This window comes from Ceratocystis lukuohia (assembly GCF_044167205.1).
Source record: "Ceratocystis lukuohia strain C4212 chromosome Unknown Supercontig6_pilon, whole genome shotgun sequence".
NCBI classification, from domain to species: domain Eukaryota; kingdom Fungi; phylum Ascomycota; class Sordariomycetes; order Microascales; family Ceratocystidaceae; genus Ceratocystis; species Ceratocystis lukuohia.
In genome coordinates, this window is record NW_027263525.1 from 1,209,942 (window position 1) to 1,473,987 (window position 264,046).

Genomic DNA, 264,046 nt, shown 5'->3' on the forward strand with positions numbered 1-264,046 from the left:
TTTTTTTCACAGCGGGCGCTGTAACTGCAATACCCATAATACAATTAGCTGCGATAAGAGGTCTTCTTAGGGTTGATTGAGCCACAAATTAGGGGTTAGCATGTACCCTTTTTGTTTTGTTTTATTTTGTGGATGATTGATCCGAGACCCCAATTTATTTTATGCGCCCCTCCCTAGCTAGTCTTGTTTTTTTGGCAATTACTACGTGGGCATCACGTTTTGCTACACGGGCATCAAGCTTATGTGGGTATCACATTTTACGCACTCTGATTGGCTTTAGCTTACAGATACAAGCCCCACAAAGGCGGTAAAGGTAAAGCATGTGCACTAACAGCCAGCCAAATCTCAAGGATTCTTTACAAGTAGCAACACTACAACTGCTGTGAATTTCTTTCTCTGGAAGGGCCATTTCACAGCTCTTGTCTCTATAATGTTTATTTTAACTGTCTTTGCATTCAAATCTAATCACTTGATTCTCATTCTCTAACTAAAATGCAATCTCTCTCTCTACTTATTAGATGCAGGACTTGATGTTCTTCAGTATCCTTATCTATCCTCCTCTAGATCTTCCCATTCTGAGAGGATTATCCCCCAGCTCCCAGGCGACCTCAGCCTCTATACAGTCATTACTCCAGTCCAAATATAACATTATCTCCTCCTTGGTTCACTCTCTCAAACTAGCTGAACTAGTGCAATACTTTTTTCACGTAGTTACACATGAAGTTGCTGGTATAGGCAACTGGCTGTCATGAGGTTGGTTTCCTTGGCAGGGGCTGGCTGGCATCATAGTAACATAGGCTTAAGAAATCATATTTCATGTCGGAACAATCTACTGAATTCAGTTATATTACTTTTGAAGTCACTCGTGATCCTGTACAACCGCACGTGGAACCGTGCTGGTATACAGATTGATCGAATTGGTGAAGCTTGTCTCTCTATTCTTTTTCTAAAGTGTTAAGTTCTTCCATCATGCACTACTAAGCTGGAGTATTCATGCTCGGGTTTACCTAGGGTTAATCCGACTGAAGGCAGATTCCCCACAATACCCATCCTCCATGTAGTTTATCCAACATTTCATCCAACATTTTAGCATAATGAATGAAGTCTTCCGCACAATGAACATCCCGTGCACCCATGGGGCCCCCCCTTACTAGCAACGTAGATGTAGCAAATACACTAGCTAGATAGAGGTAAATAATGTAGTGGGAATTATGCATTGAATAGCTCTGAATATCTAAGGGGACATGCCTTTGAAGTCATTGTATGGCTAACCTGATGACACTTGCTATTTTGAAGCTTTCCTTGTCGTAGGCTCAACATTCTCAAATCCAAATGGCCCACACTTCGTACATGTAACTGGCTGAGTATCTGTTTTGAAAGTCAGGCATTCCCATGGCTCTAATATAGGTGGTTGCTGAAGTTGATTTTGTTTTAGATGCCAATGGGGATGAAAGTATTGAAGGAAAGATTCTGGTTCATCTCTTGAAGTAGGCACATGATAGATCAAGAGAAGAAGTGAAAGAACAGGTGCAAGTTTTCGGAGGCTTTCCAAGAAGCTGCCACTGCTTTTGAACTTTGTGTAAAGCCTGATGTGAAACCCAGCTACAGACAGCTTCAAATAGTGCCACAGGATATCTAGAGGCATACGTACTTTCTGTGAGGCTCGAATTTGGTGAAGCTCTTTCATCTGAGCTAAGAAAAGAGCTGTTAGACGGTTTTCTGAATTAACCCGAGCCTAGCACCTAAAGCCTTCTTTGTTAAGTTCGATAAGGCCTTGTATGCTGCTCTGCCCTTGGTGTATCTCGTCTCATAGCTATAATTTGGTTTGTAATATCTTTTGCTGTTGCACGCGTATCTGACGTATTATAGAGACATGTCCTGATGCTTAGATACGCTAAAAAATTGATTAGGTAATCCAAAAACAAGGGGGAGGGGCGCATGTAGGCGTCACCCCCATTCATAAAGCTCCTGGACCACAAGCTGGAGAAATTAGCCTCAGCTCTCAGCTCTCAGCGTGTCCAAGGGAGTTAAGGGGAGACACCATAGATGTTAGGATTTTGGTTGAAGAACACTAAGCAAGGGAGGTAAAATAAGATTCAACGGTTGGTTGATAGAAGCTCACAGAATGGGACAAGACTCTAGACAGGTTTGTTGAGTTGGGTTTAGTTGTTAGTTGTGATATGTGTGCTGCGCAGTTGATGAGATCACTGGCTATGTTAGCAAATGAACGGACGCTGTGGTATTAAGATCAATGGTGCTTCAATAATCAAATAGAAAGTCATGACCCGTTATTTATTTGCTTGGCCTTCGCATAAAACGATGTAGATACGTACCGTACCGTATTACACTGCCACAGACACGACAATGTCCGACCTTGGAGCGTACAGAAAGCGAAAGTAAACACACACTGACCAGCTAGCTATCCAATATGTACCAGTTCTATACATACCATCCATATTTGACGCTAGTTTTGTCTTTGCAGGCCTCAGTGTATTTTGCATAGCCTCTGGGCCATTGTTAGAGTGACCAATGGGACTTGCCTAGGGTGCACAGCAGGACAAGGGCAGCTGATGGCCTGTTCAGTAGAGCATTTAGCCCCAAGCTTTAGTATAACAGCATCTGTAAGTATGGTTGTCTTTCCTCTTATCTTACTTTTTGCTGTTTATGGAGGAGAGCCTCTTTGAAAATTCGAAAAAAGGATGGCACAGCAAGATTAGGTTTGCCATGTTCTCTATGATTTCATAACTGGTTGTTGGGAAGGCTTTCTGGAAAACATATTTTTTTAATTTTTAAAAATAGCACCAAGTTGCTTATTGTTATAGTAAATGATGTGTATGTATATATGCGCACATACCACATGAGCATCGTTAATACTTGTTGTGAATACACAGTTACAAGCTGCAATGCTTTTCTCAATATGGAAAGAACCTGCGTTTTCTGAGGGCAAACAGATGTGAAGTTTGGGTAGTTGCCCCACGTCATTAGGGCTTAGGATGCTCTATGACTAGTGCACAATAATGGTGTCCTATCCTCATTTTGATTTTTTTTCTATATAATCATGTGTAAACTCATTGTCACGTGTTCACAGCGAGTAATTTTCCTGAAGATAAGGCTTCCTGCTTCGTGTCTACAGCTGAGCTTTTACCTACTGCGATTACTATTCTTGTCATTCAAATTTTGAGAATGAGACGACAGTTATTAACTTTGCCTGAAATGGCCCATTCACTTTCACCATGGCCTGGCCGACAACTCCAAGACCCTGTAGCCTGGGTGTCTTTGCACTGACAGGAATCTATCCCTTGTCCACTATCCAAGATTGGTGTCAAATGCACCATCTCGATCCATGCACCATCTCGATCCATGCTCATGGGACATCGCTTTAACTTGGCTTTTTGAGTGAGGACTAATCCTAACATATGCACTGGTGTGGAATAGCGCACTGTTGGCGTTAACTTGAAATGATGGGAACCTGATATATAACTTCGCTCACATCATGCTTTTCCCGTTTGTTGTGCATCTAACTCTACATCTCTGTGCAAATAACTCCTGTCATTTCATATTCTTTTCCAGCCGTCTCCAACCGTCATCCACCTTATTTGCTCAGACCTGCTGGGAAGCCATTGAGCATGGTATTCTCTTCCTGCCTTATAGTGTCAATCTTGACGCTAGCCTCCTCTGCAACAACAGTGTTAGCAGAGGAGAAAGCAGCGCCAATATATCTGCCTGACCGCTACATTGTCAAGATTCAAGAGAAAACGGTAAGTTAATTCAGCCTTGTTTTCCATTACCATTCGGACCTTGGAGGCCAATAGCAGTAAAACACCAATGAGCTAACGATGAAATGTAGGATCTTAATGTGCTTTACAAGAAGATAACCAATAAAGACATCGAAGTCAGAATAAATTACGACTACCCACTGTTTAGGGGTGCTTCTATCGAGTTTACAAACCCTGCTACGTCTGACCAACTGCTCCAAGAAATACGAAGCCTAAAAGATGTTCAAGTACGCCCGGTAATAGAAATTCATCGATCTGATCTCGGACTTGAGAAAGTTCAAGACCTCCCAGCCCTTCTGAAGCGAGATGGCAAAGTCGATACCATAGATCCTTTGACAGGTCTTAACTATGATTCAACCCACGATATGACCCAGGTGAACAAACTTCATGCCAAGGGCTACCGTGGAAAAGGCATCAAGATTGCTGTTATTGACAGTGGTGTAAGTTATGAATAGCTTGATTCTGCTTTCCTATCATCCTAACTAACCCTTCTTTTAGATTGACTACTTGCACCCTGACCTAGGGGGCTGCTTTGGAAAAGGCTGTCTCGTCACCCATGGGTATGACTTTGTAGGCGACGATTATAGTGGCAATGTGGGCCAAAAGCCTGTTCCTGGTCCTGACCCTATGGACTGTTCTGGACATGGCACTCACGTTGCTGGTATCATTGCTGCCCAAGGTAACCAATGGAAATTCACTGGAGCTGCCCCTGAAGTTACTCTTGGTGCATACAAAGTCACTGGCTGCTATGGAAGTACTACAACTGACATCCTGATTGACGCCTTTAACAGAGCCTATTTGGATGGATTCGATATAATTACAAGCTCCATAAGCCACAGTTCCGGTTGGTCTGAGGAAGGGTTTGCTGATACCTTGGAAAGGATCACTCGTATGGGCGTTCCTTGTATTATGTCTGCTGGTAACAAAGGCAATGAGGGCATGTTTTATGCTAACGATGCTCCTACTGATGTCGGTGTTTTATCTGTCGGATCTCTCGACAATATTAACACGCCTAAGATAGAGATTCCTTCAAATTACTCTATCGATGGAGGCCCGCCTATCGAGTTTGAATGGACGAGAGGCGATCCAGACAAATATTGGGAGGATGTCCAGGACTGGGAAATCTTCCCAGTTGGTCTCGACACTTCCGCTACCTCCAACGGTTGCTTGTGGGAAGATTATCCGAAAGGCATCGACCTTTCCAAAAAGGTTGTCCTAGTCCGTCGTGGTGGCTGCGAGTTCCTTAAAAAGGCTTTCATTGCTACCTTTACGCGTGCTAGGTACATCATCATCTACAACAATGCCCCTGGAACTGCGGATATTGACGTAAGCCCTGTTCCTGGAATTTTTGGGTTCGCCATGGTCACAGCTGAAATGGGTGAAACTTGGATAAAAGAGATTTCTGCTGGCAAAAAGATCACATTGACGATGGCCCACCCATGGAAAGTCACCCCCCATCTTTCCATTTCTGCCAACACCGAGACTGGGGGCTATCTTTCAAATTATACCTCATGGGGACCTAGCTGGGAATTGGGTGTTCGTCCTGTGATTAGCGCCCCTGGCGCTAGTATTCTATCTACATACCCACGTGCCAAGGGAAGTTACGGTGTTTTTTCAGGAACCTCGATGTCAGCACCTTTAGTAGCCTCTATTGTTGCATTGGTTGGCTCTGTTCGCAAGAAGCTCGACCCGCCGACTATTGGGAACCTGCTAGCCAACTATGCTTCTCCAAAGAATTTCAACCAAGGGGATGGTTCGGGCGCAGTTGACAACCTTGCACCTGTACCTCAGCAGGGCGCTGGTCTTGTTCAGGCGTACGACGCTGCATTTGCGAATTCTATTCTCTCTCGTTCCTATGTTACTTTCAAAGATGGTGGCAGTACCCCGCGGACTGTCAAGTTTGAAGTTAAGAATATCGGCGACACTAAACTCTCGTACAAAGTTCACCATGAGCCAGCTCTCACAGCCCTGACAAAGGAATCTGAAAAGTATAAGGCGTTCATGGAGTTTCCTAACACTCTGACGAAGGACTTTGCCACCGTTACTGTATCCCGTAACGAATTCACTCTAAAGCCCCGTTCCAGTATTACTCTAGAGCTTACTGCTATTGCTCCTGAAAATTTGGGAATGTCTCTACTGCCTGTATGGTCAGGATATATGGTTTTTACCGTCTCAGACAACACCAAAATGGTTCTTCCATACCAGGGACTGACAGGCCATCTGAACAGTGTCTCACAACTGGAAGCTGAAAGGACCTTCTTGACTTTTATTCCAAAGGGTGAAGTTGCGCCTTACAGAACGCTACACCATATCCCCATCGACTCAAAAGAGACCTGGATTTTACCCACCCCTGGCACTAACAAGGCCACGCACCAAGTAATCGACGATACTGAAATGCCTGGCGCTCGGGTCAACCCAAGTTTAAGGGGTGCCCGGGTTGAACTGCCTGGGTTTCAAGTCAAGTTGGTGGCCGGATCTAAGTACCTGAGGGCCGATTTAGTGCCTATTTCTAAGCATCTTAAGTCTAGGACACGCAAATCACTTGGGGTTGAGATAGTAGGCCAACATCACCGCTATCCCAAAGACTACGCCACTCGCGGCAAGTATGTAGAAGCCTTCGACGGTCGATTGAATGACGGCACCTACGCTCCACCCGGCGAGTATAAATGGCTGTTCCGTGCCTTGAAACTTGGTGGTAACTACAAAAAGGCTGAGGACTACGATACATGCGAATCCGTCAGCTTCGAAATCACCTACGAAGACCGCCTTATTCCCCAGGAGGTTGCTGCCGCAAGAATGATTGAGAAGAAGAAGGAGACGACGAGACCTCACTTGAAGGAAGTTATGAACCCTGTCAACTTGGGATCCTGATGGAACACGGAGACCGAGGCTATAAAAGGCTGTTGGTGTCGATCTCGTCATATTAACGAGCGATGCTGTTGGATTTGGTATAGATTGTCAAGGTCTTGATTTGGAGCCGGCGTTTTCTGGGTTTATCTGCTGGGGATTCTTTTTGATGCATTTTCTTTTTCGTCTTCTAGCATTTCATTACATCATACATATTGACGTGAATATTTATATAATTGAAGATTCTAATAATACATATTTACAAGGCATTGTTTACTGAACTTGGATAGAAAGCGAACGGAAGAGACCTCACAAAGGAAGGAACGTAAAGGAAAACGGCAATTACTCATTTGCTCAATGACGTATTAGATTAGATGTCTTGCTGCTCTCGAGTCTTAGCTCGAAGTACTTTCCTTTTTGAGCAATGGACTTGTAGCTCTAGTCTTGAGGCTTTAGCCTTCTAGTCTTTGCATCTCCATATTCAACGATCCGTCAGCATGACAAGCCTTCGGATTCTTCAAACTGGCCTTCCGGATCTAGATTCGAAGCTGCTATTTATCTCATTTATCTAATTGGATGGGAAATTATCTCAATCACTAGCTACAGGGCTACCTTGTCCTCTCATGTTACACGTGAGAAGGAGGATAAAGCTAGCAAGCTGAAAAGGCCCGTGGTGATGTCGTAGAGGTAGGTAGTCGAATCAGAGACGTGTAGGCACGGTGAGCTTGCGCAACTGAAAAAAAAAAAAAAAAAGACAAAAAACCCCCCCCCCCCGCTGTTCGCTGTTTTTGGCTAACGTTTTGTTCTAGACTTGGTGGGTTAGTGCTCGGATTTTGTTGGCCTTTGTTGGCTCGCTGTGTTTCGTTGGTCTATTTATTTTGTACTAAATCATTAGTCTTTGCTAGTACCACCCCTACATATAGAACCTGTCCTTTGTCAGCTGTCTTCCATTCTGCTTTAGCAGGCTGGGCAGGGGTGAATAGGAGAAGAATATGAAGGGGGTTCTTCGGTCTTCATAGTGACTGGTCAGATTCAGCAGAACTATGTAGTTATTCACTGCTGAAAAGCCATACATAAACCATACACTGCGTCTATAGTATTGGTTCTGGCGAGGGGGGAGGGGGGCTAGAATCATAAGGGGACGATCTACTAAACGGGTTAGATGGCTTTAGCCAGAAAGGAATACTTTCAAGATCTCATTTTAGATGATTCCAATGATTCCTAATGTGTCTTGTATGAAAACAACCAAGCGGGCTGTTGGTGATGATGATAATGCAGTTGATTGGAATCAGGTTTCCTAGCTTGCTTCCCTTGGTCATCTCACCCTTCTCTTGTTGGTCCTCGCTCGCTATTGTCCCCTCTTCCTCTCTCTCCCTCGTTCTCTCTCTCTCTCTTCTTCGACTGGGAGAGGAGAAGAGCGAGATTATAAAGAGGTTGATGCTGACCTCAAGAAAGCCTCCCTTGGTGTTGTTTCTTTCACTCATGCTCCCTACGATCCAGTGGACCCTCTAACTACATCTTACCTGCCTTTCCTTCTTCCATCAGTCCCGGTCTTCTCCTTACATAAACGATGGGCGACTTTGATTTCATCACGCCTCCTAATACCACAGCCGACCGAGGCGCACCGCTCAGTTTTGCAATTGCCGATACCAGCGGCCTGCACTCTGGGATGCAATACATGTGTAGTCTGACAACGACAGCCATCCGCGGCACAAGTCGGGCAGGAGAAATCACAGCATTTGTGAACCCTAGCGACGCATACGGAGCTGAGCAGGGCCCTGTCGTCTTCCACTTCAACTGGCTCACTTTCCAGTATAGCGGGGACTACAGACTACACTTCCATGTCCAGCGCATGGCTCCGGATTTGCAGACCTTTGAAGTTGTGGATATCCTCACGCACACCATGACTATCTACTAGTAATAGGCCTATGCTTACTTACATGAATGATGTACGTGGCATTGAGGCGGTCGGATAAACGGACAGATCTGGGGGTGCGTGTGTGCTGTTCCTGTATGTTTTCTATGTGTTGCATGCTGCATATTGCAGGCTGCTGCATGGGCAGCATGGGCAGCATTGTTGTGCGTGTATATACGTACGTGTGTTAACCTTCTGCTGTTGCTACTACAGATGCCATGCTATTATGGGTTGCTGACATCTTCTTCGTTTCCAGGTCACATATGAGTAATTCTAGCTCGCCCGTCCTTTATTGGGGACTCTTTCTCCTTTGGACCGATTATTCTGGTCTCTAGGCTCTACTATACCCGCCGGCTGTTGTTTTTCTTAACCAAAAAGCCCGGCTTCCTTTCGCAACTTGTCTTGTTGAAGACAGAATATATTCCTGTACATAGACACGACCATATAGATCCTAGTTTATATAATCTCTCCGTTTTATTATCGCTTTCTGGGTGCTCTTGCTACAACTCTGCGTTCCATCGCACTTGAAAAGTAATTAACTGGCTCAGGCTGTCTCACAAGTTGCAAACCTGCCCCGGCACTTACCCTACACAGCATACAGAGTATACTAGCTTTACTGCTAGGTTTCTACCGGCCCTTCCTACCTCTAGACCTACCTATAGACCTATGACCAGCCCCTCCCCGGGAGGTCTTGGTCGTGGCTAACTAGGTGTATCCCTGTTCTTCAGCCTGAGGGGGGTAGGCTTGCTTGTCGGTCAGATTTTTCACAAAAGCAGGATTTAATCAGAAGAAGAGGGGAAACGGGAACCTAGCTCTAGCTTAGGAAGAGGGGGGTTTCGTTTGTTTGCTTGTTCGAGGAGAGATAGAGCAAAAGCGAGAGAGAGAGAGAGACAGATAGATAGAGACAGATAGAGAGAGAGACAAAGAGAGAGGGCGAGAGACAAAGTGAGAGAAACAGGGAATGAAAGACGCTAATCCTGCAATGGTTTGGAATACTCAGTTCTTGGCACTTCAAGGCCTACGTCGTCTTCTCGGTCTCGCTCTTTGTCGCTGGCTGCCGCTTGTCGTCATGGGTCAGGCCTCAACATTAACAAACCTTCGTTCAACCAAGGCCCCAGCTCAGCTAAAGGGCTAAATGAACGTGGTGCTTCTCTTCATGCCCCCTCCCCTCGTGTCTCTATTTCAGCCCAATGATCCTAGGTCTCGGTGCTTGCCCTGTTCTCCTTCTCTTTCTCCTTTCTTCTCCTCCTCCTTCTCCCCCTCCTCCTCCTCTTCTTCCCCGAAGATCAACAGCAACAGCAGATTGTCTCATGTTGATGTGCATTATTGCCTGTGGCGCACGTGTGGCGTCTCTCCTTTTTCCATCTTTTTTCTTTTCTTTTATTTTCTGCTCTCAACCTGCCTTTTTTCTCTTGTCTCCTCTTGGTCTGTGCTGGCTTCACGACGCTCACGTGATCTCAAGTGTCTGCAACCACCACGACGCAATTGATTCTGGAACAAAGCCAATGTTTAAAAACGGCACACAGCCGTCCTTGTCCTGGAGGGGGATGAAGGGATCTAGGATCTAAAGTTGAATTGTGATTCCTTTGCCTTCGCTAACCCACTGTACGTCATGGTCAGATATAGGGTTGGGAATCACGTGATTTTGATTCAGATCAGACAACTTCGGTACTGCTTAGCGCTCTTTCTTTCTTCTGACAGGTCACCCTCCCTCCTTCTCACATCCCTTTCTTTGTTTCTTTTCCTTCCCCTGTAAGATCATGAGACACACCATTACTAGACTAGCTGGAAGTCTGTAACAAAGGTACTGGTGGTAGTAGTGGTTGACCTCACGTATTACGCAAATGCATAACAATAGAAAAAGAAATGGTACAACGGCCTCACAAGTCGGGCCGTTTGTATAGGAAAGAGAGCGGCATGAATTATTGTATGAACAATGTCAGCTGGAGAGTAGTAGATGACGAATTACGCAAACAAGTCAGCCGTTACTGCGCTTGCTTTTGTTTCTTTATTAGATAGATTTCTTTAGATTCTGCCGTATGAGTATATATCAGAAAACCAATCAAAATCAATTCCAAAATCCAGGCTTATGGCCTCGCCCAAGGGCTGTGATACCGGGCCGCTGGTTGTTGTCGCTGTCGCCTGTGTATTTGCCGTGAACGAGCTCGTGACCACACCAGGAGCACCAACCACCTGGCCATTATTGTCAAGTGTTGAATCGGTGGGTGTTATGGCCCCAATGCCAGCGCCAAAAGTGCTAGGAAAAGCAGTGCCTGTGATCTTAATCAGATGGCTTTCCCATGCGGAACGCATGTGAAACAGTGGACGGCGACTGCGCGAGAATACATCATCGCCTGGGCTAGTATCGATCACGATGCCGGCTTCACTAGCCGCAGAGCCAAAATTATTTGACATACGCTCGATGACAGCAATCACATCAAGAGTCTGGCGCACATATGCACGATCCCAGCCTTTCTGGTCAATGGTGGTAAGCTTGCACAGAATGCAGCAGTTGCGAAAGGCCTGGAACCAGACGTTAAACGGCAGCGACATGTACATCTTGACAGGGACCCTGAAAAAGCTGTCAAACCAATTCCGCAAGAGGTGAAAGCATTGACTGAGAATGTTAACTCGTTCCGTGTTGACCCAAGGCTCAGATGGAGGAATATCCCAGCAACTAACATCATGGATGGCAATCTCAGCAGTGGTAACGACAGATTGGATAATGTCTGTATGAGTAGACTGAATTAGCAAGTGTAAAGTTTAGTTTGTATATAATGGTATAGCATGTCTTACAATTGTCCCGGATCTCTGGGGCAATCATTTCCTTGATCTCGCTGATGCGACTCAGCAGCATCTTGCACTGCATGGTTTGCGTGGTAATTGTTGGCCCGGTCTTTGAGTCGTTACGATCGTTGATCTCCCGGAACAGCTTAGTTGCTTCCATGGTAACAAGCTGGCATCGCGTCATGATAACAAGAATGTTGTCGTAGGGCGAATCCTGCTTCAAGGCTATTTCAAGAAGATACTCCTCCATATAAGGCATCCAGGGAATAGAGGGGATTGACGAGCCAAGATGTAAAAAGTAGGAAAGACTATACGAAGGAAAAAAAGGGGGTATTAACGGTTAGCGACACATCCAGAATTTGGCACAAAAGCTATGAGAAGTTTAAAGGTGGCAATAGTACCTAGACGAGATAAAGTAGCATCCTAACGCTGCACGCTTTTCGTCCATTTCACGATCAGAAAACGACGGGGGCGGGTTAGGGTCCTGGGACGTTGAGTATTCGTTATGCGTCTTGTTGATGTTCATAACAGATAGAATACCCATCGTGATATTAATGTACATGCACATAAACGGCTTCAATTGATTGGACATCTGGTGGTTGCCCCAGCCTAGAAAAACTACCAGACCCTGTAGCACGTCCAAGGTGGCGGACTGGTCAGTCGTGATTAATTGGCTAATGACCTCACGTAGGAGTTTGCTCATGTGACTCTGCACTGATGTAATCTTGCTCGTGACGCTGACAATGGCTAGCCACAGAAACGGTCTCTCATTCTTGACACATGAAGCACTGGTGTTGCTTGGTATGTAGACGTAGGGAAAATATTTCATATTCTCCGTGCGAAAACGATTAAACATAGCCTCCTCTTCTTGTGGCGTAAAGTCCCGTGGGACCCATGAAGGGGTTTCAGTAGCAGAGCTTTTATGATTAAGAACGTCGTCTTGAATGTAATTATTTATAAATTCGCGTGCAGGGTTGAAGATGTTAGGCATGACCGCACGCTTCGTGATCGACGGGGGTTTGCTAGCAGGAGATGACATCTGCGAGCCAAGCGAGGATACAGAGAGTATAGAATAAGGATACATCGATGACTGTTGTGGCCTGGCTGAGTCATGCTGGAGTGGCGGTTGTGTCGAGGTTTGCTGCGCGGGGGGTTGAAGAGGCACCAGGTGAGTATTTCTAGTATGGTATAGCGGCTGTGGAGCGTTCGAGGATGGCTTTGAGTGTTGCTGTTGTTGGGATTGTTGTGGCTGCTGTTGCTGTTGCTGTTGCAGCTGATACGGCTGTGGTAGTGGTGGTAGTGGTGACTTTTGATTTCGTTGTTGCTGTTGCCGCGCCTGTTGTGCAGGCTTGAGGCTACTCTGCGTAAGGTCCGGTTGTCGGGCTAGTGGTACAGTTGATGATGCCGATACGCTGGCTTCTGCAAGGTCCTGCAATGTCGCTCGATTAGGCGACGGCGCTGTCAAGCAAGCCGCGTCGTTGGAAGCCGATCCTGTGTCATCGGGTCCCCCGACACCTATCCGGCCGGGGCTCAGGGCCGAAACCGACGATCCCGGGGTGCTTGATACATCGGGAATAGCCACAGCTGCCGAAACAACTGCACTAATGGTCGCAGGCTGCGGGGCAGCGCTTTGTCCACCTGATTTTTGCTGCAGAAGATTAACCAGATTGTCTAGCTTTTCTTCTAGAGCTGCACGTGATGACGCCCGTGATCCCGTTGCGCGTTTCCGGACGCCAGTTGTTGGCGGCCGATGGCAGACTTTATGCAGCCGATGGCACCTGGTAGCCAAAAAAAAAAAAGATGTGCTGTCAGCAGGCTGGAAGTTGTGTGCTTGTTTTGGCGGTGATAGTGTCCTGGCAAAAAGAAAAAGAAAAAAAAAGGAAAAAAAAGAATAGGATGGATTGTAAGGGACGGAGTTGACAAGAAGCAATCAACAAGGCTGGATACTAAAGTAGAGACACTTACCTTTGGCACTCTCCGCTAGATGTTGGAAGCATGCATTTGCGCTTGGTCTTGACACATTCGGCACAAGCCTTTCCATAAGGCGCTGGCAAGTAAGCCTCAGGACCGGCTGGTACCAAACCTGGTGCTGAAACTAGGTTCGGGGACATGTTGGTAGAAGATTTTGTAGGCTCAGGTTGTATTGAGTGCTGCACAGGGCGCGGGGCAGCCATTGTGGGTATGTGGGGAGGAGGGGGGAGTGCAAGTAGAGAAAGAAACAGTAGGGGGAGATCAGCAGGAGGGAGGGGAGCGGGAGTAGAATTAACAGAGGAATAAGGGGACTAAGGTACAGAATGTGAGGATTATGTGGTGATGGTTCTGCTGTTTCTTGACACTGGCTAACAGGCGGTTGTGGCGGCTGTGGCGGCTGTGGCGGTTGTTGGCGAAGTCAAGCTCCGGAAATTGAGGTAAAACAAGTCGTGCTCTATCTTAGCTGCGAGATATAGTGATATTGATGGAAGATGGCGGTCTGTGCTATTAGAAGCAATAGCCTGTGGCCAGTGGCGTATGTCCAGGCGAGATTTCAAACCAACCGTAATAAAGTCAGCCTCAATAAGCTTTCCTCCCCTTTCATAGCCGTGGCTCTAGTTAGACTCTATCTAGGCGCGTCGGCACAGGGCAAAAAAGAGCCACAGTTGGTGCTGGCCAAGGCTTGGCACATAGGACAGGCGAATGTGCAGTGCAGGGCAGATGCACACGAGGCGGAAGCCGAAATAGAAGTGGGTGTAGTTGCAAGCTTGAAGCTAAGGTTTGTGACTCGGTATTGAGACACAATACACAGTACGCAATGTAGAGCTTATCTTTGCTCGGAGTGTAAAGGACGAAGGGAAGAGAAGTAGTAAATAGAAGGGTGAGGTTTAAGGGGAATAAAGGAGGCTAATACGAAATTCGAAAAGCCACACTGCAGATAGCATATGTTGGTGTAGGTGCGGGAGCCGGAGCAATCCTAGAGCCTCTCCTGCTACTTTCTCTAAAAACCACACATTTGCCGAGGCTTGAGTACCGGAGGTATCGATTTTTAGTCATGAAAGAAGGAAATAAAGTGAAAATGACGAGGTGAGACGGATTAATTTCAGCGCCTCGTTTTTCCGGGCCTGAAATCCGCCCCCAAGCAAAAAAATAGAAAGAAACTCTACATGCCGTTTCTGCGGAACTTGCCGCATTTCGCAGTGCGGGATTAGGCATGTTTTAAATTCCGTTTCCGACTAATCTGTTACTCTATTACTAACCATTCTCCTTTACCTTGGGTCAGTGCAGCGCTTCATATTTAAATTAAGAGTTGGCTGCATATGAAACTTGCTGAATAGTAGGTAGACAGATGGCAGCATTTGCCTTAGATTTCATCAATAGGTAACGAACGAAATGTTTAATGGCATCTAAACCCTGCTTGCCACACAATTACTTAGTATGTAGACAACTAATTGCCAGAACGTTAAAGTACAAACCCTAAGATATAGAAGGAATATGGACAGCCGCTATGATGAATGAGTGCTAATGCATCGTTACTACACTACATAACATGTCGTAAATTACATACAATACATCTATTGTCAGCAAATAGGGCTGCATTTTCTCGAGCTAGACACGAAATCCTTTCTCGTCCTGGCGCTGGTAAATCCTAAACATAAAATACAAGCAACTCGCTTCCACCTCCCACCCGTTATATCCCATCAATATCATGCGCCGTTTCTCATATATTTTCTGATCCCAGATCAACGTCGTCCCGTCTATGGCCGTTACAGTAAGATGAATAAAGGCCATATGTAGGGGAAAAGAAGGCACCTAAAACTCCAAGCCTCGCTCACTGTTTCTGCGCGTTTCTTGCTCTTTTTACCTCTCTACACCCACCCCAGCATTTCTAGCGTCCCCCGCATTTCGGATGCACCAAGCCCTACAATGCCCAGAGCTCTAACCTGCGACCCTTTGCGTAACTTCTGCAGCCCAACTGCAAGCTTCCAGCTCTCCTCCTCGTCTACAACCACGAGGTAGCGCTTACCTTCCTGGTCGCGGATGGTTGCCCGAAGGACATGTAGGCCCTTATTTCTCCAGTCACCTGGTTGGCCTGAGGGTGAGGGGATCGTCATATCCGCAAACTGCGACTCGCACATCCCCATCGAGCAACAGCCCTTGCAGGCGGTGAGTAGCTCTGAAATGTATGTGTCAGCATCGGCGCCCTGAAGTATGCGTGTGCCACCTCGTTCAGGACGGATGCGCGCTCCCGTTAATTTATTTAGCATGCTAGGCCCACTAGACGTTGCAATGCCTGAGGGTGTGGCAGCAGAGGGGTTGATACAGTGCTTAGGACACCAAACCTCCATATGTTTTAGTGTCCATGCCTTGACATCCCACTCCCGCTGCGGAACGCCGCGAATGTCGTCGTCGATGAAGAGACCCTCTGTGGTCATTCGAAGTACTAACCCATCGGTGACTGGTCCCTGGCCGGAGATAAGTTGTGTAGCTGGTGTCTTCGAAAACTGATTCAAGAACATATATACTGCTCGAATGCTAATCTTATCAGGATTGGGCGTTGTATAGTGTCCCCGGAAGGATGGCGGTGGAGTAGTACGCGATGTTGACTGAGAAGGTGCCCATGATCCATCTGACACGTCCGAAACCGACTTTTTGCGTGGAGTTGGCTTCTTGGGCTGGTCATATGGGCGATATGAATATGTTTCCTCGGGCCTCATTGATGCTTTCCCTGCGGCTGATGGCGGTTGCCGGGGAGACTCCGTGTAATGATATTCGGTTCGAGCATTATGAGATGGATGGTGGGTTGTGGGCGGGGGAGCTGCAGGGTATGGCGATGCCGTAGGCGGCTCCGATACTGTGGACTTAGCAACAGATGGCTTGCCGTTGGGCCAGATCCGCGTCTTTTCGCCAACACTGGAATATGCATAGCCGCCAGTACGGCTGTTCTTATCTTCTTCCTTGCGAAGCTTCTCGGCTGATTCTCTCTCTAAGCGTTCTTTGAATTCGCGTTCGCGGCGCTCACGATCAGCAATTTCCTGCAGCTTAGCAAGCCGGCTTCTTTCTTCCATCTCCTTCTTTTCTTGCTCCTTTCGCTCCTTTTCTTTTCTCTCTTTCTCTAGCCTCTCTTTCTCTTTCTCCTCCTTTTCTCTTCTCTCTTTCTCTAACCTCTCTCTTTCTCTCTTCTCTTTCTCTAACCTCTCTCTCTCTTCATCTTCCCTCCTCCGTTGAGCAAGCCTCTCCTCAAACTCGCGTTTCTCACGCTCGTGCTGTTCTTGCTCTCGTCGCTCACGGAGGAGGCGTTGTCGCTCTTCTCGGTCACGGGCCGCTTTTTCTTCGGCTGCCCGTTTCCTGGCCTCCTGTTCGCGCTCTTCTCGTATCTTGCTTTCACGTTCGCGTGCTTCGCGGACCATGCGCTCTCTCTCGCGCTCTCTCTCGCGCTCTCGCGCCTCGTGCTCCTTCTTCAGTCGTTCTAGGGTCTCTCTTTCACGGGCTTCGCGCAGGAGGCGATCAAGCCGCTCCTTTTCTCGCTTTTCTTTGGCTTCTTTTTCGCGTTTTTCCTGTTCAAGTTTAAGCTTGGCTGCACGTTCGCGTTCTTGACGCTCACGCTCAAGCTTTTCCTTACGCTCGCGTAGCTCACGCTCTCTGGCTTCTCGTTCCCGTGCCTCTTTGTCGCGAAGCTCTTGTAGTCTCTTGGCAGCTTCATCACGTCTGCGTTGTTCTTCTTGCTTAGCTTTTCGTACTTCTTCCTTCCTCCTAGTTTCTTCGCGGGCCCGTTCCCAGGCATTCAAAGGGTTGGGGCGTGAAGTCGAAGTAGGAATGGGGCCTGAAGCAGGAGCTGGAGCAGGGGCTGGAGCAGGGGCTGGAGCAGGAGATGGAGATGGAGCAGAAGCAGGAGCAGGAGCAGGAGAAGGAGCTGGAGCAGAAGCTGGAGCTAGAGCTGGAGCTGGAGCTGGAGCTGGAGCTGGAGCTGGAGCTGGAGCTGGAGCTGGAGCTGGAGTTGGAGTAAGAACTGGAGCGGGAATCGGGGCAGGAGCTGGAATTGGAACTGCCACTGGTGCTGTTGCAGGTGCTGACAGAGGGGGAGATGTAGGAACAGGTTCGACTACTTGTGGCAAAGGAACAGGGGTAGCAATAGGCTGAGGGCTCTGTATGGAGACGTTTGCCTCTACTCTGACTTCCGGTAGTGGTACTGGTTGAGGTGACGTTAATCTTGTCGCAGCACGAGCGGCATGCGTGACTTCAGGGATATGCGTAATACCCTTTTTAGACTTAATCTTTTGCACTGGGGTAGGAGAAGATGGAGCTTCATAGGCAGTCTCAGCGGTCATAACTGACTTAGCCGCAACCTTTGTCTTAGTTTCAGACTTTGTGGAAACCTTGGATTCCTTTTTAACGGCTTTTTTCACCTTTGGGGTGACCACAGGCTCAGGAGCAGCTTCAGGTTCAGGCTCAGATTCAGGCTCAGGCTCTACAAATTTGGTAGTAGGTTCTGCCTTGGCCTTGCTCTTAACCTTGACGACTTTCTTGACCTTTTTAACCTTGGGCGGCTTGGGGACTAGCTCTTGTTCAGATTCAGATCCAGAAGCCATGGGTGGCTCAGGCTCAGAATTCTCCTTATAGCCCATCATATCATCGTCGTAATCGCTTTCAGGCTCTGGCTTCGGCTCTGGCGCCTTTGCGACCTTGACCTTTTTCACCTTGATGATTTTTGTCTTTTTAGCCTTTGGTTTTGGAGGTTCAGGCTCAGGTTCGGGTTCTAACTCGGACTCTATGTCTAGCTCTGGCTCTAGCTCTGGCTCTGACCCATAGTCAAACTCAATTGGAGGCGGAGGTGAAGGAGGCTTAGCAACCTTCTTCGACTTTTTGGCCTTGGTCAAGGGCGATTCTATCTTCTCAACCTTGGCTGGCTTTTTGACAGGCTTGGGCTCAGGCTTAGCTTCAACAACATAGTCTGATGCCTTATCTATTTTAGACCCAGACTTTGGAGTAGACTTGGTATAAGCCTTGCCCTCGGAGCGGGATATCGCTTTTTTTACTGGGGACTTAGAAGCTGAGCGAGTCGGTTGTCTTGGCTTAGTGTCAAATTCCCCATCATGGTCAATATCGAAAGCATAACCATGTTGATGCTGGCGAGTCTTTCGGTGAGATGCAGGTGTTGTCTTTATAGGCGACTCAGGTTCCGACTCGACATGGGGGTTCATCGGGCGCGATTGAGATTCGAATGCAAGCGGCGTCGGTGATTTTACAACTCGGGGAGCACGAGTTGGGGTTGAGGGGAAAGCACGGTCAACGGAGGATGGAACATCTTTCCGTCGGCGAGGGGTCGAGAAGATGGGCCGGGGGGGAGGAGACGCTTGTCTAGTAGTAGGACTAGGCACCCTAGGCGGCGGGGGTGGCGTTGGTTCTCTTAGAAGTGTGGGTTCCCTTGGAGGAGGACTGGGCTCCCTACGAGGTGGTGTAGGTTCTCTTGGAGGGGGACTGGGCTCCGGTGTAGGTTCTCTTGGAGGGGGACTGGGCTCCCTAGGAGGTGGTGTAGGTTCTCTTGGAGGGGGACTAGGCTCCCTACGAGGTGGTGTAGGTTCTCTTGGAGGCGGAGGAAAAGGCTCTCTTGAAGGTGGGCTTGGGGGAGGTGGGGTAGGTTCTCTTGGTTGTGGGGGCGGGGTTGGTTCACGAGGAGGCGGCGATGGAAAAGTGGCTGCTTGAGGTGCTGCATCACGCGGGGATTCTCGCTCATACTGGTAATGTCCCTGCTGTGAATATGATTCTTGTTGGGGATACTGGCTGTTTTGAGGAGGTGGCTGAGTAGGGCTGGGTCCTCCAGAAGCAGAAGATTGATAGCTAGCCCCCATTGTAGGCTTTGCGCCAGTGAATGCCCTGCTCTGAACTTGGCCAATATACCATGAGCCGGCGCCCACCAAAAACAAGGCCAAGATCATCGTGAAGTTTACCATGGCATAAGAGCCATTGAGCCAGTTTTGTAACATGGGCCCAATGCTCTGAAAGCCTGCAACCATGATTAGGGCACATGAGAAGCCCGCTGCGAAGCTGTTCATATTAGTGTTTAGTGAGGGTAGGTAGAGAAAGCCAGAGCCTGCCGAGTGGGGAGGGATAACGAAAATGTCGTAGTTTCCGGGGGGAAGTCTAGAGCTAGAAGAGTCGCCTGTCTGAGTCGTTCGTGGATTCGGGCCGTTGGGAGGAGGGGGCGGCGGTGGCCCGCTCATCGTTCTTCAACAAGACAAATGAAAAGAAAGAACGCAAAAGTCGCTATGCAAACGGGCGGAAGAAAAAAACAAACAGGGTATCACAGTCGAACAATAGCAAAGCGCATAGGCAAACGAATTGACTAACTCCAACTGCGAAGGGCCATTGGAGCGTGGGTATGTGATGAGTTGTAGTGAACTGGTTGCTGCCTACGCGCTGTTAGCAGCCGCTGCACCATAGCGGGATGGGAGGACAATGCTCTTACAGACGAATTCGTGAATGCCGCCGAGTCTCTAAGCTAAGCCACACAAAGACCCCGTGAAGGCAGAAAGGGGTGGCGATCGACCTTGGTGGGGAGGAGAGGTTTTCCGTAAAGAACAAGAATGCGCCTGTTGGATTAAGGTTGGAATGTAAGACTGAGCGCCTAGCTGATTTGCCGTGGATCTAGATGGTTGAGACGTCAAAGTTTTAGTTCGATGTATGCTTCAAAGAGGTTTAAAGGTTCTTCTTCAAGGGCGCCGGCGTCTTGTCACGTTGATTTCTGAGGCTGGGTAACACACTTGGCGGAAGAGAGTGGGCTGGTTTTGAGAATGTCAAGGAAAGCAAGTACAGTGCCATACACAGATAATAACTTTTTTTTATCCCTGTATGAACCACAGCGCGTGATTAAACAACAAGGGGGGGGGGGCGCACATGTAAAAGGAAAGATCAAATTCAGGCTATGCTTTAAGACCTTAAAGAATGGCTTGCAGACTGAGAAAAAGTGAAGCAGAAAACCTGGTCCCTGTGAGCACAAGGCTGGATATTCAAATAGGAAACTTGAAAATTTAGAGGACAGCAATTACGAATTACATGAAGGGCAGGGGATACGACAGAGAAAGGTAATTACCCAAGCACATTAGACGAACTTTCCTGTCTATAGATGCATTTCATACTCCAACATATTTTTCCCATATAAACTCCTTGCTAAATAACTTGAGTTGTTTTGTTTACCTGGCTTCTGTGCTGGGTCTGATTGAAGGAACAAACGCGGTACATAATAGCAACGAGCCATGTGCGAATCCACCAACCGAAATTTGAACCCCTTGTACCTGGAGATCTTCAGACGCTCCCTTCATCTCAGTACTGCTTCAGCGGCATAGAAAGCCTAGTTTTTTTCTCGAACATTTGAGTAGAACCTTTTCTCTTCCTTGGCTCCAGTGGACTTAGAAAGGATGTTGCAGTAGAAGCTAATACTAAATCAGACGGGAGTCTTCTTATACCAAAAACCACACATAAAGAGCTATTGCATGGTGATTTTTTCTAGAAGCTCTAATGTTGGTTGGTGTCAATAGTAAGTAGTAAGGCATTCGACTTTGTTATCTGTTTCTTACCCGCAGCTTCCACCATTGGCACAGCAATAATGTCCCTTTAAGTCCACCCACACCTCCTTCTCTAGCAATCTGGACAACACATCCCTAATAAGACGAGTGCTCCTATCCGCCTTTCCATAGAGGTCACAACTTATGACTATTCACTCTTGATGCAACCATCATCACCACTGCTACCATTCACCACAAGAACAAACAGACCTTCAAAAGTTGAGCAATGGACACTGTCAAGTCGGTCGACCTGATTGGCCGGCTCCCCCATCGATTAAGTTGCCTGGCAACAAGACCATGAGACGGTGCTAATCTACTCAATTTTTCTCCACTTAATGCTCCTTCGGCCTGCCCTTTGTTTCTAAAAACCCTAAAGAGTATATAGAGGGTTATTTGTGGTATTGCACAAAATGATATTGTCATCACGATAAAACTAGCCAGAAATTCAACAAGGCTGACAAAGAGTTTCGAGAATATCTACAATGTGTGCGGAAGGCAAAAAAGTCTACTGGCTTTGCATAAATCATCCACACTTTCATGCATTACAGTGCATGAATTAGATTTGTCTGTGCTGTGCTGCTTAGTGCCATCGTCAACTAGGGCTCGAAGAAAACTCTGACCGTTTCGCCATCTATTCTGAGTTTCTAGATATACCTTCCACAGGACTGCAGGTCCCCTATTCTGTTGTACACTCAGGATTATGTGTCCGCAACCCGTTCCAAGTACGACATGGTGGAGAGAAAAGTTCCACACGGGCTGCTCTGAAACATCTGCAGACATAGACATAGGCGGCTAGCTATGAGACGGAGGAAGGGACAGATAGAAGGACGGGGAACTTGACTTGCTGTATTAATAAGAGGGTTATGAGCACATATTTCTGAAGGACGACATTGTAACCAAAAAAAAAGTCAAATCATGATAAGGAGAAGCCCAACGCCGTTGTGGAAGAAATGAACGTAAAACCAAGCAGGGCATTCAAGGCATCAACCAGGAGGTATAAAAGGTAACAAGAGAAGCACAGAACAAAACTCCCAAGATCAGGCTAAAAGCGAAAAGAACACCACTGACACTATTGGAGGCAAAAAATGATAGTAGACCCTTCCTAAGAAGGTCAAGAGCAAAGCAGGACGAAGCAAAAACAAGGCTCTGGGGAAAATGCACGGTAGAACGGGCAACTCTCTCGGGCGCAGCTGTGAATAGGCCAGGGGGAGTAAAAACGACAAACAAGAGAAATCAACCAAGAGAGAGAGAGAGAGAGAGAGCAGAACAGCGACGCCAAAAAGACCGAAAGCATCGCCAAGACCTAAGGCTCTCATTTGCTCAAGAGCGTAGCATCAAAAACAACTCCTGAACACACCATGAGAGCCCCCTAACTAGACGCATGACAGCCCCATAGAAGCTAAACAAAGCTCCCATGGTGAGGACTAGGAACCTCAGTGCCAACCCGGCAGTTCCTCTGACCGACATCCCCGCAAGCGCTAGAAGCCCTTCGCCGCTAGTGCCAGAGTAACCAACCGCTGCTCCACCCGGGACAGCACTGCCGCCACTGCCAGCAAGTCACGATGCTAGCTTCTTGATACGGTTGCGCGCGACACGCACTTTGCCTGAGACGCGGTCGACATCCTCATTAACACGATCGAGCATCTCGACATGGCGCTCAACTTCGTCCTTGATTGCCAGTCCCATATCCTTTTGCCGTCGCACAATAGCGGCTAGTTGGTCCAAGCTCTGGTCCTGGCTTTGCATCATCTGTTGCTGCAGCTGGAGGACACCGGTGTTATCGAGCTCACGCGTCTGGTCTGTTTCGGCAACGGGTGCCCCAATGACTCGACCACTACGGGGGGTAATAGCAAGGGAAGATGTAGGCCCGAAAAGTGCCATTTTGTCAGAAGATGAGGCAGCACCTGTTCGTGCTAGGGAAGTTGTAGAAGAGATTGTATTGCTTAGCTTTTCAAGGCCCTCACGCTCGACCTTGGCTGACATCAAGAGATCACGGCGTCTACGCAGTTCACCACCACCTAGCCTACCACGCTCCTGGATGACGGATAGGCCCTCCGATAGAGTATGTAGTAGACCGTTAGCCTTGGACAAGGCCCGTTTAGCACCAGTGCCAGCCTCCACTGTTGCAGCAGTATTATTGGCATCTACTGCTGCATCTCTGCGAGAAAGACAATTTCGGGCTTCCTGAAGCAACATCTTCATCTCTCTATGCATATCCAGCCAAGTTGATGGATCTTGGGCTCCCACGCCTGCCACATTTTTGATCAAGCCACCGGCTGAGACAGACGAGCTAGGTGCGCTAGTAGATGGAAGGTTCAGGAAAGATCTCCAAGCCGAAGTTTCACGCCATCTGCGGTCGGGTGACTCGGCAATGGCACGCAAATATGTCTCGAGAGCGGCACGGCGAGTTTCAGTAAGCTCGGGGGACGAGACCGTTGATTTGATCCATGACTTTCCAGGTAGTGGGCTAGGCGGCGGAGTGCCAACAGCAGTTGCCAAGGCAGTTTGTAGGGCGGCAAAGTCAGAATAGCGCTTCTGGACTACGAATGAACGGAGAGGAAGGCGGAGAGTGATGTTGTACAGCGTGTAGGGCTTCGCATCAGGCGAGGCAACAATTGTCGATGGGATGGAGATTTCGGCAGGCGGTGCCATGGCGGCGAGGCTGTGAGTTCCTGGCACGGCTTTACTTCTCTAGAGTTTTTGGAGTTTGTTGGGTAGTTGATCAAGGAGGTCTAAGAGAAGAACAGCTTTGGGCGATTCACATATAGCACGCTAGTGGGAGGCGGTCGTCTAGTCAAACAGATAAAGCGAAAGCCTGTATCTTTTAGGTTGTGAAATGGAGGCTTGAAACAGAGAGAAACTTAAGATGAACGAAATGAAGAGGAGGGGAAAAAAACGAAACCAAAAACTGTGTATGGATCTAGTTAGTAGCTAAGCTCTAGTTCAGAGGCAGTTTGGGTTGGGTCAAAGTAAATAACTGGTGGCTGGAGAACGACGGCAAGCAGCCAGCTAGGCTGACAATAAAGTTTGCAGTGGGAGTCAAGCGAACAATATTAAGATCAAGAATCAGCTGTTCAGGCATGGGCTTGCACAAAGAATAAATATGCATAACAGCTGGGTACTATTATGTTCCCTGTGCACGTCGTCAAGAAACCAATAGGTAGCAATAAGTGAAGCAATTCGCATCCCACAACGACCGAGGTTCTGTAGCCGCGCCTCATAAATTAGATGTTTCCGGCAGCATGGGGAAATTCCGCCGGGTAATATGCGGGTAATCACTTGGCCCTCTGAAACTCCACAATGTACACTTGACGATGCCCTCACAAATGGGGCGACAAATGTATTGCCGACGCTTGTGAGTGTGGCTACGTATGTAGATACATGTGTGGTTTCATCTGCATGCCAAAGTAAGTTAAGGATTACGCAAAGCCAAACTATGGCCTGAACTCGACGTCCAACAAAACATCATCTTGGCTAGCATCAGGCACAGCCAACAGGAGGTGAGGTAGTGTCAAGCTATTGCGTGAATAAAAAAGGGAAGAGTCCGGCGGTTAAATGCCTACATTGTGGCTTGGCGCTCTTATTACGCCAATGACTCTAAAAACAAATACAGCACTAAGTCTTCCTGTGTTCAATCCTATCAGGCTTTGGGGGAATCATCGTCACATGCACGCTCACATTCATTTGCCTGTCTACCTTCATGGATACAGGAACTGATGTCATATGTTCAGATAGAAAAAAAAAATACACCCATCATCCAACTATGATATGAGCCGGGTACAAGGCTATTTGCTGTTCCATAGAACTGAAACAACACAACGCTCTTGAGAACATCATCATGACTCTTTGTGGAAAGAAAAAAAAAATATACCCAGCCGACATTGGCACCCAGACTAATGTCGGCATCAATCTACCAAAGCAACGTGCTTTGACGCATCGCTCTAGATGTTACCGTCTATCCACCCGCAAAAACGCACTAACTCTTCGACTGCCAGGTTTGATATCCGAAAGCCAAGTATGTGCACTCCCGCCCTTTGCCACCCTGACTTGTGACTCTCATGCATGACAAATATGTCGCCAAAAGCTTGTGCCTGTGCCGATGCAGGGATTGTCATGAGAGAAACACATCCACGGATGGCTTACTTAGAAAGTCTCCTGGTCGTCAACAGCAACCTCTTCAGCAGGGATTTCGAATCCTTCCTCCGTCGAGTAGAGGATGGTCTGGATCTGCTTGACAAGGCCGTCCTCTTCCTTCTCCAGTTCAGGGTCAAGCTCAACAGCCTGCTGCACGAGAAGTTCAATGTCGCGGAGCTTGCTAAAGTAAAAGTCGCGCTCACGCTCCAGACCGGCAACATTCTCCTTGAGGGCGTTGTTCTCCTGTTGCAGAACAAGGGAGGCAGTCCCCCCGGTCTTTGAGGTGGCACGGGGGGCCATGGTCGGAGTGGTGCCACCGCCAGCTCTTCTAGCGCCGGTGCTGGCGGCAGGAGCACGCGACCCCCCGCTAGGGGGCAAGGCACCACCTTTCCGACGAGCCAAAGCGTCGTATTCATGATCGGGGAAGTTCAGGTCCCAGAACTTCTTAGTCCATTGCAGGAACTCGAGGTTGTCCTGCATCTTGCACTTGACAAGGGACGTGACGGGGATCGGCTTATCGATGCCATTCTTGGCGAAGCAGTCTGCATAGAAAGGGAGACAGGCTGTTAATACAGGTATACATGGGAAATAGGAGACTGGGAAAAGGAGTAGTGGCAAAGGGAGAAGCATTGAAAGAAGGATCGGAAGATGCCCAAGATAAAAAGTCTTGCCGCATATCATCATGGCTACTCACTCTGCAATATCTTGAAATTTTGAACGTATGCATATTCGCTGTTGGCATTGAACTTGACACGAGACATAGGAAGGTTCATGTAGATGCTGTCGAAGACTTGGCAAAGAGCGGCACTACAATGGGCAATTATGTTAGCAAAGAAGGCTGAATCGAACGAGATTGGCGCATCCAAAAGGAGATAGAGGAGGGGGAGTAGGTGGATGTGGTTCAATGGCTTCTAAGCAAGAGCGTTTATATTGGGTAGCTCAGATAATACACATGACAACAGAGACACAGAGACTACCCAATGGCATCATTTTGGCGCGAGCGGGGCAGCCGCAGAGAGCCTAAAGCCAATGATCCAACCGCCAATTTCTTTTGTTGAAGGCCAATGGCACTCACCCAGTACCGCATTGCTCAACCTTGGTGATGTTGAGCTGCAGCAGGTTGTTCAGCCATCCCACGAGTTCTTGTCTAGATTCGCCCATCTTGGATTATTGGGGGTAGATTTTGAGAGAAATAGACGTGGTTGATCGATCGGGCAGTAGATGACGATGATGATTAGCGTGTTAGGAGGGGCTTTGTTAGATGTGTTGATAAAAAACACCTGAAAAAAGCGACGAGGACGCTGGTGTTAAGAGGTCGAGCTGTGAGTTGCGCAAAGGCTCCCAATTACAGGTAAAAAAAAAGCAAGAAAAAGGCTTTCCTAGCAATCTCCAAATACAGGCAGGAGAAGAGAAGGGGGAAAAAGAAATATTAAAGACAATTAAAAACAGAATTTCAGAGATGGGGAGAAATCACAGCTTCAAAAGAAGGAGAAAAAAATCATGGCCAAGCGAAGGGAGCAAAGAAGGGGAGAACAAGGACAAGAAGCCAGCGAAGGAAACGCAGATGATTGGCTTTTGATCCAAGCACAAGCACAGGCGTGAGGCGTTCATTTTAAGTGCAACAAGAGCAGCCATGGGGAGCTGAAAGGCTCACACAGACAGGTTCTTTCAAAAATCATAGAGGGGCAGTCAGGAGCAGGGGAGCTCGAGACCCGCTTTCCTAACAGAAATAGGGTTAGGGTATATATGTACAAAATGTGGGGCCGATAACGATAGTCTGTTATCGCTCTTCAGTGTAACTTTTTTTTTTTTCTCGAGCGCTTCAGAGTTTGGCACTGGTTTGGTTTGGCCGTGGTCTTGCTGTGCGCACCTTTTTTTTGTAATTTCTATACATTCTTTCATTTATTCTGTCCTCGCATTCGCACAATGGCACAACCAGTAAAGAAGCGTTCGATTGATGACGATTTCGTCTTCACCATTTCCGACAACGAAGACGTCGACGTTGAGGAGCCTGAGGCTGCTCCCGCACCGCCCAAGAAGAAGGCTAAGACGACTAAGAAGAGCAAAAAGTCTAAGCGCAACAGCGGAAAAGACGACGAGGACAGCGACGATGAGATTCCAGAGGGAATTTGGGGCCAAAACGACGATGATGATGGCGCTATGGCTTCCGACTTTGAGTTCCTGCAGGGCGACGTTGAAGACCTACGCGAGGATGAGTTTTCCGGCTGGGGATTCGATGGTGCGAAAAAGTCAATGAAGGCTGAGAGTAAGGGAGTTGATCTTGAGGAGATTATCCGCCGGCGCGTAGCTAAGAAGGCTGGTGAAAACGGAACTGTCGCTGCTACCGAGAACAGTTCTGAGGCTAAAAGCGACGATGAAGCTGACAACGAACTTGACCTTGACCTCGACCTCGACGACGATGAAGACGGAGTTTTAGCTGACGATGCGTTTGGCATGGGAGTCCAACAGGACGGTGCAGACGAAGACGACGATGACGACGACAAGGAGGCTAGCGAAAACGAGGAGGCGGCGGATGAGGACGATGACGATGCGGCAGCTTCAGACAATGACTCGGTCGCTACACCAATTGAACACCCCGACGATCGCGACGCTTCTGACTCGGAAGGGGAAGAGGAAGAGGATGCCGAGGAGGCGGCCAAGGCCCTCGCTTTCTACGAACAGGAAGCCCCCGCTGCACCTGGTCAAAAAGACACCAGCCGCTCTTTCCAGGCCATGTCTCTGTCGCGCCCTATCATGCGTGGTCTAGCAGCTGTAGGCTTTACCAAGCCTACACCTATTCAGGGCAAGACTATTCCTGTTGCTTTGCTCGGCAAAGATGTTGTTGGTGGTGCTGTGACTGGCTCTGGAAAGACTGGTGCCTTTATTGTTCCTATTCTTGAGCGTTTGCTATACAGACCGAAGAAGGTGCCTACAAGCCGCGTTGTAGTCCTGACCCCCACCCGTGAGTTGGCGATCCAATGCCACTCTGTCGCTACCAAGCTGGCGGCATACACTGACATCAAGTTTACCCTGGCTGTTGGTGGTTTGAGTCTGAAGGCACAAGAAGCTGAGCTGCGTTTGCGCCCCGACGTAATCATTGCCACTCCAGGCCGTTTTATTGACCACATGCGTAACTCCGCCAGCTTCGCTGTTGATACAGTCGAGATTTTGGTTTTAGATGAGGCTGACCGCATGTTGGAGGATGGTTTTGCCGACGAGCTGAACGAGATTCTCACTACATTGCCCAAGAACCGCCAGACCATGCTGTTCTCTGCTACCATGACTGCATCGGTTGACAAGCTGGTCAGCATTGGCATGAGCAAGCCCGTGCGTCTGCAGGTTGACGCCCAGAACAAGACCGCCACTGGCCTGGTACAAGAATTTGTGAGATTGAGACCAGGCCGCGAGGAAAAGCGTATGGGCTACCTTGTATGGCTGTGCAAGAACGTCTTCCACGAGCGAGTCATTGTGTTTTTCCGCCAAAAGAAAGACACACATATTGCGCGCATTGTCTTTGGGCTTTTAGGGCTGTCATGTGCTGAGCTGCATGGTTCCATGAATCAAACACAGGTATGCTAATCTCACCAAGATGCGGTCGTATATGAAACAGACGCTAACTAGTAATACACAGCGCATTGCCAGTGTTGAAAATTTCAGAGATGGCAAGGTTTCCTACTTACTCGCTACTGATCTGGCCTCTCGTGGTTTGGATATCAAGGGTGTTGACATTGTCATCAACTACGAAGCTCCCCAGAAGCCCGAGATTTACGTGCACAGAGTCGGTCGTACTGCCCGTGCTGGCCGTCGCGGTATTGCTTGCACACTTGCTGCCGAGCCTGATCGCAAGGTTGTCAAGGCTGCCGTTAAAACGGCCAAGACACAGGGCGCCAAGATTGTCAGTCGTGTGATTGACGCAGCCGAGGCAGATAAGTGGCAGGCCAAGGTAGACGAGTGGGCCGGCGAGATTGAGGACATTATGAAGGAGGAGCAGATGGAGAAGGAGATTGCCAATGTCGAGATGCAAGTGAGAAAGGGCGAAAACATTCTCAAACACGAGGACGAGATCAAGGCGCGCCCCAAGCGTACATGGTTTGAGTCGGAGCGCGACAAGAAGAATGCGAAGGAAGTTAGCCGGCTGGAGCTCAACGGTGTCCGCGAGGCGCTCAAAAAGAAGCATGGCGCTAACAGACTCAGTAACAAGGACAAGAAGAAGCTAGACTCGAAAGCAGACCGGTCCGAGGGCCGGTCTTGGAAGAAGGGCAAGGCAGAGCGTGACGGAAAAGGAGCGGTGTTGAATCTGAAGAAGGTCAAGAAGTCGGCCATGAAGACGAAAGACGGCAGAAAACCGGCAGGCAGATCAGGAGGAAAGCCTAGTGGGAAGCCGAAGGGGAAAGGTGGGCGTAGATAGAGTGGTGCATCTTATAGATGGACGGTGCGGGCGGTGTGAGCAGCGGGTAAAAGTTTAGGGTTAGACACTGTGTCTGTAAGCGTAGTACATGCATGATTTACTAATAACGGAAACTTGATACACAATGTATGAAGCTAGCATATGAATTGCGGTGCGGCACTTCTCTTTCCTGTAACTTCTATTGTTGAAGTAGCGCTATGAAGAAGAGTAAATACTGGGCAATTGCCTGTCATTTCTTGGCCGGCTTGGACTCCGGAGTGGGTCCCTGCCTCTACCTTCCCTTTCTGCTTTGAAAGCGAAGTTTAAATCTTGGTTCCCTCTATTCCTTCCTATTTTCTAGAGGCATTCCCTAGACACCACCTTTCATTTTCATCTTTTGATTTTCTTTCCTTTTCCTTTGCGTCTTTTTATGTTTTATGTTTTATTTTTTCCTTCTATCGCTTTTCCTCAGCCTTGCTGACGTTACATTTTCCTAATTGTTGTTAATTGAAACCCGGATTATTTGTCGTATTTAACCGCTACATTTCGTCATCACTGCTGCCACCACTTATTTTTCAATATTCTTTTTGCTGCTAGTACTGATGCGCCTAGCCGGGGCTGAATTGCAAATAAGTTAGCAATTCTGACAACAACTGGCCTGAGCCGAACCGAGCCGAACCGTATATGTTGTTTGTTCTTCAAGCCATCGATCGAGACTGGCACCCTAAACCTTGCTGTTGATTGCCCCTGTTTATCCTCCCCTACCATACTATACGACTTCACGCCGATCGAACCGAGTCCTTATTACACGATCTCTCGACCGCGTTTTCCGCTCTTTCTTGCGCTCTTGCGCCCATACCTCAACCGCCAAACACTCTCTAAAGCTCACTGCCTATAATGTCCTGGACGTCCTTTGCGACTGGTAGCAGCTCAGACCTGAATGGCTCTGCCCAGCGGAGCTCTCGGCGCCAGAAGCTGGCTGCCATGGCTGGAAACGTGTATCGCGCCGGCGCTACTGCTGTCGATGGAATTCGCGAAACCTATGCGCAATCGCGGGGTGCGTGGGCATACGATGTTACAAATATGGAGCCCATGTCTACTGTATTTCCAGAGTGTGGTATCGTATCGCAAGGCGACGACAGCATACTTATCTTCCCAACTTATGCCAAACCCCACTCGCGACCGAAAATCCCCAGACGATATACTGCCGAAGGTGATGGGCTCAGCGATAGCGGCGTCCGCGATGATGAAGCCTGGATCGCCGAGTGGGAAAGGACAGCGGACAAAAACGCGATATGCGATGTTGACGTCCGTGGCTGGCTGTATTCACCCCAGCGACCTCCTCTCACAAAGCGCATGCGGCTTATGGTGGCGTTGGCAAGGTCTATGTCTGGTATTCCAGTGGCGCGGCAAGACCAATCTCTGACATCAGACGAAGCAGCCATGGAAGCCGAAGCAATGGCAGAGATAGATCGGTTTGGGGCTGGATCTATGACATCCAAGTCTTCCAGCACCACGAGCCTCGGGCCGTCTCTTGCACGTCGCACGACAGCGAGTACAACAGGGTCGAGTTCCATGGAAATGACGGCTGAGGAGATTGAAATAGCAAACGATATTCTCATGAAACGAATATCTCCTTTCCTAACGTCCCCAATATATCAGACGCCTGTTTCTGTATTTTTCTACGACGGCAAGAATTCCCAGTCCCAAACATTCTACACTGATGACTCGGGGCATTTTCGCGGTCGCGTTGCTCTTAGATTTGTTCCAACTAATATGCGAATACTGGCAAACGTCGACATGAATAATAGCGGTCTCAGCAAAACCATCCAGGTCAAAATGACTCAGGCACACGGAATTAGTGTTATTAGCGACATCGATGATACCATCAAATACTCTAATGTGACCGGCGGGCCGCGAGAAATACTACGCAACACATTTGTGCGGGATCTTAATACGCTATCTATCGATGGTGTGTCGCAGTGGTACAATGCCATGGCAGCCCTGGGCGTGAGCTTCCACTACTGTTCTAACAGCCCATGGCAGGTATGGCCTTTACTTGCTACATTTTTCCACATTTCAAATCTCCCACATGGATCAATGCATCTTAAGCAGTACAACGGGATGCTGCAGGGCATGTGGGAATCGGCGGCTGACCGCAAACGACCGTCTCTTGAGCGATTGCTGTTGGACTTTCCACAACGCCGATTTTTGCTTATAGGCGATAGTGGAGAGGCTGACCTAGAGCTATACACAGACCTAGCTTTGCTGTATCCCGAGAACATTATTGGGATATTTATCCGCGACATAACTACACCAGAGACTCAGAAAGCCGCTGTATCTCGTATTTCTCAGGCTGCAAATGGGCCTAGAGAACAACCAAAACTAGTATCACCTCCTCCTACTCGCCTTGGAGCCGCATCTGATACCTCATTGAAGAAGGAAATTTTGCCTCCTCCAATTTCTGCATCTGTGAAATCAACAGCCTCACAAGCTTCAACTCCTGCACCCCCACAGCTCCCAATACGTCCGAACTGGGACCAAAGGGAATTTAACCCTGCTCTAAAAAAGCATAGCTCTCAGGCTAGCTTAAGTGTTCAACAGACCCTTGATCCGCCTCATCCAGGCTTGCCCAAGAAAACCCAAATTAAACCCAAACCTCCCCGGCCTGTTAAGCCAGTAAATCTCCAGGCCAAAGTAGCCGATCCTCTCACCGGTTCCCCTAATGCTACTAGCCTACTAGGATCTGCGCCAACAACACTGTTGCCAGTTGCTCAGAATAAAAGCCCTTCTGCTGGTCTTCGCACTGCAACCCATACACCCTATAAATCAAACTCCGAGATAGACCTGCGCTCTTGTGCGTCTAATGGACAAAAGAAAAATGGCTTGCCGCGTGACTTGGTACAACTTCCTCCTCCCCCACCACCACCACGTCGACGAACTGCACAAAGTATCCTTCCTCCCCCAGCCCCCGCCGCTTCTATGGGTACGGCTGCAGAAAGCAGAAGTAAAAGTAACATTGCAGCCAGCACGGCTAGCGCAGCCAACACAGCCACCCAAACCAGTAATGCCATACATGAAAAATCCATGAACCACCACCATCACCATCATCCCCATCTAACTCCTGCCTTGGCCCCTGTAGCGGCCATGAGCAGTGCTGCTGCTGCAGCGTCTCCTGAAGCTCAGACTCCAGCTGCGGTGCAGCGTAAAATCGAAGTATGGCAGGCTCGGTTGAAAGATGCACATTGGAAGCTGGATGGGATTAGAGTTCCGCTTTATACGTGGAGGGATGGACATGAAGTAGAGGAGACGGCTATGAAGATAATTAAATCATACAATCCATAGCTAGTTCTATCGAAAGTATTTTTCTTTTCTTTCCTTTTTTTTTCTTCATTTTTTTTTCATTACCTCTAGGCAAGAAGGCGCTGATAGAAATTGGCCTGTGATGAATGAAATGGTAGCCGGGGTCTTGCTACGTCATTCGTCATTGGGAGCTTCAGATGCTGCATAACGACAGCACTCTACCCTTCTGACTTAGTGTTAAGCCCCATAATCATCATGGCCCATCCTTTTTTTACATCTGGTTCCTTCGTTGCCCATAAAACGCCCGAGTTTAGCTAGTCTTGCTGCTACGCCCGGCCATCATCACTTCTTTTAACATACGGCGGGGGTCGGAAGGGGGGGGGGGGGTGGTGGGATGGGTTGGATGAGGGTGTGTGTGGTGCTTGAATTGAAGTAACAGAGTGTTACATAACATAACTTTGTTCATTATTCAATTCTCCGTGCCTACATATAATTGTCTCTTTTCCCCAGCAGTATTTTCTTTTCCTCTACTTCTTGTCCTCATCGTTCTACCATCGCTTAGTGTGTGCAGTTCATACCTTCTATCCCTCGTACGCTTCTCTTTCTGATATTGCTCTATTATTGTCTCTGCTGGCCTCTCATTACTTCCTTCTTCCTTGTCTCGTCTCAACATCCCCGTTCAAGCGAGCTTCCAATCTACCTTGTCCCAGTCCTTGTACTCTTGCTATTAGTGCTGATCACTCTGCTCTAGGCTTCTCGAAGCAGGGTTGGAGTCCATCGAACATACAAGGGCGTACGTACGTACGGTCTGGCAAGCCAGTTGCATGTAGATGCACAAGGTGGCTTTTTACAGCTCCTAAGAAAAGAAGGAAACCCCCCTAGCACCTTCTCTTCTGAGAAAACATGAAAATCTCCGATCCCGCCGATGTGGGCGTTTTCTCTGACGCTCCCGTGCCGAAGATGACAAGTTCTTGTCCTTCTTTGGACTTTGCCAGCAGCACTACAACCCATAAGCTTCCGCTGTGGCCATTACACCCTATCGTTGATACCAAGACGCCTCTACAAGATATCCAGCCAGACCGGAGGCTTCAAATGATACAAGATGCAAACCAAGAACTTTTTGTGGCCATAAGCAGGGGGGACCGTTTATTTTCCCACTTCATACAGGGGGATTTCCCGCCTACCATGGCACCAGAAGCCGCTTTTAAAAACAAAAAGTTCGGCAGCCTTAAGGATGTGGGGGACATCGTGGGTGTTTATGGCTCTAACGGGGGTTATCACCAGCATTCTGCCGACGGCGGTGGCTCTAAGAAAAGACCGCTATGTATAGAGCCTAGTGCCTTGTCCCAGGAAACTGCCAACAGTAAACGCAGAAAGCAGCAACCAAATAGACAAAAGCCTAGCAAACGACCCACGAGCAACAATGACGACAGCGACGGCAGCGACGACGACGGTATCGACCCTGACGGCCATGAAGCAGGCAGCCATGACATGCCGTTTTTCGTCTGTCCCTACGCTAGACGCTATCCTACTAAACACAAGAGCTGCTGGAACAAGACCTTGCACAATATGAACCGAGTCAGACAGCATATACTTCGTTACCATGCGCACTGCTGCGACGTGTGCAAAGAGTGCTTCACGTCGAAAAAAAAGCTCACGAAACACAAGGAGCAGAACGAGCAACAAACTTCTCATCCTTGCAAGCCTAGATCCAAATGGCCCGGCTACATAGAAGGTCCCGACAGCGAGTTGGCTGCTCAGATACGTACAACACGCCGTGGCCAAAGCCCTGCCGACCAATATAGTGAATTATACAGCTTAATTTTCGGACCCGAGCACCAGGACAATAAAATACCCTATTTCTGTCCCCACCCGCCGTTGATCGAGGCCTTTGTACAGTATCTTCTGATAAACCTCCCACATCCCAGCAGCCTGCTGAGACTGGAAAACTTGCAGGAGAGTGCGCATACCCAGGCTCTCCTTCAACGGATCCTAGAGGCTTTGGAAACTACAGATAGAGCTAACACCAGGTCTCAGGGTTCTACTCAGCAAATGCTTGCCTTGCCAGTGCAGGGGGCACCCGGACCCTGTTCAGAAGTCTGCTCTGGGATTCCAGAATTGGGGCCTATTCTTCCAGGGTTTTACGGTAGCCTTGAGCCTATGTTTGGATTAACACCTAACCACGATTTGCATAGCTCTGAGCTTGGGTACGGAATTCTGCCGCCAGCAGTGCCTGTGCCTGTGCCAACAACACATTGGATAACCCTTGACCAAGCCAGTGCCTCGTTTGATGGGGCTATGGATTCACGCTACCAACTTGGCAGTGCTACGGGGGACGCTTACCAGAATCTGACAGGTGAACAAATGAGCAACGGTGTTGAACCCTCGCCTATGTTCGATGTGGTGGAACAAAACGAGGTAGACGAGTTTGATCCAAGCTTTTTTACCTCGTCAGCTAGTCAAGAGGATACAGATGCGGAGTTCCAGGAGAGGGATTTGGCCTAGCCAGCCCAGTAACACCAGTGGTTTTGGGGTAAAGTTAGGGGGGGGGGGGGGGGTGCGAGGGGAGTGGAGTGGAACTAGAGATGATTAGATATGGTGGGGGTAGAGATATAGAGGGGCGTTTTGGTAGATATTCTTAATTACATAGCGTAGGTATACAGAATAAATATATGGTTGATCCCAGGCCATGCAGTAATAGGCTTGGGTTTACTAAATAGCTTTATTACGGAAAACCGGAGAGATTCCCTATACGAATTAGATCAAGCCGCTGCCCTGGGCTGGTTGGTTGGATAGCAAGTGCCATTAAAACGGGGTGTGGTGTGGCGCACACGTCTGGCCGCTTTGTTTAAGGTGTGGATGGAGAGCGCCGAGAAATTTGGGCGGGCATGAGAGTGGCAGCTTTGTTTTGACATTCCCCGGAATAGACTTTGATATATCGAAACGTCATAATGCCCATTGCTCTCAGTCCGTCGTGATCACCGGCCCATCAGGGTTATCTACAGTGATGACTAAGCTGCCTGTAACCTAGCGGCGGATCGTGAGCCATCTCTCAATCCCAGGGCTTTCGGGACCCTATTTATCTGTCTTCTGCCCTCTTTCATTCCTGAAAACCGGTAGCGTTTGGGCCATTTTGTGCTTTGTGGCCACAGGGTGTATGGAACAGTGTGTAGGGCACACCAGTTTGCTGTAGTTTTTAATTTAGTTAGTTAAGCTAGTTAGTTAATTCAATTTATTTTATTCGATTTTATTTGATTTAATTTGGGTTATTTTATTTATTTATTTTCAGCTTAATCCTTTACACCTCTACTTGAATAGGAATGGTCTCCGGCGCCGAGCTCATCCTATCCTTACCTCTGCTGTGAATTCCTTGCGTTGGTCTTCTCCTCTCTTCCATTTCCCTATGTATCTTGACCGAGAGGGTTTCGTATCTGGGGTTGGATAGACATACCACCCCCAGTTTAGTCGCCACAAGATTGATCTACCGGCTTTGTCTTAGTTAGGGAGGACTGACCGGTAGGTACTATTTCAGTGCCTCGTCTCGAGTGTTGATTGCCTGATGTCTTGGGGTTTTTTCCAGAGGTTTGATTAAATAGCAACATTACAGCATATCAAGCGCTATATTTGTGTGCCAGGCGGCTAGGGAGGGAAGGAGGGAGGTTCTAGAATATTCAATTAGGGGCCATTGCCCTGACTATAGCCTATAATTAAGGAGGACTCCTAGCGGTCTGGCAAATGACAACCCTACGTTTTTTCTATGCTTGCTGCTTGTATACTCTAACCCTAAATATTAAGAGTGCGTGATAATGAACCACGATTTCGAACCTTGGTTATCAGCAAGAATTCTCTATCTCTGATAAGATACTGTACGTGTATGAGGCACTCTTATCTTCTGATAAGATGCAGCGCGTTTATAAAGGCACACTCTTATCTTCTGTACTGAAGCATACGTACGTGTCTGAGCGCATTGTGTAAAGAGAAACAGCAGTTGCTTTCGGTCTGAAAAACAGGGCTGCAGACTAGCGAGTGGCTTATAGGGGGGGTATACAAAACAGCCTTATGCCTTGGGGGTGTGTGTCTTGGTACGATCTTGTACGCAGAAGTGGACTCGACTCATCTGAGCACAATAGCCAATAGCCATGGCCTACCAGAACAAGACATGTACCTTCTATCTATACTCGGTAGATATCACTATTTTGGGGTGGGTAACTAGACCAACGGCTATACACAGTTCGTGTGTTTTTTTAGGGTGCCTAGAATGCTGGGGAAGCCATTGAATTTGGACCTCAAGTTGGCCAATGTGAACACTGTGGGCTAGCGCTGCTGACTTCCCACGAAGTTAGTTTAAGGCGAGCCTCTGTTGGCGAGTTACCTGCCTCGAAGCGGTCCCCACTACACCATGTGTTGCAAGATGTTGTTAGCCTTGCGGAACTGTTTAGTAAAGCGCTGCTACCGAGGTTTTCTGCACAAAGTCTGGCTTGAGGAGGCAGAGAAAGTTGAAGGGGCTGCCAGTGAAGACTGCATCTCCTTGCGCACAGCGTGCTGAGCTTAGCGTAGATAGCAGGCAATTCGGCAACGGATATATGGTGACAAAGCCTCAAACTACGGACAGAAAGATGCTAGTAGGACTGTCTTTGATGGAAACTTGTTTCTTCTGTTCTCTTATAAGTTGGCCTTGACGACCTCTAGTTCTCCATTTTCTCTTCAATTTTATCCTTACATGCACTTGCACAACCGTGTTGGGTGTAGTTGGGAGATACAAATTCATCTTTGTATGTTATATGCTTGCTAATTTTCTACCTATCCAGCCCAGCCTGTGATCAAGAGACTTTAATCCTTTTTTTTATTTTATTTTTATTTTATTTTATCCATCTCCACTCTCTTGCGTGTCCGCTACCCCTGTGTTCTATAATACTCAGCTCTACGTACCCGCTATAGTGTACACTATCAACTAAACGGAGGCCCTTGAGAGACCTGTAAAATTATGTCGGCCGTATCCTCTAGCGGTAAGCATCGGCCAGTCAATATTTGGACACAAACTCATACTAACGTTAACCAGAGTCTTGCGGCACAAATGCCAGCGATACATCTAACAGCACTCGGTATCTCTGCCCATACTACATTTATGACTCCCTTACGTACGAGAAATGTCTGTTTCACGAAATTGAGGACATTTCCCGTCTAAACCAACATTTATCTAGAACGCATATGAACTGGTGTCGCCAATGTAAACAGCCATTCCATACGAAAAACACCCTCGAGACGCACGAGAAAGCTGGTGGTTGCTCGCCACAAGAGGAATATCCCGTTGGCTATTTAAACAAAGCCATCAAGGACGAGAGTCTCAGTGGAACAGCTGTGGCAGGCATGACCTACGAGCAGAAGCTCCGCAATATATTCGTGACTCTCTTCAAATGCGAGCCGCCTGCTGGCAACTACTACAAGTTTTATGGCCCCCCTCATAGCGAAGCTTATGGGCAGGCAAAGTTAGAGGCTGCACTTGTGCACATCGAAATGGTGATCAAAGCCATCGGAGACCGGAATCCCCAGTACAAATCAATGATGGGCCTGTTCGAGAATCTGCTCAAAATCACATCGGAAGGCCCTAGGAGTCCCAGCGATGATCAGCGGCGTGGGATCGCCCGATTGGCTAGCGAAAAGGCTAGAGGTGGCTTGAGGGCACTGCCTCTACCGAGTATTCCATTGCCACATGCTGTATTGCCTTCGCTTGAGGATGTTGAAAAAGCTCAGTTAGTGCTTGACCACTACCTTGCTTTTGACAGCGGAATTGGCATAAACTCTCAACTGCAACCCAAGCCAGGGATAGCTGGATATGGATACACATCGCCAGGACCTTCTGATATCTCTCATCACCAGCTGCCACCAAGTACCTTTGCGTATCCTCTTAATCATATGTTCGCCCAGAGCTTGGCCCCTAGCAGTGATTTTCTCGACATTTCTATGACTGACTGGAGTCAAATGTACTCTTGATTTTTTTTTGACCCAATGTAGTTCTGGGGCATCGGGGGTTCAAAGGGTTTCACAGTCGGGCATGGTAGACACAAAGCCCTACGGGTTGGTTCGGTTCGTTTATTTCTTGACATTGCATCCGTCTTTCTCTCCCATAGCGAAATAGTTGGCTAGCTAGTTAATGCGAAGTTTGCTTTTGGATAATGATATGGGATGGCGCGCTTCGAAGTTCGTTAGTAGATGTCGGCGCTTTAGATCCCGTGGCTATGGGGACAAATCATCTCATATACATGTATATTACTTGACCTGTGCTTTTGAAAATCTCCAGTCACAAAATGGGTTGAGGGATGTCCATTCTTGTCTGGAATTTTTCCTTTTAGGGCCTTTAGCTGTTCTCAGAACTGTGATTGATGGACTCGGGCTGTTAGCCGTAGATAGCTATTACACATACAAGTCTGGTAGGATTGCAACTGCCATGCGATGTTAGGTGGTGTTAGTAGTACTGTCATTCTGGTTTCAGGTCCTACGCAAAAGCTAAAGGGTACTCGAATAAGCATACTTAGGCAGGTGGATGGGTGCGTCTCTATATTTTGCAAGGCCCCCGACGTTGACGATTAGTCCGTCGCTAGCTTTACGTCATACCATGATGCATACTCTCGCTTGCCAGTTGTAGGATGGATGTTCTCCTCACTTGAATCTAATCTAACCCATGTATAGCGGTGGATCACTTGGAGCCGCGGTGCTGTGAAACGTAGACAACGTAGATAGATCTTTTATGCATAAACTAACATTGTTAATTCATCATCGTCAGTCTCCTATGTCTTGTTTTCTTTGGGTACAAACCTTTCAAACCCTTCAAACCCTTCAACGTGCCAACCTTTTTATGGGGTCTTCAGCCACAGGGAATGTTTATATCCACCCCCAAAGGCATGGGGGTGTGTCTAGAGTGCCACAAAATATAAAATGCCCGCAGAGAAAGGGACTAGAGGATTATAATCTAAAGCCACCCAGCATACTTTAGTACTACGATGCTACACCGTTATCAGATCACTTATAGGTAGCCAGTTGTTGAGAAATTATCAGGAGTAGCCTGCCAGATGCGCAGCACAGATGCATGCCGATTTTTTTTGACCCTACAAACACATCATTTGGGGGGGGGGGGGGGGGCTGGGTATTGTTGCGTATACCATACCGACTGTAGAGCATGCAAATGCAAATGCAGCTGTAGTTTTGCTGGTTGTTGTAGTCTCTTTAGTAGATGTACATGCACTGCCAATAGTTTGCGTATTTCTGCTCCGCACGGATCCGTTTAGAAATTTGACTTGACCTCAACGAAGGTTATTTGGCCAAGATCCAAAGCATTCAATCGGTGTACTTTGGCGTGGAAGCTCCGAAGAGCAAGGGGCAGGTATATGGCGCTTACTTGCTCTTTACTAGGCATAGAAAATTCTTCAAGGAACATGGTTCCACCAGCCGCTTCATCGCCAAGGCAATCAACCGCATCATTGTATCGTTAAGTGTGGTTGGGACGATTGTCTAAGCCTGTAGGGCTGTTGTACAACGATAGAGTTCTGCGCCGTCACGTCACGCCATGGAAGTATGGCAGCACAGACTTGCGTTGTTTCCTATAGGGCGCCCCCTGTTTTGTTGCACACATTCATACAATGGCCTTTGCTTCTTTTCGGTGTAGCCAGTTCTTGGGTCCCTAATGAAGGAATCAGGCTAAAGTAGTGTGACTGTTAGTGACTGAGATAGTGAATAAACATTCGCCAAATACGCATGGGGGGAACAAAGACATAAGCAATTGGTGTGTCTACAATAAAACTGACCTGGAGGGACCCGACGGATGCCTTGAGTGCTGCGAGGGATAATAAAAATGCACCAATTGGGGTGCCATTAATTGTGTCTTTCCATTTTCGTTGCATCCGAGCCACCGCACCATGGAATCAAAGGCATTAACATTCTTTGTAGCTTGCGTTGATCCAACTGCGTGGTTTTGACGCCTCCATGGCCCCCAAGGAGGGTTGCCGCATACGACATAACTGCAGACCACCATTAATGGGGACAAAGATCAAGGTGGGCTAAAAGAGCGGGAGGAAACAGCTGGTATGCAACTGACTTAAATGAAGGGAAAACTAAGTATAGTGCCTGGAATCGATGCAAATAAAGTAGGTAACTGAAAACAGTCCGTGTAAGTCAGCGAGTGTCCGGTCCATCAACGTCTAGACAGGCCAATATCGCGGCCATGTGTGGTAGTACAGGCTCAGTCATGACTAACAAAAACTAGATTAGACGCAGGAAGCACAGTACTTCTAGAACTGTCTTGGTATCTCAGTGTTGGCTAGGGATCAGGAGTAGGCTTTGCCTAGTTCTAGTTGCCGTATCATTACTTATTTATGTATATACATGGCCTTTTAGCATATTGTAGCCCTGAGGGCGACTGGCCTCAAATTGCCCTAGGCTATGAATTGTTGTTGATTTGTTGGTAGCTTGCTGTTGCGTGGGCAGGCTGGATAGACGGGCACCGATCGTATCGAAATAGTTTCATTCGGAAATTCAAGGTTCTGCATTTTATATCCTCATTGTCCCATCTTCTATCGCTTCGAGGACTTTGGGTGAGCAGACTTTTTAACTGAGGCTGCATGGCCTAACAGCCACGTGATTGTCTGTCTGAATTGTGTGTCGGCTTAGTCATGCTGGCGACACTGATAAATTGATCTATAGCCCTACATCTTGTGGCTGAAAAACCCACAAATGGGAAATACCCGAAAGGGTTTGTACCTAAAGCAGAAAAGGTGGCATCAGGAAGGCATGGACAGGAGATAGATAAAACCTTGTCCTTTGATTAAGCTCAAAACAATTAGCTTTAGCAACTTAAATACGACTGGTGTTGCTTTAGAGCTACGCAAGCCGCCGTGCCCAACTGTGTGGTAAGTGGAAACGCGAGGTTAGTCGCATCCGAGAGGGCACTCCCGTGTTACGGGGTGACTGTAGGTGTGGTGTATGGGCAAGTCCGGAAAAACCCAGCATCTTACGGGAAAGAAAAGAGCAAACGATCTAGAATTATCACAGCGTCTTCATGCTTATCAGGCCGTGGATAGACTTGGCCCTCCCGCAAGACGCGGCTTTAGCACCTGGCTTATCCTCTCTATTTTATGGCATCCCGTGTGCGTATGTCATAGAGGCGCTAGGATAGCAAAATCAGCCTCTTCTTCCAAGGCTTTTGGATAGGTGATAGAGCTATCAGCATCATGGCATCCTAGATGTTGCTCGGGCTCCGCCGATGGCGAGTCTAGGGCGCACTAAATGGTTCAACTAGGAGGCGGCAATCAATCGCTCAGCACGAGTCTGGCGTAGTTGAGCTGCTGAAGTAGTCACAAGCCCAAGACTCCACCTAAGTGCAGCATGCATGCAGGTCGCTAGCTTGCAACACATGACGTCAGTAGTATGGACAGAAGCTTCAAGTTAAGATCATAACAGGGGTCTGGCCAGGGGATCGGGACTGGAGTCAGTAGGCTTTGCTGCTGCTAACTAGACAGAGGCCAAGCGATTACCAAGACCAACCCAAGCTGTACGTCAGATGCGCGGAAATTCGAGCAGTTGGTGGCTGAGAACATTGCTGGGATTTGGAGGGCAAGCAAGCCGCCTTGCACAGATCAGACTAGGCCAGCCAGCATACAGCCCTGCACACTTCTCCGGTATCGGACGGGTTTTCAGAGGTGTCGCTAGATAATGGCACCCTTTACTTTGAAGCCCTATTTTGGAAGACCGGAGCTATGCCCCCTGTACTCGGCCCCATTGGTAGCTTCGCGATTTGGAAATTAGTGGACCCGATAACGCATACGTAGCATACGCTAGCTACCGGTTGCCTGTTCAATCTGAAGGTTGATTATGGCCAAGTTTTTTCTTCGTGTTCTTCCATTACATCATCTTAAACAAGACGAGGCTTGTCTCAACATGCTGACGCAGTGCTTCTTGGCGACAAAGACCACTGCAAGCAATAAAAGCAGGGCTAAGTGATGGATACCATACCATGTCTTCCATGAGATGCAGCGCTGCCAACAACACATGTCAGACATGCCTATCGGCCTTCTCCGATACCTTCCTCACGCCTTCTAAACATCTTCGAGACACGACCCCGCCAGCCACGGTATCAAGAAACATGACGCACGTGATTTTTGCCACTGTCACAAAGGGCAAAGGGCAAATCCAGTAGCTGGTAATGACCCTAAAAAACCTGCCAAATTTCATCGTCGGCCAAGAACCCACTAACCTGATAAAGGTCAATCTCTAGGCTGAATGTGAAATCTACGGTAGTCGGTCACCCACTTGTCTAGGCTTTGGGTTAGAGATAGATATTCAGATGCTGCAAGTGTGTGCAACTAGCCATATCCCCAGAACCCCTTTCCAGTCCTTATATCCGTCATAAAGCACGCAGTGATAGCCTCTAACGGCGATTCTGGAGCTTGTGTTGCTAGCCCCGCGTGCAACGCAGACTTGTGCCCCCGTAAGTACGAGACTATGTGGCATCCAGGTCTAGGTCCCTTGAGCCAAAGCTCCCAACCTTATAGCTAGACATAATAAAGCAAGCCACTGTTAATTTATGAGTTATGGCATTCCCCTGCCCCCTCTGTCCTGTTAGGCGTGATGAAAGCTACACCTTTGCCTTGAACCAGTCTTATATAACTAAATTACCTAAATCATCTGGTGGCTTTTAGAGTTTTACTGTAACAGGCCCTCGCTCATAAATCTCTCGCAAGGATCAAGAACTTACAAGCACGCGGTATACTTGGGCATCTCTACGAACAATGCACTTCTAGAGACTTCTGAAAGTATTCGGCGTTAATCAGAGTATGGTTCTTTATTTCCTTGTGCGAGTGTAGTGTAGCGGGCAAATCTGCAAGACCACTCGCCCCTTTTCATGGCTAACCCTACGGAGACTCGCTGTTGCAAGCTAAATGCCATGGCACGAGCTCGACCCCTTCTCTAGCCCCCACAAGCCCGAAGGCCGTGTATGTGACGGCGTACATGATAGCCGAGTTGGGAGAGGCAAGATAGTGAGTGGGGGAAAAATGTTTAGCCTCTTGACACAGAACATGAACAACAACCTTGTATACTGTCTCCTTGACTTTTAACAACTGCTATTTTTGTCCTTGTACATCTCGAACATTATTCGAAGAGTTTCTGCATTTTGCTCTTCGCCGCTTGCCAAGGGCCTCACTTGACTGTGACAGAGTCTGGCTGTCTGATGTCAATGATCTCACCTGGTGTGGATGGAGGTTGATCTCGGAAATGCGGGCTGCTGAGGGCTATGTAAACCTGTTCCATGTTTCTGGCATAAGCCTCTTATGAGCGACCTAAAGCACCCCAAGGCAAGACACTATATAGTAGGTGACACGCATGAGATGCCACTCATAGAGTGGTGGTGTTGTTTTGCTCATGGCGTGCCTCGAGGCCAGTAGAGTAGTGACTCCTATGCTCATAGATGACCAGGAGGCGATAGAGACTAGCTGACCATGTCTTGTAATGCTGATCAAAATTCTTTAGTCACTCAAGGCTAGAATCATTGCTGGCTAAGAAATTATGAGCCGCGACAGTAGCTAACTTCCCCCAGAGGTTGCCTTCTTGGTACTAACTAGTGAAGTGATATTAGTTTGTAACCACAATGGAAGATGCTATCGCCCAGCCTCCAGCATTGATGACTGCAGCCCAGCCATAGAGGGTCCTCGGCCGGCACTTGATATATCCGCTTAGATGAATAGATTCTTTTTCAATTCTGCCATGTTTCAAAAAGCCTCCGATGCAGGAATCATTTCTTCGTCGAAGAAAAATGAGCCAAGTTAGGGAATCTTTTTCCGACTTGCCTATAATACATGCTAATACTAATCACGCCTTCTCGCTGTACTTTTATCTCTGGGCACTGCTTTATGTCTGCCATCCATTGTCGTGGTGTATAGTACATCCGCACAACGCAAATAGGCTGCGAAGCTACCGATACAGCCAAGCCTCCAAATGTAGATAAGAACATTAAGTGGCTCATTCTTACTCTGCTTTATCAAGACATGGCTCTGCGATCCAACCTTTGTCGATGCCTCAAAGCTGGTCTTGAGTACCCGTCCAGCTTTGGACCGGCAAGGTTCTTGGATGGAGGCTTGGACGGATGCAGCTTCACAATCATGGTTATACTATGGCCATGGAAGTATTTAAGAGCATAGTTGATGGACTTATTGGGAGGGGAGAGCTTTGATGGTAAACAGGCTTATGTATGTGAACTACATGGCTCGGAGTTAAGCTATTGTTACCGAAAGCTGCGTTTCAGGATTGACTTGGCAAAAACTCTAAATATATGCTTACATTGAAATCCCACCCAGCGTAGGTTTCCACACCCAAGTAGGGATATAGTTCTCAGTGGGACAAGAGACGAAAGCTCTCATTTTCCCTTAAGTGAATGGTACATACCAGGTAAGGTATTAGTCCCTTCCAACAGAGCTCGCAAGGGGTAGGGTGACATGTAATGAATGGGCTTTTTATTAACTAATTGTTTCCATTTCTGTCACCATTTTTCGAGTCGGAAGCTTTCCTCAATCGATATATTGTCATGTAACAATTACTAAAAGCTACTACTAGCACTATGGACATCCTGTCAATGCTGTTATGGCCTTGCTTTTCACCGTCTTTTGCCGCTAGAGGAATAGCCAAGTTGAAGGCTAACTACGGTGTTAACCCAGGCTATCGCCTTTAACACCACCTAGCATTTCTTGTAAATACCATAGCGTTCAAAACGTCATTAACCAACCTGACGTTGACGGTACTGTAAAGGGGCTCTCTAGTGGCAGCATAAGGCAGTAGATTATCAGCCAGCCGGCAGTAGAAGCAATGGCTGCAGAGACAGCGTCTCAATGTTGTTTTCATGGGGCCAGCGCAATCACGCGTCAAGTTGCGTGTACACACATGCCTGTGCTGTGGCTTTCACGGAATCTGTGATGTTTGAATGTGTAGTGGAAAACATACTTCGCATTCGTAGATTGATGCCCATGTTATGATAGTACAAGCAAGCAGCATGGCCTAGCTTGCGTCTATCACTACAAACCATGGCCTTGATTCATTTGGTTGGTTATGCGTGAGTGTGGGCGCTGCGAGTCTTCGAATGGCCTAGCTTTCTTATAGCCTAAGGCGGTTACCATGACCGCAGCTTTGATATAGCCATATGGTGATCGTTTCTGTTAAAAATTATGTAATGAACTCATGCTCATAGGCCGCATGGAAAAGTATATAAGGGATGCTATGTCTCTGTGGTTGGAAGGTGCTACTATCTCTACTCTTCAAGCCTACACTACAAACAGAATCTTCCCCTTACTTACAATCTCTTTTCCAAACTCCATCTGTCGGATAATATTTCTACTTCAAGCTTTCTCTAATCTTTACACCTTCTTTTCCTTCCCACTGTTATCGCAGCTAAATCGAGATTTTAGCACCCAAGATCAACATGCAGCTCTGGACCGTTACCTTTCTTCTTGCCTTGGCTAGTAATGCCACTGCAGCCGTCATTGGCAATGTCGAAAACGCAGCCAACACGGACAACAAGCTTGCTGCGAGAGTTATAGTTGATGGTCGAGACTGCTGGTGGAAAGACAGCAACTGCTACTGCTGGTTAGAGGGTGGAATGGTCATGGCTGACCCTTCATGCTGTCCTTAGGTTTAAGAACGTGGCTTCTATGGAACTCACACAACATATATGGGATATCATTCAATTCCACACATCAATTTGATAGACTGTTCGCCTCCACTTGAATGCATCCGCGCTGTATACTATGATGCTACACAAACGTACTCATTCGTGATCAATCAGCTTGGGCACAAGCCCCTCTTGAATGCTAGTGTGAACTGGAAGACAGCCTTTGCTCAATACGCAAGAGTCAGCATTGGCCAAGGTTAAATAACTAAACCCTCTGATGGATGATACATAAGATGAAGGCGTAATTTTCTAGCCGGGGCTGTCGGGCTGCCGAGCTCAGGGAGCTTGACACTTCTTGTTCGTTCCTATGGGAACTTTCTAATTTTCTCTCCCGCCTATAATGTGCTTCTAATTCTGTTGATTTTAATCACGCCACCAAGGACCCTTCAGTGCGCCCTCTTGATTGTTTGTCTCATCAACCATACAGACACCGGAAAAAGCTACAACGCACGAAGGTTGAAGTTGTGAAGTTGGACTGCTAAAATTATTCGTTGATTTCTGTCTTCTCTAAAGTTGGAAGTATAAGCCGCCCCCCATCCCAATGTCTTCCATGAACCGAAGTTTCATCAACCCACCTGAGTTTTTATCACGTAAGCCCTCTCAACCCTCTCCCAGCCATTTTATTACATTGCCATATGACATGAACACTTAGCATCGATGGGTTAGTTCGGGATGTAGGATAGTCTCAATGCCATGGACAGTTAACAGTAGATATTAGGAGCACGCACTGAATGTCCTAGGATGAGGAGAAAAAGGAACAAGGGATGATTGATAATGTTGTATATTTATTTTAATTCTTGCTTGAAGAGCGGATCTCAACCGACCTCTATATCCATCATTCCTGTGTCCAGACCAAGCACATGGCCTTGGAAAAGACCCTGTATGTTTGATACCAACCATACTAACCCTAACGACCAGCTAAACTTCATTAGGGTCAGCAATTCTGACCCAGGTCACCAACACTATAGTACACTTGAATATATTGTAAATGGCCATGTCGAAGTCTTGTGTAACAGCTGAAGGTGTTGTATGGTGCACTATATATGCTAATTGGCATCTCACACATGCCCTACTGCTCCAAAACCAAGAACCACACCTCTTGTGGCTGAAAACCCATGAAAGGGTTGACACTCTATCACGAATCCTCATGAGCACAATATAAAAGGAATGAAATTTTGCGACATAGTGTAGAAGTAAAACTTGGATAAACCAACTCATTCAAGCTAATAAGATCTATTCTACACAAGACCAGTCTTGCAGTAACTTTCTGTGTCATGTTGAACAAGGAAGAATGGGGAAGCAACTTCAAGTAGAACTAGTGGGTGTAACTTAGGATAGGGAGCCAGGAACAAGGGAGTCAATGAAGACGTTGGATGGTGATCCTTCCTCCATACTCTTGCCAGGCGCAACTGCCTTACCATTTACAAGCTTCTGTTCCCATTTAGCCTTTAGCCATTGTTCCTGTATACCTTGGTGTCCAGACTTTAGTGTGTCTAAGGAGCCTGACTTTGGCCTTGGGTCTGACATAATCAGTAATTCAAAGACAGGGAACGCTGTAGGGGTAATATATGAGAAATATATGATATCTGTAATAGGAGAAGCGCAAACAGAAATACCCGTGTACTTCATCCACGTTGTAGAAATGATGGCTTGCCCCTAAGCGAAAGATATCGGAATGCCTTCGACGCGTTCCTCTTCCCTTTCGGTCTTCACCCTCGCTGTGACGTACACGGGCAACAGCAGCGTTATGCTGTTACTGATAGTCACCCGTCCCAGCCCTGATAGGACGCCTTAACCTGAGCCTGAGCTAAACTACCAAAAAGCCGCGCGTCAATATTGGCAAGCCATTGTGAGAACAATAAGCTTGAAGCAAGGCGAGGTAACTTTACCGTGACTTGTCGGAGCAAATCGTGCATCCACCAAAGTCGGAGAGCAACCAACGTCGAAGAAGCTGACACTGGCTCCAGAGCAAACAACCCAGCTCCTGAAGCGATATACAGTGTTGGAGTTAGGGACATCACATTTTCCACGATGCCAGTTTTTGTGCCTGGGAAAAGCTGCTGAACTCGAGGAAGCAAGTCAGGGCAAAACCTCCTGACGGACCTCTTGAAGATAGCAAGCTTTTAGCCATTCACTGGCGACGGCGCAATGTGGCACACCTCAATCGGTCCCAGAAGCCCAAATGCAACACAAGCATCTTGATCTTGCAGCCGAGCCTAATGATTGGTTGTAAGTAACTGTACATATTGATCGAGTTTCGTAAAAAGCAGGACTAGTTTAATGTTGATGTTCCTTACCGGTGTGGGGGGAGCGGAGTCTCACAATCACTGAGGAAAAGCGACTGGAGGGGGCTTGCCGAACTCTGTAATCAAGAATGTCAATATTGCTTCCCATTTTCGAGCATAAGCTTTGGATGCCGAGGACTCACAATCTCCAAGGATTTCAAGTGATATCAACTCTCTAGCCAAGTTCCTCCTTAGCTCCTCAGAGAGCCGATGGATGACATTCCAATCAGCTGTCATAGCCCTAGCCGCTCAAAAATATCGACAAGTAGAATAATAATTCTGATGACTAGTTCTTGTTGCGATCGTGGGAGCTGTTCGATCTGTCTAGCCATGTAAGCAAGGTCTTCTTTATTGCTCATGATGACGGTTGAGATGTAGTGACAGGCTTTGCAGATGTGAAAGTGTGGACTGGAAGGGCTATAGCGATTCGCAATTCAAAAAGTGGTGTTCTGTTAAGGGCCGAGCTTATAAAACAGCACTTGATCATGGTTTCTCTTTCGAAAGTTATATGTGGGGTTCTTATAGATTTTCTACTCCCAACTGCCACAAACCTGAATCTGAGGACAGGCTCCTCAGACACCCTGAAGTCTGGACACCAGGGTACTCAGGAGGCCGCTAGACATCAAGGTGCGCGGGAGGCCGCCGGGACCGGCAGTCGAAGTGGCCTATAAAGGGTGAGGTAAGTTCACCTAGTAGGGAGATGGAGGAAAGATCCCCATCAAACATCTTCACCAAATCTTGCCCATGGTTTCCTATTCCAAGTTACGCCCTAGTTCTGATTGAAGTTACTTCCCCATTCTTGTCACAAACCTGAGGCTGGGGTCTGGACAACAAGGTGTGCAGGAGGCCGCTGGACAGCAAGGTTCGCAGGAGGCGGCCGGGACCGGCAGTCGAAGTGGCCTATAAAGGGTGAGGTAAGTTCACCTAGTAGGGAGATGGAGGAAAGATCCCCATCAAACATCTTCACCAAATCTTGCCCATGGTTTCCTATTCCAAGTTACGCCCTAGTTCTGATTGAAGTTACTTCCCCATTCTTGTCACAAACCTGAGGCTGGGGTCTGGACAACAAGATGTGCAGGAGGCCGCCGGACAACAAGGTACATGGGAGGTTGCCAGACATGGCAAGAGAGATGGCCTATAGAATGCAAGGCAAATCTGTTTGGTAAGGAGATGGAGGTACTGCATCCAGCCTAGCCTCACCACCCTGACCCTCTTTCCTGATTATTGCCGCCTGCTACTGTCATTGTAAATATGATTCGTAGAAGGCAACTAGTCCTGCAAAATCTTGAATGTTGCTCCTCAAGCAATGTCCTTGTCTCCTGCCTGTCCCCTATCTATTTCTCATAGATTAGTTTCCTGAAGACATCTCTTTACACTGTGATCTCATCCCTGTCTACTTGGCCTGCCTGTCTGTGACAGGTGGAAGGATCCCCATCGAATGTCTTCGTCAACTTCCTTATCCCTGGTTTCCCATTCCAAGTTACACCCTCTAGCTCTAATTGAAGTTACTTCCTTGTTTTCCCTTGTTCAATGTGCCACGGGAAGTGACTTTAAGCCTAGACTTGTGACACCAACAGCGAATTCCATTGCTATCCATCAATCCTTGTCAAGTCGCTGTGATTCGCAATGTTACAGGTAAGTCGCAATGCTAATAAACGTAAGGAATCTTTATTGATTGATGGGACGTAAGAAGGCTGTGATAGTGTGTTGGGTGAACTACAGCACATCTACTCGCCCCATTATGTTTTTGCCCTACCTCACCGCCTTCTATATTCAGCACTAAACCTCAATATCATTCTCCTTCGTCACCCCGTCTTTCTTCTTCCACTTGCTCTTCAATCGTCCAGTTGGCGTGAGGTAACTGTCTTTTGGTGCATTGGTTTTTATTGGCCTCCATTTTGCCTCCCAAGTGTCTAAGGCTTCCGAGTTGTCTTCGATAACGCTGTCGATTGGTTCGCAGGGTGGTGGCTCGAATCCTTTCCACCTTATCCATGGCACTCTCTTCCTCCTTTTTACATAGGCGCAGAGAATTTCATCAACGAGCCGTTCTTCTTCTCCTTTTTCATTGAAGAGGAGTGTTTTTTTGTCAAAGTCTTTATTGTGTCCTGGCCATGGGTCGTCTCCTGCTGGCCTCAGTACATTGGATGTATTCCTTGTGGTGCATCTAGCTCGTAGACCATTAGCGCTCTTTGCTTTATGACTTTGTGATTTGCATTAAGCTAGTCGGGCTTCCGGTTTGATCTTTCTAGTTTCATGTTCTTCAACTTCAGCCAGACTCCTTGTCCTAGTCGAAATATTAGTGCTGCAATTTAGTGCTTGTTTGCTTGTCGTCCCATGTTTTGCTGTGTGTCTGCTGTGACATCTCGGGCCCAGTCTTGATAGCTTCCAGATCAGCTATTTTGCTGCCTTCTGCACTCTTATTGGTTTTCTCAAACACTTGGACTGGGGCAATATTATATCCATGGGTGAGGAGAATTGAGCTTACTCCATACCTCTGTTGTTCACGGCTATTTGTGCTGGAATCCATAATTCAACCTTATTTAGGTTCCAATGAAGCAAGTGGAGATTATAATGCTTGCCAGCAAAAATAACCCTAATTAATACTGAAAGATGACAGCGGAAAGGAATTGCCACAACACGCTATGTAGTCGTCATTCAATAGAGCGACGATGATCATAGATGGCATTGAGTCAAAAAACTAGTTGAAGTAAATATCGCGAGCACTGTGTCTTTTCTGCAAATCAACGCTAGGATAATACTTCCCTTGCTTAGTATGTCGATGGGCCACCAGCCAGCACGCGCTTGGTTTCAAAGTTTGTCAGGCGACACCCAGAGCTCAAGTCGGGTTATTTTTCCAAAAGTATGACTACTAGAGAGCCAAGTGCGAAGACACAGCTATTATCTGTAGCTAGTTCATGTTTGCGAAGAACACAATTGTGAAGTATGGCATCCGATCAAACGATATTTATAATATTGGCGAAACTAACTCTATGATGGGCATGATCCAGAGCGGAATGGTCGTCACAGGCACACACAAGTGTGGAAAGTAAAATAAGTACAGCCTAGAAACTAGGAATAGATTACCGTCCTTTAGACAATCAATGCAGAAGGCTGGCCGATCGCGCCGTTCATCATCAGTGTAGGCTAATCCCACCATTAAGTCGGTCTTTAGAGGGGCTAAGCTTGCCCCCCTTGATCTGGAAAGTGTGGTCTAGAGCTACCGACTCCAACGCTGCCTGGGGAGGGGCTGAACCCTTGACCCCTTGGGTCTCAAAGACCCCAAGACTGTGCTTGAGGCTCAATCTCAGTCGGATTACCTTGAGAGATGAGTTGCAGGACATAAAAGTAGCTCCGTAGTCAACCCTAGAAGTTATAAGGTCTTCTTCTGAGGGAAAAAGATAGCTGTGCGCAAGATTTCCTTGTCGAAGGCTAGGGTTAAAGGCATTGAACAGGTGAATGAGATGCTAAGTTAGCGTTGGAGAGCAGGAAGAGCCTGACCCTGACTACGGAAAAAAGGGGCAAAAGTAGTAGAGGAAGGAAATCAAGAAATTGATCAAATGGATATGGATATGCAGGTGGTCGCCGAATCGTCGCGAAGTGGTGGTCAAGAGAGGTCAGTGCGACCGGGGGTTCGGCGTTTGGCGTCTGTGGAAAGCCCAATTATAATGCGAGAACCTGTCAGGCAGTGATTGAGATATCTGGGGAAGAATAGAGTGAGTAGTGTTAATTGACTAATTAGCTCGTTATGTTTTTGTTGCGATTTCTAGGAAGAAGGTTAAATTTTTTTTCTTCACTCGCTTATCTTGTACGTTGACCTGGAATAAACAATAAATAAGGACTAATTTTATCACCGTATGAAACCATGGATACTTATTATGCAACTATTGTGGAATATGTGTGTATTACTGGAGTTAATTATGGATTAAGTTCTAAATCTCTTCGCAGCGTCGTGTGCCACGTATTCACCCGATGTTATTCCGAGTGGAGCTGGAGCCTCCCCAAAAATGACTATTACTGGGCTAAATGCGAAAAGTTTATTTATCGTATTCAAGGTTGACTTGAGCGTACGTGCGGATAATATTATTACGAAATACGGTATTGACGATCCAGGTGGTACCTCCAAGTGCTATCCGAGCATGGGAATTGAAATGTGGCAGGGCGAAATAAATGCTGCCTGCCTGGAAGCCGCGGATGAGCTGTAGCCATTGCCCAAGGCAAGGCTGGAGCGGCCACGTTATTCATCATGGTTACAGACCAATATTGCCCTCGGCCACTAGGACTAACAAAGCAACCCCCCTGATTGCGACGGTTCAAACTGACCGAGTCGACAAGGACGCAGGTCTTGAGTGGCTGAAGCAACACAAACAAGAAGCTACCACGTGGACCAACCAGCAAGTAGCTATTTGATTGCCTTCTGATGCTAAATCGGCATGTCAGTCACTACTCAGTCAGCCTAGGGAAATGCCGAGAGCCAAGTCCTTCGAGAGTCAAATGAGACTATTGGTAAGTTGCATAGATCACAATATGCCAGCAAGGGAAGTATGGTGTGGAATAGACGTCCACGCTGGCTATAACCCAAAGACAAGTGTGGTTACTATTGAAATAGATAGAGAACGGTACAGCCATCGGTCTTAACTAATACACGATCTGGGATTCTGTGGTTATGAAGTATCTGGAATTCCTTTCAAGCCTTCATGTCCACCATAAAGCACGTCGTGATAGCTTCTAACGGCGATCCTAGAGCTTATCTTACCAAATTTGCCTGCAACTCAGACTTATGCTGCCATAACTCCGAAACTAGGAACGTCTAGGTGCACGTCCCTTCAGCCAAAGCTGCCAACCTCATACCCCAAAAAATTAAGCAAGCCAGTGTGAAGTCATGAGTGATGGCATTCCCCTAACCCCCTTAACCTTCTAGGCATGATCAAAGCTATATCTTATCTAACTACCGTGGGTCTTTACCGGTTTTATATCGCTTAGTTACCTATATCACTCCGGGGCCATTTGCAGAAGCTGGCCCTTGCTCATAAATCTTGGACAAGGATCAAGCGCTTACAAACACGTGATATAGATAGGCATCTCTACGAACAATGTACTTTTAGATACGTCTGGGTGTGGTCGGCGTTTGTCAAAGTATAGCTATTTATATTGTTGTGCGAGTGGAGCGTAGCTAGCAGAACTGCGTGCCCTTTGCAAGGCCTCTTGCCCATGACATGCCTAACCCTACACAGACTTGCTGTTACAAGCTAAATGCCGCGAGATGAGCTAGGCCCCACGAGCCTGAAGACTGGATATGTGACAGCGTACATAAAAAGCAGGCTGGAAAGACGGTATGGTGGGTATGGGGAAGAAATGCCGACACACACGACGTAGAACATAAACAACAATGTTATCTACTGTCTCATTGTCCGACAACAAACCGTTTGTCTCTTCTCGTACATCTGAGCATTTATACGGCGAGTTTCTGCTTTGCTCTTTGCTCCTTGCCGCTTGCCAAGGGACCAAGGCTAGAATCATTGCTAGCCTAGCCATTATGAGCCCTGGCAATCGCCGAACTCCCTGGGACACACTACCTTCGCGGCACTAGGTGGCCGGGTGGTATTAGCTTGCAACCACAATGGATGGTGCTATAGCCCAGCCTTCAGCATTGATCGCTTAATTGACTGCAACTAACTGCCAATTGCCGGAATGAACTGATTTTGCTTTTCCTTGCCTTTCTGCTCCTGTGGCAATCATTCTACTAGCAATTGGGCTCATCATAAAGCCGGCCTTATTGGAGATGCGGATATGGGCTTCAGTGGTGTCATCATTTGCGATTGTGTTGTTGTTGTTGTTGTTCACAAAGCTAAGGCCAAGGGGAGGGGATTACGCGAAAATATAGATCAAGAACCAAAAACAACTAATCAATAGCCTCAGTCTCTAACTAAAGTTGGACAATGTTAGGGTAATATTGGTTGAAGAAGATCGAACACCATACAGACTATGAAGGGTGCGAGGCGGCCAGCTTATGTATGCGAGTAGATAGGCCGACTTTTCTAAATTCTGGGTTACTTGGAAAACCCCAAGTTAGAAGAATGGCTTCTGTTATCGAAGGCAACTGAGCGTAGTTGGGGAATCTTTTTTTCCAACTTGTCTATTATGCATGTTGGTTGATATGAATCAGGGTTTCTTGCCGTACTGATATCTCCGAGCAAGCACTGCTTTACGCCGGCAATTGGTGTGGCATCGTACACCCATACGACGCAAATAGACTACAAAGACCATAATACTGCCCAGCTTCTAAATGTACATGGATAGAAAATCAAGCGGCTCATCCTTGCTCTGCTTTACCGAGACATGGCCCTACGATCTGTCCTTTTTCCATGTCTACAGGGTGGTCTTGAGTGCCCTTTCGACTGTGGACCTGCCAAGTTCTTGGAAGGACGTTTGGACGGATGCAGCTTCACGATGATGATTACGCTATGGCCATCAAAGTAGATATGAGCATGGTTGGTCTGTTCATTGGAGGAGGACAGCATTGATGGTAAACAGACCAATGCAGACAGATGGATTGAGTGGTTCGGAGTTAAAATATCGTCATCAAAAGTCATGTTCCAGGACTGACTTGGATAAAACTCTAAATCTGCGCTTACATTGAGATCCCACCTAGTGTAGGTTTCCACATCTAAGCAGGAATACAGTTCTCAGTGGGACAAGAGGCGAAAACTCCCATTTTCCTCTAAATGGATGGTATGGCCATACATTAGTCCCCTCTAACGGACCTCTCAAGCGATAGAGTGACACGTTATGAATGATCTTTTCATCAACTTTTTATTTCCATTTCCGTTGCCATTCCTCGACCCAGAAGCTTTGCCCAATCGATATGTTTTCATGTAAAAATTACTAAAAGCTATCACCACTACGATGGATGTCTTGGTAGTGCTATTATGACCCTGCTTTTACCGTCTTTTGCTGCTAGAAGAATAGCCGAGTCGAAAGCTAACTAGGGTGTTAACACAGGACATCGCCTTGGACATCACCTCGTATTCCTTGTATATACCACATCCAAATCGTTAGTAACTAGGCGGAAGATAGTCTGCACTGGCTGGCGCAGTGGCCACCCTTGCTATCATTCATTAAACCTAAGGCTTGTTCGTTCCTACTACCATGACTACAGTGGTGATGTAGCTATATGGAGATCGTTTCTGACAAGACTTATGTAATTAACTCATGTTTATGTGCCACATGGAAAAGTATATAAGGGCTTCTATGTCTGTATGGTTGGAAGATTCGACTGTCTTTATTCTTCAAGCTCACACCACAAACAGACTTTTCCCCGCCTACTTACAATCTCTGCTCTAGACTCTATCTCCTTGGTCATATTTCTACCTCAGCCTTTCTCCAATCTTCTTTACACCTTGTTTTCCTTCCCACTACCGCCGCTGCCCAATCGATACTTGGCAATATGCAGCTCTGGACTGTTACCTTTCTTCTTGCCTTGGCTAGTAATGCCGCTGCAGCCGTTATTGGCAATGTGGAAAACGCAGCCAACACAGCCAACAAGCTTGATGCTAGAGTTTTAAAAGATGGTCATGACTGCTGGTGGAGAGGCGCCACCTGCTACTGCTTAGTAGATGATGATAAAATAGTCACGGCTAGCCCTTCATACTGCCCATAGGTTCAGGAACGTGGCTTCTATGGAACTAACACGCCAAATATGGGATATCATTTCATCCCACAAATAAATACAATAGACTATTCGCCTTAACTTTAATGCGTTCGCGCTTTAGCTCAGACTGTCACACAAACGTGCTCATTCGTGATCAACATACATTCTCTAGAATTCTAACGTAAACTGGAAAACAGACCATGCTACAAAACGCGCGTGTCAGCCCCGGCCATATCTAGATGTAAGATGTAAAATCTCAACTGACCAAGGCGACAACTCATGACGGACGATACATGACACTGACGCCCTAGCTCATTAGTCTCAAGTAGCAGGTGGGCTCGTCGAGCTGCTGAGTCCAGAAAGTTCGACAACTCTTTTTCGGCCCTACAGGGGCTTTCTCAACTTCTCTTTTATCTGCGATGAAATCAGAGAAAGAAATTCACTTGGGCCATTACGCTTTTAATTCCGTTGGTTTTGTTCGCGCCACCAAGGACTTGTCAGTACGCCCTGTTGATCGTTTCTGCCCCACCAAACATATAGGTCTTGAACCAGCTCTAGAGTAAGATACAACACAAGCAGCCCTGTCTCGCAAGCCACCCTAATGATGAGATGTAAGTAGTTGAACAAATGATTCGTGTTTGCAAAAAGCAGGGCCAGTATCGTTTTGATGTTCCTTACGAGGTTGATAGTCCTCCGGTAGTCGAGTCTCATTAAGCGAAGTATGGGGACTGCAGAGGTGGACGTCGACTGGGAAAATGTAACTGGGGGCTTGCAGAACCCTGTAATCAAAGGTGTCGTGTCGATATTGATTGCTTGCCCTATTCATACATAAGTTTTGAATTGCGAGGTCCCACACATTCTACAAACATTGGGAGTGCCATCAAATCTTTGCCAAAGGTCTTTCTAAGAGTAGATATTAGGAGGACGTACTGAATGTCATGTGAAGAAGAGGAAAAAAGAATAAGTGGTTATTAAAGTTGTTCTGTACCTATCTAAGTCTGGTCCGAGGGACGGATCTCGGCCATCACTACGAGCACTTAGGCCTTGGAAGAAGACCCTTGATGTCTGATACTAACCCTAACGTTTGCGCGAACTAGATCAGGGTCAGCAATCTTGGTAACCCTGACTTAGGTTACTGACATTTTCTAAGGCTAGGAGTTTGGTCTAGACACTGTAGTAATGGATATATAAATCAGTTGAGGTCTGCTCTTCAAGTAAGAATTAGATAAACATTGAACATCATCAATGATCATCTATTCCTTCTTCTTCTCATTGTAGGACATTTCGTGCGTTCTCCTATTATCTACCGTTGTGTTCTTATTATACCTAGGTCCAATCATTGAACATTTTTCTTGCTCTTGTTCCAGCTAACCATCCACGAGAGCAATGAAACTAGAGGAAGGAAATTAAGCAATTGATCAAATAGATGTGGATGCACGGGTAATGGCCAAACCATACCATCGAGAAGGGATTCAGCACATGGGCCTTGGAAGAAGGCCCTCTATGTCTGACTCTAACCCTAACGTCTGGGCAAACTAGATCAGGGTCAGCAATCCTGGTAATCCTGACTTAGGTTACTGCCATGGCATTGGGATAAGGGCTCAGTCTGTAAGATACACTGGCCTCATAAAAGCAAAGTCCTTCCACTCAGATGCCATCCTTATCCTGGTATCTACTTTTTTCTGTTTCTTTAACCATTGTTGGGAATACTCCAGCAGACCCACAGAGCCTAGCACAGGGAATAGGCTAGTTAAAAATTCACCCATTGTCTTTCCAAAAAAGCATTGACCAAATGTTCATTGTCACACAGACATTATTTAGTAACCAAACTGTCAGAACAATGTACTGAATTCAGATTTTATCACTTGGGAAGTCACTCATGATCCTGTACAACCACACGTGGAACCATGCTGGTATACAGATTGATCGAATTGGTGAAGCTTGTTTCTCTATTCTTTTTCTAAAGTGTTAAGTTCTTCCATCATGCACACTTAGGCTGGAGTATTCAGGCTCAGGCTTAGGTTTACCCAGGGTTAATCCGACAAAAGGCAGACTATCCTCCATGTAGTTCATCCAACATTTCATCCAACACAAACAGTACTATAGTAAGGCGAATCTTCACATCGACATCGAGAGAAGTCTTAACTACGAATCAGGATTGAAAATCAACATTCTATAACACCTGGCAATCCAAGACTTCTGGCTAACAGACTATTAGAGTGTCCCCACTGTATTACAGCCTCCAGCCTTCAGCACCCAGTCCTCAACTACTTTATGCGGGTCAGTCTAAGCTTCCAGTCTCTCAAGTACTGCGAGACGCTGAAAAGAAAAGATGACAGGAGGCCATGTACAGGGAGATGAACATTATGGAATCTGATGGCTTGTCGCAGAGTCACTCCCACTTGGACTGCTGCCCTCAGGCTCATTGATGGCAGATAGAAATGATGGCGATGGAGCATAGAGCGTAGAGCACAGGACGGCATGCAATACTCTGCGATGGACAAAGAGAGTTGGATGTGATTGATTATAGCAAGTATTTTAGAGGCGATCTCATCTAAGCCTTACGCGTCTTCCACAGTACCACATGCATGCTACGTGATATGAAGCGACACGCAGCATGTATGTGAGCTTCTTTTCTACTGCCACCTCAATTTTAACTTGATCAAATGTATATTTACACCCAAAGATGTCAATTGTATGGCACCAGCTCTGCTTGCACTTCGATCTCTTCAAGCTTTTTAGAATAACCCAAAATTTAAGAAGAGCCAATGGCATAATGGCTCAACTAAAGAAGAATTAGACAGACGCTGTTCTTGAGTGTCTATCTTTCAAGAGGGAAATTTCTGTAGAAAGGGGAAATCAATCACAGCAGAAGATATCAATAGATTGGCTGCACTGTCAATGTGATGTCTCGGAAACCTTAAAGTTAATTGTGCTAGCGTGCTTCACAAGCATGCGTCGCACTCTTTCCTGCTAAATCTACCGTTTCACTTGATCAACCTATTCTTCAACCATTAAATATGTTAGTGCGCCCGTTTCCTTTATCTGGCCTTCCTGGTCTTGTGCCTTACTTTCAAAACACCTACCTACTCAGCTGGTCACAAGTGCAAAGTGTGAGCTCGTCTAGATTTGCGAAAGTTGAGCCTAAGAAACGGAAAGCTTCAAAATGTATCAAGTCTCATCAGATTGGCCATGTAATGATTTCAAAGGTATGCCCTCTTAAATATTCAAAGCTATTAAATGTACAATTTTCACTGCATTGTTTGTCTCCATCTGCTGCTACTGCTATATCATATCTCTAGTCTACTTGCTGGCCTGAAGCACAATCTTGATTAGGTAGTCCAAAAAAGACTAGGGAGGGGGCGCGCATGTCTGGGTTGCTTTTTGAGCCCTTACTAGCAACGTAGAAGGTTCAGAAAGGCGCATTAATGTTGAACTCCCCTGCAAAGTCGAAATTAGGCCACCCAGGCGACGGCTCTTCAATGTCATAGTTCATTTCGATGGCCGGAAAACTTCCCTGAAACTGACATGGTAGGTTGTCATCACTCATATCCGGTGCAGTAGGCGGTGAGGTATCCATCTCCATCTCATTATACAACCCAGAATTTCCCCTCTTCCACTGTGGGCCACAGTCATCCAAATTCATGGGACAGGTGCCTAGGCTAATGATGACAGCAGGGTCATGATCCGAAGTGTGGTGCTGAGTTTCATCGCCCTGGTAGGCTTGGCCAAACATATGGTCATTGTCTTGCAAAACGGTCTTTAGATACTTCCTGATTAAAGCCAGCTGATCTGGGTTATCGTTGAGTACCTTGCGGACCTGGCTCGACAAAACGCCCCCCATCTCCTGGAAAGCTGCCGGTAGAGTCCCATGGGTCATGGCATCCTCCAAATTAGTATCCGAGTCGCGGAATAGCTGGCGAATCATTCCTTGCAACGATACATTCAGTCCTTCTTTAGATGAGTGTGCTTTCGGCATCTCTATCATAAGCTCGATAAAGGGGTCCACCGACTGCAAGTCAAATGATGTGAAGGCCATGAGCAGCTCATGGATGAATTTGGGCGATAGTTGAATAGGGAGTTCACGGCTGAGGATAATGAGGGAAGACCAGAGAAGAACGAAGATAATAGCAGTTACAGCATAGTAAATAAGTAGCAGGATTGGGGGGAAAGGAAATTGCATGCGACCTTTGGGAGCATCATCAAAAAGACGTTTATATAGACTAGTAATCTTCGATGTCTTGTCTTGTCCTTCTCGGTGCTCCCGTAGGTCCTTTTTGAGGACCTTCTCCGCGGAAGCTTCAATGCGACGTGCTTCCTGTGGAGTACAGGGAAACTCGTTCCGCATGTGCTTGTCTCGGAGAACATCAGAGGCAAAAGGCTTGTTGCAACAGTCGGACCTAAAGACATGGCTCCTAGCCAAATGTTGTTCGAGATCCCAATGGCGGGAAAAATGAAGGCCAAGGCAATGTCCGTGTTTATCGGGGTTGCGATCGTAAAAGGGACAAACTAGCGATTCTTTCGAAGATAGTACTTGAGCAAAGAAAATGTTAGATCTCTCTTATATTACAAGAGAAGGACATCATCCAGCGATGATATATAATGTAGGCATGGTAAGAAAAAGAGAGGGGGGGCTTTCTTACAATCTGGGTATGGCTTCTTTTGTGTCCGTCTCGTGGGTGGCAAAGTACCAGACGTAATGTCTCTTTCAGTGTGTTCCGGCGCCATTGTTATATCACGAAATAGTTTTTGATATGAGGAAAAGATACCGAAGGAATTATGAGTAGGGAGTGATAGAACGGAGAGGGGAAGGTATTTAAGGCCGTATTTGCTTGCCTCTTAATTTGTTACTATCAGAACCAACACATGGTGGGCTCCCTAAGTTTTGCTACAGCGTGTAGGCAATACGGCCGGACCGGGGTAGACGTCCAGTCTGCTTTCCAACATTTCCAACATTTCTATCCCGCAATGCAAAGCTCCGCTCACACTTTATCTCAGCTACACACTATTCACACATCTATTTTACAGGGGTAGCTCTACCTACACAGGGCGTGGTGCGAGAAGCAACGAGATGGGACATATTAGAAACTGTTGGGAAAGCTTCCACGAGTGCCCTGGAGAAGGCTAGGATGCATATGCAGAGGTAAGACGAGGATAAGAGGAGAGAGGCGTGAACGAACATTTTACCTAACTTAGTATAAAAACTTCAAGGGCCAATTTTACAGAAACTTGTCGTGTGGCGGCAGCAACGGACATGAGTGGCAGCGGTCACTGCCATCACGTGACCGCCCGGTCTTAATTATCCATGTAAAAATTGGCCCTTAAAGTATATGTATATGACGGCTACAGGAGGAGGGCGAGTAACAAACTTGCTTGGGAGCATACCAGCTTCTCCCGGCCGAGATATGTGGTCAGCCTATTGCGGTTTAGTACCGAACATGAAAGGCGGTAAAGGGTATTTAAAATGATATCACTGCTTTCACGCCTTCGTAGATTTAATGCTCAGCCCTGTTTCTTTTACGTTGTGCCTTCTGAGAATATAGGTCCAGTAAGTCCATAAAGTTTCCTTACGGTTCTATCTTTTCCCTCCCTCGAAAGTTTCATTACCCTGGACCTTCCTAATAGGGACCATGCTCTTATTGGTGAATCTGGTTCTCTCGAAGATCCGCTCCGAACCAGCTTAGTGGCTAAATCCCTACCCGTCTCAGGATTCTGGGTTCCCGGGAATGAGATCACGGCCGAGAACTTGTTGTCACGGCCGAGAACTTGTTGTTAGGCCTAGACCCTGCCCAGTGACCGATGACGAATCCTACAGTACATACCTACAAAACATGTTACACAACCCAGTCCCGCCCCCAATACTGTATGACAAAGGTTTCTCAATCATTCCAGTAACTTGGATGGAAGATCCCAGCTCAACGACAATAACGATGACATTGAACAGTTGCTGCATGGGTGGGAGGATGTCGACTTGGAAGAGGCGCTGAGTGAATTGATGCGCTTTTGTGAACCTAATTAAGAGCAGCCCTTCATGTCATGCATCTACAGCCAATTAAACCCTGTGTTCAATTTCATATTTTGTCTGCCTGCACACAACAGCTTGTGACTGTGAACTTTCCCCTCTCGATGGTAATCAGTGGGAAGTCAACAATGCAACGGGCCCATGAAAGATAAACACACGTCAATAAAGCCGATATTCACTCGGCACCACCTACCCCTGCAAAACCAGTCTGCTGCCGCATACAAAATGCTGTGCAGTCTGTTGACTTTCTATTACATCATTAAGAAGTTAAGTCATATTATGAGACACAACTATGACTATGGCTTACCTAGTATTAATCCGACTGGAGGCAGGTTCTCCACAACAGCATCCATGCCTATAGTTATTGTCTAGCCTGTTATCAAGTGTCAATCACATTACGGACACGGACTTGTACCACTTATAGTCCCCATTTTTTGGCTGAACTTGAGCTCTTGACTTTTCTAGCCTCTAGGCCTTCTTAGCATGCGATACCTAGAAGCCTACTCTTCCAACCAGGACTAGATTAACTACTCGTCCAAATGCAGGCTAAATTCATAGCATCCTACAGATCCTACGTGAATCTCAGGGCCGGAGCCCCAAAGTAGAGGAGACTTGGAGCATAGGAAAAATAAAACTCGAATGGGATAAGACAGACTTCCATTGGGCGGGGTCCAGCACAGAGAAGTGGAGCAGCAGGGCCGGGCTTTGTTTGTGTTAGCAAGTCGCCGAAATAAGCATAACATCAGTCGGAGAATTAATACTTGAGAGAACCCACAAAAGACTTGAGTTTTTACCAGCACAGATGAAGAATTAGGACTAAGATCAAGGCTGAAAGCAATCCGCTCCACTAAGTTGAAGAAATGAAAATGCAAACTAGTGCTTCCTGGTCGGCTTTTACACAGCATCAACAAGTCGAGGCGAGGTTGCAATTTATATGGTGTGAAAGGAGGGATATAGTCCTGCATAGCATACGAGGGTTAGCACCCTCAAACAAAACCCTAAAGGGTTTCCCATCCATGGAGTCTTTTCAACGATATTATTCGGAAAAATGAGTCGCAAGTGCCAAAGTAACAAGCAATGACATTTGAGCGCTGAAGCTTTGAGGGTTGTTGCTTGACTTACTTTTGACTGCTGCAAAATTGCTACAAAATTGCTGCATTTTCTCTTTTGGCACTTGCTTCCTTCTCTTTTTCGTCCCTTCCCCGTCTTCTTTGATTCTATCCTTTCGCTATTGTCTGACAAGGCAAGTACCAACATCGAAGGGTAGACAGGTCGCAACAAATGCTGCGAAAACTAGCTTGGCTGTCCCTTCATGTTCATTGCGTGAACGCCAAACTTCAACGGGATTCAGCGCCCGAGAATCATTGCTTGTTACTTTGACATTCGCAACTCATTTTTCCAAACAATATGTATTAAAAATGCCAAAAACAGACAAGCACTAATTTGCCCTAGGCGCCAAGCTGTAGTTGTCGTTCTGTAGCTAGACTTTTCCAGCCAACGCGGCAAGGTTTATAGGTTATAAGAGCTGCCCAAAGATTGTTCTAGAAAACGACGTCAGGGGCTATCCTAGTATATATACAAGTACCCCCCCCTAAGGACCCCCCCAAGACCGGAGGACTACAGGTGCGAAGATTGTTCGCAAGGCAAAATAACCAAAAGCCACGGCCAGTCATCAGTCTCGATGGCAGCAGAAGAACCACTCGATAGTGTGTCGATAGACGTATCAGGACCGCACGAATCTGGAAGAAATGGTCACCGATGGTATGCCATCGTAGTTGATAATTTTTCCCGGTACAAGTGGCTATTGCCATTGAGAAAGAAAAGCGAGGTCCAGCGAGCACTAGACGAATGGAGAAGGGGCATTGAACTTAAGATGGGTAAAATCATTAAAAGAACAAGAAGCGACAATGCGCCGGAGCTCAAGCAGATTTTCGAAGAATGGAAGAGGCTTAATGGCACAGAAACGACTTACACCCTACCAGATTCGTCCAACCAAAACGGCATCGCTGAGAGAGCGATAAGAACGGTTGACGAGGGCGTTAGAACATTGCTATCTGAAACCCAACTGGGCAAGAAAATTTGGGTGGAGGCTGCCAAGGCGACAGTCTATACATAGCATTTGCTGTATCAAGCCTAGCACAGGCACCGGCAAGACCAACACCAAGACACGTGGAAGGGCTCAAGAGAGTGCTGCGCTACTTGCGTGACACATCCAATTTTTCCATATGCTACGAAGCGCGTCAAGGGGGGATGGATATTGTCGGATACAGTGACGCGGACTACGCAAATGCAAAAGACCGCAGGTCAGTCAGCGGGATGGTGTTCGTCGGACTTGGAGGGGCCATAAGCTGGAGCTCCAAGAAGCAAGCAATTGTGGCAACGTCGACAACGGAAGCCGGGTACATCGGACTAACACAATGTGCGAAAGAGGGTATACACTTACGACGTATAGTAACAGAATCTTCGGGATCTTCGAGGCTAAAACGGAAGAATGCCAAAGCTTATGGTTGAAAAAGGAAACCTTGGTTTTCGGAGACAATCAAGCAGCTATTAAGATAGCTAAAGCATTGGGAGTCAAGAAGGGTACCAAACACATTGACGCGCAGTACCATGCTGTCAAACAGTGGGTGAAAAATGGTTTAGTAAAAATCGGATTTGTCCCGACAAGTAGCATGGCAGCAGATGGCTTGACAAAACCACTGGGTCCACAAAAGATGCCCGAATTTAGGGCAATGGTTGGACTACGGAATCCAGAAGCGGCGTGGCCACAGAAACCCACTTATCCGGAACTCCGGGAAAGTGGGGGGGATGTTGAAGCAGACTTCCCAACGAGCTCCGGATGAAGTTCGGGTAAACTGATAAGACTTGGAGCTTATCTAAATAAGGGGTACTATTTAGGAAAAGAGAAGTAGCAAGACTTTTCATCTACTTTAAATAATAAAAAATTAAGGACCAATTTCTACAATGTCTGTTGAGAAAACGTCCACGAGTGCCCCGGAGAAACTTCGGGTAAATAGATAAGACAGGGTCTTATCTATGGAAAAAAGGGGCTACATAAGTAGACACAGGAAAAATATTTTTTTTCCAACTTAATACATAAAAATAAGGACCAATTTTAACAATATCTCATAGTCGAAGTACTCAGGGGTGGACGAAAGAGAGAGTGAACAATGAATACAAGCAATTCTACAACATTCTCCTGCAAGTGCAAGATGCAAGAACCTCCTTCCTGCCTTTTCCTGTTCCCTTGATATTTAGTTTGCTTCCTAACCCCACTTCCTGCATTCAATTCTGAGCAAAGCACCTCATAGAGTAGTACATCTGTACGAGAATGACAAAAAAAGAAAGTGCCGCCGGGAGAACCCTGGGGGTTTAGGTTTTCCTCTCATCGCCGGTGCACAAGCAATCAGCCAGCCGCCGCAGGCACGGAGCATGGTGGCAAGGCATGGCTTAATGCAACCAAGATTGCGGACATCAAAAGGACTATCAGAACACAACATCAACACAATAGTGGCAGCAGGTATGCAGGCAGAAGAAAAACAAAACAGAAAAACAAGAAATATGAATGGAGGCGCAATGGGCTACTGGGAAGCTGGCAACCGTCTTGAAAAGCGAGAGTGCAAAACATCTCGTCGAAAAAGGGACGGAGTGAAATAGAAACAAAGAATGAAAATGTCGGAGGGGAAGGGCAGCGAGCCGAAGATTGTAGAGAAAAAAAAAAAAAAAAAGAAATGGACCAATAGCAGGACCAAGAAGAGAAGCGCCAAAGGCCAATAGACCAAGGAGGGTAGGGTCTGGGACAGGCATACGGAGAGTGCGATCAAAAAGACTCTTGTTTGGACGAAGTGGTGTGGGGCGAATGGCTGTTTATACAGCCAGGTCGAGGCACTATCGCCAGAGAGCATTGTCAAAAGAAAGGATAGAGCTGCTCAGAGTAGAGACCGACCGTTAGCAAGGCGCAGTAGTTGCGGCGAGTACTCGGGCCTGTCCATTGTGCCATGTGGATATCGGGTGATACGGGCAGAATCCCCCCCCCCCCCCCCCCATTGCCGCAGTCTAACCAGAATATTGTAGCCGACTGTATAACCAAGCAGCACGCACAGTGAGAGGCGTCTACTTTTTGTTCGAGCTGTTGGTTGTAGTAACGGATATATAAACCGGCCGAGATACGCCCCTCGGACTAGAATTAGATAGACATTGAACATCATCAATGATCACCTATTCCTTCTCCCCATTGGAGGACACTCAGTGCGTCGTCCAATCATTGAATATTTTTCTTGCTCTTGGTTTAGTGAATATCTTGGATTAATTCAATGGTTTATTGGGTTTTTATTGTGATTTCCAGGAAGAAGATTTTTGTTTCACTTGCTATACACGCAGGCCCAGCACAGTTAACTTGAGGTTTTCTGAGATATCACCTTGACACCTTCTGTCATCATTGATGTCCCCTCTTGAAACACTGACATCGTGAAAAACATGGTCTGTTTCATGCTAAAACTGTCTTAACTTTTTGCAACTAGTTGGGATTCCCTTGACTGGCTATCACTTAGTCTGGGACTAATATCCTCTTCTGGGTGATGCATGATAAATCACAGCACAATGGATTCATCGGATCTCTTGACTCATGGATGCTTTTTGACCCTAGTTTCATAGCCAGTGATCCTTCCAAGATTTATCGAATCACAGTATCCCAGTCGCGGACTTTACTATCCTCAGGGCTCGGCATGTGATGCAGATCGCAAAAGCACTATCTGGGGCTGCTGAGGCTGCGGGACATGAAGACCTCTTATTGTACTATTGATCAACTGGCAATGAAGGTAGTAAGTAGGAGGCCTGGGGGCATTCCCAAAATATTGTTGTGGGTTGTGGTGAAAAAACCCGTAGAAAATGTAGAATGTTTGTTGTAGGATGGGGGTAAGGAAGCCTAGCTAGGGAGACGTGATGAGCCATACTTCACCAGTGTCCGCCATGTTCCTACCCCAGTTGACCATATTCTACTATTCTCAGTTATGAACCACAAGCTAAGTGTTGCAGGCTGTGCACCTACATTCAATTCAGCAAGGATGACGTGTGCATGGACAATTGGCACCCATGGATGACACCTAGCAATGGCTTATAGGGAATTCTGTTGGATAAAAGCAAGAGATACAAATAGGAAATAAGGCGCTTAGTTTTAGATTTCTTCTTTCTTCTTTAGATTTTTCTAAATAAAACGTCTTATGGTATTTTCTCTGAGCACTCAGCGTTAAGCACCAGCAACACCAAGGAAGCCTCCATACAGAGACTTGGATAAGAATTTGATTTGAATTGAATATATTTAACGTCTACTGGAATCACTAAGATCAAACGACGCTCTTGGATAAGAAGTAACTAACACAAAAGTGAAATGCCCCAACACTATACTGCAGTGAGTCGGTGAGTAGCTAGACCAAATATGGGGAACAGCCTGTATTCACAGTTGCTCATTTAAAATAGCCAGTAAGAGCATCTGCCAAGATGACCTAGGGAACGTTGTAGGGGTCATATATGAGAAATATATGATATCTGTAATAGGAGAAGCGCAAACAGAATTACGCGTGCACTTCATCCACGTTGTAGAAACGATGGCTTGCCCCTAAGCGAAAGATATTGGAATGCCTTCGACGCCTTCCTCTTCCCTTTCGGTCTTCACCCTCACTGTGATGTACATGGGTGACAGCAGCGTTTTGCTGCTGCTAGTCGTCCCAAGTTCCAGGCCTGATGGAAAATGATTTTCAAACATCCCTCTGCATTGCAAAGGCACCATAGTCTGTCTGCAGAGCATCAACATCAGCGTCGCCTCCTTTGAGTTTATCTTCATCAGGCTCAGCAGCTCCACATAGTAGAGACGTCGTATATTTCGGGTTGGTCGCATCGACTCTGTAGTTATTCAGCATAGCAAGTCATGCATCTATCAAAATCGCACAGTAAGTAATTGTACACATTGATCGTGTTTCACAAAAGCAGGGATAGTAAGTATACTGTTGATGTTCCATACCAGGTCAATAGTTCTCTGGTAACCAGAGTCTCACAACGACTCAGGACAAGCAACTGGGGGGGCTTGCTGAACCCTGTAGTCAAGGATGTCAATATTGCTTTCCATTTTCGAACATAAGCTTTGGATGCTAAAGACTCACATTCTTGAAGGATATCAAGTGAAAAAAAACCTTTAGCCAAGTTCCTCCTTAGAAAGCCAATGGATGACATTCCAATCAGCTGTCATGGCGATGGCTACTCCAAATGTTCGAGATGCCGCTATTCGATTCTAGTTCGGTAACAACGTTTCGCATCTACAAAAGCTATCGATGACGCTTGGCAAGTCCAGGTGCAGTGTATCGTAGATTGTTTTTATGGCATCTTGGAAATGCCTAACAATAGCTTCCCCCTTCCGTCACTAAAGTAGGCTTAAAACCAGCATGATAATGCTGATAATTAGCTGCCATTGTGAGTGTGGGAGTTGCTCGATCTGCTGCACAGCGTAGAGAAGAAGTTGGATATTTCCATTGTCAAGGCAAAGATGTTGTGAGGGCCTTTGCAAATGCGAAAATCTGAAGCATGGGAGACAGCAAGATCAAGAACCTGGATAGGTTAGAGTACATGTTGCATCAACACAAACCCAAACACAGATAGGTAGTTGCTGAAGACATGACGACCAAAGCAGGTGGGTCTGGTCAATTGCTATAAGCAGCAACACTGGGATACCACAAAATCACCAGTTCATTTTTTGGCATTCTAGTACTTGGCAATTTCAACACAGGGACTTGTTGGGGTTCTTATAGGCACTATTCTGCAGTCCAGTACGTACTTCCATCAGAATCTTTTCGCCAGTTATGACTCACATTGCGCAACATCAAAATCATTGGTTGCAACTTTTTGATCTCATCATCTAGTTTCATCTGTACAGATTTAGGAAAGACGTGGATCACAGGCCTCCACTCTTCCTAGCAAAGAATTTTCTCGTCCCATGTGCCAGCCACTACCTACATCAAAGTATCGAGTAATGAAGTTGCGGAATTTCTAGAGAAAGGCAGCTTTGAACTACTCAATGATCAAAGTTTTTTGACTACAATAAACGATCTGCTAAATATCCTCGTCTTGAAGCTATTCTGCCCTTTGGACAGGCCATGATTTTGTTTGGGAGAGGGGAAAGCACCAATGCCTTGGCAAGCAACATGAAAGGCTCCACAGTTCGGCTCACCTAACGTAGCCCTATAACTTGGTGCAAGGTCTCTTTGTCTCATCTGTTTCTTGCCTGAAGAGCGGATCGCAACCGGTTTATAGACCCATCACTAAAGTGTCTGGATCAAGCACATGGGCCTTGGGAAGAAGGCCCTTTATGTCTGACTCTAACCCTAACGTCTGGGCAAACAAGGTCAGGGTCAGCAATCCTGGTAACCCTGACTTAGGTTACTGCCATGCCATTGGGATAAGGGCTCAGTCTGTAAGATACACTGGCCCCATAAAAGCAAAGTCCTTCCACTCAGATGCCATCCTCATCCTGATATCTACTTTTTTCTGTTTCTTTAACCATTGTTGGGAATACTCTAGCAGACCCACAGAGCCTAGCACAGGGAATAGGCTAGTTAAAAATTCACCCATTGTCTTTCCAAAAAAGCATTGACCAAATGTTCATTGTCGCACAGACATTATTTAGTAGCCAAACTGTCAGAACAATCTACTGAATTCAGTTAAATCACTTTTGAAGTCACTCGTGATCCTGTACAACTGCACGTGGAACTGTGCTGGTATACAGATTGGTTGAATTGGTGAAGCTTGTTTCTCTATTCTTTTTCTAAAGTGTTAAGTTCTTCCATCATGCACACTTAAGCTGGAGTATTCAGGCTCGGGTTTACCCAGGGTTAATCCGACAAAAGGCAGATTCCCCACAATACCCATCCTCCATCCATATAGTTCATCCAACATTTCATCCAACAGTGTATCTTTTATAATCTCAGTGACTTGAGCCCCTTGTTGAAGGGAGTACAAGTCTTGCCGGCTTCCATTTTCACATGCTACAACTTCAAGTAAAACAAGGATGCTTCACTGGATATTGGCAGCCCCCAATCTCGCCAGGTACTACCTGAGTCTGGCATGTCACTACCACACTTTCCCTATCTTCAACTTAGCTTCCTATAGAGAAGTGAGAATAAGAAATCAGGATGGCATCGGATTGTTGCAAAGGACTTTTTGTCAATACAGCGGCTATAAACATGCCTCAAACATGTGAATAACACTGAAGACTAAACATTGTGGCTAAAGACATGCAAAAGCATTATTGCCCTAAAGATCAAGCATAAAATTTAAAGAGCTGGAAAAACAAGTTAGTTGAAAAAAGTGAATTGACGTTAGCAATAATTAAAATTTAATTCAGAGACATTGATGTTCATATGGATCCACTCCACAAATAAAGCGCATAGTTGGCGCTGCATGCCCAGTGTTGCTGGCATTTGATTGGTGATCTCTCTAAGAACATGCTGTGAGCCACATTCATAGCATGTCTCCAAATTCACAAAGTTCACAGTGGATTGGGGAATCATGACATGCATGTGCTGTAGAGGAGAACAGCTGTAGGAAAAAACACAGATGTATCACAGATATATTTTTCTGTTTCTTTCCACACTAAACTGACAGAAGTTCTATCAGCATGGGGTAATCATCTTTCCAATGGGGAAAATAACCTGCACGGCCACAACACTTGATGATCATGATGAGCACAAGAGCGTAACTTCATTGCGCCTCTCTCACAACGACCACTGACGTCCTTTGTAGCCTATGCCTAGCACAAGAGTTAATGCCCTGCAAGGTCATGCATGATGAAAAGAAGGTGCAAGGGTGGAAAATGGGCAAAACTAGGAGGCAACAAGAGTGACTAGTAGTTGATTAAGACACTGAAATATATGATCATTTCAACAAAAGGCCTCTGCATCAACTACCTGAATGTTGCGTGGCGCTCCAGACACACGCTCTATGCCTTGAGAACTAGTACCAATGGCACTTGGTGTGGCTGAAGATTCGCAAAAAACTCTCCATCTGCCATGAAGTCTTGAAGGGGCTGCATATGGAGAAAACTAGAATTGGAGGGCACCAACGTTGAAGTATTGGACCGGGATTGGTTCACACAAAGTGTCTGTCTGTGTGGCTCTGTTGCTAAGGCTCCGCTTATCGGCAGGGGAGAAGGGCAGGGCTTCTTGCAAGGATGTCGATGACAGGTATTTCAAGGATTGAACTTAGGCCACTGCCTCTGCGAGCCCTGCTGAAACAAGGCTCAATACAAAAGTTTTGTCAAAGTGGTGGTAAAGGACCAAGGAATACATCAGGTGTCGCGGGTTGTCTCGCTCGCTAGTGAACTGCGTTATATACACACACCTACATCAATTGGCTTAGCGTAAATTTGTTAAAGCGTAGAATAATTGCCAGGGGGAGGTGTGTCCGTGAATCATAATAATTTCCTGCACTACTCAACATTGTCCAATTGTAGACCTCTTTAGTGGTTGGGGGATGTCCATCCATTTGGGCAACAGAGGAGTGTGCATTGCGTAATAGAAATGTTGGAAAGCAGCCTGGACGTCTACCCCAGGCTGGTCATATTGACACAAGGTGTCCCCAATCTTAGGAGAGTCCATTATGCTTTGGTTCTGATAGTAACAAATTAAGGCAGCCAAGGATAAGTCGACTGTAACCGCGACCTTAAATACCTTCTTCCCCTTCTCTCCCCATCACTCGACGTTAAATACATTCAAGTTCAAGCTCCCCATCACTCCCTCCTCATCTCTACTCCATACATTTCAGCCACTCTCTTTTCCTCATATCAAAGACTATTTTGTGATATAGCAATGGCAGCAGAACAGAAGTTATACCCTGATGGTAAGGAACCCCCCCCCCCCCTCTCTTCCCACCATGCCGACATTATAAATCACCACTATATGATATCCTCCTTTTGTAATACAGTAAGCAGCTAACAATGGCTTTGCTCAAGTACCATCTTCAAAGACTTGGCTAGTTTGTCCCTTTTACAATGACGACCCTCATGCACATGCACATTGCCTGGGCCTTTGTTTTTCCCGCCGTGAAGCAGTGGAGCAGCACCTAGTGCGTGCTCATTCCTTTCGTTGCTCTCGATGCAAGGAGCCATTTAGCTCTGCTATTCTACGAGAGAGGCATTTCCTTAGCGTCCCCCATTGCGCTTCACAGGAATAATAAAGCTTCCATAGAGAAGGCCCTGTAAGGGCTGCGCCTGGGCCAAGAACGCACGGTTGATCCGCTGTCAATGGATATTAGAGCGTTTTGACCATCCCAGTCGGCGCTGAAATAAAACATCCATCATCAAAACGTTTATAGTCCATGCACTCTTGCCCTTGTCGTATGGCTTTCTTTGAACCATGGAATCCTATGGATCTATGACTAGTCAGATTTCTGTCTACTAGGGAAGCAGTTGAATAATCATGTGGGCAATCATAAACAGCCACAGAACCTAGGCAAAAACCCCACAAGAGTGTGTGCTCTTATGCTCCTAATAATGTATAGCTCCCATATATCCCATGTAGAAGTACGATAATTAACCTCCGTCGACCCTTCTCATATTGACTCCATTAGTTTGCTTTTCTCCTCGTCTCTTTAAATCACAGTGTTTAACGATGTCCACGCTTGCTCACGTGATACATCTGTAGCTCTCTGGCAACTCTAGTAAGTCTTTTTCCTGGCAATACATCCTGGCAATGCATCCTGCCAAGACTCTTCTTCCGCCATGTCGTTTGCGAAACGATGTTGTATCATTTTATTTACTAGTAAAGCCTTGCCGGCAAGACGGAACTCGACTTGTAGTTGCTGCCATTTGTGTAACAAAACGCTCACTGTGATGCTAGGCCAGCATAATTCCGCCTCAGACCCACAGGGTAGTTCCCAAAGGCCGCCCATGATGAATATTTAATAACTGATAATTGATCAAGACAAGCAAAGAAGCTATAGTATGTTTAAGAACAGCCAGCTAAGTGCTGATGAACCACAGGTCAAATTAAAGGCAGTTTTGTCAGTAACCCAAATTAGGGTTATCATGATTGCTGACCCTGATCCAGTTCGCCCAAGCGTTAGGGTTAGTATCAGACATCAAGGGTCTTCTTCCAAGGGTGTGGCAATCACTACCGCTACAAGTTACCTGTATCATTATCGTCGCACGCTGGAAGCGCATCATTTGGATGCTGCATTTCGGGGCAACTTACTAGTCATGGAAAGGCGGGAGATGAAAAAAGGGTGCTTATAGAGATTAGAATAAGACAATTGATAGACCAAAGAGCGTTAGTTTATTGTGGTGGTAAGGAGCTCGGCACAGTATGTGAAACGGCTGGCTAGCCAAAGGAGATGGCCGACCGCTTCTTCGTTTTTACGACGATTGAATTGTTACATTCGATCGACTTGTAATCATAACATGACCGGTGAGCAAGCAAGCTTTCACAGGGAATAAAAATTCAACTTTGTGCTGCTTTCTACACAAATGGCAATCTTGCGGAGTGAAGGTTGCAGAAGATAAAACAATAGCCCTTGGCTCACCTTTTCATTACTATGCCAGGATCCAAAATGCGCTCATACATCACGGATGACCTATAGGAACCAGCGAGCATGATAGGGCCAGGGCCACCTACATTGACGATCTTTTCCCAGCCTGTCTATTACCTTATAGTAGAGCTTTCCAATAACTGAGTGGCGGTCTGTTTTAGTTGAGGTTAATGTCAGACAGGGAACTAAAGGCAGTAGGAAAAAGGATGTGACATGACCTGAGCCTTCTGAACAGCGACTCTCTAGAGCCTTAATTCTATGCATGCATCTAACCGAAGGTCCTATTCAACAAAGTCACAGCCCTTCTTTTAGGGGAAGGGTAGTATTTCGTCAAGCGAGCGGTGAGTACCTATCCCTACTTGTTCCTGGAACCGCAGTTGGACACAGTTAAGCCCTGTTATTCGTATGCAGGAGTTTGAGCATGAAAGTCCCAAGTGCACCGACTCTCCCTAATTCAAAATGTTGCAACAAACTGCACGCCTTCTCTCTGACAAGTTCATCTGCCAAGAACCTAAGGACAAAAGGGGAAAGGGAAAAGGCCAAGGCCAAGGCCAAGAACTAAGCCGAGGAAATACATGAGTGGCTTGAAAGGAGTGTTGGTACTGTTCTGCAGAAATGCACCCCTAGGCCTTTCCTGGGTGTCTGTTGGCCAGGTGTTTCATAATTTATCTCATCAAGTTAGTTTTCAAATTTGCGATTTCGCAAGTCCGAGCATCGGCTCGACTTACGCGAAGGTATCTTCGTCAGCTCTGCGTCTCATTCGCACTAACTCCTAGACACAGCTTCACACAAGGATGCAGATGCAGCAGATGGAGCAAGCAGATACACCACACCAAATAAACCAGATAGATCAGGTACATCAGCTGGGGATGGAGGCAGGCAGACACTTTAGCAGACGCTTTAAATTCTGTAAATTCTGTAAATGCAAACAATACAGCAGATGATGTAGCAAAAAATGTAGAATTAGAGCCATAGAAGTGCCTAACTTTCAAAACACCTACTCAGCTGGCCACAAGTACAAAGTGTGAGCTCATCTAGATTTGAGAAAGTTGAGCCTATGAAAAGGAAAGCTTCAAAATGTATCAAGTCTCATCAGATTGGCCATATAATGACTTCAAAGGTATGCCCTCTTAAATATTCAGAGCTATTAAATGTACAATTTTCATTCACTGCACTGTTTGTCTCCATCTGTTGCTATCTTTGGGCTTTCCGCACATCGCATAATTTATTGTGCTCCAGTCAGTAGCAACTTCATTTCTAGCATGCATGCCTTAACACATGGTGACGAAAGTACGTATCTAGGGCAATACCATGGCTGCATGAAAGCTAAATCGTGTATCTAGCTCATTGGACAGTATTTGGCTTGCGTTAGCGCGCTATGATGCATATACACTATTGCAAGCCAATCGGTAAAAACAAATAGATGTGAACGACTTGGCATTGCAAGAGACTGAAGCCCTGTTTAGATACTAATAGACAGTAGGCGCCCAAGGGATTTCTTGTCTCTGTCTTTCCCCGTTCCATCCGTAATTCTCGTCATAAATCAGCACACTAGACATTCTAGCCAAGGCCAATGAATCCCTTTGCATCTGAAAACGAGGATGTGTGTGAAGGGGGCGACTCCTACATGCGCCCCCACCCCCTCCCTAGTCTTGACGACGCCTACATCCGCTCCCCGCCTTTCCTATCTTCGCTCCCCTCCCCCCTGTTTTTGGATTACCTAATCAATTTTTAAGTGTATCTAAGGGCTACGTGGGGCATCGGGCTTATGTGGGCATCACATTTACACACTCCAATTGGCTGGAAATATGTCTGTTAGTGCATTCTACGCTCTGGAATTCTGCCAATGTACCTCTCTCCCCTGGCCAATTCTATAGCTGATACTTGCACAAAGAAATGTACAAAGGAAGGGATACTCATTGTGTTGAAGACTTCACTCATTAACCTGATATATGATTTCTTTATCCTATGTTATTACTCTTAAGTACTATGATGCAGCTGCCCCTAGTCAGGAAAACAACCTCATGACAGCTAGTAGAGTAAGGCGTATAGAGGCTGAGGTCACCTGGGAGCTGGGGGATAATCCTCTCAGAATTGGAAGAAGGGGTGTAGCTGACATCTAGAGAAGGATAGATAAAGATACCAAAGAATAACAAGCCTTGCATCTAATTGACAGAGAGGGAGATTGCATTGTATTTGGAGAATGAGAATCAAGTGGTTATATTTGAATATAAAGGCAGCTCAAATAAATAGTATAGAGACAAAGGCTGTGAAATGGCCCTTCCAGATGAAAAAATTCACAGCAACTGTAGTGTTGCTACTTGTAAAGAATCCTTGAGATTTGGCCCACTGTTAGTGCACATGCTTCACCGCCTTTGTGGGGCTTGTACCTGTAAGCTAGAGCCAATCAGAGTGCATAAAGCCTGATGCCCACATAAGCCCGATGTCCACGTAGTAGCTGCCAGGGAGGGGAGTGAAGATAGGAGATGTAGGCATCGCATCGCCTTTGCTCTAGGCCAGCAAGCAGACTGGGTATTTCGCTATTGCACAGAGTTCAACGCCTGGGTTGTGTTACAATGCTTACGAAACCTAGGCCTTCCTTGGTCAGGACAGCGCTACAAACGCCTTTTTCAGGCTGGGTGGTCTCTGATTCTATAAGAAGAGTAGACAATCCATCCTGACGCTAGACTCACTTTACTTATCTTCATCTTCATCACTAATATCATATCCAAGCGTCACTTACCTGCAGCCCCCTCCACACACACCTAACCTACGAATATACTCCCATTTTCAGCAGCTTTCTCCATAGCAGCTACGGCAATATCTACGCAAAAATGTCAGGCCCCGGGCCATCTTCGTCTCTTAACAGTCAGCCCCGGCTTTTTTATGTTTGTCCATACTATTCCTTTGACCCATCCAAGTACAGAAAATGCCAGGTCTACAACATCGAGGGTAACCCTCGTTTAATGCAGCATCTTAATCGGACTCACATGAACTGGTGTGGCTGCTGCAAAGAGCCATTCCACACAACCAAGGATCTTGAAAGGCACTTGCGCAATGGAGGCTGCCAGCTACGAGCGGAGTTCCCGGTCGGTTATCTCAATAAGGGTATACTCGGCAAGATTTTCAAGGACCTCGCTACTGGTAGAGCGAATGGCCAGGAGCATTACTACCACATATACAAGACTCTCTTCAAACGCGAGCCACCTACCAATACCTACTCCAAATTTAACACCCCTGCCTTTAACGAAGCCTATGGCCAAGTGAAGCTGGAGGCTGCACTCCGGCATATGACCCACGTTATCGAAAACCTCGGCGAGCCTCAGCTATCGTCTGGTCAAAGTACTAGCGAACTTTTACTTGCTTTGCTAAGGGCTTCATCGCGTGGCTCTTTGAATCCCACCGATGCACAGCGACGGGAGCTTAATCGCTTGGCCATGGAGAAGGTCCAGGGCAGCTCTGGGCCAACCACTCTATCAAGCCCTTCTATGTCAGATCTCTTTGCTCCTTCCGATCGCGATATTACATTGTGTCAGACGGAACTGAAGGGCTACTTTACTCCTGTGCCACACAGCACCAATAAAATTGATTCCCGTACTCAATCAGATTCTCAAACACAAGCATTGACGCAACTTTGCCCATCTGATGAAAGGGAGCCGGTTAATCTATAGGACGGGCTGGCCACCCAGGCTTTCTTAATATCTTAATAATCCACCTTTCGCTCTCAATAAGATTTGGCGTAGGTACTTGATGGTTACTACGTTCTATATATGTCGTTTAGTGCAAAAAGAAAAGATGGCAAAATAGATAGATGTCGCGTGTCTATCGTACTGAGCCATGTGATGAGGTGACAACGTACAACGCTAGCTACATAAACAGTGTGTGGGAGACTCAAAGAGGAAAAAGCAACAAAAGAAAATGATAGAATTCGGGGAGAGAATAGGAATGTCTTAATGCACGAGTAATCTCCAGCTTTCTACACACTCTAACACACGGCACACTTTACCTTCAGCCACAAGCAACTGTAGTCAGATCAAGAAGCGAAACTTGATCGTGATGTTTACACAACGAAGCTCTGGTAAATTTCTATGGGCAACAACACTGGAATACGACAAAACGACCAACTCATTTTTTGGCCTTCTACTCTCTTGGCAATGTCAGTATAGGGACCTCTGGGAGGGTCCTTAGATGGATGGCCGGCGCTGTATACTTTCCTGAGCTAGCTGTTTCCTGCACAATGTACAGACTTGGAGGAACTGCGTCCTTTGAGGGTGCTAGGAAAGGCATCCCCACTCTGTGAGTTAGTTCTGATATTAAAAGATCAAGGTCAAGGGTGAGGCCAGGCCAGTATAAATATCACCCTTGTCGGAACAATCTAACATATCTTCCATCTCCCTATCGCCACTTCTTGAGATCACTCGCACACGGATCGGCGCTGCTCTCCTTGTCCCATATCAAAGGCTATTCAGTGAGAAAGCAATGGCGGCGGATCATATTGAAAAAGACGTCACGTTTGGCGTTTCGCCATCCACTAGACATATTCAAGAGAAGTTGTGCCCTTATAGTAAGGAAGCCCCCCCTCTCTTCCCACCATCCCTACATTATAAACCACCACTATATGACATCCTCCTTTTGTGATACAGCAAGGAGCTAACAATGGCTTTGCTCAAGTACTATCTTCAAAGATTTGGATAGTTTGTCCCTTTTACGATCACGACCCTCGTGCACATGGGCATTGCCTCGGCTTTTATTTTCCCCGCCCTGGTGACATCGAACAACACATGGCGAGAGTTCACCCCTTTCTTTGCTGTCGATGCAAGGCGCCATTTAGCTCTGCTATTCTACGAGAGAGGCATTTCCTTAGCGTCCCCCATTGCGCTCCACAGGAAGTGCATCATAATAAAGCTTACATAGATAACGCCCTCAAAACGGACCTACGGGTCAACCGAAAGGGACAGGACCAGGAATCGAAGATCAACAATCTATATAAACGTCTTTTTGATGATGTTCCCAAAGGTCGCTTGCAATTCCCATACCACCCAATTCTGCTACCCATTTACTATGCCATAACTGCTATTATCTTGTTTCTTCTCTGGGCTTCCCTGGTCATCATCAACCGCGAACTCTCTATTGGACTATCGCCCAAGTTCATCTACGAGTTGCTTATGGCCTTCCCATCATTCGACTTGCAGTCAGTGGACCCGTTCATCAATCTTATGATAGAGATAGCGAATGCACACTCGTCTGAAGAAGGACTGAATGTATCGTTGCAAGGAATGCTTCGCCAGTTATTCCGCATCTCGGGTATCAATTTCGAGGATGCCATGACCCATGGAACTCTTCCGGCAGATTTCGACGAGATGGTCGGTGTTTTGTTCAGCCGGATCCGCAAAGTACTCTACGATAACCCAGATCAGGTGGATTTAATCAGGAACTATCTAAAAAGCGTTTTGCAAGACAATGACCATATGTTTGGCCACACCGACCAGGGCGAACCTAATGCCCCTGAAACCCAGCACCGCACCTTGGATCGTGACCCCCCTGTCACCATTAGCCCAGAAAACCTTCCCATGGATTTGGATGACAGTGACTCAGAGCGTGAGAGGGGAGATGTTGGTTTGAATAATGGAATGGAGACCTTACGGCCTACTGCACCGGATATGAGAAATGACAACCTACCGTGTCAGTCTCAGGGATGTTCTCCGATCATCGACAATAACTATGACATTGAACAGTTGTTGAAAGGATGGGAGGATGTCGACTTGGAAGAGGCGCTGAGTGAATTGATGCGCTTTTCTGAACCTAATTAAGAGCAGCGTCTCATGTCATGCTTGAGAGAAGATCTCTGGATTAAGCTCCTCGAGCCGATATGGAAGAGCAGGTATTTCCACACTACATAATATCAGTTTTAGTATGAAATTTGAACAATAATTCCAGGTGTCTGGTGGTCATTCGTTAGTTATTTTGCTCACATGATGTACTAGCCATTCCACGATATTACAGTATTATCATAGATCTCGCACTCATTCAACCCAAGCCCTTTATTTGCTCTCTTGTTTTGTCTATACACATAGTGCTATGAACTGTACTTGGTTTCTAGTTGTTCCTATCTCACCACGTCTTGCACCACACCCTGTGTAGGTGGACCTACCCCTGTAGAATAAACTCGGTGCACTAGATAGTACTACTTGCAGTGGAGAATCACCTCCTGTTCGGTCGAATACCGAGTAAGCCCACAATATGAAATACTTGGTGGGCTTACTTAGTAAGGAAAAGTAGACGTAGACTCTGTGTTTAACAGTGGGTTTCTAGTTTATCAAGAAGTCAAGCTCTATCATTGGGAATGGCTATTCTGGGGTACTTGATACTATCGTTTATCTCATGTTAATCTGACTTGAAGCAGAATCTCTACAACATGGAGCAGCTTACCATTTTCAACCTTGATTGTAGTGACACAGGTGTCCAAGTCTCTAAAAGGTGTTCAAACAATACTTTTGTACCTAGACTTTATAATGAAAGTTTATCTATTTTAGCATTGTGGTAAATGGATTTAGTAGCTAAAGATAATACAAGCAACCAAGGATACCCTAGACTCGCAAGGGCACTGTCATGCATATAACGCCAACGAAATCTCCACGATAAAAGCTATGTCCTGTAGGATTAGAACCATCAGTATGTGTTTTCTTCATGTAGAGGATATATTGTAGTCTATTCCTTTCAATCTGTGTCTGGAACCTACAATAGTGTACTTACACCAGAAATCCCCAACAGCTGTCTGTCTTTGAATGAAACATGACATGTGCTGTAAGAAAGGGAGACTTGGATGACAAAGTAGTAAGATCGAAACATTAAAAGTATGTTTTACAGGGTTTCAGATGAGCTGTGATAATCTAAACTTAGATCCTTTGTCTGGTTTGCCGACTCATTCATCCAGTCAACTATGTCTCAAAGTATCGTGGCTTGTTGTATGTGTGACATCGCATCCTAGTGTGCAACTTGCCCTCACCTCTCTAGGACTTGTCATCATACTGCTACCATTCTCTATTTCAAGTCAATGGATGACCACATGTGAGATAAAGCAGCTAGCTACTTGAAAATACACCTTATCGAACGTTACAGAAATCTTGGTTTCTCGCAGTTACTTGTTCGTGGTTTCTCACAGTTAATTGTTCTATTCAATCGTCTTGAGCACCAAAAACGAGCAACGAGGACTTCGTTGAGACTACAAACACAAGATGGTGCTTTCGCATACTGTGCAGGCTATTTCTATCCCGGCTCTGTGGTGTAGTGGCCAGAGAAGCTGTATTCAACTGAGAAAATTGAACATGGGAGCAAAAGCATATAGACGCTGCCACACCTATTCTGTCTGCATCATTGCGCACATAGCATGCCAGGCGTCATGTTTGATAAACGTGATAACCCGGCTCGGGTTTCATGCCGCATTTACTTCGCTGGCCAGGATCCCCTTGCCGAAAATGCACGGTTGATCCATGATGTACGGGGGGGGGGTCCATTATCGTCGAGGCTGAAATCAAACGCCCATAACGGAAACGTTCATAGTCTCTATATCCTTGCCATTCACGTCGTTGAACCATAAAGCCTTGCTGGAAAGAGGGAGCTCGAAGTCGTTCGTGTAACAAGGCCTCATTGCGATACCATATCGATAGACATCCTGTCGCATCGCGGCAGCAACGGACAGGCTACTGTCGACATGTGACCACTAGGTCTTTGATGAAATTGGTCCTTAACCTTTATTCTTTAAAGCAGATGAACAGTTTTACTACTCCTAAAGCCATAACTGAAATCAAGTTTTCAGTCAAGCCTGGCACGTATAACACTTTTGACAAGGCAAGACTTTTATTCCCAGTTTCTATGGCTACTGATCCAACCTTCGACGCTTCAATGCTTCTCCCGTCCGCCACTTTTACCGTCTCCCGGGTTTTCTGTGCATTATTCAACACTGTTAGCTCTTTCGTCATATGACATGAGCATCCGGAATCGATTACCCAGTTGTGGCATTCGGGGCACTTACTTTGAGCGTCTTGGTTGGCCAGTTGGGCCTTCTGGTCGGAGTTGGTCTTTTTTTCTCGACCAGCAGTCAGCAGCTAAGTGTCCCTTCTTCTCACAGTTGGTACACTTAACCTTTGGCCTGTCTCCTTTGGCCTTCTTGTCGTTTCCTTCGCTTTCAAGGCTAATTCGAACTTTTTCCAATAGTTCTAGCGTCTTCGCTTCGGTATACTTCTCCCGCCTGCTTTCGAGGATAGCAGCCTTGTACGCTTTCGGGAGCTGCCACGTAAACGTCCTAAAAACGTCCTTCTCCTTCATCCTGTCCTCTTTCGTGGCGTCCTGGTCGAAGTTACGGTTGTGGATCGTTTTAAAATAAGCCCAGTTGCTTTTCATGGACTTCCCTTTTTGTACAGGCGCTTTCAGTAGCCTCTTGTACTCCTCGTAACACTCGTCCAACGGGTCCGGAGCGCAGATTTCTTTGAGGACCTCATATGCTGCATACAAGGTATCCTCGTCCCTAACTAGGGACTGGTGGTATTTGTCCAAATTCATATTGAGCAGACTCCTCGCTGCTTGTTGATCTTTGGTGTGTTTTTGTTCCTGGCTTGCGCCAGATACATCGGTTCTTTCGACACCTTCCATCACACAAGATATTATAAGCCTCGATTGACTTATGAGAACGATATGGCAATCGTTCGACGAAGGTAATTTATTATAAGCTCATAACCTGTAGAAATTGGTTCTTAACCTTTATTCTTTAAAGTAGATGAACAGTTTTACTACTCCTCTTTTCCTAAATAACTCCCCTTTTTAAGATAAGCACAAAGTCTTATCAGTTTACCCGAACTTCATCCGGAACTTGTTGGGAAGTTTGCTTCAACACTGGCCGCTATTTAGCGGAAAGTAAACGTTAACACATTATCGATCTTGAACAAAAGTATCATCAACATAGTTAATACTACATTCAGCATCATGCTCTCTTGGATCCACACGGCAAACATATAAGTATTAGCAACTGATTAAGACAAACAAGCCAGCTCTACCCTTCTGAACAATAGCTAAACAGGTGCTGATGAAACAAAGGCCAAAGTTAAAAGCAGTCTACCCCGCCAAGTTCAAGACATCGCATTGTACTGTGAGATGATTGGCGTCGTAATTATGGAAATGAAATACTAATTCATAAAAACACGGCGTGAATCCTTTGCATATACAGCGATCTAGCAAGCAATAAACAAATAGCAACATTCCTCCATTAATCTATAAACTCCCGCCCCGACTTGACTCACTGTAAACACTGTTGTTTTGTGTGTCAACCTACCAGTATCAAGTGTCGTACTGCCAATATCCATCCTCAAAAACGTCCGAACCTAAGCCAAAGTTGCAATCGCATCTGGAAATAGTGGCGCATTCATGTGATTCCGTTGTAGTACAATCTTGCAATCTAACAGGCTCCGCATAGGGCCACTGTGGCAGCAAGTAATGCGGCATTTTCAGCTCGAACAGGGGCTCCACAGTTGAAACAAAAGGTGTATTGAAGCGGCCAGCCAGTACTTATACCGACCTCAAAGCCTGTGTCACTGTTGTGGTTAGTGTTAGTGGGAAATTGCACATGGTTTCCAGCGCCAATACCGTTGACATAGTTTCCAGGGGCCCTGTCTAGGGCGGTTGGAGCCATATTTCCAATGGCACCAGGGGTCAGATTGGTGTATGCAGTTAGGTCCAGGGTCCCTATAGGCCACTGGACGTCAGCAAACCTTCGCTCAACATAACCACTGTAGGGTTGTTGGTATGTGGTATTAGCATTTTGCCCGCCCTGTAGTAACCACATAAGATTCAAATTCAGGGATTCTGGTGGTGCTACTTCAGTTGGCGGAATGCCCACCGGAAGTGTAAAGGGCCCTGGCACAAGAAGGCTGGGTGGCGACATTGGCCCGAGACCCTTTTGGACTATCTTCGTGGCCAACTGGCTGAGCTCCTGACGCCGCATCTCGGTGGCGTTCATAAGGCTATCTGCTACATCTTGGATCATAGAAATAAGCAGCTTTTTAGCCTCGTGTAGTGGGAGGAACTGATACATGGGAGTCTCCGCAATCTTGTCCGTGATGCATTGCAGGAAAGTATGCAGCATGGCCTGGCCATATGCTTCGCCGTGAGGGGGGCCATGGTACTTGAAGTAGATATTGGCAGGGAGGTCGCGGTTGAAAAGGGCCTGGTATAAATGGCGATACTTCTCTTGCTCGCTTGCCCCAGAACCAGCTTTTATCCTGTTGTCAAAAATACTCTTATTGAGATACCCGACCGGGTATTCCGCTTGAGGCTGGCAGCTTGCATTCTCCGAGTGTTTGTCAAGCTCCTTGGGTGAGTGAAATGATTCTTTGCAACGGTCACACCAGTTCATGTGAGTCCGAATTATGTGCTGGGGGAGACGATGGAGACCTCCAATTTCATGGGTGAAGCACTTTGCGTACTTGGACGAATCGAAGATATAGTATGGACAAGCAAAAGTATATTTTTCATCTGCCAAGTTGATAAGTCAATTACAACCGTCAACATACGTCTAGTGTGTTTGACAGCATTGAGCGGGCTGGTACTACTAACCATTAGTGAGGGTCGAGTCTAAGGCTTGCTCTCCGGAGGTGTTGGAACCACTACGGCTACAGCTACCTGTATCGCTATAGTCGCGCAATAGTTGTGTATCATCTGAATTCTGCATTTCGGAAAGGTGTACTCGTCATAGCGAGGGGGGACATGAAAAAGAGCGCTTATGGAGATTAGCACAGAGCAAGTGATGGAGCAAAGAGAGCTGGTTTGGCTACGCGGGGATTATGGCCGTTTAAAACCAACCAAGCCGGTCGAAAAAGGCCTTGAACTTTTTTCCTTTTCTTTCGGCGGCGCTTGGACTATTTAATACACATCGCGTTGGAGTCGATTACAACCGGTGAGCTGGCCAGCCCCGTTAGGAAATTAAGCTCAGAACTTTGTGTTCGTTTCTACACAGAAAGACTGCAGGTTGCATGACGGAAGACACCGAATCTTGGCAAACTTCACAACCATTACGTCACGGCTGAGCAGCTGGCTTCAACGATTCGTTCAATGGCCATTGAACACGCCGGAGACAAGGATGTAAACTACACTTTATGGAGACCCGTTACGCCTCGCATTAACGCTCAGAGACACTAGGAAACCAAAGGTTGCAAGGCGAAGTGTGTATGAGAACTCAGGGCTCTTGAACTATGAGCCGTTTGAGCCTCATTTTACACATTGATCTAACTGAAGCCTCCTTCCAACAAAATGCTATTCTTTTATTAGGGGAGGGGGAGTGATTTTTCGTATGAGCCATGGGCATACTTGGGGTTCCCACGTCTACTTCTTCCTGGAATAGAAGCTGGGCAGACTCAAGCCTGTTATGGTCATATTGTTATACAAGTACACCGGAGTTTTAGCATGAAAAAGCCAAGTGTGCTAGCTTTCCCTGCCTGGAAATGCTGCAATAAACTGCACAACTTGTCTTTCTGACAAGTTCATCTCGCATGAGCCAAAGACGGCCAAGCCACATGGGCCTCGGCTTTCCAGAGAGCTCTCTCTCGCGCTCGAGTCACTGATGCTTACACTCTTTTCTACGACTATAGCCCCATTAGTCGCCATACTTTTGAAGGAGTAGTTTAGGGTAAGCTATGGTTGGCTTTTCCTGCCATAACATGTTCTCGCCGGGTTGAAAAAGCGTTGCTGTGCGTTTAAAGCCTTATGATTTGAGAATGAGGCATCATTGGCAAGCCTCAGCTCGGCCGGATGTATGGCTAACGGCCGCGGGAGAGTTGGCGGCAGGAAGACAAACATGCAAGGGGACTGCCGCTCCAATGAAAGCCCATGTCTGGCACAAGGCCTCTTTCTATCTGGGGCATTAGCAATAAGTCGGGGACCACCATGGTGCGACTAGAAACTTGCACCTCAGAGGCAAAAGCCTGCAAACAAAGATTTCTCTTGTGTGAATGAAGACTGGGGCTGTGATTTGTTTGGACTCCAGTTCCTTTTCATGATGGGCGCACTGGGAATGATGCGAGGCTATACAGGAGCTTGGGGGGGGGGGGGGGGGGGGGGACTCAGCACCGAGGATACTTTGTTAGCGATAGGCCCTAAGCACTTCATGAACGCGAACAGAGAAACCATTTAGCAGGTAGCCTCGTTCTCAGATACAAGGCGCTTGGTCTTGGCTGAAATCTCTCTAGTCTTCTTATTGATGACGAAAATGATGGGGGGAGCGGGTAAGGACAGAGACATGAAACCACATGGGCACCCGCTGTTCATTAGTATCTAGACAGGATTTCAGTCTCTCGCAGTTCTTGCGTTGTATGCATTCATTTGGTTTTTATCGATTGGCTCACGATGTCCCACGTATGATAGCGCTAGTGCAAACCCGCTAAGCTACTGTCCAATGGGCTAGATACATGATCCGGCCGTCATGCAGCCATGATCATGATATTGTCCTAGAAATGTACTTTCGTCACTATTTGTCTAGTCATACATGCTAGAAATGAGCCTGCTACGGGCTGGAGCACACAAAGTTATGTTGACTGTTGGGAACTCGGGCGGACCTTGCCTCAGCTATGACGTCAAGTTCAACGCCCAGTTTGTGTTACAATCCCTGCCCTGGTCTTGAGAAACAAGAAATATAGGCCTTTTCAGCCCGGGCGATACTTGTGGTGCTATAAGATGGGTAGCGGAAAGGGCCCCTCCCCTGACTATGTATTTAGTTATACATATATATATCTTCCCTTCCAAGGAGCGAGAGGATCAATACAAGCAGTTCTACAACAGCAATCCACCCTGGCCCCAACCCTCCACCCCTAATACCACATCTCAGTTTCACTTACTTGCAGCCCTCTCGCCCCCTCCACACGCCTATAACCTACGAATATTCTCCCTCTTCCGTTGTCTTTGTTATACCAGCTACAGCAATAGCTACGCAAAAATGCCCAACCCTATCTCATCTTTGTCTCCTAACAGTCTGGACCAGCCTTTGTATCCTTGTCCGTTTTACTCCTTTGACCCCTACATGTACGAAAAATGCGAGTCTTACGAAATCGAGAATATCCCCTATTTAATGCAGCATCTTTATCGGACTCACACGAACTGGTGTGACTGCTGCAAAGAGCCATACCACACAACCAAGGATCTTGAAAGGCACTTGCGCCATGGAGGCTGCCAGCCACGAGCGGAGTTCCCGGTCGGTTATCTCAATAAGGTCACAATCGGCAAGGTTTTCAAGGACTCCGCTACTGGTAGAGCGAATGGCCAGGAGCAATACTACCACATATACAAGACTCTCTTCAAACGCGAGCCACCTACCAATACCTACTCCAAATTTAACACTCGTGCCTTTAACGAAGCATATGGACAAGTGAAGCTGGAGGCTGCACTCCGGCATATGACCCACGTTATCGGAAGACTTGGTGAACCTCAGCTATCGCCTGGCCAGGGCACTAGCCAACTTTTACTTGCTTTGCTAAGGGCTTCGTCGCATGGCTGCATGAATCCTACCGACCTGCAGCGCCAGGAGCTTAGTCGCTTGGCCATGGAGAAGGTCCAGGGCCGCAATGGACCAACGTCTCTATCAAGCTCTCCTCTGTCAGATCTCTTTGTCCCTTCCGACCGCGATATTGCATTGTCCCGGATGGAACTAAAGGACTATTTTACTACTGTTCCACGTAACACCAATAAAATCGATGACCATACTCGATCGGATTCTCGAGCTCAATTCGAGCTCAATCATTGACCCAACTCTGCCCATCTGGTGAAAGACATCAAGTTAACATGTAGGGTGAGCCGGCCACCCAAGCCTTCTCAATAACACACTGTTTACTGTCAATAACGTACGGCGCATGAGCCTGACGGGTATTACGTTGTACATATGTCGTATTGTGCAGAAAGAGAAAAACATGGCAGGATAGATATACCCAGCGCCTCCGTCGTACTGAGCCGTAAAATTAGGTGACAATGAACGGGATGTAGAAGAATGAAAGAACAAAAGAAATAACAGGTAATCGTAAAATCCAGGAGAAGAATGACGGGCAACGGGAGTTTCGTAATTTAACGATGATGTTCGGCTTTCTACATATTCCAGCATGAGGAAAGTTTTACGTTCAGTCACAAGCGACTGTAGCCAAAACTTGATCAGGACACCTATCGATAATGCTTGAAGACAGGAGCTTTTGGGCCAGATGTGTTGGTCCCCAAGACAGCGAACTCAGACGATACGATACGCCTTGGGCCTATATGGCAAGGGGACAGGGGCCGTAAAAGTGCATATTCTAGGTCCTCTTCAGCCCAGCGTCACAGAGCTCTTTTTAAATGCCGAGCGCTTCCTGGTCTGTTGAAACAAGTTTAATGTCTAGTTGCAAGAGTGTGCGCCAAAACTAAGCCCTAAAAACATGATGGAGCCAGCACAGGGAAGCATTGCCGGACACACAAGCTTAATGTCTTATCGTCATCCAGCCAACACGCGCGGGGCTTGAGGCAAGAAGATACTAATGCTGAATGTCCTTAGGATGAGAAGGAGAAGGAGTGAGTTAGTTGATGTTGTTGTTGTGTGTCTGATTCTTGATTGAAGAGCGGATCTCAACCGACGTACATATCCGTCACTACAATGCCGAGACCAAACACATGGTCTTGGCTTGGAAACATGCGATCCCTTTATGTCTGACACTATCCCTAACGTTTGGCCGAACTTGGTCAATCAGGGTTGGCAATCCTGGTAATCCAAGCTTGGATTACTGCCAGAAATCTCAGAAATCTAGGGCTCTGGGGGGGGGGGCCTGTTTAATTTACTGGTGCTCCCCCTGGTCTGGCTTTCTAGAACAACCCTTGGGATGCTCATAGCCTAAAAGCTTTGAAAGGTGCTGGAAAAGTCTAGTTATGGAAGGATCAATACAGCGTAGAGCCTACTAATACTTGTCTGTAGATTCTAGCGGTGTACGGCGTTGTTAAGAGGACCATTTGACAGAAAGCTTCAAAATACTATAAAAGAGAGTCAGCCCCAGCCGATGCTAATACAGTCTCCGCCGTAGTTCCGTTCGCTGTGTGGAATGTTTATTGTACTAAAAGGAGTTAAAGGGGTCTAACTGGAAGGCTGCACACATACGGGTAGCAAGCTAGATGCCTGTTGTGTCCACTCATAAGCACCAATATCTATTCAGCAGTGTATCGTTCTGATAGACAAAGCTCCAGCAACGGAGTCATGCACATGCACTCGGTGTCAGCCAAGCCCTAGCTGAAGGCAGGGGCATGTTTCTAGAGCACCGCAAAGTTTGACCAGTTAATGCACGTTCGGGGCCACCAACGGGCTATGTAATGCGTAGACAAATATCCAAATCTGGCGGTGGCTTAGTAGCTGCTCTCCTTCTGTTTTGCGAGGTGCTCCTCTAGTTTATAGCATGCATTTACGGGACCGCAATCCTTGCTTCTTAAGCAGCAGCTATTTGCCACAAGGATCATTGTTATTTGTAACATACTTCGGTGTATTAATTACTGCTCAGTCACTGCGAGTTTTGCTTATCTCACACCCTTGCAACTTCGCACCTCGCGCATAGTGTTTGAGGCCACTAGCTCTTGTGATAGGCCCTTGCTACAAAGTGCGTCAGTGCCAGCTGCGAGGTAGAGTTATGCAACAAGGTTAGGCGTATTTGCCAACCACAAATACCAAGTGTTGTTGCCACGCACATGCTCTTCTCTATTTGAAAGCCGATCAATAAGAAACTGTCAGATATAACCAAGCAAATACCAGCCACATCTAGCGCACAAACTCTGGCGGGAGCTGTGGATTAAACGGGGTACAAGCCAATGCGAAGAAGGCCTCAAGCTTTCTGGTCACGTCGAAAACACAGTCCGTCACATATCAGCCCTCTTTTCCCAAGCCTTCAAGCGGTGAAGCGAGCAGCCATCCAAGATTCGCGCCGCCTCTCCTCTGATTTTCTATGCCACTGTCACCGGTTAACGGGTGGTGTGTTGCATCTTACACAAGGTTCCTTGTACCAATCTTGCCATCTCGATTTCCCATTCTCTCTTCTCTACGAGGCACTTGTTTGAAGGTAGGGCGGGTGTAGCAACGATATGCCGGGCCAGGATGGTAACTACAGGGGCCGAGGTTGGTGAAGCCAGCCTATCGAGCTACCAATATCCAGGAAAGCATCATTTTCATACTTGACAACGTAACATGTGAAGATGGAAGCCTAAAATACTTGACCCCTTCAACAAGTGTGTCAGGTGACCAAAACTTTAAAAGAAGCAGAATGCCTTCTCAATCGCGCATATCTTGAAAACTGCTTCTCACATCGTCTTATGCTACCTTGAACACCTAGTTGTTTCTCTGCCTTATTCTCCCGCCGCCATCTTTACAACATATTCTTTACTGAGAAAATATCACTACTTCGGAATGTCTGACTTTGTTGATCCACGACAAGTTTCACAAGTTTTTAACTACGGCCATGATTTCAGGGGCTATAGTGACTTTCGGATTTTAACAGACGCTGTTTCTCTTCCATCTCTTAATAGTTAGTCAAATCTATGAGTCTCCATCCACCCCCCCCCCCAAGATATACTAACAGCTATTCCCTAGACCACGACAGCGGCGATACTACTTTCTGCGAATCTAATAGCATCCGATACCTATGCCCTTACTACATTTTCGACTCACACACATACCACAAGTGTCTCCATGTCGAAAACCAAACCTTTTCTCGTCTTCTCCAGCACTTTTGCCGGGCTCACATGAACTGGTGCGATCGCTGCAAACAGCCATTTCATACACCTCACGATCTTCAAACACACTTGAACAAGAAAGACTGCCCGCCGCGAGCAGAATTCCCGGTCGGATATCTTAACAGGACCATTAGGGACCGTAGTCTAACTAGCTCAGCCGTTGCTGGAATGAGCGACCAGGATAAGCTTTGTCATATTTTCACAACTCTCTTCAAATGCGAGCCACCCACCGGTGCTTACTTCAAGTTTCATAGCCCTCCCCTCAGTGAGGCGTATGGGCGAGCCAAGTTGGAGACTACAGTTTGTCACATGACTGATATGATCGCTAGACTTGGTGAGTCTCAGCTATTGTCCAGCCAAGACTCTGTTAGCCTTTTGCTTCATTTGCTGAGGGTTGCATCGCATGGGCCCATAAACCCTACTGAGACGCAGCGGCGCGAGCTCAGTCGTTTGTCCCGCGAGAAAGCTCAGGGAGGGCTAAGCCCGACACCTCAACTAGCCCTCCATGTGCCCGATGCCTTTGTTGTTTCAGACGAAGATGTAGCACAGGCTCACGTCACAATACAATGTTATGCAGGCCTCCCTGTTGAGACAATGGGCCTAGAGTTTATTAATTTCCAGTCTCTAGTGGGTGCTCCCTTTGAGCCACAGGATTCTTTTGATGTACATGAAAATGACTCCCCATTTGTCCCAGACATCCCCCATGACGACGAGGACACCAACTTTGAATATCAAGTTTGGCTTACTTCAGATCCATTTTGAGGCAATTTCCTGCGTGGCATCTATCAAAAGATAGTAAGCCACAACTTTTATTTGGTATGATTGGGATATTTATTTCGAGTTTGAACCCTTGCGAGACGACTGGTGATATAGAACTCCATGATAGCAATATGAGCCGAAGCAACGGGTGCTCAGGGTATATGAAGCCAGGGCGGTAGCTGCCGACTAGTGCGACGATAGTTTTATCCTGCCACAGATCCGATATATCATGGCATTTTGCTTCCCATTCTCTTAAATCTTGCTTGTTTCTTGCGTATTACGTGGGAGCCCTTTAGGGTTTCAAAGAAGGAAGATAGGGTATTAGCCACCTCATAGGGATGGGTGTGTCTAGAGTGTTCCGCTATATCCACCCCACCCCACGCTATGCATGTAGATTGCACTCACGCCTCTCCACGCTAGTGCTATGTAAAACCGATCAGTTAGTACCATATCTTCCATTGTGTTTTTGGCCATGATCTTAGTCCCGGAGTCCTGCACATCCTTCATTTGTCGTAGTAAAATCTTTGATCTTTTGTGGCTTAGCATCAGTATTAATTGTCCTCCGACCCTGGCCATCACCCGATGTTATGCATAATTCAGCAACTCGGTATCACAACAAAGCTCGACCTCGCAGCACAAGTGGCAGCAACTGCGTAACAAGCCACTTTTCTGTGCTGAACCCGACCTAATGCATGAACAAGAGCCTTCTTGGCAACGGGTTTTCAATGGGGTTCTTAGCTCTGCGTCGGGTCTCTCGGATGGAATGAATTCTGGCCTGCATTAGCACGATTGATCAACCTAGTCTTGGCTGGAAGAGTAGGCCTGTGAGGATCGGATACTAAGGAGAGCGAGAGGCTAGAAAAGTCGAGAGTACAGACTCAAGCTCAATCAAAAAGATAGAAGCTACAATTGGTACAAGCCCATGCCATGCGTCTTTAGTGTGACCAGGCTAGACGACAATTATAGGCATGGATGCTCCTGTTTAGTTGGATTAATGCTGGGTAAACCCTAGCATAAAACCCTGAACGACGTATTTTACTAGGGAGTGGAACTTTTCCCAATACCCTCGCGTATACGGGAATCACAGAGATCAAACGACTCCGGACTGGTTACCGGACAGAATTAACCCTCTGCAAGGTTCACTATAGAGTCTTGCCGAGCGAAGCGCAATTGCTCCCGAGTTACCTTGTTGCTCGTTTCCGCTCTACCGTGGTTGAAGTACAATAGGCAAAAAAAAAGGAAAAAAAGGAAAAAAAGGAAAAAAAAGAAAAAGAAAAAGAAAAAGAAAAAGAAAAAGGAAGGAATGAGCGAAAACAACGAAACACCAAACATCATTCAAGGAATAAAGAACAAAACAGTGACCAAAACACAGAACGAATACAAAGGAAAAGTAGCAAAGAAAAACGAAAATTTGTACCTCCACACTCCCTCAGTACCCGCCTATTGTAGGTACGTTTGCTCATATAGTACAAATATATTTCTCCGCATTTGACAAGCTGTATGTGCCATTTTTAGGCGTGTAAGTCGGGGATTTATTTTGTTAGTTGGGGGTCGCTGGTGCTACAGGGGTGGGATAAGTGTTGCGTGGCGCGGTATATATGTTAAGTGGCGTCCCATACGTGCCCCACTTATCCGAACCTATTGTGGCTGATCACGTGACATGATTGACACCACAATACAAAAGTGTAAAAATTGGTCCTTAAAGTATATATATTAAGTTAGGTGAAAATTCGTTCACCCCTCTCTCCATTTATCTTCGTCTCCTTCCCACAGATAAGAACCCAGTCTTATCTATTTACCCGAACATTCTCCGGAGCACTCGTGGACGTTTTCTCAACAAAAAGGAATAGTTCCAGGACGTAGCATAGACTTGAACCCTTTAATAAACCAACTGATTCAATTATTAAGATCTATTCTACAATAAGCGCTACTCAAAACTAGGGGCGACGGTGCATCGAAGAAATGGGGCGGCGCATGTAGCTGTCGCCCTCTAATAGGTGTGTATAACAGTGTAAGTTAGTGGTAAAGCGAAAAGGCACTATAGTGGCTTTTATTGTCTTATGCTCCCCGCGCTGTCTGCCCAAACAGTGCCTTCATCCACTAGGCTGCTCTCTTTTCTCCCTTCAACACCCGAGCTACAACTACATAAAATACCCAAATGCAAACAAAACCCTAACAACCATGACCTCGCTCAAGCACCATGTTTAAAATCTTGAGCAACGAGTGAAGTTGCACATGGTGTCGGATGCCTTGTCGTGGTCATGCTTGTCTGTAGCTTGGCGGTCGAAGGTTTCCTAGCACAAGATGATTAATATGCATCCATACTCCGTACTTCCATAGCTTGTGGCACTTAGGTACCTTTTAGCGTATCCTGCGATTTGTTTTGAGCTAGTTGATTGCCAATTACTTTTCCTTGACCTGGTGCTAAGGGTGCATCAACGTAGAACGGCCTAGGCACCAACTGCTTTCTACAAGCTTAGCTTGACTACAACGCCGTGAGCGTAAGTATCTAACAGCTGACTACATTCTGTCTTCTAGACTTTCACTCCTAGATATCAGCTCCAGTGGAACACAACAGTCTAGAAAGCAAAGTGTCGGGGGCAAAGGCAGACCGCAGCACTAGCCATGTAGAAAGAGCAACTAAGAGAAAACATGCGGCTCTTGGCTAGTTCCTCCTTGGCCCATTCATCTTTCCATTTGCTATCTATAGTTTCCTAAGACAACAAAAGAATCCCGAGCTTGGAGTGATGCTCATCTAACTGAGCAAGCCTGCACTTTGTTCCTCACATGGTCCCATGGTTGTGCCTTGCCGGGGGCTAGGTGACTTTGTGTACACCAAGAGAAGCGTGAACACTATGTTCCCTTTACAAATCTAGTGTCCTAGCAGAGTAACAGGTACAGTGTATACGTACCTGGCACATGCGATTTCTGGATGATAGGGAAATCAAGACAGTGTAGGGACAAGACTGGATATAAATTATGTTCACCATCTCCTGCATTCTCCTGCATTTCCATTTCACTCAGCCTCAACAGTTCATGCGTCCATGCTGATTCCTTTCTTCCTTTTCTATCTAACCTAGGTCAATAACATAACAATGGCTGCGAGACGCAATGAAGATGACTTCATGTTCGGTGTGTCGTCGTCTATGAGACACACATACGAGAAGCCTGACTCCAACGGTAAGAAGGTCTCCCCTCCCTATCTTCTTACTGCACCTAGATTCTGTGGGGTGTCTAGGGAAAATACTCACATGTAATGCAAGCAGACTCGAGTAATCAAGAATTTGCTCAAGCGCAATCGTCCAAAACGTGGCATCTTTGTCCCTTTTTCGATCATAACCCTCGCGAGAATGTGCATTGCCTAGGCCTTACTATGTTCCGCCAAGGGGATCTTGAACAACATTTGGCTAGGTATCATTGGTTTTTTTGTCCTCGTTGCAACAAGCCATTTAGCTCTGCTATCCTCCAAGAGAAGCATACCCATAACGAGCCCCCTTGTACTCCACAGGAAAAGCATTATACCAAAGCTTCCAGGGAGAATGCCCTCAAAAAAGACCTACTGGAGCACCGAGAGGGACAGGGCGAGGACGAGGAGGCCGCTCATCTATATAAACGTCTTTTTGACGGGGTCTCTAAAAGTCGTATGCGATTCCCTTTCCCCCCAATCCTGCTCCCTGTTTACTATGCTGTATCTGCTATCATCTTCCTTCTCCTCTGGGCTTCCCTCATTAGCCTTAACCGCACATTCTTTATCGGGCTGTCGCCCAAATTCATCTACGAGCTGCTCGTGGCCTTGACACCACTAGACTTTCAGTCAGTGCACCTGTTTATCAAGCATACCATAAAGCTAGTGAATACGCACTCATCTGAAAAAGGTCTGAACGTATCGTTACAAGGAATGCTTCGACAGTTGTTTTGTATCTTGGGCACTAGTTTGGAGGGTGCTACTACCCACGGAACCTTACCGCAAGATTTCCGAAACATAGGAGCTGTCTGTTCGAGTCGAGTTCGCAAGGTCCTTGACGATAACCCGGAGCAGCTGAATTTAATTATAAAATATCTAGAGACCATTTTGCGGGTCAGCAGAGATGCGTTTGGTTACACCCACCAGACCGAGCCTAATGTCCCCGAAAATCAGCACCACACCTTGTACTATGACGCTCCCGTTACCGCTGGCCTAGACTACTATTTGATGGACTTGGATGACAGCAATCTACAGCCGCAGCAGGAAAATATGAGCGTCTCCGACGAGGTTGAGATTCCACCGTCCACTGCCTTGGATATGTATGACGGCGAATTACTGCTTCAATCTCGAGACGGTTTGCAGTCCTTCCCTGAGTCGGAAATCCCCAACTTAGATGAGCTGCTCAGCGAATTGGATGATTTATTCGAAGCTTGAATAAGAAGTCCTCCACATCATGCCCAAGAAAGGATCCGTAGAAAAAGGAACTTCGGCCGGCATGGAACGACGAGTGTTTTCACGCTACACAACATTCATGTTGCCAGACTTGGTGCAGCGAATGTCAAGGTAGAGACTGCAGGCAGCTCAAGTAGTGGTTTCTAGAAGGGGGGGGGGGTTGCAGTATGGAAGTTGAGTAGCAATTATGGGTAAGTGGTAGATGTCTAGCTAGATTTTGTTTCCTAATCTGACAGCCACTACAAGTCTACCAGACTCTCAGTACAGCTGTAGCCAGTGATGCACCTGAAATCAAATAAGCTCCCATCAGTCTTGTAAGGCAAAAAGCAATATACCCCACCTGCTCCCCATTAGTTGCCGCAGCGTATTAGTCTCGTCAACGAAATTCAGGCATATGTATTGTGTCTGAGGTTAGGGGGCCTGCTTAATGTACCCCCTTATAGGGGTTTCCTCTCACATTCGTGCGTCCTAGTTGTTTCAAGTCAAGGCTGGACAAAAGCCGGTCGAGCGACGTTCTCTGTCTGCTCGATGGGATTGGGCAGGCAAGCTTGGTCGTGCCATCTTTGCCATGTGAAGGTCGCAGTCGGATCTAACATATCTTCACTTGGCATCATCTTCTATGGCGCCATATTCCTGCGTACCTCCTCTCACGATTCTACCAAGGCATTATATGAGGGGACAAAGGTGTCCTATCATACGTCCTAGCAACAACAGCTTTCAAAAATGGCTCGTTATCGCCCGTAGTAATGCCGTAGATGCAATTCAATATCAACTACTCCTGTGCAAAAACACCACACCTCAGAATCTATTCTGGAGCTATATGCAGCTAAGAAACTTGGCCTCGGCATACATATTGGCATGGATACATATAGCCTAGCATGGGATTAAATTTTTACAGAAGTTGCCACACCTATTGGGTGTGTGGCACGCACGCTAGACGTCATATTTGATAAACATGACAACCAAACTAGGTTTTCATGTCACGCTTAATTCGTTAGCTAGGATTACCTTGCTAAGAACGCACGGTTGATCTGCTGTCAATGGGTAGTAGAGCGATTTGACCATCCCAGTTGGCGCTGAAATAAAACATGCATCATCAAAACGTGTACAGTCCATGCACCCTTGCCCTTGTCGTTCATGGCTTTCTTTGAACCATGGAATCTTATGGATATGACTAGTCAGATTTCTGTCTACTAGGGAAACAGTTGAATAACCATGTGGGCGATCATAAACAGCCACGGAACCTAGGCAAAAACCCTCACAAGAGCGTGTGCTCCTATGCTCCTAGTAATGTATAGCTCCCATATATCCCATGTAGAAGTACGATAACTAACCTCCGTCGACCCTTCTCATATAAACTCCATTAGTTTGCTTTTCTCCTCGCCTGTTTAAATCACAGTGTTTGACGATGTCCACACTTGCTCACGTGATACATCTGTAGCTCTCCGGCAACTCTAGTGAGTCTTTTTCCTGGCAATGCATCCTTCTGAGACTCTTCTGCCACCATGTCGTTTGTGAAACGGGGTTTTATCATTTTATTTACTAGTAAAGCCTTGCCGGAAGGACGGAACTCGACTTGTAGTTGCTGCCATTTGTGTAACAAAAGGCTCATTGTGATGCTAGGCCAGCATAATTCCGCATCAGACCCACAGGGTACTTCCCAAAGGCCGCCCATGACGAATATTTAATAACTGATAATTGATCAACACAAGCAAAGAGGCTCTAGTCTGTTGAGCAACAGCCAGCTAGGTGCTGGTGAACCACAGTCAAAACTAAAGGCAGTTATGTCAGTAACCTAAGTTAGGGTTACCAGGATTGCTGACCCTGATCCAGTTCGCCCAAGGTTTAGGGTTAGTATCAGACATCAAGGGTCTTCCAAGGCCCATGTGGCTGATCTAGAACATGGTACTGATGGATATAGAAACCGGCCGGCTGAGATCCGCTCTTCAGACCAAACTTAGATAGAGACCGAACAACTTTAATAATCACTTATCCCTTCTTCCTTTCTTTACAGGACGTTCAGTATGTCCTCGTAATATCTACTGTTAAGTCTGCCCCGCTAACAATATATCGCGGTGTAACATAAACTGATTAGTTCGCATCCTAATTATGGAAATGCAATACCGACTCGTAGAAGCGCAATGTATATTTTGTGTATGTATATAGTGATCTAATCTAGTAAACAATGAAAAAAAATAACAAATATCAATATTTCTGAAATTGACCTGCAACCCACTGCCTGAACTTTACTGACTGTCAGCACTGTTGCTTTATGTGTGAATTTGCCAGCGTCCAGTCCCATACTGCTGATGTAAACATCTAAACTCAAAGTTGAAGTGGCAATCGCATCTGGAAATAGGGGGGTATTTATGTGTTTTCGATGAGGTGCATGATATTGATGCAGGAGACGCTGCATAGACCCCCCCCAGCAGCAGATAGCGCAGCATCTTCAGCTGAAACAGGGCTTATATAGCCACAACAGCAGGCGCATATAAGAGGCGGGCCTCTATTTTCACCGACTTCAAAGCTTGCATAGCTGTAGTATCCAGTGCTAGTGGGATATACTCCACCGTTTGTAGCGCTATTAACGTTGACGTAGTTGTCGAAGGCGATGTCTAGGCTGGATGGGGCGGTATTTTCAATGAAATTCGGGGGCACAGCCATATATGTGATGGGGTCTAGACAGGGAGCCTCTGTAGACCACTGAGGGTCAGCAGGCCCTTGCTGTCCATAATAAAGATTTTGGGCTTGGTAGTATGCAGGGATAGGACCTTGGCCACCCTCTAGAACCAACATAGGATTTATAGTCGAGGAATCTGGTAGCGCTACTCCCGTTGATGAAAGTTCTCCTTCTACTGGAAGCGCAAAGGGCTCTTGTAAAAGAAAACTGGGTAGCGACATTGGCCCGAGGCCTTTCTGGGCTTTCTCCATGGCCAACCGGCTGAGCTCCTGACGCTGAATCTCAGTGGGGCTCATGAGGCCATCTGCTACATCTCGGATAGTAGAAAGAAAGAACTGTTTTACTTCATATGCTGAGAGGGACTGATGCATAGGATTTTTCTCAATCTTATCGGCGATGGACTGGAGGAAAGTATCTAGAATGGCCTGGCCATATGCTTCGCCGTGCGGGGGGCCGTGAAACTTAATGTAGGTATCGGCAGAAAGCTGGCGTTTGAAGAGGGTCTGGAATAGAAGGCGGTACTTGTCTTCGTCGCTGAGTCCAGCAGCATCTTTTAGAAACTTGTCGAGCATTTCTTTGTCGAGATATCCAGGCGGGCATTCCGGTTGCAGCTGGCAGACTTCATTCCCCAAGTGTTTCTCAAGTTCCTTGGGTGTGTGAAATGGTGTCTTGCAGCGATCACACCAGTTCGTGTGTGTCCGGGTCAAGTGCTGGCACATACGATTAATGCCTTTAATTTTGTGGGGGAAACACTTCTTGTACTTGGCCAAATCAAAAATGCAGTAGGGGCAAATATAAACACAATTATCATCTGCCAGATTGATCGAAGCTTATGTCAATTGTCAACATCTTTCTAGTCTTTTCGACAAAATCCAATGGACTGGTACTGACCGTTAGGGAGGGCTGACCCCAAGATTCGTTCTCCAGAGGTGTGGCAATCACTACCACTACAGTCACCTGTATCATCATAGTCGCACGCTAGAAGCGTATCATTCGGATGCTGCATTTTAGGGGCAATTCACTAGTCATGGAAGGGTGGGAGATGAAGAAAGGGTGCTTATAGAGGTGAGAATAAGACAAATGACAGACCAAAGAGAGTAAGTTTATTTTGGTGGCCAGGAGTTCGGCATAATATACAAACGGCTGGCTAGCCAAAGGAGATGGTCGACCGCTTCTTCGTTTTTACGACGATTGAGTTATTACATTCGACTTGCAATCTGCGAGAAAGCAATCTTCCCAGGAAACCAAGCCTTCAACATTGTGCTGCTTTCTACGCAAAAGGCAATCTTGCGGAGCGAAGGTTGCAGAAGCTAAAACGCTGCCCCTTGGCTCGCCTTATATTACTATGCCAGGATCACAGATCATCCGCTCCAAAATCACGGATGACCTACAGGAACCAGCGAGAATGATAGGACCGGGGCCACCTACATTGACGATCTTTTCCCAGCCTGTCTATTACCTTTTAGTAGAGCTTTCCAATAACTGAGTGGCGGTCTGTTTTAGCTAAGGTTAATCTCAGACAGGGAACTAAAGGCAGGAGAAAAAAGGATGTGACATGACCTAAGCCTCCCAAACAGCGACTCTCAAGAGCCTTAATTCTATGCATGCATCTAGTCGAAGGTCCAATTCAACAAAACCACTGCCCTTCTTTTAGGGGAAAGGTAGTATTTCGTCAAGCGAGCCGTGAGAACCTATCTCTACCTCTTCCTGGAAGCAAAGTTGGACACAGTTAAGCCTGGCTATCTCCCCGTTGTTATTTGTATGCAGGAGTTTGAGCATGAAAGTCCCAAGTGCACCAACTTTCCCTGATCCAAAAATGCTGCAACAAACTGCACGCCTTCTCTTTCTGACAAGTTCATTTCCCAAGAACCCAAAGACAAAAGGGGAAAGGGGAAAGGGGGAAGGCCAAGGCCAAGGCCAAAAAGAATAGAGGTGGTGAGGGCGAGACAGTAGGAACTAAGCCGAGGAAATACATGAGTGGATTGATAGGAGTGTGTGTTCTGCAGACATGCGCCCCTGGGCCTTTCCCGGTGTTTCTGATCAAGTTACTTTCCAAAATTGCGACATCACAAGTCTGAGCATCGGCTGGGCTCGTGCGAAGGTAGGTTCGTCAGCTCTGCGTCTCATCTCCTAGGCAGAGCTTTACACCAGGCTGTATATCTAGCTCATAACTCAGCACCGGGCGCCATTTGCCGACGGTCTTACTAAGAGAACTCCTTCAACACACATCGTCCCAACCAATCGAATTCTGGGGCTAACACGGAGCACTGGTCATGGGCTAGATGCTTTTCCTCACCATCCCTAACCTTGCTAGTTTCAAGGCTACCGAGTCAAATAAAGAAGGAAACAAAAGCTAGATACATGGAACCTGACTAAGCCCAGCGACAGGACTTGGGGACTTTATAAATGCGAACAGAGTGGTCACTGATGTGGCTGGGTGGCCTCTCCAGACCCAGCTCTCTTGTGACAGCTCTTTTAGAGTTTTCCAAAGTGTCATTTAGTAGGTACTCTCGTGTTCAGATGCAAAGCGATTGGCCTTGGCTAGAATCTCTAGTGTGCTGATTTATGACGAGAATTACGGATGGAACGGGGAAAGACAGAGACAAGAAATCATTTGGGCGCCTACTGTCTATTAGTATCTAAACAGGGCTTCAGTCTCTTGCAATGCCAAGTCGTTCACATCTATTTGTGTTTACCGATTGGCTTGCAATGGTTTATATGCATCATGTGCGCTAACGCGAGCCCAATACTGTCCAATGAGCTTGATACACGATTCGGCTTTCATGCAGCCACGGTATTGCCGAAGACGCGTACTTTCGTCACCATGTGCTAAGACATGAATGCTTGAAAAAAAAATTGGTACAGGCTGGAGCGCACAAAGTTTGCGAACGTATGTGGACCCGGGCGTACCTTGATTTCGCCACTGCATAGAGTTCAACGCCTGATTTGTGTTACAATCCTTACCCTCAAGGGACAAGAAACCTAGGCCTTCCTTGGTCAGGACAGCGCTACAAATGTCTTTTTCAGGCTGGGCGGTAGCTCTGGCTCTATAAGAAGAGTAGACAATCCATATCATAACGCTAGCCTCACTTTACTTATCTTCATTACGAATATCATATCCGAGCGTCACTTACCTGCAGCCCCCCCCCCCCCCCCCCGGCCCCTCCACACACACCTAACCTACGAATATACTCCCCTTTTCAGCAGCTTTCTCCATAGCAGCTACGGCGATATCTACGCAAAATTGTCAGGCCCGGGCCATCTTCGTCTTTTAATAGTCAGCACCGGCTTTTTTATGCTTGTCCATACAATTGCTTTGACCCATCCAAGTACATAAAATGCCAGGTCTTCAAAATCGAGGGGATTCCTCATTTAATGCAGCATTTTTATCGGACTCACACGAACTGGTGTCGCTGCTGCAAAGAGGAATATCACCATATGTATAAGACTCTCTTCAAATGCGGGCCACCTGTCAATGGCGGCTCCAAATTCTACGGCCCTACCTTTAGCGAAGCTTATGGACAGCTGAAGCTCGAGGCTGCACTCCGGCATAGGACCCACGTTATCGGAAAACTCGGCGAACCTCAGCTATCGTCTGGTAAAAGTACTAGTAAACTTTTACTTGCTTTGCTAAGGGCCTCATCGCGTGGCTCTATGAATCCCACCGATGCACAGCGACGGGAGCTTCATCGCTTGGCCATGGAGAAGGTCCAGGGCAGCTCTGGGCCAACGACTCTATCAAGCCCTTCCATGTCAGATCTCTTTGCTCCTTCAGGCCGCGATATTACATTGTGTCAGACGGAACTGAAGGACTACCCTACTACTATGCCACACAGCACCATTAAAATTGATTCCCGTACTCAATCAGATTCTCAAACACAAGCATTGACGCAACTTGTGATCTTCAACCATGGAAAACTAGGTAACACGAGAATAGATCGAGCTGGATTGAAGTCGTAGCTTTGTTACCTGACGATTATCTCGCACCTGCAAGTGAATAGGTGTCTCGAGAGTCACTTTTACAATCAATAAATCTCTTATACACTATATCGTTGTCATTCCTTTGTCATGGGGAGATCTACTAGGAAGAAAATCTGGCCATCTACTTGTGGTAGGGCATGTAAGCCTCCTGATGCTTTGAAGAACTGGCAATGGAAGATTACTACTCGAGGCACCCACTGCCTGTTCTCAATAATAGCAAAACGGTCTCTCGACAAGGACATCGAAGAACAGCAGTAGATAAACTCTTGCATCATCGCCAACTCGCAATAGAATCTATTGCTATTTAATAATCCAAGTGTTTTTGCAACTTAGATGTCTAATTGATCAAAGTACTGTACTTGATTGTTGTGATGTGTGAGCTGTGCCGAAAGCGGAAGTTTACGCAGGTCCCACGGGTCCCTTGTGATTTTAAAACCACAGGTACAGGTACCCGTGGCCCAGTTGGGCCCCAAGACTAGGGAGGGGGCTCATAAAAGAAATGGGAGCACGCATGTAGGCGTCACGGGCATCCTTGCGAGAAGCCCTGCCCTTCTCCCCTGTCTTCCTCTCGGAGCCCTTGAGATCTAGCGCTATCTGACTACTCACAAACCGCGCTATCTGATTTACAGCGCATCATGCCGATAAGCGGAGCTTTAGCAACAGAGTCACACAGACACTTTGTGTGAACCGACCCCGGTCCAATACTTCAACGTTGTTCCCCTCCAATTCTAGTTTTCTCCATGTGCATCCCCTTCAAGACGAGGTAGGTAATGCAGAGGCCTTTTGTCGAAATGATCATATACTTCGGTGTCCTAATCAACTACTAGTCACTCTTGTCGCCTCCCAGTTTTGCCCCTTTTCCACCCTTGCACCTTCTTTTCGCCATGTATGACCTTGCAGGGCATTAACTCTTGTGCTAGGCATAGGCTACAAAGGACGTCAGTGACCGTTGTGGGAGAGGCGCCACGAAGTTACGGTCTTGTGCTTATCATGATCACCAAGTGTTGTGGCCATGCAGGTTATTTTCCCCATTGGAAAGATGATTACCCCATGCCGATAACACTTCCGTCAGTTTAGTATGCAAAGAAACAGAAAAATATATCTGTGATACATCTGCGTTTTTTCCTGCAGCCGTTCTCCTCCACAGCACATGCATGTCATGATTCACCAATCGATCACGAATTTAGCGACATGTTGTGAACCTGGGTCACAGCATGTTCTTAGAGAAATCACCAAACAAATACCAGCAACACTGGGCGTGTGCAGCGCCAACTATGGGCTTTGTTTGTGGAACAGATCCATATGAACATCGATATCTCCCAATTAAATTTTAATTAATGCTAACTAACGTCAATTCACTTTTTTCAACCAACTTGTTTTTCCATCATGCACAACTAAGCTGGAGTATTCACGCTCGGGTTTACCCAGGGTTAATCCGACCGCAGGCAGATTCCCCACAAAACTTATCCTTCATGTAGTTCATCCAACAATGTGAAGCCAATCATCTTACGGTACAATGCAATGTCTTGAACTTGGCGGGGTGGACTGCTTTTAACTTTGAACTTCGTTTCATCAGCACCTGTTGAGCTATGGTCCAGAAGGGTAGAGCTGGCTGGTTTGTCTTAATCAGTTGCTAATACTTGTATGTTTGCTATGTGGATCCGAGTGTTACGGACACAAGGCACAATGCTGTAGAACGTATAGAATCTTTATTAATCGATGGGATGGATGTAAAAGGAGTCTAACTAGAAGGTTGTGATGGTGTGCGGGGTAAAATACATCTACTTTGCTCCACTATGTTCCTGCCCGGCCGGCTCCACCGCCTTCCATACTGTCACGGGTTGGATACAGGATCTTCATTGTAGCCGGTTGGGAGATTCAAAGAACTTGCATTAAGGAGGAAAGGGAATAACTAGCTAGACTGTACTGGCGGGAGAGGGGCTCTTTATATGTAAACCCTGTGTGGTGGGGTCTCGCACGGACCAATAGGCATCGCCGTAACACATACAGGCGCAGCCCTAACACATACTCGTTTCTAAACCACAACACCGAGAGAGCATGATGCTGAATGTATTATTAACTACGCTGATGATCTTTTTGTCCAAAATAGATTATCTATTAACTTTTACTTTCCGCTAACTAGAAGCCAGTGCTATCATAGAATATCGTGTGTGTATGTCACGTGACTCAGGGCTGGGACTTGGATGACCAAGAACTAGTGGTCACATCTCGACAGTAGCCTGTCCGTTGCTGCCTCCATGCGACAGAATGTCTATCAATATAGTATCACAACGAGCTCTTGTTACAAGAATGAAAGCAGCTACATATCGAACTCCCTCTTTCCAGCGAGGCTTTCATGACCAATCTAAAAATATAACCATTCGTTTCACACAGGACATGGGCTATGTGGCACAGAATCTTCAGCAGAATGTATCACAGGGAGAAGACCTAGTGTTGCCTGGCATTCCTGCAAGGAACAAACATATACGGGATCTTCATTATTAGCCACATGGGATCACACGCTGGCCCTTGCGAGATTGTTGGCCAGGTCCCACAGGATTGGTGAACAGGAGTCTGACAGATCATAAATACGGAGACGTCAGCGGCCAAGGATTCCATGGTTCAACGACGTAAATGGCAAGGATTGAGAGGTTATAAACGTTTCCGTTATGGGCGTTTGATTTCAGCCTCGACTAAAATGGACCCCCGTTGACATCATGGATCAACCGTGCTTACTTGGCAAGGGGATGGGATCCTGGCTAGCGAAGTAAACGCGGCATGAAACCCGAGCCGGGTTATCACGTTCATCAAACATGACGCCTGGCATGCTATGTGCGCAATGATGCAGACAGAATAGGTGTGGCAGCGTCTAAAAGACTTTGATCCCATGTTCAATTTTATCAGTTGAATACAGCTCCAAAAAGCATTCTTAGCAAGTTCTTCTGCATTCTGGGAATCATTAGCCTTGAAATGTATTAATCCGATAGAACTATGCTACAGTTCCAGAAGATGTATCCAGCGAGCTGACGAAACCCCCCCCCCCCTCAAATTTGAAAAAAAAACGCCTTTTATTGTCGAGATATCTCAAGAATGGAGCTTATTGTGGAATAAATGTGCACTCCTTGGGTCAAATATAAGACTACTTCTCGGGCCACAGGCCTCCTCCAGGAAATCCTAGACAGGGAGTTATATCTGAATGCCATGTATCTATGAACCTACCACTGCTTCTCTAGCCACTACTACGCCACAGCGGTGGACTAGAAATAATCTGCACAGTATGCGAAAGCGCCATCTTGTCGTTGTAGTCTCGATGAAGCCCTCATTGCTCGTTTTTGGTGCTCAAGACGACTGAATACAACAAGTAACTGTGAGAAACCAAGATTTCTGTAACATTAGATATGGTTTATTTCCAAGCAGCTAGCTGCTTTATCTCACATGTGGTCATCCATTGACTTGAAATAGAGAATGGTAGAAGTATAATGACAAGTCCTAGAGAGGTGAGGGCAAGTTGCACACTAGGATGCAATGTAACACATACAACAAGGCACGATACTTTGAGACATAGTTGACTAGATAAATGAGTCGGCAAACCGGACAAAGTATCTGAGTTTAGATTAGCAGAGCTCGTGTGAAAACGTGTAAAACATGTTTCTTAATGTTTCGATCTTACTACTTTGTCATCCAAGTATCCCTTTCTTACAGCACATGTCATGTTTCATTCAACGACAGACAGCTACTGGGGTTTTACGGTGTGAGTGCACTATTGTAGGTTCTAGACACAGATTTAAAGAAATAGACTACAATATTCTCCTCTATATGAAGAAAACACATCATACATTGATGGTTCTAATCCTGCAGGACATAGCTTGTATCGTGGAGGTTTTGTTGGCGTTATATGCATGACAGTTCCCTTGCAAGTCCAGGGTATCCTTGATTACTTATATTGCCTGTTAAACTTTCACTAACTAGTTATAGTTAAAATCTAAGAACAAAGGCATTGTTAGGACACCTTTTAGAGACTTAGACACCTGTATCACTACAATCAAGGTTGAAAATTGTAAAATGCTCTATGTTGTGGACAATCTGCTTCCAGTCAGATTAACACAGGATAAACGATAGTATCAAGTACCCGAGCATAGTTATTCCCATTGATAGAACTTGACTTCTTGATAAACTAGAAACTCGGTGCACTATGTAGTACTACTTGCAGTGGAGAATCACCTCCTGTTCAGTGGAATACCGGACAGTCTCCACGCCTGCTCACGAGATACATCTTTAGTTATCTGGCAACACTATTCCGTCTTCTCCCAGTGAGACATTCTGCTCAGACTCTTCTGTCATACAGCCAATCTTGTTTGCAAAACAAATGGTTGTATTTTTAGATTTGCCAAGAAAGCCTTGCCGGAAAGACGGAACTCGACATGTAGTTGCTGCCATTTGCGTAACACGACGTTCATTGTGATACTATACTGATAGACAAATTCAGCATCATACTATCTCGGATCCACAGGGTTGTCCATGGTGAGCATTAAATTATTGGCAATTGATCAAGACAAACAAAGAAGTTCTACCCTGTTAAACAACAGCTACCTAGGTGTTGGTGAAACACGGGCCAAAGTTTAAAAGCAGCCCACCTTTGAAGTCCAAGACATCGCAGTGCAACGTAAGCTGCTTAGCTCACCAACTATGGAAATGCAATACTAGCACAATAGAAGCACAGCGTGAGATTTTTGTGTATATATAGCGACCTAGCAAGTGATAAAAAAGATAGCAGCATTTCTCCATTAATCTGTAACCCCCAACCTCAGCTTGACTCACCTCACTGTAAACACTGTTGCTTTGTGTGTCAATTCGCAAGCGTCAGCTCCCATACTGCCAATAACCATCCATATAAAACTTCATACTCAAAGCCAAACTCGCAATCGTATCTGAAAATAGTGGCACACCTATACACCTCCGTTTCCATTTACACTTGCGATGTGACAGTCTCTGCATAGAGCCTGTGTTCCATATGGAACATAACCTTCTGGCTGGTCGGGGTTTATACCATTGTTGCACATGCCACAAAAAGGAAATAGGCGTATACTTTCATAGACCCCAAAGCTAAAATGACTGTCGTATCCAGTGCTAGTGGGATATTCTCCAAGATCCCCAACGCCATTAACGTTGGCATAGTTGCCCAAGGCGATGTCTACGGTGGACGGGGCCGTATTTCCAATGACACCAGGGGTCACATTGGTGTATGGGGCTGGGTTCAGAGTCCCCATAGACCAATGGATGTCACCAGACCCTTGCTGTCCATAGCCAAAGTCGTAGGGCTGTTGGCATGGGGGAATAGTACTTTGGTCGTCCTGTAGTGCCGACATAGGATCGATATTCAGGGATTCTGGTGGTACAACTCCAGTTGAGGAATGATTTCCTTCTCCTGTAAGCGCAAAGGGCTCTTGTAAAGGAAAGCTGGGTAGCGACATTGGCCCCAGGCCTTCCTGGGCTTTCTCCATGGCCAACCGGCTGAGCTCCTGGCGATTTGCGGGGTCGACAAGGCCTTTGGCTGCATCTTTGATCAAGGAAATAAGGTACTGTTTAGTTTCGTATTGTGGGAGGAACAGATCCACGGGAGTCTTCCTGATCTTATCAACGATGCACTGGAGAAAGGTATGCAGCACCGCCTGGCCATAGGCTTCGCCGTAAGGAGGGCCATAAAACTTGAAGTAGACATTGGTAGGGGGCTCACACTTGAAGAGGATTTGGTATAAACGGCGAGGCTTATCTTCGTCGTCAACTTTAGCAATAGCTTTCAGACTATCGTTCAAAATCTCTGTAGTGAGATGCTCGACCGGGAATTCTGCTTGCGGCTGGCAGTCTCTGTTTTTCTCGTGTTTCTTACAGTCCGTATGTGTGTGGAATGGTTCTTTACAACTCGAACACCAATTCATGTGGGTGCGGATGAAGTGCTGGCGGAGACGATAAAAGTCTCTAATTTCATGGAAGAAACACTTTGCGTACTTGATCGGATTGAAAATGAAAAAGGGACAAAGATAAATGGGTTTGTCGTCTGCCAAGTTGATCGAAATTCATAAAGCATTAACATCATCCTATTCCACTAGACGTAGTGAGCTGGTGTACTCACCATTAGGGAGGGCCGGGCGCAAGATCCCTTCTCCCGGGATGTGGCAATCATTCCCGCCATAGCTACCTGTATCATCGAATTGTTGCATGTTAGATCGACATGGAAAGGCCGGGCATATGAAAAAAAGGCGCTTATCGTGGTTCAAGCAAGAGGCTGACAACGATCAGCATAGCTGGATATATATATATGTTTTCATCCCTCAAGATAGTCAACGCAATTTTCTCACTTCCAAGAATCTTAAACTTTGAGTTTCTCAATGTGCAAAAACAATGAAAACCGGTGTGCAATTCAAGCCACCATAGATATGAAACTTCTGGGCAGGGTGTTGTTCCTTACACACTTGGTGCTCTAGACAAATAAAAGCCACACGAGATAACGCACCAGGTAGTTTTCCTTTTCAATTACTACTCCAACACCTTCATCATAGTTGTGAACTACGGACCACCCATCGCTATCCAAGTATGCTGGAGCTTTGACATCAAATTTTCAAGTGTGCTGGCTTTCCCTGTTTCAAAATGCAAGAATGGACGGCACTCATCGTTGTACCAGAGCGAACCCCCAGGAACGTAGACCTCACTGGTAGAACATTTGCAGCCAAACTGAAAGCATATATGACATACTAAACAGTATCCATAGATAAAAAAGCAATTAATTAGACCCTGCAGCTCATCTACGCTACTACACTATGTGTGAAACACAAGCTATCTCGTATTGAAGCCGGCCCTAAAGTGCCCCATTGTCCGCCAGGTTGTGTCTATATTCACGTGGGCAAGTCCCTCTCATGTCTGTTTAAGGGGCTAACTCACACCGGCTCGTGCTTTCCAAAGGGCTAACAGGAGAAGAGGAAGAGGAAAACGAGAAGGGGGGAAGGCGAAGGCCAAAAAAATAATAGAGTAGGAAGGGTGACGCAGTAAGATCCAGGGGTAAGACAGCAAAGCAAGTATCCTGGGCGGCTAGCGATTATTGTGTCTAGACAGGGCCGCCATATGTTTTTTGCCCGGTTTGCTTACTCATCACGCCGCTAACTTAAGCCAATGATATTGCTGATACCCGTACCTTTGTCACCATTAGTCAAGCCATACATACATACATGAGCTTACCAAGGGCTGGAGCACCCAAAGTTATGTGAGCCATGAGGGGGCTAAGAAGTACCTCGTTTTAGTTATTGCGCAAATTTCAACGTCTAGCTTTTTGTAGAATCCTCAGCTTAAAGGAACAAGAAATCCAGGACTCCAAGAGTCGAAAACCGCTACTCATCCAACAGTCCGCCGAATTCCAAAGGGGGCCTCACATAAAGTGATCGCATCAACATTAGCTTTGGTTGGGCGCTGGTTCGCCACATTTGTTGCCACAGTATAGACCCAAAAGAGTGCGGTAAAGCTTATCTTTCTGGTTCTTGGTTGGGGTGTCGAGCTCAACCAGTTTATATGTTCCTCACTATAGTGTCCAGACCGAACACACGGCCGCCGTGGAAAGGCCTTTATGTCTCATACTAACCCTAACCTCTGGCCAAACTTGGCCATAAGCTGAAACCCTGATAAGCCCGACTCAGATTACCAACAGATCAGATACCATTTATATAAATAGGGATGAACTTGCCGACCGGTGCCCTAGGTGGGATGGTGAGTACAATCGTCCATAGGGATACAACGCAGGGTGGTATGCAAGTGTCTACGACAGCTAGCGAGAGTTGGGTGTGACTGAGCACAGCAGCTATTTTGCGGCTAGTCTCATCCAAGCTTTACGCCTCTTCTGTAGTACGACATACATGCCATGCGACACGACGCGATACCCAAAAAAGGATAGATGGTCTGTTACCATCCGAGTCTTTCTTCTCTCATCCCAATACTAGGCAGACGGCTGGGTGCCGCCGTGCCTCTGGAACACGCAAGCCAATGAGCAACTACTACATAGCGCACAGCCAGCTCTGTTTAGGCATGATCATTAAGTGTGAGTCGTTGGCAGTTAATTTCCTGGGCATAGCATGCAAGCGCCTTTCTCTCCTCTGCCCCAACCTTGATTTGTTCAGATTCATCTTTATCCCTCAAGATGATGATTCTATAGCACCAGCTCTCTTGCACTTCAAGCTCTTCAAAATAACCTAAAAGTTAATGCCTGAGAATCTGCCAGCATCTATACAACGTCTAAGCCGAAGCTGTGTGGCTGGAAGATTGGTATCCAGCCTCGGCACAAGTAGATCTCAAAATCACGGTGTCCAGCCAGCCCAGATTCATAAGCCCCCCCCCCCCCCCAACTCTGCCTACCAGCAGTCCTTATTATGCTTATGTGAATGCAAGAGAGAGAGAAGATTTATGGATTCTAGACTCCCAAGGGCGCTGTCATGCAGAGTCTCCACATCAGAAGCTATGTCCTCCAAGATTAGAACCACCAACACATCTGCTTTCCTCACACACCCATATCTTCGCAACGAGTGCCAAATCTCAGAACATGACCAAGTAGACGTGCAGGAAGGGACACATGAATGTAGAAACAAGCATATATACCTCATAGTCGAAGTACTCACGGGTTGATAAAGAAGAGAGTGAGCAATCAATACCAGCAATTCTACACCACCAAAGTCTCATGTGGCGTCGGACCCACAAAATCACTAACACCAAACTATGAAACATCAACAACTGTCTGCCCTGTGAAGAGGGCTTGATATGAGTCGCACAAAAGAAAAACTTGGAATTGCAAAGCAATAGGATAGGACTATTAATAAACATGTCTTACTGGGGTTTCAGGCACATTCGGGTAAGCCAAATTCAGTTTCTTTGAGTCAACCATGTCTCAGCCCAGTACGTGTTACATAGAATCTTAGTCTATGACTTCTTCACGTCTCTAAGACTTGTCATTGCGCTGACGGATGATCACCCATTGGCTAAAGGAAATAGCTACTTGATAGTAATAGCATATCTGATCTTAAGCCAATCTTGATAGCTCTTAGTTACTTCATTTATCTAGCCATCTTGGGCACTAAAACGGGAAACGTGGACTTCGGCTAGAGCCCCATGACTGGCGAAGAAAATCTTATCTGGGATCTAGGGTAAACAGTTTTGTTCAACAATGTACTTCATGCCTGAGATATCTTGAGACTATAAATATAAGGCTTTTATTTGCACACTCTTGCAGGGTATCTTTTAGAAATAGCGCGCGCATCTTCTGAAATCGTAGTGTAGTTCTGCAAGGCGAGTAGCTATCAAGGCTGATGATGCTGGAAGTGCGGAAGAACTTGCTAAGAATCTCTTCTGGAGCTATATCCAACTAAGAAACTTGGCCTCGGCATATATCAGCATGCGTGCATATAGCCTAGCATGGGATCAAATTTTTATAGCTGTTGCCACACGTATTCTGTCTACATTGTTGGGTGTGTGGCACGCTAAGACGCCATGTCATAAATGACCAACATGATGACCAAACCGGCCGGGTTTTCATGTCACACTTACTTCGCTAGGACTACCTTGCCAAAGAAAGCATGGTTAATCGCTGTCAAGAAAGGTTTTGTTTATCCCAGTCGGCACTGGAAAAATAAGCCCATGATTGAAAACGTTTATAGTCTATGCACCCTTACCCGTGTCATTCATGCCTTCCTTTGAACCCCCATATATCCCCTTGTGGGTGTTACGCCTGCGTCTATAATACGGCAGTTGTAACCCTGCGACTATTGACCACAGTAAACAAGCGCTATAATCACTCACGTTGATGCGTATAAATACGTGAGTCTCGTATGAATAGCTATCATAAAATGTACGTCGATTCTCTGATTCTAAAAGCTTGATGAAGAAGGAAGCAAACTCTGTGACAGACTTCCGAAGCTGGCGCTTCGTAAGTCTATCTCAGAGCGGGGTCAGGGTCCGATTGTCATGTGACCCTGAACCCTAAAACCTACACCCTGTAGAAATACGATAACTCACTTCAGGCTACCCTTGTCAAATAGATTTCATTGAGTTTGCTTTTTCCCTTGTCTCTTGAAGCCATAGCGCTTGACGATCTCCACGCCCGCTCACGTGCTACATCTGCAGCAATGCGGCAACTCTAGTAAGTCTCTTCCCGGTGATAGATCCTGCTAAGACCCTGCTGCCACCATGTCGTTTGTGAAGCAAATGGTTATATTGAGAGATTGGACAAGAAAGCCCTCCTGTAAGACGGAACTGAACGTGTAGTTGCTGCCATTTGTGTAACAAGAGGCTCATTTCGATGCCAGGCTAGCATAGTTCCGTCTGTCTCAGACCTACAGGGTAAATCCCAACGGGCTACCCGTAGCGGGAATTTAGTAACTGGTAATTAGCCAAGACAAACAAAGAAGCTCTACCCTGTTGCAATAGTCGGCTAGGTGCCGGTGAAGCACAGGTCAAAGCTAAAAACAGTCTACCCCGCCAAGTTCAAGACATCGCAGTGTAATGTAAGCTGGCTAGAGTCCTAATTATGGAAAAGCAAACCCAACTTGTAGAAGCACAACAAGAATTTTTCACATATATATATATAGCGATCTAGCAAGCGATAAAAATAAGAACATTCCCCTATTGATCTGCAACCTGCCACCTCAACTTTACTGGGTGTCAACACTGTTACTTCGTGTGTCAATTTGCCAGTGTCAAGTCCAATACTGCCGATACCCATCCGCATCAACGTCTGACCTCATAGCCAAAGTGGTAGTCGCATCCGAAAATAATGGCACATTTACATGGTTCCGTGCCAGTACGTATTTCTAATGCAACAGTCTCTGCATAAAGCCCCTGTTGGAAGTGAAACCCCCGCACTACCTGCTGCCGCACGGGCAGTACAATTGCAACAGAAGGTGTATGCGAAAGGGAGGCCAATATTTGCATCGACCTCAAACCTTGCGTGACCGTAGTATTCAGTGTGAGTGGGATATTCCCCATAGTTCCCAACGCCATTAACGTTGGCGTAGTCGTCGAAGGTGATGTCTAGGCTGGTTGGGGCTGTACTTTCAATGATACCAGGAGGCACATCCACGTATGTGGTGGGGTCCAGATAGGCAGCCTCTGTGGACCACTGGGCGTCAGCAGGCCCTTGCTGTCCAAAGCTGACATTTTGTGCTTGTTGGTAGGCGGGAATACCACTTTGCTCGCCCTGTAGTACCCACGTAGGATTGGCGATCGAGGAACCTGGTAGTGTTGTTCCAGTGGGGGAAAGTTCGGTTTCCACCGGAAGTGCAAAGGGCTCTGGCACAAAAAAGCTAGGTGGTGACATCGGCCCGAGACCGTCTTGGATTATCATCATGGCCAACCGGCTGAGGTCCTGACGCTGAGTCTCGTTGGGGCTCATCAAGCCATTTACTGTATCTTGGATCGTAGAGATGAAAAGCTGTTTGGTTTCGCGTGGTGGGAGAAACTGAGGCATGGGAGTATTCGTGATCTTATCTGCGATGCAGTAGAGGAGAGTATGCAGCATGGCCTGGCCATATGCTTCGCCGTGAAGGGGGCCGTAAAACTTGACGTATGCATTGGTAGGCAGGTCGCAATGAAACAGGACTTGATATAGATGACCGTACTTCTCTTGCTCGTTTGCTCTAGCACCAGCTTTTAGACCCTCGTCTAGAATATTCCTATTGACATATCCTACGGGGTATTGGACTTGTGGATGGCAGCTTCCATTCTCCGTGTGTTTCTCGAGGTCCCTTGCCGTGTGAAACGATTGTTTACACCTGTCACACCAGTTCATGTGTGTTCGGGTTATGTGCTGGCGGAGACGATGAAGGCCAACAATGTCATGGGAGGCACACTTGGAGTACTTCTCGGGATTGGAAATGTAGTAGGGACAAGCATAAGTAAAGTTTTCTGCCAGGTTCACAAGTCCAATATAATCGTTAACATATTTCTAATCTATTGGACAGGAGTCAGTGGGTCGGTACTAACCATTAGGGGGGTCGAGCCCAAGGTTTGTTCTCTAGTGGTGTGGGAACCACTACGGCTACAGCTATCTGTATGGCTGTCGTCACACGTTTGTTGCGTATCATTTGAATACATATTGGAAATTTCCACTCGTCATAGCGAGGCAGAACATGAAAAAGAGCGCTTGTAAAGGTTAGAATAGAACAAATGAGGAAGCAAAGAGGGGTGGTTTGGCTTCGTCGGGGCTGTGGCCTGAACATATGGGTAGGCCAAGCTGGTTGAAGAAGACTTTATACTTACTCCTCTTCATGGCGGCGGTGACTGGAGCCCCTTGAGGAGATTAAGCTGGATGCTTAGCGTTTCTTCTATATCAAAGGACTGCGAGCTGCAGGAGGTGAAGCACCATATTGTGACTCGCTCCCCTTATCATTGCTACCTCGTAGCTAGAGCCACTGGCTTCAACGATCCTTTTGATGACTATTGAACACGGAGGAGCAAAGCAAATTTACACTTTGTTTAAGTCAGTTTCAACTCACAAGCACACTCAGATACACTGAAAAACCAATGGCAGGAGGAGGAAAAAGGTTGTGATGTAGCAAGAGCCCCTTGAACTATGGATCTTTAGAGCCTAATTCTACACAGGTATCCAACTGGAGACGACTCTCTTCAACAAAATCACATTCTCTTGTTGGGGCAGGGGAAGCAATTCGTCATATGAGCCATGGGTACACTTGGCGTTCCCATTTCTACTTCTTTCTAAAGCAGAATCTGGGCGGAGTTGAGCACAGCTATATTCCTGTTGTTATCCAAGTGGTTGATCTTCCCTGCGATGAAATATTCCCGGAGCTTCGAGAAGGCGTGGCTGTGCGCTTAGAGACTCATGGTGTGATAAGAAATCAGTATTGGCAAGAATCAAGTAGGCCGGTATATGGCCAACAACTGTGGCATGATATGCCGGTAGGACGAAAAACATGCAAGGGGACCGAAGCCCTAATGGGGGCCTAAGCTTGATCTTAATGGTTGGACTTTGAGACTGGTGTAAGGCTTCTTTCTGTCTGGAGCACTAGTAGTAATTCGGTTTCCACCATGGTGCAACTGGAAAGTGATATGTCGGAGGCAAAAGTCTCCCTCCGCACCAAGACTTGAAACGTACAAATAAAAGTCGGAGCTTTGCCCTGTTTAGACTACATTTCCTTTCCATCTTTGGCACATATGGAATGATAAAAGGCTGGACAAGACCTTGGAGGGGAGAGAAAGACAAAGAGGAAGAGGGGGGAAGGCCAAAGCAAAAAGAATGCAGAGAGGGGGGAAGGGTGAGACAGTCGGAACCAAGCGGAAAAGAAAAATGAGTGGCTGAGAATGAGTCTGGATCCCGTTCTGCAGACATGTACCCCTAGACCTTTCCTAGGTGTGTGCAGACTAGGAGTTTCATAATTTATCTGATCAATTGACATTGCACATGTATGATATCGCAAGTCCGAGTATCGGCTCGGCTCAGACGAAGGTAGCTTCGTCTACCCTGTGTCTCATGTGAGCCAACCCTTAGGCAGTAACTCACACAAGGCGGTATGTCTTAGCAGTCAGCACTAAAGATCATTTGCCGAGTGCCCTACCAAGAGTCCCCCTCAACACCTACACAGCACTCCAATCAATCAAAATTCATGGTGAACATGGGGAACTTCAAGAAAAAGCAGTCACGAGGTGTCTTAGTAGCCTCAAAGCCCATGGCATCTTGCCACAGTTGTTCTGACGTTGGTACCCAATCTCTGAAGGTCTGGTCAATCACGTCCTGCTACTTTATATATAGCCCTCCGAGACTTTGTACATTCTAGGTATCTTACCTGGCCATCACCGAGTCTGCTATTTTCAAGGCCACATAGTCAAAAATAGAGGTAGACAAAAGCTAGATACTTTGAGCTTTGGCAAGCCCACTCACAGGATCTAGACACTTCATCAACACCAACGGGATGGGCATTAATGTGGCTGGGTGACCTGTCCAGACTCGGCTGTCTTGTGGTAGCTAGCTCTTTTGGGGTTTTCAAGAGGTTATTTAGCAGACGGCCTCATTTCCACATTCAAAGCGCCAGACCTGGGCTAAAAACTCTGGTGTGCATATTGATGAGAAGAATGATGAGTGAAGCGGGGAAAGGCAAAGATAGCAAATCGCCTAGGTCGCTACTATTCATTAGTATTCAGACAGAGCTTCAGTCTCTCGCAAAGCTAAGCTGTATGCATCCATCAGTGTTTACCGGTTGGCTGATAATGTGCCATGTTGCGTTGCATAGCACTAACGCAAGCCCACTACTGTCTGATGAGTAAGACGCATGACCCAGCCCTCATGTAGCCATGATATTGCCCTAGAAACGCACTTTCGCCATTATTTGTCAAGACATACATGCTAGAAATGAACTTGCTACAGGACAGAGCACGCAAAGTCATAACTCTTGTGTATTCGGGCGTACCAAGCTTTAGCTACGCCCGGTTTGTGTTACAATCCCCACCCTCAAAGGACAAGCAGTCTATTACAATGTATATTAGGAGGACATACTGAATGTCCTGTGAAGAAGAGGAAGAAGGTATAAGTGATTATTGAAGTTGTTCTGTATCTATGCAAGTCTCGTCCGAGGAGCGGATCTCAACCGGGTTATATATCCATCACTACCATGTTCTAGATCAAGCACATGAGCCTTGGAAGAAGACCCTTGATGTCTGAGACGAACCCTAACGCTTGGGCGAACTGGAACAGGGTCAGCAATCCTGGTAACCCTGACTTAGGTCACTGACAATCTAGGCCTTCCTGTTAGTGGGGCTGCGCCTGTATTTGTTAGAGCAATGCCCATTGGTCCTTGCTAGACCCCATCACAGATTCAACCTCTCCTGCCAGTACAGTCTAGCTAGTTATTTCCAAGACTAGGGAGGGGGGGCGCATAAAAGAAATGGGGGCGCGCATGTAGGCGTCGCCTTCCCTTTCCTCCTTGATACATGTTCTTTGACTACCTCCGAACTGGTTACAATGAAGATCTTGTACACCAAACCGTGACACTTCCTTGGTTGAGGCAGCGCCACTGATGCCTTTTCAAGCTGGGCGGTAGCTCTAATTCTATAAGAAGAACAGACAATCCATCCCGACGCTAGCGTCCCTTTACTTTTTTTAATTACTAATATTATATCCAAGCGTCACTTACTTGCAGCTCCCTACACATAGCCTACGAATATTCTTCCCTTTTCAGCTGTTTTATCCATAGCAGCTACAACAATAGCTATGCAAAATGCCAGGCCCTAGGTCACCTCCGTCTCCTAACAATCAGTACCAGTTTTTGTATCTTTGTCTATACCACTCCTTTGACCCATCGCGGTGCAGAAAATGAGATCTACAAAACCGAGGGTATTCCTCAATTAATACAGCATCTTTTGGGGCTGCTGCAAGGAATTATACCACACAACCCGAGGATCTTGAAAGGCACTTGCACAGTAGGGGCTACTAGCCACGAGCGGGGGTCACGGTCGGGTATCTCAATATGGTCATGATGCGCGAGATCCACAAGAATTTAGCTAGTGCTAGGGTGAGTGGTCAAGAGCAGTATTGCCATATTCAAGACTCTCTTCAAATGCAGACTACCTGTCAATGTCGGCTCCAAATTCTACGGGCCTACCTTTCGTGAAGCTTATGGACAAGTGAAGCTGGAGGTTGCACACCAGAATATGACCCACGTCATCGGAAAACTTGGCTAACGTCGGCTATCGACTAGCCACAGTACTAGCGAACTTTTACTTGCTGTGCACAGGGCTTCGTCGCTGGGCCATGGAGAAGGTCCAGGGCAGCTTTGGGCCAACGTCTCTATTAAGCCCTCCTATATCATATCTCGTTGCTCCTTCAGACCGCAATATTGGATTGGATTGTCCCGGATGGAACTGCATAGCACTCCATCGCTACCGACGTAGCTAAAGATGCACACGAGGGTTGTTGCTTGACTTACTTTCGACTGCGGCAAAATTGCTGCATTTTCCCTTTTGGCACTTGCTTCATTCTCTTTTTCGTCCCTTCCCCGTCTTCTTCTTTTGCCCTTTTATTCTATCCTTTCGTTATTGTCCGACAAGGCAAGTACTAAAATCGAAGGGTACACAGGTCGCAGCAAACGCCGCGAAAACTAGCTTCGCTGTCCCTTCATGTCCACTGCGTGAACGCCAAGCTTCAACGGCATTTGGCACCCGGGAATCATTGCTTGTTACTTTGGCACTCACGACTCATTTTTTCCAAATGATATCTATTAAAAATACCAAAAACAGACGGGCGATAATCTGCCCTAGGCTCCAAGCTGTAGTAGTCCTTCTGTAGCTAGACTTTTCCAGCCAACCCTGCAAGGTTTATAGGTTATAGGAGCTGCCCCAAAGATTGTTCTAGAAGACGACGTCAGGGGCCATCCTAGTAAATATACAAGTACTCCCCCCCCCAAGACCCCTAATATCCAAAGGCTTTCACCCTCGTTACAGTTTAGCGGGGCTTTGGAGACAATAGTTTAGCGTTGAGAGTTTCTTCATCTTTTTTTTCTCCCTCATCTAACAATAAAGTCAATTCATACATAATATTTACTTTCTCCGTAACAACTTTATCAAAACTAGTTGGTGGCGATTATCTTGTCCAAATATTTCAGCAAAAATTCGACTCCTTCCAAAGTTATCACGTAACTTGCTACATATAATTCGCGCCGCCTCTCCTTCTTCGACGCTACCTGTTCTTCCTCGACTTCCCCTCGTTCTCCTTAACAATGTAGCCACTACCGAGTAGGCACTTATCTCGGCGATATAGTTTTCTAGACCTATGGCTAAAAGTACAAAAACCAACATAACCACGAGAAGTAGGTTCTGGCTGTGGACAACATGAAAACAACTAGTTTACTTGCTAGTCAATATTATAAGAGAAATGCAGCCGTGGGCTCAAGACCGAAGTGGGTGAAGTCAATGCACAGGGCTTTGCGTTTAAGCTGGCTGACTAAGTAAAGCCCCATATCTCGAATGCTTCTAGAACTGCGTAGGTTCAGGAAGACTAGGACCACATCTGAGCTGAATCAGTCATGTGAGTGTCCTGGCCATCACAGTCGACGCTATAACTATCTGGTGGCACAACATGAGGAGGATACACCAAGGGATCTGCATAAGAAGATTCTTGGCATGCGATTCCAGATAGTCCTGGCCTAGCTAACTGATCATAAGAAAAGTCTTGTGTGGACATGAGGCCGGAATTGTCGGTGTCCCCATTTGAACCCCAAAAAAGGCATGGCGCCAGAGAACTTGGTAGAGGCTGTGTTCCCATGAGAGATTCCTGCTCGAGAGCATAGTGACTGGTATTGCAGAGACCATGGTTGTTGTGCTGGATTGTTTGTCGAGTCCCATAGAATGATGCGTTGTAACTCGTAGTGAGTGGAAAAGCTTCGTCGGGTAGACCAGCACTCATTCCCATTTCTATCGACTGTGAATAGTCACCATTCGGTTGCATGGGACGGTATTCTGAGGTAGAGGCAGTGATAGCATCACGGGTATTCAACGTCTCAAGAAGACGTTGATCCCAAATGTGCTGCTGAAATTCGGAGGGATAGCCTTGAGGGTTGTGGGTCTGGTCAATGATATCGTTCTTATCTTGCAAGATGGTTTTGAGATATCTGCTGATCAAAGCCAGCTGATGCGGGTTATCGTCAAGCACCCTGCGAACCCGGCTCGACAAAACACCTCCCATCTTCTCGAAATCAGATGGTAGAGTTCCATGGGCAGTGGCATCCTCAAAACTAATGGCCTCGATGCAGCACAGCTGACCAATCATTTCCTCCATCGAAACCTTCAGCCCCTTTTCAGATGAATATGCATTCGCTAGCTTTATCGAAAGCTCAATAAATGGTTCCACTGACATTAAGTCAAGTGATGTGAATGCCATGAGTAGGTCATAGATGAATTTAGGTGACAGTCCAATTGAGAGTTTGCGGCTGAGGCCAAGAAGGGAAGCCCAAAGAAAGCAGCATGACAACGGTGGTTATAGCATAATAGAGAGGTAGCAGGATTGGTGGGAATGGGAACTGTATGCGACCCTTGGGGATATCATCGAAAAGACGTTTATATAGATTAGCGATCTTCGACGCCTGGTCTTGCCCCTTCTGGTGTTCTTTGAGCTTTTTCTTTAGTGCCTTCTCTATGGAAGCGTTATCGTGATACGCTTCCTGTGGAAGGCAAGGGGGCTCGTTATGAACATGCTGGTCTCGGATAATAGTAGACTCCAATGGCTCGTTGCAACGAGGACAAAGAAAGGAATGGCATCTAGCCAAGTGTTGTTCAAGATCAACCTGACGGAACATAGTAAGACCTAAGCAACGTGCATTACCATTGGGGTCATTATCGAAAAATGGACAAACAGACCACATTTTTGGAGGTTGTGCTTGAGTGCAGTCATGCTTGTTAGAACATTCTTTACATTTGCAAAAACTTATGCAGTTGTAGTCGGGGTTTTAAGGGCAGTGGGAGCAAGAGAAGGGAGTTTATCTTACCATCAGAGCGGGACTTCTCGCGAGTATTCCTCATACATAATAAAACTCCGAGGTTGAAGTCACCGGCGCTGTGTTTAGTAGCCATTGTTGCGATCTTGAATAGGAATAGAATGGATTAAACTTAACGGAAGGGCTAAAGACCTAGGTAGTAGGTAGTGTAGAGAGACCAGTGGTTTCGAGTATTTAAAGTAGCGTAGAGCTCCTTTTTGATCAAGGCTGTGTTTGCGGCATACCTGGTAAACACTGCAGTAGAGTGTCCTTCTTAAATGCCCAAGAGAGAGGGTGTGATGTTGAAAAATCAACGCTAGACAAGGCATAACAAAAAGTACGCGATATGAAAGACAGTGTCTATCATCATAGGTAAATACAGTTTACTACAGTGAGGTGTGGTGGAACCACCCCTCCCCTGTTTGAATGATTTAGACTATATGGCAAGGGAACTACCCCTCCGTTGGATCCTATGTTTGCACGATGTAGACTACTCTCCCTTGTTGGAACGACGTAGACTATATGGCAAGGGAACCGCCGCTCTCTTGGATCCCTTGTTTGCACGACGTAGACTACTCTCCCTTGTTTGAACCACGTAGACTATATGGCGGGGGGTACTTTTTGTCGTTTATACGCATGTACAGGCCTACAGGTACAATGTGTGGTGTGTGTAGGAAGCCCTGCAAGACGGGGTGAGAATACATGCGCGTTTTTCTCCTTTTCTTCTCTAGCTACCTCTTTTCAAGTTCGGTATTCTCGAAGGCCGGCCGGCCGGGGCAGCAGGGGTGAGTCGTGGGGAGCAAGGCCTATTACAGCGTGAGTGACATGATGTGATTGGCTGCATTGGAGACAGGAAGGCAAAGTAGAAACATAGTGGACAAAGTATGTGGTCCATCCCATACACCACAACCACAGCCTTCTAAATCCTACCCCCCACCGGCCTATAAAATTCTATAGTAACAGTAGATATTATGAGGACGTACTGGATGTCCTGTGAAGAAGCGGAAGAAGGAATAAGTGATTATTGAAGTTGTTCTGTATCTATCTAAGTCTAGTCCGAGGAGCAGATGTCAGCCGGCGGTTCATATGTCCATCACTACCATGTTGTAGATCAAGCACATGGGCCTTGGAAGAAGACCCTTGATATCTGATACTAACCCCCTAACGCTTGGGGGAACTGGATCGGGGTCAGAAATCCTGGTAACCCTGACTTAGGTTACTGACGACAACTTATCACAATGACTTACCCAGTATTAATCCGACTGGAGGCAGGCTCTCCACAACAGCATCCATGCCCATAATTACTGTCTAGCCTATTATCAAGTCTCAATAACGTCAAGGACACGGAGTTGTACCACTTATATTCTCCACTTTCTTGATTGAACTTGAGTCTGTGCTCTTGACTTTTCTAGCCTCTTGGCCTTTTTAGCATGCGATACTCAGAAGCCTACTCTTCCAGCCAAGACTGGATTAACTGATCTTCCAAATGAAGGCTAAATTCATAGCATCCTACAGACCCTACGTGAAGCTGAGGGCCAGAGCCCCAAAGTAGAGGAGACATGGAGCATAGGAAAATCAAAACTCAGATGCGATAAGACAGACTCGGAGTAGTTGGATGGATTGGGATCTATTTCTTGCCAATCGGTGGACTCCAAAGTCCCCAGGTGAAATCGGCCAGCCAGACATATGATGTTTGGCCATTAAACCCACGAGAATCTCATCTGCTGATTTCGTGGAGTGCAGGCATCTAGAACCTTTTTTGCGCAGCTAGTTGCTTGTTCCATTATTTCCGGCCTTCTTTCTACACCTATTCCGATGTCGTTCAGTATGCTACCATACTCTACATCACGAAATCGATGACCTATGTTGTTGGACTCTACAGCAGCTACTCCTGACTCTCCTCAGTAAGCCTTCGTCAGCTGGATTATTTTTAATCGTATAATACGTCTCGACCTAGGAGGGTCCAGCACACAAAAGTGGAGCAGTAGGGCCGGGCTTTGTTTGTGATAGCAAGTGTTAAGGCTGCGCCTGGATATAGTGGGTATGCGCCCCACTTACTAATCCCTTAAAACCCCTCTCACATCCAGTTAGTTTAGATAGTTTCTTCTCCTTTTCTCCTTAATGCATGTTCTTTGAACCTCCGAACCGGCTACAATGAAGATCTTGTATCCAACCCGTGACAGCAAGTCGCCGAAATAAGCATAACATTAGTCGGAGAATTAATACCTATAAGAACCTAGAAAAGACTTGAGATTTTACAAGCACGAATGAAGAAATAGGACTAAGATAAAGGCTGAAAGCAATCCGCTCCACTAAGCTAAAGAAATGAAAATGCAAACTAGTACTTCCTGGTCGGTTTTTACACAGCATCAACAAGTCGAAGCGAGATTGCCATCTATAAAACGTGGAAGTAGTCCTGCATAGCACTCTCTAGGTTTTAGGGTTAATGGTCACATGACAATCTAACCCTGACCCCGCTCTAAGATAGACTTACGAAGCGCCAGCTTCAGAAGTCTGTCACAGAGTATGCTTCCTTCATCATCAAGCTTTTAGAATCAGAGAATCGACATACAATATTAGGATAGCTATTCATACGAGGCTCACGTACTTATATGCATCAACGTGAGTGATTATAGCGCTTGTTTACTGTGATCAATAGCTGCAGGGTTACAACTGCCGTATCATAGACGCAGGCGTAACACCCACACAGGTTTATAGGTTATAAGAGCTGCCTAAAGATTGTTCTAGAAAATGGCGTCAGGGGCTATCCTAGTATATATACAAGTACTCCCCCCAAGACCCCAATTATCTAAAGGCTTTTACTCTTGTTACAGTTTAGACTGGGGTTTGGAGACAAGGCTGGTCATGCTGAGTCAGGAAGGCGATGAAGCCGGCAGGATTTTAGCAGGGTCCAGAGCTTGTCAAAGATTGAGCGGAACTAGTTTAGCGCTGAGGATTCCCTCTTCTTCTTTTTCTCCCTCATCTAACAATAAAGTCAATTCACAAGGTATTCCGCATTGGGATGTAAGAGGGGATGGCGCGGCGAGAAGGTGTTTCTCGGGAGAGGAGGTACAGATTTGTTTTCTTCGCTCCTTTTCCTTTGTATTCGTTCTACGTTCTGTCCACTGCTTTTTTTCTTTTTGTCTATTGTACTTTAACCACGTTAGAGCGGAAACGAGCAACAAGGCAACGTGGGAGTAGTTGCGCTTCGCTCGGTAAAACTCTATCGTGAACCCTGTACAGGGTTAATTCTATCCGGTAACCAGTCCGGCGCCGTTTGATCTCTGTGATCCTCGTAGGCGTTAAATATATTCAAGTTCAAGTTCAAAGTCAATTCATACATAATATTTAGTTTCTCTGTAACAACTCTATTAAAACTAGTTGGTGGTGGTTATCTCGTCCAAATATTTCAGCAAAAATTCCACTCCTTCCAAGGTTATGACTTGACTTGCTACATATAATTCGCGCCGCCTCTCCCTCTTCGGCGCTACCTGTCCTTTCTTGACTTCCCCTCGTACTCTTTGACAATTTAGCCACCGCCTAGTGGGCACTTATCTCGGCGATTTAGCTTTTAATCTAGACCTATGGCTAAAAGTGCAAACACCAACATAACCACGAGAAATAGGTTCTGGCCGTGGACAACACGAAACCAACTAGCTTACTTACTAATCAGTATTATAAGAGAAATGCAGCTGTGGGCTTAAGACGAAAGTGGGTGAAGTCAATGTACAGGGCTTTGCGTTTAAGCTGGCTGACTAAGTAAAACCCCATATCTCGAATGCTTCTAGAACTGCATTGGTTCAGGAAGACTAGGACCAGATCTGAGCTGAACCAGTCATATGAGTGTCCTGGCCATCACAGTCGACGCTGTAACCATCTGATGGCACAACATGAGGAGGATACAGCAAGGCATCCGCATAAGAAGATTCTTGCCATGCGATTCCAGATAGTCCTGGCCTAGCTAACTGATCATAAGAAAAGTCTTGTGTGGACATGAGGCCGGAATTGTCGGTGTCCCCATTTGAACCCCAAAAAAGGCATGGCGCCAGAGAACTTGGTAGAGGCTGTGTTCCCATGAGAGATTCCTGCTCAGGAGCATAGTGACTGGTATTGCAGAGACCATGGTTGTTGTGCTGGATTGTTTGTTGAGTGCCATAGAATGATCCATTGTAATTCGTAGTGAGTAGAAAATCTTCGTCGGGTAGACCAGCATTCATTCCCGCTTCTATCGACTGTGAATAGTCACCATTCGGTTGCATGGGATAGTACTCTGAGGTAGAGGCAGTGATAACACCACGGGTATACAGCGTCTCAATGAGGCATTGATCCCAAATGTGCTGCTGAAATTCTGAGGGATTGCCTTGAGGGTTATGGGTTTGGTCAATCATATCGTTCTTATCTTACAAGATAGTTTTAAGATATCTACTAATCAAAGCCAGCTGATGCGGGTTATCGTCAAGCACCCTGCGAACCCGGCTCGACAAAACACCTCCCATCTTCTCGAAATCAGATGGTAGAGTTCCATGGGCAGTGGCATCCTCAAAACTAATGGCCTCGATGCAGCACAGCTGACCAATCATTTCCTCCATCGAAACCTTCAACCCCTTTTCAGATGAATATGCATTCGCTAGCTTTATCGAAAGCTCAATAAATGGTTCCACTGACATCAAGTCAAGTGATGTGAATGCCATGAGTAGGTCATAGATGAACTTAGGTGACAGTCCAATTGAGGGTTTGCGGTTGAGGCCAAGAAGGGAAGCCCAAAGAAGGAGCATGACAACGGTAGATATAGCATAATAAAGAGGTAGCAGAATTGGTGGGAATGGGAACTGCATGCGACCCTTGGAGATATCATCGGAAAGACGTTTATATAGATTAGCAATCTTCGAGGCCTGGTCCCGCCCCTTCCGGTGTTCTTTGAACTTTTGCTTTAGTGCCTTCTCTACGGAAGCGTTATTGTGGTACGCTTCCTGTGGAAGGCAAGGGGGCTCGTTTTGAATTTGCTGGTCTCGGATAATAGTAGACTCAAATGGCTTGTTGCAGTGGGGACAAAGAAAGGGATGACATCTGGCCAAGTGTTGTTCGAGATCGACTTGACGGGACATAGTAAGGCCTAAGCAATGTGCATTACCACTGGGGTCATTATCGAAAAATGGACACTTAAACCACATTGTTGAAGGTTGTGCTTGAGTATAGTAATGGTTGTTAGAACATTCTTTACATTTATGCATTTTATGTAGTTACAGTCTAGGTTTCAAGAACAGCGGGGGCAAGAGAAGAGAGATGCCCTTGCCATCAGAGCAGGGCTTCTCGCGAGTATGTCTCATACATAATGAAACTCCGAGGTTGAAGTTACCGGCGCTCTGTTTAGTAGCCATTGTTGCGACCTTGAATCGAAATTGAATGGATTAAACTTAACGGAAGGGCTCAAGATTTAGGTAGTAGGTAGTGTAGAGAGACGGGTAGTTTCGAGTATTTAAAGTAAGTAGCATAGCGCTCCTTTGTGACCAGGACGGTGTTTATTTTTTAACAGTAAATATTAGAAGGACGTACTGAATGTCCTGTGAAGAGGAAGAAGGAGAATGAGTGATTATTGAACTTGTTCTATGTCTATCTAAGTCTAGTCCGAGGGGCGGATCTCGGCCGGTTTATAAATCCATTACTACCATGCTCTGGGTCGAGCACTTGGGCCTTGGAAGCGGACCCTTGATGTCTGATACTAACCCTAACGTCTGGGCGAACTGGATCAGGGTCAGCAATCTTGGTAACCCTGACTTAGGTTACTGACACATTTGTTGGTCCAGACACCAAACTGATGCATATAGGTGTCGGTCGAGATCCTCTCTTCAATCAGGAACTAGATAGAAAACGATCAACTAATATTCAGTTATTCTTTCTAATTTTCGTTCCAAGAACATTCAGTACGTCGTACCCAATTTGCGCTATTACGAGTCTGTTATATAAAGCCAGCTTCAACAAAGCTGCATACATCAGAGAGTGTAACTGTTTATTGCATGGTCACAGCGCCTACAATACAATCCCCAACCGGCTGACGATGGCGGGAAAGTCTTCAAACTTGGCAGGGCCTGAAGGGTAAGGTTAATGCGATGCGTTTCTCTTTGCGTGACTGTAACACACTTAAGGGATTAAAACTTTGCAATTTAAGGACAAAGGGGGTAGGAGATCGGCTTACTTGCACTATTACCTTCTATTCACTTACCATAAACATTGAAGCATTTGCTTCTATCCTTATTCCAGATCGCTTCGTCACAGCAAGGAGGGTGGAGGGGGGGAACTACAGCAAAAAATTGGCATCGATGTACGTACGGCCTGTCCCTAAAAAGACCATGACCAATATTCTTATGGGTCCGAAGGTGCCGAAGCCTATTTACATGAAAACTGATCACTAGGGACAGAAGGGCCATATTTCGGGGATAAAAAGGCGATCTTTGGCCACGGATAAAGACCATCAGTATAGAATTCTCCTTCCACAGGGATCATTATGACATCTGCAGACCTAGGAAGATGCACATCTTTATGCGGGTCCGGACGGCAAATGGTTTGTCGTAAGGTGGCTGGGTGACGGGCTACAGCCCTCCGTTGATAGTCCTGAGTCAGCCAGAGTGGACAGAGAGCAGGCTGCTGTGATGTGCTCAGTCGTCGAACGTATAGGAAGTTGACCCCTTTCACCATACCTCGGAGCACAATATGTCAGAGCGCCGAGCTGCAGTAGGACAACGAAAAATGCGTAGCTTGAAACCTTGCTAAGCCATTCGGGGTGTCTGCATGTATAACTAGAAAAGATCTAAGAGCATCATGGCCATGAAAACCGACTTCTCCGGAACTCCGGGACAGCAGATGGGATCTTGACAGAGCCTCCATGAGCGTTCCAGATGGTCTTCAAGTGAACTGATGAGAACCTAGTTTATCAGGGAGAATGGGGAGTTGGTATGACAGCAAGAAGTAAGGAAGGGATAGTGAAAATCTAAATGGCCGAGGAAAAAAGAGTGAAGGATAAATTTCAATAACACTGGAGATAGGGCTTTAGAATTGGTCAAGCTGATATACAGTCTAGACGTCCGATCACACAACTCCAAGACTATGCTACCCCACTCTACGTATCAAATCGTTTTGGTCAGAGCCCTCAAGGAGATATCAAATAGGATCTGATCAACCAGTGTAATAAAAGGCATAGCCCTAAAACCCCTGTGTCTATCTATTGAATGGTTTTCCTTCCCTCTACCCTCATCCTTCCTTGTACACTATAGACTAGCTACAGGGCATCACTGTTGAGAAGTGTTCTCAATGTCTTGGTCCCCTTTCCTACCAAAGTCAATGCTGACCCATCTTTCCGAGTCACAGTTTATACCAATCCTAAATGACTCGATATACCGGTCGCTCATCTCTTCATACTCCTCGCAAATTTCCTCAGCATCCTTTGCAAATGAAGCTGTAATTAAATGATTCCAGGCTTCGGTGTCAGCTAGAGAGTCTCTTGAGACGATAATGGTATAAATCGGATGTTCGACAGAGGGGTCATGGCCATAAAGTTTGAGGGCTTCGTCAATATTGCTAGAATCGGAGTCGCTGATTTGGTAGTGCACGATATATTCAAAGCTTTGTAGAGGCAGCTTGCTTTGGTCTCTCCAAACGCTCAGCACAGCTTCGTGCGACTTGAAAGTGTTTCTCAGATTGTCTAATTGATTGATTTGAATAGATTCTAGTCCTTCCGTAACATAGAATCGACCGTAAAATCCCTCGTTACTTGTGGCAGATATCTGGCCAGGGTATCGTCCTGGTGAGATTCTAATTCCAAGGTCACTAGGAAGAGAGACTCTCTTATTGCCTGCGATGGCTTGGGTGGAGAATATAGCAGCCATGAAGGCTAGTTGGAAGAAATTCGAAAGCCACATGGTGATATAGCGAGTATAAAATGAGGAAAATGGAGAAACAGAAGATAACTAAAGTTCAAGAGATAGACGGTTGTAATGAACAAAGAGTCAGTGAGAAGTAGTGTGCCTTTCAGGTCATGGCTTGCTACTGGGACTGAATCAGCTTTATGAGCCAGGCTATATATATATACACAGCTAGATTTTGTTCCCTCTACTCCTCAGTTGCATCCGTGATTATTCGATAAAATTCTCAAGCTAGTGGCCTATCAACAATTATAGAATCAGTAGGCTGGGCCATGCACAGAATGGCCCATTTCATGTAGCAAACAACATAATAGCCACCGTAAGCTTTGGTTAAGAGGAGGGTGGTCTAACCAGCTTCTCGGCGATAGTGTACGTCATGTTTGAACATTATTAATCCATATTTACTTGTAGTGAACAGAGCACCTACATATCAATACTTGCAGTTTGTTGATACTCTCGCTAGCAGATGCTACGCCTAAAGATTAAGCCATTCAGCTACCAAGACGCCTATGAAGCTCTTTTTACATGGAGCTGTCCCAAAATAGTATCTAGCCCTAAGCGCAGATAGATTTCTTGCTTCAACAACATCATGAGATTCTTGTTACCTTCTCGGCCTATCCTGTGCTACTCTTTGTGTATATTGGTCATGTCAACAGTGCTGTACATCTTGCATGAATTTTCCCGTAATCAGATTCGCGCTTGCGTTATAGGCCTGCCAAAACAATAAGACGACTAACCGGAATTAAGACGTAATTAAGCATCAAGATTCATTTATCGCCGACTTGACCATACCACCGAGATTAGCAGACGTCAAGAAGCCACTAGGTGGCCCATTCACGTCTAAATCGGTTAATTAGTCCTTCGATTTCAGGGCTCCTGAAAATGCTGTTAACATTGACGAAGGAGGCATCATGGTTGGTTTGACAAGTCTCTAGCCCTATATTCTATAGTTGTGAAAGGGACCACAAGCTTGAAATTGGACCTCATTCATAAGCTATCACTGCTGACGGTCATGCCTTAACTCTTGGCATAATCTCCAAAGGTAAAGTACCCTAGAAAGAGCAGTTTCTTGATGAATTCAAGAAGATAGAAGGCGGGTAGTACATAACTTGATCCAACGGGTAGGCCGATTACTGCATTGGAGTTGAATGGCTTGAAAGAGCCCATTGGCCTCAAATTAAGCCCAAAAGTGAGTCTGATGCCAGATCAATCATTCCAGACGGCCATGGCAGTCATGCAATGGTAATATCTTTGTTTACTCAGCTAAAGGCTGTCGCTAACTGAGCTAAGGACGAATGCATGGCTACGTAATTTTTGAATAATATTTACTGTTGCTAACTTCTAGCAAACTGCCTATGTTGTAGTAAATGACAGCTCTTCAGAGACGTCGCGGTCAGAATCGGAGTCTGCTTTGGTTTTTAGAGTTTGAGAGGGAAGCATACCACTGGCCCTAGGAGACCAGCTAAAAAAAGTCAGCATTCAATGTGTCGGAACAAACTACTGAATTCAGTTATATCGCTTTTAAAGTCACTCGTGATCCTGTACAGCCGCACGTAGAACTGTGCTAGTGTACAGATTGATCGAATTGGTGAAGCTTGTTTTTCTATTGTTAAGTTCTTCCATATCATGCACACTTGAGCTGGAGTATTCAGGCTCGGGTTTACCCAGGGTTAATCCGACAGGAGGCAGATTCCCCACAATACCCATCCTCATGTAGTTCATCCAACATTATCCAACACAATAGGCAACTAAATCAATGGCAAACTTAATTAAGGCAACTAATAAATTGCAAATAACTCCTATTTTGGCCGAATTAGGTGTAATTAAAACAGGTCGGTTTTAATAGTAGATATTAGGAAGACGTACTGAATGTCCTGTGAAGAACAGGAACAAGGAATAAGTGATTATTGAAGTTGTTCTGTATCTATCTAAGTCTAGTCCGAGGAGCGGATCTTAGCCGGCGGTTTATATGTCCATCATGGGCCTTGGAAGATGGTGCGTGGCGCACTATCCAGGTTAAGTGGCGTCCCATACATGCCCCACTTATTCATACCTCTACTTGATAGGGTTGGGGTTAACACCCTATCATGAATCCTCATGAGCATTATAAAAGGGGTGAAGTCCAAGGACGTAGTGTGGAAGTAAACCCTTTAACCAACTGATTCAACATTTAAGACCTATTCTACAGAAGAAGACCCTTGATGTCTGTTACTAACCCTGACTTAGGTTACTGACAGGTTTGCTTGTCGAAAGGGTGGTCGTGCATGGTACGAACTGCCTATACCTAAGAAAGATAATAACCAGCCGCTCAACTCTGCTAGAGAAGAGCGACAAGATAAAGAACTACACAGGACATCCGCTGGATGAAGGAGCTACACAGAGGTACGGTCGCCCGGATCCTGGCAGCGCGCTCCGGTCACGGCAACTTTGAAGAGCATCACGTGCGGCTCAACCACACGAATGCAGAAATACGATGCCCAGTTGCAGCAGGGTGTGACCAAGCCAAGACCTTTAGCCATCCGCGGGAGTGTCTAGGCAACGAGAAGAAACTGTCCGTGAGATTTGTAAGAAAGCTCCTCACAGGAGACAAGAGCTGCAGATATCTGGCAGGAAAACTAGTCCCTAAGTGGAGGGTGTTCCGCATTGGGACGTGAGAGGGGACGGCGCAGGGAAGGTGATTTATCGGGAGAGGGAGTGTGAAGGTGCGAGTCTGGTTTTCTTTGCTACTTTTCTTTTGTATTCGTTCTCCGCGCTGTTTACTGTTTTGTTTCTTTGCTTGAGTGAACCTTGCAGAGGGTTAATTCTGTCCGGTAATCAGTCCGGCGTCGTTGGATCTCTGTGATTCCCGTAGACGTTAAATATATTCAAGTTCAAGTTCAATTAGAGGAGCATCACAGGGCAAAGAGCGTCTGAAGACAGATAGGAAAGATCACGCGACATACCAGAAAGAGCGTTACGCTCTGTTCCGATCGTACTTCGCGAATCTGTCTGCCGCTCCCATTGCTCGCTTCTTCCTTCTAACTCCCTCTGCCGGTCTAGCCCTACACTGATGCTTGGGGCCAGTGCACGCTACAAAAAAGATCACGTGGGTATAGTCAATGCTCATAAAGAGAATGGTTAGTGATATGATCGTCTTGTCGGAGCTGTAGGCACAGACGCGCGCTTAATGGGAAGTTGCTGGTGGGTTGTACGCGGCTGATTTGGTACAAGACTACTGTAGGGTAAGACTCTCCAGATCTAGAGTTTGATTATGCAGGATGCCACTGGGACATCTTCACTAGCTAGGGCAAGAGAGTAGTGTCCCATTTTCTCACTGACATAGAAACCATGAGAATTCTGTGGAAACTCTTGAGCTTTTGAGACTGGCTTGGATCTGGTAGGCCACGTCAAGATCTTATAGGGACATAGTGAAGAACCAGAAACGGAAGTGGAAACAGAAACAGAGACTTGATTGCAAATCCAAATGTGCTTGGGGCTTTAAGAGCCACCTCCATACCCCCTGTTTAGACTGGGGACCAGCGCTTTGATCAAGCAATTCTCCAGGCTTGAGTCCAGCGCAAGGCAAGCGCTTGTTGGATAAAGACGAAGCTCATGTTTGTTGATTGGGCTGCTTACCGAAATAGGCGGCGGTGAATAGCAAGCAATGCTGTGGCGTGGTGTGGCGCATCCGATAGAGTCGCGATCTTTTTTTTCTATTTCTTTTTTGTCACATATTTTGTAGAATAGATCTTAAATGTTGAATCAGTTAATTTATTAAAGGGACAACTTCTAGTTACACTACGTCGTTGGACTTCACCCCTTATATATTGCCCATGAGCATTCATGAGGATTCATGATAGGGTGTCATCCCTATCATGGATCTTCAGCCACAAGAGGTATGAATAAGTGGGGCATCTATGGGACGCCACTTAACCTGGATAGTGCGCCACGCAACATTTTGTCACATATTTCATGGTTTTATACGGACGGACCCATGGCTATAGATCCTGGGAGGAACCAAAGAAGCCTGTCATTAATCAACATTTTTCCGATTACAATTTATCAACGTAACAAAAACGCGGTTAGCATTATTATGCATGCCTGGAGTGCTCATGACGGAGGCTGGAGTTCGACCGGTCCGAAAGTATCTAGCTCACCCCTGCTATCTCATTGTTTCTAGTGATCAAGTGTTGCAGTCTTGCAGCCTTGCAGTTCATTGTTAGCCACTTCTCCCTATTCCTTATCGCCATTACATACGCCGCACGTTGAGGTGGCGCCATTGGATGCATGAGCCTATTGTATCTACTACAGAGATGTAACGGCGAACTCACTGTAATCCTAACAACAGCGGGACATTCCCTATCCTTTGGCTCTATCAAGCTTTGCGAAGCCGTGTATGCTTTTGTCAGTATCGTCCGCCTTGTCCGCCGCAATGGCGGTATAGATCCCCCCCGTATGTGGTAATCCACAGGCTAATCGATAGCAACCTATGTGGTAAATTAATACTATGTCTTCTGGCTACTGGTGGGTTTCCCACTGGCCTCTTGCACATGGCCTCCCCTAAGTTGTAGGTGCATTTTTTCGGATAGGTCAGTGCTCACAAACCGGATGCTTAACATCACAGAAAAGGGGAACAACAAGGTCATCCAAGTCTAGTTTTGAGTAAGTGTGCACAAATCCTAGTCCCATGGACATGGCCAGAGCTCTTGGCACGAGTGGTGGGTTCTATAATGTAGACTCGGCTCACTCTTGGCCATAGCTGAGGTTGCTCGCAGACTGTGCGTTGAGATTGAACTCGGATTTAGCCAACGTCTAAGGGAAACTACAAAGACTGGACAACGACTGCTGTATTTGCCTTTGCCTTGCTCTTCGCTACCCTAATTATCTAGCTATTAGGCTGTTTTATCTGGCCAAAGGTTAACTTGAAACTAGGTCAATTGTGAGCAACCAGGTAAGGCCTCGGCGGTGATTATCTAGCTGCATGTCTATCATCCACTATCACTCGGCTCTTTCAGGCTTTCGGATGGCCAGTATCTCCGGCAGGAATAAAGGTAGAGTGTTGCTAGGACTATGGAGAACCGACCATGGCTTGCCCAAAGCCTTCTAAATATGTGAGTGGCATGGTGTTAGGCTACTTTGTCAGAGTTTCAAGCTGGTATGCATGATAGCCGATTCTGTCATAGCGCCACGTGAGGCACCGGTAGTTAGATGCACTCATTGTCCTCATGCCTGTCTGTTGCTGGCCGTGGAATCCACCGTGAACCATGTATATGGCCTAAATTCTAAACGAAGAAAGAGAATATCGAGTCTAGAGCAGACCGTTGATTGGCTAGTCCTACAACACCGGCGCACGTTTTCTTACCAACAATTCTTCCATGCTAAGAGCGTTGAGTTAACTCAAGCCACTATATGGCTTGCAATCCTTAACCTGGTATGCAACGATGGATATTGCCACCATCTAGCTTCACTCTAGGAGTTGCCATCATACGGCCCTCCAGGCAAACCATGTATTCAGAAAGCAATGGCCAAGGCCGTCTTTGAGGCCAGCGAAAGAAAAAATAACCTAGGGACTGAGTAGTCTGGAGATCTGGAGCTTGTTCAGGTATAAATCTGAAGCTGGCCGCCACCTCAAGACTTCATTCTCTTCTTCTTTCATTACACTCACCACTTCCATCTCTACACTCTTCCTTCTCTCTCAGCTTGCCTCTTTGAACCCCCCCCCCAAGTCTACTCTACATCTTTGCTTTTTTTCTTTCTTTCCATTTCTCTTCTTCCAAGCCTTCAATATGCGTTTCGCTGTAACCGCCCTTTTTGCTGCCACTGTCGTCATGGCATCCAGTGACTCTGATGACGATGACTATTATCCCCAGACTCGAACTGTCTGGATTGGTGGCACAAATAAGGTTAGCCCCCAGGAGCTGTGGGCCAATGTTGGTGACAAGATTGAATTCCACTTCTTGTCAGGCCTACACTCTGTTGTTGAAGCTGACTTTGATGACCCTTGCGAGCATAATGGTGGTTTTGCTTCTGGCTACTTTGCTACTAGTGAAAGCGCTCATCAGAACGTGGAAGTCTTTGTCATTACAATTCAGGATAAGAGTCCTCTTTGGTACTACGATGGTGCCTACGACGAATGTATGAATGGCGCTGTTGGTGTCATTAACCCTCCTGATGATGATGAAGATATAACAATTGAGGGTTTCGAGCTAGCCGCCGGCGTTAAAGAAAGCTCCTCCAACCCGACCGAGTCCAAAGGTGGTTATGTTAAAACGTACTAGGTGATTCGTCACTAAAAGTCTCCGGACTACTTCAAAAAGTGTATGGCAACTCCAATAGCACGGTTGCTGGACCCGAGCCCATAGGATATGTGTTTCTTCGTTTGTGTTTAGAAGACAAATACTATTGGTTTATATAATAAAATTTCGGCTTATTTTTCAAGTGTACTGCTCCATGAGTTGTGACTGCGAAACTAATGTGAAATCCTTGGCTACCACCGAGCCTATCCCTATCTATAGCCAGCCCGTGACATCCTAACTTCCTGTGCTTGGATATTCCGTCTTTGGTGACATGGCTTGAGGCCTAAGCTTAGCACCCAGATGGTACTGGACCGGATGCCTTGTGATGCCTGTAACACATGGATAAACCCTTACATGCGAGTTTGGGTGTGCTATTTCTCCGCAGCTAACTCCGTACGATGTCGCTGAATCCTTAACTCCTGTTACCCACCAGCACGTTGCGCGGACTAATAAAACGACATATAGTCTCCGGTGGCCACATAAAATGACAATTGGAACAGTGAAACGACATGTAAGGGCGGCGGCTTAGTACAAGCTTTCTGTGTGCTAGTCTCCAAGGTCTCTAAGGTGCAGGGCTCTGTTGTGAAATTGCTTGTATTGATTCACTTGCTCCTCTCCTTTGTCCCCCCCCCCCCCCGAGTACTTCGGCTACGGGATAACGTAAGTGATGAGCATGGACAGCAGGCGAGGATGCGTCGCACTTTCCCCTCCTCAATTCAACCTTTCATTTGATTAATCACTATACTATTCTCTGTTGACCTCGATTGCCTCTTGACAGGCCCTTGCATTATATCTGGTCTTTCTGCAAATACCACACTGCCGAACCTTTGCTCCTTGTGACCTTCCACGGCCACCTGTCGAGGATTCAACTGTTACCTGTACGTCAATATCTATTTGATCAATTTGTTGTGATCCTTTCCCTATAGTTCAAGTCCCTTCTTTGTATATCTTGGTCCTTTTCCCCCTTTCGCGCTGCGCTACTGTGTTGTTAGCTTGTTCAAGTTGTCAAACCCTTTCCCATAGTAAGACCATCTCGTGTATAATAACAGTTGTTGCCTTCTAAAAATGCTTCATGACTTCAATTATCGACTCAGGGGAGCTGTTCCTATGATTTTAATCCTTCCTTGCAGATAAATAAAATACGATTGGGTCTCTAGCACTGTCTTTGGGGTCCTTGAAGTCCAAGGTGTCGATGGTATCATGACCTCTACAGGAGGCGTCGGAGTCTATTGCTGCACATCAAGCTTCGAGATGACAGAAGGATGAGAAATCATAAGAGCAGCTCCCTGAAGACAATAAGTGAAGCTGTGAAGCGTTATGAGCACGCAAAGCCCGTCATTATACATGAGATGGTCCTACTACAGGAAAGTGTTCGACAGCTTGAACAAGAGAATAAGGCAGTAGGGCAGCATGAGAGGTGGGAAAGGACTAGGACATTGAAAGAAAGAAGGGCCTTGAACAATAGGGGAAGCATCACAATCAATTGATCAGATAGATATTGACGTGTAGGTAACAGTTGAATCCTCGACAGGTGGCCGTGGAAGGTCACAAGGAGCAAAGGTTCGGCAGTATTTGCAGAAAGACAAGATACAATGCAAGGGCCTGTCAAGAGGCAATCGAGGTCAACAGAGACTGGTATAGTGTGTCTATTGCGAGTTTAATTCGCAGGGTTGATAAAAGTGCGTCGCTCGCTTATCACGCACATTATTTAAATACTGAGAATTGATTGATCAAATGGAAGAAAGTAAAGTTGTGTGACCATTGCTTTATGTCCGATACTAACCCTAGCGTGTGGGCAAACTGGATTAGGGTTCAGTCCTGGTAACCCTGACTTGGGTTACTGACACTATTTGATTAGCCAGGTTGTAGTTAAATTGGTTAATGTACATGTAGCTCGAGCACCGCACTCAGCCGAGCGTCGCACTTTTCTTAACTCTCTTATACAAATAGCGATAAAAACACCACAACCTATTTGATCAATTAAAGGTACTCACTATACTCTTCCCCAGATGTTTCAATCACTACCTGACAAGTCCTTGCATTATGGCCAGGCTGGCCGTGGACACCACAACGCCGAGTACCCGATCGCGCTGACCTGCTTTGACCACCACTCCGCGATGATTCGGCCACTACCTGCTCATCAATATCCATCTAGTCAATTGCTTCCCTTTCTTCCTCTACTTTCATGACCCCTCTATTCTGTAGCTTAGTTCTTATTGCCCTCCAGCGCCGGCTAAGTATCGAATTTGCCTCCCGAAGGTTTTTGTTTTCAGCAGCTAATAGGGCAACCCAATGCATAACTGCCTTTGTGACCTTCTCAAGAGACTTTAGCGCTTCAAGAATTGACTCTGGAGAGCTACTTTTGTGCCTTCTGATGCGTCTCTCAAGGTATTCAGACTGAGATTGGGCCTCAAGCACAGTCCTTGGGGTCCTTGAAGCCCAAGAGGCCAATTGATCAGATGCCTCCTCAACCGGCGCTGGCATTTGTAGCTGCACACCAAGCTTTGAGACCACACGTTTTGGCTCAAGAGGAACAAGCCTGGCCCCTTTGAATGATGCCTTGATATTCCTTTCTGTCATGGTGGCCTGGAATGCGGCGTAAAAGGCTGGAAAGAATTCGGTCTTCGAAATGTGTGTAATAGAGCATCTGATCAAATGCTCTATTCTTTCCCATAGGCCCTCTTTAGCACGCTAAAGCACACAACTTCGAGGGACTGGAGTAGATGAGACGAATGAGGTGGCATACAAATCTGGATGATCTTATTGTCGTCGCAATATCTCTCGAATTCGATGGAGTGGTGACTTTCGTGGCCATCGAGAATCAAGAGACGATATGAACCAATTGATCGATTAGTCGTTGTGCCGGTCAAAGTGCTTGAGCCACTCAAGACCGGTCTCGTTATCGGTACAGCCATTTTGGGTCGTTGCGATAGCCCAATCGCCCGGGGGGTTGCTTTCTCGGTACCAGTTGGCGAGCTGATATTGGCCCGCACCGATGATAAACGGCGAGATTGACCAGCCTTCCAAATTAATCGCTTGGATAACTGTAATCTATTCCCGGTTTCCAGGCTGCACTGATTTTGTCTTTGAACGCCTTCCTGAGCTTGTGACGACTATTGCGCTTGCCATCATGCCCATAAGGAACCCAGTCTCGTCAAAGTTATAGATATCATCTGATCGGATACCATACTTGACGATTGTGTTCACCACAAGCCGAAACAAATCGTGGATAGTGGTTGGATCTTCGCATTTAGCTCTCTGGAAGTCGTTTTTCGGAAAATAAAACGTGTCTTGAGGTCTGGGTGCCGCTTGACGAAGTTTGAAGCCCAACGCGGGCCGACGGGTGGCGCGTCGTGGTCGGCAAGCAATTGATTAGCCATTTCTTTAGCACCACGAAGCTGGGGGGGGGGGGGGGATTCTCGCAAATCTAGATCGAGAATAAAGTGCTCAAGGATCCGTTCCTCTAGATCAGAGAGTCGACGCTCATCAATTGTGTAGGTCCTTGCGGCGCGTCGGATACTTAGATTTGGGTTGTTTTGAAGGGCTTGAAGGGTTCTAGCTTCAATAGTAGTAGCTGGCATTTTAGGTTGTTGAGAATCAATTGATCAACTGAAAATTGAAGTGTAGGAGGGAAGAGTACGGCGCTCGGTTGACTGTCGCACTCGGGGTACTTGTACGTTAAATAGAGTGTCTTTTCCACATTTACACATTCCACCCAGTCTATTTTATAAAGCCAGCATCAACAGCTGCATGCATCAGCTAGGGTAGTTCTTTATTTCACGGCCGCACCGTCCAGAATACAAACCTGAACCGGCTGACCATTATGGTAGGGTCTTCAGACTTCGCTAACGTAGTCCATAAGCAAGCGGACCACTTCCACCACACCTGCAACCGGAAAGGCCCCATTACACCAGGACAATGAAAGGGATAAACTCAAACTATTCGGGGCTAAATCCTGTCACCATCATCGAATCATTTTCACAAGTCCATGCATTGTGTGCGGTCTTGCCACAAATACTACAGACCTAGGAAGATGTATATCTTTTTGCGAGTCCGAATGGCAAATGCTTTATTGTATAGTGGCTGGGTGACGGGCTAGAGCCCTCGTCACTAGTCCTGAGTCAGCCAGAGTGTCAGGGAACAAGCCGCTGTGATCTGCTCAGTCGTCGAATGCACAGGAGGTCAACCCCTTTCACCATATCCCGGAGTATAATACGTCAGAATGCTGAGCTGCATTAGGACAACGCAAAATCTGTAGTTTGAAAGAGCCCCTGTGAGCGTTCCCGACGAGCTTCGGGTGAACTGGTAAGAACCTAGCTTATCAGAGAAAATGGGGAGCTAGTATAGCAGAAAGAAGAAAGGGAGAGTGATAATCTGAAGGCTGAGTAAAGAAGAATTAAGGATCAATTTCAACAACACTGGAGATAGGCATAGCCCTAAAATCCCCGAGTCTATTTATTATGAATAGCTTTCCTTCCCTGTATTGTCATCCTTCCTGGTACCATAGATTAGTCGCAGGGGTTGTATCTACGATATGATGCCCAAGATCGGGTAACTAGCTAGGGAATCATTATTGAGAAGTATTCTTAACAGTAGATATTAGAAGGACGTGTTGAATGTCCTGTGAAGAAGAGCAAGAAGGAATACGTGATTATTGAAGTCGTTCTATGTCTATCTAAGTCTAGTCCGAGGGGCGGATCTCAGCCGGTTTATATATCCATCACTTGGGCCTTGGAAGAAGACCCTTGATGTCTGCTGCTAACCCTAACGTTTGGGCGAACTGGATCAGGGTCAGCAATCTTGGTAACCCTGACTCAGGTTACTCACAATGCTCAGTGTCTTAATCACTTTTTCTACCAAAATTAATGGTAACCCATCTTTCCTTGTCAGAGTTTATACCAATCTCAAATGACTCAATATACCGGGCTTTCATCTTTTTATACTCGGCGCAAATTTCCTCGGCATCCTTTGCAAATGAAGCTGCAATTAAATGATTCCAGGCTTCAGTGTCAGTTGGAGAATCTCTTGAGACAGTAAGGCCATAAATCGAACGTTCGCCATTAGGGTCACGGCCAAATAATTTAATGGCTTCGTCAATCTTCTTGGAATCGGCGTCATCGACTTGGTAGTAGACGATATAGTCAAGGCTTTTTAGAGTGAGCTTGCTTTGGTCTTCCCAAACACTTAGCACAGCTTCATAGGACTTGAAAATGTGTTCTGGATTGTCTAATTCCATGACTTGAATGGATTTTGAGCCAATGGTAACATAGAATTGGGCATGAAAACCTCCGTCACCTGAAGCATATATCTTGCCAGGGTATCGTCCTTGTGAGATTGTGATGCCAAGGTCACTAGGAAGAGGAACTCTCTTATCGCCTGCGATGGCTTGGGTGGAAAATATAGCAGCCATGAGGGCTAGCTGGGAGAAATTCGGAAGCCACATCGTGATATAGCGAGTGCAGAATGAGAGAAATGACGAAACAGAAGATGACCAACGTCTAGGAAATAGGTAGTTGTTTATATGAAAGAGGTAATGAGGAGTAGTGTGATTTTCAGGTAATGGCCTGCTACTGGGACTTAATCAGCTTTATAGATACGTTAAGCTACACTTATATACACAGCTGGATTTTGTTTTCTCTACTTCCCAATTAGACCTGCGATTAATCGATAAAATGTCCAAGCTAGTGGTCGATTAAGATTGATAGAATTAGTAGGCTGGGCTATACAGAGAATGGGCCATTTATGCAGCAAATAACATGATAGACATGGTAAGCTCAGATCAAGAAGACTGCAGTCTAATCAGCTTATTAGTAATAATGTACGAGTCTCATATCTAAGCATTGCTCCATGATTACTTACAGTGAGTGAGCCACCTACATACCAAGCCCTATAGCCTGTGAATACTCCAGCCAGTGTAAGCTGGGCCTATAAATTAAAGGATTCAGCTACTAAGATGCATCCAACGTTCATTTTATACAGAACTGACCCAGAATAGCAGTTAGCCCTAAGCACAGATATGTTTCCTCCTTCGACATTGTGATATTCCTTCTGCCTTCTTGGCCTAACCTGAGCTATTCTTCATAAGATTCGGCGAAATTAAAGGTCCTCAAAACCTAGTGCTTATTCTTATTTTTGCATTTGATGGGTAAATTGCCAAATGTTAACTAAGACGCACAAAATAACGTAGCCAACAATTGGATTGAGCTCTTGCTGATCCTTGCTCGTTTCAACCACCCAAGGTCTCCTAAGCACCTGAAATATATTCATGCTATTTGGAACCACTTGACATGTCCCTTTCTTTAGCTTCTAGACATGTTCTTGCATTGTGGCAAATACCATACAGCTTTGGGCTGGCCCGACTAGCTGCTTCTTCCTCATCACCTCGAAATAGGGCCCGTCCTTGATCCTTGCGCAAAGAAAAAAACCCCATGAGTTCGGTAGCTAGTGCGAGATTTCGATCACTCGTAAACTCAACCCCGATTTACATGGTATGGAAAACCCGAAGAAGCCCTGAACTTTGATGGTGACGCTGAGAAGAAGATGGGTTCTCCACTCGATAATAGTACTATGTCTGTCTGATATTAAGCTACATTACAATATAAATAATAGCATAGCACGATATCCAATCAACTTGGGCTAATTAGCCTGATCCCTGGATCTTGAACTTTCGAATGACCTTCTTTGCATCATACCGGATATTGCTACAAGCTCCATGGATCCTCCCTCAGCCATGTCGATCCTGCTTGACGGCTACCCTTTGACATTCAGGCCATTGCATGCACATCTATGGTTCTCTGCCAGCTGGTGTAGAGTCGTTTTTCTCATTATTAGTGTAGCTGTGGTTTTTTTACAGCGCACTAACTATAGTACCAGTGGCCCTGGGATATGCTTGCTGTTTAGGGCCAAGGAACAAAACTCGGAGCAGGCGTACTGTCAAAAAAGGGAGGCAGGCAGTGAAGACTCATCCTGTCAAGGATGCCAGATTTAGGCAATCCTAAGACCCTCACATCATGTTATCAGTGCTTGTTGAGAAATTCTGTGGACTGATTGACCTAGCCTTATATTATGGAGCATCTGGCTCGTGTAAACCCGAGTACGAGATACTTTGACATGGCTGTCTAATAATAGAACTCGGTTACACAACAAATCAATAGAAAATTAATACTGCACAACACTGTATATATGGGCTTCTAGGCAAGCAACCCCATGTGGTGAATTTGCACAGGGAATTTCAACTTTAGTCTCCTAGGTTTGAGACACGAGCCAAAAGACTCAAGGCTCAATAACTATATCAACGGACAACTCAAATGAGGTTATGATTTACAAACAACTTTTGTTTTGCCCGGATTCTGTGTAAATGAAATAGCTGGGTTTTGGTGGTGGTGCATGGTATTTGATTAGCCGCGTTGTTATTAAATTGGTTGTATAATTAGTTCAACTTTTTGGTGTGTGAGGCAAAAGGATTTAGTTGCGAATAGAAAACCTCTATGATGTGAATGTGAATTCTCTATTTAAAACCCGCTGGTATGTGGGTGTTACGCCTGCGTCTATGATACGGCAGTTATAGCCCTGCAGCTGTTGACCACAGTAAACAGAACGCTATAATCACTCACGTTGATGCATATGTATACGGTAGACTCGTATGTATAGCAATCCTAAAACGTATGTCGATTCTTCTGATTCTTAATGCTTGATGAAGAAGGAAGCAAACTCTGTGAGAGACTTCCAAGGCTGACCCTTTTAATCCCTTGCACGTTAAATATTCAAGTTCAAGTTCGAGGCTGACCCTTGGTAAGTCTATGTCAGAGTGGGGTCAGGGTCACGCTGAACCAACAACCCACAGGTGTTAGGGCTTAGACTTTGAGTGAAGGTTACACGAGCCCTACAGAGTATACACTCTGTTGGATAATGTTGTAACATAAGTTTATTATTCGAGTTGATTAAGGACTAAGTTCTAAATCCCTTCACAACATCGTGTGCCACGTATCTACATAACATGTTTACCCGACGTTATTCCGAGTGGAGCTGGAATCTCCACAACAGATAAACTAAATGGAAGATAAGTATTGTGGGGAATCTGCCTTCAGACGGATCAACCCTGGGTAAACTCGAGCGTGAATACTCCAGCTTTGTTGTGCATGGTAGAAGAACTTGACATTTTAGAAAAAGAATAACGAGACAAGCTTCACCAATTCGATCAATCTGTATACCGGCAAGGTTCCACATGCAGTTGTACAGGATCACGAGTGACTTCGCAAGTAAAAAATCCGAATTCAGGAGATTATTCCGACACGCTCAGAATATGAGCATAATACATGCCTCTATAACAGCCCCACAGTGCCATGATAGACACTTCGTCCTCATTTGGGAAATGTACATAGTTTCCTCCCTTCCCTCTTTAATGTTGCATGTCTGATCATCTCCAACCCTGCTTGTATGACTGCTCTACAATCGAGCCTGTCACAACTAGAAAAGAACTATAATCCCAACCTTAATGTGAAACTTTTGTCTCCTAGGGAACCCTGCTGGCAACTAAGACGTAACTCTCAGGCCAGGCACAAACGTTCGCAAGTGCTAACAGGCAGGCCTTCTCTAGCTTGGAAATGACTCTGGGCTGGGTCTGAAACTCAGCATCAGTGTTGCTCTAGTCGGAACAAGCAGTGAACCCAGGCCAGATGCACTTGCAGCACCAATCGATATGCTGGGGTGCGCATAGTAATCCGGATATCTTGTCCATCCCCACAGGAACTTTAACAATCACTACTCCACACACCAACCATGCATCAACAAACATGGACGTAAGTCAATGCTCGGATTACAAGATTCAGCAGCATCATGGTTTTAAGAAACTAATTTTCAGGAACTTCAAAACAGTAGGTGGGATGTTAAGAGTGCCGCCGTGAACGTTCCAGATGATCTTCAGGCGAACTGACAAGAACCTAGCCCATCAGAGAAATGGGATGTTCGTATGAAAGCAAGAAGTAAGGAAGGAGATATCAAATAGGATATGACCAACTGTGTAAGAAATTCATGGTGGAGATCTGTAGAGCGCAGAATGTCTTGAATTAGCTGTGCCCAGCTCCCTCAGAAACGCATAGCCCTAAAGTCCCTGTGTCTATCTATTCTGAATAGTTTTGCTTCCCTGTACTGTCATCCTTCCGTGTACACTATAAACTAGCTACAGGCTGTGTTTCTACGATGCCCTGTGGGTATGGCTAGGGCATCATTATTGAGAAGCCCACCAAGCGTCTTCATCACGTTTTCTACCAAAATCAATGCTAACCCATCTTTCCTTGTCAGAGTTTATACCAATCTTAAATGACTCGATATACCGGTCGCTCATCTCTTCATACTCCGCGCAAATCTCTTCAGCATCCTTTGCAAATGAAGCTGTCATTAAATGATACCAGGCTTCAGTGCCAGCTGGAGAGTCTCTTGGAACGGTAATGCTATAAATCGGACGTTCGGCAGAGGGGTCACGGCCATAAAATCTAAGGGCGTCGTCAATCTTGCCAGAATCGCAGGCACTGACTTGGTAGTGCACGATATATTTAAGACTTTTTAGAGGGAGCTTGCTTTGGTCTCTCCAAACACTCAGCACAGCTTCATGCGACTTGAAAGTGTTCCTCAGATTGTCTAATTGATTGATTTGAATAGATTCTAGTCCTTCCGTAACATAGAATCGAGCGTAAAATTCCTCGTTACTTGTGGCAGATATCTGGCCAGGGTATCGTCCTGGTGAGATTCTAATGCCAAGGTCACTAGGAAGAGAAACTCTCTTATCGCCTGCGATGGCTTGGGTGGAGAATATAGCAGCCATAAAGGCTAGCTGGAAGACATTCGAAAGCCACATGGTGATACAGCGAGTATAAAATGAGGAAAATGGAGAAACAGAAGATAACGAAAGTTCAAGAGATAGACAGTTGTAATGGGCAAAGAGTCAGTGAGAAGTAGTGTGCTTTCGAGGTGGCGGCTTGCTACTGGGACTGAATCAGCTTTATAGATAGGCCAGGCTCTATATATATATACAGCTGGATTTTGTTTTGTCTGCTTCCCAATTACACCTGCGGTTAATCGATAACATGCCCAAGCCAGTGGTCTACCAAGATTGATATAACTAGTAGGCTCGGCTATGCACAGGATAGACCATTTAATGCAGTAAATAACATTATGGCCAGAGTAAGCTCAGACCAAGAGGATTACAGCGTATCAGTGATAATACACGAGTCTCACATCTAAACTTTGCTCCATATTTACGTACAGTAAGTACATCACCTACATATTAAGCCCTGTAGCCTGCGAATACTCCAGCCAGCGTAAGGTAGGCCTATAAATTACAGTGTTCGGCCACTACGATGCATCCAACGTTCATTTTATAGAGCTGACTCACAATAGTAGCCAGCCTCAAGTGCAGATATATTTCCTCCTTCACCAAAATTATGACATTCCTAATGCCTTCCTGGCCTAACCTGAGCTATTCTTCATATGATTCGGCCAGATTAAAGGTCCTCAAAACCTAGTGCTCATTCTTATTTTTTCATTAGATGGGTAAATTGCCAAATGTTAACTAAGACGCACAAAATAATGTAGCCAACAATTGGATAGAGCTCCTACTGATCCTTGCTCGTTTCTACCACCCAACGTCTACTAAGCACCTGAAATATATTCATGCTATTTGGAACTACTTGACATGTCCCTTTCTTTAGCTTCTAGACATGTTCTTGCATTGTGGCAAATACCATACAGCTTTGGGCTGGCCCGACTAGCTGCTTCTTCCTCATCACCTCGAAATAGGACCCGTCCTTGATCCTTGCGCAAAGAACAAAACCCCATGAGTTCGGTAGCTAGTGCGAGATTTCGATCACTCGTAAACTCAAACCCGAATTACATGGTATGGAAAACCCGAAGAAGCCCTGGACTCTGATGGTGACGCTGAGAAGAAAGCCCTTTCTCCACTCGATAATTGTGCTACGTCTGATGTTAAGCTGCATTCTTGTCGGAATAATCTACTGAATTCAGATATTATCACTTTAGAAGTCACTCGTGATCCTGTACAACCGCACGTGGAACCGTGCTGGTATACAGATTGATCGTTATGGTGAAGCTTGTTTTCTATTCATTCTCCAAAGTGTTAAGTTCCTCCGTCATGGACAACTAAGCTGAAGTATTCGGGCTCGGGTTTACCCAGGGTTAACCCGACCGAAGGCAAATTCCCCACAATACCCATCCTCCATGCAGTTCATCCAACATTTCATCCAACAATTCTAATATAAATCATAGCATAGCACAATATCCAGTCAACTTGGCTAATTAGCATGATCCTTGGATCTTGAACCTTCTAATGACCTTTTTTGTATCATGCCCGATATTGCTACAAGCTTCATGGATCCCCCCCTCAGCCATGTCGATCCTCCTTGACGACTACCCTTTGACATTCAGGCCATTCCATGCACATCTATGGTTCTCTGCCAGCTGGTATAGAATCACTTTTCTCATTATTAGTGTAGCTGTGGTTTTTTTACAGCGCACTAACTATAGTACTAGTGGCCCTGGAATATGCTTGCTGTCTAGGGCCAAGCAACGAAACTCGGAGCAGGCGTACTGTCAAAAAAGGGACTTGGTGAAGGTAGGCAGGCAGTGAAGACTCATCACACCAAGGATGCCAGGTTTAGGCCATTCTAAGACCCTCACATCATTTGTCAGCGCTTTGTTGCGAAATTCTGGGGACTTGTATTGTGGAGGTTCTGCCTCGGGTACACCCGAGTACGAGATACTATGACATAGCTGTCTAATAATAGAACTTGATTACTCAGCAAATCAATAGAAAATCAAGACTGCACAATACTGTATATCTGGGCTTCCAGTCAAGCGAACCCTCGTGGTGATTTCCCAAAGAGAATTTCAATTTTTCTCTCCTAGGACTGAATATAACCTGTAAGATGTGGTTCAGCCATATGGAAGTGCTGACGTACATGTAACCCGAGCGCCGCAGTCAACCGAGCGCTGCGCTTTTCTTAGCCTCTCTTATAGAAATGGCCATAAAAACAACACAACCCATTTAATCAATTAAAATTACTCACTATACTCTTCCTCAGATGTCTCAATCTCTACTTGGCAAGTCCTCGCATTATGGCCAGGCTGGCTGCAGACACCACAACTCTGAATACCCGGTAGTGCTGCCTTTGTGCCCTTCCCAAAAGACTTTAGGGCTTCAAGAATTGACTCTGGAGCTTTGAACGCCTTTCTGAGCCCGTGACGACTATTCCGTTTGCAATCATGCCCATAAGAAAACCAGTCTTGTCAAAGTTATAGATATCATCTGATCAGATGCCATACTTTGCGATCGTATACCACAAGCTGAAACCAATCGTGGATAATGGTTGGATCTTCGCACTTAGCTCTCTAGTAGTCGTATTTCCGACAAACACGTCTTGAGGTCTGGGTGTCGCTTGACGAACGTTCCTCTAGATCAGATAGTGGACGCGATTTATTGAAGTATCGCTTTGAGATTGGATGCCTTGCTGGCGGCGACGTAGTTGACGTTCATTAATTTTATAGGTCCTTGCGGCGCGTCGGATACTTAGATTTGGGTTATTTGAAGGGCCTGAAGGACAAGACGGGTTCTAGCTTCAATAGTAGTAGCTGACATCTTAGACTGTTGAGAATCAATTGATCAAATGAAAAGTTAGGTGTGGGATGGAAAAGTGCGGCGCCCGGTTGACTGCCAGCAGCCGCTTTGAGGAGAAGTCCTTTCCGCAACGCGCCTACTTTTCAAGCGATCACACCTCTCGGTAGAACATATGCGTAGCCTTTTGCCTTTGCTTCCAAAAGTAGTAGGTTGTGGTGAGACCTATTGGCTCAAGCAGTCGTTTCCAACTCAGATATATGCAAGGATGACCTTCCACACCACTTAACCTTACACCCTTGTTCTGCCTCGGTACTTCTTCTGTAGTATCGACATCTTATGATATTGTGTGAAGGGCAAGATAGGTGCTGAAAAGCAGTGATGGGGTCTGTGTAAATGCCAGCAAGGAAGGATTCGATTCGGACATGTGGTATAGGAATGCACTGGACAAGTATGGCGATGGAGGCTTTACACCTTCAACTGTCAGATGACATTGACATATTCAATTACCAAGCTGTTTACCATCACGATTTCCTTCCAAGAAGGCCACACATCCCTGCATGTGGTAGTGGCATAACTCTTTGACATTAGCTAGACTTCATTGATAGCCTCGTTCAAGGCAGCTATTATAGGGTTGTAAAGTTGGCCTAGGTCTCCAATAGGCGTTCCAAGGCTCATCCTCCAGTTCTTGTCAAAAGGAAAAAGGATATTCCTGATCTTCAGGTAGAGCGGCTTCACGACATCCAGCGTCTCTGGAAATTCCCCCATAATCCATCCAAGACCATCCACAGTCATATGGCCTCGCTTAGCATCTGCCATGTATTTGAAAATCCCAAACTCCCATGTCCGAAGGAGGCTATCCTTGGGCGGGTTCTGTTTACCAGCGAATTCATTACTCCATGCTTGGCGTGCGCACATCCAAAGCAAGACATAGAAGAACAACCTGAGGTCGTGGCGATAGGTGTGATCCAGATCCATCGTATCACCAGCCATTGTAGCATAGCTAACAAGGGCACGCGCAAGTTTGTCCAGCTCATTGTGGATGTCAAACGTACCCGAGCTGTACGCCCGTGGCCGATCAAAGATCCAAAGGTCCATTTTGAAAGCACAAAGAGAAAAGGGGTAGACCAATTAGCAGGTCAGCTAGTCAGTGAAGACACCCTGAACATGGCATGTGAGCTGCAGGAAATCGGTCTTGAACCTGCTTGTGTTGTAAGACTTCTTCTGCTCCCTCACAACAAGGACGTGCTTGTGAAAGATGTATCGCTCCTTTTGGTAGCTGGCCTCTGCAGGAAAAGGTCCATCTGTCCTTTTTGTTCTTAGCACTGGTTGGCGGTCTTAGTAGTGTGGAACCTGTATAGTGGGTGGTCCAAGAAGCGCTCTTCCAGAGAGCGAAGCCAGTCCCAGAGCAGCTTTTCGTTAGGCACCTTCGGGGAGGCAGTCCATTTCTTTGCATCGCGTGCGACCAACACCCTCTCGAGCATTGCCTTCTGCTCTCTGCGCCAGCTCTTAGGGTCAAAGAAATTCTCCCAGAAACCCCCTACATTGCGCAAGGTGCAATTCTTTATCTCTTCGAAATGCTCTCCTTCAGCAATGTTGCGCGTTTCACCGTCAGCAAGCAAACTCGAGCTAGTCTTGATGGGCGTCACATAGTTTATAATCAGTCCTAGAAAAATCTGTAGACAGACTAAATAGAATATTCTTCATGCAAAATCACCACAACAGGCGTCTATATGTAAAGAGAATTCCTATTTGCACCTAAAAGGCTTCCTATTCGCACCTAAAAGTCTAATTCCCCACGCACCAAGTAATTGAGCCAATCACATAGCCAATTCAAGAACAATCCAGCCAATAAAATGGTCGTACTAGCCCCACTTCACAACATTCCTTTCCTCCTGAATTTGAGAAAGTCGACTCTAGACCTCTTGCGCTGAGCGTTGTATGTAGCCTCCTTCCCTCCCTCTACCTCCTGCGGTGCCTTCTTTGGTAATATGGCTAGTGTCGCAATAATCTACTAAATTCAGTTGTTCACTTATGAAGTCACTCGTGGTCCTATATAACCGCAGGTGGAACCGTGCTGGTATACAGATTGATAGAATTGGTGAAGCTTGTCGGAACAATCTACTGAATTCAGATTTTATCACTTGAGAAGTCACTCGTGATCCTGTACAACCGCACATGGAACCGTGCTGGCATACAGATTGATCGTTATGGTGAAGCTTGTCTTCTTTATTCATTCTCTATGGTGTTAAGTTCTTCCATCATGGACAACTAAGCTGAAGTATTCGGGCTCGGGTTTACCCAGGGTTAACCCGACCGAAGGCAAATTCCCCACAATACCCATCCTCCATGTAGTTTATCCAACATTCATCCAACAAAGCTTGTCTTTTTATTCTTTTTCTAGAGTTGTTATGCACAATTCAAAGTTTACCCCTCTCTCCATTTATCCTCGTCTCCTTTCCACAGATAAGAACCTCGTCTTATCTATTTACCCGAACCTTCTCCGGGGCACTCGTGGAAGTTTTCCCAACAAATTAAGTGTGGAATAGATCTTAAATGTTGAATCAGTTGGTTTATTAAAGGGTTTAAGTCTATGCTACGTCCTGGAACTTTTCCTTTTGTATTGTGGTGTCTATTGAAATTGGTCCTTATTTTATTATTTTTAAAGTAGATGAAAAGTTTTACCACTCCTCTTTTCCTAAATACTCCCCTTTTTAAGATAAGCACAAAGTCTTATCAGTTTACCCGAACTTCATCCGGAACTTGTTGGGAAGTTTGCTTCAACAGTGTCAATCATGTCACGTGACCAGCCACAATAGGTTCGGATAAGTGGGGCACGTATGGGACGCCACTTAACATGTATACTGTTGTGGATATTCCGCCACTATCCGGGTCAACATCGGGTAAATACACTACGTAGATATGTATAGCACGATGTGGCTCGTGAGAGAAAACTCTTCCCTTAATATAATCAAGTTTAACAAAAGACAATCCATAACAGGTTATGAGCCCGGTGTTTTTTTCAACTAGCAGAACACCTCCTATAAAAGATTTGATAATAGAACAATCCGCCACACGACAAAGTATCAATCAAGACACTGTTCAACAAGACGGAACGAATTCGAAATCTCCCTAATCACATCTCGACAGCACTTGCTTGCCTACTTTGTTTCTTCAAAAAAAAAAAAAAAATACACATAGACCGTTCAAGATGGCATCCAACCAGAACGTCGCAACGGATAACATTGACCAAGAGAACCTCGGTATCATCTTGAAAACGTTAGTTGAGTCGATGAACTCCAACAAAAGGCAGGAAAGACAAGCAACTCCGAGCAATAGTTCGAAGGAAACTATGTTCCTGAATTTTCCAAAACTCAACGACCTTAACTGGGAGAAATGGTCAAGAGGAACGATCAGAAATCTGAAGGCCAGAAGAGTTACATATTTGTTCAAAGGACTCCAGGAGGAGGAATTTGTCAATGCTATGGAGCTCGAAAAGTCAGAGGATGACAAAATGGCCGATATAGCCGATGCCTTCGGGATAATTCGTGCTGGCCTCCATGAAGAGGACCTTGGTGTTGTTGAGAACTCGGACAATGTGACAAAATGTTGGACATCACTCAAGGAAAGGTACAACGGTTCCACGCACCGCAGACATTTTGGAATACTTTCCAATATAAAGCGGGATATGGAATGGCAAGAAGACGATACCGCCTCGAAGAAATGGTTCAATCTCCGTGACAAAATGGAAGACATCCCCGGACTTGAGTCCCTCACCAACGACACAACGATGGGCAATTTTGTCATCAGAATCTTCATCGACCTCTGGATTTCACGTTTGCCGTCACACATTGCCAAGATTTCGAAAAGAATGTTAGACAAGGCGCCGGAACCTGGAACGAGGTGATGATGAACATCGATGATGACATTGCCATGATGCCCAAATCATGGAAAGCCGGGGCGAATAAGGAACCCGCCAAAACGCGCTACGGGAACAAGAACCAGCCCAGGCCTACATGCCAGTTCTGCAATAAAGTCGGCCACACTGAAGACGTTTGCAGGAACAAAGCATCATGGGACAATAGGAAGATAAATGCCAACATGAGTTTCATGGATAACCAGAGTAAGAAAACCCCCAACCACTGGATCATTGACAGTGGCAGCACGCATCACCTCACAGGAGATCTAACGAGAATCCACAGCCACCGAAAAATAAATCCCATACCGGTATTCTGGGGCGGAATTCGGCTGGAAACCCGGATCATGGGTCTTGCCAAGATTGATGTTGGGGGATTCAGGGTTACCATAGACGTTTATCATGTAGAAGGGCTGAATCAAAACCTTTTGTCAGTAAAGAAGCTATGCCATAAAGGACTGGAAGTTGTAGCACGAGAATACCATGCCTTCATCAGAATGGGACGCAGAAAAACGATCTGTGTAGACAAGGACGGACTATACACCATCCCGTGCACTGAAACGATGGAACCGAATGTAAAGATGATATCATACGAGGATGCCCATGTGAAGTTCGGCCACGCAGGTGAGCACAAACTGAAAAAGATTCATCAACAATCAGCGGACAAACACTTGTGGTCAATAGGCACAAAACCAGACGATTTCCATTGCCAAACTTGTGTGAAAGGCAAGATAACCAAAACAAATGGTCATTCTCATACCTTGACGACCCAAGAGCCTCTGGACCTGATACACATGGACATATCAGGAAATCACCCCATAGGGATCAACAAAGCCCAGTATTACATCATAGTGGTAGACGATGCCACCAAATACAAATGGGCGATACCAATACAGAACCGGAAAGACGCACCGAGCGTACTGAACGAATGGAAGAAAAAGATAGAGCTAAAAATGGAAAAAACCATAAAAGCCGTCAGAACGGATAATGCTGCAGAACTAAAGAAATTGACGCTTCAATGGCAAAGTCAATATGGTTCCGATGCGCAATTTACCATTCCAGGAACTTCCAGCCAGAACGGCGTAGCCGAGAGAGCCATCAGAACAGTGAACGATTCCATCCGAACGATGCTGGAGGACTCGCAAATGCCCACAAAATTCTGGCCATATGCTGCAATCCACTCGGCCTACATGGCAAACAGAGCGAGTATCAGCAACTCGAAATCCCCTTTCGAACTCTTCTTCTCAATAGCCCCAAACGCTATGCACATCCACAGATGGGGGTGCAAGATAATCTTCCACAATGCCTACAACAAAAATCCAGCAATGGAACAAAGGAACAAACTGGAAGCTCGTGGCAAGGAAGGAATTCTATTGCTGATAGATGAAAACGTCAGTGGAAGATACACATGCTGGGACATAGAGAAGAGGAAACCCCGTGTCACAGAATCTCTGAAGTTCTTTGAAGACATTGCAGGGGGAACCATACTCAGATCAACCAAAACAAACAGGGAAGCGCCAACCTCGGAAAACACCACTAACACGGTACAGGACACGAATCAGATTCTCGTCCAAGAAAAGGAGATGAACAATTACGTACCCGAAACCGCTGAGGAAATACATGAAGAAGAGGAGGGCCCTGAGAATCAAATTCATGACAACGAACCGGAAATGAACCATGAAGCCAACAATGTTGACCATGACATGGACATGGAAATCGATGACCAGGAAACTGATACAGTGACAGTTGAAGATACACAACTTGAAACACAGAGAGAGGATATCGACACCAACAAAACGGACGAAATGATTCCAGAGCAGGAACTGGAGATCACAAATGAAGACACCCCAGACAAAGTTCAAGAAAGAATAAATAGGACACTGAACGACCTGTACCTCAAGGGCATATTGAAGCGACCCTATACCCAAATCCAAAATGATCAAGAAGATGACGAAAATGCAACAACGAAACGCATCAGAACAATGGTCACGAAAATGGCTGAACGCGAACCAGGAAATTACCAGGAGGCGATTAATCACCCTACACATGCATTGGAATGGAAACAAGCGATCGACACAGAACTGAAAACACTACGTGAATTCAACACATGGACAAGCGTTCCGTTCGAGAAGGGAATGAAGCCCGTCAACACCAAATTTGTGTTCAAAATCAAACCAAGCAGAGACAACCAACCTGAGAAATTCAAAGCCAGACTGGTGGCACAAGGATTTAAACAGATAAGGGGGTTGATTACCATGAGACCTACGCGCCAACACCAAAACAGACAACAACAAGAACTTTCTTCGCCATTGTATGCGAACTTGGCCTGAAATGCCGAAAGGTGGATGCCACGAACGCGTTCGCACAGGCCAAGCTGGAAGAAACCGTACACATCATTCCACCTCCACCACTGCAAGAAAAAGGCATGGTCTGGAGATTAAATAAAGCCCTGTATGGCCTCAAACAGGCATCATATACATGGCGCAACAAAATAGTAAGACGCTTATCTCAGCTAGGGCTTATACCGAGTACAGAAGACGAGTGTATCATGGCGGACCCAAATGGGGGAATCATGGTGCTGATATACGTTGACGACATCGCTATTGCAGGGCCAGATGAATCAAAGATACGAAAATTCATAGAAGCACTCTCCAGGACAATTGACATCAAAGACATGGGGGAACTGACATCCTTCCTGGGCATGGAAGTCTCCCGGGACAAGAAGAACAGAAAATTGTGGTTGACCCAAACTGGATATATCCAGAAAATGGCTGAGGAATTTGACATGGCTGCCTGCAGGGCACGACCAATATCCGCCCCGATCAGTTCATGGGAAACATTGGAACCAAGACGTCCTGAAGAAAAAGGGGCGGACAAGGGACTGTATCAGTCACTCATAGGCACACTGATGTATCCAAGTGTGATGACTAGGCCAGACATTGCATTCGCCACGTCATCCCTTTCACAGCACATCACGGATCCAGCAGAGAGGCATTTGGAAGCAGCAAAGCGAGTAGCCAGATATCTCAGAGACACTGCTTCCCTCGGCATAGAATTCGACTCGTCACGCCGTGGGGGAACGAATGAACTCCTGGTAGGATACTCCGACGCTGACTACGCAAATTCCAAGGACAGAAAATCAGTATCGGGCATGATATATACGCTTGCTGGTGGACCGATTCAATGGAAATCCCAAAAGCAACGGAGTGTCGCCACATCCACCACGGAAGCAGAATACGTCGGTTTCACTCCCTGTGCAAAAGAAGGAATTTGGATACACAGATTGGTAAAATGGTGCTTGGAAATGATGAAATCAGAAAGCATCTTGAAGAAATCAGCCCAAACCATCAACCTACGAGATAGCACACTGGTATTCGGCGACAACCAAGCTGCTCTGAAAATTGCAAACAACCTGGGAGCGAGCTCCAAAACCAAGCACATTGATGTGCAATACCACGCAATCAAAGAATGGATTCGCGAAGGAAAGATAAAACTGGAATATGTGTCAACCGAAAAGATGCTTGCCGACGGATTCACTAAACCACTGAACGCTCAGAAATTCAAAACCTTTCGGTCGGACATAAATATCCGATCCGTACCGGACGGTATAACAAATGAGACCCCAGAATAGTGCCGAATCTGGGGGAATGTTGTGGATATTCCGCCACTATCCGGGTCAACATCGGGTAAATACACTACGTAGATATGTATAGCACGATGTGGCTCGTGAGAGAAAACTCTTCCCTTAATATAATCAAGTTTAACAAAAGACAATCCATAACATATACCGCGCCACGCAACATTAAGTAGACAGATTAAATTGAAATATTCCCATGCAAAATCATCACGGGTTATGAGCCCCTATCTTTACAAGATTCAGAGACCACCCTTAAGACATTTTCATCCGCTCGACATAGCGACATTGTTCAATCACATCAACTTTTAAGCAACAAAACATGCCAAACAAGAACCTTGCCCCCCCAGATTGACGTCCACCCGTCCACGATCACCAAGTCCCGGGACTGGCTGTCAAATGTCGAGATAGAAGTTGACCTTAAAGACCTCAGATCCTCGATCCTGGATGCCAAGCTTCCGACGATTGAAGAGATCACGTACAGCGAGTGGGCCGAACTCTTTCAGGATGCCATCATTATCTCGAAGACATCAGCACTCTTTGACACTGCTGAATGGAAAGAGAAGACCGCCCAGCTAGTTGTGGCACAGAAGATATGGAGACAGGAGCTGGCCCGATGCGCACCGCTGACGATCTTTGAGAAGGACGACACCTTTTCCAGCATCCTAACTGCCATACACGAAACCAGCAAACAGGCTGAGGATATGTTGGTAGGAAGAGCCCTGCATGAGATAGCGGCTACTAAAGTGACCTCCTTGAAAGATCTGTCGAACATCGTCGCATACATCAGGCCACGTATTACGATGCTCAACCTTCAAATGGGAGATTCAACCATAGTCTTCCTCAGACTACACTTCCACTGGCAGCTGCTCCCACTCGATAGCGCTCCGGCGAAAGCCGTCTATGACAGCAAAACCCCGAATGAGCTGTTGAAGCAACTGGCGGATCGCGCGGCTGTGATCAAGACTGTCCCAGCCCAGAGGCAGTGCAATTATTGCGGGAAAGCTGGCCACAAAGAGAAGGTCTGCATGAAGAAAAAGCGTGACGAAAAGAAGGAGAAAGTGAAACAGGAAGGAGACAGCTCCGAAGATTAAAAAACCTTCGCCACACTGGGGAGATACTCATAGACTCCGGTGCGGTCATGTCCACTATGCCGAAGAAAGATTTTTTTTCCTCCTACTCTCCGTCAATCTCATTTGCTTAGGGCGCAGGAGGCACAAACTTGAAATGCTTGGGTAGAGGCACCTTTGAATTCCCTGATGATCAGGGTGCCGTCGTGAAAGTTGAAAACGTCAGACATCTTCCCCTTAACGAACCTCTCCTGTCCTATGGCCAGCTAGTGCCGATTGGATACACATGGAATCGTCTTCCTGACGGATCAATTGTTCTTGACAATGACCGAGGCTCCACGCTGTCAATTGAGATGTGGGGGGATGGAACTTGGTATGACGTACAAGCCAAGGTAGCATCCTTGCGGGCCACAACAGATTGGCATCGAGTATTCGCTCATATCAACAACCATTATGTGCAGCGGACTCTGGCACAACACGGGTTGAAGACAGTACTAGATAGTGCGAGATGTCAAGCTTGCATCAAGGCAAAAATTACTCATAGTCCAACTCCCACGCCGGGTCTAAGACGTGCAGAGGGGGCAATGCCCATGAACAGAATGGCATAGTTGAAAGAAGCGTACGTACTGTCTATGAGTCACTTTGCGCGACTCACGAAAGCGCAAATCTCCCGAGTAAGCTCTGGCCGGAAACATTGCAAGGTGTTTTACACATCCTAAATAGAACAGCAAACTCCGTGGCCAGGACCTCCCCATATCAGGTACTTTACGGCAAACTACCGGATATCAGTCATCTTCATTCTATCGGTTGCCGTGCGTTTTGGCCGGTAGAGGCGAAAAAGAGGAATAAGATTGAACCAAAGGCTGTGTCAGGCATACTGGTCGGGTTCCACTCCTCAAACTCCTATTACGTCCTGGAAGATGGACCGAATAAACGCGTCATATCGCGACGTGATGTCATGTTTATAGACAGTGAGTTTCCATACAAGTCGCGAATTATGGCTCTGAGAAGTCGGCCGGAATTTCCCATCTCCCAAGGAGGCTTGCCTCGAGAACACACAATCCGACAACCCGTTGCTTGCAAGCACTCAAACATCTGCATGGGTCAAAGGACTACTCTCTTAGGTTCTACAAGACTTCTCACAGCGACATACGGGCGTCTACAGACAGCAGTTGGTGTCGCGTGGCGGCAGCAACGGACATGAGTGGCGCAGAGGCACTGCCGGTCCTAGTCGTCCAAGCCCCGACGCTAGGTCACGTGACATGCACCTACTATATATTTTATGATAGCACCAACCGCCAGCCAGCGGAAAGTAAAACTTAAGAGATTATCGATTTCAAGTAAAATATCATCATTTACATAGCTAATAATAGGTTATGAGCCCGCGCTCCGCGACAATAATCTGACAACGATATATTCTTCACCAATCTTTAGAATCACCCCAGAGAGCTATGAGACGATCGACAAGACTGAATTCCGATCAAGAAGTCATGGCACCACACCAAGACCCCTCTTCTGCCCAGGAGCAGAATTCCGATGCCTCCAGCCAGGCATCTTCTGCTCAGGAGCAGAATTCCAGTGCGCCCAAGCAGGCGCAACCCGTCGGCAACATGGTGGACAGCACCATGATGGCGAACTTCATGAACGTCATGGCCACGTTCCAGAAGTCCGCCATGAAGGCCGAAAGAGAATCAGAAACGGAAGTGAAACCCGTTCAAAACCCCAAGGAGCTGACCATAGCCCAGCTCAAGCAGAACGATTGGTCCTTTTCCGTAGGACCAGAATCGATGTTGTCCTCGGACGAAACATGGCATACCTGGTATGACGACTTGGTTTCTTCTCTCGAGGACATTGACCTCACCCCCAGCGACGTGGACGATCTCCCGCCGGCTACCCGCCGACGAATCATCCGCGACGTACGTAGCACGATTTCCCAACGCCTTCGACAGCATGTGGTGGGCTACAAATCATTCACCCCTCTGATAGACCAGCTCCGGTCTCTGACGATTGGTGACACCGAAAGACCGGAGGCAGAGGTGGAGATAGAATTGTGCTCCCTTGAGTTCAGAACTGGAGAGACTTTGGCCGAGTTCCTGGACAGATACCAACTCCTCCTTGCTCGAGCATGTGCAATTGGCCTCGAATTGAACGATAGAATGAAGATGAGCTTCATGATTGCGGCGATCGAGAAGCACTACGGCGCCCTCAGTCTTCAGATGCGATCGATGCACAAGTTCTCCAACGCATTCAGCCTACTTCGCGCAGAGGCGAAGTCACAACGCTACAAGCGTCCCCCTGTTCCCCTGCCCTCGACTAAGGCAGCCGGAACGTCTTCTGGCAAACGAGGACCAGGGTGCTGGAACTGTGGCGTGAGTGGACACCACTCGAACAAGTGTCCCGAGAAACGTGACAACGCCAAAGTAAAGAGCAAGGCCAACGAGTTCAAAGGACGGAGGCAATCTGGACCGTTGAACAACAGCGCGCAGAACGAGAAGAGCATTGCGGTTGCCGCCGCAGAATCGGACGAGGAGGAAGGTACGCCAAACAGCCAAGAACCCCAAATCCCATACATATACACCGTTTCTGTCTGCACAGACACCAATGACCCCAGTGACCACGCGCTAACCAAACAACATGACAGACCTCTAAAGTCCTGGTTGGCGGACAGCGGTGCCAACACGCACGCTGTCAACGATCTGAAACACTTCGTTCCGGGGTCAGTGGTGGACGTCAGAGTGGGCGTAAAGACGGGAAATGGGCGGCTAGTGGCTAGAAAAAGGGGTAATATCGCTATATATGTGCCGGGTTATAATACAACGGTTTTTCTCCACAACGTTTTATTTTTACCAGAATCACCTGTCAACCTGTTGTCTCTACAACTCTGGTACAAGGTAGGTGGCAGGTTGAATGGTATGAAAATGGTTTACGACAACCAAGTGAAAATTATCATCTCCCAAAAGTTCCTGTTCGATGCAGTCAACGTCCCTGGATCCTGGTCTGAGCAGCAAAACTCAGAAAACAACGACGCCATCCTGTTCCCGGTACAAATGCAACACTCCAGTAGTGCAGCGCTAGAACGAACAAGATTGGCTCACATGCGAGCGGGACATATCAACGACGAGTCCCTACGAGCAACATGCTCCGCTGTAAGAGGAGTGGCTGTGAACAAGCCTCGATTCGATGACACGTGGCCATGCGACACATGTGTCAAGGCCAAAGCAGTACACTACACACCACAGGACAAGAGACCACCAGTCCATGCCGTAATGGATTGTATACATGTGGATGTCGCAAGTGTAGGGTGGTCATCGAGAAATGATGCGAAGTACTTCGTGGTTATTACAGACGAGTACACGAGGTACAAGTCAGCCATAGCCATACCGAAGCTCACGAAGCAAGCAGGAGACCTGGTGATCACAGAAATCAAAGCCTGGACGCTCCAGACTGGACGCAGGCCCATCAAACTAATGATGGATAATGGGACAGATGTCAACATATCCAAAATGAAGAGATGGGCAGCATCTGAAGGGATTACAGTCCACACATCATCGACGTACTCGCCAGCTCAAAACGGGATAGCTGAAAGGGCAGTACAAGAGGTCACCCGCAAGCTGCGTTGTGCAGTAGCAGATGGACTACCAGAAGATTTCTGGGATGTGGCTTTGCCCTCCGTGATAAGCCAAATCAACAACGTTGTGCCTGCAGCAAGCAAGACCAAACGCTCACCCCAGTGGGAATGGGAAAGAGAGATAGCAAGGCTGGCAGGGCGACCCGAACCTGAAGCACCGAGCATCGCACATTTCCGAGTCATTGGTTCTAGAGCAGTGGTGACACTGTCGGATCAGGACGTGGCCAAAATGAAAATTCCCAAGATCACACCGAGAGGCGTTGATGGAATCTTACTAGGATACGAAGGCACGCACATGTACGTTGTATTTATACCGTCAATGGACAAAATTGTGAGAACACAGAACGTCCGCATTCTGGAAAGCATCACCAGACCAGACACGGCGACACTGATCTCTCGACCCCAAGGAACACTGCGGCAAACCCTCGAGAACAAGAAGCCCAACGCATCTGTGCAATCCACAGGTGGGACAAACATCAGCAACCCCTCAAGCGACAAAACGGAAGGCAACCTAATGGCCCTGTCTATCTACACCGAGCCAGCTACACCAAAGCAAGCGCTGGCAGCTAGCGAGAAATGGAGAGAAGCCATCAACAAGGACATCGAGAACATGCTGTCATACGACGTTTTCGAGTTCGTCAAAGCCCCCAAGGATCGAAACCTGATTCCGATGAAATGGGTGTTCAAAGTAAAGCTCGATGGAAAGTATAAAGCGAGGCTCGTCGCAAGGGGGGACAGGCAGAAGGAGGGTATCGATTACAACAAGACGTTTGCGTCAACAGCCCACACGGACAGCTGGAGAATCCTGATGTCATGCGCCGTGGCCACTGGTAGGGTGGTCAGACAAGCGGACATAACGGCTGCATACCTGCATGGCATCATACAGGAGGATGTCTACGTCAGACCACCGGCGGAACTCCAAACATACTTCGAACAGTTCCCTGAGGCGGGAAAGAAGGTTGGATTTGCCCCAGGGCTAGCCATCAAACTTAGGCGCACGCTCTATGGCCTAAAGCAAAGCGGACACGAGTGGCAACAAGTTCTGAAAGCCAACCTGAAAGACATGGGTTTCCATCAAATACCATGTGACCCAGCCACATACCGCGACGACGTGCGAGATATGACGGTGTGTAGCCATGTCGATGACCTCCTGTACGACGGACCAGACGAAAGAACGGTCAAGGAGTTCGAACGCGAACTATGCAGAAGGTTCCACACCAACCTTAGCGAAGTCCCAAAATGGCTTCTCGGGGTCAACCTCGCATTTAATCCCAACAGCATCTCTTTGGACCAGATAACGCTAATTGAAGACATTCTGGAGGAAGCAGGCATGCAGAACTGCAAACCATCGCAGACTCCAGCTGAACTACCAGCGCCCTGTCCATGGCAAGAGAAAGAAAATGACACAGAGGACCACGAGCTAGGAAAGCAATTAGCAGATAGATACCGAAGATTGGTGGGACGGATGATGTACGCGAGTACCATGACCCGTCCTGATATAGCGTACGCCCTCGGAAGACTCGTAGCGGCATTCAAAGCACCGAAGCTGTCTGACAACAAAGCCCTCACAAAGCTTCTGCGATACCTGTCAGCGAACAAAAGTTTCAAGATCGTCTACACGGCTCCAACAAGGCAACCCAGGCACAAGACAATACGATGCTACATGTACACAGATGCCACGTGGGTTGATGGCCCTGATGGAAGATCCACGAGTGGAATAATCATCTTCATAGCAGGAGGCCCCGTGATGTGGATGTGCAGGAGACAAAAAGTGGTTGCCAGAAGCTCCCTAGAATCGGAATTGATCTCTATGTCAGAAGGAATGGCCGCCGCAGCCTACGCAAAGAACTTCGCAAGCGCCATTGGCCATACACTGGAAATCGAAGTTTACGCAGACAACAAAGGGGGGATCTCGACTGCGAACAAGTCCGACGCAACCTCCAAAGCCACCAGACATATTAGGGCCAGTGACATGTACATACGGGAAAAAGTCGCTGATGGAACTGCTAGGCTCGGATACGTGAGCACGAAACAGCAAATCGCCGACGCCCTCACAAAGCCACTATCAGGACCACTGGTAGAGAAGTACAACAAGGTGATGTTCGGAGGACTAGACCCACACACACCTCCTCACCAGTCCGTAGCAGCCTGAAAGATACACACCTGATGGTGTGAGGGGGGTGTCGCGTGGCGGCAGCAACGGACATGAGTGGCGCAGAGGCACTGCCATCACATGACCGCCAGGTCCTAGTCGTCCAAGCAAACTTTGACAGCGCACAGCACCTATGAGGCGGAGTGTGTAGCGGCTGCAGGCTTAGCTACTACAGCGACATGGCTGAAGCCTCTCTTTGAGGAGATATTCCAAGTTGAGGAGGTGAGACCGATTGAGACTCCGATGGACAATCAGAGCGCCTTGGCAGTTGCTAACGGCTCCACGGTATCCACACGAAATCGCCATTTCCTCATTAAACAGACATCTCTCAGGGAGGCCATCCAGGCAGACATCATAAAGGCCACATACACTCCAACAGATCAAATGATAGCGGACGGACTTACCAAGGCATTGCCAAGGGCCAAGTTCTGTCACGGTACGCTCGCGTTTCCTGCATGACCAGTGTCCTGCCCAATGCTGGAGCCTTGCTCACCGCTACCAGCCTCACACCCCACTATAGCTCTTGTTCACTATAACTCTCGTAGATATATAAACTAGCCAGAGTCTCCCTCTGTTACCTGAACGTTGCTCCCCAAGCAACGTCCTCCTCTCCTGTTCCCGGTATCTGTTACCGTTCTGAATATACTGTTCTTCCTGTCCTCGTCCTTGTCTACCTGTCCTGCCTGTCCTGCCTGTCCTGTCTTTGAGCTGTTAAGTCAGTCTCATAGAGCCTTCCTGCCTGTCCGTGACATTACGTTGCTTCACCCCATAGACACCGACGAGATGTCTGCCCGCCCGAACCCCCCGTCCTCGCCTGATAGCTTCGAGAGCTTCAGTGAGGAGGTTGCAAGCCACACTGGCGCTTGGTTTGAATACTTCCGCTCCCTGTTCTCCTATGCAGATGAAAAAGAAGCCGAGATCGCCACTCTCAATCACACGATGACTAATGAATTCGCTAACTTCACTGCTGTACGAGACAGCCTCACCACGAATTTCCAAGCAACACAGGGCCAGTTAGATTATGTGCAGAACGAGTTGAAGGAGGCCCGGGGTGAGCTTTACCAGGCTCGCCTCAATGAGCAAAGGGCTCTTGACAAACTCCAACTAGCCATACCACCGCCTACTGCTCTTGCTGTCCCTACTGTCGTGGAAGGAGAAGCCTCTGCCTCTGTTCCTGCTTCTGTCCCCACGTCTGTTCCTGTCCCTGCCCCGGCCCCCTTCTCGGCCAAACAATTCATGATGCCTCGTACCGCCCAGCTGTCTGAACGACTGCCTGATCCCGCAAAGTTCAATGGCGACAAGAAGGACCTACGCCCGCGCCAGCCTCCGTATCAGCGACCACTGCCAAAAGAATGTCTTGTTCTTCGTGACCCGGCTTGCCCACTACCCCATTGTGTTAGGCATGCCCTGGCTCAAACAACATGACCAGACCGTCTGCTTTGCTAACCACTCTATCACATTTGATAGTGAGTACTGTCGCGACCACTACAACGTTCCCGGTAAGCCCGAGAAGCTTCGAGCCTTACACAACGTCCCCCACAAGGATCGACCCAGTAACTTGCCCCCACGACCCTTGGGCCTTCGTAATCTAAACATTGTCCCGATCACGAAGGAAGGCGCCATCGCCTACTCCCGCCGGTCTTCCTGTCGCCTGTTCGTAGCAACACTGGAAGAAATCGATGGTATCCTGAACTGTCCTGACTCCCCAACTCCCCCGGAACCTGAACCCTTTTCCCTGCCTGCCGAATTGTCAGATTTCGCCGATGTTTTTTCCCCTCGCGAGGCGGAATAACTACCACCACACCGTCCCATGGATCACCATATCCCCCTGGTGGAAGGTGCGAAACTGCCTTTCGGGCCTCTGTACTCCATGTCCCGAGACGAACTGAAAGCCCTCCGTGAATGGCTTGATGAAAATGTCCGGAAAGGTTTTATCCGTCCCAGCTCCTCGCATGTTGCCTCTCGCGTTCTGTTCGTGAAGAAGGCTGATGGAGGGCTGCGTTTCTGTGTCGATTATCGCGCCCTGAACGCCGTGACCATCAAAGACCGATACCCGCTGCCTCTAGTCAAAGAAACTCTGAACAATCTGCATGGAATGCGCTACTTCTCCAAGATTGATATCATCTCCGCTTTCAACAACCTCCGTATGACTGCTGGAGAAGAATACCTGACTGCCTTTCGCACGCGTTTTGGCCTCTTTGAGAGCCTGGTCATGCCGTTTGGACTGACGGGAGCCCCGTCCTCCTTCCAACGATGTATCAACTCTTCTCTGCGGGAATATCTCGACCTTGTTCTGCACGGCGTACCTGGATTATATGTCCAGGCTCGTAAGTGCGAGTTCTACCGCACAGAGACTAAGTTCCTAGGCTTGGTCATCGGTTGTGATGGCATTCGTATGGACCCGGCCAAGGTCACAACGGTGCGTAATTGGCCCACTCCGAAGTCCCTGACAGACACCCAAGCCTTCCTTGGTTTTGGTAACTTTTACCGCCGCTTCATTGGCGACTTCTCTAGCTTGGTCGCTCCGTTGACACGCTTGACGAAGAAAGATGTCCCTTTTCTGTGGGATTCCACCTGCGAATCAGCTTTCCAAACTCTAAAGGACCGCTTCTCCTCTGTCCCCATCCTGGCCGATTTCGATTGGGATAAGGACGTTATCCTCGAGGCAGATGCGTCTGACTACGTGTTGGCTATAATATATTGAAATTAAGTAGACAGATTAAATTGAAATATTCCCATGGAAAATCGCCACAGTTGTTAAGTTGGTTATGTAATTAGTTCAATTACTTGGTGTGTGAGGCATGAAATTTTAGGTGGAAAAAAGAAATCTATATGATGCGAACGAATGGGAATTCTCTATGTAAAACTGGCCGGTGTCGGGGCTCAGCATGTGAGTGAAGGTTACACGATCCCTCTAGAATATAAGCTCAGAATACGCGCATAAGACACGCCTATATATAAGCCCCACAGTGCCATGATAGAAACTCCGTGCTTACTTAGGAAACGTTCATAGTTTCCTCCATTTCCTCTTTAATGTTGAATGTGTGATTATCTCCGAACCTGCTTGTGTCACTATTCTAAAATCCAGCCTGTGAAATCTGGAAAAGACCTATAATTGCATCCTTAATGCGAAACTATGGGCTCCTAGGGATCCCTGCTGGCAACTCTGACATAACTCTCAGGTCAGGCACAAACATCAGCAACTGCTTAGAGGCCTTCTCTAGCTCGGAAATAAGCCAGGGCCGGGTCTGAAATTCAGTGTCAGTATTGCTCCAGTCAGAACAAGCAGTAAACCCAGGCCAGATGCACTAGCAGCACTAATCGACATGCTGGAGTACGCATAGTAACCCGGAGACCTTGCTCACCCCCACAGGAACTTTAACAATCTCTACTCCACAAACCCACCATACATCAACAACAATGGACGTAGGCCAATGGTCGGAGTACAGGATCAAGGAGCATCATGATGATGAGAACCCGATTTTCCGGACCTCTGAGACAGTAGGTGGGATGTTAAGAGAGCCCCCGTGAGCGTTCCAGATGAGCTTCGGGTGAAAAGATAGGAACCAACCTATCAGAGAAAATGGGGTGTTGGTATGAAAGCAAGAAGTAAGGAAGGGACAGTGAGAATCTGAATGACTTTGAGTAAAAAAGAGTTGAGGATTAATTGTAACAACACTAGATCAAGGGCTTTAGAATTGGCCAAGCTGATATACAATTCCGACATCTCATCACATGACTCCAAGACTATGCTACACTACTGTAGGTGTAAAATCATTTTCGTCAGAGCCCTCAAGAAGATATCGAATAGGATATGATCAACCGTGTAAGAAATTCATGGTGGACATGTTAAGAGCGCGGAAGGTCTTGAATTAGCTGTGCCCAGCTTTCTCAGAAACTCATAGCCCTAAAATCCCTGTGTCTATCTATTATGAATAGTTTTTCTTGCCCGTACCATCATCCTTCCTGGTACACTATAGACTAGCTACAGGGTGTTTCTACATTGCCCAATAGGAATAGCTAGGGCGTCATTATTGAAAAGCGCCCTCAGCGTCTTCATCACCTTTTCTACCAAAGTCAACCTGAACCCACCTGCCCAAGTCACAGTCTGTGCCAATTTGAAATGCCTCGATATACCGGTCGCTCATCTCTTCATACTCAGCGCAAATCTCCTCGGCATCCTTTCCAAATGAAGCTGTAATTAAATGATTCCAAGCTTCAGTGTCAGTTGGGTAGACAGTAATGTCATAAATTGAATGTTCGACAAAAGGGTCACGGCCGTATAATTTGATGGCTTCGTCAATCTTCCCAGAATCGACGCCATGGACATCGTAATACACGATATATTCAAGACTTTTTAGAGGGAGCTTGCTTTGGTCTTCCCAAACGCTCAGCACAGCTTCAGACGACTTGACAGTGTTACTGGGATTGTATAATTGGTCGATTTGAATGGATGGTAATCCTTCAGTAACATATAATCGAGCGTAAAAGTTGTCCTCCTCACTTGTGGCAAAGATCTTGCCAGGGAATGCACCATATGAGACTTCAATGCCAAGGTCACTGGGAAGGGAGACTTTCTTATCGCCTGCGATGGCTTGGGTGGAGAATATAGCGGCTATGAAGGCTAGCTGGAAGAAATTCGAAGGCCACATTGTGATATAGCGAGTATAGAATACGGAAAATGGCAAAATAGAAGATGACTAAAGTCCAGGGGAAAGATAGTTGTGTGATGAAAGAGGTAACGAGCAGCAGTGTGCTTTTCAGGCAGTGGCTTGCTACTGGGACTGGATCAGCTTTATAGATGAGCCAGGCTATATATATATACACAGCTAGATTTTATTTTGTCTATTTCCTAGTTGCACTTGTGATTATTCCATAAAATGCGTAAGCCAGTGGTCTATTAAAAATGACATGATTAGCTGCCTGGGCTCTGCAAAGAATAGGCCATTTCATGTAGCAAATAACGTAATAGCCATGGTCAGCTTTGGTCAACAGGATTGTGGTCTAACCAGCTTCTCGGCGATAGTGTACGACTATCATGTTTAAGCATTAATCTATATTTACTTGTAGTTCACAGAGCACCTACATATCGATACATACTTACACTTTGTACACATTCCAGCTAGCAGTAAGTGGGCCTAAAAATTGTACTATTCAGATACTAAGACGCCTATGATGCTCTTTTTACACAGAGCTGTCCCAACATAGTATCTCACCCCAAGCGCAGACAGATTTCTTGCTTCAACAACAACATGATATTCTTGTTACCTTTTTGACCTAATATGTGCTACTCTTTGTGTATATTGGTTAAATCAAAGGTGCTGTACATCTTCTATAAACTATCCTGCAATCAGATTCGCGCTTGCGTTGTAAGCCTACCAGGGCCACAAGGCGACTGACCGGAATTAAGACATAAATAATCAAGTATCTAGATTCATTTATCACCGATTTGACCATACGACCGAAATTAGTAGACCTCAAGAAGCCAATAGGTGGCCTATTCACGTCTAAGTCTATTCATTTGTCCTTCGATTTTAGGGCTGGAAAGCCTGGTGGTCGAAAGCGCGAGCCTAAAGCGAATGGCTCTTCTGAAGGGACCACAAGCTTGAAACTGGACCTCACTCATCGAAGCTTATACTGCTCACGGTCGTGCCTTAACTCTTGGGATAATCTCCAAAGATGAAGAACTCCAAAAAGAGCAGTTTCGTCATGGGTTCAAGAAGATGGAAGACAGGCATTACATAACTTGACCCAAAGGGTGGGCTGATGACCGCATTAGAGTTGAGTGGCTTCAAAGAGTCTATTTGCCTCAAATTATGCCCAACAATGAGTCTGATGCCAGATCAATCATTCTAGACGGCCATGGGAGTTATGCAATGGTAATATATCTTTTTATCCAGCTAGAGCCCATTGCTAACCGTGAAAAGGACTCCAGAGTGGGTGCCATATTTGAGGTCAAATGATGCAGCAAAATCTCGCCTCTACATTCGTGATCCCAAGCCTAATAAAACACCAAAAACCCATAGACGGTATGGCGTGATAGCCAAAAGGGTTTGAGGCATGGCAGCAGACATTAGCCGCATATGTCATGAGGATTTCTGGTCTGGAGGCGGAACCGGGTCACCTGAAAAGACAGAAGAGGAGGAAAGCCATACCTAATGCCAATTCCAACGATCGTTCCATGGCTGCAAGTGAAACTCTAGTAGTTGGAGAAAATATTTTCGAAAAAGAAAGTGAACAAAAGCTTGTTGTAGTAAATGACAGCTCTTCAGAGGAGTCAGCGTCAGAATCAGAGTCTGCTTTAGTTATTGAAGCTCGAGAGGAAACTATACCACATCAGCGAACTGCCAGGCCTGGGAGACTAGGCAAGAATAATGATTATTGAAGTTGTTTCTCTGTCCATCTAAGTCTTGTCTGAAGAGCGGATCTCAGCCGGTTCATATATCCATCACTGCCATGTTCTGGATCAAGCACATGGGCCTTGGAAAAAGACCCTTGATGTCTGATAATAACCCTAACGTTTGGGCGAACTGGATCAGGGTCAGCAATCCTCGCAACCCTAACTTTAGGTTAATGACGGGTTTGCTTGTCGAGAGGGTACGTACTGCCTGTACCTAAGAAAAATAATAACCAGCCGCTCAACTCTGCTAGAGAAAAGCGACAAGATAAAGAACTACATCGGGCCAGGCACCGAGGTAGTACAAGCAGTGAACACAGACGCCTACTTGGCTGGCCCGATCGAACGCTACCTGAATGGAGGCGGCCGAGCTGTTGAAGTCAGCGAGGAGATTATTGGCGAATGCTTTGCACAAGCAACACGAGTAACTCCGGTCTACATGACCTCGAAGACCAGAGCAAACGAGAAGACCTTCATCGTCAAAATCCCGGCGGCTGGTACAAAGGTCCCGAGGCAACTGAGGATGAGCTCGAGGCTCATTCCAACTCGCCTCCTGGCCGAAAAACCGAGAGCCACCGCTGTGCAAACACTGCGGCTCGAGCGAGCACGAAAGCAGCAGACCCCCTAAATGCTGTGAGGTGGAGCACGAATGTGTCTCTGTCTACTTCATCTGCCGCAGTCCACACCCAGCAGACTCTAAGCAGTGGTACGAGTCTGGTTTTCTTTGCTACTTTTTGTTTGTATTCGTTCTACGCGCTGTTTACTGTTTTGTTTCTTTGCTTGAGTGAACCTTACACAGGGTTAATTCTGTCCGGTAACCAGTCCGGCGTCGTTTGATCTCTGTGATTCCCGTAGACGTTAAATATATTCAAGTTCAAGTTCAAGTAGAGGAGCATCACAGGGCAAAGAGAGTCTAGAGAAAAGTGGGAAAGATCACGCGACATACCAGTAAGAGCGTTACGCTCTGTTCCGATCGTACTTCGCGAATCCGCCTGCCGCTGCCATTCCTCGCTTCTTCCTTCTAACTCTCTCTCCCGGTCTAGCCCTACACTGATGCCTGGGGCCAGTGCACGCTACAAAAAAGATCACGTGGGTATAGTCAATGCTCATAAAGAGAGTGGTTAGTGATATGATCGTCTTGTCGGTCGGAGCTGTAGGCACAGACGCGCGCTTAGTGAGAATTCGCTGGTGGGTTGTACGCGGCTGATTTCGTACAAGACTACTGTAGGGTAAGACTCTCCAGATCTAGAGTTTGATTATGCAGGATGCCACTGGTACATCTTCACTAGCTAGGGCAAGAGAGTAGTGTCCCATTTCCTCACTGACATAGATAACATGAGAATTCTGTGGAAACTTTTGAGCTTTTGAGACTGGCTTGGATCTGGTAGGCCACGGCAAGATCTTATAGGGACATAGTAAAGAACCAGAAACGGAAGCGGAAACAGAAACAGAGACTTGATTGCAAATCCAAATGTGCTTGGGGCTTTAAGAGCCACCTCCATACCCCCTGTTTTAGACTGGGGACCAGCGCTTTGATCAAGCAATTCTCCATGCTTGAGCCCAGCGCAAGGCAAGCGCTTGTTGGATAAAGACGAAGCTCATGTTTGTTGATTGGGTTGCTTACCGCAATCGGCGGCGGTGAATAGCAAGAAGTCCTGTGGCGTGGTGTGGCGCATCCGATATAGCCGCGATCTTTTTTTTATTTCTTTTTGTCACATATTTCATGGTTTTATACGGACGGACCCATGGCTATGGATCCTGGAATAAACAAAAGAAGCCCGTCATTAATCGACATGCTTCCGATTACAATTTATCAACGTAACAAAAATGCGGTTAGCACTATTACGCATGCTTGGAGTGCTCATGACAGAGGCTGGAGTTCGACCGGTCCGAAAGTTATCTAGCTCACCCCTGATATCTCATTGTTTCTAATGATCAAGTGTTGTAGTCTTGCAGCCTTGCGATTCATTGTCAGCCACTTCTCCCTATTCATTATCACCATTAAATACGCCGCACGTTGAGGTGGCGCCATTGGATGCATGAGTCTATTGGATCTACTACAGAGATATAACAGCGTACTCACTGTAATCCAACCAACAGCGGGACATTCCCTATCCTTTGGCTCTATCCAGCTTTGCGAAGCCGTGTATGCTTTTGTCATTATCGTCCGTCTTGTCCGCCGCAATGGCCGTATAAGTTCCCTCCGTATGTCGTAATCCACAGGCTAATCAATAACAACCTATGTGGTAAATTAATACTATGTCTTCTGGCTACTGGTGGGTTACCCACTGGCCTCTTGCGCATGGCCTCCCCTAAGTTGTAGGTGTTTTTTTTCGGATAGGTCAGTGCTCAAGACCGGATGCTTAACATCACAGAAAAGGGGAATAGCAAGGTCATCCAAGTCTAGTTATGAGTAAGTGTGCATAAATCCTAGTCCAGTGGACATGGCCAGAGCTCTTGGCACGAGTGGTGGGTTCTATAATGTAGACTCGCCTCACTCTTGGCCATAGCCGAGGATGCTCACATACTGTGCCCTGAGGTTGAACTTGGATTTAGCCAACCTCTACGGGAAACTACAAAGACTGGACAACGACTACTGTATTTGCCCTTGCCTGGCTCTTCGCTACCCTAATTATCTAGCTATTAGGCTGTTTTATCTGGCCAAATGTTAACTCGAAACTAGGTCAATTGTGAGCAATAAGGTAAGGGCTCGGCAGTGACCATCTAGCTGCATGTCTACCATCCACTATCACTCCGCTCTTTAAGCTTTTCGGATGCCTTTTATACGTAATTCTTTTAGTATCTCTGGCAGGAATAAAGGTAGAGTGTTGCTAGGACTATGGAGAACTGACCATGACTTGCCCAAAGCCTTGTAAATATTTGAGTGGCATGGTGTTCGGCTACTTTGTGAGAGTTGTAAGTTGGTATGCATGATAGCCGATTCTGTCATAGCGCCACGTGAGGCACCGGCAGTTAGATGCACTCATGGTCCTCATGCCCATCTTACATAGCCTAAATTCTAAACAAAGAAAGGGAATATCGAGTCTAGAGCAGACCGTTGATTGGCTAGTCCTACAACACCGGCGCACGTTTTCTTACCAACAATTCTTCCATGCTAAGGGCGTTGAGTTAACTCAAGCCACTATATGGCTTGCAATCCTTGACCTCGTATGCAACGATGGATATTGCCACCATCTAGCTTCACTCTAGGAGTTGCCATCATACGGCCCCCCAGGCAAACCATGTATCCAGGAAGCAATGGCCAAGGCCGTCTTTGAGGCCAGCGAAAGACCAAAGAACCTAGGGACTGAGTAGTCTGGAGATCTGGAGCTTGTTCAGGTATAAATCTCAAGCTGGCCGCTACCTCAAGACTTCATTCTCTTCTTCTTTCATTACACTCACCACTTCCATCTCTACACTCTTCCTTCTCTCTCAGCTTGCCTCTTTGAACCCCCCTAAGTCTACTCTACATCACTGCTTTTTTTTTCTTTCTTTCCATTTCTCTTCTTCCAAGCCTTCAACATGCGTTTCGCTGTAACCGCCCTTCTTGCTGCCACTGTCGTCATGGCATCCAGTGACTCTGATGACGACTATTATCCACAGACTCGAACTGTCTGGATTGGTGGCCAAAATAAGATTAGCCCCCAACAGCTGTGGGCCAATGTTGGTGACAAGATTGAATTCCACTTCTTGTCAGGCCTACACTCTGTTGTTGAAGCTAACTATGATGACCCTTGCGAGCATAATGGTGGTTTTGCTTCTGGCTACTTTGGTACTGCTGTAAGCGTTCATCAGAACGCGAAAGCCTTTGTCATTGAAATTAAGGATAAGAGTCCTCTTTGGTACTACGATGGTGCCGACGATGAATGTATGAATGGCGCTGTTGGTGTCATTAACCCGCCTGATGATGATGATGATGATGATGATGATGATGATGATGATGATGATTATATGATAATTGAGGCTTTCGAGCTAGCCGCCAGCACTAAAGAAAGCTCCTCCAGCCCGTCCGGGCCCAGAGGTGGTGTTATTATAACGTACTAGGTGATTCGTCACTAAAAGTCTCCGGACTAGTTCAAAAAGTGTAGGGCACCTCCAGTACCACGGTTGCTGGACCCGAGCCCATAGGACATGTGTTTCTTCGTTTGCGTTTAGAAGACAAATATTCAAATATTATTGGTTTATATAGTAAAATTTCGACTCATTTTTCAAGTGTACTGCTCGAAGATTTGGGGTCCTTGCAGTCCAAGGGGTCGATGGCATCGTGACCTCTACCGGAGGCGTCGGAGTCTGTAGCGGCACATCAAGCTTTGAGATGACAGAAGGATGAGAAATCATAAGAGCAGCTGCCTGTAGTCAATAAGTAAAGCTGTAAAGCGTTATGAGTGGGCAAAAACCGTTATTAAGCACGAGATGGTCCTACTACAGGAAAGTGTTCGACAACTTGAACAAGATAATAAGACAGCGGGGCAGCACGAGAGAGTGAAAGGGACTAAGATATAGAAAGAAGGGCCTTGAAATATAGGGGGAGCATCACAATCAATTGATCAGACAGATATTGATGTGCAGGTAATAGTTGAATCCTCGAGAGGTGATCGAAGCTATTACTGCTGACAGTCGTGCCTTAACTCCTGCCATGATCTCCAAAGATAAAGAACTCCAGAAAGAGCAGTTTCTTGGTGAATTCAAGAAGATAGCAGACAGGCATTACATAGACGGTATGGCGTGATAGCCAAAAGGGTTTGAGGCACAGCAGCGGACATTAACCGCACCTGTCATGAGGATTTCTGGTCAAGAGAGTCAGCGTCAGAATCAGAGTCTGCTTTAGTTATTGAAGCTCGACAGGAAAGCATACCACATCAGCGAACTGCTAGGCCTGGGAGACTCGGCAAGAAAGTTGACATTCTGTCGGAACAATCTACTGAATTCAGATTTTTGTTCCGACACATTCAATAGATAAATCAATAGCAAACTTGAATGAGTTTATTAATAGTGAATATTGGAGGACGTACTGAATGTCCTAGAAAGAGGAGAAGAAGGGATAAGTGATTACTGAAGTTGTTTCTCTGTCTATCTAAGTCTTGTCTGAAGAGCGGATCTCAGCCAGTATATATATATATCACTACGGGCCCTTTTTGTCTGATACTAACCCTAACATCTGGGCGAACTGGATCAGGGTCAGCAATACTGGAATCCCTGGCTAAGGTTACCGTTGAGAAACCTAACACGAGAGTTCCGGATGAAGTTCGGATAAACAGATAAGACGTGATCCTTATCGGAAAAAAAAGGGGCTAATATATATGAAAAGTGGGAGGCGAATTTTATCCTCCAACTTCAGGCGGAAAAACTCTAGTATTTGCTTACGGAGAGTTACGACGTCTGAAACGAGTAAAAAGCAAAAGGACGGAGATCTGGCCAGACGGATTTTAGAACTTGGCTTGAACAAAATTTTCAGGGTCATGGTTAAGGATACGAAGACCCTGAAAGGGGTCTACGATAAATCGAACAAGGCCCGTCCCACGGACACGATCGACGAAGCATTCGAGGATATGGACAAGATATTGCAGAATCCTCTGAGGAAGGATGCCACCATTCTGCAGAATTGGATGTACTTTCAGACAGTGTGCAACGAACATCTCCATAGCTCCGATGAGGACGAGAAAATGGTCTTTCGTCTCTTCTTGTGTCGGCTGCCACAAGAATACAGGGAGGTAGCCAAGATGTGTTGCCGTGAGGACACCAAGACAGACGATGCGGTAAAGCAACTGGAGATGATCCGGAGAGCAAAGAAACCGGATAGTCAAAATAAGTCCAACAAATCAAAATTGAAATGCTACAACTGCGGCAAGGAAGGCCATCTGAAGGCCGAGTGTTGGTCAAAGAAAAAGAACCAACCAAAGCAGAAGGCGAACCAAGCCACCGAAGAGAAACCATGCAGTAAGTGCTCCCAACGCCATAACTGGATAATTGATTCCGGGTGCTCATGTCATATGACAAAAGAGCTAACAGTGTTAAAGAATCCCAAGGAAACGAGGGAGACAGTCAGGATGGCGGATGGGAGTTGCATTGGGGCATCTAAGGTTGGTTCGGTAGAGTTCAATATTGAAACTAAAAGACTTGAGTTGTCCAAGATTTTACATGTGCCAAAATTATCCGAGAATTTAATATCGGTAAAGGCCTTAATGAACCAAGGAAAATCTGTTCTGTTTAAGGACATGAAAGTTGCGATTGATGATGGCAAAGACAAGATGGTCATTCCATTGCGCAAAGATGATACAGTTGCCAGTATGTGCTTGCTAGCATATGACGAATTGCATCGGAGGTTTGGCCATATCAGTGACAGGAGGCTGAGGGCGATCAACCCAGAGAAAGCACCTCCTAGACCAGAAGACTTCGGGTGTGAGCACTGCTCAAAAGGCAAGATGACAAGAAGCCATGGGAGTTCGTCAGTCTCGATGCCAGCAGAAGAGCCAGTTGACAGTGTGTCAATAGATGTATCCGGCCCACACGGACCTAGGGGGAGTGAATCCCTACTACTAGGATATGATGAAAACGTTGATGGCCGATATCCATGCTAGGAAAGTCCGTGTTACAGAATCAGTGCATTTCTTTGAAAGTTTTGCACCTACCCCTGATAGTGCCACATTAAGATTGTTCTTGGCGGCAGTATGTCAATATGACATGGAGTGTCATCAGATAGACGCATGTAATGCGTTTGCCCAGTCAAAGATCAAGGAGGAGGTTTACATCAAGCTACCTGCGAATGCCAAGTGCCCCAATGGGATGGTCGCGAAACTGGATCGATGGCTATACGGGCTGAAGCAGGCAGCATACCAATGGAATGAAGATTGCACCAAGTTCCTTAGATCTATGGGGTTCGAAAACATGGTCATGGAACCGTGTTTACTATACCATGCAGAACGGAAAATGTTGGTTCTGCTGTACGTGGATGATATAACCATAGCATCACTAGACAAGAAGTCGATAAAGTGGTTCAAGGATCAATTCTCACGGAGATTTGTGGTCAAGGATTTGGGAGCAACCACCCAGATTGATGGAATACAAGCCTCGAGAGATAGGTCTCAGAAAAGGCTATGGATTAATCAAAAGCAGTACATCCAAAGAATGGTAGACAACGCTGGATTTGACAAGCGGAGAAGGTAGGTCTCCGATTCGTACATCAGTGGGAGACTGGCTGGATATTGAACCAGCACAAGACGACGAAGAGATCTTGGACCCAAGGGATTATCAGTCGATTCTGGGCAAGATAATGTACCCGGCCATGATGACGAGACCGGATATTGCATTTGCGGTGTCGAGCCTTGCGCAGGCGTCCGCGAGACCAACACCAAGGCACTTGGCAGGAGTGAAGAGGGTGCTACGATACATGCGTGACGCCGTTGAATACTCCATTTGCTTCGAAGCGCGCCAAGGGGGGATGGATATTTTTGGATATAGCGATGCCGACTATGCGAATGCAAATGATCGGAAGTCTGTCAGCGGGATGATTTTCGTTGGGCTGGGGGGAGCGACAAGCTGGAGTTCAAAGAAACAAGCAGCGATCGCAACGTCAACAACGGAGGCTGAATATATCGGGCTTACACCATGTGCCAAGGGATCCACCTACGACGGATACTCAACAAAATCCTGGAAATCTTCAAAACTGGAACGAAGGGAAGTCAGACATTGTGTTTGAACAACGAGACACTAGTTCCAGGAGATAACCAAGCAGCAATTAGAATTGCAAAATCCCTGGGTGTGAAGAAAGCAACGAAGCACATCGACATACAGCACCATGCAATCAAGCAATGGATTAAGGAAGGTCAAATTGAGATCGGATATACTCCAACAGCGAAAATGGCTGCAGATGGGTTGACAAAACCGCTTGGTCCTCAGAAGATGCTAGAGTTGATGATCGGGGTACGAGATCCCCGAGCACAATGGCCAGAGGTACCCACTTCTCCGGAGCTCCGGGAAAGTGGGGGGGATGTTGAGAAAACTTCCACGAGAGTTCGGGATGGAGTTCGGATAAACTGATAAGACGTGATCCTTATCGGAAAAAAAGGGGGCTAATATAAATGAAAAGAAGAGTAGCAATTTTTTCATCAAGATAGAAATATGATAATTAAGGACCAATTTCGACAGTAATAGTGTTGGATGAACAATATGGAGGATAAGTATTGTGGGGAATCTGCCTTCAGTCGTCGGATTGACCCTGGGTAAACCTAAGCATGAATACTCCGGCTTAGTTGTGCATGATAGAAGACCTTAACACGTTAGGAAAAGGAATAGAGAGACAAGCTTCACCAATTCCATCAATCTGTATACCAGCACGGTTCCACGTGCGGTTGTACAGGATTACGGGTGACTTCATAAGTGACAAAACTGAATTCAGTAGATTGTTCCGACAGTGATGATGATTTTTAGTCCCTACTAAAGCTTTGGTTCCACTTTAGAAAGATGCATGACTACTTGATTAGCTAGGTTGTTGTTAAATTGGCTATGTAACTAGTTCAATTACTTGGTGTGTGAGGCATAAAGTTTTAGGTGTAAATAGGAAATCTATATGATGCGAATGGGAATTCTCCATGTAAAACTGACCAGTGTTAGGGCTCTGCCTGTGAGTGAAGGTTACACGAGCCCTATAGAATATACGCTCAGAATAAGCGCATAAGACACGTCTATATCAGCCCCACAGTGCCATGATAGAAACTCCGTGCTTACTTAGGAAACGTTCATAGTTTCCTCCGTTTCCTCTTTAATGTTGAAATGTTTGATTATCTCCGAACCTGCTTGTATGACTATTCTAAAATCCAGAGTGTGATAACTAGAAAAGACCTATAATCGCATCCTTGATGTGAAACTATGGGCTCCTAGGGAACCCTGCTGGCAACTCTGGCATAAGTCTCAGATCAGGCACAAACATCAGGAACTGCTAAGAGGCCTTCTCTAGCTCGGAAATAACTCAGGGCCGGGTCTGAAATTCAGTGTCAGTATTGCTCCAGTCAGAGCAAGCAGTAGACCCAGGCCAGATGCACTAACAGCACTAATCGACATGCTGGAGTACGCATAGTAACCCGGAGACCTTGCTCACCCCCACAGGAACTTTAACAATCCCTACTCCACATACCCACCATACATCAACAGCCATGGACGTAGGTCAATGGTCGGAGTACAGGATCTAGGAGCATCATGATTATGAGGACCCGATTTTCCGGAGCTCCAAGACAGTAGGTGGGGTGTTGAGAGAGCCCCCGTGAGCGTTCCAGATGAGCTTCAGGTGAAGAGATGAAAACCTAGCTTATCAGAGAAAATGGGGTGTTGGTATGAAAGCAAGAAGTACTGAAGGGACAGTGAGAATCCGAATGGCTGTGAGTAAAAGATATTTGAGGATCAATTGTAACAACAGTAGATGAAGGGCTTTAGAATTGGCCAAGCTGATGTACAATTCCGACATCTGATCAATCATTTCTGTCAGAGCCCTCACGCAGATATCAAATAGGATATGATCAACTGTGTAGGAAATCCGTGGTGGAGATCTGTAGAGCGCAGAATGTCTGGAATTAGCTGTGTCCAGCTCTCTGAGAAACGCATAGCCCTAAAGTCCCTGTGTCTATCTATTGAATAGTTTTCCTTCCCTGTACCCTCATTCTTCCTTGTACACTGTAGACTAGCTCCAGGGTGTGTTTCTACGATGCACAATGGGTATAGCTAGGGCATCGTTACTGAGAAGCGCCCTCAGCGTCTTGATCACTTTTTCTACCAAAATGAATCCTAACCCATCTGCCCGAGTCACAGTCTGTACCAATTCCAAACTTCTTGATATACCGGTCGCTCATCTCTCGATACTCAGCGCAAATCTCCTGGGCATCCTTTGCAAATGAAGCTGTAATCAAATGATTCCAAGCTTCAGTGTCAGTTGGGGAGACATGAATGCCATAAATTGATTGTTCGACAAAAGGGTCATGGCCGTATAGTTTGATGGCTTCGTCAATCTTCCTAGAATCGGCGATTTCGACATCATAGTACACGAAGTATTCAAGACTTTTTAGAGGCAGCTTGCTTTGGTCTTTCCATACGCTCAGCACAGCTTCATACGACTTGAAAGTGTTACTCGGATTGTTCAATGTTTCGATTTGAATAGATGGTAATCCTTCAGTAACGTAGAATTGAGCGGAAAAGCCTTCGTTACTTGTAACTATTTTCGTTCCACGAATTATTCCGTTAGAGATTCCAATGCCAAGATCACGAGGAAGAGAGACTTCCTTATCACCGGCGATGGCTTGGGTGGAGAGTATAGCAGCCATGAAGGCTAGTTGGGAGAAATTCGAAAGCCACATCGTAATATAGCGTGTATAGAATGAGGACAATGGCGAAACAGAAGATAACGGAAATTCAAGGAATAGGTAGTTGTCAATATGAAAAATGTAGTGAGTAGTGTGCTTTCCAGGTAGCGCCTTGCTCCTGGGACTGAATCAGCTTTATAGATCAGCCAGGCTATATATATGCACCGCTGGGTTTTCTTTTCTCCACTTCCCAATTGCACCTGTGATTATTCGATAAAATCCTCGGGCAAGCTGTCTGTCAAGGTTGATATAATTAGTAGGCTGGCCTATGCAGAGCATGACCCATTTCATATAGCCAATAACATGATACCCATGGCAAGCTCAGATCCAGAGGATTGTGGTCTAACCAGCTTATTAGTGGTAATGTACGACTCTCATATCTCAGCATTACTCCATAATTACTTACAGTGCGTGGAACACCTATTTATCAAGCCCTATAGCCTGTGAATACTCCAGCCAGCAGAATTTGGACCCATAAATCAAGGTATTTAGATACTAAGATGTCTACAAAGTTCATTTCATATAGAGCTGACCCTAAATAGCAGCTAACCCTAAGCGCAGCTTTTATCCCTTCTTCAACGACATCATGATACTAGAGTTATCTTCCTGGCCTAACCTGAGCTCTTCATCATGTATATTGGCTAAATCAAAGATGTTACAAATTCATCGCTTATTGTTGATGTTGCATTTGATGGGTAAATTGCCAAGTGTTGACCAAGACACCCAAAACAATGTAGCCGACAATTGGATTGAGCTCCTCGTTTCAACTACCCAATGTCTACCAAGCACCTGAAATATCTTCATGCTACTTGGGACTACTTGACATGCCCATTTCTTTAGCTTCTAGACGTGTTCTTGCATTGTAGCGAATACCCTACAGCTTTGAACCGGACCGACCAGCCCCTTGTTCTTCATCATCTCAAAATTGGTTTAGTCCTTGATTCCCGCGCAAAGAACAAATCCCCATTACTTCAGTCAGTAGTACGAGATTTCGATCACCCATAAACTCAAAGCCGATTAACACGGTACGGAAAACCAGAGGAAACCCTGAACTTTGATGGTGAAGGTGAGAGGAAAGTGGTTTCTCCACTCGATGATAGTGCTGTGTCTGATGTTGGGCTGCATTAAAATATAAATCATAGCATAGAACAACATGCAATCAACTGGGGCTAATTAGTATGATCTTTTCCTAGATCTTGAACTTTCTACTGAGCTTCTTTGTATGATGCCCGATGTGGCCACAAGTTCCACAGATACTCCCTCGGCCTAGGATATACTAAGTGTCTAGGGCCAAGGTGACAAGCGAGACAGGGGCACAGAACGAAACTCAGACCAGACGTACTGTAAAAAAAAAGGGACTTGATGAAGGTAGGCAGGCAGTGGCAGTAGTCGCTACGCTACACCGAGACCCTCGCTGAATGTCAAAATTACAAACAACTGATACAGATGGAGATTATGCGGAAACGTGATGCTTGGTAGAATAGCACGAAAAGAATGGTTCTGTAGCCATTGCATTCGTATTCAAGCAGATGGATCCCCTTCACGCAGACCATTGTAACATTTGTACTGCCATCGCCTTTGCTAAAAAAGCTAAGGAAGTGACAATAGCCGTCAGTTTTCTCTTCTGTCTGTATAGTAATGTGCAGATAGTTTCCTGGGTCATGTAGCAGTTCTGCTTAACGATGTATGGATCGGCTTAAGCAGCTGTTTTGGCCTTGATTCATTGTTGTTTATAAGTGGAATGAATAGCGTTGTGGAACTCTACTCCTAGAACAGGGTTAGACTTCTAGTAACATACGAAAATTCTCACACGTGTCACAACAGATAACTAAGAGCCAGATGCCAAGACAAAACAAGCAGTGAAGACTCATGATGCCAAGGATGCCAGCTTCAGGCCATCCTAGGACCCTCACGTCATGTGCTAGTGCTAGTGCTTATTGTGAAATTCTGTGGACTGGCGGAACTAACCTTATATTATGGAGTGTCTGCCTCGGGTAAACCCGAGTAGGAGATACTATGACATAGGTGTCTAGTAATAGAGCTTAACTCCTCAACAAATCAGTAGAAAATTAATACTGCACAACACTGTATATCTGGGCTTCCGGTCAAGCGACCCTCTGTCGTGAATTTCTATTTTGCGTAGATAATTCCAACTTTACTCTCCTAGGACTGAATAAAACCTGTGAGATGTGGTTCAACCACAAGGAAGTGCCATGGTATGCCTGGGACATCATATCACTATAGAAGTCGAGGTAATGCCAGGCAAACGCTGGCTAGACACCGATATGAAGCACATGGCAAGTAAATCCATCGTGCTGTGATTCATCATGCATCGCCCAGAAGAGGATGTTAGTCCCAGGGTAAGAAGTGACGTGACAGGAGTCCCAGGGCAAGAAGTGACGTGACAGTGACTCTAGGGAATCCTCATCAGTTGCAAAAGTCTGAACGGTTTAATGTGAAACAGACAGTGTTCTTGGGTGTCTATGTTTCAAGAGGGAACATTCTGTAGAGAGGGGAAATCAATGACGACAGAAGATGCCAATAGGCTGGCTGTACTGTCAATTTGATATCTCGGAAACCTTAATGTTAATTGTGCTAACGTGCTTCACAAGCATGCGCCGCACTCTTTCCTCTCAAATCTAACCTTTCACTTGATCAATCTATTCTTCAACCATTCAATATGTCAACCGCAAATAGTGAGGCTGAAGCATTTCTTGTTTTTCAAGTCCTTCAACATAACCCGAAACCAAGTATCTCAAGCGCTGCAAACCTCCATAGAATCTCTGATTATAGGCTATGCCGCCCGCAGAAGGGCATTAAATCACGTCGACTATCTGATCATGGGGAATGGGGAACAGATCGTTTCTCGGTTCATTCTGGACCTAGATTCGTGAGGACGTTGGCTCCGGCTGTGTGGTGTAAAAGCAATGGCTGGTCAATTGCTAGCTGACCATGACGCGCCACCTGTTGGCACACTTTAGACACGTTTTTCTTTTTGCAAATATGACTACTAGAGAGCGAAGTGCGAAGATTTAGCCGTTATCTGTAGCCGACTTATTCTTGTAGAGAACACAATTGCGAAGTATGGGATTGAGCTTTTTCGATGTCCCAACGATCGAGCTCGCAGCGCTATACCTCGGTCTAGGCGATGCAGCCTTTAGCAAATGAAACAAAAGACACACTGAGCTTTGGCCAGACGGTAACTGAGACTCACCAAGTCTGAAAATCATGTCAGTCATGTGATGAACCGCAGTCTCCAATGTGGCCTGCCCATACGCCTCACTGATGGGGGGGCTATAAAACTTGAAGTAAGTATTGGCATGGCAGGTGGCTTACATTTGAAGAGAGTCACAAAAATATGACACAGCTTATCCTAGTCGCTCGTTCCAGCAACGGCTGAGCTAGTTAGACTCCGGTCCGTGATGGCCTTGCCAAGATATCCGATCGGGAATTCCGCTCGCTCGAGGCTGGCAGTTGTTGTAGAATTACTTGTATTCATTCCTCACTCTCTCGTTCATCAACCCCCTGAGTGAGTACTTCGACTACGAGATATTTATACTTGAATAAGACATACAAGCAAATAGGTTTTTGCGGTAGCACAACATGATCTAATAAGCAGTTTTTGAGACATGCGCGATCAAGAAAGTATTGTGTCTCTTTTTTAATCTTGGTGACTTGAGCCCCTGTTTAAGTGAATACAAGTATTTTACGCTTACATTTTCACATGCTACATCGTCAAGTAAGACAAGAACGCTTTACTGGATATCGGCAACCCCTAATCCCGCCATTTTAGTCTTATAGAGACTACCTTAGTCGGGCATGTCACTACCACACGTTCCCCATCTTCAACTTAGCTTCCTATAGAGAAGTGAGAGTAAGAAATCCAGGTGGCATCGGAATGTTGCAAAGGACTTTGTGTACAATGCAGGGTACACAACATACCACCCATTAAGCGGCTATAGAGTTGCAGGCAAAACTGGAAAGGCAGGGCGAATATGGGATGGCTTATCTCATCTTAATCCACCAGGAAGCTTAAGAAAACAGGACTGTTGTGTGATGGCCTCTGTTTTGTCTCACCGACCAGAAAGTTCGAGGTCTTGTTCGCAACGGTCTAATGCATGTCGCCAGGGTTTGTGTAGCCGCTACCACCCCTGATTGGGGGATGGCAGGGAGCAATAGCCGGTTGGCCGCATCCGAGATCAAAGCGTTTGTTGGATGAATGTTGGATGAACTACATGGAAGATGGGTATTGTGGGGAATCTGCCGTCAGTCGGATTAACCCTGTGTGGGTGTTATGCCTGCGTCTATGATACGGCAGTTGTAACCCTGCAGCTATTGACCACAGTAAACAAGCGTTATAATCACTCACGTTGATGCATATAGATACGTGAGTCTCGTATGAATAGCTATCCTAGAAATGTATGTCGATTCTTATAATTCTCAAAGCTTGATGATGAAGGAAGCAAACTCTGTGACAGACTTCCGAAGCTGGCGCTTCGTAAGTCTATCTCAGAGCGGGGTCAGGGTCAGACTGTCATGTGACCCTGAACCCTAAAACCTACACCCGGGTACTCGAGCCTGAATACTCCTCCGACAGTGCTTCAAACTGTTATTGCACCATGTTTGTTGCTTAGCGAAAATACTACCTACGCTACGTAGTTGGCCACCAAAAGCTGCACATTGAGCCAATCATCGCCAACAACATCCTGACCTTTGCATATGTAATGAACCGGGCGAGTGGTTGTCCTTCCCCTCACTTGATGGTATGCTTCCCATTCCCCTGTTTCTCTTGTTTCTCCTCCTTTGTCGTTTTTGCTACCAAGCTATTTACCACGAAATTCATAGTACAGCCATTCTATACATCCAGATCGTTTTCTTCACCCAGCTCTTCTTGTTACATCTACCCTCTATCCTGATTACAGACTCCCGTTTCTCCAGCTTTGCAGTATGAACCAAACGGTCATGGATTCATCTACGAGACAAGCTACTGGGCTGCCAAAAAGAATCCTCTCTATCGGTATGCCCCTTTATTCATGTCAGAATCGCGTGCTTTCATGTCACTAATTTCCATAGATGGCGGTGGTGTCCGCGGCCTATCTGGCTTGCTGATTCTGGAAAGGATCATGGAACGTATCCGGCATTTAGAGAAATTACCTGAAGTTCCAAAACCCTGTGACAGGTTTGATCTCATTGGTGGTACAGGCACCGGAGGGTATGACTTTTACCAGGTCCAAGTTCTACCTTGATCTTACAGGCAATTTGCTAACAAGACTATCGCAGCATCATCGCTATTATGCTTGGACGGCTAAAAATGAATGTTGACGAATCGATTAAAGCATACAAGAAACTTTCCGAGACTAGCTTCTGCGAAGAGCGATCAATATTCAAGCGGTCGAAATATGCCTTCTCAGACAAGAAGCTGAAAGCTGCTATCAAAGTAGCAATTCGGGAGAACTGCTGTGAGGCATCATGTGTCCAACAGCGCAGAGAAAGAACAACCTCTACACCCAGTAGTTGTACGCATGGCGACTTGTGCTTCTACGAAGAAAACTGTGTTAATACGTAAGTTTTAGCCTTATCCAACCAGAAGGACTCAAACCCAACATCTGACACTTATTTCATAGCGCTGTACTGGCCGTAACTAAGAACAATGTTGAAACATTGCCGACTATCTTCACAACATATCCTCCACTTACTACAAGCTTTGGCAAATGTACAGTTTGGGAGATTGCAAGGGCGACATCCGCAGCTGTAGCCTTTTTCAAGCCTATCAAACTTGGTCGAGAGCGCATTGAATTCATCGATGCAGCTTTTGGCCACAATAATCCGTGTGAGACCCTCATCAAGGAGGCCGAAAGGCTTTTTCCACGCCACGAGACGATAGCCGTGAGCCTCGGCACAGGCCTTGGCGATGTCGTTGAAATTCAGAATTTGCGAAACTCGATAACCTCGGCATTTGAGAAGATGGTGTCAAGCTCCAAGGGCACTCACCAACGCCTGAAAGATAAATACAAGGGCACAAACAATTATCACCGACTGGACGTTATAAGTGGCCTCATGGATGTTACTCTGCTTGATTCCAGTGCATTGAGCAAGATCGCAGCACTTACGGAAAACTATCTCAAGGAGAATGATGACCTTGTGACTAACTGTGTCGAGGCTTTGGCTGCAAATGGTATTACTCGACCCTTATTGCAAATTGGTGTAGTTATTGAGCTAATACTCGCATAGCAGAAAATGATCAAGAAGAAAGTGACGAAGCAAAAGCCCAACGCAACATCGACATCGACAAAGACGACAAGAAATGCCTTTCTGACCTCTTCGTCACCGATCCTAGCAAAGACAAGAAAACGATCGAAGACGCTAAGGGAGGTTTATTGAAAGACTCCTATCAATGGATTCTCAGCCACAACAACTTCCAACAGTTCCGAAATGGAAGTGAATCTCAAATCCTCTGGATCAAAGGAGATCCCGGCAAGGGCAAGACCATGCTGCTCTGTGGCATCATCGATGAGTTAGCGACGGAAAATTCAGCGACCCTGTCTTATTTCTTTTGTCAAACCGCCAGCAATCGGCACAATACAGCCACGTCTGTACTGCGAGGCCTAATCTACCATCTGGCACGCCGCAACCCACAGCTCATCAAACATGTGCGAGACGAGTATGATTACAAGGGAGAGCTTTTCAAAAATGAAATTCCTTGGCATGACCTTTGTGACATGCTAACTGCAATGGTGAACGATCCTAGCGTCAAGGATGTCATTCTTATTGTCGACGGCCTGGATGAGTGCAGTGTAGATCGACCAAAGCTGCTCAAATTTATCACTGAGCCCTCTCCGGCCAAATGGATTGTGTCGAGCCGCAATTGGCTGGATATCGAAGACGTCCTAGATGACTCAGAGCAAAAGGTCAAGATACACCTTGAAATAAACCAGGATTCAGTCTCTGCGGCAGTCGATTCGTTTATCGAATTCAAAGTGGATAAACTTGCACGCAAAAGGAGATGCGATGAGGCGAAGAAGGCAGCCATACTCGAATATTTGAAGAGAAATTCGAATGGGACTTTCCTCTGGGTAGCTCTGGTCTGCCACGAGCTTTCCAACTCACAAGTCAGAAACTGGCACATCCTGGATACGATGAAGTCCCTCCCACCTGGGCTTGATCCACTATACCAGCGAATGATGATGAACATCTCCGAGTCCAAGGATGCACAGCTCTGTAAAGATATTGTTGCTTATGTCTTGATTGTGTACCGACCTCTTACTTTGGACGAGCTGCGTGTCCTTGTCGAAGGACTTGAAGACAAGCAAACAATGGAAGTGGAAGAACTCATCGCCTCGTGCGGGTCTTTCTTGACAATTCATAACAATGTTGTGTCTTTTGTGCACCAGTCAGCGAAGGACTATTTTCAGAGTAAAGCATTGCAGGAGATCCTACCTTTTGGAATTCCACACCAGCACCACAAGGCCCTGTTACGATCACTTGATATCCTGCACGAAAACCTTCAGCGTGACATTTACGGATTGCAGGCACCCGGGTGCCTGATTGATGAGGTTTCAGTCCCTGAGCCTAATCCACTAGCTCCTATTCAGTATTTCTGCATCTTCTGGGCTGACCATCTTTGCGAGGCTGCAGCAGATGATGGAGTCAATGTGAATGATGGGATCTTGAACTTCTTTAAAGAAAAGTACCTTCACTGGTTAGAGGCAATCAGCCTTCTGCATAGCATTTCTAGTGCTGGAAGGATAATGGAAAAGCTGACGACTTTTTTGGTAAGTAAATTTGTGATGACAAGAAGGGCTGCGATGAAACAGTGATTAACAATGTGTAGCAGAAGAAAGCATCGCAAGATCTCCAAAGAATTGTGAACGACGCCCAACGATTCCTCTTCTATCATGGGGGAGTTATTGAAATTGCGCCACTGCAGGTTTATGTCTCGGCTCTCATATTCAGCCCCACAAATAGCTTGATAAGGCAAATATACATTCATGAAGAACCAGACTGGATTGAGCCGAAGCCACGGGTGGAAGAAAACTGGGATGTCTGCCTACGGACTCTTGAAGGCCATGGTCGTGCTGTGCGTTCAGTGGTCTTCTCAAATGATGGACAGCGACTGGCATCAGGGTCTTTGGACTCCACAGTCAAGATCTGGGATGCAACTTCTGGTGCGTGTCTGCAGACTCTTGAGGGCCATCGTGGTTATGTGTATTCAGTGGTCTTCTCAAATGATGGACAGCGACTAGCATCAGGGTCAAGGGACTCCACAGTCAAGATCTGGGATGCGACTTCTGGTGCGTGTCTGCAGACTCTTGAGGGCCATAGTGGTTATGTGTATTCAGTGGTCTTCTCAAATGATGGACAGCGACTGGCATCAGGGTCAGATGACTCCACAGTCAAGATCTGGGATGCAACTTCTGGTGCGTGTCTGCAACCTCTTGAAGGCCATGGTGATGCTGTGCTTTCAGTGGTCTTCTCAAATGATGGACAGCGACTGGCATCAGGGTCAAGGGACAAGACAGTCAAGATCTGGGATGCAACTTCTGGTGCGTGTCTGCAGACTCTTGAGGGCCATGGTGATTTTGTGTCTTCAGTGGTCTTCTCAAATGATGGACAGCGACTGGCATCAGGGTCTTGGAACTCCACAGTCAAGATCTGGGATGCGACTTCTGGTGCCTGTCTGCAGACCCTTAAGGGCCGTCATGGCATAGTGGACCAAACAGTGTTCTTGAACACTGAACAATCATCTTCGCCACCATTTGTCGACAAGGCATCCTCATTTCCCTCTCGATCTCACAGCTATAGTATTAGCGAGGATGATGTCTGGATTAGGCAAAATCAGCTAAGGGTGCTTTGGCTGCCACCATCATATCGTCATGAGAAATGGGCATTCTCATCTAACACTGTTGCGCTAGTCTCCGCCTCTCATCACATCACAGTTATAGGATTCAAGCTCATCCCTCATCATTAGAATTTTAGCATGAAAGCCACCCACTTCCACATTTTTCCATAACATATTCCACCCTTCATTAGATTCTATTTATCGACCGGATATTTTCGTAAATCAAGTTCTTAGTTTTAATCATCAATTCACAAAAGTCACAACTTATAGTTCAAATTGGTCGGACATACTGAATATCCGAAGAATGACAAGAAGAAGGGATCTGTAACAGTAGATATTAGGAGGACGTACTGAATGTCCTAGAAGGAGGAATAAGTGATTATTGAAGTTGTTCTCTATCTATCTAGGTCTAGTCAGAGGAGCGGATCTCAGCCGGTTTATACATCCATCAGTACCATGTTCTAGATCTAGCACATGGGCCTTGGAAGAAGACCCTTTCTGTCTGATGCTAGCGCTAATGTTTGGCCGAACCTAATCAGGGCCAACAATCCTGGTAACCCTGACATAGAATGTCAGCTAAGTCTAGTTGAGACCTCCCATATCAAAACCGCATGCACTGCCTCGCCTTGTCAACGAGACTTACCTACTAGTAAAACCCGTTGTGACACTCTGGATTCCTAGCATGTTTCTTACGCCACTCTCGGAAAACTCTTGCCAGATCACTAGATTCCTTGATCGTGAATGTTTGCTCTAGCCTTCATGGGGTTATCGGTTGTGACTGGAGTAGCAGGCAAGACCTTTGGCTGGACTAATCAAGCTTCTCTTTGTGGCGTTACTGAGAAAGGGTCTAAGAAAAGGAGCATGCCGGTAGGTGGCATCAACTTTAATAACTTGAGCCCCTCTACCAAATGTTACGGATATAAGGCACAATACTGTTAAACGTATAGAGTCGTTATTAATCGACGGGATGTAAAATGAGTCCAACGAGAATGTTGTGATAGTCTGCGGCGGGATGAACTACATCTACTCTCTCCACTATGTTCCTGCCCGTCTTCACCGGCTTCCATATTCGGTACTAAACCGCAATACTGAGTGAGAATGGATGAACTGACAATGAGACATTCCTAGACTAGATTCATCATTTTGATATACATACTGCCCGTCATGCAATCAGTGTATATCGCATGTTTGTGATTGATGGCCATGGCAGTCATCGGTCAGCCCAGTTTAACACATTCTGCAAGGAGAAGAATACAATAACTATCTCCATGCCACCACAATCATCACACTTGCTTCAGCCTTTGCATGTTGCGTGCTTTGGTCCATTAACGCGACTGTATGGGCGAGAGTTTGAGGTGCTTATGAAGTCGCACATTAATCATGTAACCAAGCTGGAGCTTTTTGTTGTCTTCAAGTCCGCCTTCCACGCTACTTTCACAGAAGTGTTAAGGATTCAGAGGAGCAGGGTTAGTTTCTTTTTATCCAGAGCCAGTCTTGTTAAAGCCAGATATAAAGTTGCAGACTCCAACGCCATCTAGCCCTCCTCAACCCAACGACGACCCTTGGGTCTCCCAAACACTACATAACCTAATGGAAGCCAGCTCACAGTCTACTTCGATTAAAAGACGGATTTCCCGTCATCACAGCAGCCCTTCAAAGCCCATTTACAGCGCTGTGGACCAAATTACCAAACGGGCGAAGGCCATACCATGCACCACCACCCTTTCGTCAAGCAAAACAAGAATTCCACCACCAAAACTCAGCTATTTCATTTACACAGGATCAAGCCAAAATAAAAGTTGTTTGTAAATTTTAGCCTCATTTGAGTTTGCCATTGATATATCTATTGAACCTTGGGTCTTTTGGCTCGTGTCGCAGACCTAGTGGTTCGCTGAGGTGGTATGCTTTCCTCTCTTGCTTCAACAACTGAAGCAGCCTCTGATTTTGGCCCTGACTCCTTTGACGAGCTGTCATTCACCACAACAAGCTTCTTTTCGCTTTCTTTTTTTGGAAAAGCTTTCTCCAGCCACTAGAGCTTCACTTAAGGTCATGAAACGCTTATTGGGATTAGGTAATACCTTCCTCTTCTTCGGCGCCGCCTACATGCGCGCCCCCATTTCTTTTATGCGCCCCCCTCCTTAGTGTTTTTTGAATTACCTAAGCAAGATTTTGACCCCCTTACCACCGATGCAGATGCAGCAGATGGAGCAAGCAGATACACCACACCAAATAGACCAGATACATTAGGTACATCAGCTGGAGATGGAGGCAGGCAGATACTTTAGCAGACACTTTAAATTCTGTAAATGCAAAGAATACAGCAGATGATGTAGCAAACAATTTAGAATTAGAGCCATAGAAGCGCCTAACTTTCAAAACACCTACTCAGCTGGTCACAAGTACAAAGTGTGAGCTCGTCTAGATTTGAGAAAATTGAGCCTATGAAAAGGAAAGCTTCAAAATGTATCAAGTCTCATCAGATTAGCCATATAATGACTTCAAAGGTATGCCCTCTTAAATATTCAGAGCTATTAAATGTACAATTTTCAGTGCATTGTTTGTCTCCATTTGTTGCTACTGGTATATATCTTGAGTCTTCTTGCTGGCCTACAGCAAAATCTTGCTTAGGTAATTCAAAAAATACTAGGGAGGGGGCGCATGAAAGAAATGGGGGCGCGCATGTAGGCGGCGCCCTCTTCTTCCTCTTTTCAGACAGGCCAGTTGCTCCTCTAGACCAGCAATCCTCATGGCATACGCCGTCAACGTCTGCTGCTGCGCTTCACTAGTCAGGATGGTCAGTAACCTACGTCAGGACCTACGTCAGGGTTACCAAGATTGCTGACCCTGATCCAGTTCGCCCAAACGTTAGGGTTAGCATCAGATATCAAGGGTCTTCTTCCAAGGCCCAAGTGCTCGACCTAGAACATGGTGGTGATGGATATATAAACCGGCCGAGATCCGTCCCTCGGACTAGACTTAGATAGGCATACAACAACTTCAACAATCACTTATTTCCTTCTTCCTCTTCTTCACAGGACATTCAGTACGTCCTCCTAATATCTACTGTTAAATAGCGACACTCTACTCCAAAATCTGGAGTCGGCTTGATTATGATCCATTAATAGTTGCGGCAGCCAAGTCGGCGACTAATGCGAGACATTTCGGGATGTTGACATGTGTATGCAGCCACTTCCTCATATTGGCCATACGAGACCAACCCATGCAATATATATATCCGAGGCTAAATTTCTAGTTTCGAAACATACGCCCCATATCAACGTCCGTGATCCAAAGACCCCAATGAGAAGAGGTACAGACATTTTGTCAAATATGAGCGGTTGCTAGCCTCATTTTGTTGTCCTAGAAGCCTTTTCTCAGCTGCGGCTACACGTGCAAGGCTAGCCTTCGTTTCCACGCCTTCTCATGTTGGTTTCTCAACTTGACAGTCTTGAGAGCCTTCTGTCTTCAACGAGTGTCACTTTTTACAGGCTGCCATAGATTTGCCTCGCCACACCCCTTGTGTATACACTAAATCTGCATGTCTGAGCCTCAGCCAACGCCTCCCTATCATGCCCACTTTCATCCCGCAGTATTCAAACACTTCACGCCTGTCAGCTTACCTTGACCACCACCCTTTGCCCAGTCCATGGAAAGGCTAGACACTAGGCTAGCGCCAATGGCTAGCAATAGCCTCCGGCCATCCGTAGACAAGTTGTACTAACCTTGCTGACACCCACAACTACCCCTTGACAAGCCAGCGCAGAGCCACCTAAAGCAGGCAGTTACGGCCAATGGACCTTTTACAGGCGTTATATCCAAAGCAAGAGTGGAAGCGTCAGCCTAATGACACCAGTGTTTCATTAGAGCCCAAAGCTGCTAGGATCCGCCTATTCCCCATTGTATCCTGTAGACATTCCTATTTCGGCAGATGAATCCCACATTCAGTCCCACCAACCAAGATAAACCATTTCAGTTTAGCTTCCCTGAATCTCATCCGATGTATTCAAACAAGCAAGACAAGTAGTCAAAAGAATAAAAGCAAAAGGAAAATTAGGTCTCTCAACTAAGGAAATAATTCCATTTTCGGCAGCTACTAAACTAGTCTTCCTTTCGGGGTAATAGGACCCTCGGTGGCCGCTAAAAAGCATGTTGAAGAGAACGGCAACAGCCTAGTTTGTCACAACTTATACTTGAATGAAGCTTGAAGCTTTGACCCCGACCAATTAAAATGCGAGAAAACAACCCAAAAGAGGATCCGTGCTGTGTCCCACAGGCTAAATGGCCCCCACACCGATTAAATAAGCCTCGTTTTCTATTTCGCAGCAAACTCCCCCAAGGGCTCCCCTCCACTTATACACATTTTCACAAACCCCCTCCGCAAACAAGAACACATACTCTCACCTTCCTCGTCGCATCTTCATTTCTGTAATGGTAACCACGCGATCCTCAACCCGCGGCGCCTCCGTCCCACCCGCCGACGTCGCCAAACCACCCACGCGAGCCCGCGCCTCCAAAGCCGCCCACGCCGCCTTCACACATACACCGACGCGCCTAACGCTTGCATGGCTGGCCATTAGCTGCGCCGTGGTGACATGGGACTTTACCTATGTTTTCCTGCGTCCCCACTCGATGCCCGGTGGTGCGCTGCACGCGTTCTGGGCGCCGTATGCTCTTTACGGCGAGATCGACTACGTCTACGGGCGTCCGGCGTTCGACGCCGGCGAGGGCTTTGGCCCGGCTCAAAGCGCCATGAACGTCGTCGAGACACTGATGTATCTAGTCTACCTAGCTGCTGTGCACCGTGGCTCTGGCAAACTCAGTGGCCAACATGGCAAGGTAGTCCTACTAGTGGCGTTCTCGGCAGCTGTAATGACGCTCAGCAAGACGGTGTTGTACTGTAAGTTGATCGATCTACTGGGGAAATAGCGGGGAAGTTGAAACGTCGCGTAGCAATTGTGACTAATCTTTGTATCACCTCACCATACCAGGGGCCAACGAATTTTTTTCTGGGTTCAGTAATATTGGCCACAACAAAATTAGCGATCTCATCGTCTTGTGGATCATCCCTAAGTGAGCAAGCCATCGCCACCAGGCTCAGGCCTTTCCCTTCCCTGTCTGATACCCTCCATGTTCGTTTTACTAACTTTAAACTCACTCGCTTCTTATTTGTTGCCGAATAGTGGCTTGTGGATTGTCATGCCCATCTACATGATAATTGTCATGGGCAAAGACGTTATTGCTGGCATGGACACCAACTCCACCAAATTATCCTAGGTACTATAATTTTGGTTTAACGTACGAGATAGAGTCATTAGCACAGACAGCCTCATTACAATATTCACATGTTGACACAAGTTCAATCCAAATGTTTTGTTGCGCGTACTGAAAGATTGTATTTCGGGTATCCTAGTCCAAAAGAAAGTAGAGAAACGAAAGAACGAAGATGAGGAACAGCAAATAAAGAGTGACGAGATCAAAAGGTCGCAGAGTAGAAAAATCAAGGTTAGAAGACAGAAGAAATATTTAGGGATAAAAGAGAGACATCAAGAGACTTGAGAATACCCCAGCATCATCCCCGGGACTACGTGTATGAGGCAGAGTTGGTTTCATCAAGCAGTGGGTCGTAAAGAAGAGCATGAAGTGCGGGCGAAGCATGGGAGAAAGGCGGGAGGCAGCCTAGTGCATAGCCAACATTGGAGCAGGCCTGGCTTTTTGTTTGTTACACCACAGTATGGCCTCCAATATTGCTGTACATCTCCCACTCAGTACCACCTTCGTCAGCAGCCATAGCGGCAGCCGAAGTCGAGCCATGGATGCGAAGTGGCAGGGTTCGGCTTCGAGAACCATTTCCATAAGATGGCCGTGTTCTTGGATTAGGGATCGCCAGCTTAGGAGCCACGTTAAAGCTAGGCTGTGCCAAAGGCGCATGAGAGTTGGCACTTGTGCGAGGACGGCGACATGGCACATCCTGCTCTTGGGAGGTGAAGCCATGAGTTATCGGCGACGGGGGCGAGGACCCAATTCGTTGAGTAGAAACAGGGATGCATGCGGCGCTACGACGACGCATAGGAATGTTGGCCACGCGCTTCCCTTCCCAAGAAAGAGTACGGCCAGGGGCCTTGGGGCTAATTGCAGGAGCCGAAGTATTCGCTGTTGAGTATGAGTCGACGGTTGACGAAGTACCCGCACTCGAGTTGGATGCAGTTGAGTGAGACCGGGAGGCTGTAGAAGCTGAGCTAGACATGGCACCAGAAGCTGTCGAAGGTCGATGCTGAAGATTGGCCATCCTTGCCGACATGTCCACATTGGTACTTGGCGAGGGTTCAGGGAGATCGTAAACCACATTCTGGTGGCCATGGACAGGTGACCCTTGATCTTCAAAGGCATTTGTGGGTGTATGGTTTTGCTGGCTATCATTGTGCCACTTCGGATTCTTGAAAATGCTAAGGCGACGGAACATTTCACCTTGAGCAAAACTGCGACCTAAACTCATGGCACGCCCAACGTTGGAATTATTGGGGTGACCATGGCTAGAAAGAGCATGCGGTGCGCTGTTATTCCGGTGCTTAGGTGCCAGATAGTCAATGTCAGGCTGGATTTCTGACATGAAGATATCAGCGCCGGTTGGCATCGTCATGTTTGCTGCTATATAGGGATCCGTATTACGGCGGACAGACTGTGTGCGACGAATAGCCTCCTTCCATGGAGGAAGGTTAGCAGTTGATACAGCCACGAGATAACGAGCACTCTCAATCTCGCGGACCTCCATCGGCGGCTCGGTGACGCTGCGCAAAGTTTGGTAAATCCCATAGATCAAAATCCATCGCACCTTTCGGGCATCGACAAGGCTGAGCTTTTCCTTTTTCTCCAATTTTGAGGGCTCAACAACACACCTCCTTTCAAACTCGCAGAATGCTTGTACCAAGCCATTCATTGATGTACTAGATTTCACAGAGTTCGAAGCAGCCGCTAAAGCCGACAACTGCACCAGCTGATTGTCTGGCTTAGGTTTTTCGGTTCGTGAGAGCCATGAGGTGAGACTCATACCCCGAGTGTTGTTTGGTACCACGACCTGAGGGAGCCTGGGAAGAGGATGTAGCAACGGCTTAAATCTCCACTGAAGGTCAAACGAGTTGACACTTTGTACTGTGCATAATCCTCCTTGTGCTAATAATGGCGTATTCTGGCAAGAGGTGAACGAATCATCGACTAAAAGCTCGTACAGGCACTCGAAATCGCATCGCATCCTGTCGTACACTTCCTTGCTGAACACAAGGGTACGAGATTCCACGGACTTTGGAGGGTACTTGCCGAATTCTTCGTGATAGAACTTGATAAGAAAATCGCGAAATCGTTCCATATGATGCCTAGCACCAGCAGTCAGACCCAGGTATTGTTCAGAGAACTCATCCCTGAGAAAACACTGCAGCATCAGCGACGTCTTGTTTAAGCGAAGGTCGTAATCTTCTCTAGCTCTACGGATAAGCTTTTGTGACACGGAGCTCGTATACTAGAAAGTTTAGGTGGTTAGTCTCACACATTCTATGCACGAACGCGTCTTTGTGCCCTGCCTCCTGTCCTGGCCAAATTAATTTCCTTCCAGCAAACACTCAATACTTACTCTATACTCTGAGCTGAGGAATAGCTGACTATTCATGCCGACGCAGTGAACAAAGGCATCGATGTACATTTCCCGAAACTGGAAGTATTCGCTAACATATAGAATTGCCAATGCATGATTGGGTAGATTCTGCATGTTGAGATACCCCTCTTCTTCGAGGAAGTCCAACAAGTCATAGATATTATTTGTACCGGGAAGGCGAAACTGCTGCATGGTTCTCATCAGAGTCACAATGGCGCCTCCAAGATGATCACCTACAAGCGATCGTCGACAAATCCAAGCAAAGAAATTCCGTGTAGCCAAATGAAAGCGCGATACCTGTCGTTTGTCGGCGTTGGGCGGTGCCGTCATATAGAGCTTGACGCAGCTGGTAGGGTTTTCTCTGTACCACATATCATAGCCAGCATAGCTTGAATTTTTGCTTATTATTGAGCCAGGGACACCGCGGGCCGCATAGCGCTCAATGAGGGGATGGCATCGTGCAGCCAGCAAGGACGATAATGGCAAACGGAAAGATGGGCCTTCTCTGGAAGTGCCTTGGGCAAATAGATACACTAAACAAGTCCCGTTGCGATCCGATAGCTCGAGGTCCTATTAACGTCAATATGAATAATCCAGTGCCATGTAGAAGGCAAAGCCGTTCAAAGCAACTTTACCTTTTGCAAGTTTTCCCAATTCCAGTCTTGCGAAACTCGAGCCGCGCCATCCCACCGCTTCAATTGGGCAGCCTGAGGAAGACGGCCCTCCATAAAGTCACCGAAGCGGCGTGCGCGAGCGCTCTCATGTGAAGACATTAAGGTTTCAAGTAAAGAAGATCCCAGCAGAAAAGAAAAAGAAATGAAAAAAGGAACGAAAGGAACAGGAGTAGAAATGAAGATGGAAGAGAAAGGGAAAAAGAAATCAGGAAAAGAAAGCAATAGAAAAAATGATCACACACATGGAGAAGCCGTCAAGCTTCCGCCAAGGTATGGCTTTTGACGAATAAGCAGAAGGTAAGAAGCTGTCAGGAAAAGAACAAAATACTGAGTACCCAAGATAATTACAGCAAAAATGAAAAAAGAAATTAGCAAGGAAATAAGTGCCAACAAATGAAAACCAAATGAAAAAAAAATGAAATGAAAAAATGAAAAAAAAAAAAAAAAAGAGCGTATAAAACAGCAACCCCCGAGAAACCTCGCTGCCCTACGCTGCTAGGCCTAATGACTGGGAAAGAAAGGAAAAAGAAGTGCAAATATGAAGAAGAGAAGGCAAAGGGAGCTCGGGTTCTTTTGAGTTGTCTGGCTGCTCGAAGTCTTTGGGCAAGCTTCTTCTCCCTTAACGCTTGTTTCTCCCTTGGTTCCGTCAGTGGGTTTTTTTGACTCTGGTGAATCAAATGTGCCGCCTCTCAGGCTTATCAGGAAGAATCAAGAAGAGAGAGATTAGAGCGAGTTAAAGGAGGAAGACGAAAGGAAAGAGCCTTGGTTGACAACAAAAAAGCAAGTAGAAGCAAAGCAGCACAACCCCCAGGCGTGGGTGAGAAAAATATTGTTTTTGGTGGAGAAATAATAAATGTCTTGCTAAGCTATAAGCCACGCCGATAAAAGAGGGAGCAGAAGGGGAAGGAGAAACAGATAGTTGTGCCTCCGTGGCCGTAAATCTTTTTCTGTTATATTTTTTTTTCTGAATCTGAAAGTCTTTCGTTGTATTAGTTAAGTGCTTCTTCAAAGGTGTTCAGCGTAGCGTTTCTGGCGGATTCTGTGTCTCCGATAGGCTTCTGAGCCAGCTGAAAACGCGGGATGCACAGCAATGTCTGTACAGGCTTTGCAGTTACACCGCTACCTAGAGCAAGTGCAGAACAGCACTGAGTGGTGCAATATGCAGTGTTGCAAGCACCCAGCCAGCGTACAAGGGTTTGCAGGCTTTTTTTGGTGACAATCAATTACGGCGACAGGAGTGGCTTACCAGGTAGGTAATGAGTTGAAAGCCAATCTTACATGTGGATGTGTCGACTCAGCTATAATGGAGCTAAGCAGGGAAGCTTATTCGCTTGAAGACGAGCCACGTTCATCAATCAAGTCGTAAGAGGGTGGTGATCGACGATTTGGTTAGGTGGTAGAGAATACTCAGAGCAAAAGAGGAACCAAGAGTAGGATGGCGTTCAGCGTGTATCCTGGCTAGCAATCTTGGCGTTGAAGGTCTTGATTTGTTCGTGGGGCGGCGCGAAAGTTTAAGCGTCGCGAACGTGTTCAACAGGCTGGCAGATTAGGCTATTATTTACCCAAGCCAATTTGGTATTTGACGGCGGGTAGATGGCGAGAATCAGGAGCTTCTAGGTTTTTCTTTTCCTCTTTTTTTTTGTTTCGTATAGAGGCCTTGGTATAGGAGAACAGGGAGGCCAAAAGATAAAGTTGCTGAGATATCCCCTCCAAAAAAAAAAAAAAAAAACGAAAATAAGCAAGAAAGTATCGCAAGAGAGGGCAGAACGAAGGACAGCGTCGCACAAGCGAGCAAGGTTGAGAAGGCAGTTCAAAGCCGATGTGTTGGGTGATAAAAAGAGGATAGATAGCAGAAAGAGAAAATGATGGAAAAAATAAGATGGGGAGAAACCGAAGAAGTTGTGGAAACTCAACGTCTAAATCTTTTTTGCGCGAAAAAAATGCTGTCTATTTCTCAATGCAATCTCCAGGCAACTGCTATTTGCACAATTCTTTTCGAAAACGGTGAACTTTGGGTTGTTCGCAAGCGAGGAAGGTATGCGCAAGATTATATGGTTTCTTCCTTCCTCCTTCGTTCTTTTCTCCTTCCCTTCCTGGCCTCTTTCTTTGTTTCCGCTCAAAGGAAGGCCGCCTTCTCTGGCTGGGCAGGGCTATTCGTGCCAACTAGTTGGCAGGATGGAAAGCACTAAAAGGACAACAAGGGATGATGCGGTTGCTCTGCAGTTGCTGCTTTTGGTGCTCAGCCCAAGCAAGCAAAAGGGAGGGAGGGCGGCCTATCACAGCGAAGCACAAACACTGCGCAGCATAGCACAGCACGGCGAGATAAAGCCGAAAGAAAACACCACATTCTAAGATTTGTATTACATCTGGTATTATTCACTGCATCTGCATGAGGCAACAAATATCATGTCTTCCTTCCCACTGGCTAAGCTGGCGGTAGACTTTGACCGGGCGCTGACGAGGTAACTCCCCCCCATCTAGCTTTCCTCTCTCTGACTCGTCGTCTGACCTACTTGCCCTACCGGAAAAACTTGCGAAAATCAACTGTAGATGTGCCTAGTTTGTGTACTACCCCCGTCCAATCCTAGAGTCTAGCCTCGGCCGGAGGCAACAAGTAGGTGAGGCTTGTTGCCAGCTAGTAAGGTTCTATGGCAGAGGACATGGCCCGGGCGCCCTCGAGACCCGCCGGTGACATATATCACGATAATGCGGCATATATGCGGGGGGCTATAAGAAGGTGCGCTATCAGAGGTTGGGAAGTCATAGGGCTAGCTAGAGTTCCGCCATCGCCGCGGTCTTTTGGCTTTGTTACTTGCGCGTATATTCCAATGAGGTCATCTTGTTGTGTTCGAAGCTGCATAGAAAAGGTAGCAGAAAAAATGGCCAGGAGCGAAGAGCAAAAAAAAAGACCAGTCGGGTCGGGTCGGCCCTGTGCGTCTTCTTTTCTCCCTATTCCAAATTTCTGGCTTGTTTCATGCATCTGTTGTCAGCGAACACAAAAACCCTGGATTTTAACGTGCGTACTTGTGTAGTTACATGAATATGCAAGAGCATGTAAAATACGCAGTCACTGATCTACTCTACTCCAGCACAGGGCCTTGTATATTTTGTGTCTTTGCTGGCCACCACTATGGACGTGACACAGCGCTGAGCTGCGTTGTACGGTAAGTCGATGCGGTCTACGTATCTTCACCTTCATTCTTGGCTATTTGTCGCACCAGCAAAGTCGTCCTGTTCCTCCATACCTAGACCTTGGTCTCGCTGCTTCCAGCACGCTATCCTCATGAACAATGGACGGGCCCTTGTTTCGTGCCGTTTTCGGAATAAATAAAGCACTTATGTTTTAGCCCCCTCCCCCCAAGGCTTAGGATCGTTCTAAGGAAGATTCTCCAGCCTCCCAAGTCCAGGGCAAAAAGAAAGCCCCTTCAACAAAACATGCCACCTACCCTGGGTGAAGTCGCCACCCACCCCGTTATCAAACTCGATTCATTCTTTGGCATTATTTTCTAGCCGCATATTCCTACCGTCCTGTATAAAAAAAGAATCGATCAGCGGACTTTCGATGTCTCATTCAAATCCGAGCACACACGCTTTCTAGACAGTTACAGTCCGAAACATAGCCATCCAGGACTCCCGATGCGAACAAATGGTCTAGAACAAATCAGCATTCTTGCCGTTGCTGGGTGTTTGTTTGCAGCCATTTGATGCTTGAGCCCATGGCCAATAGTTTGGCTGTTAGTGGAATAACGTGTAATGCAAGGCATGTTGTGAAGCCTCTTGCTAGGGAGAGAAAACAAGAGATACAGGATAGAGAGTCCTTGTTTTCTTCTTGGGCAAATAAATCCCGTATAAAACATGGCCACGTAGGGGACGAGAAGAAGGAAAGAGAAGGAAGAAGAAAAACTTTTACTGCACAGCTGATGTTTCTCAAGTGCAGCCGCCGGCCGGTGCAGTGCATCCTCGGTGTTCTTAGTCTTTCCCCCTCTCTTTGCTTGAGCCTTTCATGGCTAGCTATAAAAATCAGCAAAGCCAAGGGTCCTGGAATGCTGTTGCACTTTATTAGCTACCCACTTAAAGTACACCCTCCCGTCAGGCACTTGTGCTAGCACGCCGAATATGGCATCTCACTCACACCATCCACTTCCACCCCGCCATTCTTTGGCCTCCTCCGCCCAGAAGGTATCCAAGAATCGAGGGCGCTGATGTCGGCAGAGCAGGGCGAAGCCTAGATTTACCATTTGGTCATACAAGTTCCTCAGCGGAAGTGTGGCCCACACACATCTCAAGGTTGGCACTACACAAGTTCCAGACAGGGCGCTTGGTGGTCCTTGAGACCAACTCCTTCTCTTCCTCGTCTTCCTTCTGCTTTTCTTCCAGTTTATCCCCCTCCCTCTCTGTGCCTTAGCCCTCCTTCTCCTTCTTCTTCTTCTCCTCTTCCTCTCATGTGCTAGAAGTATTTCCCATTTTAATGTCTTGATCACCAACTCACTTCCAACCCCCATTTCTCTGTATCCTATGCCTGTATATTATGTCTGTTTTGTGCCTCCAGCCGGGCCTAAATTTATGCGATAAGACAGGTTCTATACTTTCAAAGGAGATTATACTGATACACATTAGGCTGGAGTGACATTTTGACTTTAGACAAAGGTCTGACACGTCTTCGCCCGGGCTTGGAGGCTTCAGTTGAAGTGAAACATGGTCCTTGTCATCACTTTGCCACATGTTAGGGTTAGAAAGACAGGCAGGCCACTCAGAAATAAGCGCAACCCTTGGTAAGTGGTAAAGAAATAATGGCGGCTGGCAGCAGCTGATCGGTGTGCTACAAATCCCTGATCGTGAAGGCTAGGGAAGCTCTAAACCCTGCTTGATGGCTTTCATGAAATGACGAGCCCAAAGCCCCAGCGAAACCTATCGACACAAACACACACCAGTTTTTCGTGATGGCTTCCCTGGGGCCGTACACGTTCATCCAGTGCCCTTGTTCGGACCCCTCGACAATTCTACGTAGCGATGACAACAATGCAACCAGTCCGACCGATCCTGAAAATGATATTGACGACGATGACGATATGGCATTCGACCCGCGAGCTCCTCGGGCAAACTACAGCTTGTTTCCGCTCGAGTATCTGATGTATTGCGCCGATTGCCACGAAATTCGCTGTCCGCGCTGCGTGGGCGAGGAAATCACCATTTACTATTGCCCTAGCTGTATATTCGAGGTGCCTAGCAGCAATATCAAAAGCGAGGGTAACCGGTACGCCTTCTCTTTCCTTTCCCTCTTTTCCCTCTCCCTTCTTCCCTCTCGTACCCTCTGCTCCCTTTTTGTACACACTCGCATACCCTCCGCCTCACCGATTGGCAGAAGCTCCCTTTTCTTGTCTTTCTACAACTTCTCTTTATACTCGAATAGGCTGTTTTAAGGCACTCATTGTCTCGCTAACTATACACTAGATGTACCCGAAGTTGTTTCCAGTGCCCTGTGTGCGTCGGCACCCTCGTGGTGACTAGTCTTGACCGCCCATCTGACCGAAGCACCGCCGCTGCCTCTACCGAGGGTGCGCCTCCACCAACCCCAACCTCTGGAGGGCCCTATGCCCTCAATTGCACATATTGTCTCTGGTCATCATCGGAAATTGGCATCGAGTTCGATAAGTCTAATGGTGTATACGGCCAGCTCTCTCGTGTCAGGAATGGTGGCGCGCCCAAGCTTAGCGCACGCGAGTTCAAGGAGAAGCACAAGGACGGCTCGGCGGATGGGTCTGGACTACCGACGGCAATCGACCCTGATATACATTTCTCCAACCTGAAGGCATTTTACCAGAACCAGTCGTCCGATATGAGTTCATCTTCTGGCAGTGGAATTGGTGCCATTGGAGATCTGGGATTCGGATCGCCTGGATCTCTATCACGAATTATGAGCCTGTATACTGGTGGCAGCATGGGCGGGAAGCGCACGCAGCCTAAAAACACCGTCCTCAGCGAGGCGTCTAGTATCACTGAAGGCCTTAAACCTACACAGCTCGACGAATCTGCTGCTTTGGCAAAGCTGCGGGCTTCGCGATGGGAAGATACCGTTTCCATGGAGCAGAATGAGAACCAGCTGCATCATTGCCGCTTCACGGATGAGCTGCGCCCAGTCCCTGTGCTACTTCGAACAAAGCGCTCTAAGCGGTGTCCAGTATGCAGACACATCATCGCAAAGCCCGAGGCCAAGGTTCTCAACACGCGCTATCGCATTCGCCTTGTGGCGTCTAGCTTTGTTCCCAGCATTTCCATCAAGCCCATGAACCCCGGCCCACCCCCGCCTTCACGTAATATCCCCGTGGCGCCAACGCTGCCGACACTTCAACCACATACACCCACGCAGTTCATCCTGACCTTCCAAAACCCGATTTTCGAGACAATCAAGATTACGCTTGCTACTGCATCCACCACGCCCGGCCGCTTCCCATCCAAAGTCACGCTTCTATGTCCACAGTTCACTGTTGATGCCAACACTGACATGTGGGACGATGCGCTTAAAAATGAAGGCGACAAGCGCCGCACACGTGGCCCCGATGAGATGAACCAGGCTGAAGCCGGCAAGATCTGGGACCGTGGCCGCAATTGGGTTAGCATCGTGCTTGAAGTTGTACCGGCGTCATTAGATCTCCAAGCTGCAAAGCCGGCTAAGGGTGACGACCAGGATGTTCATGATCCTCCGCTTAGAGAGGACGAGGATATTCTGGAGATACCTCTGTTTGTGCGTGTCGAGTGGGAGGTGGAGGCCCAGGAGTCATCAAGCAAGGATAAAATGGCGAAAGAAAAAAAGGAGCTGGCATACTGGTGCGTGTTAGGAGTTGGGCGCATTGGGACTGGGTAAAGAAAGTAGAACTTGATTCTTATTTAGGGCCATGGATCTGTTGGTTCTTGAAAATTATTGAAAATTTGATGATACCCCCTTACATTACACGAAATAATCGTGAGGAAGGAGGAGTGTAACAATGGGCTAGTGCTGTGTATGGTGAGTTTGGGCTTCTACTTGTTATTGATAGACGGGCTCTAGTGACACACAGGACGACAAAAGTTCATGGGCTCAAGTGACTACATTGATGTCATATATGAAAAAGTTACCCATACGTCATCCCTAGTATTCTAGTCGGTTAAACAAATTTGATGTCATCAGGTTCATCATCACATCTTAAAAAAGCTTGGACCAATTCTATAACATTGCCGTTTGAGGAAAAGGACGAAAGATACGCTCCCATAAAAACAATTTTGGATCTTCTTTTTTTATATTCAGAATACTGAAACGGCTATGCGCTTAGTACTCGGAGTTGACCTGGGGGAACTCGAAGACGACACCACGGCCGGTAAGCTTGCGGTAGACCTCAGTGTAGGTGTCCAGGCGGTAGTCAACGCCACCACGCTCCTTCTCGTGAAGGATGACCTTGAGGGTCTTGGAACCATCCTCCTTGGTGCGGAGACGCTTGCCGACGATCTCAACGGGGTAGACGAGATCGTTCAGGATAGCATCGTGAACAGCAGTCAGAGTGCGCGAACGGGGGCGCTTCTGGGTCTGGGTGTTGCGCGAGCGGCTGGAGCGCTTGGGGCGGGGAAGGATACGGCGCGAAGCCAGGATGATGACTTGGCGGTCCGAGAACTTCTTCTCCAGCTCACGGGTCAGACTGGGAAGCGAGAGAATTAGTATGGTCGTGGCCTTGCAAATTAGATATTAGGTGCGGAGGATAAAACTTACCGCTGCTGGACACGGTGGAAGCCCTGCAGGGAAGGGACGGGGACAAAGATGACAATAGCCTTTCTGCCGTGGCCAACCTCGATCTATTGTAGATCCGAAAGTCAGCATGCGAGCTCCTGGTAGCAAAACCATGGACCGCTTCCCGTCCGATTCCGCAATACAGTATACAGAAGCATAAAGTAAAGCCGCAAATCGTCATCGCCAACTTAGAGTTGGCATATCCCCAAAGAGCCCAAAGCCCCTCAATGGGTACCAAGGTGTTTAAATTAAACAATATCACAAACCCATCTCTTCCTCACCCAATATAAAAACACCTGGTCCCATTGCTCAGTTATGCTTAGTTCGCTAGGACTATCGAAGCCTGAGAACGGGTCCATAATGGATTCGACTCTCAGGTAATTCGCAGTGCGATAGATACCAATTTGCTCTGATGAAACAAAAGGCTCTGAAGGGATAGAGTTGTTCTCTCGCGAGAAGGCGAAGACGGATCGGCGTTTGGTTTCGGAACATGGTGGCGGACTCCTAACATTGGTGTCTTTTCTTGTACACATTCACATATTTTGTCAAAAATATCTTACCTCACGGGCAGAGACGAACTGCAGAGGGCGCAGAGCAGCTCTCAGGTCAGCAGTGTTGCTCTCCAGGTCGTACAGAGCCTGAGCCAGGTTGCTCTCCAGCTCGCTGGGCTTGGCGTGCGAGGGGCTGTTGGCGGCGATCTTGTTGATGGCAGACATTTTGGCTGGTTTGGACGGTTGTTGACAAGGTATGAAATTCACAAAGCAGAACAGCAGCTGGCTTCTTTTTCCCTAGTCGAATTCTTGGGTGGATAAAGTGGGTACTGTTGGTCTTCTTTTTTTTCAAAATTCAAAATTGTGGGTTTTGTGCCCTGCTTAGACTCCTTAGTCACGTGACAGATAAAATATCTATCAGCACTGATAAGATGGTCTAAACGCTATCAGGTGTAACGAAGAAGCTTAATTGCACAAACGTGGATAGGACTACGGGCACACAGGAACCCCGGGTGGGCTGGCTGTGTTTAAGTGAGCTTTAAAGATTTGGTTTTTTTGTCAATGTTGGAGAGAGAATTTAATTAGAGTAGGGAAAGGTTTACAAGTAAATGTACGCAGGAGCCCAACTATGGGTAAACTTTCATTTACTAAACATGTTGTAGATTGAGGCAGAAGACGGCGAGAAACCCTTAATTGGAATACATAAATTATATGCTGGTCTAGGGTCTAGCGCTCTCTATCTCAACCCTACGCCGAAAGAATGGAACCCTTATATTTACGGCCGTACATGATGCTTGTTTGTTCGTCCGAAAGGGCATGCTTGCTGGAAACTTGTTATGCAAGTTTTCCAGTGCTTCCAAGGTACTTTTGATGTTGGAAAGCATGTTTTTCTTGGAGGAGAAGAAAAATCTCCGAAGCTTGCTGGTGACCAGCCTCTTGTTTTTGTTTGGTGTTGGTGTTTTTATTTCCTTTTTTTCCCTGTCCATTTCAGCGCCTTCACGGTTTCTGGCAAGAGGAGCGAACAAGTAGAGTTGTGTAGTATATCAGAATTGATCTGTAGCTGAGTGATACGTATTAAAAAGGCTCTGACAAATAGTTGATATAATTGCAGCTGATCGACAGTTTCTTTCCAGCTCTGAGAACCAAACCATGGGTGACTTATTTTGGTACGTCTTGGAGAGAAGAGAAGAAAACCGGGATAGGCGGGGGGAAAAGACAGGGACAGAGAGAGGAAGAAAGAGCCAGAGAAGAGAGGGCGAGAGAGAGAGAGAGAGAGAGAGAGAGAGAGAGCGAGAGAGAGAGAGCGAGAGAGAGAGAGCGAGAGAGAGAGAGCGAGAGAGGGAAACGCAGAAACGAGGCACCCAGGGCAGAGAAGAACAAAACATCTAGAACCGGGGGGCTGAGGGGGTGAAGGAGTGAGGGAAAAGAAACAGCTATTTTGATATTAGAAGAGGGGTGGCTGTATTAGCTAATTTTGAGGTGCATGCTCTATTGCGAGTTCAAGGCGTACTAGTAGCCGGCTTCAATGGCCTTCTACATTCGACAAACAGGCAATGCATGGCCACGTACGAAAATGGACGAATGCTTGAAGGTGAAAGCATTGCTGCAGCAAACAGCTAGGGTGGACGTTATATAGCTGATAAATACTATAGGTACTGCGGCAGGGGGAGAGGAAGAGAAGGAGGAGGAGGAGGAGGAGGAGGAGGAGGAGGAGGAGGAGGAGGAGGAGAGAGCGAAGTCAGGTAGACGGGTACCCGCTGACTTGACAATTTAAGCAGCTATCCGTAAGTGAATCATGAGGGGTCATGAGCTGCAAGCATTTATGCATATGTATATTGCTATGTATGCGTTTTTGTGAGTAGTTCCTCTATGACTAAATGCCAGTTTCCATGCCCGGGAGTATGCACTACGGAAAAGAGAGGTTAAGGTTATAGACATCCGCTGCTAAGAGACTCTAACACAGGGCACAAGCCCCCGCAGTATCTGAAGAAAGGCTGAATAGACATTTCTTTTCCGGCAGGATTTTAGACTATGATACTGCCTGTTTTTGCTGCTGTGTTCATGCCCTTGTGCTTGTACCTGGGGGGGGGGGGGATTTGTTGTGTATGTATCGTCAATATACTGATATACATGTGCTTATGCGCTTATATGCTGGCTTGTTGGAATGTATGTACGTGTAGTAGCAGCGAAGCATGAAACTTTGACGGCAGCCGTTCTTCCTGTAAGCCCGTTTTGTCTTGTATCAGCTTGCTTTTTCTCGTTTCCTTTTGCATTTTATTCATCTCAAAAGCGAGCCGGCACACTCACATCTGAATGAGAAGAAACAAAAAGAAAACAGAAACACGCCCATAAGTATAGCAGATGTGGACATGTACAAGGACCAAGCCGCTAAGCTGCTTTGTTTTCACACATAAATTCCAAGGAATTGGAATGGAAACACTAAAGTTATGACATGTCCCTGCTGCGAGACACAATGGAGCAAAAGTAAAACAAATAGAGGGATAGAGGACAATGAAGCAGGCGTTGAGAAGGAGGAGAGAGATACTGAGAGCTAGATGGGCAGAAGTGGGAATCGGGGGAGGGCTGAGAGGCGAAGCATGCGCCTAGACCATACATCTCGTAGTAATTCTCTAGAATACAAAGCAATGTCTGCCTATTTTAGTCTAGCAGCTGTGTATAGTTGTACTCAAACTAACCCACCACTAGCAAATGCGTGTTTGTACAGTGGTGTGCTTGGCATGCCAAGGGAGACCCAACTCCTACACCTACACGAGAACGAACGGCAGCAGACGACGAGACAGACGGGCTAATGAAGGGAAAAGCGAGAGAGAAAAAAAGCAATAGGAAAAGGAAATAGGGCCGGATATACTGCGTACTCGTACTCCGTGGATCAAGAGTGCATTACGTGAAGCGAGACTGGCTGCCTGCAAAGTTATTGTAGAAGAGGGGAAATGGGGTGATGTGATGAGGACTGGCAGCGTTTCTTTTTCCATGCATGCACGATTCTGTATTAAGTTGAATGTGGCTTGAGACATGGCGCTGTTATCTGGCTCTGTCCCGCAAGGCATTGCGCTATAACGGGACGAAGAAGGTGGGTGCGTTTGGTGCTTGAGACTTGTAGCGTGTATAGTGATGGAGCTGGTGCTGAGCCCACAGAGAAGGGTGTATGAAGGGAGAGAAAAGAGCGGCCACGTACGGGGAGGCGGGACAGGTGAAAGGTAGGCATGGTCATCAAGTGAGATTTAGTGATGCGGCACTACTGGTATAGTCTGGATAGCATCGTGTAGATTGCAGCTGTGCATGCCTACCAGCGTGTGCATAGATATCCTACAGCCCCTACAACTGTAGCAACCCTACACTTGACAATTTCCACACAACAAAGTCCTCCCACTGGACAGCTGACTTGGCTGCAGAAACACGGTGCTGCCACTATCCGTATCTGCGTAGCGTTGTTCAAGCCTTATGCAATGCTGCAGCTCAAAGCGCCCGCCCTCACTTTTTGGCATATGTAGGTAGCCAGACAGGTGACAGTAGCAAGTGACAAGTGATACACCCACCCTTAACTACGGTGGATAATAGAGTGGGAGCACCTGAGGGCGGCGAAAACAGAGAGGGGGCCAAAGGCATTAAGGCAAGCCCGGGCGGTTATCTGCGTTATAGTCACCTGTCAAGAGCCTGGATCACACCGCCTAGGGTCGCTTATGGGAAGACCCTGTAGATGAGCAGGATAGCTACATGAGCTGGATGTAGACGGGGCATGCTTGCGTATGCATTTGTGTACATACATGTGGGTGGTCAAGAGAGAAGAAAACAAAAATAAAGAGAAAATATATATGTAAAGAGTATAATTGCACTATCGTACATGTACGGGGGATATGGGGGCGTAGGTTATGAGACAAAAGAGACGGGACGCTCACTGGAGACTAGCAGGGAGGGCGGCGGGACAAAATCAAAAGTAGAGTAGAGTGGTAAGGGCCAGAGCGACGCTAGACAACAAGATACGTTTATTATACCTTGCTAGTTACATGTCTGTTTTCTTTCCGTCTTGCCCTGCCATTTACCCTCCACTAAGCCCTAAGCTTGGCAGCAAGAAAATGGAACCCGCTCTCATCACACGCCTGTTTGCTTGATATACGCACGTGTGAATGTGAGTAATATCTGCATGGCGGTAGCTTGCTGCGGCCTTTGAGTACGAGAACTAAGAGTAGAGGAGGAAAAGAGAGGAGGGAGGTTGGAACAAGGGTCTTTCTACTTGCGCCATAGATGTCTATGTGCTTGGCCATGTCCATGTCCATGTCCATGTCCATATGTACACATACACATTTCCGACACATACAGCGTAGCTTAGAGCTAGAGCTAGCACATGGAAACAAGGAAGGCTCTTATTAGACACGATGGCCGAGGGAGAAGATAGGATAACACGGAACGAGGGGAGGGGAAGACACCTTGGTTTGCTGAGCTATAAGGACACATGCATTTCACTGCAGCTTAAATGAATGGGGATGGAGAGAGACAAGGTACTGTTTCTCGTTTCTGCTTGTTGGCTTTGATCCGAGGCCGAGTCAGCCAAAAGTAGGGCAGGGTGGATTATTGACCAAGTTATTTTACTGTTTATAATTGTTTTGGCGGTGGTAGTGGTGGCGCCGTTGTTATTAGTGCGCCTATGGAGGGCTGTCCTACGTGATGCCGTTCGCTCAGGCAGTATTGCTTCTGTTGCTATTGATACTAAACGCATTGGGGCACCTCTTTTTTCATTTCGCGCCAGCTAATATAAAATGGCAAACGTAGGATATCAACACTCAAGCAGGAGAGGTCGGCCTAGAGAAAAAACAGCGACAATAACTCGGCAATGCAGAGTTTTCTAGTTCCCCTATACCCATGTCCCCTGCCTCTTCTTTACTTGTCTTGGCTCACCTCTGAGGTGTTATCTGAAAGCATTAACCTCCGGGGCATTAGAAGCAGCTAGAAGAAATGGCCTCGTTTAGTCTCGCCTCGCATCGCTAGCTAGAAACAGAAACAGGGTACTGGAGCTTGGAAAATAGAGGGCAGAATGGAGCGAATGGAGCGCCACGGATGGTGGCCCGAATAGGACTTGTATTGTACATACTATACATAAGTAGAACGGGACGGTGGACAGGCCCCTTTCGAGGTGGCTAGATACTTATGGTGGGGAGGAACAGGCACCAGAAAAGAATACCACAGGTGTTGACGATATTCGGCGGCATTCCCAGCGTATTAGGGGTGCAGAGAATAAGGGTTAGGTGTGCATAAGTAGAAAACCGTCTTATGTCTTGTACCTTGTACCTAGTACCCTCTATATCTCTTCCCCCAAGTTCATCTGATCCTCTATTTCATCCTCTCTATGATGACAACTTGGCTTGTCAAGCAACCGTAGTACAAGGTTAATAATGCTCGCTCAACCTCACGATTCGCTGTAGGGCAATCATGCGCGCAAAATCTATACCGACTATGGCAGACCACTGGGCAGGCAAGTTGGGTACTGCTACTTGATGGGCTGGGCTAATGCTGGGCTAGGGTGATCTACAAATAGCGAACCATGTACCAAAGATTTAAGGTAGCCTTAGTCTTCCCACCCGTTATTGATTGTCGTCTGTGCTGGGCGGTCATTAGCTATAGGCCCCAGAAAAGTACGGCATAGCCTAGCCTGTATTGTATAGAGGTGCAACAAAGCACAGCATAGCGGAGAGCACAGATTGTACCGAACTATAAGTGCCAGGCTACACCAGATTATGGCACCAGCCTTGATCCTGTTCCATCCCATTCCCGAGCTGTAAAAGTGTAAGTGGAAGTGGTGGGCAAGAGAAAAGATTACCAGTTATCTTGACCCAAGCGCTGAAGCCATGATCCTGGCTCGGCCTAGTCTTAGCTCGACTGGACTGAACACGCTTGAGCCTTGAGCCTGGACCAGCTGCTGAAGCTTTGGCTGCTGCTGTGTGCTGGATTTTTGTGTATTACTATAGCTCCTAGGTACATAGTACATGATGGGGTACTATACAGAGAGAAAAAAAGAAGATGGCTGGCTGAGGGTTAGCTGTTGCATTGAATGGAAGCGTAGGAGAGCACAAGAAGGTTAAATAAAAGCGTGAGTGCGCATTTATTTTATCTTTTTTTTTTTTTTTTTTTTTGCTTTTTCATTTTAGCTCCCATTGATCCTAAGTTTTCTTCTTTTCCTGCTTTTATTTAATTTTATTATATTTTCATTTCAAACAATGATAAAAAGAAGGAAATATGATTATTTATTACTTTTATGTTTGGGGTGTTTTTTTCTCTTTCGCTCCTTTGTTGTTTAGTCGCCATTGTCTCTAATGGTGCATCGTCCGCCCGCCCTGGCCACTATAAGACCAACTATCATAACTAAAGCAAGTATAACTACAGCGCTACAGCGCTACAGCGCTACAGAGCACTAACACGTGGACTTCCTCCTTCCAAGGGCGAACTTGCACAAGCGCAAGACAACAAACAACAGGGCCATCAAAGAGACCAAAATAGAGCTAACTGATATCTAATGCTAATGCTAATGCTATGGCTGGAATTCTTTTCGTTTTTCACCTGCTCTCTGCTCTCTGCTCTCTGCTCTCTTGGAGACTAGAGCAAGCAGGAGACTGGCTTGGTCTTGCTTTGCTTTGCGCTGGATTAGCTGGATTAGTCTAACCACCTGCTGCTCTGCTCTCCTCTGCCGCTCGCACTTGTTTGTCTTCTCCCTCTTCCCTCTCTCTCTCTTTCAATAACCAGACCGGCGTTGCTCCTAAGTCCACACCGTTGCATCAATCAACCCACATCAGGGAGTGCCCATATCAACACAAAAAATGCCTGTCCTTACTACCATTGCCACCCTATACATGCAACTTACGTGCATATTTTTTTGACTATCTTGAAATAAATCGGATCTAGAGCGAAGCAAAACCAGGTTTCATTGTTTATTGACGGCTCGCAATAGCCAAATGCTGACCGGGCAGGATGGGAGCGTGGACTTTGCTTGGCTTGGCCTGACATGGCCTGGCCTGGCACCTCAGGCTATGTATGTACGTACGGGTGCATGCTACTGAACTGCATATATGTGCATCAGGTCGCTCACTCAGACATACTAACCCTGTGCTAAAAGGCCTGCACTTGCATGTAGTAATATGGTCGATTTTTCTTTTTATTTTTCTTGCCGCTCGCTCTGCTCCTCATCGCCCTCGACACGGCCGGAGAAAGAGCTGGAGCAGCAAGCGAGAAGAAAGGAGAATGGGAGGAAGAGAGAGCGAGGGGAAAGGAGAGAGAGAGAGGTAGAGAGAGAGGGGGGGGGGGAGAGAGAAAGAGGGCGGACGGAGACGGGAGAAGCAGAGATACAGGAGTTCAGAGAAACATGCCTATTCGTCTAAGAAACTTGGGATTGCTTTTCCTTTCAAGAACCTACACCCTAAACTAGCGCATAAACAAGCACAAATCTCTGTGTCCGTTGTACTGGCGCCATCTACGTGTACTAAGCCATGGCAATACATGTGTTTTCTAGGGCCGCGAAGCTAAATACTGCAGCTCCTCTTAAGCCTCATAGCCTCCAAAAACCCAGGACCCCTTCCCACTCTGCAGGCCGGCCCAGGTTGGCTGCTCCACAATTACATAAACTCCGTTTCCTCTGGCTAATCCATGTACATGCCGCCGCTTTCAGGCATTGCTTTTGGCCCTAGTCCGGAACGTCCTCCTGCATTGCCTATCTTCCTGCACTAACTCCACGTCAAACAAACAAGAACGGCCTTGGAAGCGAACAATCGCAATACGATACGCAGCCAGAAATTAACTTACCGTCAAGAGGGGTGCGGCCAGCAGTGTATAGGCCCCACAGCAATCCATACGATACCTTGTCGACATCCAAACATGTACTTACAGAGCATACATGCAATGTACATATGCTCATACACATGGCTGCATTACATATACTTGCTACGGACATGCAAGTATGCCAGTAAGGAGATACTCCCAAAAGCGGTGCATTAGTTTGAAAAAGTAATTATCAACCAGGCACAGAGGTAGGCATGAACGGAGAAGAGGAGCATGCATATGAAAAGTAGAGAAAGGAGAGGAAGACAGACTGTTTGTGTTGGACAGGAGAGAAAGTGAGAGAAGAGGAGACAAGGAAGAAAACGAAAAACAATGGCCTTGAGATAACCGGCCAAGGTCAAGCCGACGAGCGGGACGTAGAGGCAGACTACGAAAGCGTCGAGGATCTGCCTGGCTGTGTTTCCCTCTGTCTACCCCAAGAGCGAACGGGTATATTAAGTCTGGCGTCCGCGCTATTCATCGCCAGTCTGTTCTCTTTTTCTCTTCAGACTCACTCGCCCCCTCCTTCCTCTTGTGTCTTCCTTTTTGTTTCGTCTTCTGTCTGTCCTCGCAGTTTCCTTCATACCATCCACCTGCCTTCCTCTTATAATTACTCGGCCCTAAGCTGCATAGCAAAGCTTGCATCTTTGTCTGTCTGCATATCGTGCCATTGTTTCCTCGCTGGGTTATTGCTGCTTTTGAGCTTCTGCCCGATTTTTCACTGTTCTAGTCTTTCTTTGTATCTATCGTCTCTCTGTTGTGTCTTATTGGAGGCACTTTCCCGTTTTGCTCCTTCTACATCTTGTTGATTTCCCCCCATTTGTTCATCTGGTCTTTCCAATTCAGTCGCTCTTTGTCTATTGATGTTGGGGATCTGGGCTCGAACAGATACTCCATCCAGTCCACCTTTTCTGCCATATTGATTTTCCTCCTCTTCTTGCTCTTCATCTTTCTCATCTCTCTTTCTTTCTGCCTGCTACCCGTGCTTCTCTTGGTCCTTGCCCTCTTTTCCTCGTTCCCTCATTTGCTCACTTAACTCCTCCTAATCAATTTCTTAACTTTTCTTTGCATCCCCATCTCTCAATCTTCATACTGACGGTCACTTGTATCTATCCATCATCTGGAACAGGTTTCGGCTTCGTGCAATCAGGTGGGACTTTACATTCACTTCCTCTACACCCTCTTTACCTCTTTACCCCCTGCTTCTGCCTATCCGTCTGCTGCAGGCTTCTTTCTTTGGACTGGACCTTTTGCCACTGCTTCCCGCAATCTATTTGGGTCCGGCCATAGTATTCCTCTTACTCATAATCTTATGCATACACTTTAATGCGTTCCATCTTTTGATCATTTACTAATCCCTTTGTGCTACCACCCTAGATACCCTCACCTTTCTTCTCTCAAGAGGCGGAGTTCTTATAACCAGCCCCTCACTTCCCTCATCTCTTACCAAACTTGGCATCGGCCAACGGGAACCTGCCTGAAAAAAAAAAGAGAAAGCGGTGAACGGAAAGATACGTTCAAGCTCAAGAGCCCACCATCTGTTTTCGGTGCTAGCATTCAGCAATACCAAAAGTTACACGCCTGGCTCTACAGGAAAAACCACAGCCTCGTTTTATCATTCGTCCGAGTCTCGGTTCTGTTTTCTTTAAAACTACAAAGGCCCAGTACCTCCTTCCGCCAATATGGTTTTTGAGTCGTGCCAAATCTCCTCTCCTGCTAGCACCCCTACTCTGCAGGCTATTGCAACCAGACGGGACCGCAAAGCTGCTATTCGCCACACAGGCAACTATAAAGCCGGAGCAAAGCCCTCAATTTCTAGCCTTATACTCCGCTCCCAGTCTATTGATAAGGATTGCGGAAAGTACTCTCCTGCAGGCTCCAAGACCGAGACTCAGAAGTCTAGCAGCTTTCCCCGAAAAATGGAAAAACACTGGTACTCCTACGCCGGGAGCTGCGATCTTGAGATGGAGGTATGTAGCCCAGCTTGCAATTCCTTTGTCCCATATATTTCGACATCTGCAATCGCGACATGACTATTTGAAATGTCATAGTGTTTGCTTCCCTGCTGTTTGCTAGAAGTGCCAACCAGCATTCGTTTCTATCCAATTGCTCTTTGTTGCTAACCGGCCTTTGTCAATGTAGGACAATTCGTCAGATGTCTTCATTAAGAAGGAGGGCATGTACTTGACGGACTCTGGTCCTCTTACTCCGAACGCTATGGATCACTGCGACCCTCTTGACATCAAGCCGGCCGTGTTTAGTATTGGCTTCAACTCCGATCTTCACGAAGATATGATGTGGGATCAAAAGAGCGGAGCTGAAGTAAGCCTAAACGCGGATGTCAAGTCTCATTTGATCAAGGGAGAAACAAACTGCCACATTGGGCTTTTTGGTCGGAACAGCGGCTCTCAGCTCGAGCTAGGCACTGCTAGTAATACGCCTACACTTTATTCTCAGAGCAGTACTGGCCCAGACACCCCTTACACTGTTGTCGACAGCCCCTGCTCGTCTTTTGATAGCAATATGGGAGGTTTCGCCGGTCAAGACATGACCTTCCCCCAACCCTTAGATATTGGCTACAGCTCTATGCAAGACACTTCCATGTTGTCTGCATTCTCCAGAAACGCTCACCAAAGTGACCGAGGCCCTACAATCTCTCCCAGCCGTATGCGCATCACTCCTGTTTCTTCCCCACCAGTGCCGGCACCATCAACGTCTTCTTCTTGCTCTTTTTCGTACCTGCTAAATGAGCAGACCCCCGACCTTACCCCCGAGCAACCCGATCAATACCCAGTCCAAGGCCAAAACTCTTACTCTCAAGCCGCGTCTCATCACAATACTTACGATCCCAGCACGCTAGGGGGGAATGATACTTCGGCTGTATCTATGCCGTATGGTCGGAAGAGCCTACCTGAGTTAGCACCCAAGGTTATTCCTACACAGCCTTCTCAACCTATGGAATCCATAGCTAGCCCTTTTCCAGCCCCTGAAGGGAATAGCTACCCGCAATTCCCAGGCTTTGAAATCTCACCTACATGGAGCCCTGCCGTTCGTGAGGGCCGGGCCTATAAAGTCAGCCGAGCCCAGCGACGTCTGCAGGATGCTTATTTGGTGCAAGCAAAGCTAAGCGGCATGACGTACCGTGAAATTCGGCTTCGCGGTAACTTTAGTGAAGCCGAATCGACTCTTCGCGGCCGCTTTAGAACGCTTACCAAGAACAAGGAGTGGCGTGTTCGTAAGCCACACTGGTTCCCCCGCGATGTAAGTTCTACGATCATTCCCGAGTTTTCGTACTGCATACTTTCTCTGAACAAGCACTAATCAACTTCTTTTTGAATAGATTGACCTGCTCCGAGAAGGCGTTGAGTACTTCTGCGACCAGAGATCAATAGATCAAGGCAAGATCCCCTGGAAAAGGGTAGCCGAATATATTCTGCAGAATGGTGGCTCGTACCTTTTTGGTAATGCTACTTGCCGCAAGAAGTGGGATGAGATGATGTACTATGGCATGTTCTAGAGCAGACATATGTGTCTCCTTTTTTCATGCAGCTAGTCTTTCATCTCCATTTCCATCTTCATCTTTCGCATTTATCCTTTCTAAAGCATCCCTAGCAAGTATTTTTTTTCTTGTGCATCCACTTAGCACCATGAAGTATCCTTATCAGGACCACTGCATGAAGATTGCCGAGAACCAGATTTAAGCATCTCACTTCCCTCCCCCACACGATCTCTTCCATTCTAAGCCTTATGCCTGCACCCGAAAAGTTCATTTCTCCCAGAAAAAAGCAGGGAGAAAAAAGAGGGCTATTGCTGGCCGACGGGTTACACATTAATCCTGGAAATTTAGTCTATGCTTTTATTTTCTTTCTGCGGGTGTAAAAAGCCTTAGGAGGAAGAAAGAGTACTACTTTAACTAGACGACCGTGTAACATCAACTCCACAGGCGCCGCTTTTGTATTTTTTTTCTTTTCTTTTTTTCACTTGTTTCTTTTTATTTCTTTTATTTTCCCAAATTTTTCTCTGTTTTTTTTCTCAAGAGTTTCGCTTGCCCTTCGTCTTTTGCCTTTCTTCATCTTTTCATACATTTGCTGTTTTAGTCCATTTCCGAGTTGGCTCTTTTTTTTCCTCGTTTTTTGTTTTCTTACCCTCCTGTTCTTGTTTTCCGACTTGCGATATTTGGAGGAACTTTGTCTTTGCCATCTGTTTTAGGCAAACTGTTATCTAGGGGGGCTTTATTTTTCTTTATCTTTCTTTTTACATTTAGTTTTAATGCTGACCAGTTTCCGTTTAAACGTTGTGCATAAATGTGGCTTTCGACCTGTCTATCAACTTGATGATTCACAGCGGGATTCAGCTACAAATAAGACTAAACCTTTTGTCTCATTAGGATTTACTTTCCGTAATGAGTGCTCTAGGTATCCCGACTTTCCTTAAGACATCTTCAAAAATACTGGGGTCCTTTCTCAATGCAACCCATTCAGCTTCGTTCTTGACTAGAGCCGTACCGGCCAAAATAGTGCCATTTAGCTGTATCTTCCCAGCGCCATTTTCAACCCCGATTCTAGCGCCTTCCGAGATCCGGGGACACAACGCCATTGTCTTTCCTGTCAGGGAGAAGTTGTAACTAATCAATGCCTTGCCTGTACTCGGGACCTCTGTCTCAGCGCCCAATACAGCTTTGCATGCCTGGGCATAGAGCCCCAGGTATGTGTCAAACAGCTCATTTTTAGTTGGGTTATCGGAAATAGGCTTTGTAAAGAGGTGGATAGGTATATCCTGGGATGCGGTAGGCTGCTGTACTGAATCAATCAGTGGCGACCACGGTGTTGACGCGGACAAGCCGTCGTAAAGACTCGACATGGGAACCAGCTGTAAATGGCGATGCGGCTGCGATGCGCCCGAGTGAGGACCGCCATTGTAAAATACAAATAAGCCAGTTCGTTGGAGTCCATGCTCCTCGCCGTCTACGACACCACCGTCTGGCCCAGACTGGTTGCCGCCCTGTCGGCCGCGATAGGCCTGCACACACGCGTACGCTGCCTCAATGTCTTCTGCTTCCAACACGTCCTCCTGACTACGCCATGCCGTGGTTGCAAGGATGAAATGCTCGGGAGCAATGGCGAACTTGTTTAGCACGAGGAAATGCGCGGGCGAAATATCGACAATTCGCAGCGCAGGTGGAGGTGTGGCAAATGGATCAAACGGGACACTACCCGGTGCACGTACTGGATTCTTGGGCTTCTGTGCTAGCGATGGCGCATAGCGTATTTGGAACTACACGGCTAGAGGTTAGTTCATAGAGAGGGGAGAAGAGGAGGGAGGGAGAGCTGGAGCTGGAGACAGACTGGACCATAGGCGGTAGCAAGAATGGTGACTTGGGTGGGGAAGAAATAAAGGTCTTTAGTGGCACGCGCATTAGAAAATGCAGTGGTCACAAGGTCAGGGAGATTGGGGGGTGCTTTGAGAAGAGAAGACATAGCGACGGTGGGCTGTGGGTAGACAAAGAAGGGTATTGATGTACAAGACAGGGTTCGACGGTATGTATAAAGGATGGATTTTAAATGGGAGTGGGGTTAAGAGGTGGATCCCCTCTAAGAAGCATTGACCCAGTCCGGCGCGCTTATCGATAGCTAGAAATGCCCCCCCACGCTTCCACGCAACTTGGGTCTTGCCTTGGTCTCTAGAGTGAGATATACGAATGATTTTATTAGGCACATATTAGTATAGGGACTAGAAATATATAACAGGTGAATTGAATTGTGTATTGCTAGCTTTTTATTTATTTATAATATAGATTAATTACCCAACTGTCCTTCCCCTTATTACATCTTTTCAGACCTCTAATACATGGCCATTACTTATTCAGCTTTAACTTCTCCTGTCTGCGTTATATTAGTCTAGCCCGGGCACTCCCAAAACAGCCCGGACAGTGGGTATGAGTCGCGGCACAATATATACAAGGTATAGTGACGCAGTAGCAGCGAGAAGGCCCGTAAGCTGTATTCCAATGTTAGCGAGAACTCTTGATTGGCAACATCGTGTACAAATGAGAGGTTGGTGTCGACTTACCTTCTCAAACCACGTATGGAAGAAAATCGCCGTCATCAGTAGCATCCACAGCTTCAGGGCCACAACGCCCAAGATAAAAACGCCGGTAAACCCGACGCCCCTAACTCGGCCCCGGCCTGGGCCATATGCTACCACCGATCCATCACCATGGATCAGTGCTCTGTTCCCACGTGGCCACATGACCCAGCAAATCTCCTGTAGCAGCATACCTGAGCCCAAGACTAATAGAAACACGTGTCCTGAAATATCATGGCCACCGTACCAACGCCCACCCACGCGCTTGCACGTTGTAGCCGTATATGCCAGAATATTGAGCGCTTCGGCGTCCGCACCAGCCTTTTGCAGCGCCTCGGCTGCCAGCAGTGTACCCGCTGGCCCAAATGCCTCGGCCGGGTAACACATGCCGCCGCTCCAGCGGAACGAGCGGTCGAATATGGGTGGCCCAAAAAACCACTGCGTAGTTGCTGCCCACGCCAGAGTCACGGCAGCGTAACGCACTAGAACACGCGCTCGGCGATAGACTGCCGACTCTGCAGCGGAATCTTTGGCTGCCATGAGTGACGTGTCGCTTGTTGTCGGACCCAGGGCCGGGTTCAACAAGGCAAAAGAGCCAATGGCAGCCGTCACCCACGCCCAGCCGACCTTGACAAAATATCGGTTAAACACGTTGTGCTTCGACGCGAAGTATGACGGGAGCAATTCGGGATCTTGCACATGGCCCTGGGTTACAGGGTCATAGGTGCTAGCGCTCACCGTTGGTGAGAGTATCGAGTAAGCTCCGCCAAAGAGCAGGAGCGCAGGAAAAATAGCATATACGGCTAGCTCGCGCTGCGTCGGGATGTACGGCGTCATAGATGCAGGGCGATGGGGAACTAGAGTCTTTGTGGTCGTCGTTGCTGTGCCAGAAGGTTGGATCTGAGCAAGCGAAGAGGGCGAGGATGTATGACCACGACTGCGGGCACGGGCGGCAGAGCAGTCGGTGCTATCCATTTTGTGGTGGCGATTCGGTAGGTTCGAGACAGATAAGTCGCTTGCGGGATCACCTAGCGATGAGGGTAGCTTTGCACAGCAACTGCAATCTACTATAAAAAGCAGGGAGTTATGTGTTGAGTGTGGCCTATAGTAAAAGGATGATGAAATCAGAGAACAATCAACAAAGTTCAAGGCATAAAATATACATAGTCCTAGAATCCGAGAATTCAACACAAAAGAAACAAGCTTCAATTCGCCGCAGACGTCATTTGATCTTCGCGTATGTGGCGTAATTCAGCCACATTTATAGAATTCTGAAAACATTATGTGGCGCACAGAGAACTGCCTTAAGCCTCACATAACACAAGCGCTTTTCACAAGTTATACCAAAGGAGACATGAGAAATCAAAGTGAATGACAGTATGACTGACAGCATGTTAAATATGTAGTCAAAAGTGAATAAAAAAAGCAACCAGAGAAATAACACCAAACGCAAATCATCAGTAAAAAAAGCAAGAGCAACAGCCGTAATCAACTCGACATCATGGCAATCCGGCTACCAGAAATGAAGTTATCCCGATTCCTCCCACAATACCCTGTATGAGAGGGAAAAAAAAAGAAAAAAGTAAAAGAAGCAGTTCAAAAATACTAGGCCATATTCCCAGCCAAAGTACGATGGACAGAAGAAGAAAAGGTGATAGTAAGGAAATAAGTGAAAAAAGAGCAACACAACACAAAGAGCGACGGTGAATGTAACGTCACACCCCCCGTAAATGTCAGCTCATGGGCCCTACTCGCTCAGTAGTTCCCTGAAGGAGAATCAGAGGTTGAGAACAAAGCGACGGTTGATCCGTACACGTTGGTGTTGTCCTTTTGCAGGGCAGCCACCTCACCGTTAACAAGAACCATGTTTATGGCGGCCTTGGTGGCCAAACCATACATGGACACTGAACTGTTATCCATGTGGACCATGTCGCGCTGGCAATCCTCGGTCTTGAGGCACTTTTGCGAGTAGTTATCAAAGAAACTGTACATGCCAGCGCCATAGATCAGAATATCCGAAGAGTCAACAGCACGCAGGCCAATGGTGCGAGTGCAAAGTTTATCGCCCTGGCAGATCGTCTCAAAGTCGGGGTCCTTGTAGTCTGTGTTGACCGAAAAGGGTTCCATTGAAGAAGGATTACCCTGGAAGTAAGCGGTCTCCGTCTGAATTAGGCCCATAAAGACGTTCTTTGCATTGGAAAGCTGGTAGTTGTATACAACGTTGTGCTCCGAGCTGGTACCCCACAGCCAAGCACCCTTGGTAGACTCAATCAAGATTCCCCGTCCGTTGTAAATGTTAATCTGGGAGTGATCTGTGAGGTCAAGCTCATGGTCAGCGACCCAGAACCAGGTATTCTCAAAGTACGCCGAAGCAGTCTTGGTCAGGTGAAACAATAAAAAGGCTCCAATGCATTCGGGGTTAGCACTAGTCTCGACCGAGGGAGTCTTCTTGCAGGTATCAGACTGCAACTGAGTACCAGCCGAGCCGCCAATACGGAAGTGGGTATCCCACAGACCCGACTTTGACACAGTCTCGCTCTCCAAGTTCCACTCCATCATGATAGCGCCAGGCTGAGCACCCGCAGTTTCAAACATCAGCTCGGTGATTTCGACGTTGCCAATATCGCCAGGCTTTCCGACACGGAAAACAGGCTTAGGGCTAGTTTGGTCTTGAAAGGTCTTGTCACCACCAGCCATGATCAAAGGCCAAGCCTCGCCCGTAATCTTGATGTTTTTAGGGACCTCAATGGTGTCAGTGATAAGGTAAGCACCGTGGTCAAAGTAGACAATCTGATCCTCTGTAGTTTCATCGAGAATCTTTTGGATAATAGCAGTGTCATCGGTAACGCCATCACCCTTAGCACCCTTGTCTTTGACACTGACAAAGGCCGAAACATCGACTTCCTGGTACTGGGGCTTTGAGCGAGTAACAAAACGGCCGTTGGAGTCAAGCAGGACGTCTGGCTTTTTAGGGACTTTCTGAGCACCTTGAACAGCAGACCCGGAGGAGCCCGCGTAGGCACGACCTTGAACGAAACTATCGATCTTTTGGTTGCCTTCAAGGATGACCTCCTTAGATTCGGGGTTGAGGATGGCCGTGGGGACGTTTTCAGACATGTCAACATTGTCGAGGATCAAGCTGCCGTTGGTGAATGTGTTGCTGGTGCTGTAAGTACTATGAATTCCAACTGGAGTGTTGGAAATTTTGCTATCGACAAAGAGGATTGAGCCAGTGGCAGTAGTAGCACCCATGTCAATACCGACTCCGCAGTTGTCAATTGTAACACCATGAAAAGTCCAAGCCCAGTTCCAGTTCATGTAGACAGCGGTCCTGCAGTTGTTGAAGGTCAAATTGCGGGTAGTGAATTGCTGGTTGCCAAGGAAAGCTCCGTAGTTGCCACCGTTGAAAGTAAGGTCAGTCATGAAGCCTCCAGAACCATTGTCCATGAAGATGCCTTGCTGCTTGTTCTCCTCGCCACCGTCAGTGCGCATGTTGAATTCAATATTTTGCAGAGAAGTGGCCTGAGCAACCTGCCAGTGGATACCGGCACCGGTAGAGAAAGGCATGTCAGTCAGGTCAATAACAAAGTTGCGGACTTGGCGAAAGAAGTTGTTCTGGTTGGTGAACCAGTTGTTGCCATTATTGTCATAAGGGTCAGCATCCATGACAGCCATGCCGGTAAAGTCAGAGGTAGCTTTGATAACGGGCAGAGAAACGGCATCTCCAACCATGTGAGAATAGTAGTACAAGACGATAGGCGCGCTAACACGGTAGGTTCCGGGGGGAAGTAGATGATGGCGGGGGTCACAGTACTTGAGTCGCACTTCAGTCCACAACGGTTGCCAGAGGAAATGGCCTCATTGATGGCGGCAGTGTCATCAGCCGAGCCGTCACCCTTGGCACCAAAGTCTTTGACATTGCGGAAGATGGAATAGCCGTCAGCGTTCTCAGTAGAGTAAGCAACAGTACCCTGGCGCTTGATTTTGGCAAACCACCAGTTAGAAGCACCAGTGTCGGTGCCGTTGTTGTAGATTACAGGAACCGCTGAAGGGGCAGAAACATAAGACGACGCAGTAGAAGCGGGTATAGCAGTAGCAGTATTGGAAAACAAGCTGAGGGCCGTGATGGCCGTCAGCAAGAAAGCAGAAACCATGGTTGTCGTGAGGCAGATATTATGTGACAAGTGTATGAGTTTCCCTAAGGTCTTGATAAAAAAGGGAAAGAGGAAAAGTTAGCACTGAAGAAACGGGGGAAAAACAACTCTGGTTATCACAGCGAATGGGTCGTCTTCTTATATGAAGCGCCAGGCAGAGTGTGTACAAACAAACAAGCGAATGGCATTCCAGTGAGATGGGAAAACACGCTCAAGCAAACATGAAAAGCCGGGTATATTAGAACGGCCTGCCAAAGGAAGGGATGAAGACAAGGCAGAACAGGCTATGAAGGTCGGGAGGATCAGGATAGGGAGGGATAGGGAGTGTGTGTTTACCTTTCAGCAGTGGGAAGCGAGATGAGATACAGGGTAAATAGAAGCCCAATGTACAGATGAAAAGAACGCCGTTAAAAGAACGAATGAAATGGGAAGATATGAAGATATGAAGGAATGATGAGCTATCAATGTTCGATGCTCGGGGGGCCTCTAGAGGTAACGAATGAGCGAGGCGTGAAGGGGAAGAGGCAGAAGGAATAGAAAAGGAAGAAGCAGCAGGCAGGTAGAGATTATATAGAACTAGATGGAGGGCAAGAGCAAACGAAGAAATGAAGAGATAGAGCAACTGCACAGCAGAACTTGCCAGCCCATATAGGCAGGGAGGAAAGAAAGAGCGAGAAATTGGTGGAAATGAGCACCCGTATAGACAATGACGGGGTGTTTTTGGAAAGAGCGATCGATGATGGGGGCCAAAAAGAGAAGGTACGTGCAAGAATCAACAGGTGTGTAGATATTATATACTCAGGCAAGTATAAGAATATGTACAACGTGAAGAACACAAGCAGAAGCCAACTACCCCTCCAGCCCCCAAGAGGGAAATCCTCACAAGAGAAAAAGGGTGCGGTGCAGGTACAAGCAGGCAGGCGCTAGTCAAACGTGGTACAGGCTATGTATGAGCCTGAGAAGGTAAACCAAGGTGAGCCAATCATTGATGAGGTCTAGTCAACCACCCATGTTACCCTAATGGTACAAGCAGGCTAAATATTGAATGGTTCACATGCCAGCTACAAAAAAAAAGCAGACTCCAACGGCGCTAAGAGCAGGGAACGGCATGGTCAAGTTGTGTACATGCTAGCACGCTGTATCGTATGTAGCCTGTGTCAAAACAAGCAAATGGCCTTGAACGAATGGATTAAGCCAAGCTTCCCAGTCCATCCTTTTCTCCTTCCTTTTCCTTCACTTGGCGCAGTTGTCACGTCGATAAACGCCGAGAATGCCAGTGCCTTGACACCATCCAAATTCAGCTAGGACAGCAGCTGGCGCTTGTCCGCAGCATGGTATTAATATTCTGCAAGTGCTATCCCTCGCATTCATTTGCTGCTTTTTCGTGTGCGGGTAGCGACAAGCCCTTTTGTAGAGGTCTCGGCTGTGGATTCCGGGCTCATTCCCAAAAGCATATGCTGCCAATGAATGCCTTTCCAGACACCAAATTATCGGAGGGAGTCCAAAAGTTGGTAGGTTATGAGACAGTTGACTGAGAAGCACAAGTAGTAGCGGGCGCCTTCCTATGGATTCAACATGAAACGAGCTGTCGTAGAGTAAGGCAGAGTTGTTATGGACGAAAGCTACCACAGGTTCTTTAGAGTTTTGGAACGCCTGTGTCCCCTGGACCCCTTAGATCCCTTGATCTATATTTGATCCCCTTGCTCTTGAACCCTGGATCTCTGATCCTACAAAGGCAATTGGCTTTCTACCAGTTTCAAAACATCTCGACTTGATGACTAGCTTTGCCGAGAGTACCATTGTAGATGCAACGCGTATAAGCATCACAGAGACACTGCGTTGGATGTCGCATCAATATGCAATGTTTCCTTCATAATGCTATCCTGAGGCAGGGTACGCTGCATATAACACGCGGGCTTCCTCTTTGGGACTTAATACCGAATTTTGCTGTTCCTTTTCAGGTTTCATCCAGCAAACCAGACGCACACCTTGTAGAGACACTGCTAGCTGTATACTGGCATATTCTCTATTGCTAGGCTTTCGCTTTGCCCTGTTTCGTATTCTGCTTTGTGCTTGTCCGCGGGAGACGTACCTCATTGTTGGTCGTTTCAAAGATGAAGGTGTCACCCTGAATAACTGGGCATTGACAATAATAATCCTGCATACCCTATATCGTCCTCCAATAGATCCTCTTACACTGCTTGTCGGCGTCCCTGGTCTCAGATATTGGCTCTTTTCACAACGTGTCGATTTTCTTTCTGTGCCTGAAGATCTTTGCGTGAAGATGAGCAATCCGCTGTCGGGGGAGAGAAGATTCTCCTACATGCAAGAGCAATCCGTTCTTGAAAGACTGTCATTAGAGTAAAATCAAACGTCATAGCTTCGCTCTTTTTTACGCTCATTTCAACAGCTAGGGCTTGAAAGGTGAGCCTAATTCCTGTTTTAGGTAGCGGCAGCTTACTGTCGGAGACTTTTCTGCTGTCAGGATCCCCCTTCAATTTTCTGTGGTCTGTGTTGTGTCGTGGGTAACTTATATGTAACTCAACCTCCAGCGGCTTTTTCTTTCGCGTTTTAGCGCCTTTCTAATGCTGGAAAGGCCCACCGCTGTGTTTATAACGTTTGTCAAACCCTGAATCGTGACATGTGCCGTTCGGTCATTGGGACACGACACTAGATACGCAAGCACTAGAGCAATATATCTTCGACGAGTGGCTGCCTGCCTAGGACATGTGACACACTATGCGACAGTGAGCTAAGATAAAAAAACCTCTCTTCAATGACGTCTTGTACTGAGCGGCCAGTTCTCCTATCACCGCAATCTTTCGCCCATACGCTAGTCTGAATTCTAGGAAAATATAAGACTTTGTACCAAGCCAGAAATCATCTTCGCTTCCCAGTATAATTTCTAGTTTTAAGTAAGGGCTAGCCTAGCCGCCCTCTCGGCTGTATTGATCCGACCTACGGACAGCTTGGCGTCTACCAGGGAATTCTGGTGTATGACGGGAAAGGAGAGATACATTCGTACATCTTACTGGGCCGCTCCTCGGCCTTGGCTGTCTTGGACTACTACAAACATTCCGTATGCTACGCTATCCAGCCGCTGGCGACTGTCGGGTTTTAAGACTTGTCAGACATAGACCCTGAATACACCCATGATACAGTGCTTGCCCGCCTACCACAACACACAGTCGGAGTCATGTCTCTCCATATCCTCCCTGTTTTTCCTCCTTCTAGTGTTTTCTATGGCTAACTGCCGGAATCTATTAGGCTACCCACAGGCTTATGCAACGTGTGTGGCGTGTGCAGCATCATAGTAGTAGTACCCAATCAGCAATCAAGGCAAACTTTGAAGCGGAAAGGGCAAAGACTGACACATGCATGGATAGCCACTAGAAATGTTTGCTTATAGTTTCATCTAAAATAGTTTGTGACGGAATTCCTTGATATTTAAAATTTCCAAGTACCCGTACTCCCAATCAGCTGGTGAAAAAAGGATCACCCAACAACACGCACTACACGGGAATTGGCGTTCTTAGCCGTGCTTAAAAAGACGTCAGATTTTGGAACGAGAAAATTAAAGGAGCAAAAATAGCGGGTCTTGCCGTGGATCGAACACGGGACCTCTCGCAAGCGATGCTGTAGGGTTAACCCTAAGCGAGAATCATACCACTAGACCACAAGACCAATTGCACGACTACGACGGCGTTTAGGCAGCATTATAAGGCAAACATCTCAGCGGCGAAAATGCCTTTTTTTTTTCCCTTTTTTTCTTGTTTTTGTTTGGGAAATAAGGAGGTAGACGTTAATGCGAATGCGTCGTTCGATATTGGTGATTCTTGTAGACGTTGAATAAATTCAAGTTTACGGCCAAAATACGCGTGGTGACAAGTGGCATGAGTGATGGAAACATACTGCTTGTAGTGCCAGAAGAGGAATGCCACATTGATAGGACATGCAAGGCTCTGTCAAGGCCATGGAGCCAAGTGTTTGCGGACATGATTCTCAAAAATGCAGCGGAACCTCGGGCTCATAAATAACGGCTAGAGTCTACGCTAAGCCATACAAGCCTAACTCTCAAGCCCCGTAGAGAGGCAGACCACTACCACAACTGACTATAGGGGAGCGCTTGCAGTACTCTGAATATGATAGGACGATGCAGCTAATCTCGAAGAGGGAGAGTTTACACCATCACCGCTTACTAAAAACACTAGGTAGCGCCATACAACTGACAGAGAGTGTTTCTGGCCCTAAAGAATCGCAGGCGACGCTCGAAATATAGACACCTGCCTTGGAGACAATCAAGAATGACATCAGCCAGCTGCTCCTGTCTGGAAAACGGGATTGTTTTGTTGAGACATGGCAACAACTAGAAGCGCTAGCTGATGCAATGTAGTACAATGAAATGTAAAAATAGGAGATGATGAGGTTCAAGACGTAATCAGGTTAGCTCAATGCAGTTCACGATGAAAATGAGGTGCAGCATTCCAGAGGCTTCCTCTCATTTGTGTGGACTTGCAATTAATTAGCATAAAATTAGAAAGAGCTATGTAACGAGCAGCATTTGTAGCAGGGCTTAGCTTGCAAGACTATTGTTGCTTGAAATTTTGAGCTACATATGCCATTGGAATGAGGCTTATGCGCTTTACGCGTGTCTGTCTGTATAATATTGGCTCCCAAGTTTCTGGCGTGGGCATCTTCAACTTTCCACTGTATTGTTGAATAGGTCAATAATTTCTTTCTACGCAATCTGAGTCATTTCTCGGGTATCATTTGGATGCACACTTGTTGACATGATGGTGTGTGTGGACCCAATATCATAGACATGTCCATGTGACACAAGTAATCTTCAAGTCCAAAGTCAAGATGGCACATAGAAATGTATTAAAATCTAATACAAGATAACAAGATTGCAGATGTGGCCATGACTATAAAGAAGAAGCATACCAACTAGCACTTTGTTAAGGCTATGTTGAAAAATAAAGTGAAGAAAGACAAACAGAAACAAAGAAAACTAAGCCACGCCAACTGCTATAAAAGATGAAAATCGAAGTCTACCTAAAAGCCCCTTTCTCCAGAAATACAATTAACAAAAACATAGTCTCTCCTCGTATGCTTCTAGAGAAACAAAAAAAGGAAATAAAAACCCAGAGAAATTGACAAACATATCGCGACGCTGAACCCAAGAAGACAAAAGAAAAGTATGCTGACGATTCCACCTGGAACCCGCCCTGTAAGTAAGATAAGCGAACACAAAGGAAAAAAAAAGGGGGAATAGAGTAAAGAAAAGAAAATGAAATGAAATGAAGGATAAAAGGCCGGCTTTGAGTGAAGGCAACGAATGAAGAAACAAAAGGATGCTCCGAAAAGGAAAAAGATGTCCAAGTAATAAGAAATAATGTGAATACGGTGTACCCATCAGTTACACCGGCCACGGTTTGAGCGGGATGCTATTTAGCAGCTCGATGTTGGGCACATTGTATCCAAAGTCCATGATCAGAATCTTTTTGTCTTGGCTTGTGGTAATCAACCGACGATAATCGCTGCGCGTGCTGAGAACCCAGCTTTCATGCATGCCCTCAAAAACAAATAGTTGCTTGCCTGTCGCCACATCAAAGACACGGACATCGGCATCATACGAGCCACTAATCAGACGGCCCGAGACGCTGTCGAGGTGCAGGCTGCGCACCAGCGATGTGTGGCCAGGGAACTCGTGCAGACAGGCACCCGTATTGGCGTCCCAAACGCGGATGATTTTGTCGTTGCCAGCCGATGCTACGAAACGTCCATCCTCGGAGAATTGTGAGCAAGCGAGGCCCTTGGTGTGGCCCTTGAACTCGCGCACGCAGCGGCCCTCCTGAATGTTCCAGAGCTTGACACGAAAGTCACCCGAGCACGAGACAATGCTGTTGCCACGCATTTGCACAGCATTGACGGGTCCAGTGTGACCATGGAGGCGATGAAGCAGGCTGCCGGTCTTTCGATCGAGTACACAAATAGTCGTGTCTTTGCTGCAAGTGACAATGTGCTTGTCGTCGAAGGTCAGGTCGAGGACGGCCGATGAATGGTGCTGAAGTCGCATAATCGGCTGGTAGTTGTTCTTTGCGTCATGCACGATGCAATGTGAGTCGGAGGAGCCTGTTATGAGCACATCATCGTCGTACTGGAGACATAGGATCGAGGCATCGTGGTAGATGGGGTACGAGACAAGGTTGGGCATGGAGCTTTGAATCACACTCTTATCATAAATGTCGTTCACAAAGTGAGCAACCTCGCCATCCTCATTAAAGTGGACGCCAGGGCCACTAAGGACGGCGGGTGGGCCAATGACCATTATACACTTGTATGTGCGAATATCCCAAACCCGAATGGTGCGGTCCCGGGATCCAGTGATGATTTTGTCTCTGCAAGGGGTTCATTAGCATGCACTGAATGGCTATGATGGCTGGTGCATGAAGCAAGGGAAAAGAAGAAGGGATAACTTACTCGTCGGATTGAAGGCAATAAATGCTGTCGGAATGGCCGTTGAGAACGACGGTCGAGTTGGGGGCCCCGGCCTTCCAGTTAGCGTCTAGCTGAGCTCTGGCCTTTGCAATCTTCTCCCAGTCAGTGTTGGGTGAGATGTACGGAATTCCACGGCTGGTTCCAGGCTGAACAGGTCCGGTGCTAGCAAATGTCTTGGAGGCATTGCGCATAAATGTCTCTCTCCAAACATGCCTATTTTGCGTGGCAATACGCCAAGTGCGTGATACTGCAGAAGTAATGTCAAGATCTTCAACCTCAAGAAGGCCCAGAATCTCTAGCACGAGCTCTACTGGCAGTTCGGCAATGAAATCGACTTTAGCGGGAGGATGGCACTCGATGGACCCATCATCATCGACATCGCTTTCGCCGGCTGCCATGATTCCAATCCCACTCTCGCGGTCATAGTCAAAGATGGTGAGACCTTGGCCAGAGCTATAGCTGGTGTTGAAGCGGTTGATGAACTTGTTGTAGGGGCGTTGTGGTGGCGAAACAGAGGCGATGGGGTCCTCACCCCGGGCAAGACACTCGTTTTGCATGGCAACTGAAGCCTTTGCTGCTGCCCCAGTCTTGCGGGGAATGATGGGGGGCTCGCTCCGCGTGCCAGGAACAGGGAGTGTGGGTGAGGGGAGAGGATCGTCGTGGATGTGCTCCATGAGAGGCCGCGAGTGGCGGAAGCTGGCAGCCTGTCGTAGACGATGCCATGTTGAGCCGGAAGAAGAGGTGTTTGGGCGTATGGGTAGTCGCGCGGGTTCCGTAGTTGGATTTGACGGGGCAGGGGCCTCCAAGAAGCTGTTGAAGCCCATGAAGCCTCGGAAGGAGATGGAGGCTCGGTGGAAGGCAGCACGGATGGATGAGGGGTTGTTGTCGATGTGGCTCTCAGTCTGGCGGCGGGCTTTGGGAGAAGATGGTGCAGTTGTGTACTGATTGACATCAGTAGTGGTAGAGGAAGAAGCAGCATCGGACTGTCTGTGCGGGCGAATGGGAGTATTGGTGTCTGCAGCAGCGCCGCTGGCGATGCTAGGCTGGGTGGTCATATTGTTGGCGGTGGCAGTAGTAGTAGCGGCATCGTTTTTGGAGTTGCTGGCCGAGGATTTGTGCGAAAAGACAAAAGAACGCGAACGGAGGCGCTGTGGAAGAGAAAAACTCATGCTACGAGAGGGGCGGCTTGTCATGGAAACTGGCGGGTGGCTTGGGGGTGGAGGCTTATTATGGCCCTGGGTGAACATGGTCAGTGGGCGCGGACGTGAGCGACTGCGGCCTGTTCTGGAAGACATAGCGGGTGCAGTGGCACCTGCACTGGCGGTTTTTTCAGAGGACAGGGGATTTGCAAAGGCCTCAGAGCTATTGTTGGCGGTTGTGGAGGCGGACGAGGAAGAGGAGAAAGTGGCACTGGCGCTGGTGGTGCCACCAGGACTGGCTATGTCTGGGGCAGCGAATGGGACTGGCGCTGTTGATTTCGCGTGAGAAGAATTAAAAGGAGCCATCGCGACGACGATGCAGCAATGCAAATGCAGGGCAGGCGAAATAAGCCGACTTTGAGGTGTTGTGGGAAAAAAGGCGCAGCACCAAAATGAAGCGAGTAGTTCGCTATAGTTAAAAGAGGGAGGAGCAAAGCCAAGGCAAACGAGCGGCGAAAGGCAGAGAGGTTGAGGCGAGGCACAGAGGAGAGGGAGAGGAAGAAAAGAGCGAAGGGAAGAGGGTATATTATAACGGGTGCGCTATAATTGTAGAAAAGAAGAAAAAAGGAATAAAAAAAAAAAAGAAAAAAAAAAAAACGAAGAGAAGAGGAACAAATAGCAAGATGGAATTGGCAGCCACGAGGGGGAAGAACGAAAGAGAGACAGAACAAGAAAGAAAATCGCGAAGACCCAAGGAAAAAGGAAGAAACAGGAAATCCGGGGGGCAAGCAAGCAAGTGCAAGGCTATTGAATCTTCCCTGGTCGCGACCCTGAGGCAAGAGAGCGAAAACGTTGAAGCCGTGGATAGTCTAAGTCTAGGGTGAGGCTAGCGGGCTCTAGGCTAGGATTTAGCGGCTACAGTGGGGGAAACGAACCGAAACCAGACAAGAGAACGAGCGTGACGGGTCGAAAGAGAAGACAGGAAAATTCGAGCGAGCCAGACGACGAAAAAAGAAGCAAGAGAAGACAAGAGAAGAGAAGACAAGACAAGACAAGACAAGACAAGATGGAGGATGCCTCAAGCCAATTTGCCAACCATTCAATAATTAATTAGTTATGCAAATTGTGCTCAACACAAGCCTATCTATTTGCTGGCCGCTGGCCGCTGGTTAGACACAGACCATATAAAACTTAGGGGGCGCCTTTAAACAATCTTTGCAGATCTCGATCAACAAAATGCAAGACACAGGCCAGGGTGTGTGGAAGCAACGAGAAGAAAGGAAGACGAAGACGAGCAACCAGTGGCGGAGGCCAAGGGCAAGGCGGAAGAAGAGGAAAGGGGGTTTTCGCTCCCTGTCATCAGGGAGCCATGGAAAGAAATCTGGAGCAAAAGACGGAAGAAGCATTATGGAATGGCCATCCACGTTATCATAGGGCCCTCGCGCCTCCAACAGTAAGCCAGAAGGGGAAAGGCACCTCTTGCAAGCCCGCCTTAGTGACCAACCAACCAATCCTTAGGGCCGCACTTGAGCTGTTTCAACGAGCGCCCTGTCCGTACGTCTGATGGCTTGCAAGAGCTAGAGAGGAAAAAGTATAGTCGAGAACGGTGACGACCGTGGCGTTTACCTTGTCTAAACCCTAAATAAGATCCACTAGCCTTGCGGGTGGCTACAGATAGGCAACGGAGGGAGGTGGTCGTCGGCTGGCAGCGAGGATAGGGCGGATTGCATTTTTTTTTTTTGCTGTGTGTGTAACGCGGGAGCGCCGGAGACACCACCTACAAGACAGAGGCATGTCCAAGCCTGTCCACTGAAGCAGGCAAACATCCAAGCGAGCAAATGGCTTGCATGATGGGATTTGCATGTTTTCTCTTTTTCTTTCTTGCAGCGCACCCCATTTTGACAAGAAAGAGAAACCCTGAGCCCCTGAGGGAGGGGGGTGTTCGTCTCACTGGCCACAAGCTTATCTATAGTGATGGGTTGATATAGACAGAATGCCTAGCAATACAATACACAAAACTGCGCAGTGCAGCCCTCGGGTTAGTGGTGGCACTGCCGTGAAGTGCCCGCTTCTGGTTTACGCCGGGTGTGATGGGTAACTCTAGCCTCCCTCTCGTCCTAATTGCTTCCATGTGGCAAAACGCACGCACAAAATGACGAAAGAAACAGCAGCAAAAGGGGGGCCATGCAAGTGTGGCTTTGTGGCACTGTGGCGTTCGGAATGTATGGTTTGATGGGCTGCAGTTTTTAAACGTGCGCTAAAACAATTCGTATAATTGACAGCACGGATCACTGCCGACAAACCACGGGCTACTTTGTGTTTGAGGCGTTCAACGAAGCGAGACTGGCTGTGGTTGGTGTATTTGGAGCAGGCTTTTTCAAGGAGAAACTGGTGATAGCTTGCTTAGCTTAATATGCAACAGCATCCAGGTACACATAACAACTACAACAAAAGCCGGAGAAGACGCCTATATCTGGGCGGCACTTTGTCACGCTAGCTATTTGGTAAGCTTACAGCGCTCGTGCTCTGCCAAAGCGTCACTTGCGGACGCTCCTCAAACAACTATGGCCCTAAAACACTACAGAGCCAATTGGGCTGGCTGCATCCTATCCCATGCTAACATGCGTCAGCAGCCCTTTCCTTCACCCGACCAAGTTGTGATGTTATTAAGCGCGGAGCAAGTGCTTAGCAGCGCAGCGGCTTTCTGCAAACAATACATTGGAGCTTGATACTTTTGGCTTTCCTTGCTCTCAAACTAGCATTTGATGGAGTGAGCTCTCCAATTATAGCACTCCCTAGCCACTGATACGCTGACACATGTCTGGAGCGCCATCAAGTAAAGCACAGTGAGCGCTCAAATGCGAGGTTGGTAGGAGTGCCGACAGAAGTATTTGAGTGCGTTGGAGGGACCCATCAGACATGGCGCAGGCATTGATGATGCACGCAGATATGAATTCTGGCAACTGTAGTGTAACGCACTGTATTTAACACTGTGATAATGAGAAGCTCTACTGGCTCTCGCTGCCCGCTCTTGTGATGGGTGTAGTCCCATTCTTGCCATATGCGATGTTATAGTTGTGATTCTTAACTTTGACTAATACTCGCTCAGCCCGTTAGACATATCAGTTACTTGTTTATAACAGGATCATCGTCATGCAACCCCCCTTCCCTTACACTACGACGCACAACCCGTATGTCGCTCCTGACCTCGTAGACTCTAACCGTTTACACCCAGGCCTCTCGTGGAGCACCACGAGGGAAGTTTTTGATCATTTTTGAGAGCTTGCCGTCTTGGGCCCTTGATAATACCTTGCATCTCTTCCCCAGTGTTGTGTCCCTCACACTGTGTCACCACATACCTTGTCTCTTACACAGCTAAAGTCCTGTCCGCTTTTAGGGGGCGTTCGTCACGATCTTGGTCCTACTACGTACCTGGTTAGCCTGTCAAAGCTCTCCTGCAAGGACCACATAGGCTTTCGAGAACTCCGGGATGCCATACGCTGTCTCTCGTTACATATAAGATATTCGGCACAGAGGCAGCTTGAGAAAAGTCTCTAGGAGGGAAAGAAGAAGAGAAACGAGTACAAAGCCCACCACACAGTACCTGTTTGTTTTCAGGGCATATCCAGCGACTATAAATAAGGTAGAGGAAGGGCATCTTGCTACCTATACCATTTACGGAACTATAGAGTTATTTGGTGCTTGATACTCAAGTAGTACATGCTTCACAGCTTCTAGCTCTGGGAAAGATGTAGGCTGCGTCTTCAGAGGAGGAACAATGGTGCCCTATTCAACAAAAAGAAAGACCTTCAAAACTCTTATGGGCGACATACATCAGCGTCTGACATACGAATAGAAAGCTTTCGGCAAATTGAAGTCAGAAAAGAAATAGAGAGGGAGGATTTAGACATTGGAGAGGTCAGTAACCTAAGCCAGGGTTACCAGGATTGCTGACCATTCGCTCAGACGTTAGGGTTAGCATCATACATATAGAGCCTATAGTGATGTGATGGATGTATAAATGTTGAAATCTGCTCTTCAGGCAAGGAATAGATAGAAAGAGAAAAACTTCAATAATCACTTATTTTCCTCCTTCTAGGACATTCAGTACGTCCTCCTAATATCTACTGTTAAGAGCTGCCTAAAAGTAAGTTATGCTGATCTTGAGTAATGTGAGTTTTTGGCCATGTCCATAGACTAATAGACTAATGCTTTCATTAGCAACATATCTGACAACCCCAGGAAGGACGATACTTGATAGAAAGCCCCCATGGAAGCTCCAGCAGCAGGCTGGGAAGCCCCGTTTGAATTTGTTGGGTAGAATTGTGTCTTCCATCTGGAAGGGCGCGATGTTAAATGCTAGAGGAATGAAGCAGCGGATAGAGGATAAGCTATATGCTAGGATTACGACCCTTTGAGCTAACGAAACACACGCACTAGCGCTTCTTCACCCAAAGGACATAGCTTCTATTGTGGAGAGTCTACCCGCAGTTATGTAAAAATATATAAACCACACTCAGCTCTTTATTATAAAGAGTACCTCGTCGGATACATAACTTGAGATGCCGTAAGTAGCTGATAAGAAGCTGAATTAGCTGGCTTGTCGCTGTGGAAGCTCCTCTAAAATGTTTTCATTCGAAGATGGATTTCTCTTAAATAATAGTGTCACTGCAATGGAGGCCAAGGACTGGACCGGTGAGCTCTAGTAAGTGGTTTCTAAGGGGTAAGCTTTTTATAAGCCTGCTGGGAGATTTTTCCCTGGGTTTACCTATTTTCGTAGTGATCTCTCTGAATCAAAGCTTGGCTAATGTAGCATGGGCAAACTTGGGCGGCCGATAGTGCCAAGCTACTAGCTTACTTGTCGGAATCTCCCTTGCAACTCCGTAGCATCTTAACCTTGAAGCTACTGGCACATGAGCCGGATAAGCTTTTAGTCGCAGGTGGAGTGTTATATACAGAAAGCTAGCAATAGACAGCTGGGCATGGAGGTTATTGAGTTCCAGGTAGATATATCACCATATGCTGCTACATCTACATTAGCTGGCCGGTTGCGTTATAGGAGGCGTCAAATTAATAAGGTAACCAAAGAATGTCCACCACTTGCCCGGAATTGTCGTTCAACCTTGATGCCGCAAGTCTTTCCAATACCTAAAAGTTCCTTTGAGGTGCGTTAAGCCTCTGCCACAACGCCATCTTGCCCAAAGCTATGGAAACTACATAGCATAAAAAATGCTCGCACTCCTAGATCAGTCGCAGCAGTTTAGCCTGTCGTGCCTTTCTTTTCCCAGGCCTGAAGTGAAGGGCTACTCTTGCTCAACGACGGGGAAATCACCCAGTGAGCTGAAATCCCCGTCAAAGCCACTATATTCCCCCTTATAATCATAGTAGCTGTCAAAGTTGTCGCCGTTGTTGTTGTTTTGGGTAATATCTTGAAATTCAGGTGGGAATTCGCCGGAGCTCGTACCCAGGGAAATAAACGGCGGAACCTGGCTAGGCATACTGGCATGGGGGTCAGCTTGGGGGTTGTAAGCCTGGTTAGGTATATCATTGTTGCTTTGCACCACTACAATGGCTTGGAGATAGCTTATGATTGAATAAAGCTGCTGTGGGTTATTGCAGAGCACCCCGTGAACCTGGCCGGCAAAATCAGCGCCCAGGCCCGCGAAATGATTTGGTATAGTCCCATGGGCGATGGCATCCTCCAGATTAGTACCGGAAATGCGGAATAACTTTTGAAGCATTCCTTCCAGCGATACCTCCAACCCTCCCTCGGACGACTGTTTGTTTGCCAGCTTCATCGCGAGCTGAATCAACACTTCTACCGACCTCAAGTCCACTGACGTGCAGGCCATGAGAACCTCGTAGATGAATCCGGGTGACAGTCCAATACATAGCTCATTGTTGAGGCTAACAAATGAAGCCCAGAGGAGAGAGAAGACAACTGCAGTTACAGCATAATAAACGAGTAGCAGGATAGGGGGGAATGGAAACTGCATAACACATGGCCAAGTCCAGTTGAAAAGATGCTGGCACAAGTTAGCAAGCTTCTTAGCTGGGTCATCTCCCTTTCGGTGGTCTTTGAGGTTTCTTTTCAAAGTCTTTTCGACCGCGTCTTTTGAGGGGTACGTTTCCTTGAGGACACAAGGAGGGTTGTTTTCCATGTGTTGGTCTCGAAGAAAAACAGACCCAAATGGCTCTTTGCAACGACGACAATGGAAGACATGGGATCTAGCCAAATGTTGTTCAAGGTCGCCGTGGCGAAAGAGGTTGAGCCCTAGGCAATGCCCATATTCATGGTGGTCAAGATGAAAATAAGGGCAAAGTAGCCACGTTTTTGGCTGCGCTTGTGTAGAGCCGTGGTTATCAAGATCTTATGATACAGATTAGCATTTGTCCTAGTAGTAGTACAGGATGTAGGCGTAGTGAGAGTAAGAGAGGGAAGACGATGTTACCGTTAGAGTAGGGCTCATCCTGAGTGTGTCTCATGGATGCCGAAAGGTTGGCCATAAACCTCTCTGGAGTGTGGTCTGCAGCCATTTTTGTGCTATTAACAAGGTTGGAATGGGACAGGGTAAGGGTAAGCGTGATATATAGGTGAGTAGGTGCTCTATGAGTATCGCTTGGGCAAGCAGAAGATAGAAAGCCTATGAGAAGTTGCAGAGATTGAGGTGCGTCTTATAGTTTTCTAAGTGTGCGATGGTTTCCCTATTTCTTAGGCCTATTCTAGTTTACACTCCGATAGACAGATTGTATATAGTCCTTTATTAGCAAATCAGGTTTAACACATAGATCACACTGCTGATGCCTCGAAACACCCATACACAAAATGTGTGAACAAAGTGGATGATTATCTCATGCATACACCGCCAAAGTCACAATGAGCATAAAGTGCCATAGTTCTGCATGCCCGTTGGGAGCTAGATACACTCTGTGGCTATTCTGCGGAGCGCGGCGCATGGCAGTTAATTGCTTTGAATTTTGCTGAACAATACTACCGACTCTACAAGCACTAGATATAGCAAGTGTTGTCTAGTTCCTCATTCTCTCACACAACATGGGTGTCTTTCTGGACGTGAGTGAAACCCTTGCAACTCCAAGTCAACCACAAGCGTGATATAGTCAAGCCCAATGGGAAAATCGGCGATATGTCAGTTGCTAGCTAACTTACGCTCGCTCGTATCATATTAGTAGCCGGGCTTCATGTACCCATTGTGTTCATCCTCACTAGTTAATGGGATGTCAAGACATGCTGGAGATCTAAGAACAATATTAAACGACGGTTTGCATAAACAGTAGGGAAGCAGAATGATCTCTATATGGAAATCCAGTAGTTTGAGGGCCGAGAAAACGAAAGAGACTCAAGCAATACTGTCCTGCCTGGGCCCTTCACCTTCTAGGTGTACTTCCTTCTAATGAAACTACTAACTGTGGCTAGGGGTGGACCTCATAAAAACCAACAATCTGAAAATCCGGAGTCTTTTCATGGCGGCAACGGATGCTAGGGGTGCTTGCCACTATGTTCGACACTATGTCTGGCACTATGTTAGACACTATGTTATAGACTGCAGCTAAGTAAGCCTCGAGTGTTTTGCCAGCACAAAGGTATGCACAAAGTCGAAGCCCCTTTCCATGAATGGCGAGGGCCTTGCAAGCAACAGCGACAATTGTTCTCGGTGCGTTGTAGCACCTATCACGGAGCTTGCTCAAGAACACGTCCATAGTATCTAGCCCAAGAACCACCCACACTAAGCTTATGACACGTCTTCTCAGGCAGGGTTCTAGTTAATCGCGGCCTTTCTTGTGCAGGATGTCTCTCACTTTGTGCAACCAATGTGTAAACATGGCATAGGTTTCCAACAAGGTTTTTGTGGGTGGAAAAGACCGGGATGAGATTTATTTGTAATGGGACGAACTGCTGTAGTGATGTGAAGTCTCAGGCACATCACATGGTACTATGTCACGTGACCGGTCCGGACATCACCAGTGACATTCAGTCCTAGAAAATTCTGTAGAGGGACTCAATTGAAACACTTTTCATCCAAAATCACCATAACTACAAATCCTAGGCGACCACACCTACCACGGACTCCAATATTCTAATGATCCCTAAAATCACAACCAATCAGGGCTAGGACTGTTTAGCGAGCGGGATCGAACATGGTGATATCAGAGTTTACTTGAACATGTTTAGTGGTCGCTAGAAACACCAAGATTAACCGTACTGGCGGCCTATTCGGGTCCTTGGGCATGGGGAAGGCGTACCAGATTCATGGTCTATCAACCCGCGATAACCTTGCGCTGAGGTCTAACATCCCATTTACAATACGCTCTCGCTTGCATCTTTACATACGAATCCCCTAAGTCCTCAACAGAGGCGAACATCTTTGAGGTCTGATGCCCTTCCTTCTTCTAGGCTTTCTAGAGAACAACGCCTGTGACACTAGTAGGTGTTTCCGTTTTCCCTTCTTTGGTTTGATCATTAATCTTGACAGTGAACTGTGAAGCCTTAAGACCACGCTTTGCCAGCTTTGATAACAGCATCGTCGTCGATTCGCCCCCCCCCCCCCCTTTCACAACATCCTTCACAATCACCAAGTTCTCATCGCTGCAATACCACCCCAACTCACGAGTCCATTCTCACACCGTGGACTGCATTCTGAGAGAGTCCGCGCGGTCCAGACTCACCTTTTTTTCCCTTCGCTATGCTGTTCTTGTGCTCTTCTGTCCACCGACAGTCTAGCGACTTTAGTATGTCACTAGAAAGGAGATTGGCCCCTTTGTGTCCCATTCACACTTTGCAAAGCAGCGGCTGCTGGAAAATTGAAAATCCAGGGCCCTCTGGTGCTCACGCAATTTGATTTTCTTTTCTCGTCGCTTGACTTCGCTGATTTCTGTAGGCGATAAATATCTTCAACTTCAAGCTCAAATGTTCACGCCAAAGGAGCTTCTGGCCCACCATTGCAAAGACCTATTTATAGATGATGTGAAATAGGTGAAGTCACTCCAGTGTTGCAATCAACTGACAAATAATGATGGCATTAGTTTAAAGTTTCCAACCTAGCAAGCTGAGGCTAGCTATATCAAGGATGCACTCATTACAAGCGAGCGATGATGGAGGGCTGGGCAGCTTAGGTGTACGAGACGTCGAAACGTTGAGCAACAAAGGGACACCCTGGCAAAGGCCATGTGCCTACTTTATGTCATAGACCTTGTCTCTATGTATCAGATTATTCTCTAGCTCTATCTTCAGCCACAAGCTTACACGACTAAGCACTCGGCACAGTATGTTTCTCCACTCATGCTATGTACTTGCTAGATGGCCGACTCCCCATTTGCTTTTATCATACTGTCACATTTCCGCATCTCGTTGGTTAACTCCGATATACTGGCATGCAAACCCCTGGGAGACCAAAGCACATTATAGACTGTAGGTTTTAGGGTTCAGGGTCACATGACAATCGGACCCTGACCCCGCTCTGAGATAGTGAGAATTATAAGAATCGACATACATTTATAGGATAGCTATTCATACGAGACTCACGTATCTATATGCATCAACATGAGTGATTATAGCGCTTGTTTACTGTGGTCAATAGCTGCAGGGCTACAACTGCCGTATCATAGACGCAGGCGTAACACCCACAAGACCAACAGATCCTATCGCTAAAACGCGCTATAGGCTGAAGGATCCAGCTCCCACAAGATATCACACCAAGCTTGGCTTAAAGCTTCCTAGCAAAAATAAAGCTAATTAGCCAAATAAAACGACACCACTTTGCAAACTTGTTTCAATCAATAACTACAAGTCTTCTTTTAAACAGTTTAGATTCTGGCCTCAGGTATAAGAATTCAACGAATATTTCATAGTAAGCATGGGCAAACCTACTAAATCTTTACTCTTTTGGCAGTTGTGGCCATTGCAACTTGACAACATCTTAGGCTGTATGGCAGCGATTAATTTCTCATATTTAACGTAAATTATTACCTTAGCCCCTCCGAAGTATCACTACTTAAAGGCATACGTTGAAACCTGCGGCTTGAAGGCGACTGCACAGACCATATCCCATTATTCATTATACCAGGGCTGTTTTATAGAAATATAAAGTTATATTTAAAGAGTAGCCTAAAACTTGACCATGATGAAAAAAGAAAAAAAGGGACGAGAGTATTTTGCTGTAAGTTTCGGCCGGGCCTTGGTCATCCGTCCACTGGGACGAGTTCTATCATGAATGGCTAATAGATAATTCTAGGCACCCTGTGCCTTGGCAGATTATCGGCAGCGACTAGGATTAGCAAGGAAGGCCTGGCCATGAACGTCTGTACACCAGCAATGATTATTACTCCACTCGCAGTCACCTTCCAGACCGTCAGTGTCAGGCATTGTATCAACACCCCTAACAGAAACCGCCATAGCATTGGCAGCGAAGACAAGAAGTAGGGTAACAGCCCAGCGTTGCATGTTTGTTGATGGTGATAGGTTATTGGTAAAGGAACCGGTAGGTAGACTTGCAAAGGCAAGAAATTGAGGATGAAGTAAATATTGGGGGGAAAAAGATTAGAAGCAATGTTCCAAGATCAGGCTGTAGACAAAGTCAAGATATCAGAAATGAGAAACTGATGAAGGCTTGGAGAAGAAGAACAAGGAAAAGAAACTCACTGTCGCGAAGAAATGGGCACCCTTATATACATTCCCGGAAGAGCTATTCAACAAAAGTTGAACAAGTCCTACTGCACAGTTATCTCTCCATCGACGAAGCCACACCAGCGTTCGCGATATGAAATGAACCCACCAGATCCGATATAACTAACATAATGGCAAGATAAGTGAGCCAGCCATGTTCATCATGATATCAAAGCAGGTAGTAACACAATGGTATTCATGCGCAAGTCGTCCTTCGGGTCTAGGAAGTGTATTCTCCCGCCGTTTACCGCCTACCCTCAACATGGTTGCTATGAAATTTAGGATTTAGTGCCAATGAAGCTCAGACTACCCACGGCAATATTTGATGAGGAATCTAGAAGCTTGGCTTCTATTCAGTAGTTCGGCCCATCGTACAAGACGTTGAGTATCCTAGAATGGCCGACAAACAATTCTTGTCTTACATGAAAGCCCGCGCGTCCAGCCTTTCTATTGAGCCCTCACGGAACTGTACGTTATCAAACCACCGATTCTAGGACTGCTACCTCTCTAGGCCCTCACCGTACTCATGCTTAGGTCAGTTTCTTCGTGCTCTCTTATACTTCATGCGCTATATCTTAAAGATGACCTGTAGTTCACTAAGCCAGCAAACCACCAATACAAATGCATCTGTCGTTTCATGTGACTGCCGTGATGGATAGCCAGACATCTATATCATAACGCTATGTGAGCAATAGGGTCTATTCTGGGAGGCTCCCGTTACCTCTCTACCAGCCAATGAATAATAGAGGCCAACGCTGCTACCTACCTCGAGCTCATTATTGTCCGCATCCTGAGGGCAGCATCTACCTGTGGCTCAGTTTTAGAACCGGAGGCTTTATAATACATTCCTCGTCAGAATCGTAGCATTCTTATGCTTCCACGGTCCCCAAGCTCTGTACTCCCGAAAGAGTTAAAGCCTTGTAACTATATCTCAAATCAAATAGCCAATAGTTTAGTAATTCTATACTTGCCTTTATGTTCTAGAAAGCTCTCGCCAAGCCTCATACTACATCTATTCCCCCAAGACTAATAGTCTCATAAATGCCACCACGGCCTTCGCCAAAGTAAGCAACTATGGTCCTGCAGCTTGGGTACCGCCTCTTGGTCTCTTTGGCAGGCTGCACGCCAGAATGGTTAGAACAGAACTAAGCCAGCCTACAATGCAGACATGTGATTACATGACTACAAGACTATTCGACCCCAAATATGAATCACCTCTTTCGCAGTCCCTGCAGTTATAAAAGGCAGGTGACAATAAATAGGCGATAGTGAACTGGACGAACTTCGAGTCGCTAAACTCCGATCACCGTGAAATCTGGCGCCAATGCACACCTATAATAGTTTCTACTATATTTACCCAAGGGTACCGATTAGAATTGTAGCCTACTATTTGCCAAGTGTCTCATTTAACTCCTTATCTCCATTGTTTTTGCGATATTCTTATGTGATAGTTAATTTCTGCAGCATTCTACAATCATTAGACGTTAAATAAATTCAAAATTAATTCTACAATTGCCATCTATGCAACAAAGACTCCCACAATTGTGCACATCCTCATTATCAGAGCTTACTCACAGTAGATATTAGGAGGACGTACTGAATGTCCTGTGAAGAAGAGGAAGAAGGAATAAGTGATTGTTGAAGTTGTTCTATGTCTATCTAAGTCTAGTCCGAGGGACGGATCTCAGCCGGTTTATATATCCATCACTACCGCCTGGGAAGAAGACCCTTGATATCTCATGCTAACCCTAACGTTTGGACCCACTGGATCAGGGTCAGCAATCATAGTAACCCTAACCCAGGTTACTAACATACTAACACTTACTAATCAAACGTTAGGTAAGCAGAAAATTGAAGACAAAAACCCCAGAGGACATGTCAATGAACAAGCCCCATTTGATAGCTTAGGCCACTTCTAGATTGCGAGCAACATCCGATATATTAACGCTCCTATCTTCGCGTAGCTGTCTTTGCAAAGCCCTTATAAGAAGTTCTCTAATGCTCTAGTCTAGTTTGGTTCTCTGACGGCTTGATGACGACATGATTTGCCAATGTGCTGAAAACGGCTACCGTATATCCTCGTGAGGCAAAGATGTCTTTCTAGATGCGTACATGTCAGCTTCAAGACACCTGCCCTTGTTGAGGGAGAAAGAAACGGATGACTCCCGCGACTACGGGAATGACGTATTTTATTACCCTAACCGCCAAGTTCTAGATCTGGCTGTTAATCTATAAAGCGCAGCATTCTACGTCCTGCCTGTCACACGAAGCTTTTCGTTTAACTTGTTGTCTGCTACGATACTTGCTAACGCAAACATATAAACCCACTAGCTCATAGTTGCTGCTTCCTATCCCTTGATGAAAATGACCTGCTTAGGTGGTGGAGATGACGACAGCGTCTACGACGACTCATCCAATGTCCGGCTTCCCAATGCTGTCCGCGAAGCCAATGGCCAAAAGCTTCACACCTACAACATTTACCGTGCTCTGAAGCAGGGGCGCATGCCTTCTACAGAGCAGATTCTCGTCTACCTGAAGGACATACAGACCTCCGAGGCTCTTAGCGACGAAGAAGGCCTGAGCCAAGATGGCCGCGTACTCCTGCGCCTCTTCCGCCGCTTGGTCGCCGAGTCATCGGAACTACTCAGGAGCAAAAATGGCCAGGACCAACTGCAAGACTTCATTTGGCACTCTCGCCAGGCTGATATGAGTGGTGGCAAAAGAGCTGCCGCTTCAGTGGCTGGACTAAAAAATAAAGCTGATGCTCAGGCTGCTGTCGAGAGCGGACGCACCGTCTTAAGCATGATTCTTGGAAACTCCGATTTCCGCGAGTTGATTGCTGATCTGGCTGCGTTCGCAAGAGAGGTTGTCGGTGATACAAAGAAGACTATCAAGGAAGAGGCTCACGAAGCACATGAAGAACTCCTAGATCTTGATAACGGGCGCACCAATGTTGCGCAAGACGAGGGTGAGCCTTCTGGGTCGGCTGCGAACGGCGTCAGCGGCTTTGAAGAACAAAATACCCAGCCATCTATGGATCCCGAGCATGCAAATGTACATTTCGATGGAAAGCCCCGAGAAGGCAACGGGCAGCAGCAGCAGCAGCAGCAGCAAAAACAGTACTCACAGCGTTCCCAGCATCAGCATACATATCAAAATGATGAAACTGCTGCTATCCATACCACCACCTACATAGATGCTGCCCAAAGGGAAGCCATGCTTGCCAATGAACTCAACAAACACCCCGACTGTCCCGGTTGCCAAGAGGAACTTCAAATGGCCAAGGCTATCACCAAAGAACATGGTCCTGGGCAATATCAGCCCCAGTCCCAGCGCCCTTCCACTCCTCCCTCGACGGCATCGTCCGAAGCCTCCCACCACGTCCCCACCATTGAAGTGACTGGCCCTTCTGGAAAGGATGCAGAGCCTGGAAATGGGATGATTATGACCAAGACACAGCGCAAAAAGCAGAAAAAGGCTCGCCAGATGGCTGCTAAAGCCCAGGAGCAGAACCAGGAAATCCCACCCCACGTACAACAGCAGGTCGAGAACGCCAATATCCACAAGAGAACATACTCTGAGATTGTTCAAAGCTTTCCTAGCCCATATACTGAACAGTCAGGCTCCAGCACAAAGGGCCAGGCCCAGAGCCACAAGCAGGCCTCTAGCTCAGATGCGGCGGCGGCAGAAGACAGTGCACACCCAGTTGCTCCGTCTCCTCCTGTCCCTTCACCGCACAATGCCAATGCTCAAGAGGAATACTGGGACATTGCGAAAGAGCAAGACCGAGACCAGCAAAAGCAAAAGCAGAAAGAGCCTGAGCTTGAGTCACAGCAGCGACAGCAACAGCCGGCGCAGACACTGAAGAAGAAAGTACAGTCGACAGCTACCGGACTGCAGTCTCAGCACTTTGTGCGCCAGACAAAGTCCAAGGCCAAATCTGCCATCAACACCACGCGCCAGGCCTCCTCCGATCCAGTCTCGTCCAACACAAGCCCCGACACAAACGCCGCCACTAGAAATCCTAATGCAGCTGCCGATATCGCCGCCACACATACCTCTCGAGCGGTAATTTCGGCCAAGAACTCGGTTCTCAAGAGGGCCCACGGCGAGACCGGCAAGGCTCTTCGCGTGCGTATTCAACGCCTGATTAGCTCTCTAGGCCAGCAGAGTACCTATGCATCGTCTACAGGAACCATCGCCCATCTTTTGCGCCAATACCTCCAAACGTATGGACGGGCCGCAGACGAGGCTGCAGATGCCGTTGGGCGCCATGTTGAGCCCAACGATGCTAGCGGCCAGGCATTCAAGTCACTCTGGCGGTTCATGACCGGCTTTGGCGACCGCCAGCAATGGCAGCGTGCGGAAGCGTCCTTTAACGAGGCCTGGCGTCTAGGACGAGACGAGGCCAGTCTAGAACTTATGGCTGTGCAAATCAGCGACCTAGTGGAGGACATGCTGACCAAGCCCGAGTTCTTTGACAATCCCGAGGCCAGGTTATTGGAGCTCAAGAACGAGACCATCAATGTGGCGCCCGGCTTTGGCGATGCTTTGCTTGAACTTCTGGCCTCCCTTGGCGATGCCTTGGCGTCGATCGGCGAGGACGAAGAGCTTATGACTGTGGGGGATACTACCAGCCAGATAATTGATGTCGTCTTTCCCAACGGCAAAAGCTACAACTCCGCGCTTTTGTCCGACATTACAAACAGCGCGATTCCGCTGCTACTATCCACAGTTCAGCATGTACCCATTCCTCGAACAGAAATCTCCACACCTCAGATTGATCTGCTGCTTGAGAACCTAATTCTTGAACCAGGCAAGTCGATCGGTGGGTCGTCCTTCTTCCCGCATGATATCCTAGTCGACAACGTTCTTAGCGTCAGCATGGCCAAGCGCCACCGGCGGGCATACACAGATACCAAGGGTCAAATCTCCATCACGGCCCGTGGCGTGTGCATGAAGGCTGATGACGTCGGCTACTGGATGCACGTGCACAACGGCTTTGTGCGCTTCCATGATCGCGGGCTTGCGTCGTTTGCCGTCGATGGCCGTGGCATGGACATTGAGATGGAAGTGGAACTACGCAACAGTAACACGGACATTATGGTGCTGCGCAGTGTTAGCGTCGTCGTGCACCAGCTCACATACAAGCTGCGTGCCAGCAAGTTCTCCTGCATTGCTAGCCTGCTCAAGCCACTGATCAAACCTATCCTCAAAGCCACTATGGAGCGGCAGATTGAGAAGCTCGTGCGCGAAAACATGGCCGATTTGAATATGGAGGTTGTCTTTGCGCGTGAACGCCTGCGTGCAGCCCGGGCGGCCGAAGCCCGAAGCCCAGGCACGTTTGTCAAAGCCGTGTGTGCACGGAGACATCGAGACCGCTACGATGTAGATGTCCGCGTGGGCGTTACACAGCCGGGCCAGGGTGTGTTTCAGGGTCGGTATGCACCAGGAAGCCTAGTGCGTGAATGGAACGCAGAACGGGTCAGACAGCGGACGGACACCGATCAGAGCAGGATAGATGAATGGCGTTCAGACGTTTTCAACAAAGGCCGAGAGGGAAGGGTGATGGTCTGATAATAATATAATGATAGAAACAGCTTATATAATTTGTATAACGATAACATAATAATAGCAACAACACGAGGCACATGTGTACAAAGCCAAGAACATACTCACACCTCTACTTAGTCCTCCTTGGCCATTCCCTCGCGCAGAATCTTGACCTGGTTTTTGACTTCACGCCATAAAACATACCTGTCCAAGTCCTCATCATCGTTGCCCTTTTTCTTATCGTGGTGCTTGCCATGATGGCGGTGCTTCTTGCCCTTCATGATATCGACCCAACCTTCGTCCCCCTCGGAGCCACTTGAGCTACTTGTCTCGTCGTGGTCTGGGTCGCCGTCTGTGTCAGATCCGCTGTCATCGCTACCATCATCTTCACGTGCAATAGCCAGCAATGCTGCCACAAAGGCCTCTTGCATGTAGGCATAGCTGAAGCCGTGAGTAATCTCGGCAATTGCTTTGCAGAGAAGATCGGGGAAGGCAATGTCGTCGTTGCCCGAGAGCTTGCGCTGCCAGAACCTGCAGTAGGCCTCACGCTGAGAAGTATCAGGATTGGGGAAAAGATACTTGCGATCGAAGCGAGAAGGGCGTTTCTAGAGCCGCGTGTGGTTGACTAGTTAGCGTGGGTCGCATAGATACGGACGACAATTCTTGCCCCTGGCCCTTTTATCAAGCTTGGTGACAATAATGGCGGATTGTTCGACTAGAAACCATGTGAATCCATCCCCCTCCATTTACCTCCACATCTTCTAACTTACTGAGAGGCCTGGGTCTAGTCGGTCCAGGTGATTCGTGCTGCCGACCATGAAAATTCCGTCATTAGCCTTAAGCCCATCGATTTCATTGAGGAAATAGCTGCGCACGCTATCGCCGATCAAACTATCGAGGTCCTCAAAGATGAGGTAGCATGGCGCATGCTGACGGGCTGTGCTGAAGATATCTTTGATGGCGGCTTCAGGGCCAGCCCACTAGAAAAATGTCAGCATATAGCTATGTGCTAGGGTAAAAAGCACGCCACTACGACTTACTGTGACTAGGTTGCGCACGTAGAGTGTTGGGACGGGCGGAGTTCGGTCGTAGAGACTATGCATCATGGCCTTGATGCTAATGGTTTTCCCATTGCCCGGCGGGCCATAGTAGATCACACCCCTCTTCCACGGTACACCCAGCAGGCGGTATTTCTCGCGACTATCAAAGAACGCCATATGATCTTCAATCAGTGCCTTCTTCATGCCTTCATCCAAGATGACTGCCTCCCACGATGCCTTCATTGCGCTCTCGTATAGTGCTGTGCTCCGTGTCCACTCGCCGCCCTCGTACACTAGCACGGCATTGTGCACCTCGGCCTGGAACTGCGCTGCAGCCAGAATTAATGCATCCGTAGTCTTTTGGTCATCTCCGACGAGGTACGACGTGCGCCGCGCGGGATAGGCTCCCGAACCGTCACGGCCGTCGGCAATGAACAGTTTAAATCCTCGGCCGTTCCAAGTATAGTCAAACTTGTCGAAGATGACATCATCTCGAAGCTCACCAGTGGCGCCGTCCATGCGCCGAGATGGCGGAACATAAACCTTGACACGGTGGGAGAGGGTGTTTCCCATTTGCGGTAAGTTCTCTAGATTCGCAGGCTCCAGGCCCAGCTGTTGGGATTCCAGACTGGGACGGCAGGCCTCAGAGCATTCGGCCCAGCCGCTGTCTGCATAGCTGAGCAAGTCGCATGTCTGCGATGGCACTATAGCCAGATACCTTTCTGGGTAGGCAGCCCTCAGGCTCTGGGCAATCTGGACCTCGGTGTTGACCCGCGGAGCAGACGAGTGTTTGAGGTACTCTGCCGAGACGGAATCGAGCCAACTGGGAAAGCCCATGGTGGCTGAGGCGGCTGAAGAGGGCAGAGGCGATTCGCGGTTAGCCGGATACGTGGGGACAGCAGAAGTGATGGTATTTTGCTGCTTGTCAGGAAAAGGCGTTATGTTGCAGACAAGCCAGCTAGTGCAGTGTGGTATGATCAAAGCAGAACAAGGCGAGAAATTAAACAGCTCAGCACAACAGGACTCCGCCAAAAGCGGACGGATTAAAATAGAGAAGCGCCAAGTTTCACACTTGAATTGGCCAAAACAGAAAAAAAAAAACGACTGGTGCTTCTATTGTGAGTTGTCTTTGGTGTGTTTCTTGTTGCTCGTTGCTTGTTGCTGATCTCGGACTTGCTCTGTTTACAGGTTATTACAGAAGGCTGGGCTTTTTACTTGGCCCTGTCGGAGGCGCTGGAGTACATACGTGAAAGATCAGCCAGGAGACAAACAAGGCGGCAAGGCAAGGCAGGGCAAGACAATACACGAGCCTGAAATCGCTCATATGTAGCGGGATTGGAATGGCGTGTTTTGGGTGGCTGTCCGTTTATTATTTTTAATTCTTTTTTTTTTCTTTTTCTTCCATTTTCATTTCCTGTGCAAATTTTCTGTTTCTTTTTGGTAGTTTCCTTGTTTGACTACACCTGGGCTTTCTGTGCTCCCTTGCCTTCAAGCAGTTCCACCAGAAATCCAAAGACGCTCATGACATGCAAACCAGCAAAACTAGCTGTACTTCCATCTGCTCTCTCAAAAGAGGCCCCGTGAGCGAGCACCTAGCCAACACAAACCCTCCTCTTGATTGGTTTCCGTCCGTCTTGTTAACCAGGTCTACTTCGCAAATGGCGTGCTGTGAGTGTAGTGTACTGTGCATACTGTGTACCGCATACACGCAACATACAGGACCAGCACAACACAGGCCTCACTTTGGGGCCCTTGATAAGACCCTGATCTAGGCTACCAGCTTTAGTTCTGCCGAAGTCGCATGTACGCACATGTAGGAGGAAGACCATGAAATCCAGGTCCTCGTCTACGCTCGTTGATAACGGACACACACACATATATACACGCATTCCCAGCAGGAAGAGATGGCGCAGGGAAAGGCCGCCACGCCAATAGGCCGGACTAGACCAACAGGTCAGTAGCCTACCAGAGCCCGCAGCTTCCCTCCAAGCCGAGGTCCTCTTACGCGACCCGCCCGCTGCTTGCCTTCTCACTATCGAACTTTCTCGACTGCTTGCTTCTCTGTCCGTCACCCTCCTATTTTCCCCCTGGAAGGGCTCACATGATAGGGGACCCTTCCTTTTGTTCCTCTTCTCCGACTCTTTCTCGCCCCATGTCTGCCGTGCCGTCTCCCTGTCCCGCTTTGCGTCAGATTCAGCGCGTACATGTTAGTATTAGCGTGAACATAGACACAGACACAAGCATCAGCATAAGCGTATAGAAGACAGAAAAATGAGCTCTTGATTTTGGGTGGCTGCTGTTTTTCTAGTACTGTCTTGTTTCCTCTCTGTCCTCTCCCTCCATCATTACCGCCACCTGCACATCGCGACTTATAACCACTGTAACCACAATTGCAACTGTAACTGCGAGTACGACCGTGCCCTCAATTACCACCAGCACAGCTTCAAACTTGGGGTCAAGATCTCAGGGCCGCTGGGTTTCCTTCTTGTTACCTTCGCTTTTTTTTTCTTGTTGTACGTGGTCGCGGTGCTACTGTGCCGTGTTTAGCTTGTGCGCACAGCGACAGATACGATTAATAAACAGGCGTACAGAGATTGGTGATGTGGCGATGTGTGTCTGGGTAACATCTGGCTATCGGTTTGGTTTTCTAGATGATACAAAAGTTCTTTTGTCCTGTCGCCACACAAGAAGGAGAGCAAGAGCAAAAAGCACCTGTGAACAAAAAAAAAAAGAGTAAGGGAACGAACGAAGCTTCAAAGGCAAAAAAAACATCGCACGTTGAGGCTGTTGACAAGACTGGGACTCGAACCCAGGCGGATTTCTCCATCAGGAAACTTGCGTTAAGGAACGACCTTAACCTGACGCCATAACCAACTCGGCCATCTTGCCTAGACCAATTTGCGACAGAAAAACTCGGCCATATTTGCAGTTTTGAGGGATGCGGCACCCAAAAATTGGCTGCATTTTTGCCGTCGTATTGCTGCGAAATAACAGTAGGCAGACGTTAAATAATGCAATAAAAATTTGCTGCACTGTAGTAGACGTTAAATAAATTCGACCTCAAATTCAAAATCGGACGTAGCATATAGTCAAGTTCAATGGCCCTTTGTGCTTCCATCACGTCACGTCAGGCCAGGCCTCGTGCGATGCTTAGCTAGATATGTGCCCTTTTTTCAGCACATACGTACAGATTGTGCATACATGGCCTACTATCTGCTTACTCTCCCCATTTCCTCTCCCTGCAGGCCATCTCCAACTTTCATTTCTTGGCCCAGCCTCGCTTTCACTCACTCACTGCCTTTGTTTTCTCCTGTGCTTGCTAATGGGTGGGTGGACGGCCGCGCTTGACATTGTTTCTCCACACCCACACCGTCTTATTTGTATCACTTTTGCCTATTCAAGATTTCCCCCGGACTTTGTTGAGTCCATAACCTCCGCTTGTCTGTCTGCCTGCCCTGTCTATCTCTCGCCCTCTAGCTCTGCTAGGCTAGCCTAACCTTTCGTCTCTTTGCCCCAAGCCTATTTCCCCTCAATCACACCCTCCCCTCCTCCCCTCCTCCCCTCTTCCCCCTCTCTCGCCTGATTGGCTTCTCTTGCCTCCCGATCACTTATCAACTCAGCAAAGAGCCTCCCCCTTAATCCCCAGTACTCCCAACCCCGTGGTACGTGGTTGATTTCTGGCATTTTAGGCCTGATATGGTGTTCTTTGCAGTGGCGTTAGACCAATATTTGTCCCATTCGCTCTTTGTTGCTGGCCGCTAGCTTACGTCATCCGTCCATCTGCAACGTCTAGGCTCTCTTTTGCTTGTTTAACGGAAAGGCGGGCTGGTGATTCTACCCCGCACACGCACACATGCATATCAGTTATCTCATGACGACTAATCAACCCTGCATTTCTGTGCTCTTTTACACCCTCCCTCTGTTCCCATCCCCAAACCGGCTACAGTCCTCCTTGTCCCTGTCCCTCTCGTCTCCTCCCCTCCTTCCCCTTGCACTCTTTCAAGACAGCCTGACGTCGATGTGCGTGCTGAAAGATCTAGTTTTTCGAACAACCCCCTTGTATTTCCTCCCCTGTGTCCTGCGAGGATGTGGCTTGCAAGCGTAGTAGTAGAGGATAGACGGACAAAGAAGTAGGCGAGCGAGCGAGCGAGCGAGCGAGACATGACCTTCCTTGCTTGAGCAGCCCAGTCTTCAAGTCATATCCGATGACAAGTACTAACACAAACTGGTCTTTCTTCTCCTCCCCTTCTCTCCTGGCTCTACAACGCCCGCCAGCTACCAACTGGGCTTGTTTTGATTCGCACTTATCAGCTCATCTGCTCTCCTCTCCTGAGTCTGCCCAAAACGGCGCCATGGAACCGGAACATCCAATATCTGTGCTTTTAGTTTTAGTCGGCTACACAATACACACCTAAGCCTAGACTTTTTCAACCGCCTGCTGCCCTTAGACACACCCACCTTTCCTCCCTTCGCTTATCTAATTTGTCTCCCTCCTTCTTTCTTGGTTGGTCTCTTTTCCCCAGCCGTTTGCGCTGCACTAACCATAGGTTGTCTCACACCTCTTTTGTTCTGTTGATGTTCCCGTCTTGAGGCCTGTCTCTCCTGTCTCCTGTCTTCCATCTCCTGTCTTCCGTCTCCTGTCTCCTGTGTCTTGTCTGTGTGTCTCTCATGTCTCATGTGGTCCTGCTCCAAAGAACTTTTTTATTTTATTTTTCCGCCATAATTTTGCCCCCGAGGTTCCCTCTGCTTGTTTGGTTGGCTAGCCATCGATAAGTCCAGTCCAATCCACCACACCGCTTTCCAAACACCACATGCTGGACATCAAGCACCAGGGTATATCCCAATGACCAAACCCCGTTTTATGCCGTCCTCTCGTGACAGACACTTCATGTATGAGCGTAGCATTAGTGCCGCATACAGTTGCACAAATGGCCAAAGCACGTGCTGCTAGCATCTATCTCAACATTTCGCAACCAGGTCCGTTCTTTATCCTATCCTCCTCAACAAGTTCTGTGACTGACCAGGCCTTGCGTGCCAAGTTGTCAGTCTATGATATGGGGTCCAGATTCACGGGCAGCGTCAGTGTGATATGTAGTGTTGCGATGCTGCAACGTCGCTGTCATGTGGTTAGGTTGCTAGCATTAGGCGGTAATAAATGGCAACTAGGTAGGAAGGAAGCTTGGAAACTTGGCAATTCAGAAACTCAGAACCCATGGTCTAATAGCTAAGCCGCCTTGCCTAGTCATGTTAGTCGCTGAAGTCCCTAGAGTATGAAAGGTTACTTGCATCAACCCCAAACACCTACCTCCATTGTTGTAACGCACACAATCAGCCTAACGAACATCAGCACATACGGTCTTCCGGCCTTTTTCGACTACCACAGCAACGCCAGCATCGAAAGCAGACAAGCAAACGAAGATGAATAGATGGTATGATACTGACGTCAGAAATCTAAACCAGCCTCCAGCCGAGGTCAACCTTCACTTTTACTCCAATATTAAGGAGGTCTCGGTATCATATGTATGTATATAAATATACACATATACATGACGCTGTGCATGCAGAGTATGTTTGTGGCTCATTACATTAGCGGACAATTTCTGTATGCAGGAAAATATGCATGGGGTATTGCATCTACTGCCTGCGGTATGATACGTGCTGCGTGATGGTGTCTTTTTGCGGAGAAATGCATTGCATACATGAATCAAGAATAGGCATGAGCACATCAAGGCAATAGAAGAGGCACAAATCGGGAGAAGACACACAGACGAGAGCGGACAAAGAGATGCCAATCTTAGACTCTTGCAGCACAAAGCTCCATCACTTGTAGAGTCTCTCCTCCTCTCTATTCCCATATGCGTGTCTTGTGCCACACCCGACTATGCATATTGGGCATAGCATGGCGAGAATAGATCAGCTGGGCACTGGCTCAGCTTTCCCTATCCTACATAGAATACGGGTGCGTGCGTAAAGCTATCTGGCCTGGCCTAACTTTGGTTGAGCCGGCTGGGAGAGGGTTCACAAGCCGATGACGTGCGCAAGCAGTCCAAGCGAAGCTCGGGGAATAAGGGAAGCGAGCTCAAATAATCAAGGGGCGGCGATGACAAGATGCGGGGGAAGAGAGGGAGGGCAGGAAGCAGAAGGCCCTTTGGGTACTTGGCAGTAGTTTGCCCACAAGAGAACCTAGTTCTCAAGTCATATCGCCAAGTCCCTGTAGTGCAAAGCAGCAGGCGGTGGAGCCTTTAGCAGCCCATTGAAGCTGGCATTGGTGCTCAGCAACATAACAATAAAGCCCTGGTTCAAGGGACGAAACCGGGCTCGTCCAAAACCACACCTCAAGCCATCTCCCTCGTTCTACTCATCCCCTTTTCAAGGCCTTCGTTTAGCCTTTCGTTAGCGAGCTCTCGGAGCTAAGGCCTCTCAAAGCAAGAGGAATGAGGAAACCTAGAGACGGGAATTACTCAATCCTACATCAGTTATCGAACAAAGCGACGTGCTGATTCCAAGTGCAGCGAGGCTGAGGTAATGGAGGGGGAGTAGGAGCTAAACAATTGATAGGGAGGCTCGTAAGCCTTTAGTGCCATTTCCAAAAGAGCCTGTTCAGGACCCCCTTCTCATAAAAAACTAGGGAAAGAGGGATTAAGCTAGAACAGCCAGCCAGCCAGCCAGCCAGTAGACTCTGCAAGCCAGGCTAAAGGCGAGAGAAACTTGTCAACCCAACCGGAGAGAGGTGGGATGGATCAAGCGAGGATGTTGCTAGCGAGCGAGGAAAGCTAGGAATTCGTGGGGAATAGGGAGACGCAGCGAAGGAAGCCACCCGCTGATCTAGTTACTTGTTTCCGTGGTCTAGATCCAGCTTGGTAGCCTGGGCCCGGTATCATTTTAGCCATGGAACAGCGGGGCTTGAAGAAGCAGGGAGCGGGGGCGGGCCTGTGTCGTCCTCGGAGTATGTAGCCTGCTCGGACATTGCAACGGCACAAGAGGGGGCATAGCAGAAGGTTGCATCGAGTTAACACCAAACCGATTAACAAACAGACAGATTGTCCAGAATGTCATTAGGGGAACCTCAAACAGAAACTTGGAGATTGGAGAAGTTGGAGAACACAAGTCCAATTTGTGATGCTCTGACCCAGTCCTTATTCATCATCATAGGGTTAAGATGATACCCTTCTGTAAGGGTTAGTTTCTCATGGATGATCAAGGTGCATGGATGATGGAGAGCTATTGCCAAAGGCTGGAGACATATACCGTCCCTTGCTTTGGCAACTAAAAGGTTGGATGGCTGCTACCCACAACACCTATGATGCAACAATATTAACTCAAGCTTCCCGTAACATCCCACTGCCTCTCAAGGCTTATGACGTTCTTTGGAAGCTTCAAGAAAGGAGGTGAACTCTCTGTAATATTTAGGTACCTTTTTCCTAAAGCCACAGTCTCAAAACGACAGCATGATATTGCCACTTGACGTTGACATTACATATCAGCAGATAGGCAACGATAGTTGCGGGCGGTCGTCAAGCAAAATGGCAAGTCATGACTCGGGCAGTCACTCGGTGTTGGGATATACTACTACGCGACATAGTAGGCCGCGAAATAAATGACGATACCGGCAACACATTTACATGATTGTCATGTCAACATACCGCAAATTTAACTTTACAAAGTAGCATCAATATATAATGCACCGTCTGCCAAGGTCTCTTCCACTTTGACGCCCGATAAGAGAGGCTGAAGGAGAGAAGAAAAGAAGGAGCCAGAAGGAAAAAAGGAGGCAAATGGCAACAAGCCACGGTATCAGGTTTTTGATTTTTGATTTTCACAACATTGAGGTTTCCATCACTCTGCCTGTTGTTACTTTACCTTGTCGTTCACAATAATCTGTTGATGGCATGGCCTCAAAAACAAGAATGGTAGGATCATAAGTCAGGGTTAAGCGGGGTTAAGCGGGTGGATCCTACAGAGCCTCGAGCCAGGCAAGGAGACGATAAAATAACAATAAAATCAGAGCGGCACACACACACAACATAAGCCGCCCTCACGTACACACACGCACCTACACACACGCACACACACATGCACCCACGAACCAAAAGCCTGCTTATCATGGCATGGATGTTTCTTATCTTTCTTTTTCTTCAATTTTTGCATTACGTGCTTTTAGCGCCATGTCGTGTCCCGTCGTGTCCTAGCCCGTGTTAGCTTGCTGGATTCTGCACCACAGAAACAAAAAAGAAAAAAAAATTTCCCGTTATGCGATATCGCGCACTAGAAGACAATGCAACGTTAGTGTTACTTTTTTCTTATTTTTCTTTACTTTTTTCCCTCCTACTACGAACTGGGCGGCTTTTATCTCCCTCGCCCAGTCTGTGCTAGTCTACCTTTGTCTGGCTCTCTACCTTACTGGCCCGGACTACTCAACATCTGTAGCGTGGTACTACCCCCGGCAATATCACCCGTCCAGTCCGGAATCTCCTGGCCATTAGAAGGGACTCGCTGTCGCGCACTGGCACTGTTAGGAAGAGGAGGGCTTGAGCCTGAGGGGTCAAGTTCTAAAACCTGGTCTAGAGCGTCTTGGCTCGGCTGAGCTTTGGCTTGAATGGGCTTGTTCTTTTGCCTACACATCTCTCCCGTCCGACAAGCAGACAGACAAAGCAAACCTGCTTGACTAGTTAGTCAAAGCCAAGGCCAATCGGCCGGGCTAAAGTCTAGGGGCTGGCCAAGAAAACAATTCTCAACCCCCCACAACGGCGAGAACCCTAGAGTGGAGAGGCATAGCGCCTAGCATTGCTTTTTTTTTTTTTGCTTCAACTCTGCTTTCTTGGTAGTTGATGAGTGATGTAAAGAAGGGAAGGACTTGCATGGACAGGCCCCTACCTCAGCGTGAGACAAATCCTCCCAGCAATATTCTCTGATCCGGCTGTGCAAGAAACATGTTCCCTAATAGACAGACGGCACTAAAAACACAACAAAATGATCAAAGGCAACTTGGGGACTGCGAATTCGGGGGGCCCAAAACAAGCCGTCGCAGCGACCGTAATGCCGTGCATGGAAATTTCCTCAATAGAAGAGGTTTGTATGATAGCACGGTTGGATTTGGATGAATGAATGAATGAATTGTAATTGTGATATTGGCATGATGTGATGACGTGATCAAAGGTACAAGAGTACACAGTGTAGCCATCTAGGGTTCGATCATTTCTTAACCCCCGTCCTCCCCCACCCAACCCTATTAGCCTGTTTTGTCGCACAACATTTTTTTGACAGGAGGCTGGAGAGAAAATGAAGTTCTCATCGTTGTTACTATCCTCTCTGCTTCTCTGTCCCCCCCCCACCCCCTGCTATGAAACACAAACGAACCAGGATCACATATTGATGTGCAGTTTATACGCTTGCTTCACCGAGGCACCGCAAAACTGTGAAGATGCTTGTTGGTTTTGTTTCGTAACAGAGAAAAGAAGGAGGCAAGCGGGGGTCCCACCAAGAGATACGAGAGAATGTCGGTCAAGGGCGAGAAAGTGCGAGAGATGAGAAGGAGACACACAGATACAGCTGATCTACAAGACTGTATGCAGTGTGTAAATATACCGTGTACGTCTTCAGTGTCGTGGTTGTGCGTGCATCAACAGGGGGACAACAAAGCAAGCTCTGGCTTTTTGGAGATTCACGTCTTGCCTCTCTGTTAATGACCCAGCACAATACCTACCGCTATGGCGGAGCTTAGGGGCTGAGGCTATGACTGCAGCGCTACTTGGGGACAGCGACAGGGGCAGAAGCCAGAAAGCACAGAGGGGCAGAGCAAAAAGCAAAGAAACAAAGACGGTGATGCTAGTCCCCTTCTCTTTGTTGGATTCCGTTCGTTACGCCTTGCGGTAATTGGCCGGCACAGCAGATTCATGCAGTTGATCCGGCTGAATTCAACAGTTCGTTGCTTCTATTATTAGTGGCTGTTCTGTACTACGCTACTATCACAATCACGTAGGAGCCACACCAATATTGCACGGATATCACACAGGTTATAACGCATCATAGCTTACATCTGCGGTGCCAAGCAGCTCATGGCTCAAGCCAGCCAGGGAGCCAGATAAACTATGGACCCGGTGTTGGTGGCTGCTATATGTGAACAGCCTCTTCCTCGAAGGAAGAGGGAGAACGACAAGCAAGCTGTACGCACTACTTGGGGGCCCATTACTTTGGCTGCCATATATTCTATAGCATCATTGGCGTAAATATTACCCCATAAACATGTGATAATAGTGGACAGCAACTGCAGGTGAGAGCGCTGCTACACAGGCAGCAAGGGCAAAAGAGCCAATAATGCCGACGCCCGGCGGCTGCTTGCACGACAAAAAGCTAATCACGTCAATTCTAGACTCCTAGAAAAGGGCCAAGAGCAAGAGAAGGAAAAGGAAAACCTTGTTTCTAGGTTCCCAGTGGCAAAGAAGAAAATATGAAGATCCTTGTCAGGAGCCAGGGCTTCTTCGCCCACTATAAAAAGAAACATCAACAAAAACTTGGCCTCTGCACCCAAGCACCAGCCACTAAACCAACCAACTTCCTGCGCACTAAAAGAGGGCATTGTCGGTTAATAGGGAGTCCCTCTCGCTCTGCCAAGCAGAATCCTCGGTGGGTCTTGGGCCTTAGCTTGGTATGGTGTAGTACCGCGCAGCACAGTGCAGTCAAGTTCGAAGCTTTGGCTTAACACAACTGCAAAAGCCCAGCTCGTTTTAGGAGCTTGGGGCAGCTCTAGAGAGAGCTCAAGATACAGAGCAACCAATGGGGAAGATAATAAGCCAGCCAGGCTGTTATTGTGGTTGTAATTTTCTGGGTGCGAAAAGACGAAGACGAGACTGACTTCAAGCACAAAACAATCTGCGGTTTGCCTGTTGATTCACCCTGTTAATATTACAAAGGCTTGCCTATAAGTTTTAGTATGACATCAGCGTTGAGAAAATTTTCAAAATATTCATGATTAGATCTCAGCCTAGACCTGCCCTCTACTCTCTCATCTGACCCCTTCTCGATGCTCTAATCTATCTAGCTGAGGTCTTATCGGAACTCCTCAAATAGGCTCCTGCCAAGTCCCAATGCGATTCCTAAACAAGCCCGACTACGGTGACGATAAGGGCAGCGGAGGCAGAAGGAGGGATAATCTGCGAGCCAGGCCTATGTACGCATACTTGCATGTATGTGTCTACGTTGTGCTTTCCCCCTTTCCCTGCATGTATTCATGCATTTTTTTTCTAGCCAATTCGTGTTTCTGATTTAGCATAGAGCTAGACCTGGCCAGATACAACAGACAAGCACTAGAACTAGAATCAAGGCATCGTCGTTGGGATTAGGAACAAGGGGGAAGGAGGAAAAGAGCGAAGACCCAACACAAAATGTTGTAGCAAGGAATGCACTCCTAGAGCTTATGATGCGATCCTTCCTGCCTGTGCTTTCTCAGCCTCTTTTCTTGGTATTGTTGATTTGAACAACAGAAAAGCAACAAATTGGGACAAAGACGAGGTCGTACTGCTGCATGGGATGAAAGCTCGTGTCTCTTGCTTCCCTGTTAGACATAGCATTGCCCACTGCCGTATGTGTTGAGCGCAAGTCCTTGGTCGTGGGACATATAGACAAGCCGGATAATATAGCAAACAATAGCACCAGAGATATCAGTTGTACCGGAAGCGTGCACTGGCTCACTAGCCCTCCTTGCTCACAACGACCGGCTCAGCTTCAATTAACAAGACTAATATTATAGTGTCACCACATATTAATCACGCAGGGCTCAACCAAGGGCTCAGCTTATTCTCAACTCTCACAGTCCGGGGAACTTGCATGCTTTAGCGCCAGTCTACGCCGTTCTTATTGCATCACAGAAGGGCCAGAGTATATGCCCTTTTTTTTTTTTCCCTACTTCTTCTTCCCCTGGTTGTACTTGCTCAAAACCTCTTTCCGCACTAGCCATAGAGAGGCTCTTTGTCTCCGCTGGAGCCGAGTGTTTGGGAAGTAAAATGAGTCCTCCTTTGTTCCTCTCTTCCTGCCCTCCTCCTATTGCATCGTCTCGCCTCGTCTCGTCCCTCGTCCTGTCTCGCCTCTCCGGGTAAATACGAGCAGCTAATGGATTATTTGTTTATGAAATCGGCCGCCAAGCCTGCGAGGCTTCTGATCCTGTAAATGCAAAAAGGAAAAAAGGAGAAAAAAACGAGGGCAAAGACCGGCGAACGAAGATTCCATCCGGGCAGAAGAAACTACTGTTTTTTTTGGCCCTTTGTTGCCGCTACGCATAAAGTCCGTCGACCGAGTCGAAGGCCCGGGTTCGGGTGGCAATAACCAAAAGAAGAATCAAGACAACAACTTAGGGTGGGGCTGCGATGGTATGAAAGGTGAAAAAAGAAAAAAAAAAGTGCTAAGAAAACATAGTTGTCTCCATAGGGACAAGAACAGGGAGGTAAGTCAGGGAAACGAAAAAGAACAAGAAAAAGCTGATAGTGTAAGTAAAATAAGATAAAATAAGCGCCTTTCTTGATTTGGGCTTGACAAACAAAGCCGGCGTATTTAAGTGGGACCATCCCACCATCAATCTGCGGAATTATGTTCCTTCTTGTCCACCTCATGTCTCGTTGCGGTAAGTACCAAAAAGGGAAGGTCTTACCCCAGAAGAAAAAAGCAAGGTTAAGGGAGGAAAAGGGAAGAAGGAAAAAAAAGGAAACAAGAGGAAGAAGGCTCAGCGGAGGCGAGGGCCCGAAACTGATGGTCCGCGCTTTTTATTTTCTTCTTGGCCTTTTTGTCTTTTTTTTTTTTTCCATGGTGAAATCTAGGCCCATACACATCGCTATCGTTCCGTTCCCAATTGTAAATACCCCATCGTTGTCGTAGGGCGATATTTCTTTTTGCTCCTAATGACGGTGTGGGGTTCAAGGATAAACCAAGGACGAGGACTAGCACAAAAGGAAAGAAAACTTCATCAAAAGCTAAGATGCCTTGCATGAGAAATATGCAGATACAGAGACGTAGAAAACCTCCATTCCGTAGCTTAAATGTCCCCAGCTGCGCTCTATTCGGTCTACCCCCTAAAAACGACGGTACATATCTTTTTGCTAGCGAGCCTTTCCTCTATCCCCGACCGACCGACTAGCTAGCCTATTTCCGAGTGCTCCTACATAATATCATCTAGTCAGACAGATGCATACACAGTCATTCTGTATGACAGGCCCAGTGTGTGCTGTTTTCCCCTTATCAGAGTTGTCATCTGCTCACGCTAAGATACTACACACAGCACTTGACCAGCCTGGATCTCAAACTGTCCACTATCAGCCCATGTTGCCCTAACCCGCTGTGGCACCGTGCAGCCACAATATAAGGTAAGGGTCGTACGACAATAAGAAGCTTGCTTGGCAAGCCCAACAGGGAAAACTACAATAACCAGAAGGCCAATGCCTCCATGCCATCCCATAGCGGAGCCCATCCCCCTTTTCCAGCGTATACTAGTTTACACAACAACCCAAAGGTGTGGTTTCTACTACAAGTTAGATCTTTATTATCTGGTGTATCTCCACACCCAGATACACAAAAATGGACTCCTCTTCACTCTTTTTCCGCCCTAGCCATTGAAGACGCCTAGGCTAGAAAAATAAAGAGACCTCCGCCCCTTGTTCTCCCCTCGGGCGTTAGTGAGCTCCGCTGAATTCGTTAGCGGGGAGCTCGGGTTCTAGGCTCAGAATTCATGTAGGCTTTTTTTTTTTTTTTTCGTCTAGTAGTTTTAGTGCTGCACTCCCTTTTATCCAAGTTGAAACTTGTGTGCAATCGCAACCAATGGAATGGCTGGGATAAGCTGATAAAAAATTGAGGAGGCCCAGTTCTCTTTTGGAGAATGTAAGATAAAAGGTTTTGTGGGGAAACGCAAAACAAAAATTAAGGTAAATGGTTGCTGTGGCTTAGTCATTAGCCTCAGCGGTTGTAAGCTAGCCCAAAGGCCCTATGAATAGGAGTCCTTAGGGCGAATACCTGACTGATGAAGGGAAGTTTTTGGTATGATCAACATCATATCCAAACCTGACGATCCGATGCACTAGTGTGGGGTAGGAAGGGATAACGATATAACATAACGGCCATAGCTGTGGGTGCTAATTCCGGCAGTGTGTTCAACTGAAAAACTAGTCATGCCACTCCCCATAGAGCGGATGACAGGAGTTCGTCAACCTCAATGCCACCAGCCCTTTCTTTTCGCCTCTCACTCTGACTGCTTCACGTCTCAATTTTGCACAGGCACTAAGACTGGGAGCACAAGGGCAAGCAATAAGCCGGCGGGCAGAACATCGACCCCGGCACCAGCCAATCACCCACTTGGAAGCCGCATTAGCAAAACACGTTCTCCACGCAAGTGTAATCAGCTCGACCCATCCCCGTCAATGCGCTGCTGCATCTAGCAAGCCCATGGACCATCAGAGATACACTACACCTACTTTGGGGGATAAGAAGATAGAGTGGAGCGAATAAAAGAGCAGAACATAATAGGGGGGCCGGCCAGGCGGCGTGTCCTGTGCCATCAACGGAGGCCACAAAAGCATCCCTTTTTTTTCACTGCATTAGTTATCCTGTATTGGGGGTGGGGAAGGCAGAGAAGGGAAAGGGTGTATTTTTTGTTTTGTGATGCATATGCCACATGCCATGTTTCTCTATATTACATCACGAACTATCCAAGCAAGGGATGCCCATTTTTTTTGTTCAGTTATCTCGTGCTCCATGAGAGACGATTTGAGATTTTAACATCTGGTGAGCATACCGTCTCGCTCATCATCCTCACTCTCAGTCCCACAAAAAACAAAGAATCCAGACCTCTCTCCTTTATCCTTACCGCTATTTAGGAGTCTACTAGCTATCGTGCTAGAGCTTAGAGCTCAAGACTAACTAAAGCTAGAGAGCCCACGTCAGCTGGAGCCCCGCATTAATCGACAGAGATGTCTCCTACTATCCGATTACCTCCCTCCACAATCCCTCACTAACCTTCCCTTGTTAGGAGGGAATTCTTTCCTAGATTTTCCCTCCAAGATAGCAAAAACGTATGTTGAGATATGCAGAATATAAGATGCATCTTCATGCAATCATGCAAGCATGGATCAGGGAGTATGGCATTATTCCTGTTTGATGGTGGGTGGAGATTGCGTGTAGTGTACATGTACAAATGTATCTAAATGTGGATATAACATAAAACATACCGTAGACACCAGTAGCTGTGGTTGTGGATCACATCAGACAAAAAAAGAGACATGTATGTTGAGCATTTATATCGTGCCACTCACTCAGTCACATACATGATCATGTATCAGCCATGCGGATAGTTGCTGTAAAATTTCTACGAAGACCGATCTCGACTTCGAATTCCGCTCGGGAATGCTGAAGGGGGTTTTTTCATAAGCTTGAGCGAGTGCAAATGAGCGACCCAAAAAGGCTACCGAGTAGTGCATTTAATTTTAACCAACCATGGCATGTTCTCTTGTCAGCACCTGCAAGATAACATGCGATTCAAGAGTATTATGAGGAGAAGAGAGACAGAGAGAAAACCCCTCTCCCCGCAGTTCCCTACGCGATAATATACATGCTCTTACTACACAAACCGGTCGTTCTCTCTTTCAACAACCGGGGCAAGTTAGCTGCAGGGTTTGTCTCAATGTGTCGCAACTGAGGAGATGACGTCCACGGTTCTTTTGTACGTGCGTGTCTACCTGTTATCATTGCCTGGAATATCTTTGACTCTGCGCAGTCAGAATGACATCAAAAGAAATACCGCACAGCAAAAAAGGCCCAAAAACAAGATTTTCCAGATAGCTATATAAAGCATGAAATATAGAATGTAGCTGACTTTACTTCTGAAATTAGAGTATTTTTTTTTCAACCTAACTCAAATATGAAAAGAACAAAAAAGAAATAAAAAAGAAATAAAAAAAAAGACTAAATCAACGCGGAGGCAAGCATAAGCAGCGTTTACATGCACCGAGTGCTCCGATAAGACATGCTTATATATGCTTGGCCTCAGTCATGCCTCGCACTTGAATTCGTGCGCAGGTTGAATCAAACATTGCACCCACCAGCACCCTAGTTGGCGTGGGCGGAATGTGCCAAGGTCCCAGTCCGGCACAGTAGCCACAAGTTAGCACAGGAAAGGGCCAACATATATGGGTAGTGCAGAGCTACACACCGCGCATAAACGGCAACGATACAGGGTATAGAAGAGTCATGTACGGCACGGTGCGGTACGGTACGGTAGGTTACTTGCAACTGGGGGCCTGACATACATATGCATCAGAGACAAATCAAAGCGATAAGCGACGCAGTTGGACTAGGGATTGTATTGCCCGCCGCGTCCTTGATAAGCTAAGCTACAAAACATCTGGGGGAAGGGGCCTTTGTTTCTGGCCGCTGACTGATCTTGTTCTGGAGGTGGTCTGCATTTCCGACCCCGGATTTTGATCGGGGCATTTAAAACAATGGAACGGCAGAAAAAAATCAAGCCCTTCTAGGTCGAGTCCGTACAAGCTAGTGAGACCTAACCCTAATGCGAAGTAACAAGAAAAGCACTTGCCCATACCTCGCCTGTTTGCAGTTATCAGCTGTGACTGGTATGTTTATGCGCAAATCATTTTCTGTTCTACCTTTTAAATTCTTTGCCGAAACGAAACAGCAAGACTGAAGCTTCTGTGCAAGGAGATCAGAATC

At 46.8% G+C, this 264,046-nt stretch overlaps 52 protein-coding genes across 52 annotated transcripts; 24 read left to right on the forward strand and 28 right to left on the reverse strand.

Moving 5' to 3' along the window:
• Positions 1 to 3,626: 3,626 nt before the first annotated feature.
• Positions 3,627 to 6,647, forward strand: HOO65_060289 (Minor extracellular protease vpr; the record flags this gene model as incomplete). The annotated part of the gene is made up of 3 exons (XM_071003663.1): positions 3,627 to 3,758; positions 3,848 to 4,216; positions 4,275 to 6,647. The coding sequence occupies 3 exons, from the start codon at positions 3,627 to 3,629 to the stop codon at positions 6,645 to 6,647; spliced, it is 2,874 nt and encodes a 957-aa protein (XP_070857639.1).
• A 1,546-nt stretch (positions 6,648 to 8,193) lies between these two features.
• On the forward strand, positions 8,194 to 8,541 carry HOO65_060290 (uncharacterized protein; the record flags this gene model as incomplete). The annotated part of the gene is made up of 1 exon (XM_071001090.1): positions 8,194 to 8,541. The coding sequence occupies one exon, from the start codon at positions 8,194 to 8,196 to the stop codon at positions 8,539 to 8,541; it is 348 nt and encodes a 115-aa protein (XP_070857640.1).
• A 2,022-nt stretch (positions 8,542 to 10,563) lies between these two features.
• Positions 10,564 to 13,499, reverse strand: HOO65_060291 (Transcriptional regulator WAR1; the record flags this gene model as incomplete). The annotated part of the gene is made up of 4 exons (XM_071003668.1): positions 10,564 to 11,267; positions 11,335 to 11,633; positions 11,727 to 13,103; positions 13,291 to 13,499. 4 exons carry the CDS (start codon positions 13,497 to 13,499, stop codon positions 10,564 to 10,566), a joined length of 2,589 nt encoding a protein of 862 aa, XP_070857641.1.
• Positions 13,500 to 15,164: 1,665 nt separating this feature from the next.
• Positions 15,165 to 19,517, reverse strand: HOO65_060292 (uncharacterized protein; the record flags this gene model as incomplete). The annotated part of the gene is made up of 1 exon (XM_071001091.1): positions 15,165 to 19,517. One exon carries the CDS (start codon positions 19,515 to 19,517, stop codon positions 15,165 to 15,167), a length of 4,353 nt encoding a protein of 1,450 aa, XP_070857642.1.
• Positions 19,518 to 22,415: 2,898 nt separating this feature from the next.
• Positions 22,416 to 23,510, reverse strand: HOO65_060293 (uncharacterized protein; the record flags this gene model as incomplete). Its single annotated transcript, XM_071001092.1, has 1 exon — positions 22,416 to 23,510. The coding sequence occupies one exon, from the start codon at positions 23,508 to 23,510 to the stop codon at positions 22,416 to 22,418; it is 1,095 nt and encodes a 364-aa protein (XP_070857643.1).
• A 1,491-nt stretch (positions 23,511 to 25,001) lies between these two features.
• On the reverse strand, positions 25,002 to 26,153 carry HOO65_060294 (EB1-like domain-containing protein; the record flags this gene model as incomplete). The annotated part of the gene is made up of 3 exons (XM_071003956.1): positions 25,002 to 25,555; positions 25,687 to 25,799; positions 26,068 to 26,153. 3 exons carry the CDS (start codon positions 26,151 to 26,153, stop codon positions 25,002 to 25,004), a joined length of 753 nt encoding a protein of 250 aa, XP_070857644.1.
• Positions 26,154 to 26,918: 765 nt separating this feature from the next.
• Positions 26,919 to 29,400, forward strand: HOO65_060295 (ATP-dependent RNA helicase DRS1; the record flags this gene model as incomplete). The annotated part of the gene is made up of 2 exons (XM_071003703.1): positions 26,919 to 28,562; positions 28,624 to 29,400. 2 exons carry the CDS (start codon positions 26,919 to 26,921, stop codon positions 29,398 to 29,400), a joined length of 2,421 nt encoding a protein of 806 aa, XP_070857645.1.
• Positions 29,401 to 30,276: 876 nt separating this feature from the next.
• Positions 30,277 to 32,724, forward strand: HOO65_060296 (uncharacterized protein; the record flags this gene model as incomplete). Its single annotated transcript, XM_071001093.1, has 1 exon — positions 30,277 to 32,724. One exon carries the CDS (start codon positions 30,277 to 30,279, stop codon positions 32,722 to 32,724), a length of 2,448 nt encoding a protein of 815 aa, XP_070857646.1.
• Positions 32,725 to 33,867: 1,143 nt separating this feature from the next.
• On the forward strand, positions 33,868 to 35,187 carry HOO65_060297 (c2H2-type zinc finger domain-containing protein; the record flags this gene model as incomplete). Its single annotated transcript, XM_071001094.1, has 1 exon — positions 33,868 to 35,187. One exon carries the CDS (start codon positions 33,868 to 33,870, stop codon positions 35,185 to 35,187), a length of 1,320 nt encoding a protein of 439 aa, XP_070857647.1.
• A 2,479-nt stretch (positions 35,188 to 37,666) lies between these two features.
• Positions 37,667 to 38,673, forward strand: HOO65_060298 (uncharacterized protein; the record flags this gene model as incomplete). Its single annotated transcript, XM_071003990.1, has 3 exons — positions 37,667 to 37,688; positions 37,742 to 37,820; positions 37,884 to 38,673. 3 exons carry the CDS (start codon positions 37,667 to 37,669, stop codon positions 38,671 to 38,673), a joined length of 891 nt encoding a protein of 296 aa, XP_070857648.1.
• Positions 38,674 to 59,732: 21,059 nt separating this feature from the next.
• Positions 59,733 to 61,048, reverse strand: HOO65_060299 (uncharacterized protein; the record flags this gene model as incomplete). The annotated part of the gene is made up of 2 exons (XM_071003911.1): positions 59,733 to 60,829; positions 60,964 to 61,048. The coding sequence occupies 2 exons, from the start codon at positions 61,046 to 61,048 to the stop codon at positions 59,733 to 59,735; spliced, it is 1,182 nt and encodes a 393-aa protein (XP_070857649.1).
• Positions 61,049 to 68,095: 7,047 nt separating this feature from the next.
• Positions 68,096 to 68,463, reverse strand: HOO65_060300 (uncharacterized protein; the record flags this gene model as incomplete). Its single annotated transcript, XM_071004100.1, has 2 exons — positions 68,096 to 68,240; positions 68,393 to 68,463. 2 exons carry the CDS (start codon positions 68,461 to 68,463, stop codon positions 68,096 to 68,098), a joined length of 216 nt encoding a protein of 71 aa, XP_070857650.1.
• An 8,281-nt stretch (positions 68,464 to 76,744) lies between these two features.
• On the forward strand, positions 76,745 to 77,581 carry HOO65_060301 (uncharacterized protein; the record flags this gene model as incomplete). Its single annotated transcript, XM_071001095.1, has 1 exon — positions 76,745 to 77,581. The coding sequence occupies one exon, from the start codon at positions 76,745 to 76,747 to the stop codon at positions 77,579 to 77,581; it is 837 nt and encodes a 278-aa protein (XP_070857651.1).
• A 1,110-nt stretch (positions 77,582 to 78,691) lies between these two features.
• Positions 78,692 to 79,720, forward strand: HOO65_060302 (uncharacterized protein; the record flags this gene model as incomplete). Its single annotated transcript, XM_071001096.1, has 1 exon — positions 78,692 to 79,720. The coding sequence occupies one exon, from the start codon at positions 78,692 to 78,694 to the stop codon at positions 79,718 to 79,720; it is 1,029 nt and encodes a 342-aa protein (XP_070857652.1).
• Positions 79,721 to 81,441: 1,721 nt separating this feature from the next.
• HOO65_060303 (uncharacterized protein) lies at positions 81,442 to 82,469 on the reverse strand (the record flags this gene model as incomplete). Its single annotated transcript, XM_071003983.1, has 2 exons — positions 81,442 to 81,613; positions 81,943 to 82,469. 2 exons carry the CDS (start codon positions 82,467 to 82,469, stop codon positions 81,442 to 81,444), a joined length of 699 nt encoding a protein of 232 aa, XP_070857653.1.
• Positions 82,470 to 83,358: 889 nt separating this feature from the next.
• Positions 83,359 to 84,630, reverse strand: HOO65_060304 (uncharacterized protein; the record flags this gene model as incomplete). The annotated part of the gene is made up of 2 exons (XM_071003925.1): positions 83,359 to 84,434; positions 84,516 to 84,630. 2 exons carry the CDS (start codon positions 84,628 to 84,630, stop codon positions 83,359 to 83,361), a joined length of 1,191 nt encoding a protein of 396 aa, XP_070857654.1.
• A 2,256-nt stretch (positions 84,631 to 86,886) lies between these two features.
• Positions 86,887 to 87,690, forward strand: HOO65_060305 (uncharacterized protein; the record flags this gene model as incomplete). Its single annotated transcript, XM_071001097.1, has 1 exon — positions 86,887 to 87,690. One exon carries the CDS (start codon positions 86,887 to 86,889, stop codon positions 87,688 to 87,690), a length of 804 nt encoding a protein of 267 aa, XP_070857655.1.
• A 3,149-nt stretch (positions 87,691 to 90,839) lies between these two features.
• On the forward strand, positions 90,840 to 91,433 carry HOO65_060306 (uncharacterized protein; the record flags this gene model as incomplete). Its single annotated transcript, XM_071001098.1, has 1 exon — positions 90,840 to 91,433. One exon carries the CDS (start codon positions 90,840 to 90,842, stop codon positions 91,431 to 91,433), a length of 594 nt encoding a protein of 197 aa, XP_070857656.1.
• A 3,092-nt stretch (positions 91,434 to 94,525) lies between these two features.
• HOO65_060307 (uncharacterized protein) lies at positions 94,526 to 95,829 on the forward strand (the record flags this gene model as incomplete). The annotated part of the gene is made up of 2 exons (XM_071003917.1): positions 94,526 to 94,610; positions 94,901 to 95,829. The coding sequence occupies 2 exons, from the start codon at positions 94,526 to 94,528 to the stop codon at positions 95,827 to 95,829; spliced, it is 1,014 nt and encodes a 337-aa protein (XP_070857657.1).
• A 2,385-nt stretch (positions 95,830 to 98,214) lies between these two features.
• Positions 98,215 to 99,099, reverse strand: HOO65_060308 (uncharacterized protein; the record flags this gene model as incomplete). The annotated part of the gene is made up of 1 exon (XM_071001099.1): positions 98,215 to 99,099. The coding sequence occupies one exon, from the start codon at positions 99,097 to 99,099 to the stop codon at positions 98,215 to 98,217; it is 885 nt and encodes a 294-aa protein (XP_070857658.1).
• Positions 99,100 to 101,965: 2,866 nt separating this feature from the next.
• On the forward strand, positions 101,966 to 102,487 carry HOO65_060309 (uncharacterized protein; the record flags this gene model as incomplete). Its single annotated transcript, XM_071001100.1, has 1 exon — positions 101,966 to 102,487. The coding sequence occupies one exon, from the start codon at positions 101,966 to 101,968 to the stop codon at positions 102,485 to 102,487; it is 522 nt and encodes a 173-aa protein (XP_070857659.1).
• Positions 102,488 to 107,454: 4,967 nt separating this feature from the next.
• On the reverse strand, positions 107,455 to 108,444 carry HOO65_060310 (uncharacterized protein; the record flags this gene model as incomplete). The annotated part of the gene is made up of 1 exon (XM_071001101.1): positions 107,455 to 108,444. The coding sequence occupies one exon, from the start codon at positions 108,442 to 108,444 to the stop codon at positions 107,455 to 107,457; it is 990 nt and encodes a 329-aa protein (XP_070857660.1).
• Positions 108,445 to 113,187: 4,743 nt separating this feature from the next.
• Positions 113,188 to 114,803, reverse strand: HOO65_060311 (Sal-like protein 3; the record flags this gene model as incomplete). Its single annotated transcript, XM_071003847.1, has 3 exons — positions 113,188 to 113,203; positions 113,479 to 114,439; positions 114,794 to 114,803. 3 exons carry the CDS (start codon positions 114,801 to 114,803, stop codon positions 113,188 to 113,190), a joined length of 987 nt encoding a protein of 328 aa, XP_070857661.1.
• A 4,734-nt stretch (positions 114,804 to 119,537) lies between these two features.
• HOO65_060312 (uncharacterized protein) lies at positions 119,538 to 120,419 on the reverse strand (the record flags this gene model as incomplete). Its single annotated transcript, XM_071001102.1, has 1 exon — positions 119,538 to 120,419. One exon carries the CDS (start codon positions 120,417 to 120,419, stop codon positions 119,538 to 119,540), a length of 882 nt encoding a protein of 293 aa, XP_070857662.1.
• A 4,401-nt stretch (positions 120,420 to 124,820) lies between these two features.
• On the reverse strand, positions 124,821 to 126,389 carry HOO65_060313 (uncharacterized protein; the record flags this gene model as incomplete). The annotated part of the gene is made up of 3 exons (XM_071003854.1): positions 124,821 to 125,410; positions 125,501 to 126,103; positions 126,341 to 126,389. 3 exons carry the CDS (start codon positions 126,387 to 126,389, stop codon positions 124,821 to 124,823), a joined length of 1,242 nt encoding a protein of 413 aa, XP_070857663.1.
• Positions 126,390 to 128,294: 1,905 nt separating this feature from the next.
• Positions 128,295 to 128,924, reverse strand: HOO65_060314 (uncharacterized protein; the record flags this gene model as incomplete). The annotated part of the gene is made up of 1 exon (XM_071001103.1): positions 128,295 to 128,924. The coding sequence occupies one exon, from the start codon at positions 128,922 to 128,924 to the stop codon at positions 128,295 to 128,297; it is 630 nt and encodes a 209-aa protein (XP_070857664.1).
• A 5,768-nt stretch (positions 128,925 to 134,692) lies between these two features.
• Positions 134,693 to 135,184, forward strand: HOO65_060315 (putative GPI-anchored cupredoxin; the record flags this gene model as incomplete). Its single annotated transcript, XM_071001104.1, has 1 exon — positions 134,693 to 135,184. The coding sequence occupies one exon, from the start codon at positions 134,693 to 134,695 to the stop codon at positions 135,182 to 135,184; it is 492 nt and encodes a 163-aa protein (XP_070857665.1).
• A 2,868-nt stretch (positions 135,185 to 138,052) lies between these two features.
• Positions 138,053 to 138,783, reverse strand: HOO65_060316 (uncharacterized protein; the record flags this gene model as incomplete). The annotated part of the gene is made up of 3 exons (XM_071004054.1): positions 138,053 to 138,253; positions 138,314 to 138,460; positions 138,517 to 138,783. 3 exons carry the CDS (start codon positions 138,781 to 138,783, stop codon positions 138,053 to 138,055), a joined length of 615 nt encoding a protein of 204 aa, XP_070857666.1.
• Positions 138,784 to 139,922: 1,139 nt separating this feature from the next.
• On the reverse strand, positions 139,923 to 140,645 carry HOO65_060317 (uncharacterized protein; the record flags this gene model as incomplete). Its single annotated transcript, XM_071004055.1, has 3 exons — positions 139,923 to 139,982; positions 140,030 to 140,055; positions 140,102 to 140,645. 3 exons carry the CDS (start codon positions 140,643 to 140,645, stop codon positions 139,923 to 139,925), a joined length of 630 nt encoding a protein of 209 aa, XP_070857667.1.
• A 3,783-nt stretch (positions 140,646 to 144,428) lies between these two features.
• On the reverse strand, positions 144,429 to 145,055 carry HOO65_060318 (uncharacterized protein; the record flags this gene model as incomplete). Its single annotated transcript, XM_071001105.1, has 1 exon — positions 144,429 to 145,055. The coding sequence occupies one exon, from the start codon at positions 145,053 to 145,055 to the stop codon at positions 144,429 to 144,431; it is 627 nt and encodes a 208-aa protein (XP_070857668.1).
• Positions 145,056 to 148,418: 3,363 nt separating this feature from the next.
• HOO65_060319 (serine/threonine-protein kinase Sgk2) lies at positions 148,419 to 148,925 on the reverse strand (the record flags this gene model as incomplete). The annotated part of the gene is made up of 1 exon (XM_071001106.1): positions 148,419 to 148,925. One exon carries the CDS (start codon positions 148,923 to 148,925, stop codon positions 148,419 to 148,421), a length of 507 nt encoding a protein of 168 aa, XP_070857669.1.
• Positions 148,926 to 151,038: 2,113 nt separating this feature from the next.
• On the forward strand, positions 151,039 to 156,471 carry HOO65_060320 (Retrovirus-related Pol polyprotein from transposon TNT 1-94; the record flags this gene model as incomplete). Its single annotated transcript, XM_071003591.1, has 8 exons — positions 151,039 to 151,106; positions 151,167 to 151,663; positions 151,711 to 151,950; positions 152,269 to 152,367; positions 152,428 to 153,959; positions 154,028 to 155,029; positions 155,075 to 155,316; positions 155,712 to 156,471. The coding sequence occupies 8 exons, from the start codon at positions 151,039 to 151,041 to the stop codon at positions 156,469 to 156,471; spliced, it is 4,440 nt and encodes a 1,479-aa protein (XP_070857670.1).
• A 1,466-nt stretch (positions 156,472 to 157,937) lies between these two features.
• Positions 157,938 to 164,019, forward strand: HOO65_060321 (Copia protease; the record flags this gene model as incomplete). The annotated part of the gene is made up of 4 exons (XM_071003584.1): positions 157,938 to 162,211; positions 162,356 to 162,663; positions 163,000 to 163,555; positions 163,695 to 164,019. The coding sequence occupies 4 exons, from the start codon at positions 157,938 to 157,940 to the stop codon at positions 164,017 to 164,019; spliced, it is 5,463 nt and encodes a 1,820-aa protein (XP_070857671.1).
• An 18-nt stretch (positions 164,020 to 164,037) lies between these two features.
• HOO65_060322 (Transposon Tf2-6 polyprotein) lies at positions 164,038 to 164,931 on the forward strand (the record flags this gene model as incomplete). The annotated part of the gene is made up of 1 exon (XM_071001107.1): positions 164,038 to 164,931. The coding sequence occupies one exon, from the start codon at positions 164,038 to 164,040 to the stop codon at positions 164,929 to 164,931; it is 894 nt and encodes a 297-aa protein (XP_070857672.1).
• Positions 164,932 to 166,258: 1,327 nt separating this feature from the next.
• On the reverse strand, positions 166,259 to 166,879 carry HOO65_060323 (uncharacterized protein; the record flags this gene model as incomplete). The annotated part of the gene is made up of 1 exon (XM_071001108.1): positions 166,259 to 166,879. One exon carries the CDS (start codon positions 166,877 to 166,879, stop codon positions 166,259 to 166,261), a length of 621 nt encoding a protein of 206 aa, XP_070857673.1.
• A 1,804-nt stretch (positions 166,880 to 168,683) lies between these two features.
• HOO65_060324 (Vegetative incompatibility protein HET-E-1) lies at positions 168,684 to 169,252 on the forward strand (the record flags this gene model as incomplete). Its single annotated transcript, XM_071004079.1, has 2 exons — positions 168,684 to 168,824; positions 168,893 to 169,252. The coding sequence occupies 2 exons, from the start codon at positions 168,684 to 168,686 to the stop codon at positions 169,250 to 169,252; spliced, it is 501 nt and encodes a 166-aa protein (XP_070857674.1).
• A 2,894-nt stretch (positions 169,253 to 172,146) lies between these two features.
• HOO65_060325 (putative GPI-anchored cupredoxin) lies at positions 172,147 to 172,668 on the forward strand (the record flags this gene model as incomplete). The annotated part of the gene is made up of 1 exon (XM_071001109.1): positions 172,147 to 172,668. One exon carries the CDS (start codon positions 172,147 to 172,149, stop codon positions 172,666 to 172,668), a length of 522 nt encoding a protein of 173 aa, XP_070857675.1.
• A 1,415-nt stretch (positions 172,669 to 174,083) lies between these two features.
• Positions 174,084 to 176,019, forward strand: HOO65_060326 (Zinc knuckle; the record flags this gene model as incomplete). The annotated part of the gene is made up of 5 exons (XM_071003785.1): positions 174,084 to 174,561; positions 174,634 to 174,704; positions 174,837 to 174,909; positions 175,325 to 175,784; positions 175,836 to 176,019. 5 exons carry the CDS (start codon positions 174,084 to 174,086, stop codon positions 176,017 to 176,019), a joined length of 1,266 nt encoding a protein of 421 aa, XP_070857676.1.
• A 2,327-nt stretch (positions 176,020 to 178,346) lies between these two features.
• HOO65_060327 (uncharacterized protein) lies at positions 178,347 to 178,964 on the reverse strand (the record flags this gene model as incomplete). Its single annotated transcript, XM_071001110.1, has 1 exon — positions 178,347 to 178,964. One exon carries the CDS (start codon positions 178,962 to 178,964, stop codon positions 178,347 to 178,349), a length of 618 nt encoding a protein of 205 aa, XP_070857677.1.
• Positions 178,965 to 184,281: 5,317 nt separating this feature from the next.
• HOO65_060328 (Vegetative incompatibility protein HET-E-1) lies at positions 184,282 to 187,938 on the forward strand (the record flags this gene model as incomplete). Its single annotated transcript, XM_071003635.1, has 4 exons — positions 184,282 to 184,532; positions 184,595 to 185,145; positions 185,205 to 186,742; positions 186,802 to 187,938. The coding sequence occupies 4 exons, from the start codon at positions 184,282 to 184,284 to the stop codon at positions 187,936 to 187,938; spliced, it is 3,477 nt and encodes a 1,158-aa protein (XP_070857678.1).
• Positions 187,939 to 192,237: 4,299 nt separating this feature from the next.
• HOO65_060329 (uncharacterized protein) lies at positions 192,238 to 193,083 on the forward strand (the record flags this gene model as incomplete). The annotated part of the gene is made up of 3 exons (XM_071004026.1): positions 192,238 to 192,706; positions 192,798 to 192,879; positions 192,990 to 193,083. 3 exons carry the CDS (start codon positions 192,238 to 192,240, stop codon positions 193,081 to 193,083), a joined length of 645 nt encoding a protein of 214 aa, XP_070857679.1.
• A 445-nt stretch (positions 193,084 to 193,528) lies between these two features.
• On the reverse strand, positions 193,529 to 196,224 carry HOO65_060330 (uncharacterized protein; the record flags this gene model as incomplete). The annotated part of the gene is made up of 3 exons (XM_071003681.1): positions 193,529 to 195,319; positions 195,431 to 196,021; positions 196,087 to 196,224. 3 exons carry the CDS (start codon positions 196,222 to 196,224, stop codon positions 193,529 to 193,531), a joined length of 2,520 nt encoding a protein of 839 aa, XP_070857680.1.
• A 4,841-nt stretch (positions 196,225 to 201,065) lies between these two features.
• HOO65_060331 (Dynactin subunit 4) lies at positions 201,066 to 202,987 on the forward strand (the record flags this gene model as incomplete). Its single annotated transcript, XM_071003786.1, has 2 exons — positions 201,066 to 201,379; positions 201,577 to 202,987. 2 exons carry the CDS (start codon positions 201,066 to 201,068, stop codon positions 202,985 to 202,987), a joined length of 1,725 nt encoding a protein of 574 aa, XP_070857681.1.
• A 441-nt stretch (positions 202,988 to 203,428) lies between these two features.
• HOO65_060332 (40S ribosomal protein eS7) lies at positions 203,429 to 204,597 on the reverse strand (the record flags this gene model as incomplete). Its single annotated transcript, XM_071003950.1, has 3 exons — positions 203,429 to 203,792; positions 203,864 to 203,946; positions 204,442 to 204,597. 3 exons carry the CDS (start codon positions 204,595 to 204,597, stop codon positions 203,429 to 203,431), a joined length of 603 nt encoding a protein of 200 aa, XP_070857682.1.
• Positions 204,598 to 213,875: 9,278 nt separating this feature from the next.
• On the forward strand, positions 213,876 to 215,710 carry HOO65_060333 (uncharacterized protein; the record flags this gene model as incomplete). Its single annotated transcript, XM_071003795.1, has 3 exons — positions 213,876 to 214,163; positions 214,336 to 215,454; positions 215,534 to 215,710. 3 exons carry the CDS (start codon positions 213,876 to 213,878, stop codon positions 215,708 to 215,710), a joined length of 1,584 nt encoding a protein of 527 aa, XP_070857683.1.
• An 866-nt stretch (positions 215,711 to 216,576) lies between these two features.
• Positions 216,577 to 217,670, reverse strand: HOO65_060334 (Protein APA1; the record flags this gene model as incomplete). The annotated part of the gene is made up of 2 exons (XM_071003968.1): positions 216,577 to 217,467; positions 217,539 to 217,670. The coding sequence occupies 2 exons, from the start codon at positions 217,668 to 217,670 to the stop codon at positions 216,577 to 216,579; spliced, it is 1,023 nt and encodes a 340-aa protein (XP_070857684.1).
• Positions 217,671 to 218,085: 415 nt separating this feature from the next.
• On the reverse strand, positions 218,086 to 219,252 carry HOO65_060335 (FIT family protein scs3; the record flags this gene model as incomplete). The annotated part of the gene is made up of 2 exons (XM_071003952.1): positions 218,086 to 218,190; positions 218,263 to 219,252. 2 exons carry the CDS (start codon positions 219,250 to 219,252, stop codon positions 218,086 to 218,088), a joined length of 1,095 nt encoding a protein of 364 aa, XP_070857685.1.
• Positions 219,253 to 220,032: 780 nt separating this feature from the next.
• On the reverse strand, positions 220,033 to 222,431 carry HOO65_060336 (Glucan 1,3-beta-glucosidase; the record flags this gene model as incomplete). Its single annotated transcript, XM_071003713.1, has 2 exons — positions 220,033 to 222,040; positions 222,103 to 222,431. 2 exons carry the CDS (start codon positions 222,429 to 222,431, stop codon positions 220,033 to 220,035), a joined length of 2,337 nt encoding a protein of 778 aa, XP_070857686.1.
• A 5,419-nt stretch (positions 222,432 to 227,850) lies between these two features.
• HOO65_060337 (putative WD repeat-containing protein all2124) lies at positions 227,851 to 230,437 on the reverse strand (the record flags this gene model as incomplete). The annotated part of the gene is made up of 2 exons (XM_071003694.1): positions 227,851 to 228,832; positions 228,915 to 230,437. The coding sequence occupies 2 exons, from the start codon at positions 230,435 to 230,437 to the stop codon at positions 227,851 to 227,853; spliced, it is 2,505 nt and encodes an 834-aa protein (XP_070857687.1).
• A 4,937-nt stretch (positions 230,438 to 235,374) lies between these two features.
• HOO65_060338 (uncharacterized protein) lies at positions 235,375 to 236,232 on the reverse strand (the record flags this gene model as incomplete). The annotated part of the gene is made up of 1 exon (XM_071001111.1): positions 235,375 to 236,232. One exon carries the CDS (start codon positions 236,230 to 236,232, stop codon positions 235,375 to 235,377), a length of 858 nt encoding a protein of 285 aa, XP_070857688.1.
• Positions 236,233 to 243,116: 6,884 nt separating this feature from the next.
• On the forward strand, positions 243,117 to 246,329 carry HOO65_060339 (Bactericidal permeability-increasing protein, alpha/beta domain protein; the record flags this gene model as incomplete). The annotated part of the gene is made up of 1 exon (XM_071001112.1): positions 243,117 to 246,329. The coding sequence occupies one exon, from the start codon at positions 243,117 to 243,119 to the stop codon at positions 246,327 to 246,329; it is 3,213 nt and encodes a 1,070-aa protein (XP_070857689.1).
• A 110-nt stretch (positions 246,330 to 246,439) lies between these two features.
• On the reverse strand, positions 246,440 to 248,182 carry HOO65_060340 (putative ATPase YjoB; the record flags this gene model as incomplete). The annotated part of the gene is made up of 3 exons (XM_071003817.1): positions 246,440 to 246,910; positions 247,076 to 247,285; positions 247,346 to 248,182. 3 exons carry the CDS (start codon positions 248,180 to 248,182, stop codon positions 246,440 to 246,442), a joined length of 1,518 nt encoding a protein of 505 aa, XP_070857690.1.
• Between the last annotated feature and the right edge of the window lie 15,864 nt (positions 248,183 to 264,046).